Genomic DNA, 247,406 nt, shown 5'->3' on the forward strand with positions numbered 1-247,406 from the left:
TCGAGTCGCCCTGGCTGTCGCTGCTGCGGCAGGTGCAGGAAGCCATCTCTGGTCGCTGGGGCAGCATTTGGTGAGGGCAAAGGGCCAGTTAGCAGCGGTGCTGCATTAGCCGGTGCTTGCCTGCTGTGCAAAGGCTTATTATAAAGCAAAGAGGGCTTTATTTTAGGCTGGAAGTCGTCAAGTGTGTTCAGACAGATGTGTGAGCTCTGTTCGTTTCCTCTGCTCCCTGAAGTAATTGCGGACAGCAAAGTTCTGTGCTTCCCCAGCGCTGGGCAAGCGCTGCAGTGTTACTCGCTAGGACTCCAAGGGCAGCACTGCATTTCTATTGAATCTACTTGTTAAAGTGTTCCAAAGGGAATCTTGGTATTCCATGGTTTGTGAGAACAAGTCGGTGTTTGTACTGGGGGGTTTCCAAGCATGCTGGCGCGATGGCACGATGCAAGAGAAAGCACCCCTCTTGTGCCATTCCCAGCAGCCCTCTCTGGGGTGGTGTAAACGAAAGGCTAAGAAATACCCGTGACGGTAATTTATTATAGAACGGGATTTCTAGTCTTGCTACACCAGACTGGTATGCTGCGCGGCTCCCTTTGTTCAGGTGTGCGATGGGGAATTCAAGGGAAGAAGCAGGCAGAGGTTCTGTATGGGTTCTGGCAGTATTAATGGTTTCCTCTAAATGTGCTCGGCCTTCTAAGGAAGTATTTGAGTCCTGCAGAGGCACCAAATTCAGAGTTTCAGCTCAGCCATTATCCCCAGACTCGGTGGGGGTCTGCAAGATTTATGGGGTCAACTTAGGGGAAGGAAAAAAAAAATAGTTCTAGGTCAGATTCTTGCTCTTAAACCTTTATACTTCTTACCTCATAGATAAATGCACGCCCTCACTTCCCAGACTGTCGCACGCCTGCGTCTGTGTGGCTGTCGGAGTGTTCTTAAATACTCTCTGCTCTGACACGAATCCTGCTGCGGCTACAGCAAAGTTCCAGACAGAGCCATCGTGGCCCCTGGGGTTCCGAGGTGACGCGGGAGGAAGCAGGACCTGCTTTTGTACGTTCTGTCTGTTGGCACTTGGGAGGGGGCGAATCAGATGTTTAACTTCTGAGGGCTGCCTGAACACCTCTGGGTTAAAGCAACGATTAACCTTCACTGTCTCCTCTGCTGCAGGGAAGCGTCCTAGAATTAGGGGGTTTCTTGGATGCTACCATCTGCTGCTTTTCGATAGAACGCAGGTAACCTTGCTTCAGCCAGGGAAACCACGAGTTAAACTTACTAAGTCAAAAAATGAGCCTAGAAGGGGAAATGAATGCCGCTTTAGCCCTTGTTTTAAAGCACAAAATCAGGTATATGTACCAAAACGAATTTAAGATGGTAAAACTGCAACAGCCTTTTCCGTAGAAGTGTCTTTAAATACGGTTTTTCTCATTGTTAGAAAAGCAGAATAAATAACAGCAGCTGTGTATTTTAAAATTACGTTGTTAATAAAATCCTGGTACATTTACATAAATGACAACATTAATGTACAATTAACAAAGCATTGTAATATTACAGCAACAAAAGAGGACCTGCATATTTGTACAGATAGCTGGAGCAGCTACTTGAAAATACTTTCCAAGATAAAGCTTTTTGTAATATTTTTCAGGCAGGTCAGTGACAATTTTGAACCCCCTGTATGGCTTTCTCATAATAAATAGGGTTATTGACGCTGGTGATCTTCCAAAGTGGGGGCGTGCCTAAAGCAAGGCTGGGGGTGCCCTGACCAACTGTCTGTCAGCTTGCTGAGTGCAGGCTAGAAACGTTTATCCTTGCGTGCGGTTTGCCTCTCATCTAACTCCTGTAGGAATGAGGCGATGTCAAATTTTGAGGGATTTTCTGGGAGATCCCTTCATCTGCCTAAACCGTGTCTATGTTGTGCTTTGGAGCTCGGGCCCAGCTGAGCCTCCTTCTTCCAGTGTGTTTAGTTACCATATTAATTGTTGAATTTCTAAGAAGCAGTAGTTCTCCACTGAGAACTTGGCTTCCTCCTCTCCTTCACCCACCTGTACCGGATGAAAGCATCTTAGCAAATGTTCTTGGTGAGCGCTAACAGAGAGCTGAAGGTCTTTTCCTTAAAGCTGTTGGTAAGAGCAGGGTATGCATTTTTACACAACTAACTGCCTTCCTAGGGCTGGGATTATTTAAAAGGAAGAACCACACACACAAAACACTGCTTCAGACCCAAAACTGTAGGGTGAACTGTCTCCTTTTAGTTCTCGGGCAGCTAGAAGGCAGCCTACAGTGAGTCCTTCAGGACCAGAACCATCTGTCTGCTGCCAACACGGGAAGAATGTGAATGGTGACCGACCCAGTGGAGGCATCTTGTTTAAGTGCCGCCGCCTAAATGTTAGGCTGCAGCCTGCCAGGGGAACTGGTCAGGTGGGTGCTGTGCCCAGTCCCCCCAGGGCAGCCTGGCTGGGGCTGTGGAAGGGAGACTCGAGCTGCTAATCCCAGCTGGCACCAGGCAAAGAACAAACTCTCCAGCTGTGCGCTCCTCAGGGTCTTAGGGAGACTTTTATTGCTATTTGTTGCTATCGGACTGTTTTTCAGCACAGTGCTAGCTCCTGCTACACCTGAGTCTTTAGTGTCAGGTCTCTCAGAAAGAGGTTTTTATGGTGAAAGTCATGGGGACTATCAAACCTCCGTGGTGAAAGGGCAGATGGTCTTTTTTTCCCCTCAAAATGGATCCAGATTAACAACTAGCACAGTGAAACGTATTAAAAAAAAACAAAACCAAAAAAACAATTCTCCCCTCCCTGCCCCACGTCTGTTCTTCATAGTAGGTTTAAAGAGGGAGTAAATTCAGATTTAGTATTAGTTTCTACTCAGCTTTGAGCATCTACAAAATCTCTCTCAAGGTGCCAGCAGTTTGGGGGAGGACTTAGGTCAGACCCTCCCGACAGGCACAGACACTGGTGGTTATTACTAGAGCGAAGCGTTTGCGCGCGCCAGCCTTTGCTCAGACAGGTGCCTTGCTGTGCGGGCGGTGTCCGCGGGGTTAGAGAACTCCTTCTACGCAGCCGTTTGACGCGTAAAACATTATGCGTATGAACTAGGTGGCTGTTAGGGCGTGTAGGCAGACACTTAAAGACTACATATGAGGTGCTGGGTCTAGGTAAATTGTCTCGCTTCTCTACAGCCCTGCGTTGTGGTTGTTCAAAGGGCAGCGCTGACAGTCTCTTGGGTTCAGGGTCTTCACTTGCGTCCTCAGTTCTTGTTTGCGCTGTGACAGTGTTTCTGTGTCAGTAGTAGCACAGAGAAGCCAGCTCCCCCTCCGTCAGCATCAGCGGGACGAGGCACAGCACGCTTGCCTAGGGGGTATCTCTTGGAGGGGACTTTCAGCAACATCCAGAAGGCAAACAGAAAAGCTGCTGCTCTGCCTGACGACGCATCCCCGTGCAGTTTGAACCAGTTGAACCAGTGCTCCTGCCACTGCCTTGTTCCTGCTTCACACCCTGGAGGTGACGTATACAGAGTGCAGGCGGCTGGCCAGGGCTGTCTGCAAGTCCCGCAGAGGGTCCAGGCCTTGCACTTTGCTGTTCCTGCTGTAGATCAGCTGTTTGAATGAGTCCTGCTCTAGGAGAGAGCTCATGTGTTTGAGGAAGAAGCCTTCGCAAAAAGAGGCTAGTTCAGGCGCGTTGTGAATCTGCAGAGAGAGGAGAACCAGTTAGCCTTTTCTGTATGCCGCAGACCTCAGGGGCGTGCCTGAGCTGCTCCTCATTGCTAATGCTTTTCCCTTTAATATTTTCTAAGACAGAAGGAGGATGGCAGGAAAAGCACTGAATGCAGGACCTCGGCAGAGGCATTCAGGCTCTTTTAATTCCTTCCCCTGCTGGCCTGCTGTTGGCAGAGCTGCTGGCCTGCACTCCAGTCCCTTCCCCTTAAAGGAGCAGAGCAACTGGCTGACGAAGCGGCCAAGATACCTGTTTAGCTGTGCAAGCCAGGAGTTCGTGTGCCGCGACATAAAACTCTGCGCTGCCAGATGGTGCGCTCCGCTCGAGGCGGTAAGAGTGTGGTGCATGGGATGTGAGCTTAACCCCTAGAAAAGGGAGCTGAACGTAGGAAAACAAGGATATTGCGCTTCTAAAGCACATTAGGTAGATTTCTGGCTGTGATCTGGTTCCCTTTGCTTCAGAACCAGCTCAGTAAGGGGAGAACAATGAAACCCAGGTTCAGTATTAAGAAGCACTGTGTGTGCATGCGCACCCCCTGTTTCTGAGAATTTTGTGCAAATAGTAATTTAAGCAAATTTAGTAAAGGCCAGTAGGCAACGCTCCCTTCCCCCTCTCTACCATTGTGCACCGTTAAATTTTACGTCCTGACAGAAACCAGTCCAAGTTCCATGGAAAAGAATGACCCAGTGCCAGAGTCAGGAACTGAAAAGGATCAGTGTGACACTGCACGCCAGTAAACATGCACACCATTATCAGCCCCTTTGTCTTTCTGCTTGTCTTCAAGGGATCTGGTCCTGCAAACATCCAGTAGTTATGATTTTCTTGATAACGTGGGTTATTCGCTACAGAGGTGAATATCTGCGTCGAACAGTAGGGTTTGTGCTAGGAAAGGGTTTACTACTTAGCTGCTGTGCTACAATCAATTGCCCCTGCTGCTCTGAGGATTTGAGTCTCTTAGGCTTTGCTGGTGTTGCACACACTTACCAGCCTGCTAAGACACCTCTCCCCTGCTCTGTAGGGATCTTGCAGCAATTTCATACATGACTGGTTTAGACAAGAAAACGTACTGGGGCTGTGTAGGACTTCCCAGACTGGAACTGGAATACATCTCACTCGTGGCTGCAGTCAGGGTAGGGTTACCAGCATCACGGTGCCTGCTCTGGGCCTGTTGTATTTAGTTCCCAAAAGGAGGCTGCAGAAAGCACACGCGCTGCTTCATTGTGATTCTGAAACAAGGCAGTTTGGCACCTACCTTTGCATATTTATAGATGTTAACGGAGTTCTCCATGTTGATCGTCTGGGCACAGAGGATTTCACAGTGTCTCTGGAGGCCATCCAGTTGGAACAGGCTGGCAGCCGACAAGAGCTATCAGGGCAAGAGAGAAGCAATTTGAGATCATGAGCCCCGAGAGGCTCAGGGAAGGCACACAGAGCTGATGAGTTCCCCTCTGAACGATCCCCGGCTCCCTGCTCTAACGGCCAAGTCCTCACACCAGACCAGAGAGGCCACTCGGTGCCTCGCTGACACGACAGGCAGATTTCCCCTCTTAGCAAAGCATATTGGTGCTACCTCCTGTCACCCTAACACGAGCCCTAGAGCGCTCAAAGCCCCCTTTCCTCTCCTGAGGAAAAAAAAAATAGTTGTGTGTAATCTTTAGCTTCAAGCTTTAATTTCACGGACTGCTTGTAACTGAGCAGCGTTATTGAACAAGGGCCTGTTTGTGCTGTGGAAGCGCTCTAAGTCCAACCTGAGCGGTACCAGCAGCTGCTCTGCAGAAGGTCAGCTTGAAATCGGTTATTTCTCTACAATTGCAGCCCCTCGGTGTTGGGCTGCTGTGGGCACCAGAGCTGCTGGCTCAGCTGCACCTCTTCTGTGCCCCACTGAATCTCCCTGGACAGAGAGGATGGGCAAAGCAGGCTTCCGCCCAGCGCTGGGCACCAGAAGCACTGTAGTGATTTCCCTCCCTGCCGCCAGCATCTCAGGGATGTAGCAAGACATAACTGGTAGTTCTTAGTTCCAAACAACGGTGTTTTGAAACTTCAAGCTCGTTTCAAAGTGTGAAGTATACTCCTGGATTGGAAGCTTTGCCGTTGGCTCCTGGCTTTTCCCCTGCAAGCTTTGTTTATGCCTCAGTGCACTTGGCAAGATTTAGAAGAAACCACGCTCACCTCTAGGATGTCAGTGGTGGGAATTTCCATAGATTCTGTTCCTCCATAGTACAAATACTGCATCAGCATCTGAAATGGGAAGAAGGCCGGGCATGAAGCTGTGGTCACGGGAGGCACAAGGGGCTGCGAACGGCTGCGCTCCCCTTCCCGAGCAGACGGGAATTGCGTGGTACGCTGGCTCTCACCTTTACCCTCGGCTTTTTTCCCTAGTGTTGCAAATCTGCTGCTTTCTAATACACTTTTCTTCCTTGGGCTCTGAAAAGGGTCCTGTTGAGGGTTTTAGGCCGGGGGTGACAGTGTGTCTCTGAGCAACACAAACGTCCTTGTGAAACTGTTCCTTGGATCGGGTTTTGTAAAGCCTTGCAGGCTGGTCACACGCAGAGCTGCCAGCTCGCTGGAGCACTGAAACCGCCACACCACCAGCATGTGTGTCTGGGGGACCTCCCAGCCACTTGGCTCCCCTGCTGTGCTTCTAATCAGCTTCCAGCCCCCCCATCAGGGCTAGAGGAAAAGGCCTAATTGTTTGCAGGGAGAGCAAGAGGCAGCTTCGCTCTTTCATCTGCCTGCGCACCCCCCAGCTCAACTGGTACCACCTTATCTAGGGAACTACTGGATTTGGTGTTGGGAAGAGAAGTCATTCCAGTGTCCTGGGTGCTGTGGGAGCAGGTGTGGGACTGCACGCTGTGCTTACCGTTTCTAACAGCAGTGGTAACAAATCTGAGCCTTATGTGTATAACGGAATTACAGGGGAGCAAAGCTGCTTTCCAGCAGAGCCAGGAGCAGCACCCTCCGTGCACCGTAACTGAGACTGCTGTAGAATGCCATCATCTCCTTAATTCCTCTGATTTTGTTTGCTATCAAATTGTTTAATTCCCTGGAGTATCTCACTGGTTTAATTCTTTTTTTTTATTTGTTGCTCTCTTCAGTGAAGCAAAAGTTTATCTTTAGCAACATCTTTGTTCAATATATTCAGTTACATTTTCTTTTTTCTGTCATGGCCTAAGCTGCAGAATGTGGATGTCATCTGTCTGACACAAAACATGCCTAGGCCCTTTCAAGCAGAAGAAAGATGTTTAGAGTCAACTCCATCCCCTCTGCGTGAGATGACAGTATTGCTGACCGACAGCTTTGCCCCTTCTCTTTGCTTACAGAGGAAAAGGAAAAGCTTCAGTGCTGTAGTGAAACAGTTACCACATATATGGAAACATCATAAAAGCAAAGTGCGATTCTCAGTTCTGAGCCCTTCCTGAAAGGGACACGGCTGACTTACCGTCACCTGACCTGAATTAACGTGGAGCCTGGCAGTCCACCTGCTGTAAATAAGTTTACTTCATGCTTAGCACGGCATGAAAACGGTGCCATAAAAAGTATAAAAATGGTGTCTTAAAAGTCTAAGACTGCTTTCTCTTGCTTTATGGAGGAGTCAGCTGCCTAGTAAGAAAATAAGAATATAGGCTGGAGGTTTCTGTTTTAAGGTTGGTCCTACTGAAAAGTTTGGACAAAGATCAGAACACTCCCGAAATACAGGTGCACTGAAACAAACTCCATCTCTGCTTGTAAATTACCTGTTATATTGGGCCTTGGCTTAGACTTAGCTTCCAAGTACATGAAAAGATGAAAAGGTAGAGTAAGTTACATACCTTGAAAATATTGTATTTCATATCGCTGATTTCAACAGTCTTGCTGCCGTGGCCGTCGTGCTCTGTTTTATTGGTCATTAGCGTCTTAAACCTGAGAACAATTTTAATAGATTTCTGTATTAGTGCATCACATACCTGTTACCTGCTGACAAACAGCCTAAGCCAGGGGAAAATAAAGAGCCTTCCCTGCTCTTGAAAACTGAAACATTTCTTTCAATTTAATGACAGTTAGTTTAGAACTTCAGGGACAACTTAACCTGTAAGTTGCTTGGGTCTGATCCAATCCCACCCTGTAATAGTTGCAAAATGCTGTTCCTGTGCCAGTAACAGGGAACGAAACTAATAACTGCCAGTGTACTGGGTCAGGGTGAGAGCTGCAGGCACTGCAGAGCAGTGAGCTCCACGGGCAGGAATGGAAAGGCAGGGCTGGATATGTACGCCCAGGTTTTTAGGGATGATTCTCGTTGGTTTATGTCAGCAGGGCTCTGGGAATCTCTACCACTTACTAGGAGTGGCTGGAACTACTCTTCTATTATTAACAGTAGCACAGGAGATGTGGGGTTTGGTCCTGCAGACCTGGATTATGGTCTGTAGTCCGTACCCTTGGCAGCTGCCTTCCTGCAGTGACTGAGTGAGAGCCAGTCATGCGCATCAGAGACCAGACCTTCCTTTAACATGTGGCTGTGGAAGGCAACTCACCTGTTAGATGCAGTAACCAGCAGAACTTTGTGTGCATAAAATAGTTTTCCTTCTACTAAGAAAGTCACATCAGACATTTCTTTATTGTTTAGAAAGTGAGGATCTGTTAGGGTAAGAAAAAAAGAGGGTGAATGCTTTTTGAAACTGTGGATGCTTTAAAAAAAAAAAAGTCCCAAGAACTTGACTGTTCAGGTGAGCGCCTTACCGAGCCGAGCTGGCAGTGTCTTTCGGATTTCGGGAATGCTGGGTATGGGACTGCTGCCATAGCAGTGGGTGAAGATGGAGGCAAGCTGCTGATTGATAGAGTCGTTCTGTAAGGAGGACGGAACAGGTATTGTCAGTCAGCACTTGGCATCGAACAGGTTTCAGACACGCTGTAATAGTTCATCAGGCTTACAGCAACTGCGCTCTGCAGGAATTCTCTCAGCGACAGTTTACGGGACAGCCTTCCTTGAGGGAGAAAGGCCGTCAGCCAAAGCTCACCCTTCGCCTCTCTGTAACAGGTGAGCCCTCAGGCGTGTTCTCAGCAAGATTTGATTCACGACACGAGCTGAATGTCAGATTGGGTTTAGTAGCCAGTTCTCTCTCTTGCTTTTCATTTAACAGACTGTTACAATCTTAAGTTGCAGTGACCAGTTAAGGGAGGTACTGAGAGGAGCTGTGAACACTCCTCAGCTTCCCCCACCTTGTGTGTTACAGATGTGTCCCGCCTGCAGTCAGAGGGCAGGCATCCCCCTCTAACACGGAAGGCAGCAGCTTCGGGGGGGAGAACACAGTAGAGACTGGGTGAGCTTATCTGCAAAATGGGACAGCCACGCTATAATGCCATGGATCAAATCTGGTCTAGACATGCCTCGCAAAGCAATGTAAAAACAGTCATAGGAACCTTTAAATAAAATGTAGAAGGAAAATGTCACTGAACAAAAACATTGTTCAGAAAACTCCTAGAAGACACTCTTGAGAGAACCTGAACCCCCCAGTACTGTATTGGTAACTCTTCCTGTCACATTCACATGGTTTCAAAAGGCGGTTGCTGGGTTGGACGTTAACAGAATAGCTTTCCCTTCTATTGAAACAAATGCCTTCGCTGCGAGGGCCGCATATGAGTTTAGATAAACGCTGCTGGGAACATTTTCATGCGAAAACTCTTTAGGGCCCCTGCATAGGCATTCCCTTGTTCTTGTGCGCTACCTCCTACAACAGCAAACCCAAACATGACCTTGATACTGTTACAAAACTAATAATTACTTTGCTGGTTTTAAGGATGTCAAACATGAGCTGCAACCCTTCGTTAACCAGTTCTTCATTATAGTCCTCCTCTTTAATGGTGACAAATTCCCGTAAGAGGGTCTGTACGACTGAGTAACGAGACTGGTAGAAGGTTGTCCGCAGTGACTCGATCCACACGTGGAGTTTCCACGGGACTCCTGTAGCGACAGCAAAAAGGACAGTGAAAGATGGTCATTGCTGAAGCACCTGTGAGTAGACTGTCCTGCTGCTATTACTAACACCTTGCAGCACCGAAGCATATCTTTACCTACATCCTAACAGCAGATACATTTTTTGTCTTGATATGAAAGATGACTGAACTGGGTCGTTGACAGATTGATTTATCTGCAGCAAAGGATTGGTACCAGGACCCTAAGCTGGAACTGTAGCTGACTTGTTGAGGACCAGAGACTCCCTGTTGTGTACTTAGCTTCATGATTAGTCAGAACTACAAAATAAATCTGAACTGTGCTTGTTAGAATATCTAACCATACACAAACATGGCATGAAGTCTTTTCTCCTGGTTACCAGATCAGTAGGGATTTGGAAAAAAAAAATTAGAAAACCTAAATTGTAAGGAGCCTTAAACACTTTTGTATCTAATTTAGACAGGTGGTTCCCATAAGCTTGGGACAGCTTTGCAGATGGAGTTACAGATTCTTCTCCAAGTGAAAGGGGCAGAGGAAAAAGCTTTTTACACCTTAAATGTGCACAATGCTTAAAACCAAACGCCCTACCAAGTGCCCTGAGCTCCATGGTGATGTCCACGTAGCCGTGCTCAGCACTGTAATACATGGCCTCCTGCAGAGCCTTCGTCCTTGTTTTACACAGCCTGACTTGCCCCTCGCTGGAGCTGCCCTGGCTGGAGGTGTCACTCTCCACTCCCTCGGCTAAAATCTCCTCCAGTGAGAGGACGTCTCCCTTCAGTTGCTGCGGCTGGGTCAGCAGCTTGCGCAGAACATTCCTGAGGAAGAAGAAGAGAGAGCTCTTATTAATAAATATCAACAATTCAGACAAGGACTATGGTGATTTGGCTTTAGGGGTCTGGCTTATAAATAATAATCCCCTTCCCAAAGACAGACAGCTGGCAACATGGAGCAGCATTTAAACCGCTTGTTCTTCCCTATCCCACGGGCTAGAAATTGATGCCCTGGTCGCAAGGGCAAAAGCATAGAACATGCTCCTGGCACCTTCGTGGTACCTGGGAATACCTCAGCGCTGGGGCAGGCTGGCTCTGGATCACGGTCTGTGCTTTGGCATAGAAGCACGCGCCCTTCTGCCAGCCACCAGTAGGGTAACATCTTAAAGTGCTGAACTAAGATTTACCCAGACTATCTGTTAGAACTCTTGCCATTTTCCCCAGTGACCATCTTCAAGTACTGTTATGCTGTTTTAGTCAGACCCGCTTCCTCTATCAGTAAATAGAAACCATAAAAAAATGATAGTTCTGCATCCCTAAATCCAGGGAGAATGTTTTTTTTTTTTTTTTTGGTTTGGCATTTCACACGGCCGCTGCAAGCAAGAGGCTTTCTTGTGTCCAGCCAGGTTGGAAAGTTTGTGTTGCTGGTGTCCCTGCAACAGCTGCGGCCATCTGCAGCAGCCATTCCCCAGCCAAGCCCTGGGCTGCGATGCTGAACTGCCACTAGCCGGTGCTCTCCTGGCACCCGTGCCGCTCAGTGTGACTAAAGCCAGAGAACTCTGTGCTTCAGGCTCCCCCTGCCCTAGCCGCCTGGAGAACAAGCCGTGAGTGTCACGGTTTGCATGGTTAGATGTTGCAGAAGATTGTGGGAGGGGAACAGAATTGGGAACAGAACAGTGTCTGCGTCGTTTTACACTGTAAATAACTGCATGAGGCCGTTCCAGCTCTGCAGAGTTTGGGCCTCATTTGAGCTTGGGGTACTTTTCCCTGGCGTATCCAGATGTGTGATGTACCTGGAGGTGTGCTGGCACCACGGTAAAGCACAGCTGTGTTCAAGCAAGGTAGCTACTATTTCAGGTGCCACTGGCAGGACCAGCTGTGCGGCTGTAAGACCCTGCAGGTATCTCTCAGCCCATCTACACGGGTGGTTTCAGGGCTGTTTTAATTGGCTCGTTATGCTAGCATTTTTTTCTGGGAACAGAAGGATTTCTGGATGAGTTTGTAAGGAATGTCTTGTTTCTAAGTTACTACCCTGAAAACGGGGCTGGAAAACCCAGCCTGGCTTTTCAGCATTTTAATGACTGACCTCTTGGTCAGCCATCTAAAAAACCAGAGATGCAGCCAACCAAATCCTGCTGCAGATTATTTTTGCCACCTTAACGCAATTAGATTCTGTCTGAGAACACAAACTACAATCTCATAACCTACCCACAACTGGAACTCGGCCTGCTCGTATATGGCCTACAACCAGCTCCTGCTCACTCCTAGTGCTACAGAGCTAGACCAGTAAATGAGACAATTAAGAAAAATCAAACAAAGATCTCTCTGTTGTATTTTGTGCTTTTGACTAAAATATAACCCCTTTGATAAAAGTTACAGTTGCTGAATAATGAAAGTGTTGCATAATTTTTTCTCAAAGGGATGTAACAGAGAGCAACTACCAGTGTAAAGTATCTTTCCGTTCCCCAGAGTGCCTAAAAGGCACCGCCTGCCTCAGAATCGGGATGGTCTGAGACAAACAAACAATGGCTGGCTGCTGTCAGAAGAGTCTTACACCATCCGCTGACCTGCACACCCAAGGGTTTGCGCTAAGGCAGCTAACAAAGTCACGCAGGAATACCTACAGTGATAGCCTCCAGCAAAGAAACCTGTTCTGAACGCGAGCGGAGCTTTACCTGTGCCCATGTGCAGCTGAGTGACTGAAGCAGTTCATGTCTTCGTGAAGCGAAGACGACATACCGTTGACTTCCAACATACTCAGGAGAGGATCAGCACCCCTGCTTAGCAATAAGCTGACCAACTCATAGTTCCCTAGGAAAAAATGGACAGAAACACACTGATGAGTCCATGTCTGTTACCTCTTTGAAAGCACTGTAACTTCTGTTACCAACTATGGCTTTCAGAGCATCCTGCAAGCACGCTTGGGCTTCCTAACCCCCCGGGACAGCAGCCGAATCACGGAGCACACACATTACTGATCACCCACATGTAACTACAGGTAGAATGGAAAGAGAATTAAACTGGTCTGGTGCCTTCACTACACACCAGCAGAGACGTATGCAAGCAGTTTAACTAGGATCAGAGCCTCGGCTGCTCAGTTGGTAGATGAGGCCAGAAGGGAGCTGCTCTGTGCTCCGCTTGCTGACCGCAGCTTCATAAACCGGTCCTGCTGACAAAGGGTATTGGTGTTCAGCCAGGCCCCCTTCCACTGCTTCCATTAGGTGTATCTGAGTGGTGGCAAGAGACCCAGACCCATGAGTGTCACTGGGAAGGGTGTCGGCTGTTTTTTATCCCTTCCATAAAGTTTGGAGCAGAGCAAGCCTGAGACTTGTCTTCATAAATGCTCAAAAACAAAGCAGAGAGAGATTAAGGGAAAGAGCAAAACCAGAGGTGAAACGTGTTGAAAAACAACAGGTACTTTTAGGCTAGCACAGACTTGTCCACAGAATGCTAATCTCATCTCATGACAGTTAGGTAGAAGAAATGCAGAATTTTACTTGTATTTAATGAATTAATAAAACAACTTTCTTTATATAGCAGTTATTTTTCCCCAGGCTGAATTTAAACTTGCTAATTTTTGCATCTGGAAGTTACTTAGATCCACGACATGCCTGGACTAGACAGTAGCTGGTTTATGTTTCTTGACAGTGCCCTGTGTGAAGGCGCTGTTTCAGCTTTACTACGGAGGCCGCTGGCAGGAGGTAAGTGTTGGGACTAGTTGCAAAAGCAGACGCTCGTTTAGTGCCCGTCAAGCTCTGGCCATGTGACAACAGCTGTTAGTCGCTGCCAACCTGGACGAGGTTCCTACTAGTGTTTTAAAAATGAAAAAAATGCTGACTGTGTAGCAGGCTGTCGCTGTGCTACCTGTTTGGTGGCTTTACCATACCCACAGCACCCTGGAAGGCAGTGCAAAGTGACTCCTAATGCAAGCTACGGGCACCAGACCCACGGTGGATGGGCTGCGGTTATCCTGTGGTACAGGAGATAAAGGGGTGCTGAGGCGGCACGGTGCTTACCTGCTGCTGAAGCCAGCTGAAGAGGAGTCTCGGCGTAGTTGTCTTCTCCACTGTTAACAGCAGAGCCCTCAACGTGGGCACCAGCATCCAAGAGCAGCTGCAACAGACACATGGAAGACAAGGAGTTGAGAAAAGAGCAATTCAGAAAGACAAAACAGAAGAGGCTGTGTGTTAGTAAAACCAGCAGATTCATAGCGAGGAGTGCGTGCACACAAAGGGACCAGCTCAAAGGCTAAAGCAAAATGTCTATTATAAGGCAAATTTCTCTTGCATTTCCTTGCTCAGCCTAGGGCTAAAGTCTCCACATGAATGTCAATTTGGAGTTTTCTCATTTTCTTCTGCTGTACTGCGCTTTCAATATTGAGTTTATGCTGGAAAGGTGCTCAGCTGGCAGCTTGGAGAACACTTTTTTTTTTAATCTCCTTTATGAACATGATTTTGCAATTGTAATTTCCCACCACCAAAGAGCCCTGCAATCAGAGCTGCTCTTCCGTGCAGGAAGTCCATCTGATTTAGTTTCAAGCTGTGTGCAGGAAACGGGGTTCCTCCAGGGAATTAGCCCTGGAGGCCACACATACCTCTTGGCCTCAGCCCCCCTGGAGCCAGGCGGCCCAGCAGCTGCACTCATTTGCCACACACAGAACCTGCTTTCACTGAGCGCACCCAGCTGCTCGCAAGGGAAATTTCCCTCCTCCTGGAGGAAGGGGGAAAGGTTACAACATGACGGGGACCGTTATAGCCAAGCAGGGCTGGCAGGCAGCACGGGGCACCCATAGCATGACTGGTGGGTGCTGCCCCTGGAGGTTCCTCCCCTGGGTGCAGCAGTCCAGCTGGCTGTACCTGTAAGGGTGGCACAGTTTAAGAGTTTCAGCCATCCCCAATTAGTGATGACCTTGGCCTTGTAACAAACAGCGTATACATTTGCATTTTTAGCATAAAACTTTTTGCAGAGCACAACTGCTGGTTCATGTCTCTCTTCAGGTGACAGCTATTCTATGCAGGTATTGCATGGCAGACCTGCACTGGAAAGGTGGTTTTATACACCGATTTCAGCAAAAGCTGAAATCTGCCCTTTTAATAATAGCTGCTGAATAAAAAAAAAAAAGTGTCATCTTTAGAAGTTTTAACCAAAATAAAAGAAACAAGCATTGTGGGTAATGCCATCTAACACGAGCATAGAGCATTTTGATATGCTTGGCTACATCTCCTGGGAGAATCACACTCTTATCTCACATGCAAATTAAGGCTGTCCAACCTCTGTAACACCAGAGGCTGCCCTGGCAATTTGCCAGGTGGAACCTAATCTTTGTAATTATGTAAAAATGTACACAAACAAAAAAAAAAAATGAGCGTGTGCAGCCTCCATTTGCTTACTTTTTTCTTCTTCCCCACCCTTTCAGCAGAAGGGAAATTAAATTCACCAGCGATCGACTTATCTGCTGTGATCAGTTTTGAATTCCTCTTGACACTCGGGTAGGATTTTCAGGATTCCACCCCATCCTGCTGCCCTCTGCATTAATTCCACAGAAAAGGGAGCAGGGAGGATGCGAAAAGTTCAACTCCCAGGAGAGATTAAGTCTTGTTCATGCAATTCTCAAGGATTATAAAGGAAGTTACAGATGATTTGCTGCCATTAGAGCAGAAATATTAGAGCAGAAATCAGCATACACTGAATTTTTGCACATGTAAATTTATAAACCAATTAACATCTAATGTCAGGAAGCACCCTGATCAAGCAGTCTACCCATGACCACTCCACATGAAGCACTAGTTCATCTAATATCAAAGAAATTAATTGTGCAGTATTGTTCTGGAAGTGGTAAGCCTTGGACCAACACTGAAACTGAAGGAAAATAAGGAAACATACTGTGTTTTGTTATCAAGACCTTGCTAGAAATTATGTCATCAATTCACAGGTCCCCAAGAAAAGCATCGGTTATATTCTCCTTATTTTCGAACCATGCAGTTTTTCATGGGTTTTAGAGGGCTGCCACCACAAACTGCAGATGGAGCCCGTGCTGTGCCCCAGAAGCCTGACAGCCAGGGTGCTGCCCAGTGCTGGCAGAGATGCCTGACTGGGGATCTCCTCCGCTTACCTGAACCACAGAGATGTGCCCATGTAACACAGCAAAGGTGAGAGCAGTCCAGTGCCGGCTGTCGGGATGGACCGAAGGGTATCGTGGAGAGGTACTGGGAACCTGGGAGAAAGGATCCGGGTGGTTATTCACCACTGCAGCCTCTCTCTGTCTTAATCTTTAGACTTGTACATAACTGCCTTTTTTCTTCCTAAGTGACAACCCAAGGGAACAGTAACCTACACCACTCAGAGAACACTGCTAGCACTAGTCACTGTCCAGTCCCCTGGGCCTTTTTAATGGGCCTACTGGTTTCTCCTAGTGGCAGAACTTTCAGGAGGGGGGCCCCCTCACTCCCCCATGCCTATTAGGCTCGCCAATGCCAATCATAATTGGAGCCACTGAGTGTTCCAAGAGGTTTTGAAGGGTTTTTTCCCTCCTCCCAAATCCCTGAAGCAATGATTTCTGAAAGAAGCGCCTTGCTCAGAAGCTTCTGGTACTGAAGCATTCAGTTGCTAGGAGAGATTTCATAACTGCTCTTGTTAGTTTACAGATGAGCAATAACGGGGGTAGGATCCTCTGTTACTCACTGGTATATCTAAATTTGCTCCAGCATCTATCAGCATTTGGACCATGGCTTCATCTCCAGCAGCACAGGCGTACATTAGTGGGGTCATACCCTTCAGGGAGAAGAAGGAAAAAAAAAAGTTACCTTTCTATAACTATCACTGGTGAAACTGTCAGGCACAGTGAGTTTGAATCTTAACGTAAAGAAGAATGTTTGTGAAGGCGTGCCTGTGTGTAGGGACAGCACACGTACATGTTCAAGACATTTTGGTTTCTATGTAGAGTGGACACAATGCATTAGCACTGGAAAATGATGGGGACAAAACATCAGGGGAAAAGACTGCAGGAATACAGAAGGGATCACTGAAAATCCCTGCCACGTCTTGTCCACAATTCTGGAGCTTTCTCAAGGCTGCCAAAAAAAGAAATACCATTTCTTGGATCATTTGTAGCCATATGAACTGAAAGCAGAAAACAACACAAAGATACACAAGATTAATGTATTTGGCAACTTATCCCCATTGCTAAAATCCTATTTGCCACAATATTTCAGCATTTCAATCCCATAAATCTCTCTCTCTCTACTTAACCAGCAAACCATGACAGCTCAGAAATGAGTTATGAGTGAAATGAGTCTTACTTACAGAGTTCATTCCAGAAGTAGCCAAGGACAGAAAAGGAAGGGCCTAGTAAAATCCATTTCTGCTCACATCCTGCAGCTTCCCCCGCTTTGTTAGTGTGAGCATTTGAATTTTTCACAGGCAGCATCTCTGCTGCTCACTGTGTAGTAATACAGCTTCATCTTTAGAGAGGGACCTTATCGTAAGATACTGTATTATCTGTGTGATACATTATCTCTCACACAGAGCTGTTCTGATCTTGCATCTGCAAAGGCAACTTTTCCAAACAGCCACAATTCCAAGCTTCTTACATTTCAGGCAGTTACACATTTGCAAAGATGTTTTGGGGCCCGGCTGGTGTTGGGTGTTGGTTTTGGGGGGGGTGCTTGGGAGGATCCACTCTGATTGTAACAAGTAACCTTAACTGAGAATCCAAAACTCGGGCCTGCAGGCATAAGCCCATGTTTACTGCCCTGGCCAGGCTTCTAAAACTTGTACAGACTCACCTTACCTTACCTTGTTTGTTTTGTTTTGTTTGTTTTGTTTTGTTTTTAACTTTTTGTAACCAATTTTGCATTCGCTGCTTGTTCCCCAGTATGCAAAGGGAAGAAGAGATTGTTTTCCTGAACACCTCAAATCCTGTTTGAGAGTGCTGCCAGGTCCCTGCTAGAGGTGAATACAAGGTCCTGCTCCAAACTCGTGTTCCTGAAGGTACATTCCGAGTTCTCTCTCCAAACCAAAAATCTCTCCATACACATACATGCAGAGGTGGGCCTGGATGCACACCTCAGTGTTGCACGTGCTCCTGTTCAGGAAGTGGCCAAAGTCTGAACCTGGCTCTAAAGCCTGTATGTTAAATTAGTCCAACAGTGCTGACTATCGTAGGATTTGCAACAAAACTTTTGCTGTACTTGCCAGGTGACAGATGGTCACCCTTCTGCGATGCCTCGGAGGTGCCTGCCTACTGTGCAGTGTGTTAAGAAGACTCTCCCATGACCGAAAGAAATCCAGATATATGAACTCAGCTTACCAGGTGCAGCCTTAAATGTTCTATCCTACAACAGGACAGAGAGACCTGCTTTCTGTTGTCATGCCTAAGCCAGTTTTCCCAAGTTTGGGCATCTGGCTTTGGCTTGTTCCTTCATAGGAAAGGCACAACGAGCTAGCTGCAAAGTTCAGATTTGGTTTCCTATTCCAGCTACAGCAGAGCTCACTGCTAAAGCCTGGATTTAACTCTGGGATTGGTAGTGCAGTGGAGGACACTTTTGTAGCTGCAGAGCTGAGTTGCTCCAGAGTCACTTAAGTGGAGAATTTCAGAGCAACAGTGTCTCTCTCCAGGGGGAGCCTGTCTTGCCCTCCATGGGCAGTGCCAAAACACTGCTGTCAGATGTGGGAGCAGCATTCTGCAAAGACGACAGAGCCATCAGCACGCTACAATCCCCCTGTTCACAGTGTGATGACACTAGAGGATGACATCAATAGGATGACAATGAGACCATAAATAAGTGACAGCAGAAACTCCTCAAACTTTCCCAGTAAATTGCCTACAGAATGCTGAGTCTTTACGCACACAAAGGCCAAACGGCTCCCAGTTTGCTGGCTGGCTGAAGAGAGGTAAGAAACTCCCTGCAGTGAGAAGTGATGGTCTTGGCACCAGTGTCTTTGGTGTGAGGACAGTAATGTTCACAATGCAGAATAAGCTGCTTTGAGAGAAGAGGAGGCCTCAAGGCTACAGAAACAGGAACTGCAAAAACTTATGGGAAAAATAATACAGGAAGCGGCAGACCTCCATACTACGAATCTACCACCTTTGCTACTTCAATAAAGTCAATATCAAGGACACCTGCGATGGGATACCCCACTCCTGTGACCATGAAGCTCCTTGTACTGGCTATGTATATAAGGCAGCTACATACCTAGACAGAAGCTTGTGCAGAAGTAGTTTCTGCTCGTATTTGTGTATACATTCACACTTCCTTTAAAACAGCAGGATGGTGGAAAGTACCATGAAAGATGTGCCAGTTTCAGAATCTGGTCTGAAATGCTACTGCAGTAAAATGCTGTCTATGAGAAAACCTCTCTACTTGAATGCAAATCCTTCCTACTGCTAAATATCCTATTGTTTCTGCGATGTGACAGCTCATTCTTGTTGCTGTGACAGCTTTTTTTTTTTAATTAAAAGCTAATTCCATGCATTGAATGATGCCCCAGAGAATAGACTCTGCCGTGACTTGATGGGACTGACAGCAGAAGCAGCTAAAGACTCTCCAGACTACCAAATCCCTATGGTTCAATGTAGCTGAGCAGGGAATAGGTAAAAATGAAAAAAATAGATACATCAGCATGATGAAATTTGAGCAAAGCTAATAATGACTGATACCAGGTGCCAGGCTGTACTGAGAACACGTAACTCGCTTCGCAGAGGCAGCCTGAAAGCCATCAGGCAGGAACACCTTTTGGTCACTCATCCCTGACCCAGATGGATTTGGGCTGTTGAACCAGAAGCGAGTGTCGGTGGCAAACACCTCTTAGTTCTGACGTGGCCTCAGCATTAAGCCACCATCAGACCTTCCATCCGCAGCCACGTGTTAACCTGCCTTCCCTCAGTGCCTGAGCAGCCGTCCATGAACAGACCTACATTCCAGCTGGCAAACATTTAGCTCTGGGCTTTGGCTCACTTCTTGGGGGTGGCATGAGAGTGGGGTAGGTGCAGTTTGCAGGCTAATTTTTTTTGTGTTTTAAGGGATACATGTTTAAACTACAACAAAAGCTAGAATTAGAAAAGCCTTGGAGAGGCAACTAACACGACCTTGCGTATTGATTTGCCACATGCAATTTGTTCATGCAAAGAATGTATGTGTGTGGTTAGACAGCTTACCTGATCGTCCATGGTGTTAACCCCGTCAGGTCCCAGTGCATCAATTGCTTGGTTGATCAGATCTGTCCTTCCGCAGTTCAGCATTCGGAAACCCAGATCCTGCTGGAATTTTTCAGTAGCAGCCTTAGCATCCAGTCTCCGGAAGGAACTAAAGCAGCATTCAGGTCTGTGAAAGAGAAAATAATTTCTGGATTTTTTTTAATTTTTTTTTTCTTAGCTCCATCTCCTACAGAAGTCAGCCATATGAATTTTCATGGTTTTACCTACCATATACTTTCCCCACTGCATTATCATTTCTGAAAAATCTGGCTAACTTCACTCATACTGGAGATGCAAGTTTTAGCTCTTTAGAGACAGACAGTAAATTCATGTAAGCACTGAAGAAAAAATTTTCAAAAGGGGTCCAAGTAGAGAAACCTTATTGGTGCCCTCCTCCAAGGGAAAGGCAGAAAGAAGTCCTTATTCCTTGCCAAGAGTGGTATTTTCCACCCAGCCCCTCAGTACCAGGGTAGCTCTGGACCAGGCATTGCTTCCACTACATTTTATCCAGCAAAACGGGATCGGGGTGCAGGAGTATGCCTGTACCATAACGGACACCGAGCAACTGCAGTTACTGCAGCAGCAGTTACTGTGGTGGGATGGGGCTGTCACAGGCTGCAAACTCAGGTTTCCTTAGTTCTGCATCTCACAAACCCCCCCACCCAAACTCAGTTGTTTGAAATAATTAGCTGTATGTATTTCAAATACCATATTTGTATTTTCCTGCTTGTTATAGGATAGTCCATTAAACATAGGATAGTCCACAAACATACTGCAAAAAGGAGAAAGAGGTGGAAGGAAAGTCTGTATAATAGAGTACCAGTGTAGTTCTAGGATGAAACAATTACACTGTCTGTCTATTATTTTGAAATAAAAAGTATTATTTTGAAATAAAAAGTATTTCTGAAAGAAGATAATGATCCCTATTCTTAATAGATGATTAAAATAAATCATAATTAAAAAAAGACATTTGAAGACAGAATCAAATTTAGGTAGTGGAACATTCTCAACTCTTTTCCAACACCTCAACAGAAGGAAGTACGTTAACATCTCTATGAGGTGCTATTAAATCCTTATCCTTCAGATGACTATCAAACGACCTTTATCTCATTGGGAAGGAGCCCAGGGATTACTGCAAATCCTCTGGTTATCTGCTCGGAGACTTCTGAATTCCAAACCTGGAAGCGTATCTCCTTCACTGACGGAACATTGCCAAACTGGAGGTGTTTCCTATCTGGGCTGGGCATTGCCAGGGCCAGCCCTTTGATGTTATCTCAGGGTGGATGCCTTCTCTACTACTTGTCTGGTTTTCAAAACAGGCTCTTGTGCAAACTCTCAGTGAGTGAGATAGCAGCCTGCCAGCTTCCTTTGAAAAATGAGATCCTTCCAGCAAGGCTAACCTCTCTTCTGGAAACTTCGTATGGCCTGCCAGATAAGCAAAGCACTCATCACTTCACACAGAAGATTCAAGATGAATCTTATTCACGTTTTAATTCAGCTGGTCATTTTTTAATGCTTCTGAACTTGCCCTGACGGTGGATGACAAATGGTGAGCAGATGCTATAACAATACGCTGAGTTAACAAATATCCCTCCACAGCCTGGTGACCGGTCACACTGTACTGGGGAAACCAGCATCTCGCCACAGCTGCTTCCAGAAAGGAACTACATCAGGGTACAATTTGGGGAACACTCAGCAGGGAAGCAAAGGGGCAGTCTTGGAGTCACTAGCTCTTTGGGGATATGTCTGCAAATAAAATGTACCTCTGAGGCAGCCAAGTACATCAGAAGACAAGATCTCTGAAGCACCCAGATGTAAGATTAGGACACACGCAGTACAGAGCACAAGAGGACAGTAAGGTAAAAGGCTTACTGCTAGACATATGTAAATCCTAGAGCTAGGCTAGTAAATCAATAATCTCATTCTACTAAGGTAATTGGTAGAGTATCATGCTGCTACAATATTATGTAGAATAGGATGCAATGACTTTATATAATAATAATGAGTAGAAGAATAATCCTATGGAAAAAAAAAGTTAAAACAACATCATTTGAAATCCAGTGAACCTCAAAAAATAGAAGTTTTTCAAGGGATGGTACCTCTCTTTGCACATTGTTTCTGTGTTGCTAACAGACATGATTCTACCCAGTGCTATTTACAGGCACTGCTGGAGAGCAAGGGTGGTGGAGGCCAACTCACCCATGAGCCCTGCAGAGCGAACAGCAGAACAACACAGTTGCACAGAGCTGTCAAGAGAGACCCAGCAAAAAGGTGGGCTGCAGTTCTTGGTGCAGAGCTGCCAGGAGGCCAGTTCAGGCGGAAGAATTGCAAGTTGTAACTGTGAGCTTTTCTCCTGGGGGCCCTGCGGGCTCAGCCCATGCAAAAGTTACCCTGCACAGTGGCTGTTCTGTAGCAGTAGCTTGCCAGCACGCTCTTCTACGATGGATGCAAAATAGTTTTTTCTTTTGGAGTGTGATAAAAGTTAGTGCATCCTACAAGAGCTGGGGAGGGGGGGAGCTCACATACGCACAACTGCTGTGCAGCAGCTGTAACCGCAGCAGGTTTTTCATGTGTGAGTTGTTATTCTGGGGAGAAGAGAGAGAAACTCTCACACGCTTCCCAGAGTAAAGCCTGTGCTCCTGCAGCTGCCCAGACAGCAACCCCCATGTACACCCAGATGTGCCCAGGGGATAAACTGGAGAACTGATGGTGAACTGTTGGACCTGATGATCTTAAAGGTCTTTTCAAACCCAAATGGTTCTATGACTGAGAGATATTGGGAAGGCAGAGCCCAGAGAGCAGGAGAAGGGGTACGGCTGACTTCCTAGTTTGGGCAGGGATAGCTTGGAAAGGGAGCTGAAGCCTGGTGTGCTCTTTGGCTTTCATAAGCAGTAACTACTACTACCACTACTGGTAGTCAGCAATTTAAATTTGGCCTGCAGTGAGGTGAAAATAATCATAACAAAAAAAGCAGTGTGTGATAATAACTTGATATTAAAATTCCAACATTTATATTTAAGTAGGTGGAAGAGAAACACAGTTCTCTGCAATTTAGCATTTCCCCACTCATATTATCATTTAACCAGTAACTGGTGAGTACTCAAGAGGTTTTATAAATCGTCTGGCAAACGTAAACCGAGAACATCCTATTAGAAGGCTTCATCCACTGAGACACAAACAGTTGTTGCGGAAGACTATGCTGCCCAAGCAGTCGGAGAACAGATTTAGGGTGCTGTATTTCAGGTTATAGTAATTATATTTTGGTTCTACCGCACAACTTCTTTTTCAGGGATTTCAACATACCCTACCTGATGCATCACCACACAAGGAACTATCATTATATGACTTCTAGCCTATGCATCATGAGGAGAAGAGAGTTGCAATTTGCCTATAGTCACACAGCAAACCAGGGATAAATCTGGCTTCGGATCCAAGACTTCCTTTTCCACTAAGTGTGCCTGAATGGCTAGATACAAATGACTGCTTGAATGGATCATATAATGGGCGCTGGAAATGAGCCACTGCTCTCTCCTTTTTTTTCTTTTTTTTTCTTTTTTTTTCTGTCAGTTTAAATCTTTTGTGCAACAAAAAGACAATGCTCTTTCTCTTACACCACATATCACAGAACATCCTTAGATCTCTGAAAATAAAATTCAGTTGAGACAGTTCAGAACGAAGACCTGGTCAAGCTTAACTTTGATTTCTGTCCTCTAGTACAAAGATGTGTGTTACTTTAAAGCAGAGGTGATTTCACCTGCAGGGAATGCACACTGCACACGACCCTGTGGAGGAACAGTTTGGTGAGGTAAAAGGCGTGAAAGGATCTTAGTTTTCTTACAGAATCACCATTCTTTCTGTAATAACAACAAACTGGATAGAAACCTCTAACGTACTCTCCCTGGGCCAGTACTGCTAACCCTTAACAACCAGCAAGTGAATTATCTTATGCCTGAATATCACACATAGTGTGGCTGAGGCCCTTTATACCTGCTTTGCACTTCTATTTATTGCCTACGTTGTTCTGGACTTGCTGGATTTCCATCGAGACCTTCATTTCACAGCTGTATCATTGTGGCTTCAGCTGGAAGTTACCAAAATGAACCCCATTTTCACAGAGGCTGTTCCCAAGCGTTTCCTTTTAGCTCATTAGCTCACATCAGCAGCAAAACCAAACACCCAAATCCCTGCCCTCTTTTTTTTTTTTTTTTTTTTTTAAGGTATACAATCTATGAAGTAAGGGACTACCTGTGCTTTGGATATTAATGAGCATTAAAAAACAGTGCAAAGATAAGAGTGGGATGCCTTTGAAGCAGAAGGTTTGGATTCAGTTTTTGAAATCAGAAGTCTTTCTAAAGGAGAGAGTGAAAGAAAAACCATGAAGCTGACTGGAAGTACTTGCGATTAGGTTAGTCTTCTGCGGTACTGTTCATTAAAGAACTTCAAAGGTTTTGGCAAGCATTAGGCACATATGTAAAATTAGTTTAGCACATATAAAGTTGCCTATACTAGCACCTACCATCCCCACGTAAGCCAGAGTAGCCTGCACTTTGACACAGAGCACACGTACGCTGGCACAGAAAAGGGAGAAGAAAAGCGTTCCAGGAATAAATGTACAACTCCTGCTTTGTGGATGCCAAGTCCAGCTGCTCCTGTCCAGTCTGAAGCCAAGGAGTTTAACTAACTGCTAAGTATCACCTGCTTCACTTCACTTTTAAAAAGACTGGCACAGTCTCAGTCCGTCAGGTACACCGTCTCGGGAGAAAGGCAAAACTGAGAGCCGAGAGTAAGACTAGGAGTCAGCTGCAGCCGACGAAACATTCAGTCATCTAATTGCACCACCACACTCACCAACTAATTCAGCTTCGCATGAGGTTCTGTGGGTAGTAAGTACTACCCTTCAACTCGCACCTGGGGAGGCAGAGATGTACCAAAAAGCAAGAGCCTTTCTGGCTGCCAGAAGGAAAAGGTAAAAAGCAACAAAACCAGATCCAGCACTCCTGACTAAAGCCTCTTGTCCTTCTTATTGTTAATGAAAAATAATTTTCTAGGAGTAATGGTGTATTTTTATCTTTTCAGGTGATCATTTCATCACTCAAGAGCATAATAAAAGTAGTATTTATTGTAAGTGTTATTTATTGTATATTGTTAGTAGAATTTATTGTCCCGCCCACACATTTAACCCAAAGCGGTATGTGGGGCACAAAATTCACTCAACTCAAGAAAAAAGAATTTACCTTGTACTAAAGTTCAAGGTGTAACCCTAATATCAAAACCGGTGCTAGTGACAGCAACTTGAAGGACTACAAACCTGAATAAAATACCTATGATGTGCTGATGAACCAAGCTAATTAGAAATCCCTGCTCAATATATATGTGAGGGGAAGATTTTAAAAGGTACTGATAATTTTCATCAAGAAATCTCAAAAAGCAAAGAAAAATCTTGTAATTAAGGCTGAGGCACAAAAATCCAAATATTTTCATTTCAATCCTCTGTCTCATTCAACAGTTTTGGCAAGATAAAATCTTTCTACTCCAGCTGCAGTGTTTGGCCACAGTTTCCCTACCTCCTGGACTACTAAAAGGTTAAACATATATTGCCTCTGTAGCATCTTGAGATCTGGATTCTGTGAAATATAACTAAGGACAATATTGTATGAACTTCTAATTACTTTAGCTGCTTATAAAGCTTAGTCCACGTACTTTAGCTGCCGGGGCTCGCAGTCCAGTCCAGGTAGGAGCAGTCTGGCTGTCTGCCTGATGTCATCACTGTCCACAGTCAAACTGCGCCGGTGCTCAGCATAGGTGATAGCCACTCTCATCCACTCCATCAGCGGTGGCAAAAGCATGAAGGGTCTGTGTAAACAAGGAGGAAAAAATCCATCGTGGTTAACACTGGCCTGCTATCTTGTACCGCAATGCAAAAGCAGGTTTAATTGCTTCCTGGGCATGCTTAGAGGCTTGGCACAGATAAAACCCACCTGCAGAGGCAAACTGTGTCTGTGCTCAGCAAGACTGGTGGGTCACAGCAGGTGGAAGGAACTGGAACTGCTCAGCCTTAGTTATCTGAACTCCTTCTTACCCAAAATGGGGTCATGCCAGGACATGCTGGTTTCATGCAATCCATTTCACCCTGTGGGAAATGGGGCCAGGCTGATATAAGGGACCTATTTGCACTATTATTAGTTGTACGTCAGTCCCCCCTAGCTCAAGTGGCCAACGCTTGGGTTTCCATTAGAAGGGCTCGCTTCCCAGGGGTGCAGCTTATGTAAGAATTGCGTCTGTTGTTCCTTACCTACAGGCTGCTCCACTGCTCCCTTAGTAACACTGAAAATATCCTTGATTGTTCTAATCTTCAGTTAAACCAAGCTAACTCGGTGCTACCTCCACTGCTCTTTATGTTACACTATCCCTATTCGACAGCTTTTTCACATCCTACACTTCTTAACACACGGAGCTCAGGCCTCCGTTTTTGCACAACTAACCCTCTAGACCTCAAGAGAACTGATGCATATTTTAATGTGAACCGTTTTTCTGGGGAGGAACGAGTAGAATCAAAGAGATAACTAACATGGAGACATCTCTGTGCAAGAATAAATGTACAACATTACTTGAATTGTAAGCAATTTGTGGAAAAGCAATCTATCTGTTCCTAATTTGTACAGCATCCAACACAGTGAGGTTTTACTTGATATGAAGGGTTGCAAGGCAATAAAGGAATACAAATAAGGTAATAACAGCAACAACAGCCATTTTGGACCCACTTATGAAAAGCCCCCCCCTTACTCCTGCTATAAGAATGAACACAGTATTGAGATTACACACTAAAATATGGGTACCATAATACTCTCATACATCTCATCCATCCTCTCAATATATAGCCAGGCTGATCTATTATTTGCTTGATTTTTTTCCCCAAGGATACCCTGCCACCCTGGTGGAAGGCTCAGAAGTGCCAGCTGTAATGGAAAACACCTTTCCCATCTCCAGTAACAAATTTATTAATGCTGGAAAAAAAGCCCTTTTCATATAAGCATTCAAAAGAAAATAACTCAGGGGAGAAGGGACCAATTCCTTTACAAAGTTCAGAGAAAAAAAGATACATCCCAGGAAATATAAATGATTTTGGCATTAATGAAAGCAGCTAAACCCATGAAAGGCATTTTCAAAGCTGTGCATGTATGTGTCTGCACACATATGCGAGCACAGTAAGAGTAAGCAGCACCAATCCCGTTAGAATCCATTTATCAATAATGGGATTTGCAAGCTGAACTACCTCTGTATGACTTTGAACATCCTTCAGGGTGGAATAACTCCACTCTGTAAAGTATGTGCCATCTGTTTCCATTTTGCCGGTTGCAAGGTGCACTCTAAAATGCTGCCATTATCTCATTACAAACACATGCACTATTTTTTCCCTCTGGTCTTTCTCTTCTTCTGAGTAGTGAAGCATCTACAGAACCAGAGGTCCTTTTAAGCATCTGATCAACCCTGGATTGCCAATGCAAGCCTGTTTTAACAGGACGTCTACTTATTCCTTTTACCAGTTTACTTCTATGTCAAACAATCAAAATATCAGGGCTGCTATGTTCATCACTTTGAAAACCACCCAGCACCTCACCAGTCAAAAGACTTTCTGGAAGTCCAGCTTGAATCCCCCCACCTGCTCAGGCTTTCTAACTTGTCCCGGACACAAGGGATGAGATGAATCACTCTGGCACAGCCGATTCAGAGGTGACTGGCTTCCCTAAGGGAAAAGCAGCAATCACCAGGCATTTGGGAGATGCCTTTCAGCAGTCTGCTCCAGAGAACTTCAACCCTTATCCGGCCTGCAAAAGAGGTATTTCACCTTTTCAATTCAGGCACTTAAGGGAGGAGCCTAAATTAATTATCTAGACTTTCTAGGTACTCAGCAGAGCCTCTAGCGAAGGATTCAAAGCTTCCAAGACATGGTGAGGACAGAGAGGTAGGCTGGGTAGGCTAAAAGCACCAGAATTAAATATTCAAAGTTAGATGGGTTGAACAGCTCTGGAGCAACAGAAAAGCTCATCTTAGAAGTGATTATATCTACCACCTTTAGTGGTAGATAAGCTATTTAGGCCACATCGCAGCTTCCCTGACACTTTCACGGTGGGAACGCTGCTGGACAGAGAATCATGTCAATCCAGTACACTCCTGATCATCTTATGAGGTAACGAGCCAAACCTTGGTAATTGTTACACACGGTGCTGGGCAGCAAGAAGCTGTGGTCAGCCAACAGAAAATACCACTGAGTCTGCACCAGAAATAACACCCATCATGAAGAAATTTCCATTCTGTAAAAAATCTGTATGTGCCAGGGTTATAAATGGCTTCCATGTACAAGCAGACCATGAATGTGGAAAACCTGGTTTGGAAGGAATGGGAAGAGAAAGATTTTTTTAAAAAAAATGTTTATTTTTTTAATCTCAACAGATTTTTCCAAAGGTTTTAAAACTCACAGCTCAACAGACTGCCTAGTTACCCTGTGCCCAAAGGAGAGCAGACTGGACTGCACAAAGAAATGTCAGGAGGGATGTTTTCCTCATACTGCTATCCTAATGTGCCCAAACCTCACCACTCTCATTGCTGTGCAAACTGGATAAATCCTTGCTCTATCAGGAGTGAGTATAATGACTTCAGTTTCTATTTTGCTGTATAAGTTTTACTCATCTTGAAAATGTCTAGCTTTGGGATGGGCTTCCTATTTTTCCCCTGACACATACACACACACACACACAGTCTCTCTCTCTCTCTCTCTCTCTCTTCTTCTATCCAACCATTTCCTTTCTTCATGGTGTGGGCATGCTCACAGGAACAGTTCAATCTTACTTTGCTCACTGACACCACATCAGATAAGCAGTATTATCACATGATCTAAGCAGAAAGAAAGAGATTCAGTTCAACTGAATGTAACGCCAACATTGGGGTGCATTGCACTAAGAAAATAAATGCAATTATTCAGTTTCTAGAAAAGAAACACAATTATTATGCCTGTGGCCCTTAACCTGGGCGTCTATCTGCCTCTAGGGAAACACTGATCATTTCACAGTCTGAAAAACACTGGAGGAGGGGAAGGGGAGAAATCTTCATGGAAAATTAACAGGGAGATGCTGCAAGCTAAAGAATTAATTTCTGTCTATACATGTCTGTCTGTGCCATGGTCTGTACTGTGTGTTTTCCTCTGGACTTTCTGACATTTAGAAGCATTTGGCAGCTCATTAAATTCTGCACATGAAGTGATACAGCCCTGGGAAACTGTCATACTCACAGCAGTAGTTCACCAGGGACACATACTCTCTGTTTTCTATGACGAAGAATGCCACCATTGCTTTGTTCAGTGTCTTGCCGTGAAGCTGTCTTCGAGTGATGCCACATGTAAACTGAGACAGTACACAGCAGTAGGAAGTAAAATGGACAATGTTCATCTACCGTAGACCTTGTAAAGAATCACAGAAATGTCTGATACTGTCATGTGCTGTCAATATTTTACCCATGTTCTTTGAAATTTTCTCCCATTTAGAATTGGACCATCACTCCATTCCCAAGGGGATCAGGTTGGAGCAGGTGAGATTTGCTCTGGGAAAGAATGGACTTTATTATGGGCTTTTTCCCCTAATCTGAACTAAACCACATTGTTTTATTTAGACTTAACCATGAAGGATGGTGGCAGCAGCAGCACTTGGCAGAAAATTCATAGCAAGTTGTAACTTTTTCCTGGAAAATGTACTATGCTCATTTGATTAGCGTGGCCTAGGACATGACCAGCATTCAGAAGCCGCGGGATCACAGACTTTCAGCGTTAACTCACAGGTACAAACTGCTCCTGGGGTGATTCTGACTGGGCACAAGAGGAAAATTTTTAACGATGAGAACAATCAGCTATTGGAATAATCTCTGCAGGGAAGTGGTGGACTCCCCAACATTGGACACTTTTAAGATGTGGATGGATAGGGTGCTTGGCCATTTTGTCTAGACCATGCTTTTGCCAAGAAAGGTTGGACCAGATGATCCTTGAGGTTCCTTCCAACCTGGTATTCTATGATCTATGATTCATATACCACAAAGAAACCAGTCCCCAAAGTAGGCTCTTTGAGGATTTTTAAGAGAGCTGGAGCCAAGACATTTTTGGCAGAGGGAAGTTAACTGGATGCAAAAAGGAAAGAGCTCCAGAGGAGTTAGAAAATTACATCATCCCTCCTCTACATTGAATGCTAGGCTGATGCACTTGGAGCTTGACTTTTAGAGGTGAGGAACACCTGCTACCTCAGATGAAAACAGTAGGTCTTCCCAGAGAAGAAACAGCCATGCTATCAAATTCCTCCCTTCTGCCTGGCTCCCCAGGAGGGTCCAGTGACAAGACTGCTGAAGAAATGAGGAGCAAGGCAAGGAGGAGACATCTCCTCGCAGCCACATCTCTTCTCCTCCTCTGCTATTCTTAGTCACCTCCTGTTTTGCTACAGCAAAACAAAGAGGGAGCCAACAGCAACATCAAGAAAGAAAAACCTTGTTCTTCCAAACAAGAATCTCCTTCTTCTAAAGCAGGAAAGAAAACACTGTCCTAACAGAAGCAATGGCAAAATTTGTCTCCCTCTTGGCAGTCTGAGCTGGTCCCGAGACACATGCATGGTCAGTCTCCCATCCAGCTTGTCCCACGATCTTCTAAACGGTTTAACTGAACAGCTTTCTCATCCTTTCATCTGTAATAACTGCTCTATAAGCCCCTGCTAACATTTTAAGCACATGCAAACTTTAGCATCACAGAACACGTGTAAATATCAGAAAAGTTATGGTCAGAGCAGGGTAGGCCATGATAACTCCCCCATATTTGATTTAATGAAACGATACAGAGGCTACATGCACAGAAGAATCCCAAATCTTCAGAGATCAATGTGGTTTTTTTAGAAGGGACTGAAAAAGAAAGGGCTTTCAGTTTGAGTTTAATGCTGGAATCAAACTCTGGTTCAGTCCCGTTTTACTCTAAAATGTTAAAATTCAAAAAGTCACTAACACAAAGTGAGTTAAGAACAGCTATAAAAAGCCATAGCTCAGTCTTACCTGTTGGTTTCTTTTTTTAAAGGAATAAGCTTAGAAGTCACACTGTGTGTGCACACAGAGAAGGGAGTAAAGTAACTAGCAGAGATACTGAGCTTGCCAGATTGCCAAGCCAAGCAGGCTTTTTCAAAGCTTTTCAGGGCTCCTAGTTAGGGGTCCTGGGAGACCTACATGCAATGAGCAGAACTATGTAGGGCAAAAACAGTGGGAGTAAGACTAACCTGCAACAAAATAGTGAATCACGTAGGAGAGTAGCTAGAAGAAGATGCATTTTTTGAACTTTACGCCAAGATGGAAAATCCCCAAGGACGGCAACAGAGTCAAAAAGAAAACAGAGTGAAGTCTCATTAATTGGAGAAAGGAAAAGACTCTGAGGCAAGACAGAGTATCCAAAAACTAAAGCATGCCATGATGTGGAAAACAGTGGCATATTTACAGTTTGGATTCTCAAACGCTAAATCCCTTTTCAAGCTGCAGGAAAAAATATATTTCTGAGTATGTAATTATATGTGTACAAAACAACAACAGAAATGATGATTTAGAAAAAACAAAATCTTTGCTTCAAAACACAACCCATTTAAGTCAGGAGCCATTCCTTTGAGATTCAAAATATTTTTCTGAATTTGTGAAAACCTCACACATTTACAAAGTAAAGACAGGAATTTCCATGCCAGACCAGATGAAAGGATCACCTCAACAAGTGCCACGTCCTTCAAAGCAGGCAGTCCCAGATCATCTCAGAAAAGGAAGAAGAAATTTAATCACAGTCAACTGGCCCAAAAAGAAAGTTTTCTTCTCAATTCCCTTGAAACAATGACTGGCTCAGATCTTAGAAGATAAAGAGTTCTCAAATTTTAGTGGATCATTATCAAGTTACTAAAGTCTTGGCTTAGATGTGCCATGACACCAGCTTCCACAGTTTAGCGAGTTATCCTTCCGTCAGACACTAACAGAATAAAAAACATCTGGATAATATTATATTTACTGGGATCCCTTCTCCACTGAATCTGCCTTCACAGTTTTCTCTGCTTATAGAATATGAAACGGTACAAGAATAGATTAAATCTAGAACTGGCAGCTCTGATCTTTCCTAGCAATCCTAGTAACCACAGACAGAAATACCACCTTTTCCGCCCTTGTCTCCAAACCACACTTAGAAATAAGGTGCGGCACCAGACAGGTTTTACTTCATGTTAACTGCATATCGAAGTGAAAACTAAATTCAAGCTCCCTAAAAAAACCCCATGAAGTAATCCTTAGGAACTCACTATGAATCTTAAAAAAAGACTCTCAAAAGTCTGTGGTTTATTTATTATAATCACATTTTACAAACTTTGTTTTAACAACAGGGAAAAGATCCCATTTTCAGGCTGAAAACAAGTACTTGTGCTGCTCTGGAATGTGCCATGTGTCTCATTAGAAAAACATATTTGTAACATCTGTATTCTGTGGCAGAAGGAACTCTTGGTTTCTAGACAGACAGAAAATAATTAAAACCAACTTAAATTGCATATAGTTGATGACAAGAGTCAGATAGATATACACGATAGTTTTAACTACAACAATATGGTCATAGTTATGTGGTCAAGGATGTGACTGACTTCCACCTGCCTCCCCCAGGCACACACAGCGCTGCCTGATCCCTGACGGGCACTGTGAGTAGCCACCTCAACAGAGGAAACGCGGAGGAATGGAAACCACTGATTGTGCTCCTTCCAACTCCTCGACGTCCTAAAACTCTCCATAAGTTGAAAACTACTGCAAACAATCCACAAGATGAACTGTTCTTGCATGACTCTGGACCTAACTGCAGTCATGACCTCAAGCAATACACAGCTGTATGTTTAAATCATTTGCACGATCAGATGCAACTATGAGGACTGACTTGCTGTTACATCTGCTGAATTAGATACAGAAAACAGCGTTTGCCAGTGACCTATGCACGTCAACTTTTACTGCCAGACTTGCAGAGGTCAGTTCTACAGATCTCCTCCAAAGGACCTCAGTCTCAAACCCTGTCTCTGAGCGGCCAAGAGCATCCTCGCATCATCACTGAGGCACAGGCTCTTCCCACCACAGAACAGTGGGTCTGGTCAGGGCACATTTTCATCAAATCTGTTAAGCCTCTCCCAGCTCTTATAAAAAGGCGACTGCCCTGGTTTGCAGAAAAAAAAAACCAAAACAACCTTCTAATTTTGTCTGTCATTTCTGCTTTTACAATTTAAGTTCCTGAAAGCCCAAATGTGCTTGTGCAGAGTTACAAGGCAGGTTAGAAACAACCTCAAACTTTCTGCTGTCCTTCAAAATCAACTCACATGGAAAATAAAAAAAAAATAATTGAGACCTTGTTTTAAATACTAGTATTATTATTATTTTTTTTTTATTAGCATCACTGGCTAACAGAAAACAAGAAAAAGCTGGCATGTTTTGTTGCCCCCTGAACCAACCTGACACATCGAAGCCTGGTGCCCAGGACCCACCCCCCAAGGAGGCTGACTGAGGAAACCTTGCCACGCGTGACAGTTCCTGCTGCAAACACTGGTGCATTTTGGAGCATACAAATGGCATTAAAGAAAGAGGCCTGTAACAGCATGCTGTGTGATAGGCAGAGATAAACACTGGCAGACAGCAAGAATGGGTTGTCTGCTATTCTTGGATTAGCCTTGATCCTGTGGGCAGAAAAACCAAGAGGTTAACTCTTACAGTTCAGCTATGCTGGCAAACTAAAAAAACCCCACTGCTATCTGCAAGCAGATTTTGCTGCGGTCAGTGCCGCTCTTCACCGTCCAGTGCTGAGGCTCCTCCTCCATCATTTTTTTGCCCATTATACCTAATTCCCAAAGCACTAGTAGGATTGAGATAACAGGCCTCTTAGTTATGACTTCAATCTGATTTGCCAGCATGCATATGTTAAAAAACATATGCTGGCTCTCAAGCCAAAACCAATCTGCCAGATTCAATCATAGAACTAATTTTCAGGGCCCAGTTGTAAAATCCTGAAGGCAAAGCATTGCCATGCTTATGAAAACTGCCTGGAGCTCCCGAGCTACAACTGTGTGAAGAAAGAGCCAGAAAGATAAATATTTTTGTGCAGTTCTGGAACACTGAAAACTGTTCAGTTAATTATAACTGCAAAAGTTTGTTCAGCTAAACAAAGGCAATCCTCACCAAAGCAAAGGGTTTTCACAAGAAACAGGGAAGTATCTCCTGTTTACCTTACAGCACAAGCCAAACTTACTATTTCAAAAGAGAAATTTTCAAACACAAAATAGTGCTATCTAGAGGCTAAACATTTCAAGCTTAAAAGATGATTCTTTCATTTTCAGGACTAAGAAAAAGCTGATGAAACTTCTGTTTTTCAAGTGACTTGACTGGTGTTACACTGCTAGGCTGTGCCTCACTACCGTGAGTATAGCCTTCTTGTACTGTCAATCTCACCTGCTGCTGACGTCAGTATCTTCTTAATGAAAATCTAAGTAATCTCTTGGCATTTTGCATTCCTGGACTCTGAGAAGTTCCAGAAACTAATTTAGCATGAAAACATGAGGGACACACCAATACATGCAATGAAAATAACTGATTTTGGAGCTCTCTTAGGTGCAATAATGTCATGTGTGCACTAAAATCGGGTACCTACTCCACCCAATAGTGTAGCTATACAATCCAGGTTCTGGCTGCTGTTATTACAATCACAGAGGGTTTCACAAAACAGCTAAAATCTAAGGGTCCGTCTTCTTGAATAAAAGCCAGTCAAGCCCACAGGGTGCAGCATTTGGGAATGAACAGGCAGTAGTCTCTCTAAGACACTGCCAGGTAAGGCACATAAGATCTTCCGTTAATGAAAGATCAGAAGAAGTAGTAATGTCACTGTTATAAGATGCCAGTGTGGCATTTCTTTATCATTTTGCAAGAGACCATCCATTTGTCCTAATGGCAACCTGCTCAATGAACGTATTTCACCTATATTTTCAAGAAGCTTCTGTTTTGTTCCTCAGTTCTTGTCTTAAAATACTGAAGAGTTGCTGTGCAGAAATGGAGAGTGGGTTTGGTTTCATCCAAAGATGTTTGGTACCAGTGGTGAATGAACAGGTTTCTGTTTTTAACCGGGAAGCATAATGCGTTATATGCTTGTATTTTGTCATAGACAATTAAATAAATAGAACCATGTAAACATACAGATATGAGAAATATAAGCAACTGAAGTGTCCCAAATTTAAAGAAAAAATCTGTTGTGATTAAGTCAGTCCTTCTATGTCAGACTAGAAATCCCCTCACTCCTCCATTTTGTCTTTAATATTGTGAAATCTCCCAAATTCAAACCTTTTTAATGCTTCTATCACCGTGATTTTTATGGTCACATCAATGAACCTAAACAGCACTACAAATGGCAGACATAATTGCTTAACTTTGCGGTTCTGATAGGTGGACTTAATTGGTCAAGCTCAAATTCTTTCAGTTTCCAAACATCCTAGAATTAGAGTATGCATGCATTAAATTTCAACATTTGGAGCTGTAGTACTTCTCAGCAGATTGCACAAATGCTGGCTATTAACTCTGCTTTCAGCACAGTTACTTAGAAATGCTACCACTGCTGCTAAACGGCCTCTTGCTTTCTGTTACAGTGTATGAACTTTCAGTGAATTTCAAATAATGATATTTCTTCAATACCTCAATATATATGTGCAGGAGATTTTTTCAGCAGGTAACAGCTTGGCTGAACCAAGAACAATGCAGACAGGACGCATATAAAGTTAAGCTAAGAAGATTTTGCCACCTTGGGTATTAGTAATTCCTGACACCTCTACCGAACTATAAAAACGATGCTGCTTTCTCTCAGGCAAAGATCTATAGATCTAAGGCCAGGGTTGTAAACTTCCTATTATAATGAATTTATGTGCTGCGGACAATAGCCGTAGCTGACAAAATATGATGACTTTGGCAGGTCTGGTCTCAAGTTTTTCAAACACTGTCAGCTCATGAAGCTAACTCAACTGCTCTCCCCGTTTCTCCAGAAAGACAATGTTATCCACATATGCATTGCAGAATCTAGCAGGTAACATCAGCCATCCCTCAGAACACATGCATTTCTACACCAGAAGTAGGAGGAATCTCGACAAATGACAATCTCCATCTTACAAATGAGAGATGTAACAGCATTAACCTTCAAAACCTGACACCATCATGCATGCCGTTACCAATACTATTAGCACTACTAAGAGGCCAGCAGCATGGGCAGCTGCACAAGCAACAACTTCCTACAAAGCAACTTGTCATACTACCAAAGTTTTACATCTCATGTACTCTGAACTACAAAGTTGCAGATTTTATGCTGAGTTTGCAAATGACTGAGTAAGACACCAGCGATGTTTGCCTATACCTGTGACATCTGCAGTACAGGCCAGGAGGTAGATGAAAAAACCCAGCTGTTATACAACTCTCCATATCAAGGCTATCTGTTACCCCATCTCTCTCCCTCTAAAAAGGTACACTTAAATAGCCTTATATTAATAGATTAGATAAACATTCTAATGATGGGGTGGGGGTGGGGTAGTGGTAAGTGAATGCAGTTTTCTTATACATGGCTAAAACCTGTTTTTGCAACAGGTCCAACCTGCTTCATTTTGACCATTGCAGAGTGTGCAGCACTGTGGTTACTACAGGAACACGGAGGAATTCCAAGCTCCAGCTGCCCACTCAGCTAATGACTAGCATGACAAAAAAATATTTTTTGCTTCTAATAGCAAATTACAAGGATATTTTTCTTTTCAGCCCCATTGAAATTGTGCTGCCAGAAAGCAGATTAAAACCACAGAAGCATCAATGAATGACATGTTAAAAATGGCAGTTAAACATACATCAGCTCTAATGCCAAGCACAATGTGCACAATTACTCTTTTTCAGCTTGTTGAGAAAAATATTATTATTCAAAATCTTCATCCGCTCTACATTTCATTACCTGTTACTTGACTAAAACTTTCTATCAGCACCCAGTGCTCTGCATTTCAAACCAAAGAAGAGTAATCAATAAAATGTATACGAAACATGGGAAACAGATACCTTTCTTCCCAGAGTTTTTACCTCAAAGAAAACAGAAGGAGAAATTGTGTTTCAGAAGTAAACTAGTTTTCATTTGTCCTTCTTCACAGCAGGTACCTCTGAGCCCTGACTGTGTGAATAAAGCTGTACATAGCCAAAATGGTAACATATCACTGCACTGCGGCAGATGCCCTTTCTACAGGTACAGGCAGGTTAAGTGAGATTGGCCACTTACCCTTAAGTATACCGAGTGTCTCAAAACAGATTTTCACAGACTAAAAGAGGTTCCAAAATGAGTTAATTAAACTATCGTAACTTCTTGCATAAGGAGGAATGAGATACCCAGATGGAAAGTCATTTAAGGAACATATGTTTCTGTGATGTTCTAATACACCAACTCTTCAGAGATACTTCCCAAGAATTTGGCAGCCACAACAGGGAACTGAGCACTGACTACCTGGCACAGTGCAGTGCTGCACAGAGGTAACTCTTAATCACGCAGTCTGGATGCTGGAAGCAATATAATTACAAGATATGTTCTGAGCAGGTTATATTAGTCCTCTTATAATTTCATGCTAATGTGCTTCTATTTCTCTCAACTAGCTTAACTATCTTCTCCTAGTACTGCATCACAGACAACTCACCCTTTCCTACTGAAAAAACCTACCAATTCTGAAGCAGCCATCTCAGAAGAACCCCATGTTTCTCTGGAAGGACCTTTTGTATTTCTGAAGGAAGCCGAAGAAGTGAGGAATGGCTAAGTGAATTCCTTACAGTAGTAGAGTTTTCCAGCAAACCTAGGAACAAAAACTTACAGCTTCTGCCTCCCCCCTCTATTCTCTAACCATCATGATACACTTTCTAATTCATGGAAGAAAGAACTTCAGATACAAATTCTTCAATGGAACTCAAGTTCCCAGTAGTTTGACTCCAGACTGAAACTATCCCTTTTAGCAGCATCACTCCAGATTTACACTGATAAGCAGTAGGAGCAAAACACAGCTCAGTCTCTTTCCTCTCTATGCAAACACGTTAGGCCAGCATGCATGGTATCAACAAAAGGTTGTTTAGCCCCAGAAGAATCCACGAACTAGAGCTGAATCAGCTCAGACATGTAACTCATTTGAATAGGATTTGTCTTGCAGAGCAGACATGCTTTTAAAACAGTCAGGTCAGCATTTACTGTAAAAAGCACGATGAAAACAGTACAGTTTAGCTCCGTAAGTGACCACCAGGTCACGGCAGTACATGCACTCGTATATATAGGACAAGAAAGCGCAAACTGCCAGGGTCTCCTTTAACAAAGAAACAAAGCAGAGACATACCAACCTAGGATTACCCCAGGGGAGGCTTAGTTTCTAATCTCCACAAGATCCATGAGAAAGAATGATTGTTGCTATTATCATGAATTATACCCAGAAACATTTACTCTTCAGAAGAGCTTAGCTCTTCACTCTCTGTTACAAAGATGTCAGGAACAGTAAGAGCAAAAACCCCAACAACCTGTCAGCCCTGGCTGCTGCACAGCAAAAGCTCACAATTCTTTCTTTCTTTAGTGTGGCCTTTGTTAAGGCACCACCTAACTCCTTCCTCAGGAAACAGGCAAGTTCTGCAAGTGAAGGTCTGTAATTTGGTCCAATAGGAAATAATATTAACTTCAACTGGAAACAACAATTGCTGAAAAAGAAGAAACTTGTTGGCTTGTTACCACCATCATTCTTTGCAATATGGTCAGAGCCTTTCATCCACAGTTACTGCTTTTTACTTGCATTAGTTACAAGAGCACTACACTGGTATCACGGTACTGTCTTTAAGGATCTACGCCTAGGAAAAACCAGAGACAGGCTCATATTAAATGATGGCAAACCAGCAAGGGTCGGGCAGAGAAATTTAGGCTCTCAGTCAGTCCTCTACTGTTTCAATGGGCAGTCACTGTCTGAAAGATGGAAAAAGCCAGGAGTCCTCATCTTACTCATTTCTGTGTTTCTATAATACCTCCTTAGTAACATGTGCTGTAACAGTTTTGTTTCAAGTTTCCCTGGATTATTTTTCCTTTGTTTTTGATGCTAGCTTGCTGCCTAGTCTTCTCATCATGAAACAGCAAACAATAAACAATACACAACACAGGGTGCCTACAGGCACTAAAGATTTCTGTTCGTGGCAGCCCTGAGAATCCAGGCAGCTAAGTTGCCAGGCTGTCATTTTCTTGCGCCTTCTTTTTTATCTGAACAGATGGAAACTTAAGAGCAGAAGCCAAGAACTTAACATGGACATCTTTACACTAGTTACAGTAATTACTGTAGCTGTAGTTATAGTAATTGCAGCGTGGTAGCGCACACAGAATGGCTGTCATCTCTTCGTTGCTAAACAAGATCATCCATCTAGTTTTCAAACATTTTTACTAATAGGGGACATTTGCCAGAAATGGCCTCGGTCAAAGACAGTTTTTCGGGGGTTTTCCAGCAAGCACTGAGGTCTACTGCGAAATGCCTATGAAAGCAGAAAATAGTGTTTTCCAAATGAATGTTTTGCAACAAGACTGTCAAGCGCCTTATTACTTCTCTAAGTAGGTGGTAAGGATCAGCTATTGCCTGCTGTCTACCCGAACAGCCAGTTCTAAGAAGCGATGGATTGATACCTATCGATGATTTGGAAGGTACCAGGCTGACACATGTAAAACAACTTTAAGGGACAAATAATGTAATTAAGATCCACCAAAGCATAAGCATAAGCAGCTGAGGTTGAACGGCACTCCTGGAGATGGCTTAGTCCAAACCCCTTGCTCAAAATCAGTCAGCTAGAGCAGGCTGCCCAGGACCACAGGAAACTGGTAACCTTTCTGGTGACCCGTCCCCCCTGCGTCTGTGCCATCTGAGACTTCTCAGACCATCCTTAACTGTCGTCCATGGAAACCAGCACATAAGCAGTGGCAAGATTTCCAGACAGTGTAACAGCCTGGCTTTTGGCACATGGCTTCACACACAGCCATTAAGCATCAATTTTTGTTTCACTGTGTATGCTCTTTTTTTACCTGTAATGCTCTTTCCCTCTGTGCTAAGGCTGGCATAGAAAGGCCGTCACTTTATTCTCCATGAAGTCTGCATTGTGCTGTTCAATTTCATACACAGTGAGATTCATCTCCTTGCAATTTTGTAGATAATTTAAATAATCCATGTTTGTACCACACCCCTGCTCCAATACAGAAAGATCAGAAGATAGGGGCTACTTTGGAAACACTCCAATAACACTGCAAATTGCTTACAGCCAGTAATATGGAAGAAAGGCTAGTCTGTCACAGGTGTGAGATACCCAGAGTTAAAAAACAAAACTGAGCGGTGTTTGTTTATACAAACAACATAAAAGAGGGGGGAAAAAAAGATCTAATTCAGAGGAGACTGCATTGCCAGTCTCAGCAGTTACACTTGGATGAATTCGATCCTCAGGGTCTGCAATTAATTCCCTTCACTACTGCCAAGGTCATCCCTCACATTCCAATTCTGCAAGCTTTGAACTACAAAGAAATAAACAGTTAAAAACATTGTAAGACTTAAAAATACCTTAATAGACGATGCCTGGCAAAGGCAGGAATATTACCAAGAGCCCAAACATAACTACTATTGACTTAAACTTGACTTGGTCTTAATTCACTTCACCTATCCAATGCTGTGATGCCCACAGCATGTGTGGACACTTCATCCTGGATGTCTCTTCAGTCCTTCAGTCAGGATACCAGGAGCACATACGTAGCCCCACTAGCATGGGCTCTGACTGTTAAAAAGTGAGTAGTTTCTACATGTTTCTGTTTTTCTCTGGCTAGATGTTACTACCGTAACATGTGCTGAGATGTCACCATAAAGAGCAGGAAGGTCAAAGTTGCTCACTCCAAGCGTTAAAGCTATTGAGTCCTCCTGTTAAATGATGTATGCTCTCAATTTGCAAAACTGTGGAAGATACTCAATATATTGCAACTATTTACTATGGGCACAACAAATACATAATCCTGCCTAAGATCAGGAACAGCATCACCAATGAACAGTTAATTTTAGTCAATAGATACATGTTGATTTAGCTTATTGGCTTTTGAAACAGGGCCATTCACTCCATCTTCCTTATGAATGAGTATCTCAAAATCACAATTAAGTCTGACATTAACTGGTTAAAGTCTGAAACAAGCAAAAATACATGGTAACAGCTTCTCTCCTTAAGACTGGTGCAAGAAGCTGATCTTCTCTGTTTATAGCCTTCTCATTCTTCTAATAAATCTACCAAACTAATCTTTCATCAACAGCAAATAGCTTTTTTTTTTCTCTTTAAAACAAAGAGGGGCATGCTTTTACGTCCACTCTAAACACACAACACCATAATGGCACAGCTCAATGGAAGGCTTCTTTCTGTTTCCCTATATTTATAATCAGCATCAAAACAGCTATCCGGGGCAAAAAAAAAAAAAAAAGAAAAAAAAAAGAAAATCAATGGGACTATTGCATGGGGGTGGGACTGGAATATGCTCACTGACACCTCTTTCTGTAATCACCCTGTTGACTTCAGGGATACTCTGAGTGGATTTAAGTACTGTTAAACATGAATGTATGATTACAGCATTATGCTTTCTCAAGGCAAATGCCTGAATCAGGGTCTACTTTTATTATTCCTACATACCTATTCTGACTGCTGAGGCAGCTATAGACAGAATAGAAATATCAGAATTTCAGACAAGAGATCCCAGAACTTATTTTATTGCAGACTTTTTCAAAGACACAGCCCACTGGACTAAGTGTATCAAGTTCTGTTCCTGATGTGGCATGGTAACAATGGGATATGGCTATAAAATAGAAGAATTCAGACATAAATATATTAAATTTGAATTGGGAAAGACTAGGCCAAAGATAAATCTAAAAGACAGACAATGATGTAGTTATGGCACTTAATAAAATTCCATAAACCTGTGGTTAAAAAGAGTAGAGAGGAAAAAAAGACTCCTGACAGACCAGTGAGAGTCTGGAAACATCCATCTGGAGAAAAGATTTGTCCAGAAAAGCCTTAACCAGCTCTGAAAGCAGTGATACTTCTCAGTGATGTTGAGGATGCAGCTCAAGCAAACACAGGTCTCAGCAGCAGGCTCTGCAGGTTATTCCTGATTTTCCTTCCTTTTCTGCCAGTTGGATGCCCATGCACAAGACTTTCTGGAGACAACTCACATTAACAACTGGAATGTTAGTAATTTCTTTAATATGAATTGATTTTGTTGTATAAATTTGACCCATGTGACCAAATCACTCTGTTTCAAGTAATTTCAGAATGAACATTTAGTTGTGCAAGGCATTTTCTGAATACAGGGGAAGAAAGCAGCTAACCATGATGGAAAGAGCTGAAGGCTCTAATTATTTCTAATGATCCACCTAGAGATCCTCAAGTGAAAAGGCACTAAGTAAGATCAAAGTAATTCTTTCTCAAAACATGAAATTTAGAGTATGTGATGAGGAGGCAGTCTTCATTGGATGGCCACTAGGGGTTTAGAAATAGCTGTAGCACAGGGGCTCTTTATTTGCATCAACCACTGCAAGGCTCTTAGACAAACTGCACCAGAAGGCTCTTGAAAGCAGCACTGTAGGAAAGTAGATGCGCAAACTACTTGGAGATTATTTTTCTCTCAGTGGAAGTCAATGGAAGGTCTCTGAGGTATCTCAGGACAGACTTGATTTTACAAAGTATGAAAGATAAAATAAAGTCGTAAGGCCACTGCTCTATTCAGTCTGGTCTGAGCATGAGTATTTGAATCTAAGAGCGTAATAGGCCAAGAAGCAAACTTGATCACCATTGAATCCAAGGATGTTTAGACAGGATTTTGACACTAACAGGAAATATTAATTTAGAGCCCTCTCTGGTTTCCATGTTAGCCAGAGTAAATTTGGATTATACTCATAAGAAAAAATATCAAGTGCTCTAGCCACTGACAATTTAAATCAATAGCTCATATATTGGAAGAATATAGCATTTGAGCAAATAGCACTCAAAAATAGCATGAAAGGGCTACAATCTTTTCTTCTGGCAGCATCTGATATAGTTTTCATCCTTTCATAATAAATAACGTCTCAGAGCAGGCATTCCTGGAAGTACTCCACATAGAGAAAACCCAAGTAGATAGCTCAGCTCCCTCCTCCTCCTGCCCAGCTAATATGGCACAGGAGAGCAGGCACAAGACCATTTCTCCTGCTTGACCCTACTGAAAAATCAGGCTTGCACACTTATCCATGGGCCCTGGATCATGTGAGGTGACAGATGTAATAGGAGAACTCCTGTTGGAAGCAGAAAAATTTCAGGTCACTTTTAAACCTTGTAGAAAAAATCAGCCATGCATCCGAAAGCAGAGTAAGCAGCAGTCTTTCTGAAGGATTTCATGCGACGAGGAAGAAACTGAGCAAGCCCAAGTTTGTTTACCATCACATCACAAAACAGACTCCTCCAGAGAAGCAGCAAATCTGAAGCAAGCCTTCTAGACTCCTGCACATGGAAAACAGGATGAAGCTTTCTCTTTTCTTACGAGGTGGCCCCTGTGTGATCGTAGTTGGCTTCTTGCAGTGTCCACAACTTTTCCAGATGAAGAGCTGTGAATTTCCATCAAATTGGCAAGCCCCAAATTTTACTATTGGCAGCTGACAAATCCTACATCAGCTCTGGAACTTCCCTAGTGTTTTACTGGATTTTCACTGACAGAGTCAGATGGGTACAGTCTGTGTGCTTCTGCTGATGTAAATTCTTTTATACTCACTGACGCTTGGAATAAAATAATGCACCAGCAAACTCCGACAACATGTAAAACTTGGCACATCTGCAACATGGACAGCTCAGAAAGGTCTGATTTGGCCGGATCCATGGGCACTGATGGACAAGCCCAGAACTGCTTTTAGAATGTTCTAAAGACCAACAGTATCAACAACAGTCAAACATAATTTATCATTTTTTAAATAGGGCAGCTGGAAGAGGAAGAAGCTCAGCCTACCAAAGATGGATAATCAGCTACACAAGGAAGCAAGATCCAACCTTTCTGCCTGTTCATAGATATTAGATCATGCTACCTTTCCTACAGTAAATGCTGTATGCACATGAGAACCAAAAAGACTTACGACAAGGGCAGTCAATGGTGTCTTATTCCTAGCTCTAAAGCTGGATGGACCACTATCCTGGCCAAGTCAACTAAACTAAGGTAGACTAGTCCACCCAGCTGTAAAATAATATTGACCTTGATTTGTGCTCTATGGGGAGAAGACAAATACTCCTTAACGTAAGTATCACCAAGAGAGCTTTCTTGCCTTGACACACCATTAAAAATGAGACAAAAGCTTTATATCCCACTTGGGAAAAAGTGAAGAAGGGAGAAAGAGACTTCATTTACCTCTGGATGGCCCTTCTCAAGTCACAGCATCGCAAACAATCCCAGCAAACATGCTCTGCTGCTCTGGGACATGATCTCACATTGTGGAGTGCTCCCAAGCTCAGCCAGCCTGACATAAGCAATGGGAAAAAACCCAGAGCAGAAACAGAGCAGAGAGGGAGTGCCACGCGTCTGCTCACTCTTCATTGTCCAAAAACGCATTGTCTGACCTCTGACACAACACAGACTATGATCTCTGAGAAACTCAAAAAAATCTTATTGCACAGCAGAGACACTTCTTTGCAGCAACAAAGACAGATGTACTCTCTGATGACACCAAAAAGCTCCTAGCCTTCAGGCAGTCAGGTGTATCATTATAGAGGCAATCAACTTGTTCTCCCCTCAGGGTCTAATTTGTTTGCCAAAGTATTGCACAAGTGACGCTCTGTATTTGGAAAACACTTCCTTAGGTGGCCTATTTGACACCAAATAGCAGATGGTTTACTGTCCGTGCAGCAAATAAGGCCATTTCTGGGTTCCAAGTGTGTCATGGCTCGGTCATACAGTAAGCAGCTGCATTAATTGTGGAAATGTTTAAAATGTTTTGCTTAAGATACCCAAGTGCTTTCTCTCTAATTCTGCCTCCTCTCCTCCTGCTTCAATGCTTTCACCTGGAGGAAAGTATCAGAACCAGATATAACCAACACAGAAAATTCCCAGAATTTCAGTCTGTTGGTATCCCAAATGATTCACACACTGGAGGCCAAATCAGAAAGCTCCTCTATCTGCCAAGCTCCAGAGACAACTACATCAACCCATTCCTGCAGGATTCTACAGCTTACCCACCTCAGCTCTTTAGTTGTTAAGGTGTTTGGCATGGATAACACACACAGTTTATGACAGTTTAAACTGGCTCTGTTCATTGGGGTGTCCTGCATACCTAACTGCAAGTGTGTACGTTTTCATACCTTATACACTTCGCTGCGGGATATGTTCAGAAGCTCAGCTAAGGTTTTAAAAGCCCTTTATAGCATATGAAACCCTCAATTAGGCATTGTTTCAGAACCTGAATTCTGTGTTTGGCTTCATGTTGAAGCAAAGTACAATAAAGACCTTTCAGATCCTACAGTGTTAGGATTTTCTTAGCACTCCACATCGCAGTGTGACACACAAAGCTCACAGACAACAGAAAGCTAAGCAGGACAGAGAGTAGGTTGTCAGCTCTTGAGATGTACTGAACAACTACAGTTCCTTCAACTGAATCAATATAGCTCACAGATCTTCCCAAGATCAGGTTTTACCAAGCCTGCAGCTCTAACAGCCATCCCTCTCTCTGCGACATTTCGAATCAGTATTCAATGCCAATTGATTTATACAGGAGCCTAGGAACTGAAGCACCAGCAAATGCAGAATAGGTCAGCATTACTGTCCTTGTTTGTGACTGAGACTTTTTTCAGTAGAAAACAAACTGCGATTGCAATGCACATAACAAGTATATTGCAGAGAGAGAGCATAAAGGCACAAAAGAGCAACACAGAGTTTGCAGCTGATTTAGCACAGCTCAGGAAAGAATAAAAGAAATGGGCTGCTCAGCCTTGCCAAGTCACATTAGGTGAATCAGTGCCCTCACCTATCATGCCACAAGTCTGGCATCTCACACACAGCCTCAACCATCTCCCCTCTGAAGCCACGAAAGAGTAAACTACCTTCTGTATAAAGTGCTGATAGCCATATTTATCCCACTGGCTATGCTAAATAATGTGCCCAGCGGTCAACACAGTAAGACACATAAAAATACATCTTGGAGCAAATGAAAGGCAGGTTGGATGTTAATTTCTAGCACACTGGGCAGGACTATCTTCATTTCCAGGTTTCACAAACTTTTCAAAGCCAGTTGTTTAACCTAACAGTCCTCAGGTTCAGGGTTTTTTCCCCTAATGTCAGTTTTTGCTCCATTTTAATATATCCTCTTTAGTTTCCTTTACAGCTAAGTACTGGTCAGAAAAAAGTGGCAGAAATTTCCCTTACACCAGCTGTTATAGGATCTAGTGTGGATTTTAAAACAGAATAGAGTTGCAGCCTGCATTCCAAAAGAACTCCAGTGAACCATGTGAATAGCATTGTTTGGGAGCAATTGGAGAGATAACTGCACTCCTGATTTCACTCATTTATTATCTTCAGTGTACAAAACAAGTAGCTGCAGTAACATCATCTACTGACAGTACTGAAAAGAACGCAACAAAAAATAGAAAGCTTAATCTACATTTCTGATACAAGCTGTTTAGCAGCTTCAGCTGTACAACTGTGGGAACTAATGGTACAAAGTCACAGAATCTGGCCTCACGAAAACTTGTTTTTTTCACAGTGTGCAAACACAAAGTGCAAAATAAACAACTTTGCACTAGGTATGGTATTTGATTAAGATTAGTGAGCCCAAAAACCAGAGCTACCAATGGGCTCAGAGTTGTGCAGCCATGCCTCTTTGCTTTCCTATTAATTCAACTTCACTTAAGTCCTCTTGGTTCTTCATATGTGAACATCAATTCCCTCTCCCTGATGCTGGAGTTCTACTCACAGATTGTTCTTTTTGAAAGGATTTTGGGGGATCAGACAAACAGAAAGACAAACTTCTTTACTTTTTAAAATATTTGTGCTCCTGCCAGACTGAGACCTCAAAGAGGTTGGTCCAGTGCAACCTACAATGAAGTACAGAAAGATGATTCAAGAGAATGAAAACAAATGACTGGTGGAGGTAGCTACACACAAATTATTATGGCCAAACAGGCAGTTTAAGACCAACAACTTTATATTTTCCTCCTTATTTGAAGTTTCCCTTAACCTAAAGTAACTTACCAAGACTGAAATTATAGAGATGCCTTCTATGCAGTATGTTTTTCTGCACCCTGGCCTGAAAATTCAGAGCTTTTAAAGGGGACAGTTCAATCTACTATTATTCTCAAGAGGTCTTCTCACTCCTGACTAGCCAGGCTCTGGCCATGAAGCCACTAGCCACATGTGGTTCCAGTGGTGGTCAACACAGCTACAATAAACTTCTAAGGCTGCTGAAGTCATCTGGCAGGCTTGGCGCAGGCCAACATAGGTCTGCATGAGATGGGGCTGACTTGCAGCATCAGAAATGCATGGACAGAAGACAGTGCAGTCTGAAAGCAATTAGAAAGCATCTCAATTAAAAAAAAACCCAACAGGCTATCCAGCATGGAGCAGAGGAAAAAGCACCATAATCCCCACATGTGCAGAAAAAAACAGGGAAAAGAGAGAATGGCTTACTTTCGTAGGATTTTAGAATGAGTTTTATTTGTATGCTACTGTGATTTCATATTGATTTTAGAAGCTGGGCTGAGTACAGTAAAGCCCAAGGTGGGAAGAAGAAACCAGGTTATTTACAAAGCTGCAGAGATGTTCTTTTTTCCCTGCTCACCTGCCTGACAAGCACCTTGGGTTTTTGTTTTGTGCATGCGGCCTCCCTCTCAGGATTCAACACCTCACTACTCTAGGAAACTTCCCAACCACAGGCTGCTTTTTGGAAGGGCCAGGATAGAGCCATCAGCCCGGTGTCCAGCAGGGTAAAAGACATCCAAAAAGTAGCACAAATACTCAACAGAGTTAATCAGAAGCCAGAATTTCCCATTCAGGTAAGATTTCTGAAATAAATACAAAATTGGATATGCATTATGAACTGGGCAAACCTAACAATTCCAGAGGGGCTTGGGTCTCCCCGCAGGATGCAACTGCAAGGCAGCCAGCACTCAGTCTGCCTATGAGCTAAGGAGCTGGAGAGCAAGAGCTGCCTGACCTGTCAAGGAACTCAACCTGTGGCCAGTGCTCTGAGGGCTCCTCAGCTCTCGGCTGCCACCAGCCTGCCAGGCAGACTGCCAAGGAGCTGGGCAGGAAGGAAACCAGTGAGGTTTCTAACAGAAAAAACATCCCGCTGGAAAATTTCTGACCACTCTAATAATGGGCCTACTTTCAGAGTCAGTTATGGTGCTGGCAGAAGGTAGGAAGATCCACTGCATTTTCTGTTTAGTTATTGGCTTCCTATATACATTTCTTTCTATACCAAACATGCAGCATCAACTGAAGTAATCCTTACGAAGGATGTTCATAAAACCCTTCAAACCTCTCCACAGCAAACGACATTGCTTTTCCCGAGAATGATGACAATTGTTAACTGGCAGTGGTAACATTTTCTTTGGTAAGGTCATTACTGCTTTAGGCAACCACATGTACTTTTGGCAGCATCTCTAGACAAGCCTTGTTGGCAGCATACAGTATATGCCTGCCTCGCTCGGAAAGATTGCATGAAAAAACAGCTCACTTTCCAATTCCAATTCCAAGGCTTTGCAAACTTGGCAAGGCTGACAACATAATCTGGCCTGACTGCAGGAATAACTGATGCCTGATAGGTTGCATCCCACAGAGCTGCCTGAGCTGCCCATGCACACGCAGCTACTCTGCAAGAGACCTTCTCAGCCTAACTCTTGGACTACTAACAGTTGATGGACCTACATACCGTTCATTGTTCAGGGTCATTCTTGGAGGATCAAGGTTGGGGTTCTCCATGGACTCCATTTGAGGACAGCGTAGGAAGTAGTAGAGGGTGTGGAGAGCATCAGGGGACCAGGAGATGGGCTGCTGCTGCCGGGTTTGCCGAATGGGGCTCATGCCTGGGCGGATGGTATTCAAGCACTGCATGTGGTGCATTGCTCGTGATACCAAATCACCTGCACAAAGAGAAAGAATGCAAAATCATCTTTACTATTCATCTACAGTCCTCTTAAGTACACTTTTTGAACTAAATAAAATCTCTTACAGTTAGGAGAAGTGTCTTTTGTGTGCGCATACCCTTTTTCATCCACAAAGGCATAAGCTGCCTGCAAGCCACCACTCCGCAAGTTGTTGTATGGGAAATTTAACTTTCTTTCAAATGACAAGCTATTAGTTAGAAAACAGAATGAAATTTCTCTCAGTCCCCATACATTCAGAACAACAGCTGTACAGTGATTTTTCCGTCCTGTTTTATTGTTGGTTTTCTCCTCTTTACAACCACATTATTTGAGTTTCTTGTCTGCCTACAAAAACTATTGATGTTGTAAAAAGTCTACTGCCCAATCTGGGAGCACAGCTTTCACAAGGCAAAGCCAGTGGCACCAGTACAAATACTTTACTCTCATGGCCAGCATCACCATTTTATGTTATGAGATTGCTCCCATTTCTTTCAGCTGGGTTATGACATTCTACCCTCTTACCCAGGAATTTGTGACAAATTAGTGACATTATATTCAATACAGAAATCCCTTCTTTCAGGGGCCTGCTTCTCTCATTCGTACTCTAGCTGCAGGTTTCTCTGAAATAACGAGACCTGACTCTCATATTAAAAAGCCAATCTTTATCATGCTAACTGTCACAAGCTGTGCCAGAAATTTGCCCCTGAGCCTTGTAGGAAGTTCAATCCAGGTGCTTTCTAGGCTGCTCAGTCCTCTTGTTCTTTGAACTTGAGTCAACCTGCCTGTGTGTAAGAGTACTGGTAGGCCTGAGGAGGCCTGGAAGAAGGTGACCTGTATTACAGTGTCTACTCAGAAAGGATTTTAAGATTGCAGATTTTTAAAAAGTTCACAGGGCAATGACCCCCAGACAACAGCTATGCAGTCACATAATGCTGGTCTTTCTGTAATAAGCTTACTTTGGGCACACCCTGTTTACTCTCCTTTTATTGTGGTGCACTGCAAACTCTCAAGAGCTTTGCAATAAAGGCTTCAAACATTACATCTTTGAGTAGTGTGACTACCAGACCAGCGAGCTGAATGATTACTATAGATTACTATACATAGCCAGGCTCTATTTTTTCCTTGGGAGAATCCTCTGCCGCTTTATGTTTTACAGTATTCTCAAACTCTCACAGGAAACGTTCCTCTATTGTGTCCTAGAGTTACAATACTGGGAAAGGATGGAACTGAAATAGTCACCCCATCGCAAAGCTGGTTCCTGAGAAAGCGCCCTGAACTTAACCATGCCGCATATGAATTTGTCACTCCTCCCTCTGAAATTTTTAGGAAGTTATTATTTGTTCAGTTATATCCAAGAGCAATACACTGAGCTTGCCAGCCAACCTCCAGCTGAACCCCTGGGGTTCTAGTATTACCAGGTTAGGGAACCACCCCGCCAAAGCTACTGTATCTCTAAACATGGCAACGTTATTAGTGGTTCAGATCAATAGAGTATTAAAAATCCCAGTTTGCACTGTAAAGCTGTGCCACTCATTTGTTGCATAGTACATTCAGCTTAAGGACCCACTTTAGAATGGAAAAACCTTCTAACATCTCTGCCTTTCCACTTCAGTAGCTCCTGACTCTCCAGGAATTAAACATTTTACGAGAATATCATGAATCCTCTAGTGTTGGTACTAACACAGAAGTCTGCACAATTATAGCAGAAATGCATCTGGAATTCAAATTTTCAGCTCAGAATAACGTTCCTTCTCCTTTGCACACTCACTCACTCTATTTTTCTGGCAATGTGCAGCAACATTTAAAAAAAAAAAAAAAAAAAAAAAAAGGTAGGCAACTGTATCAGGAGATCTATTCACTAGATGTAATGACCAAGTTGGCCAAAGCAGGGACAGGGGAAGAGAGAGAGGAAGCTGTATTCAATCTTAGGCCCATGCTACAAATGTTCTCTTGTGTTCCAGGATAAATAGAGGTGTGTTAAAGGAATGTGAAAACCTCAAATTAAGGCAGGTTGCAAAATAAACGGTGAAACCCACAAACTCCTTACTGGCCCTAACATTCATTAGCATTCAGATGGTGGAGACTAAGAAAGTGATGCCAGCAAAAATGTTGCAAGGGAAAAGTAGACTGGGAAAACACAAATAATTTTTGTTTACTTTAAGGGGGCTTTGTGAGTTGTCTAGGAATGGAACGTTTTGTTTGGTTAGCATTAAAAAAGAAGGTTTTGAACAAGTTTTTGTTACCCAAGTGCTCTCAGATTTTTTTCCTCCACTTTTTGTTTTTCAAGTAACCAAAAAGCTTTTCCTTGAATATCCTGCACCCTTGACATTTCCACTCCACAAACACCAACAAAGAGAACCTTCTTTGACGTCTGAGGGAGGTGCCACTGCTGTGTTCCACAAATGTACAAGAAAGCCTCCAGAGGCATCTAGGCAAAAGCATCCATCTTCTGTTGGCACTAACACCACTAACTACCCAGATGCTAGAAAAGCCACATCTTCTGCATCTCCAAAGTGAATCAAATATAAAGCAGTCTAATGAAACAACCTAATTTTCATAAACCGCACCACGAGACAATTAAATTTTATGCAACGTTAGCCAAATACTGCTCACACTGTCAACAACGGCAACACTCCCACTGACCTCAGTAGTGGATGGACTGGCTCTCCTGCTTCACTGAAAGAAACCCATGTTCGATTACATCCAAAACTTACTTAGTTCAGAGATGCTTCCAACGCAAGTTGCCAACAGAGACTGCTCTAAAGTTCGGAGTTCCAGCTGGGCATAAGCATCAGCCCGTCCATCGCTGCACACAGAGCCATCGTTGTATGGGCTAAAGTAGGCAGGCAGAGACAGCACACCTGGGGATGAGAGCAAACAGTCGTGTTACAAGTGAAGTTACAGGAGTGGAAAAACACATCTTTCTACCAATAGGCACCACAGGGAACTTGAACACGTTTGCACCTTTCTTGGGGGACTTAAGGTCTTCTGAACAGTTCAAATAAAATCAAACTGTGCTGTAAATACCATTGGAGTGGCTGAAACAGTGAAACTAGGCTCTAGGGAGTAAGGCTGGATGTTTCTACAGCCTTCAAAAACTAGAAACAAATTGCAGTTGAGATAAAACTACATGAAAAGCTTTAGTGAAGTCTCTACTATTGTTTATACAACAACTCGGCTGTGCACACACAGCTTGCTTTTGAACAGCTGTATGCAGATCGCTAGATATAAAGGCCTGATTTTCAGAGGTGTGGGAGATAACCTCGAGTCCATCTAAGGTAAACGGCAGCTGTAATCTTTTCAACTCTGAAAACAAAACCACAGGCTATGCCAGTTCTTTGAACCTGCATGCAGTTTCAAGTGTGCAGACTGTGGTTTCTACCTGTGTGAACCTTTGGATGTGCCAAACTACGCCCATGAGTTTTGAGGTTGACTGTGTTTTCATGTCTATAAATGACCCCTCTATGAAAGCGACCGATTAGAAATATAATTAATTGCACACATGCATTTACCACACACACACTCCTTCCATTTTATCTTCTTGCACACATGAGCATTAATGCACAGTAACTGAACAACAGATTTGCAAGCAGTTTTGTGTAGTTGTTATTGGGACCCCATCCCACTTTGCACATATTCCTACAACTCATTTGCACTGTTGGCAAATTAGAGACCATTTGGGTGAATTGGCTGAGAATACTATAAAAAAATTGACATACAGTTTCATATTAAGATGCAGGCAGTCTCTAAAAGGGGCATTCACCTCACCCCAATCATCTTTTTCACTTGTTATCTTTGGCCAAGCAGGGCAGATCTGCAGCCACAATGCAAGTCAGTGCAACACAGAAATCAAAAAACACCCCAAAAACCTGCCTCCCCTGTTTTCTTCCCAGAAATCCAGTAGTTAAATAATTTCTCATCAAATTAGTGAGCTGAATTTTGTTGCCCTTCGTCCATATGGTTGTGCTGTGTGGCACAGAGGGAAGGGAGGGAGTGTGACTTCTAGAACTGATGCAAGGTAGGGAGCATGGGTGCGTGACTGGGGCTGGGGTGGGAGAGTGGACCTGCCTCCTCTGACAGCACCCTGGAGTGGGTCTGATGGCACACAGAGTGACCCTGCATCCATGGGGCAGGTGGACTCTGGAAAGTCTTCTGCAGTCCACTCCGCCAGTGCTCCTGTACCCTTGTTGCTACCATATCTTCAGTTGTGTTCAGCTGCTACCATATTTTTTATTATGGCTCTATCCTGTAATTCCAGTAGCACAGCCTGGCCCAAATTTTCTGTGATTTCAGATGAGCATACTTATAGCCACAACTGTCTGTGCTCTTATCCTGCTGCATCCTGTATTTTTTATTTTTCAACTTTGATCTGTGCACAGCCATACCAATATATTTCAGCCTAGACCCACATTTCCTTCCCGCCCTCACCTTCTGACCCCAGTTCAGCCTTAGACGTGGAGATACTTTACTCCTATTGCCATGACCCCCTGTCACATAGGTGCTGTGTATTCTTGTCAAACAAAACCCTGCCAGATGAATGACAGTGCATTGTGCAAGACCTTTGTTTCTTTGTCTTGATGTTTTCTTTTGAAATTTTATGCTGAATTGATCTCTCCTACCCTTTTCACATCCTCTTTGCATCCTGCTTGGTGGTAAAGCCAAGGGCTGCATCAAAAACTTCCTGGATGTTTTGAGGATAAGGGAATTATTTATCCTCTTGTGCTTCTTCACTGTACATCACTGTTAGTTAATGGAGAAAACTCTGCCAATGCCCTCTGTAACCTGAATAATTAGGAAGTCGAGGTTTTAAGAGCTAACAGAAGCGATGCATGCAAACTAGAAGAGCTTGCTTTAAATACTCTGTAGCCTCCTATACGGAGCCTAAGCCACTTCCTTTTCCATGTTAAAGCTATGAAAGGATGTTTTAAAGACATATGGATTGAATTTATGGCAGAGGGAGAATGAAAATAGACTGATTTGTCAAAAGTTTCAAGTAGAGGCATATAATTCTACAGAGGCGAAAACAGAAACTGGCAGTTACATTACTAAGCCAGGCGGGGGAAGGGGGGGGGACGGACATGCGGACGACCAGGGCACATTTTCTCTGCCAGCCACTTTCAGTTGGTTCTGTTTTCTAACAAGAAATTAAAAATAAAGATTTGTAGAATGACTTAAGTTGGCACAACATTTTCTCAGTTTTGCAATTAACAGTTTGCCAGGTGCTGTGGGTTAGAGGAAACAGGGATGATTTATTTACCTTTGAAAAAACCCTAACCTCATACAAGATACTTGTGGACAAAATTTATGTTCTCCTCTGCCTTGGTACAGCTGAGGAACATCCTCTGTGTATGAGAGAGAAAGAAGGAAGTTTCCAAGACTGGCCACATGCCAAAGCCTGATGATGCCACTGGGAATTTTCCCTGGGATCGCAGTGGGGTATGAATCGGGCCCTCATTACATAAGATTTCACTAAGGCTCCCCACGTTTGGCAGGTCTCAATAGGTATAAGCAGGCCTGGGAATGAGAAAACACACCTCTCAGCACTGCTTTTGAGACCAATGGAGAGCAGCGACTGAATGGACAGCAAAGGAGAAATGTACCCCACAGTTACTATGTCTTGCAGCACGTTGATCAGGATTTCCTCTCCGATATGTTTCCAGTAATTACGCAGCGTTGGAAAAGTATCATCTTTGCTGTTCAGATCAGAAATTTAGGCACACGGACATGTGCAGTCAAGCTTTGCCCACTGGTATTATAATTAGGAACTGGACTTAATCTTCAATACCAATTAAAAAAAATTTGTTTGATAACAGAGGCAAAGGCACTGTGATGGCTACTTGGACCCCGAATGGCAGTACCTGCTCTCCTCCCACCCAAATCAAGAAATTTGCAGTCAAAAGGTGTTACAATGGTCTAAACCCTGGGGGAATCTTCAGTTTCTATCTGGCATTCACACTTCTGTATTTTTTTTATTTGTGGCAACACTGGTTTTAATCATGGCTAGCTAAATAAGCAAAACTGTAATTGAAATAAATCAATTCATGTCAAAACACTCTCTGTTTGAAATCACATTAAAACTGCCGATTTATTTCCTGATGTTCAAGAATGTGTTTTCCCCACAAAACAACAATGTCAAACAGCACGTAATTGCCGTGCAGGAATGAACCATTCAGGCATGCACACCACTGTTACAATAGTCCCTCTGATGTGGGCTGTGTTGTGTTTCCTACGAATCCCTGGTAGTATCCTGGGCATTCTGGTCACAATTTATTTTTTTTTTTTTAATTAACCAAGATTTTAAGTATGGGATCCAAGCCCAGGTGAAGTTAGTCTATTAATTTGTGTGTGGCTTAGATCAAACCTCAAGAGCACAGAAGTCACCTCTAGAATGGCATGAGGCAACACTGTAGCAGCCCAATTGAAAGCACGTTTGTAGCACTGTGATTAAGGCACGGCTGGCTAACAATTTGTTTCTGATATTTCCATAGCCTTTGAAATAGCAGCTGGAAGTAAAGACATATTTATTCTACCTCAGTTAAATACGAAACCTGCTCATAGGCATTTGCTGCCAATGATCTTAAAAGGCAGTCACGACTGGGTGAAATTCCAGTTAAGCAGTTCCTTAAACTCAAATTATTCTGCTTGCCTAAAGATTTTGAAATTGTTGTCTGTAATTTGATGCTTTTTAATAGCAACTGAAAATGTTTCCACAGTCTGAGCTAGGTCCAGGGAAAAGTCTGTTCACAGTCTTGGACTCCTGCTTTAAGAGGTGCAGCAGTTCTGCTGAGAGCTTTGCTATAACTTGACTGCTCCCAGGAGCAGAGCTGTGCAAAACTCCTGCGTGGTTTCCCTGAGCTGGGCAACTGGTCTTGTCCTCAAGCAAGGCAATTTCTGTAAGGAACCCAGGGTCCATCCCTGAATGTCCCATGATAATCGAGAGGCTGGCATCAAGTTCTGCTCTTTCTATATCAAGATACAAGCAAATGCAGACTTCTACCCAAATTTTATTTTAAGATTTGAATGTTTAAAAACCTTAGTTCAAATAATTTTTAAAGTACCTATGTTATCTTCACACTTCATGCTGTTTTCATGTTACATTCATGAAAAAGGACTAGCCATCACTTATATCTTGCTGTAATGATTTTCTCTGTGCTTTCTCTAATCTAAATCCTTCATGCTGGGCGACAACTTCCTAGTGATTAACTTTTCAGCCATTTGATGACTTTCAAACACTTAGATGATGCCTGGAGGTTAAGATGGGGCCACTCACAAGTGGCAAAGGGCCAAGGAGTCTTGTCTGGAAAACACTCAAATTCTGCTGTCTGGGACTCCTCATGGAAATTGCCCAGGGTACAAACTCCCTTATCTCAGAAATGCACTGGCTGTATTCTGGACAGGTTAGGCAAAGAATCAGGAACATAATTAGGACAGGGTTACACACCATAAACTACCGACACAGAAAAAATGCCTTTTTTTGTTTGTTTTGTTTTGTTTAATAAACCTAGTAAAGCCTATGAGAGAATACAATGTATATTGATTTCTCCCTTTGACCAGAAGAAAAACAGGTTCACTGGGCAAGGATTCTCTCAGTGCACTGTGTTTGCATTGCACCTAAAACAGTGGTGATAGTTACTGAACACTACCGTAATACAAATTAGAACAACAGGAAACAAATATCTATTGGGCAAAAGCAACCAGAAACGAAAGCCCTCATAAAATTTGGGATCGTCTTTATACATTAGAAATTGTTTCTAAAAGCCCCCCATACTGCAAAAAGCCACATATGTGAAATCAGAACTGCTGTGAATATGCTAGATAAAAGAATTACAAAACCAAATAAGAAAAAAAACCAGTCTTGGGTCTCCAGCATCAGCATATTTCTGAAACATTCTGCAAGGTGAGAAGGATAGCTGATCCCAGTGAACTGAGCTGTGATTTGGAAGGCCGATGGTGATGACCTGACTACACTGAAGTGAATAGCCAAATCCCACTAATTTCAATGGACCCAGCAAAAACTTCATCCAATTGCAACTGCAGTTCCCACATTGCAATTTGGCTGTGACATCAGGATGGCTGTCACCTTGCACAAAGTCCTGTAATTCTTCACGGCAAGGAGCATTCAAGGCTCTCCTTGTTTTTTGTTTCCCATTCTACCAAGCAACACAATGCCGTCAGTTCTTTCTTGCCAATCAATTCAGAGTACAGAGCACCACCTAGAATTAATGCCACTTCCTGGAGCTGTTTTCTTCTTGCTGACCTACCACTGCTAGGAAAGCTCAACCCTTCTTTATTTTCTGAGATGATACAGAAACATTCTGACAGAATATAAACAAATGCTCCCCCACGTCTCCAAAAAACAGGCAACCAAAGTGTTCTTGATAGAGCTCACTCAAATCTAAACACATCAGGCTCTATAATCAACTACAGTCATGCGATAGATTGTGAGAAAGACTTGTGATCAGGAAACAATGCATATAATTGCTAACATATAGGAAAATAATGTGGCTTCTCCTATAAAGCAGGCAGGCATCTCTTTCAGTTTGTCTCTGTCAGCAGTAAGAAAAATCAAACACAGTTGCTTGTATCTGCATCCACATTAAACAGTGATTCTATAATTGAAAACAGGAGGAAAATCAGAAGAGGGAGGAGCTTCAAGCAGAGAGAAAACATCTTTCAGTCTTCTACAAGTGCTCAACTGGATCTGTCCATTGAAGAGCTGCTGTCCTAATCAGACACTTCTGGACAGATCTGATGATTCACACAGCCCTCACATGGGCTCCCTAGTCTTGGTCTAACTGCTCATAGAGACAATGTCCCCTTCAAATTAATAAAATTAAGTTTGCCTGGACTTCAGGAATGTCATCAGAGATGCACTAGAAGCATGCAGTCTTGCCCTTCATGTCTCTCTATCAACAGGCATTGCTTGACTGAAGTATCAGAATACCCTAAAAGAGAGTTTGAAGCACTATCAAGACCCACCATCCCTTCCTGGGGTGCAGGTCAGTGCAGCGCCTCGTGGTTCAAAAGCAGCAGAGCTTGCAGCTTCTAAAGCGCTATGCAAGCCATAACACTACCCTTCTGTACACACTGCCACAGGAGGAGCAGAAGCCTGCTGACAGTCACTACAAATACTTAAATGCCTCCTTACTCCTAGGTAGCTAACTGTACCCTGTCTTCATCCCACACTGGGAAAAGTTCAACATACTTTGCCTCACTTTTGCTATGAAAATGGTAGAATTGACTGGAAGTTGGAGGGGGAAAGGTAGGAAGCATCTGTAAAAACTATTATATTTGAATCCACTGTAACATATAGGATTGCAAATGACTACAAATGTAGGAGAAAGGCCTTGGTTTAGTACCGAGTCAGTATTTACTGAGTCATTAATCCCACTTCCATATCCCTGTGGTCTTCTGGACAACCACTAACCTGGCTCGGCCCCAAGTGCTTAACTGAACATAAGCACAAGGGAACATACCTTTGGTTTATATTTTAATGCCAAAAAACAAAGCAAATTTTATCTCTAGTAGCAGCAACTGCATAGTTCACAAGATAAAAGGTATCAGTGCTTTTATGAGATGGTGATTGTCCTCATTTCCGTTTCCTAGATGGAGAAACAGAGACAAAAGGAGGAGAAGCAACTACCAAGCTCATGCATCAGAACCAGCTCGTTGCAAAGTCCAAATCTCCCAGTTCAGAATCCCTGTGCCGTTAGACCTTGTCTGTACACAAATGGCCAACACGGAGCCATTGCTCTCACAACCTGGATCCAGAGACTGGAAATAAATGGCATGACTGCAAGGCTTTAGTCTAGGTTTGTAGAACTATGCTACTTACATCTCATAATAAAAGACCTTTGAGAATATGATCTGTAAATAAAAGAATGTAAATTCTTCCTAGAACTAGGACTACAACTGTTTTTGAAGAGGAGCACATGTGCTAGTACATCAACAAGTACATCCCTAAAACTAGGCTGATCAGTTACAATTTTGCACACATGGTTTTCCAGTCACTGGATCTTCTACACAGGGTCTGAGGACAGGCAAAGACCCATACCAGACTGTAATGTTAGGTTAAGAGATAAAACCACCTTTGTTTCTAGGACTCTTATTTTCAAGATCCAGTAAGATGTGTTGAAGAGAAAACCCCACACTGCGCTACAAATATCAATGAAAAAAAGAGAAAGTTTTATGATGCATGGTATAAATAGATTATGAACACTGAGAAAGAAATACAAAACCAGAATCCTGTGCCAAAAAATGGCTGTGGACCAACAGGCAGAAGACTTAGCATTAACTAGCTGTGTAAACCCCAACCAGTTTAATTAGTGTCCCAGTTCACTTATCTGGAAAATGGGGATATTGCTTCGTTCTCATTAAGGGTGGCATCACAGAAGCAACCTTCTTGCTTCGTTTCTCTTTCATTTCACTCCTTCACACTACGCAACATTTCAGCAGTGTCACCATTTCCTATATACATCCACAGCACTTTTTTTGTCCCTTAGCATCAGTCCATCTTCCATTTACACAGCCCTCTTTACTTTCAATAATCCCAAAGCTCTCCAAGACACAGCTACTCCTGAGTTGAAAGGACACAATATTGTGACGATGTATAATTCCACCCCAATGGAGCTTACGATACAAAAATGAGAAGTTTTACTCAACTGGGAGGGTTAAGAAAGGCAAAATGGATTTTAGCTTAACAGAGATTCTGCTGTGGATACAATATTGGGACAGTTATTATGACAAGCATCAAAATTACCATAAGAAATCATAAAGAAAAAACTACATATATGCACACACAAGAAAAAACATATGAAAGCTAAAAAACAAACCTTATTTTTTAAAAAAGAGAGATGACAGTTAAATAATGGCAACTCCAGAAACACCAAGTCCTTTTAGCAGCATTACTGTGGGGGTTAGAAACCTTAGGGAGAACAGGTTTATAACACCTTCTCCATTCCCTTGGAACTCTTTAGAGGTCTCCAATCTAGGTGCTTTTACAGTAAAACCAGCTTTATTTGGCGTAACCAGTGGGACTGCAGCAACTGCAGGCACCAGCTAGAGCCCTCATACCCTCTACAATACCCTCTTCTAATCCATTCCTTATTGTTCACTGTCCTTCCTGAAATATGGTCTTTGAATCATGCCCAGTTCTCCAGATGTGGTCTGACTAAGCTCTTTGTACATGCCATAATGACCTCTCTTTACTTGTGTTCAATTCTTCTATTTATACATCCCATGATCTGTATGCTTGCCAAACACAAAGAGGATAGTAAATTTATATCCTCTGTCACTCCCAGTTCCTTTTCTTAGGGAATGTCAAGATGGAGAATCTGACCAGGGAAGTACTCCAGCATAATCCCATACAATCCCTTTTCAGGTATACCAGAGCAATCTTTTGAAAGAGCCTACTCTACATGACCCCTGTCCATCAACTTCTTTATACTGCTGAGCCCTTGGCCTGATAAAATCTACCCCCGTAAGACTCTCCTGGCTGTAGTAAACATGCCCTTAAAATAAAATTTTGGAAACTGTGGTCACTTAATAATAAACATCAAGACTGCAATTACATCACTTAATGGCTTGAAATATCAGAGCACCGTAAGAGCTGTTTATTCTATGCTTACTTTAAAAAAGCCATGAAGAAATAGGAAGTCAACGGTAACCAAACTACTGCTCCGAAAGGACTGGCGTTTTTCAGATGACTCAAGGATTGTGTCCATCAGGTGTCAAAAACGGCAACCCTCTGATGCACAGCTGCACAGTTTTGATTTTGTCAGGGTGAAATACGCATCTGTCGCTAAATATCGAATTGAAATCTCATCTAAGTGAAACACAGCACAGTCCTGACTGAGAACATAAAGTCTGACCTCAACAGGGCAAGGATGGGAGTCTCACTAGGATGATCACATGCATACCATGCCTCCAGATGAAGATGATTCAGGTTTTGAGTCATTGGCCATACAACACAAAACTTTGGGTGGGTGTATCCTGGGTAGTTCACAAGAAGAAAAGACAGTATATTGTAGATTTGATACCCAGAGTTTAACCTCCAATATTATTGGTAGTTTACTTACAGTAAATTGCTCACACCTGCATTTATGTACATGAGTAGTTAAAAAATCACAGGCTTTGACATTTTTAACCCAGAACTGCCTGGAGCCCAATACTAGCTTTGGTGAGCACAAGTTTTTGGAACGAGTACAAACACAGACTGCTACCATACAGACAGCAGTATCTAATGGTGCATGTCAAACAGACAGGGTCTACTGTCCAGGAGTAATTTCATAGCACTAAAGACCAGCAACAACTCTATCTCAGAACAGAAGCTATTCCTCTTGATTTTGATTTCCTCAAGCACACACTTGGAAGTATTTGGCAGTTTTTTCCCCACAACAGCAAACGAGTCTCTTACTAATGATAGTATTTTGCAACTTCCTGCTTCCTCACATCAAAGGATCCTGGAGAACTTGTCAACAATGAGATGTGAAGTTGAGGAACTCCACTTACTCACCACCTGCTGACTTTTGCCTTCTGTCTTTGCAACACCCTCCCCTATTACTCACATCACATGTAGTACTAAAGGACTGCCTCATACCATCTACATTCATGCTTGGGTTTCTTCTATGATGTATGGCACTTGCTCCAGCTTCTAACCCCTATTTTACTCTCTACTGCTGCATCTGCATTCTTCTTTCTTGTATTCCCCCCCCCCCCCCCCCCATCATCGTCATGCTTGTACTCTTCCCAGGATTCAGCCTTTGAAGACTCATGCCAGTTGCAAACAAGAGTAGATACAATATCTATTTCTGAATGTCCCTTTAGGGGTAGCAACACTGTAAGAATTTGGCAATATTTGCAAAGCTAGCAGAAATAAAAACCCCAACAACTCCACTACGAGGTTCTGGCCTGTCTCTCTTATTGCATAAATGCCAAATGCATTTCAAAGTCTAAGTCTCTTGGATGTAGCCATTTATAGTTTGTATAAAAGGCATAACTTGTACACTTCCATTAGAGCCCTAAATATAACTGCCCTAAGCAAGTATTCACTTTTCAAACAGTACCTCTTTGAATTTTGTTTTCAAAAGAATGCTGTTGCCACTGTATTATTTATAGACATTTACATCAAGATCTAAATACTTGGTCAGGAAACTACTCTTATTAACGGATCCCCAGCATTGTTTTGTAACTCTAAATAGCCCAGAAGAAAACCAGGATTCCTATATTTTTATTCTAGAACAGCATCTTTTTTGCATAAGCATAAAAAGCTGCAATGTTTACAGTGCTCAGATGGATGGGCATGGTTCTTTGAAGAATCTGAAACACTACCACATGTTTCAGTTTTTAAACATAGCATCTTTGTAGAGGATGAAAATTAGAATCTAATTTATTATTTTTTAACAGGGAAACTACATTTTGATACCATTATTACACCTGTGCACCATATCTGTAATGGATTCAACCATTCAACCCAAATGATTTTGCCAGTGTGCTATCTTCTTAAAGCTTTTTTGCACGTGAGTTTCCAATTACACCATTCCGTAGCACGCAATTATTTTCTTAACACTTGCAACATCATTATTTGTAGTGGTGACCTCCTTCAGATGAGACAACATAATTGGGGAAAACTGCCTTATGGCAGAGGTAAAAAGGAAAGTATTTCTTAGAGCAAGACAGGTTCTTGTTGCTTTACAATCCCGCGTGCACGCAGGGTTACTGACAGTGTCCCCAGGAGGAATAATACTGTGTAGCTCAGACAGCAAGCACACATGTGCCAGAATAGCTTTGGTAAGAGCACAGCCGGTGCTCCAAATACAGAGAGGATTGCTCTTGCAGACAATAAGCAAAAATAATGTCATGATTTTGTGCCCACCATTTCCTCTAGAGACAGAACCTAGATAGTTTTCTTCAGATGTTATGGAACCCATGCTGCTAACTGCAAAATAAAGTAGCATTTCTTGCACCTTTGCTAGAAGAGCAGCTCAGCCCCATCCCCACCACTGCTGTCAAATTCTGTAGGACCTCAGACGTATGAAACCAACTGGAGTGCCTACCCACTGGTCTGCGACTGTGCCACCCGTTCTTCCAAATATCTTTCAAAATCAGTAAGTCTGTTATCTTTCAAGTAATCTTGAACTTTACTGTGCTAAAACAACTTGCCCACAGTCACAGCCAGGGGCTATTTGAACAGCAGGACCATGGCAATCCACTTACTAGAGAAGACAACCTGAGGAAGGACACCAGCTGCCTCGAAAAACAAACAAACAAACCAACCAAAAAAAAAGCAGGCAGCTCTTACCATTTTGCATTCCTCTCCCCCTTTTCAGTCAGCCCCCATTTCCAACAACAAACAAGCCTGCTCCTAAATGTGAAGATATTCCTATGGCAGCATGTCATACACTGGTGGTGAAGATTAAGATTACAGGGAACCTTCCTACAATTCTTAGGAAAATAATAAAATAATGGAAAACTGGCTCCCAGAGGAAGATCCTTTCATTGACAAAAAAGTAATATTGCCAGGAAAACTATTTTTTTTTAAATGAACAATCATAGCATTACCTTACCTATTCTATTAAATAACTGTAGCCATTAGGCTATAACATAAAATTTGTATTTTGTTATTTTGTTGGTTCCCTGCTGAACCCAGACTACACTGCGACTTTCCCTCTGATGGCAACGTGCAGAATCTCTACTGCTGTGTAACAGAGATGCACAGCATGGAAGTACTTGAAAAGCAAAGGTCCCTACCACATAAATAATCCCATACCACATAAGTAATCACTTTTTGGATCCAGCTGTCTGTATGCAACCACTATATCCTAGTAACATTAATAGCTTTGACTATTGCCAAGAAAAAAATGTCTTTAGAAGGCTTTTTAAATTTGTCATGGAGGGAAGCAAATGCTAGAACCATGGCAGATGCAAATCTGGGGAAGCTCAACTATCTAAGAATACTTTTCTTCTCAAAGGACACTCCATTCCTTTCACCAAATTACTGAAGCAACAGTTCATATAAGAGACTGTTCTGTTAAAATAGGACAAGCTGGTAAAGGCTAAAACTAGACTGCACTGCAGCTCCATTTAAGGAATGTCAAAATGCAGATAGGAGTTAAGATTGGAATAGGCGATGGGACACATCACTCTGATCTGAAACCCAGGTGGCTCTACAACAACGTAGACTTACTTGGAGCTGAAATTTTACTTTAGACCTATCTTTTTTTCCAAAAAGAAATACAAAGTAACAGGGAAGGGAAAGGAAACTGAGACTTAGAGAGGCTGGAAATAGATATATGGGAGAAGGACAGTGGGAAAGGAATAGGAATAAAACCCCAAACATTCCCTGATGAAGGAGTTAGTGAAAGAATGAGAGAGCATTGGAAAACAGTCCAATAAGTAAGAGCCACTTCTACTTTCTTTTCTTGGAAATATTTTATTTTTCCTAAAAAATTTCAGGGTCTTGAGGAACTTGTAACGCTTTATATCCTTAAGCCAATATCATTTGTCTCCATTCCCCTCACCTTGTTTCCTGGGAAGTGGCACAATAAACAAAGGGTGATCTAGCAGAGCTGGAACACGCCTCCCCTTAATACCGACGGAACCTGATATCCACTGTCACTATCTGGGCAAAGTCATGCAGTTTCCACATGTACCTTCTTGGGTATTTCAAGATCACCGTAGTAAGGTATAAAGATAAAGGAATCCATTTTTTAATACTATGCTTTGAAACCTGAAGATACTTGGTTTGGGTTTGGTTTTGCTGTTTTACAGTTCTTCAGGGCAGAATAATCAAACACTAACAGAAAAATGCTACAGTCTCCTAACTACCTATTTTGTTCAAGATCCTCTTCACCTTCCTGCCCTGTTCATACTAATAAATCACTGCTTTACTGTTACGGCCCTGCAGGCCCGACCACTGCTTCTTCATCTCAGTAGGAGCCAAATGATGATTGAGATGCCAATATATTAGGCTGGCCTGATTCAAAGAAGGATAAGGAACAAAGCATTTGTGCAGAGCAAAGATAAATGAATATAAATCAAGTGCTGAGCCATTTTCTGTGATGGATTAGCACCTTTCTTTGACCTAATAATGTCAAGGGGTCTCCATGCTGACAGGAACTAATGTGGAAATCTCTGTGCTGTGTAAAGTCAGTAGGAATCCTGATCTCCAGCTGCACTATCACTGTTTGTATTTTGCTGGGTGTCTCACTCAGGTGTAAGCAATCCATCTCCTTCATCTTACCTTGAGAAATGTCACTACAGCATCCACCAAACTTTCTAGAGTATAGGAGAGAGATTTCTTCCACTCTCTCTTTGAATTTCTCCCTGTAAATCCCATTTTTGCCCATAAACCAGCAGGTCATACCTAGCCAAGGACCAGACAGAAAAGCTTTCTCAGCATCTGGTGATGTTGCTAGAGTATAAAGCTACATAAAGCCAGCAGCAAAAAGCTGATGTCTGGATCAAATCTGGCAACTGCAGTTTTACCAAAAACAGAAAACAGCAAAAAAGTAGGTACACACAGAGAAAACTTCAGTGGTTGTCAAGTCCAAACCTCTCCGTTTAGGCCATATGCAGTAGCTAGAGCCATATTATGTAGTGTTTAATAATCCATCGTGTCACTGACAGGTGGCAAAAGCTGCAGTAGGAAATACATCGAAGTCCTGCAGCTATTCTAGCCTCTACTATTCTCATTTCCCAGATGAAAAAGACCTGTCTATTACTTGTCCAAATCTGTCAAACAAAGAAAAGAGCCATGTTTCTCCTCTGTTTGCATTTGCAACATGAACCCCTGCGTTATGTCTTAGATGAGGTGCCTGGACACTTGAGTCTGTAAAACCAAGATTTTTATCCTTTGGCTGTCTTCACAGCTCACTCTGGATCTGCAGTGCAAACAGCAGGGGATACTCAAATCACAGTTCTCATCAACCTACCCCACAGGTGACTGGCACTTGTTTAACCTGTTATCTTTGTCTGGAGACCGAATCACCTCTCACCCTCTGAAGAGCTGACCTGATGAAAGATCATCATTATAACCTGCTTCGGGCCAGATTGCACCCATATGTCTCCACATTACCCATTCCATGCAGACTGACACAGATAAAGAGCTAGTATCTCAGAGACCTAGGGCATTAAAAATGAGCTGGATGCTTGGTATTCTCAGTACCACCTACATTGTTTTAAACTTCCATTGAACTACCTCCAATATTTGAGCAGCCACGCTCCTGCCTCTCTACTTTGACCCCAAGTTTTGTGTTCCTGGCCTCTGCTTTTGGCAGAATTGGAATTTGTGCAGTTGTATCATAAGACACTTCAGGAAAGAGAGGGATGTCTCTTTTTTTAAAAATAACCTCCTCTCAGTAGACTTAGCTTTAGTCACATCAATTCCTTGCCTCAGCAAAAGCACTGTGTAAACACATAAATGCAAGTGCAGGCATAAAAGGGGCAATGAGAACACGTTTTGGGGGCAAAAGGGTGAGACTGCAGAAACTTCAGGTTAAGCTGCCACAAAATCACACCCTTACATTGCCACTATATCTTGTAGAAATAACAGAAACTGCTGAAATACTGAAAACCATAAATTAAGTCAGAACCCTTAAATTTATCTCTCTTGCTTTTAGAGAAAATAGTAAAAAGACTTACTTTTAGAAATTAGTAAAAAACTTATCTGCAATTTTGGCATTCTGAGACAAACGGAATTTGCCAAGTGCAAGAAGTTGTTTATAAGAAAAGAAACAGAGAACTCGAACTGTTTCCAGAAAATTTATTTTGATCCACCTGATTGCAGCCAAAATATTACATCAGCCTAGATAGCCTGAGAACTGGAACAATATTACTCTCAAATTAGCAAGTTACTTGGTACAACAGGCAGGGAGAAATGGTTTTGCAGGAGGTCTGGGTTCTTTCCCTAGCTCTAATACAGACCATGGGCAAGTCCGCTACTTTGCCTCTAAATACTACCTGTAATCAGAAATAGAGATGTTTCTTCTCTTTACTCCTGAGGTTGTGGTTTTGGTTGCTTTTGTTGTTGTTGGGGGTGGGGGGGAGGGAAGAGGGGTGTGTTTGTTTTTAAAACATCTTAGGGAATCTTAGGACAGTGAGCATCTCTTACTAACACTTCCATTCATGCTTAAAGACATGAATGCAAGGTAGCTTGAATTTGAAAGCCATAGAGCCATTGGTGCTGGTGACAAGACTTAACTATACTGCCAGCGTGCCGAGGAATTCTATGTGTGGTGCTGTGTTTAAAAACAGAAAATACAACACATGCAAAAAGGTCAGTGGATGCTTAAGTATTTTAAAAATCATATTAGAGAATGCCTTTTCAATATTTAGACAATTTCACTCCAAAATAAAAGCACTGATCTACTTACAATATGACAGCTCATCTAATAATGTGCTCTTCCTCTACCAATGCAATCAAAGGATGCATGCTCCCGACTTCAGCTGGAGGGTGATTTCTCTCATTTGGCACAACTGATAAATTACCTATTTTATGAGAGTCTACGAAGCCAAGAGTCATTAACTATCTGATGGAGCTGGCATGACATAATTAATTCTGAAGTAGTGTTATGGATACCTTTTATCTTCAAGTATCTAAAAGAACTTTCTTACATATTAAACAAGGTAGTTCACAGGCAGTGCTTCCCGGAAAAAGGAAATACAGTCACTGCGGGGTAAAAGGAAAACAAAAATCAGTAGCTGCCCACACACAATGGTGTCCTACAAATTAAGAAAGGAAAACTACTACCCTGCAGACATACAAAATGTCCAGCTGTTCTTATGAACTGATCTGGGGAATGCTGAGAAGTCAGGGCTGGACTACTGCATTTGGCAAGTCCAAAGTACTTCCTAGTGCCACAGCTCATTAAAGCCCTGGCCTGTGCAGGATCCCTCCTCTTCTTCCCCACAAAAGTAGTCACAGGGAGGTAGGAAGCATGAAAAAATTCTATGCTCATTGCCAGACTACTTGTGCTGGGCCAGCCAGCACATTACTGACAAGACAGGAGGCTTGGCTGCCACATGTAGTCCAACACCACCACCAAAGCGTGCTGATGATGCTCTGAGGGTCTTTGCGTCAGCCTAAAAAAGCTTAGGCAAGAGCAATAATTTTAGTTTCTGTTCAGCTAGGCAAATGTTCCTGCAGTGTTTCAGTCCCTGAGGACACAAGTCAAAGTTTATTCTTGTACCATCATTTTCAAATGAAAGTCAAAACTTTCATGTAATTGTGCAGACAGGATTCACAAAAGTGAGCTTTCATGCTTGTGACTCAGTGTGGCCATGCCTGCTGAGGAGACAAACGCTACAGAATTGGACATAACCCACAGGCTGCTTTCTCCCAACTCTGAACAATTAATTTATTTACTAATGTGGTGACTTTGCATACCATGTTCTCAGATGTACAATTGTTCGAGCTCAGGCCACTGGTTTTCTGAAAGCTGAAATTTTAATGAAATATCCAGAGAGTTTAACATGAACAATCTCTTTCCAACTGCTTTAACTCACTCGTGACACGTGTAGTTAAAAATTTTCTTCATTTCCTGGCCTAACCTGTTGTGCAAAGTTGCTGCTGTGTGCTTTTCACAGCTACCATATTCAGCCCTGAAGGCTGCTGTTATGGGGCAGTCAGAGAAAATGTGATCTCTGAGGATCCTTGACATTACTTACACAGATGCACTGACTAACTGGTAATCTTAAAACATGTTGCAATTCTGGGTGAATGCTGCACAAGTACTGACATTACTGCCACATTACAGAAAAAAAATCCATTTCTGCAACGGAGGAAAAGAAGGTTAGAAATTCTCTGCTCACGCACATGCAGCTTTTGTTCCCTCATACAGCGCAAACACCAGGACATAGGAACATGTTTCCACAAAACTTGTTGACACCTTCCGTGCAAGGTTTTTTTCTTTAAGATTTCTTTCTGTCTATACATAAATTCTACTTCTTCATAAAAAAAAAGATCTTTAGGCAAATGTAAAAGGGAATTTTTTTTAAAGACTTTTTCTACCTTCTCCATCTCTCCCTGCCCCATACACACCAGAGCATTCTGATGAAAGAATATCTGAAATGAGGTTCAGCCTCTGAACATTCAGCTCTTACAACAGTAAAATCCTCTTAAACAGCTCCAGTAACTTCCCATTAATCTCCCACCAAAGCTAACATTCTGGGGAAAAAAATATAATAATCTCTTAATCCTTTTGGGTTGGGGAAAGTTCCAGGATACAAGACTGAAAGCATTTAGTATCTGAGCTAAAGTTTTCATTAAATCATCCTATATCTGCCCAGGATGAAGGGGCTCCATCCAAGTTATCAGCAAGTTTCCTCCTTAGCAGATACCTCCAAGGACATCCCCAGATGGAAAAATATGACTCTGAGTATGCGTGACAGCATTTCAGCCACAATTACAGAAGCTGTTGTGCCTTCACTGATTCCTGTTAAGTGATCTCATGCAGTGACTTGCATAAGAACTGTGTTGCGTCAAACCACAGAGTCCAGCTCTTACAAACTTGATCACATCATCCGTAAGGTCCATGTTAGGTCTAAATTGTACCATAGTTCAGATTTTATATATTTTTTATCTATACAGTATATAAATCTCATAAGCAAATAGCTAATGAAAAGCAGAATGCAGAAAATTTTACAGGGCAAAGAGAGGTCATCTATTTCAAAGAGACTATGTTGCCTTTTAGATTTTTGCTGCCAAATGTCTTCTCCACAAATAAAAGTTAAGCGCATTTGTTGCATCAGGTTTTATTTCCAGTTTTGCTGCTTGTCTTTTATAATGAAAGGAAGTGCACTTTAGATATAGTAGCATTTCTCTTCTCCCCACCAAGCAGAGAAGGAAAAACATCTTTTTTACCTGAGGCCTGGATTTCAAACTCTTGCAAAAGGCTGTGACAGAGCATGTGGGCCCTCTCCACAGACACGGTATATCTGTCAAAATTTGGTTCAGATTTAGGCTTCACTGAAGATATCATCATCACTCCTTTCTAAGCACAGCTAAAGTTCTGAGGTTCAGGTCTAACTGGGACCTTTAGGAGCTGCTTCCAACTCTGCATTTCTCAGGTAGGAAGGAAAAGGTCTCTTCGAATCTCTTCTCATCTAATAGACTGAAAAAACAAACCAAGAATTCCTCCCACCCTTTCTTCTGGGATGTATTTAATAGACCTAAACCACCCTTTGCAGGAACACCGATTTATGTATTTGCATCAACTTAGTCCTTCCTCCTTTTAAAGCCGTTTTAAACAATACCTACATAACCCCTCATTTCTTCAACTACCCCAGCTTCCATACAAAGGAAAGATCAATATCACTACCTTTTTTTCAGCAGGATAAATGAAGGCACAGGCATCAAAGCCCACGGCCAGCATCACTCCACAGGACTGCGGTGGAGCAGGAAACCCAGTGCTCTGGAAGTCAGACACACTCCAGGGAAAAGGGTGGGAGAACAGAAGGGGTTATCAATAATTCTATTCCTGTTTGCACAGATACGGGTGGACACAGGGCATCTGGTGCAGTCTCCAGGTAAAACACATCTCCACTGAGCAGTTTTATGCAACACACCACATGGTACCTGGTTGACAGCCTAAAAGCTTAAGACATTTCCACATGGATGTAGTTTATTCAGCATCTTCAGCTGGGAGGTACAAAAAAAAAAATCAATAATTTAAATGCTAAATTCTTCAAGTACTCTTCTGGTTACCCTCTGGCTGGCTTTCTTTATGTTCACTTTCTCCTAAGGGATACTGCCAACAAGACCTGCAACATTATAAAAAAAGAATGCAAAAGAGTCTAGAAGGAATGGATGCGTTAAGTCTGCCACCCCTCATATTCTCTCCCTTTGTTAAATAAGCATCGCTGTTTTGCTTCATTGCTTCTGTGCACCAGCCTAATGGTTTCCAAGATTTTTCCACAACAATATCCAAACCTCTGTTCCAACACAGTATTCTGGATGATTTTTCCAGTGCACACACATTCCCCCAGCTGACTTCTTTCATTTCCAAGCTATTGTACCATTAGAATGACAACATCAGATTTATTACATCGTAGATGTATCTTAAATAACCCAGAGAGGCGCTGACATTCCCAGCTCTGGATGGGGCCCACACAAACCCCTCTCTCCTGCTGGAAGGACAAGCTGAGATCAGATTGATGTGGAGTTTTTCATCAGGGAATGATTAAAAATAAAAATCCAGGGGAGGGAAGGTACTTTTAAGAAAAACTTCTCTATTCTCAGAAGAAAAGGAAAACTATTTTGAGGCAGCATTATAAACCATTAGACTGTGCTGAAACAGAGGTTATAGTGGGAAAAGACTTAGTGGGCTGTAAAGGCAACAGTAGGTTTACTACATAGCTCATGGGACCCAACAGCAGAAATACTGAATTTATTCCAGTTGCCACTAAATCATGTGACTAAGGCATTTCCCTCAGTTTTCTCATCTGTTAAACAGTTAACAGTACTGCTCCCCACTTACGATGCCTCAGAGATGCTTGGAAAATGCTCTGAGATGCAGGGGAAGGAAGCAGTATGGCAGACAAAAGCTCTCAGTCTTCACAGGGAAAAGATCCTATCTTTGTGAACACTGAATTCATGATCCACTGAGACGAAAGGCCAAGCGTTAGTTTGCTGCTTTATATAAAACATAATGCTATATATAAAACATAATACTATATTATCAGCCTTAAAGCACGGCTACTTCATAATTCTGCTTTTTCTCCAAAGTAGTCTTGGGGAGAAAAAAACTCGAACAGCAGGACACCCCTCAGCAAATAGATATAGTTAGGACAAAAGTAGCAGCTTTTTCAATACAAGTATTAACCTGAAAAGCAAGCAGTTTATTATGTATGGCAAGGCTGGTGTAGCTGCAATTACACATTTCTGGTATTCACAATTAAAACCCTAATTCTCAACCTATGCAGGCCACAAGGCAGAGCAAGGGAACAGCCCATAAGTGTCCTGTCCAGATCTGCCATGGAAGTACATAGGCTGAGCGTTGCCTCTACATTTGTAGCAACATCTGTGTCCTGATGAAAATGCAGTCTTTTTATATTGATAGAAAACATTTTCAAATCCAATTATTCAGCAAAGAAGCTGTTTTACAACAAATTACGAGATAAGGCTAAAATCTACCTGTGCTGTCCCAGGCCTTTAAAAGAGTGAATGGAGATGAAAGGCAAGCCTGGGCACGCCAGGGGGAGCAGGCAAATGACTTATGAGATCACCAGTTACACACATAGGAAATTTTTTTTTTATTGCCAGTGTCTGACTAGAGAGAAAAAAAATAATAAATTAAAAGAAAAATTTCAATCTGTTGTGGTTAGACTAAGAGACACACAGTTTCACCAGCCGTCTTCACTCTGTGCTTTTTACAAAGCTTGGCTTTGTTTAGAACTTCAAGTCTTGCAAGAAATGAGCATGAGGCTTTATCTGTCACAAGGTAGACTACAGAAAGATGTTGTTACACACACAGAAACTGGGCATTACACTTCACAGATTATATCCCCCAGATGGGCCTTCTGTTCAGGGCCTTTGAGACATTTTCCTTTCCCACATCTAAGAACTGGGGAATAATATGGGCATTTTTATTAAATATTTGCATTTTCAACAAGGGAGAATACATTCTTTATGTGTAAGGCTCATTTCTGCAGCACGGCTTCTCCCTGACCAAAGACTTTTTCTGTTTCAGGTTTAGACTGCTTTCGAACACCAGGTGAGCCAGGCAAAACAGGGAGAGTACACTGGAAGGAGAGCCACCGGTGGATGAAGTAAGAGTCAGAACGTGTCCCACAGAACAGGTTTCTGTGGGTCCTTGGAAGGCAGAGGCGCCAGAGAGGACAGTTTACCATAATTCTGCAATGAGTAACGAATCCGCATGGCTTCCAGCCGGAGAATATAATCCATTTAACTTCTTAGCAGAGGAAAAGGCCTTTCCCCAGCTCTGCCTGACTGGCCTGTATCAACAGCTATCCAGGTGAGTGAGCTATGCTCACATGCTCCACTGTCACCTCTTCCATGGAGCCAATCCACACTGAAATTGCACTTATTCGCTATGTTACTTTATTCATAACTTAAGTTGTCACCTTTAAAGTTATTTCTTTCCTTGTGGCTTTCCATATTCCCTGCCTGGTTCTGAACAACTTCAACCTCATCTGTTGTTAATGACATCACCCCTGTTGGGACCTGCTGCTCCATCCCCTTGGGGGGCTCTGACACAGCAAGTCTGAACCTCACACAAATTAGGGACTGGCAGAGCCGTCCTTTCTCAAATAGCAGCCAAAGAAAAATGGCTTATTTTGTCATGTAAGAGAGACTGACTTTTATTTTAATTCCAAACCAATTCCTTCCAAAAATAAAAGGCAAGTAAAGGGCCAGTGCAGCTTCTTGTCTCCCTTTCACAAGGTCATGACTAAGGGCTGGCAGGCTCACAGCCAGACTGTGAAATGGATGAATCTCCCCTCCCCGCTCTTTTAAAAAGCATAACATCTTGGATTACCCTAATGCCTCTTTAATCTCTTTTCAACATTCATACTTTCTCCTGACCAACTAGAATGCAATTGCTGCTGCACACTCGTTTTTCTTTTTTTTTTTTTTTAAATAAACATTCCTTATTCAACATCATCTGTCTGATCCTGCACTATGGAAGCAGAGTGATCTTGGAACGCCCATAAATCACACCACATAAACTAGCCTCAAGTAACTTTTTTACTGTTATTAATTTGTTTTACAGCCTGTCATTGCAACCAGCTTATCCTGCCACATGTAAATAAAGTCTGGATGGCTATCTGTCTAAAAAAAGAAACAAAAACCCCCAAACAAAACAACAAAACAACAGAAGACTCAAGGTACTAGCTCTAACTCATGACACTGGAAGCAAGGGCTGAGGGAGTTGCAAGGAGGCAGCCCTTGCTGTCATTTTTACACTTACAGTGCTCCAAAATAAGAATAGTATTTTGAAAATAATTTGTCATACTACAGCATAAAGAGATCAATTCTATGTGAAATTATGAAAAATCAGAGCTATTCACAAAACTGTGACTCTGACTTACCGCAGCTTCACACAATTACTGGTTTCTCTATCACAGCAAACATTTAGGAGAAAAGATGTCACACTTGCTCTATTTGGCACAGTGAATGCCAATCTCTCTTTCCTGATGCGTTGGGCTGGAGGCTTTGCTTTTAACCTGCCACTTTCCCAGGATGTCATATGCAAGCAGTGTGTCACAGCACTATGTTCCACTTGACACCACTCTCAATTCAAAGTTTATATCAGCTTCACTAGAGTATCTTCTTGTTTGTACTGGCCAAGGAAATTCAAATAGTGTTCTCATACAGTCTTTCACTAACTAAACCACACAGGGTTGCATCATTCAGAACTATTAAGGCAGAAACTAGAAGTGAAACAGTTTCCTGGCGATCCCTCTACATCTGAAAAATGAACCCCAGGGTGACTGTGTTTCCTTCCAAGTTTCTTAAGGCAACAAAATCCTACCTGGGAGGCTGTTTGGTAATATCAAATTAAAGGGCTAAAATAAAGTATTACGGCTAACAAAGAAGGGGGGTGGGGGGTTGGGGGTGAGAGGGAACCCTACCAAAAAAGCACTTGCTGTATTTTGCTCATTAGATTGCATCAAACTGAAGCCTCATGGAAAGGGGAGGGGAAGGGTTATTCACAGTCTAAATTCTTTTCCAGGTTTTGTGGTTTACAAGTCACATTTTTCTGCCTAGTACTTAGCTTCTCTGCACCTCTGCTTAGGGACAGAACCTTGCAAACAATAAAATGGTTTAAATGATTACAGAGTTTCATTTGAAATAATAAAACCATAAAATTTCAATGGAATTTCACATTGGGCCACCAGTATATCTGTACTTCGAGCCCCATTCCAAAGTCTACTACCAGATGTGTACATCTGGATCGCTTTGCGGGTGCCAGCTCTCTGGTGGACGAGGCAGACTATAGCCCGTGCTGGGCATGCTGCTCCCTACCCATGCGGTGTCCTGCAAGGGTTTGTGTTGGTTTCTTTATTTTGACACTCAGTTGAAAAACAGCAGTCAGACACGGAGGTTAGTCTCCCCTTAGCCTTTTGACAAGTGATACCGGCCGTATCTAGAGTACCTTCAGTAAAAGCCTCACAGTCCCCGGCCAGGTGAGTCGTTCCAGTTGCACCATTACTATCCCCAGGGCTTCAGCTCAAATTTGCTCTAAATGTCTACCAGGTGTCTTACTGAAGATAAGAAGCAGGATCCTATCTGACAAGCAGGCAATATGTACATGCTCAAGCCCCAAGATAAGAAACCATGGCAGACAACCTTAATATTTAATTTCTGTGAGACATACCCTTCCCTGCTACCCTGGACTGATTGAGGATAAAACTGTTAAGCTTGGGTACAGAAGCAGCATAGACTGTTTAAACCAACAGGCTAAATCACTAACGTAACACCAGCCTGCTTCGCAAGGCAGCACCAGCAGGGTCGCTTTTGAAGCGCTGGCGGAAGGGATTGCATCTTTTGCGTGTTTTGTAGAGGAGACTGCAGGAAGAACATGCACAAGGCTTATATTAATAACTAGGTGTGTTTTAGTAGTTGAGGAAGAGAGGGAACAGCGTGGGGATATAGTGTAATTGGATCCCAGCTTAGGAAAGAAAGACAAGGCTGTGCTCTGTACATACACACACACGGAGGAGGAGAGGAAGGAAAGCCAGAAAACCTTGTCAGAGTTGACCACACTTGCTTTCCACAACTGAGGTTTCCAGCCACCTTTTTACTACAAAAGAAACAAAACAAATATAAGCAAAGTAGAGTATTTATGTGAGCTCTGTGGGCGTGGGAGCAGGACACATATGACATAAGCTGGTATCACAGTGAGACTGTGAATCATATGGTAATCATATGAGAAGTTCCTGCCCAAACAGTATACACTGTGTTGGCTACAGGTCTTGTAGGCAACAGCACTAAGCTCACAGATTGAAAGCTAGAAAAAGCTGATGGTACTGACAAAATGGAAGCCCCTAAGAGACATACTAAACACCAGAAAAGTGGAAGACATCCTGGGCTTTGTAATGGTTGTATTTTATCTCTGAGAAAAGAAGAGCCTCAAATCTACAGAGAAAACTTTGGCTCCTACTTCACCCCACAATCTCTCTGCTGAAAATTTGCCCCAGAACTTGTCATTAAGAATAAAAACAACACTTAAATATCTGCCTTTGAATGCCACCAAACTGCTATTTACTACATTAAGTAAACTCCAGAACACCCTAACTAAAAATACCAGTTTTCCACTTGTTTTTCATCAAACAAAAAAGAAGTCCCTGAGAAGACAGGATTGAGGATTTGTCTTAGTGTTTTCTGTGGGAAAAGCCTCTTCCTGCTGGAAGTAAGACTTCCAGCTCCCTGGAAGAGCAGTATTTTTTGTCAACACAACTCACCCAGCCCTTTGCTCTTTGGAAGCTTGAACCATTTCCGTCCTGCTCACTGCAGGTTGTCCTTTCAGCCGAAACCTGTAAAAGCCACACTCCTGCATGCAACCTGCAGAGCTTACAGATTCCACAGTGGGCATTCAGATTTAGCACACCAATACACGAGAAGAATTAAGACAGATACATTACTTGTGCCACTTGGGATTTATAGGGCAGCTTCAGCCCAAAGTATTTGTTGTTTTCAGCCTTTATCCTGGCTATTCCTGTCAACAGCCTCAAAAGGCATTCTCTCTCCCAATTTCTCTTTAGTTTTCAATCATTAAACACTAAAATCAGTGTGTGATCACTGTATGAAACATTGTTCAAAGCCAGAAGACCCTTCCTTCTTTTAGAAGACTAAAATCCAATTTTAGTACTTTTTTCAGGTTCAGAAAAGCAATGGTAACAGAAAAAGGCAGCAAGAACTCTTGAGTCAAGCAGGAGATGCTGAGTCGACCTGGAATCTGGCTCTGACCAAGATCTGGACAAGCAGTGCCATGAGCTCAGGAGAAAGACAAAGGCCTGGATGTCACCTAAAAATAATCCCACAACTCAGAAAACTGAAAAGAAGTAACACTCAACAAAATGCAAGGAATATGCAAGCTTAAACAGTAAATGCCAGAGCAGAAGATTAAAATAAATCACAGCTGAAGCAAATCTAGCAAAAACCACAAGCATAATAAAAAACAGACAGAAAAACACAACGTAGCTGGGTCACTAGCTATGAGTTTTCTCTGATAATGTTTCCAGTAAGTCCCAGAAAATAAATCTCATTGTGGAACGTATAAGAACAGCCCTTCTGCATTACAGGAGTGTATACATGCACAGATGCATGAGACCGAGAAGTGACTTTTAGGAAACAGCACAGTCTACAATTTCTACAAACTAGCGTAGTTGCACCGTTTCCTCTGAAATAACATCTGTATGCACTGAAGGGAAGCAGAAAGGAAATATGCTCCTTAAAAACATGCTCCACTTCTTTTTACAAGCAAAACCACATACACACTCTACCACTGTTAGCCCCTACTATAAGGCCAGTGTGATCAGCAGCCCCTGCAGCCTCAGGCTCCCTTACTTGAACACTGAGGAGTCATGGGAGACCTACAGGAAAGGCCATGTCCAGAAGCTACAAAAAGCAAACAAATCCCAAATTGTTACGCTCTTTTCAGCAGTCCTGCCTTTTCCTATGAGAGGTTATGGCACAAGCTGGACTTGGATTCATGGTACTGACCACACTTTGTCAGTACAAGTGCTGACGAACCAAGGGACATACACCTGCCAGGGGCACAGTCAGGGAAGAGGCAGGACCAATTTCTATTGACAACAGTTAGCTGAGTTGTGCTGCCAAACTGAGCAGCCAAAATTCCACTTCTCTATACATGCAGCTCCTCTTCTCCTCTCCCTAGGCCATCTCCATCCACCTTTTTTAGTTATTTCTTCTTCCATGGTTGTCAGAGCTCATCTCAGACTGAAAGCTCTTTTGGACAGAAAATGCAGTGTCTTGCACTGTGGGTCTTAATATATAGAAACAGTGCCCAGAGGTGAGCTTTGGATTTGGTAGAAAGCTTACGATGGGCTGGCCCTGCTTAATAGCTCATCTGAAGAGCTGCTGCCATACATAGATAAACTACTGATGGTCCCTTCTCCACTGTAACAACAGAGCACACTGGACTAATACACATTTTGCCTAAACTATCCCAAAGGGAGCCATGGACATATTTAAGTAGCCCTATTAATTGCAATGAATCACCACATTGAAGACAGCCCACTGCAACAGGACTACCCAGGTGGCAATGCTGAGAAGACTCTCACATGTAAAAAAGGTATAAAAGACCCGTTTCTCCTCTTGTGTACACCAAAATGCTGCGACGCCACTGACGCATGCAACTTACGCACCCACATCAGCATGAACAGAAAGAGACTAAGACTCAGACACTATTTTGGCAGATGAAAGGCTTTGCACAAAAGCACAGGCAATAGTTGAGCTATGCAGTACACACCATTATCTGCAGACATGCTTATTAAAGCTTTAGAACCTCCAGATCTCGAAACAACAGTAATAATGTGCAATGCAGTTTGGTACTTGTCACTGGCCAGAAAAAATACAGCTAAGTTAAGCTTGCCTTTTTCTTTCCTCTCAAAACTGGGAGAATCCCCCTACCTCACTGTTAAACAGGGAAACAAAGGTATACATAACACATACCCATCTTTCATCACTGAGCATTCAGCCATTGTTACACTCCTAGGCCAGCTACTGTCAGACTAATACAACAGACCTGCTTTTTATGGCCTACATTCATTTCTGCCTTACTTGCACATCACAGCTTGGGAAAACCTTGGTGAAACCAAGTGAATTTCCCAGTAAACCATTTGTTCATCTTGAAGAGACCGAGAGTCTGGGTTGTATTCATAGGAGGAAATGGTGAGAGGCTTGCAAAGCTAGCCTTGCATAACCTCAGTGACATCAAAGGCTTGCCAGGGTTTTAAATCAGATCAAAATTTGACTACGCAGCACTCGCACTAGAAACAATCAAAACTCAGATATCCTTAGACGTGATTTTTGATTCATGCTCAAATTTTACCCAAGAACTTTTCTTTACAATTCCTGTGTCTTTATTTTTGATAAAGCAGAACAGTTTAAGATAAGATTATTCATATTTAGTAAATTAATTTATAGGTCTTCTAAGCAACTGCTTAAAATGTCTGAACCCATGCAGAGAACACCAGAATACTAAACATCTGACATGCTCAGTGAAGCATTTCTATACAGAATTAAGAATAGATAAGAAGGAAGAGGATAAAGTGTAGTCAGCAGAGGGGGGAAAACCCCAACCTATTACTTGCTAGGTTTTTTGAGAGGCAAATAACTGACCTGAATGAAAACACAAATACCTGCTTACTGCATTACATTTTGCATCATGAATAATACATACACTTCCCCCCTGTATTGAAAATAAAACTCACTTGAACTTTCATGTTTAGTATGCAGCTGGAGAGTCTCAAGATTAAATTACATTCTTAGGTTACAACTGGAAAACATGCAGTTTTGTAGCTCGTAAGCGAAACAGGTTTATATTTTAGCAGTTGTCCCAACTGAAGAAAAGCATGGAGTGCATCTAGATGACGTTCACTATCTAGATGATGTTCGCTGTCTGCAGAGGGAGAGGTCTTAGCAAAGAGAGGCCACATTCTCAACAGCCAGCCTAATCCAAACATCACTGTAGCTCCCAATCTCCAAATTCACAGGCCCACAGCTCACGGACAGAGCTCCCACTTACAAAGTATGTCACTTGCTGCTCACATGCAAGAATCACATTGTTATCAGCATAACCGCATCTCACCACATGCATGGGAATCTGGCACAAACTCCTAGCTGAGAAGAACAACCAGTGTCAGCAGGAGTGAGAGTTTTGCACCGTTTTTTCCAGAGTCTACACTGAGGATGACTCTGCAGGAGGAACCTCTACCTTCCTGCTGTCACTCCAGCCAGAGGGCAGGTGGCATGTCACATCCACAGCACCTCTCACTGACACCACGAATACCCCAGCCAGGATGTATAAGGCATGCACTGAAAAAAAATTCACAGCACATGTGTAAAGGTACAGACATTATTATTGTGAAACAGAGGTATACGAAGTTCAGAGTAGCAGAAGCAACTGATACCCATAGGATTAAAGGCATCGTTTAGTTAGGATCACTTTTTGTACAGGTGGGAGTTCATAAATGCCTTTGTTCTTAGTCATCTAGGTAAGACAAATTTACTCAGATGGAACAGATAAATGAAGAGCAACAAAGATTAATTACCACATAATTAACTAATGGAAAAGTCTGGATGAAATTATAAACCAGTGGAAAGATTAAAAAAAAAAATTGAACTGTGACATAGATCCTTAGTAAACAGATCCATTTATTACCATTAACACACACATACAACATTGCTCTGTTTCTCTCTTCACCATATAAAGTTATACTTAATTATGCAGTACAGCCGTTGACACCTGAGATCAATCCACTACCAGCTATACTCTTACAAGGTCAGACTCTTTGAGAGGAGAGAATTTTGTAGATACTTGATATTGTCTCAGCATCTGTTACCTTGGTGTAGTATCTGCTTAACACAGCAATTGCCTCACATGGCATGCTACAGATGGAGGGCAAAAAAACCAGGGGAAGGGGGTATGTTTAATTTCAAAATACGCACTTCAGTGTTTACCACATCCATTTTATGACTAAATACAGTGAGGTACAAGGAGCTCACTGTCTCGTGGCAAACCGCTTGACCATGCCCTACTTTTAGCCTGAGCTTCTTTTTCGGACTGCTGAGTCCTGGAGTTTGTCAGACAAAGGCGAGTAGGCTACGCTGCACGTCACTGACATGAGGCACTTTCTCGCTACAGTGGAAGATACAACAACTTTCACCTCAGAATGTCCCAGAAAGGAATAATAAAGGACTGTGAGATTAAATCACCCCAAATTGATAATGAACTCCAGGTTTGTTTTGAACTGAGCTCACTCTTAAATTGTGTCCCTTCAACTAAGTGACTCAGGGGATTGGTTTGGAATCAGGAATGTTTTGAATTGCTACATTCTGGATTTCATTACTCTCTTCTAAGCAAGCGAATACATTTGAAAGCCTGAAACTTCATTTGTAGAAATCCTGCTATAGCTGGAAAATCTGGAATCAAACCAACCAGGAGAGAATACCTGCTGATGCCTCTGAGTCAGCATTCAAATTCCTGTTCCACTTCAGCGTTTACCAAGTGCTGGGGCTACGGGAATAAAAAAAAAAAACAAAGAAAAACCCAGACAACATGCTTCCCTTACACTACCAGCAGCACACAACCACATGTGTGGTACGGGCAAGTGTCTTGGTCTCTGCTTTTCAGAAACTTTTTTCTACATGAAGCAGCTCATTGTATAATACTTACAATTCTATTCCTGTTCCTGGTTTACTCTGTTTCTCACCTTCCTACCTGCTGGTGGCTGTAACTGCTGATATCTCCTCAGTTAGGGAGAGGTTAGTGTTTTTCCTTTTGACAGCAGACTTGTTGCTGCAAGTCTGCTGTATTTAACATTCTTTCCACCTGGTTCATTTACTAACACGCAATAATTAGCTTCCAGAAACAATTGGCATAGCTCAAAGGACTTGTTCACTGAGATTTGTAACCAAAGATTTCAGTCTGAGCAAACACCAAGATTTAAAAAAAAAAAAAAAGAGAGCAGAAAAAAGACAGAGCATGTGTTCAAGATGAGACTTGAACCAAAGCCTCAGCTCAGTACAGCTCCTGCGCAGTGCTGAAACCCAGATGATAACAACAAAGGAATGCACAGAAGCAGAAAGCTAAAAACTGCAGTACAAGTGGACCTCAAACGTGATTGCAATTATGTGGGAGATGTGCTTCTACTCCTTATAGCCATTGTTTCTCTTGGCTCACACCCAGCAACAGTCATAGAGGTTTTACGGTTAACTCATCTATAAGATGAGACTAAAAATTAATGGAGATACTGACCACACACATACCATACATTAAATTAATTTGATTTAAAAGACAACTATTAGTGTTCCTTCTACAGCTACCTGCCTTCCCAAGAAATACTCAGGAGACAGCAATGAAATCACAACTTAATGGTCCTTAAGTACCATAAGTAAATAGACATATGCCTGTCATATTTAAAACTGGGGGGTGGGGGGGGGAGGGGGGGGGCAGAAGTACTTGTTTTGGGAGGGGTGGAGACAAAAAAGAACATTCTCAAGTATTTAAAGGCAGAGGTGGGAAAATGAGGTGGTGATATGGCCCCCAGGTTGTGGTTTGTCCAGTAAACGGCCAAAGCACTAAACCAAAAACTCTGCCAGCTGTCTGGGATCACCATCAGGGCAGGTTCAGCGGAGAGATTTCAAAAAGTTCAAGTGAGAACAGCCCCTGTCTGGTTACAGGAGGCAAGTCCTGCTGGTGAATAGACAGGAGTTTGACTCTGAAAACAAGCTGAGACAATACTAGGGTTCAAAGAACAAATTAAGAAGCAAGAGAAGTTGGTCTTCTCTACCACCTCAGACACGGTTTCATCTCCCACTCAATCACTACTTGCTGCATTTCCAAAACTCCTTCCACACATCATCTCACACTGAAAACAGTAAATGGCTGCTGTGAATCAAGAAATTCAAGATCTAGCTTTGTCTGGCTCTTCATGTTTTCATTTGTAAAGTAGAGGCAATAAACATCTTGCTACTTCAAAGCACTAAAGTGCTTTGAGATCCTCATAATGAAAACACTAGGTACACTAAAGTTACGATCTGCTATGTGATCACTATAGGGACAGGGCAAGCTTGTTCTCTCAGATTTACAGCTCCTTTACAGATCATTCATTTTATTTTTTGTGTTACAACTGAAGGAGCTGACGCCTAACTTACTGAATGCAGAAATGCTACTGTACTCCTTGGAATATTCCTTCTTGCATCTCTTTCTCCACCCCCAGACATATGCTAGTAGTTAGAAGCAGCTTGCTGAAGCTCAAAGTTTGACAGAGGAAGGAAAAAAAAAAAAGGGGGGGGGGGGGGAAATACTCATGTTCAGAACACAGCAGAATACCTAAAAAGATCATCCTTGTCTCTCTAGCTACATGCACACAAACTTGTTGTCTCTATATAAGGTTTTTAGGTAAGGCCAAGGAACACTTAACCAATGGAAGCAGTAAATAATTGAAATGGCCCCTGTTTATACACACCTGTCCTTGAATAAAAACAATGATTCAATAATGAAAGAAGTCAGATGTTGATAACATACATACACTGTGCATTAGTATGGATGAGAAGGAGTTATCTGTTAGCTTTAACGATGACAATATCAGCACAGTAACTATTGTAGTTTGCCCTGCCTTTACTGATGTGGTGGGAGTCTCGCAGGAAGGCTGAGCCCTGTATCCAAAGCGCTGCAGCACTCCCTAACAGAAGTTCTGAAGAGGAATGTGGAACACCACACAGGAGTAGTAAATGGAAAGGAAGAATAGCAAACCTGCTGCTAGGAATCCCTGAAAGACAACAAAACGAGTTTTCCTACCTTCTGATTTCTCTTAAGCCACAGACCTGAAGAGAGCAGAATGTAAAGAGTCGCTGACCTCTCTGGGCCAAGGCCAGGAACATACAGTGATCGGGAGTCAAATGAGAAGGAAGAGTGTGGTTGGTGGTGAACATGCCACCAGGGCAGAGAATACCATCTGCAAAGTGCTAATTCATTCATCACCACTGTGACAAAAAACCCCAACAAACCAAACAAAAAAAAAACACAACCCACAACCCAACTCCCCCATGCTCACAAGCATCAAACTACAGCCAGCCATATACTTTTATACATATCACTTCAGAGCCACAAGATGATGGGAACCACAGGAATAGACACCAAATTGGTGCCTATTGGAAGACGGATTCATATCTCATTCATTCCCTCAGAAGCACATCTGTTACACAAAGTCTCAGAAAAACTGGCATCCTGCCCAAAGAGCACTTATTCAGCCAATTCAATTAATGTTATCATTAAGTCACAATATATCTAATGAACGGGACAGCCAAGTTACTACTTGTTATCACAGCATTTCTCTTGGGCACAGTGTTAGTGATGGGATGCAGAGAGCAGATCCCGATATACAGACGACCGGGAACAGATAAGGAAAGCTAAAACAGCCTGGACAAATCAGCTATTCTGCTCCAACTTCCCGAATTGGTCCTGGGAATAGAATTGACACCTTGGCTTTGATTTGCATAGAGTGCACACCAGACTTTCTTCTAGTAAGCAGTGAGTTGGAAGTGAAGAGTTTGACAAAACCAAGAATATTACCGCTTTTCTAATTTTTAATCAGTTAATTAAACTGAATACCGACAACATTATTCTGAAAGCTTTTATATGGCATGCATTTTAAAAAAATATTTTGAAGAATATGGGAAATGCACTCAATTCCAGCTTACATGTTTTTTCACATTTAGTTAACTGCTTGGCAGCATACATTCTCATAAATATGTTGGCTGTACATGTTCATGTGTTGGAGTTAGCACGGGAACGGCAGGGGATTCTTAAGAGTTTCAGCAACACTAACTATTTCACTGTTATCATTCCACTGGGATTGCTTTCTAAAACCTAGTTATCTCGAAGTTAATATCCCAAAACAGAAGCATCCTAAAAAAACATGAAAAGGTTGAAATTCCACACATGCATCTCTCTGGCTTTTAGCTCCCCTTGTAGAACCTCCATCTGAGATGCCCTAAAGCTTCGTGTGCTGTTGTAAATATAATGCTCTGCCAAACATAAATCGCAGACCAAGATGCGAAGAGTTGTTCTACTATGGCTGGAGCTTGGTATGGCAGAAAGCTGTAGATAACCAATGAAATGCTGAGAGGGGAAGGGAATGGAACTGTACTTCCATTCCTGAACTAAGGCTGTATTACAGCTTGGGAATAAAATCCTGCAGAGTTCATCAGCATAAGTAATGAAGCTTGGCAGAAGCATTATTTATAAGATCTCACATATACTAATAATCACAGATGTAAAACGAATACAGGATTTTGTGTTGAAGTACTAGCTTCAGACTTTTTTTTTTTTTTTTTTTTTACTTTTTTTCCAGACATTTAAATGCTCCTAACTAAATAAGAAACTTAGCTATTTCCCATGCAATATGATTAAGGCTTCATAGCTATGATTTCTCACATGTGGTTTCAAATGTAACACATGTTTCAAATATTTTGTTTACAAAGGACATTTGATCCATTTCTCTGATCAAACCCAGTACCTAGCAAGTTAAAAGCCATGATCAAGGTTGACTTCTTCCTTGACTCTACAGACCTGAGTTCAGGATTTGCTTGATCTAAATAAACTGCACAATCAGAGCAGTTTGATTTTAGGTCTCCATCTTATTTAACTGTCAGAAATACTAATTATTGCTGATGCTGTTTTCCAGGAAAAATGCTTAGCTGACTGCTGAGCATTGCAGAGATGCTTGCGATAAGTCTAAACAAGTTAGCCTAGTCACTGGAAGCACAATAATTGCAATAGCACAGCACTAAACATGGATTAATATACCCTGCTTGGACTACCAGGATAAATCTGCCTGCAAGGAACTCCAGGGCACCACAGTTATCCTTCCTCAAATACTCAGGCCAAATCTGGTGTGTGCTGCAGCATAGGAACACCTGGAATATGAGAGAAACAAAAATATTTAAGAAAGGGAAAAAAAGATGTTCATAATTAACTGGGAAGTTAAACTAATTTTCCTTGAGTTTTCCTGTTTAAGTTTTCTCTGAACCTTCCAATAGTTGTTCTTACAATTACAGCCCAGGAGGACCTTGGAAGCCTGGTACAGTATTTTTGTGTTTGTGAACTGACAAGCTGCATGCTACCGGAGTCGGTGTGTGGAGGATGAGCCAGCAGGGGCCGACTGCACTGCTCTTGGGTACTCCAAGAGCAGCTCTGCTGTGCCCACCACACCGGTCTTGCCAGCAGGCAGTGCGCCTCTGCTGGGATAGGAACAAAAAGGGCAGAATATCCATACCAGTGTTGGCTGTGGCCCTTCAGTACTAAATTCTGAGTCAGTCTGGATCCAGAATGCTCTACAGATTTGTAACACATAGGGAAAAGCTTGTACATGTGTTTCCACAGCATGCATCTCTTGATTCGAGCTTTTGGGCATCACTGCTGTATCAATAACGGTAGCTGAATCTCTCAAATTACAATAATTGAAACAAACAAGAATCATTTGGTTTCATCTCTATCTCATTTCAGGACTTCTTCCTTATCTAGGCGACTTTCACGTTTCAAGCAGTGGGGCTTTCAGCACTGTACTGCAAGCCTGTTTGACAGAGCAACAGATCCACTGTCAGGAAATTCTTTTCCCTTGGTATTCCACTTGAAGTTCCTTTTTGCTTCCTCTTTTCTCTGCCAATTACCTCTCTGGAGCAAACTAAGCAAATCCTTCAACATTTACATCTTTAAAATAATATGGCATAATTAACTCCAGGGGAACAGCTTTCACCAAACTACATATATTTATCTCTTTTAATCTTGTGTTATTAATTTAACCCCTCCAGCCAGTCCCTGAGTTGTTAGGGTTGCTCTCCTCTGAGCTCATGCCAATTTGTTAGCTTTTTTTCCTCGTGACTCAGATGAATAAAGCTGAGAGCAATGTGGTAGGTGTGGTCTTTTCCGAGCCAGAGAGGAAGATCTCTATGGTTAAAGTCTATTCTGAACCCTGAAGAATGACAGCACATTAAAGTACTTCATAAATGGAAGCTAATTCCCACATCATCTCTCTAAGAAGGGGAAGTAAGCATCTGACCTGCTTTACAGATTAGAAACAGAGCATTTTACCTGTGGCCAACAAGGTAAGGAGTCGGTGCAAGAACATCTGAAATTCAGCATCTTCCCCTTAGTCTCGAGTTTAGACAATTTCCATTGCTCTATAAAACAAACTGAAGGAGCTCCAGAGAGAAAATATTCAGAAAGAAGTAACTTAGTCCCAGTTGTCCTGTAACTCTGCTTCTAGCACTCTGCTCTTACATTATCGCACTGGCTCTACCACTGAGTACCATGTTGCTTCCCAGGGTTCAGCCACTGCTGTGAAACTTCCCTCCATCATTCTCACCCATCTGAAATTGTAGTGTGAATCTACAAACCTCTGGAGCCCAATCCACCCAAGCAACTTTGCAGCAACTGTCAAAATATAGTACATCAAAAGCATAAGACCAAGAACGTGCAAGATCTCTGAAAAGCCACAGTGCGAGCAAAAGAAGTTTCTCAAAAAATAGAAGTCAGAGGCGTAGATTTGTAAAAAGAACGGAACATAAAGCAGTTCAGTGCAGGATCCTTCTGTTTGGGTAAAAGCCCCGTAATGTTATAAAGTGTTGGCACCATTCAACTCGTGTTTCATATGTTTCAGCAGCACTGTGTCAGTTGTTGGTCTTGACAGACTAAGCAATGCCAAGTCCTTAGGGAGTGCTGCAATGAAAATGTTGCATGCCTGGCTGGAGAAGGAGCAGCTGTGGAGTGAGACCATATATTAAAGAGAAACATGTTTCAGCTTGATTTTGATTTTTTTTTTAAAGCCATTTCTACACCTTGTACATGTAGCTTGCTTCCTTTGCACTCTTACACTTAGAACAGCTCTTTTTTGTGCCTGCTTCCCCACATGACTACTTCTGTAATTTGTATTCTTCAAAAAAGCTCAGCAGAACTTTCTAAAAACAAATATCACAGTCCTTCTATATCACCATATTAGTGACAACTACAGACAATTCTGGTTTAATATCTTTGATCTACAAAGTAGATGACCATATCTACGTGCTTGCTAACCAAATAGGATTTGAATAACCTGAAGAAGTCTGTAAGGCATGAGTGTACTTTGTCTAGCATTTGCATGAGTTTCCAAAGAGCTACGACAATGCAAACACCAATGATGAGCTAGACACAGTTAAAGTCAGTGCCTGATGTACCATGCTCAGGCTAAAATATATGTCTTTACTGAAAATATTGGTCAACATCAGGAGTTGAAAAAACGATGAGGGGAAAAAATTGAAAAAAAATATCCTGGGATATTATTCCGAGATTCAGGAACTTTCAGGTTTCTGCATTTTTAGACTACACTCCATGGCTTTTGAAACTTCCACTGTCACAAGAACTAAAACCAACTTCTTTTGTGGTGTAAAACTGAAGATGTCCTGTAACTTTCTAATTATAGCAGCAATCACTTAAACAATAGAAGACCCAAACACAACTGTCAAAGAAACAGAGCTTACCACTATGTCACAAGAATGACATCATGACATCACACAACTTTCTGGCCTTGAAGCGGGTTGCAAGAGACATCCCATCTGTTTCTTCCCTCCTCAGTCCCATGTACTCTTCACAACAGCCTCCTTAAGGATTTTTATATCCCCTGTCTGTACTAATCTGTGAGCTCACACAAGACAAATAATCCTAAGGCTTCCAAAGCCAGCACTTCTCCATTCTCACCCCCTTTCCAAAAGTTATCTAGTACCCCCAGAAGGTGGAGAAACATCCATGTATGGAGACTTACACAGCGTTGACGCTGTTGTCTAGACATTTTGCAGTGACTGTGGAAAAAGCCTATACTTTCCAGCAACACTAAGTATAAAAAGCTGGAAGGCAAAAAAATAATAAAAGAAATTGGAGGTGGTGCTTCAGAGATCCTAGAAGAAAATATCTTTCAGAAAGGCAGAACCTTCTGATAACACAGCCCTCCCAATCAAGGCAAAAATAAGACACTTGTGGAATTGTATGAATTAGAACAGAAGCGATAAATACTCTCAATTCTTTTCCTTAATAGGTAAACATCATGCCTGTATGTGGACAGGGAAGAATGCCATTTGAGGGGAGATTTCATTTATCCTGGAACCTAACCTTTCCCTGGGGAATCTCTTTCAAGAAGTTGAATACAATACCTCTATTCATTGACCGCTTTTTCCATTAGTTCCTTTGCTTTAGGGGGTCCATTCCCTGCTCAACCCTTTCCTCCAGTTCCCCCTCCTCTTCCCTGTACTATCACATGGTCACGTTGTGAGCCATGTTACTTTCTTCCATTCTGTTATCCTTGCAATATATATTTGATGTGCTTGGCGTACAGAACTGATGTCTGTTTAGATTAAAACCATGTTGTAATTTGGAGGAAAAACATACAAAGCCACGGCTAAGCATGACAGAAGAAAGCTATTCCCAGTTTTGGAAGCTGCAGTATGTCCCTACTGGGAATACTTCAGTACCATGTTTATTACGTTAACCAGAAACAGGGGAAACGGCTGAGGTTTCACTGGTCTTTCCTCTCCATATCGTACGGAGACCAGAGCTCATCCCCCCCCAGCTATGTAGGGTGAACATTTTACACATCCTCTCATTTCTACTTAATGGTTCTTCCATCCTTTCGAATAACTCTCTCCACTCTGGCAAGCATGTGATTTATGGAACCACAGCAGAAACGAATGGATTACACAGCTAATGAATGAATCAAACCCAAGAGGCTAGATCATATGATCAGCTGAGTGGGACTGATTTTTTCAAATGGCACTTCTACTACTTAGGTCTTTGTGCTTGGTTATACCAAGGTTTCAAAGAGCCAGAATCCAGACAGATACTGCATTGTTTAGAAAACACAGAATTTTTCAATGTGGATCTGCCTTCAGTGACATCTTTCTACAGTGTTGTCTCCATCTGAATTAGCTGCAAATGATGCAAAAACTTCCCCACGACAGCATATACAAAACTTGGGACAGGAAAACTTAGGGGGCATTCTCTCTCTCAAATACAGCTGTGGCACCTTGCATTTCTAACAGGATGCTTCTCTTGAAAACTGTACAGGGCTATGGAATTTTTATCTACTCAAATTTTGCCCTGAACTTCTAAGCTGGCTGCACCCTAACAATGGCCTGGAAAGGGTGGGATACCTGGAGACTCCAACAGAAACTGCAGACTTTGCCCCAAACCTGCAATCCAACAACTACCTTTGATAAAAGCTTTGCCTTTACATCAGCCTGAAAAAGCTCTTTCCACATTATAGCCTATTTGGCTCACGAATGTAAAAAAAAAGTAAAAAAAGAGCATTCTCCCTTCACACGTAAGAAGTAGTAATAGCCTCACACTGCAGACAGAGAACAACAGGTAATTCTGCACCAAGACAATGCAGAAAATAATTGAAAAACTGTGACTTCACTCAGGTCTGCTGTGTCCTAGTCTCTTAACTAATGCACTAACTTCACATGACTCAGTTTCCAACATACAAGGCTCCAACATGAGCAGTTAATTTTATTAATTGTGCTGATATTAGGGGATGCATCCCCTAGCTGTTCTAATTTTGTGTCTTAGGAGTAAGAAAAATTGACCCATGCATTTTCTCATACTACTTTTTTTCCACTAAACCTTTTGAGGTTTTTTTCTAAAGCTTTTGACTTAAGCAAACCATGATTTACAGACACACAAAGTCAGCAGTTCAGTTGGATTTGCAAAATCTTATCATACATGCTTTGATTTTGTGTAATCAAAACCACAGATGGTCTTGATTCAGGTCTAACTTCAAACATGAAAAGGTATTTTTTCTGAGAGCAGAACTGAGGGTTGTGGTTTAAATACAGTTTAATTTCTAACCTATTTATGGACACCTAATTTGTATGGTAGAGAATGGAAATAAGTCAAGAACAGTCTAACTTTATTTTATCATACCACAACAATACTGTAAAGACAAATCAAGTTAGTATTCTCAACACCCGCATTTACTTACTGAGCTATCCATACAACTTTGGGCTTACTACAAAATTATTTTCAAAATGTGAAAAATTGCTTTGTTTTGGTTGAAAGTTTCTTCAGCTTTAATATTAAATGCAGGCAAATTTAAAATGGCAATTCATATTGAAATTAAAATCTTGGCCTTTTAAATATAAAATCATAAGGTTTTAAATTTTCCAAATTTTAATCCTATTCATTAGACCTATGCTCTGAATTTGATGAATACCCATTTTTAGCTAAAATTAAACTGCACTTTTGGGGAACGAACTATTTCATAAATATTACCTAGCATTACTCAGTACTTCTTCCCTTCTGCCAAAGAAATGTCCCTGGGGAATTAAGAGATTTAGCTGAAAATTAGTTTAAGATAATTATTATACATCTTTCAGGCTTTTCCTACATACAGGAGAACAAATATTGCAGACACAGGAGTTGTTTTATGCACATAATCTGAGAACATGTTTTGTAAAACAAGGGAAATTCCCAAAGAAGATGCTCTAGTTCACTTATTCAGTGCACACAGGGTTAACAGCTTACAAACTTCCTTTCCTCTACTCTTTTGGAGTTCTTTGGCTTATCCCAACTGGATAACTCCTACAGCTGTAAAATCATTAAATCGGTGGCTTTTTTGATAGTATTACTGAGACACAGAAACGGTATCTCTTTGAGTGGTACCTGGTGTTGATCAGAAGAGCAAGACAATCAAACAATTTCATACACGATACCACACGATTTACCATTCTGAGCTGAAGATCATCTCAACAACTTAGCCTTTCGCTGCCCAAACACCAAATTTTTTTTACTTAACAAGTCTTGTGCAATTCAGCATTTTTTATATCAATCATATTTATTATTAGCTACCAGCACTGAAATGACAAAAACTACTTCTGTACTTGGAAATGAATATAACTGATTGAACCCTGCTCTGCACTTTATGCCATGTGGAAAAGTAAGTGGCAAATAGTATTTCTCCCTTTCTCTCCCCACAAAGTCTGACATTTCATTTCATCTGAGCGTTTTATTGGTTCTCACATCTGGATTATATAAATTTAAAGCACAGTTTTCAATATCTGTGTTGCTTAAGGTTACAGTATTTGACAAATCCTATTCGCCAGGCTGTCAAATTAAATTAACATGGGCAATGATGGGGGAACAAAAGAATAAAGAAGCTAAGTTTTATTCCCTTGTGTTCAGAAAGTGAGACAAAATTAACCCCTCTGAAGGGGAAGCACCAGCCCTGACAGACAATCCTGCTAGAGTGGTAACAGGCAATATGACAAAACCAGAAATTACATTGGCTGGCATCCCAGAGATCAACTGGCCTTTACCCGGCCATCAGGTTCCTATAAACAGAAGCCAGTCTTCAGCTCCTGAGAGTTTTCCATCTGAGGCAGTAACACATTTTCTTGTACCATCAACTGAAGTTTTAACCACACACCAACAGCAAACACACTAGGTAGGATACACCTAACTCTTCTTTCAAGTATTCTTACTTGCATTCAGTCAGAAACATCTGAAAGACACTATGAAATCACCAGTGGGCCAGAAAGATTAACTGGTCCTGTGTTTGTTTAGCTGATCAGAAGAGCTAAGTCTCAAGGGATGCTCTTCATACCACCCCTTTCAAAATTGTTCCTATGTAGTTGCTCACACAGAAACTTTTTTATCTTATCCTCCAGGGTGGCTTTTATGCAGACACCATGTTTCAGCAGCCATATGCTGCAGAGGGCACTTACCATCAATAAACAGAAAGGCATGCAAAGCCCAGAAAAATAGTAACAATAGAAATAAAAGTCAGGGGCCTGGTCTGCATGAGCCAGCTTAATTCATAACAGATGCTTAAATCCAGTATAGTGCTGATTAGACTTACAGGTGAGACAAACTCATAATAGCAATCCTGCATGTGGCCAGCACTTACTTTTATCTGTTGGGAAAAAAGCTTGGATCACAGTCTGTGTCAAGATGACATTTGAAGGTCTCTGCAGGAGGCAAGAAGGAGAATTACTCCATCAGAATTACATGGGGGCTCTGCAATTACAACTGCATTTCTGAGATGAACTCGAGAAATTAATGCAAATCCAGAATCCTCACTAGTGAGGTAGCAGATTCCAGACATGAGACCAGGTGGTCTCAGTCTTCACCGCACTCTTCCCACAACTGCATTTTTGCCCTCACTGGCTTCCTACATCCCCCTCAGGTATGGATGGATGGACTCCATATGTTCTCTCTTCCTGGGTGAAACTCTGCAATTCTTCTTTAAAACAGAGACTACAACTCATGTATGCTCCATGTTGCTCACCTAAATAGAACAACATGGGCCCAGCACCTGAGTCCACAACTGTCAATGGAGAAAACAAGACAACAGCTCTCTAACATTAAGCCTCTGCAGTCAAACATTTTGTCAAAAATGACTGAAAACATACACCAAGACAGTTTCAATTTCTTCCAGTAGTTCAACATGACAAGGCTGTCAGCCCAGTTGAGCTTTAGTGACTCTTTTATCATAAGATCGAGCTTTTAACTATTTACAGTGTATTTGGCTGTCTGCCTCCCAATCTTAACTTCCACATTATCTGCTTAGAAGGCTTCAGAGAGAGCACATTCACAGCTATTATGGCATTTCTTCCTACTATCTGCAAGTAATTTTTGGGGAAGCAACAGTTTCCCAAAATTCTTCTTAAATTTTATGCAAATCATGATTAAACTTGAGTAACATCCTTCCTTGTATCTTAAACATCTTCATGTTCACAGTACATAAGTTACACAGACTCCCTGTTGAGTAGCCTCATAAAATGGGTATTTACATTTTAGAAAACGAAGAAAACCACATGGCTTGGTTATCAAGATTTTTTCTTGTTATTGTAATAAAGTACATGTATGCACAGATTGAACCTTCTCATAACTTCAAGCAAAGAGTTATGGGAAAAGGCACTTGACAAGTGGCAAACTGTACAGTTGGCTGCTGTCATGATCCATACTGCCATTGCAATGCTGAACAGCAATGATGATTGCTCCTTCCAGCTTACAGTTTGGAATGTGCTTTTGCTTATCTCAACTATCTGTCAACAGGAAACATGCATAAATGTGATCATCGAAACATGGACATTGGTGGTATTTTTTTTAGAACTACCTCTTCATGGCACAACTAAGGGACTGATAGGCAAGAAAAAGAGCAGAGAAAACATGCCAGCAGTGATGCTGTTCCCCTGAGATACAATAAAGCAAGACATATCTGTCATGAGATAAAGGATCACAAGAAAAGTTTTAAATCTTTTTTGTATGTATACATATATGTACGTATATATTTGACACCATACTGACAGTCATCTTAAGCATTATTATATACAGTCATCATGATGTCAAAATGATACCAAGGCTTTCCAGAAGCCCCTAGAAGAACTGGCATGTTTCCCAATGATCAAAACCAAGTCTCAGCTGACATCAGTTAAAGCTACAGTTAAATACAGCTTGGGTATTTTCTAGGTTTATAATAGCGACATGAACCGAGAGATGAATCATGCTTTTCATCCTCTCAACTCATCAAGTTTCCACTTTTACAAATAATATGTCACACTCCCACTCCCCCCCGACCTGTATATTACACTGAGTCATCTGAAAACTTCAACAAACCAATATTCACTGAACCACTTCAGATACCTACTTCCTCAATAAAAAGACAAGATTCAGATAGCACGCTATTGGGCTTACAGTTCCAAAATTGAGCAGTGCCAGCTATGGCTGAAATCACAGAAGCACATCATCACTGTGCACACACTCCCACAGGGATGTGACAGCTACCAGAAGCTGTTTTATAACAGGCATGCTTCACATAAATATTTACCGAGGACTTTTTAGCAAAAGGCTATACGAGGGAAGAGACAAAGAACAAAAAGTAGCAATAACCCAATACATTAGTATTGGCAAGTACGTGGAAAGAAGCTATGAAAAAGTAGAAGATAAGTCAGTAAAGAAAAGGAGCCTAGAAAGGGGGAGAAAAGCATCTGAACAAGTCTTGAGAACGGAAAAAGGCTGTAGGGAAGGTTCAGTTTGCACAAATGGGTTTGGAATTGTGCTGAGAGGGAAGCCACTCCAGACCCCTACCTATGGAAAAGCGAGGTTGAAAATGGAGTGGGAAGAGGGGAGAAGTACAGCTACGTTTAGAGGAGGGCAACCTCAGAAACACAAGCATGATGTAAAGGGTTAGTGACTAGCTTCTATGTCAAGGAGGGTCTTTTGGGTAGTGTTTAGCATCACTTGTGTTGCCTTAGGCTCAAAGCTAGAATTAGCACAGGCAACGTTTTGAGACCAAGGTATCAGATTAGGTTTTTCTTTCCCAAAGGGAATATAAGGTTAAAAACTGACTTCAAAAAGAGGCAAGATCCTGCTTATTTCCTTATCAGTAGTTCCTTATCTTTGCAAGAGGGAGTGGCTCTCCACCAGGGCTGCATTCTGAACTCAGCACTTGGGAGCCCCTGCCTCTTACAGATACTGTGCTTCAGATGTTACAGATTAAGCTCCTGGCTGTGGAGTTTTGCTTTATGCATCAAAGACCTGCCTAAACGCTCTCCTTTGCGCCTCTTCTAATCACTGCAAACCTTTTGCATCAAGAAACATTAACCCAAATCTTGCAGAGTCTGAGAGACCTAGCTGACACAAGTAAAGCTACAATAAAGCAGTGCATAAATTGTTCATCATTTACTTCTCTAAAGGATTGCTTCTATCCAAGAATCCGAGCCAAGAACAGAAACACTTTAGTTAGGAGTAAAACGAAGATTGTCAAGCACCCACAGAAAAACAGCTGATCAATCAGTATCTGAAATCATTGAGGATGTAAAACTTTCAGTTTTCAGTTTCAGTTCCAGTGAATGAAGCAGGCCATTCAAGCCAGACAGAATCAGAAGTTACCCCTACACTCTGGCATGATGGATAATGTTACACAAGGGTTCTTAGGAACATTAATAATGCTCAACATAACAAACATCATCTGTCCAGATCAGCAGTTCTTTGGGAGCATTACATTTGCTTTGCAAAAGAGAATCTCCATCTCCATTAGATCCAGAGGAATACAGAATAAAAGAAAAACAACACATGGCAACACTCATACTTGTTTAGAAGGAAAGATTTTAAAATGAGATCATTTAATGGACTATTTACTCCAGGGCAATTTATTTTTCCATTAAAATCAGTTTTATTGTATATCACTCAGAGAGGAAATCAGCCTTTCCCAAAGCAATTGGAAAGAGTAGAAGCACAGAAAGCATTATGATTATTCAACAAGGGAACTACACAACACAACTACAGAATTGTAAGTTTCAGAACTTAGGAATGACAACAACCTCAACCACTGGTCCTGAAAACTATTAAATCTAAATTTGGAAAACAAAGAAATTAAAAATAATAAAAAAAAAAAAACCACAACACCCAAACCCAAGAACAACCTGCACTCCTACCCCAGAATCCTGAGCAGCAATACAAAGCGAGGCATGTCACAGCAGCTACTCCTGCTTGTTCTCTTCCACACTATTATCTGCCCTACTGTCACAGGATCATCAAAGGGAGAAGGCAAGATGCGTTCTTGTGTGGCTACCGATACCAAATGCTGCACAGACAGCAAAGCATAGTAAATAAAAACCTGATCCCATTACCCTCACTCTGGAATCAAAGTTTTTTTCTAAATCTGCTTTTTGTGGTTTGCTACATTTCTAAGGGAAAACCAGGAAAACTGACATCCTGCAGGAAAAAAAAAAAAATTAGACTGTATTTGAGAGGGATTGAACCAGGAGAAGAAGGAAGGTCAAAAATGCAAAGAAACAATAGGAAATATTCCTGGTTTTTAAATGATCCATATAACAGCTCTTTATACAACAATGCACAGATGTCATGAAAGCTAAGTGCAACACCGTTAAGCATTTCACATATCTCCTAGACATTTATTATTTAGACATCATTTCTCTTTTACGGCTTCCCTGGAAGGTCAAGACAAATTTTCTCTCATCACCTCCAAGGCCCAGGTTGGTAATGAAACACCTACCCAACAAAATAATTGCTGCATTATATGCTGTAATGCTCCATTTGAAAAGGGGAACATGAAATAGCTCTATCCTTCAGGGAGCAGGACCTCCACTTAGAACACCAATAGCTTTCACATTTCTCTCATTTTTTTTCTTCCTGTTTTGCAATATTACATATTTCTGGCTAGAGGTTATACCAAAATAAATCAAAACAACTTTTATACCTTCTATCCTTTTCACTGATCAGACCTGAAAACTGGAAGTAAGAACTCTAGTAATTGTAACGAAAAAGGCTTACAAAATCAACATGCTAGGGAAAACTAGTTTTATACAATAATGAATAAAATTTTCTGAATGTTACAGTAAAACTCAGTACTAGTAAGCAATACTCCCAATCTTCTGCTGTGTGCAAAGAACCAAGAAGAATTATCCAGCTGAATTTCCTACTCTCTTTCATGAGTCAAAGTGCACTTGCTTACACTATTGTGACTGATTTCTCTCCATTTACAATTTAGTAAAGAAGCCTGGACTTCGACCTTCATATTTGTATTTGTTCCTTGTGTATTAATAATGAACTATACTAACTTTAAAATGCAGCTTCAAAACGATGTACTTGTGCACATTAATGAAGCCATGAGAGGCAGTTTACTATTGTTATTGCCCGATTCTAAAACTGAACAAAAGCAAGCAGGTAAGCACAAGGATTTTTACTGTGACATGCTTTATACACCAAGCTAGGATTGTACATTCTGATTTCCAATGGACAGTCAGCTCATATTTGATAGCATGATTTTGACATTTTTAAAATACAACTTTTACCATGATGTATGTGCTCAGGCCAGTTAAAATGGGTGCTCTGGCAGAGGAAACCTGCAGCCTCGTTTGAATAGCTGGGAGGAGAGAATTTACTGGTGAGCTCTCACTAGATCGGTCACTGCAAACTCCTGTTTGTGCAATACCTCTACACTTGTGCTGCGGCACAGCTGCCCTCACAGCCACAGGACTGGATTGCCCCTGCAGTAAATGGGGAAATGGTTAATAGAGACAGATGCAAGAACCAGCTACAAAGCAAGGTAACCTGATAAAGCTCTTTTTATTAGCTACTGTAATAAAGAACATTGATCTGTCAAGCTCTGGCTCTTTAGTGCACAAAGCAGAGTGAATTTCTGTAAGAATCCCCCTTAAAAAGTACAAAGGGGGGCTAAGAGTGGCTTTACTCCTCCCGGTGATAAGAATTTCTCTGGGGAAGTGTACCAGACTGGTTCTGCTCACAGGTCTGTGATAGACCTGGTAGGGCTATTGCTGTCCTGAATGTGGAAAACTAATTATTTCATTCTACTTCCCACTGTCAAGGGGCAGGAGAGTGATACAGAGATCATTTATGACAGTTCCTAATTTTAAGTACCATAACATGTTTGTTACTACATACTATTTTTGCAATATGTGCTCCCACCATAGATAAAACTTGATCCAGCAAACTGTAACTTTCACTGACTTAAGGTTTGATTCTACAGTGGATATTCCATCAAGTTACCTGCTGGTACTACTACTTCCGTGAATAAAGTTAAGGATAACATTATGCTCTATAAATACCTTGACTTCAGAGTTACTCCTGACCTATATCAAAGTGAATGGAAACAAAGTGGATCAGAATAAGACAAGATCTTGCATAAAGCTTCCAGCCAAAAAAAACCCCAAACCAAACCAACAACCAAAAAGTGTGTCCACCCACTACTTCATATATTACGAATCAGAATCTCAACAGAAGTTGAGAGGATAAAGCATTCATCTTCACCCTGGAAACTGCAGTTTCCTGCTGGTTAAGACAGTCACCAAGCTAAAGAGAGAAGCATTCACCCAGAACACTAGCCTATGCTGCAGCAGGCTTCCTCCTGGCTGTCTCAGTCAAATAGAGGTGTTAAAAAACTTGTTCCACACCCTCTGATAAGAGATTACATTTCAGGGAAGTTTCATGTTTATCTCCTTTTTCTCTAGGAAATACCCACGATATAACAGATGCGCAGTATTGCAGGTAATGCATTGGCAATGAGTGAGTCAGTGATACCAAGGACGTTTTATTTGCCTGTTCCAATTCCACCCATCTCAGAGTTTCCACCATGCAGCACTAGAACCATATAGGGCAGTTCACATCCAATAATACAGAATCAGGATCTCACCCTGTGGGTGCCAACTGACGTTCAAAAAAGATCCTAAGTATTCTGTATATTTAAACTAGGTTATAAATTCTGATTTAATCTTAAATTCACAGTTTTACATTATGTTGGCTAATGTTGAAAGGTGAAGTCTTCTTCCCTAAAGCATGTATTCTCATCCTCGGTCTTGCACAGGATTATACAGTTTTCTGTCTCAGGCCAGCAATCCAATCTAATGGAAAACTTGCTTTTCGTTTTGAAAGCAAGTTTTCCATTAAATCAGCAAAGTGATCCAACTTGCCCACAGTCAGAGAGTTGCCAGAGCAAACACAAACAGTGGAAGCACATGGCTGGCCCAGGGAGAACAGGAACTCATTTCATTGGCAGCCTAAACTTAGGCTGAACTCAGTGTAACATAAAACTGCACCCTGAATTTTCAGCGACACTGTTTCCTAGCTGTGTTCTGTGACTCACAGGATACCAAATGGTATCTCTGGACAGCTGGGAAGAAGTAGCTGTTCTTATGTGGCTGATTCCTCTTCCCCCCTGTTTGAGAAAACTAAATATATGTTAAGTATTTCGTTTGAACACCTTTCATAACGCAAGCAGTTACAGAGGTTGGCACAAAACTCAGTGGAGAAACAGAGAAACGATGTATCCTAAAAGCAATCATGAGACATTGTTGATGAAATCTGGTCCACATACCACAAAAACAGCAACTTACACCTTCTCATAGAAGCTAAAACTCAGTAAAAGCAAGATTTACCCAAACTATTAATTATTATCATCAGGGCCATGGAAGCTCTTAACAGCCTTCAATGTGGAGTGAAGACTGCAGTACAGTAATTTTGTCAATACTTGCCACTCTATTGCAAATGGGGGAGGTTTTGTGATTCTCAAGAATGAGTAGAACAATGTTCCTCCCTAAAACACAAAAAAAAAGGCAAACAAAATATCCATCCTCCCATTCTTTACAGATGAGAAAACTAACTTAAACACCACAGGCTAAAAATACCAGAAAACAAACCTAACCAAAACTGGGGGTGGGGGTGGTGTTCTGCTCCATTTTTAAAAGCAGGCTCTTAACTTTGAACAGTGAGGTTAGGATTTTGGAGGACTGAATGGGCTATAGCGAGGTTAGGACTTTGGAAGACTGAATGTGCTAAAGAGTCAAGTCCTTGCTCCTGCAAATTAGAACTCTTTAGCATTCCAGGATTACCTTCAATATCTAAACAATATATAATGTTATTTTCTGCTAGAAGAGTCCTTCTAAGTTAGTTATATTTGAAAGGCTTCAGTAATTTATATTAAGTTCCTTATATTAGTGCTCCTTTCTTCTGTGGTTAATAACTTGAATATTAGAAGGATCCAAATTATAACCATCAAAACTATTTTTACCACCACCTATTCATTTCTTATTTTTATTTTTTATTTCAGTACCTGCATCTTTTGCCAGTTCTGAGAAGAAAATTTGGAATTTCAGAATTCACTTTGTAGTTATCTTATTTCTGCCAGGCAGATCTTCACCCAGCATCTTCCAGGAAACTAACCTTCTGGTCAAACAAAATCTGTCTAGCTTGAGTTAAGTGATACTCTACACTCATGTTGGCCTCTTTGAAACTGAGCAAAAGGTAAATTGGTAAAGACAGTAGTTTTGTGCAGTTTTTGAAAGCTGGACTAGAGATATGGTAGGAATGCTGCAGCAAAGCATTACAAGTCACAAACTGCTGGTCTGATGGCCGCAGCCCGAACCACATTTTGTCAAGCACACCAACCTCAGCATGCTCTGAACCAGAGCACTCTTACAAGTGAAGAGGGAATCTCAAACTGTAGCAGATGCTTATTGTTCAGATGTACAATTCCACTGAAGAATATTAAAGTTCTTTTTTAAACTCAGTTTCTAAAGATGAAAAGAACTCTTAAGATTAGAAACAAACTAGTCAATCTGACAATCAGACAAGAAAGTCTGATTTGGGGTGTAATGCTAAAGGACAACATTCTTCAGCACACATGCAAGTTTTACACAAGCTTTTTAAATGGTTTTCACATTTATTTTCCCTATACATCACTGACAATAGAAAACCATCTGAATTTAAAATATGCATTTAATTTCCACTGCAATGGATTAATCTTTCTAGCAAATGCTGTTTGGAATATCACTGTAAAATGTCTCAATCTAAAGTGAAGACTAAATATGTACCAATACCCACAAACACACCCCCTTTGTCCAGTGAAATTGCTTTTTGCAAATCTAGTTCCCATCATTGTACATGTCAAATGCCTGAAGCCATCTGTGGGACAGCCTTAAAGCTCAACACCAGGCACAGAGAGGAAGTGTCAACATCACTGTATATTCTAAAGAAATACTGATTAGGGAACAGTGTTTCTGACTTCTGGGCCAAGATTTCTCAGCATATCAGATTTCCTTATTTAGAGGAACGGCCTATTTAGAAAACTGTAGCAATATTCCTCCTGGAAAACAATGAAGGCAGTTGTTTGAAAAGTAGAAGCTGACCTGGACTATGTCAGTGTCAGGACAAGAACTTCAGATGTTTGATATAATTTTTAGTAAACAGTCCAGGAAAAACGCGGAGTATTTGTAATAATAATTGCACAAACACTCTACTAAGTTGTTGCCTGCTTGGCTTCTGAAAACCTCTACTTGAAAAGTGGAATATTTTGAAGCCTGATATAGGCATAGCCCATATTAATATGATGTCTTACTTGCACTGACTATTCTAACAGTTTTGGTCAATCCTGTATTCACTACAGCAACAGAAAAACTAGAGACACAATACTGTACAATCAAGCCCTCAAAGATTTCACCTGTAAGCAGCTGCCTGCATATAAAACCCCCAGCCTTGTTCAGAGACCGACTTTGGTTTTGTTATTACACCTCAATAATTTTTCTTCCAAACCTTCCCATCCATTTTCTAAAACAAGTAATGGTTATTTGACTTCTTGCATGCACATACCTGTAATTCTTATTCTGGTCTTTACCATTACATACTGCCCAGAAAATGTGGTATCTGTTCTTCATACAAGTATATAGAAATTAAAAACAGATTAAAGATTTAAGGAAAGCAGTTTGCCTTCTCTTGATAATTTTGAGTTTTTCTGAGGGTTTTAATTGCTTTTGCTAGTAGCTATTTGATGCTTCTATGATAATTTATCTTTGTTCAATATTAGTTTAACAAGCCCTCTTCAACAGACTGTAAAAGCTAAAAAAAAAAAAATACAAAAAATTGTGAAACGAATCATGCTCTTGTTTTGCAAGTTCAAAGCTACATTAAAAAAAATTAGACTGAAATCAGCTATAGTCATGATCAGCATTAAATTAACTTCCATCAAGAATTTAACATCTGGATTTCAATTAAGCTTCAAGTTAACAATTAACTGTCTTAACTCCTAACCCATCAAGGAGTTAAAAAAAAAAAAAAAATAAAAGGGAGAAATCAGCCTTTGATGCCACTCTGAAAGTTGCTGAGCTATTAATCAGTAGTTATCAGTTTGCCTTAGATGACTAAAACTCATTAATATAAACGAGAAGCCTGAAAGGAGCACATCAGTGTGCTATCAGTTCCATCATTTACAACTCTGAAATAGCGAAAATAGTTAAGCTATCACACGTTGCATAGAAGGATAATTTGGCATCATTAATTTTATTCTGCTGTTCACCAAACATAATTGGGAATCATAGGGGCCTGTAAACCTGAGCTCCTGTAGCTTTCACCCACATCCTCTTTCATTTTTTCCCTAGAGTTCTGGCATTTAATGAATGAAATAGCACCAAGAGCATCCAAATGTTTTAAAAACTTGAGTTTTGGCTATCCACCAGTGCCATCCATCTCTGTTCCTTTTCTGTTCTTCTCCAGAGGCCACATTATTATGTGATTAAGCTCCTCATCCACAGAGCCAAGGTTGCTTTTGGCTAAGGTGATTAGAAGATAAGGAGCTCTGGAGTTGTCAGCAAAGATGTAGAGGGTCTCAGCAGAGATGACAGAAACTGTTTAGCCCAAGGAAAGTTTTACATTCCTTTTGATTTCAGTGGATATATGCTTCATAAAAGCATAGTGCTGTAAAGCTTAAGGGTTTTGTTTCTGTTGCCTTTCTATAAGAAGGGCAAAATTTTTCCTCTCAGCATCTTCATTATGTACAATATGCCAGTACTCAGATAAAGAGCCATTTACTGTTGGCCAATTACAAACCAACACACAACTCAGCCATTCGTCAGATCTATTTAATACAGCTCAGTGGCAAAATTTGTTCATTCTTAAAGGGACTTTTATACTTTTGGCACACAAAGAATATTATGCAATAGAAACACTTTCTCTCTTGCTAGTTAAAAATAAAAATCTACTCTTTAATTACCAGTTTCTCAATTTGAAAAGTATTACCCCAGAATTAATTCTGGGGAAAAAGGGAAAAAAACACTATGTACCTAGTCATCAAATGGTTAATGCACTAGATCTTGAAAGCAGTAAAATTATTTCTCTTTTTTGATTAGGTATGTGCTCAGTTTGTGTCTGTGGCAAATGGTGAGCAAAACAGCACTTGCTCCTCAGCCTCACTACCACTGGATATTCTGCCTTTGAGTAAGAACTTAGTATTTAGGTAGTTCATGAATAAATAAATAATAAAAACTAACCTCTAAATAATAAATATGACTAATTTAAGTATTCAGATCCAACCTACCTCTGATTTCAGGCTTGCAAACATTTAGTTAGTTCAGGGAGACCAATTTTTAAGCAAATCCATGCATGGATACATCTATTTCAGTTAATCTTTGTTCCTGGTCACTTTAATTCACCTAAAAGTATAAGCAAAGCTAAAAGAAAGAAGGTCTCCCAATTCCAGAGGTAGACAACCATATGCTGGATAAAGATTATGATTACTTATTTACACTCAAGATCTACACTCAACCTAAAACTGAATTAGCCTTCAACTGCAGCTAGATCCCTTGGATCTGAAAAGCTCCACTAATTTCAAGGAATCGTTCCTGATTTGAACCACTGCTGGTGAAGAACAATTTATACCTGTGCTTTCTAAAGAGATGTCATTTATGACACAGAAGGAAAGCATTCATCTTTCACATTTTGTTACTTCACAGATAATCCCTTTAGCCTTTGGGTTGACATACTTTATAGAAATTCAAAATAACTAGACTTATTTCATACTGCAGTCTTTTACGAAGCTCTTCAAAGAGCATTCTTACTCCAAAGAGATAAGAGAGTTCTTTTGTCACATTGACATATAGTTTATTATCCTTTAATGGAAACTTTATAATCTGTGGCAGTTTTGAACCTTAAGGAGGCTGTGCTATTAGACACAACAGACATGCCACCCTTAACTGTAAAAAGTTACAAGAACAGTGGAAACAACTGTTTTGAGTTGATATATTACTACATTATATAAGACATTTTCTCTTTTCTGTATGCAGCTTTCACCACAAGAACAACCAAGTTAGAGTCCACATTCAAAAACTTTTAGTGAAAAAAACCCAAATTTTTAAAGATAAGGGGAAACAAATGGCTTTTCACAGCTACAGGTCCTGAAACTTAGCATTATTAGCTCTGCTCCACACACTGAAAAACAATGATCTGCAAGTCAATATAAGTCTAAAATAGCAGCTACTCTAGGGGACGGTTCAAAGCATGGAGCTGACGGAAAAATACCTCTCCAAGTTAAATTTAATTTTTGCGAATATTGCTTTTAAACCTCAGGTCAGTGTTGTCTATCCATTAAGAAATGTTGTCTAATTAAAAAAAATAAATTACTTTTCACTTTGAATTAGCTTCTGAAATACGCCTTACTTCCTACCCCTCCGTGATTAACTAGGTGAGCCTCGCTGCATTCAAATACTCAGGAGCCTTTGGAAAGTGGACACTAGCTTATCAACACAAATTCAGTGCAATAAGCTCTTGGACAGCTAATGACAGAAAACAGCTTAGTGATTCTTCTCCCTGTGTGTGCATATATGTGTTTTCTCTGTGTGTTGTGTATATGGCGAATAGTGAGCGAAACAGCACTCTCTCCTCAGCCTCACTACCATTGGATCTCTGCCTTTGAGTAAGAGCTTAGAAGGACTTGGGGGTGCTGGTGGATGAGAAGCTCAACACGGCCCAACAACCTGTGCTTGCAGCCCAGAGAGCCAACCGTATCTTGGGCTGCATAAAAAGCAGCATGGCCAGCAGGTCAATGGAGGCGATTCTCCCTCTCTACTCCTCTCTCCTGAGATCCCACCTGCAGTACTGCGTTCAGCTCTGGGGCCCCCGACATAAAAAGCTTGTGGACCTGTTGAAGTGAGTCCAGAGGACAGCCACACAGATGGTTAGAGGGCTAGAGCATCTCTGCTGTGAGGAGAGGCTGAGGGAGCTGGGGCTGGTCACCTGGAGCAGAGAAGGCTCCAGGGAGACCTTCCAGCACCTGCCAGTACATAAAGGGGGGCTACAGAAAAGGTGGAGAGGGGCTTTTTACAAGGGCATGTGGTGATAAGACAAGGGGGAATAGTTTTAAGCTGAAAAAGAGTGAATTTAGATTAGATATTGGGAATAAATTCTTTCCTGTGAGGGTGGCGAAGTGCTGGCACAGGCTGCCCAGAGCAGCTGTGGGTGCCCCATCCCTGGCAGTGCTCAGGGCCAGGCTGGACGGGGCTGGGAGCAGCCTGGGCTGGTGGAAAGTGTCCCTGCCCCTGGCAGGGGGGCTGGAACTACTTGATCCTTAAGGTCCTTTCCAACCCAAACCATTCTATGATTCTATATAGCTAGTTCTATTAATAAAAAAGTAGTAAGAAGTAATCCATAAATACTAAACACAAAATATAAATACTTCTTTAAAAATAAATACTCAACAGCAATATATGTTTTCCTCTGAATTCAGTCTATCAGGTAACAATTCTATCCTTCAACTGGAAAGATCAATCATTAAATCTCTCCTTGTGATGTGAGGATGTGAAATCTCTGCAGGCAGCTGTGGCAAGCCTCCTGGACATCAAGGTACGGCTTTGCAAGCAAACCTTTCCATGCTGCCTACAGCTTGTGAGCCTACAGGTTACAGCAGCTCTGCCATGGTAAGGTTTCCGTCCTCAGAACAGTACTTCTGCAGCTGTAAACCTCATCACTTAGGAGACTAACAGAAACACTTTATGACAGCAAAAGGTTCCCAAATGAAACTTCTAATCCATGTTTTGATCATCTGTGATCACCAAAGATGAGCAGCATTACTGCAAGGTGATATTTTGTGCTGGCCTTTTTGAGGTACAGGTCTGCACAGTCAGAATTTGCACGTGCAGTTGAAGACTGCAAAGCCATTTACAAAGACAGATTCATTAATATTCTCAACACATTTACACCAGAGACCACCATCCTGGAAACGAAGATGTATTCATGAAACATGTTACTATGTACAGTAACAGATCAGCAGGACTGTTTATGATTCCTTTTACACTGACATGGATTATACATCAGGTGAAAAAAGGTATCATTTGCTCAGCACTTACACAATCCATTCACAGCTTACATTAACATATAAGATGTTAGGGAGGGACAAGTTCTTTCCCAGGAATTTACCAACACTGAAACTTTGTTAATCACAACTCCTTGGATTTACATAATCCCAGAGTTTGAAAAATGTGAAAAAGCATACAGTACCAGGTTGATGTTTGTGAAAGTATCTCAAAGGAATAATTTCATGACCTGTGGATGCTGTGTAAACACACCAGTCTTAGGGGGCTATTTCAAAAACTTTTGGTGGATTTTCACTCTGGCTAAGTAATATAGCACACACCAAAATATTCCGGGGGGTTAACAGAAACACTCCTTATTGTTCTATTTTATATAAAAACAGGTTCAGTTAATAGTAGGAATAGAATGTTTCTTCTAGCAATAGAAACTACACAAGCAGGAAAAGAATAAAACCAACAACAGTAAACCCAATAGTAGTAACTTCTTTTTGCTTGTTTTATGAAACAAGGATCGATCCAACAAATTTTATGTAACTGAGATTTTGGAAGATGCACAAAGTATTTAAAATTCATTAATAGGCTGAAGGAAGACAGTGTAAGGGGGATTGTTCAGAGACCTTCAGAGTGCTTGCTGTACGACCAAGGAAGAATTTAACTTCATCTCCCATTTTGATGCTGCAGTTCCTGTGACGCTTCTATCCAAAGCCTGCATTTTAGCATGCAGCAGGTATTAGGGCTGGACTTCCAAAGACAAAACCAAACCTTACCAAACCTGCCTGCAACCCAATCATGCTTTACAACCACACGTGCACTTTAAGTCATAGTGCTACCCTGATAAAGCCTTGGTTGTAAAACTGTCAGGGGTTAACAAAGAGCCTGAGAGATAAGTGCTAATTAGCATGGTCAGAATGGTATCCACACCCATTATTATTTTATACAGCATTGGCAATTCCTTATTACTATCACTTCTAACACTGGATACTAACTAGTTATTTCAAGAAAAGTCAAGCTTTTTGATGCTTATTTAAAATCACTTTTTCCTGTACTTGCTCAGTAGGTTAAACGGAATCTAGCCTCTGCCCACAATACCTTTCCTACCACTTGAGAGGATCCAAGCCCTGCAGAAATTGAATAGACAGTGTGAAGAGCAGGATTAAGGCCTGGCCATGCCATATAAGCAAGCAGGTTTTGACATACAGGGGGGCAAGTAGGGAACATGTAAAGAGAAAAATTAAAAAAACAGAACTCTGGAAAGCAACAGCTTCCAAAAGAAACAGTTTCTGTTCCCAACACAGCCAAGCAAGCACGTGGGGGTCAGTGCACAGAGTATAGTAGTTTAGTACAGGCATAGCCATTTAGGTTTGCACTAAAACTCAAATTAGATCCAGAAGTAAGCTTACTACTTGGACATACAATTAAAATCTTTGTCAGAATATGAAATAAAGTCTGGGATGCGTGACATACTGGAGTAAGGAATACAACAGACAAAAGTGGTATGTAGTTTCTTACAGAGGGGAAAAATAAAGACACAAAGAAAGAGATTCCAAGTATCAGTCACTAAAAGTGTCCATTTCTGAAAAGCAAAAGATTCACAACCAAAATTTCACTATTGCGTTCCCCTGTGGTGTCAGAAAATGCAGTGTCTCCCACAGCTACAGCAGGTCTGCCAAATACATCAACTCAGCATGTATTCAAGTCAAGAGATGGCATTTAGAAATTGCTCACATGATATGCCTTGAATTCTTCTACTCTGGTACTGTCAATATAAGTCTGTTTGGAGTATAAATCCATTTTAGAAACATATCTGATGATAAAAGATGACAGCATCTATTTTAAATGCAATTATTATTTGAAAGGTGCTCATTATTGCTAAATTATTTGATTCCTCTTTGATAGAACTAGTACCTGCAACACACACTGGTATTCAACACTTCCAGTACTGAACAGTTCTCTAAACTGCTAATTAATGTGATAACACAACTGCTCTGCTCAGATACACTGTAATTAAATTTAGGGTCTATAAAGAACAAACTCAACCATCTGTATCTGTGGAGAGGGAAGTGCTTTATTTGGACAGTGATGGGAATTATTTTTTTCTCTTTAGCCAAAGGGGAAACCTTCTAACAGGGGACTGCTTTCTGAGAACTTGAACCCAATGTGTTTATGCTGATACTGTTCTTCCCTATCATGCTTAATGGGAAGTCTGTCAAGCTTTGTTTGCAAGGGTTTGTTTGCAAATTTCCTTTTTTTTTTTTATAAGCATTTATGCCACTGTTTTTCCCCCCAGCAGTTCTGAATAATTGATGCGTTTTTACAAATTTTGTAATTAAAAGACCTACTGGAGTTACTATAGTAACAGGGGCCTTTCAAAATCAATTGAGTAAAACAAAAATTGGGGTTGATTGGTTGGCTTTGATCTTCTCTCTTTGTTCAGTGGTATTAAGAATATCCTTTTTCTCTTTTTTTCTAACTGCAAAGTTCAGTTGTATTTCAGGGCTTACACTGTGTAAGCATTAGCATTCATCAGCAAGCCATGGCATAAATGTAGACAACTTTCCGTACGTTATTTTCTTTCTGAGGACAACCCTAACAAATGCAGAGCAGCTCCACTTATACAGAAGACATTCTTACTGAATTGCTTACTTAGCACTGAAATCCCCACATGAAAAAACTCTCAACAACAATGCACACTTTAATAAATACTCCTCCAAAAATAAAACCCAGTTCAAGTTACAAGAACAAAACTCAGTGGTCATTAATTTCAAAGCAAGGTTCAACAGGATGGTGCAGTGAACTTGTTTTATTGCAAATGTTCTATCCGATTTTGGTTCCACTAGCATCTGACTCTTCAACTTTCAGTTACAAGAGTGCTTCCATTTTGAAAAATTATTATGAAGCAGTGATAAACTCTTACTCAGCAGCTCTGTTCCTTCCCATGCTGTGTACAGAGCCAAATCATCGGTTCCTAGGGCACAGATTAAGCCTTTCTTGCTCTTCTGTTCCATTAGCAGTTAAAAAAAATCAATGCAAAGGAGAATGTGTTTATGTTAATCCTTATATTTTAACTATGCTGACAGACAATACAAGCCTTTGCATATTAACATCACAGTATGTCACCTTAGAATAACTCCTCCAACACAGAAAAGGAATGGTAGTACCTGTGTAGGTCACCCCATGTCATTACTTCAACTCGACCAAGTTTTTTTTAACTCACCCAACTTATACCTAGTGAAAAAAAATCACACCAGAAATTTTCACTAGGAAACAATACTCCACCAGATATAGGCTACGAGTCACAAAGAAAAAGACCACAACAGCCGGGATCACAGGCACATGAGAAGAATGAAATTGTATTTACTAATTTCTATCCTATCACACCTAGACACAGGTGTTGCTTACTTTGGGATACCAACTCATCAACAACAGCATAAACACAACCCGATGCAGTTGCCACCCATGCTGGAAGGGCATAATTTGCACTCCAGAACCTTTCTTGGGAAAAGATGAACCCAACTCAGTTCTCAGAGCCAATATACAGAGCCAAGTTTGGATTCTGTTGCAAGCAGCCACCTACAACATGGTTTCAATTTGCAGTGATGAAAATGAAACTTTTTTCCCCCACAAAAGACAATTACCTTTCATTAAGCTCTTTGTATTATTTATTGGCATCTGCTTGATAAATACCTCTTTTATGAACAACTGTCTCATTTCCTTGCAGAAGGAAGATGAAATCATGAATGTCAAAATACTATACATAGATATGGAAAGTTTTGCACGTCTCTGGTGTAACCATTACCCTACTGTGGCATGACCCCATTTGGTCCTCATCATCAGTCATGCCTAACAGGACCATTTCACGGACTCCCTGCAATTTTATTTCCCCAACTATGCAGCCACAATTCTACTGGGAACTCCCATTTTTCTTAGAAGAAAACTTAGGTGCCCAGGCAACCAGGCAGACTGGGGAGGTGGTGGAGATGCATACTCAAGTCCCATCCTGCTTTGTAGGAACACCAGAAAGGTGTCGGACCAGATCTGCAAGGCACACCAGAGAGCAAATCCACCCCACAGCTTACTCATAACCAGCAAGACCAACAATTTAAAATGATACAAAATAATTTTTCTCCAGAGGAAGAGAGATCTTAGAACAAATTTAGCAACAAGGAAATCCAGTCACTCCTAAATCAGTAACATTGCCAAGGTTTAGCACAACTTATGTAAAATCTGTTTTTCACAGTGTCTGATTTAAGACTGTTCTAACAAGTTTACTGAACTAGGTATATTTATGGTCACACATGTTTACGGAATGAGCCTAAATTTCCATGCAGAATTTTATTTTCTTCTTAAATAACTAAGTTTACTAAGCAACTAATTTTTATTGGCCTGAAGGGCTATTGCTTAAAACAGGTTTCTTTGTAGACAAGAGATATGAGCCCAGACACTCATTTCAGATACACTGCTGTAACCAAGATGAATATTAGACCCATTTCATGAAGTCAGAGACTGATTTTAAAGTAATAAATCACAACTTTTACTTTTATATTTAAGTTATGCTAGTGAACTTCCTCAGGCCTTTGTATTTTTATAGTACAATTTAAAAAATAAATATGATTATATGAATAAATGAAATAATTGATTAATGACAGAACCTGTTTTTACCTAAGCTAAAACAGTAACAACAAAGGATCATTTTCATGCATTGATTTTTTTTTTTCTTATTTTGATAAAGTTTTTATAAAATAGACGGTAATGAGGTCTTTATGCAGCCCCACACATGCAGTAGGCATAAAAAGAGAAAAAAAATGCAGTAGCAAATGCATCCCCCTTCACCTTCAGCATTACCACAGGGTGGGGGGTGGGGGGGGGCAAGATTTCTTCTTCTGGGAAGAACCAAATGGAAACAGACTGAGATTTCACTTTCAATATGGGAAGGAGTTTTGTAACCAATTCATGTGTGATGCACTGAGAATTTGCTCAGTCTGAGAAGGTGGCTCCCATTCTTGACCCACTCAGTTGCAGGAGCATGTTTCTCCAGCAATATTCACAGAAAGTCCTCTAATCATAATAATTTCTTCTAATACATGGTTAACAGTCTATGGCCTAAGCATAACACAACTTTTTGTCCATAAGCTTCAAGCAGACCACCCTCTAATAACTATTCAGTATCAGAAGGAATTTCAGGAAGTTACATCCCATCTCTTATTTGGAGATACAATGAGATGCTGAAGTTGCTTTGCTGTGTCGTGTCCCCCCTCCGCTGTCTGCGGGCTGTAAATTCATGCAGTCCTGGGGTTACTCTAAAAATGCCTCCATTTTGCTAAAGCTCATACTGGCTGCCCACACTGGCCAGAGAGCACAAAGTACAGCACAGTCAGGACACATCTAATTCATTTCCTGATGAGCTGGCAAAAGCCCAAAACTAATAGCTTGCCTGTCCATTAGCAAGCACCACAGATCAACTGAGGCACATTTGAGGATTTTCCTTCCAGTTTTGCCACTGTTTTTTTGTGTGACATTCAACAAATCACTTCTCCTGCATACATTTCAAATTTTCTTTTTTTTTTAAATTTATTTTAAATTTGCAATATTCCTCTGCCTTAATAAGGTGCTACAAAGCTTATTTAGTATTTGTAAAACACTAACAAAAGGTACTTAATAAAAATTGCAAGTTATTTATTACAACAGTAAGATTTATAGCTCCTAGCTTCTATCCCTGCAATAGTTTGTAAGCAGGGTGTAAAGTAGAAGCAGCGTACTGAAACTGTTGTGTGTCATCTTCTTCACAAGAGCTTCTCTACCTCTTATTACACTGCCTAAGTGTTCCTAAGTACAAGCACATAGTGAACTAATACAGTTTTTCAGTATAGCTGAAAGGGAAGAGAGGTTTCCTCATGTGTATGGTATGTCTTAATTCTACTCAGCTGTATAATATTTAAAAAAAGAACGATGACAGGCTTTCTGACGTACCCGGCAAGAGTCATCATGAATGTGATACAAACTGAATCCAAAAATAGATGACTATGTGCTTCAGAAAGAAAGAGAAAGAGACCTTCCCATAATTTGCAATAAGGAAATCACCTTAGCTTATCATAAAAGAGAAGTCAGATTGCTGCTGGGCTGAGCAATCATTTGTCACCAGACAGGTATGTGTAGGTTGTTTCTGGATGTGATCTACGGTGAGCTGCACAAACATGTTTCTGTAATGAGCATGCACAGTGGTTTGCTTTTCTACAACATGGAAATGTTACTCAAATGTGGATGACTGCACAGTGAGAAGTATTCCGTAAAATATTTCCCCATGTACACTAAATTTATTTCTGACAAAATGCCACAGCTGAGCAGACTTAAATCCTTCGAGTTCACTGACTACTTGTATTTTCAGTCCTCTGCTTTGTGACTGTCCCAGCCTACAAGGTTAGAGAGAGCATATCAGCCAAGCAAGCTGTTAAAAGAAGTTGTGGAAAGTATTCCAAACACCAGTGGTTTTTACTGTAGTAAGGTCTTGCAGTTTTTGTTATTTCCGTTGAAGGCCTGATGCTCATGGTATAAAATCACTGTTAAAGAATCTCACTGTCGACTGGTGCTGTGCTGAATGCAACTTGCCCTCCATAACCACAAGCTCTAAAATTACAGCCGAACCATGGGGAGCACAAAATCTCAAAACTTAAAACAGCCAGAGCACCTGGAATTCAATCCCAGCTCTCATACTGACTTGAAAGATGGCCCTGGACAGTTCAATTGAATTTTCTGTGCCAAGGCAATACAATGGGTATGGTGCTATACTATTAGCAGCAATACTCAAATTAAATGAAGTCAAGCCTCACCAGAAACAAACAAAAAAAAAATAGCATCTCCAACACAAGTAAAACTATCCCATAACATGTTTTTATTTTCATTAAGGGATCTGTTTCCTTTTCCTTTTTTACCCAAAGGGATCTGTTTTCCAACAGAACAGCCCTAGCAGTAAATGCTGGTACCATGTTTTCAAGCCCTGGCTACAGCTTGTCATTTTTATTCACCCACAACCTTCCACATAGTACTACTACATTCACATAGGAACAAATGTGGCCAAACTCAGAGAGATCTGCAAACATTTTGATTGCGTCCAATGACAAGTACTACCAACTGGCCATTCAGACCACATAACAGCAGGAACAGTATCTGATCCTTCATTTGGAAACCAGGAGACACCTCTAGTCTCCCCTCTCTCAGTTCTGTACTGTTCGTAGGACACTACTACAGAACTCGCTACAGTGAGTACAGAGTACAGTATGCTACTGGTATAGTGCTACACTGGGACAGTAAAACCTGGGTTCCCTACTGTTTGCTCATAATAATTATCCTTCTCAATCATCCTCCCCTTTTTTTGCACAAGGAGTATCAAAGAGGGGAAGTAATTCTGAGCAATTTTTTTTGCAATCTCTACCTCCTCATGGGTTTCCAAACTGCAGTCTGTATCCACACGCCAGCTCTTCCACAACATGTAAGAGCAAACACTGTTTTTAAAAGAACATATGTATCCATATTTTATTCACAAAAGAAAATTACATTTGTTATAAAGTATTTGGGTGTTTTGTGTTTAGTAAGCATAGGTTTAAAGTTAAGCCGCAGTTAGTGGACTGTTACTGCTACCAGTTAAACAGGTTTCTCAGTGCACTGTAACATGCTTCCCTATTGAAACTGTTTAAAGCATGCTTTATTATAAATTTCTTAATTTTGTTATTTATGATAAAACTGTAAAGATGAAACTCCTCATTTTCAAAGTCAGAGCTAAAGTACGTACCCCAATTCATAAGCTGCTATGATTAAGAACAGCTGAGCTGCAAAGAAAAAATTACAACAGAATGAAACAGAAAAGTGCCAAGCCAGATCAAAGAAATGAGTGAACAAGCCTGCAAAGATCTATTTAGCTGGGAATCTGAACAGCTTCTCAGACAAATAATAGGAGATCCCACTGCAATCAGAATGCAACATACCTTCATCCTAACACTGTATTTCTACTATGGGGGCATTTTCACAGTTACTAGTATTCCTAAAGAGTGTGGGGGGCTGGATATTCTAGACACAGCTGTGGTCTCAGACACCTTTAAAGCCATTTGGGTGTATATCCACATTTAGGAAGCAATGCTCATGTGCTAGTTGTCCAGGCTAGCCACCTCCTGTTCTGACCCCAAATCACTCCAGCTACTGACTTACATTTGCAACCAAATGTTTTAATCTTTCCAATTAATTTATTCCAAGATGTGCACAGTAAAATAGAATTTTTTTTCCTTCACAATCCAAAACTCAGGCCCCACCATCTAAGCTTCATGGTCATGTATTGGGGTATTTTTTTTTATTTTTCTGCTCATAGAAAAGAGGCACCAGATACCCACAACCAGACACATTTATGATCCTAGAGTAAACACACAGCGTGCTGTATAAAACCTGATAAATTCACTTTTAATCTTAACACTCGGGAAGGGAAAGGAATTAGCAGCAAGACTCAGTTCTGCAATGAGAAAGATTTAATTAATAGGTTTCAGCATAATGCAAAGCTGGTTCCTCTGTAATCCCTTTGCTAAAGCCTAGAACCAGGAGAGACTGGGAGAAGCTCACTCCCTGGCTTTACAAGCAGTATACCTGTGCAAACCAGCAACTGAGACTCACATCACAAACATCCCACTAGTTAAATGCCAGGACACAGATGACTAGTCATACAGGGAGTTTGCGTGAGGTTGTATTGCTTTATAAAAGGGTTTTACTAGCACACATTTTGGACAACTTGAAAACTCAGTAGTGGCTTCCTGAATAATGTGGCTGGCTCAGATTCATACCTATAAAAGTTTTATATCGGACCAAACTGCCACCTAGTATTTTAACATCACACATTATGCAAGGAAGCTGGTTTAGAGAGCTGTAAATGCTATATATTTGTTCTACTTCCTCATGTCTCCAGTGATTCCATAGCTACCAGAAGCAAATGGTACCCAGCACTACAGTCAGAGACACAAATATTTCTCAGGTCACTTTTAGGGAGTTAACTATTAAGCACAAAGATGAGAAGCCTGCCATAACCTCTTCCACCGATATGCTTGGTCTAGCCAGAGAAAGCAGTGGCCCATTTCTTGACCTGTATTGCATATAGGGCTTCTCTGTGGCAAACATACAGCCTGAACCTGATTTCAGGTACGTACTTCTAAATTAGCAGAGCTGCAGTCAGCAGAGCATCAGAGAGCAGGCAATCCTGGCTCTCAGCCCTCTTCAGCTTCTGAATCCTTGTGTGCAAGAAATGAAAGAGCTGGTCACATCCGCAGAGTGGAATGAATTAGTTGCTCACAAAAGATAACATTTTACTAAAGAACACTGTTCACTGAATGAGAAAGTGCTGAAAATGTCTGCATGTGAGTGTGTGTTTAAGAGTCCCCTCTGGATAATCTGCACGTAAATGAAGCAACATCAGTTGTAAGTATCTCTGGAAACTTAAACTGGCTACACATTCTGAAAGTTAAGTAAAAACAGAACCATGGGAGAGAACCCCTAATTACCACATGGCGAGGGTACTGATTAAAACCATCAGGGCAGGGATCCTGTGTTTCATTAAATAAATACACCAAGTTCAGCTTTATTGTTATTTTAGCTGATGAAGGAAAAATAAAGTCTACCTCCGCATGCATGAAATTACCTAAATTCAAAGACTCACATGCAACAGACTTGTAATAGTGCAGGATTTTTTTCCTTGTTTTTGTATTTAAGTAGCTCACTACAGTTACTTGGGTTAAGATGAAATACTGAAACACAGTTAATCTCTGACATTTTAGCATTCCATATAGAGCCATTTTTTTGGATTCACATGGCAGGGTGTAACTAATAAATGAACATTAGAATACTATTTTAATCATTTTTTGAACTAAAAGCAGAGAACTAGAGAGCATTTTGGTATAATGGACACCACTACCTCATTTATTCTCTAGCTTTATAGGGAGTTTTGCTGCTTTCTGGCTACTGCATCGAGTATTCAAAACTGATTGCCAAGAGCCTGAACAAACAACCTTAGTGAGGTCATTTCTGGGTAGCAATTTCACAGAGGGTTTACTTCAATTAGAGACAGACAAATTTGTATGTAGGGAGCAAGTTTCCTCTTGCTACTAGCAAACTCAATTTAGTTACACTACTCAAGACAGGAGAAAACCATTTTCTGGGGTACACCAATATTTGCAGTCTATACCTCATTGGTAAAGAAAATGTGTTAGTCAGGATTAGCTCTGCTGACATTTCCAGAGTTTGTAAGTATGTCAAAATTGTGTCTCTACTCTCTTCTTCCACCATTTGGAACGGCTGAGTACTACCAGCCTCAGAGGGGACCCTGCATTCAGAACTGATACTGCTGGCTAATGGGATCCAGCCTCTTTGCGGAACATTTCAGCATAATTTCAACTTTTTCACAGAGAAAAAAGTGACATGTCTTATCAGTTATTGTTACTAATTAAAGAGCTCCAGTTTTGTTAAGAGCTTTGTTCAAGAGCTGAACAAAGTTAATACAGAGTAACTTACAGTGTCCTGGTCTCCACCCCACTCTCCCTTCAAAATATTATAACTGAGAAGCAAAATAATTGAAAGATGGAAGGGAAGAAAAGCAGTGTGGGTGTACTGGAACCTGCACACTCACCAGCTTTGTTATTTTAATAGGTATAAAATTCTCTTCAACTGCTTACCTATGTATTATTAGTTCATTGATTTCTGTAGGTGACATTCTGTTTTTAAAAGGATTAGGTAAGGCTAAGACATAATCCTGTACCTGTTTTCCTGGGCAGCTGGTGTAAGTCAGAAGTGACAGCTAGTGTTTAGAGCCATAATTTCCGAAGAAATACTGTACGAGTCTTTGGTTCGCGATTGCTCCATGTCATAATGCAGTGGTAGAGAAACTAAAATACTTGCTCCTCAGTTCTCTGCTTGCATAGAGCAGAGTGACTCAATTTTCCAAGTACATACAGGCAGCATTTACATAAGTGACTGCAATTTTAAAAAGGGCAGTCAGTGATAAAGAATGACAACAAATCTGTCTGCAGTCTGCTATAACCAACAGATCCCACTTTCCTATCTCCTAAGCTTGAAATGATCAGGCAGGTTGTGTCTTCAACACTGGTTGTGGGCGACAGGAAAAGAGCTGAAGGGGAATGAGAAAAAAACCCACCACTGAAACCTGAGACTGGATCTCAGGCAGAAGCAGATCTCATGGCCAGACTTCAAACTCTTTATTCTGAAGGTGTCTGGACAGTGAAAATATTGATATTCTTATACACTGCAATAACATTGACACCATAGCTCTAACTCAGTTGACAGTTCTAAAGGAGTTTGCAAGAAGTGTGTAGTAATATTTGACTGCCACACAGAACACTTCAGGGATTTTTTTTGTTGGTTTGTTTTTGTTTGGTTTGGTTTGGGGGGGATGTTTAGTTTGATTTTCTTCTTTTTTATTTTAAAACATCAGAAATAGTTCTGACTGTACAAATGGCTACAAGGGAACTCAAGAACCACTGTTTGGGGTAGCAAGAAGGTCACTCTCTAGCGATGAAGCCATTCTTTTTGGCGACCCCCTTAGAGCATGCAATGCCTCAGTTTCATGCTCCAGCAGAGAGAAAATTCTGCCTTTGAAACTTCTTTTTTCCCATACTTGCTTACCACATGCAAAGCCACAACCTCGCTCACTACAGTCTGTCAGGTCTAGGATTTCAGCAACACCAGGACACATCCCTCTCCAGCAGAGACTGCAACAGCGGTCGGAAGTGGTAAGCCTGGACCCAATCCGTCTGGGCTCATCCTTGCTTTTGCCACAGGGTTGTCATACAATGCTTCATCCTCCCACCCTTGTTTCTGTACAACTGTACTGCAAGTTCTCTGGCCCAAAGATGATGCCTAATAAAGGGTTGGCATCCAAGCCAGGGCAAGCATGCTCCAAAGACAGGCTTTCCCGGTGTTTCTCCAGTAGAAACAACAGATGATCAAAGATCAGGTGACACTAACATACAATGTGAGGCATTCTGTAAGTGACAGGGGACATGACAGCCACTGACTGCTAAGTATGAATGCATGGTCACAGGGCAATGTAACGCACTTGTTTGTGAAGTTCTTTCATTCACTGAACTTTAGATACTCTACAAAAGGTCAAAGGCACCATTAGCTTCAGTTAATACATGAATTAAAAACAAAGACACAGAGTGTGAAAAATCACATAACCAAAAAGTTATACAACAGCTCAGTGTCCCAGAGAAGCCAAGTCTTCAGAAATTAGAGAGTCAGAAGACCTGGGACTCTGGAGAGAGCCTCCTGATTGCTGCCACCTCTTGCCACACCTCTGCCTCTTCCTATCTGGAGCTCTGCCACTGCACTTCTCTGTGCTCTGCTTGGGCAGAATTCAACAGCAGTTTCTAACCTTCACACCTTGAGTGTGGAAGGCTTTTCCACACTCAAGGCAAGGCAGAGATGACAGCAGACCACACAATAATACTATACTGTATTATGCATACAGTATTCATTTGGTAGAATGATAATGAGCAGAGAATACCCAAGCTGATACTGGGGTCCATATTGTTTAATACCTTCATAAACAGCCTCAGCAATTTTGTAGGTAACAGTTTTAGGGTGCCCACTTAAGTGGGATGTGGATAACTGCAGAGGAACCAGCAGTGGATGTCTACCTGAAAATGGGCAGAGACCTAGAGAGCACAGCCTTCAAGGAGAGGGTGGGGGAGCTGGACTTGTATAGGCTGGCTATGAGGATGTTAGAGGCCAATTTAAAAGAAGCCTACAACTATTTGAAAGGTAGCTACAAAAATTATGGAGCCAAATTTTTCTCAGAAGCGCCACATGGTGCTCCAAGGGCACAAGCCACAAACTGTGGCTTCATCTCATGCTTGAGATTAGGCGAAACTTCTTCACTAAGAAGTGAGCAGGTTGCTCAGAGAGGCTGTGATATCTACCATATGGACCTTTTCAAGATTGAGCCACAAAAAAAATCGCCTGCCAGATCTAGTTCTGGCAGGAATCCACCTCAGGTGGGAGACTGGACTACATGACCTTCAGGAGCTCCTCCTAACCAGTATTTCAGTGATTCTAATATGACCAAGTAGTTATGCAGTGCAGTCAGGATTTCCAGTTCCCAAAATATTCATTTATATTCCTCCTTCTTTCTTGGGTCTAATTCATAAGCTCACAGTACTTTCAGAAAAAATGCATCAAAAGATACTTAAAAAAAAAACAAAACCAAAAACCCCCAAACCCAAAACACTAAGTGGTGAACTGCTAGCCCATGCAACTTCCCTGATGTCAGCTGGGATGCTGAATGTAACACAGCATGTATCCATGACATTAATGAAAAAAGCCTCTAAGATATATCTGTATGAAACAGTGAATTTCTTTTTAAGTGCTGCTTTTGTCTTAGCTTGTTGTAAGCTGAGAAAAAGATAGGGGCAAAGGGAGGAAGGAAGCACGCAATTCATTGCCCATAAAAATAAACCTAAAATTCATTAAAGGCCTGAACATTCTGAGCAGAATCAAATACTTAAGCGATGCTTAATGCCTTCAACACCACTGCCTGCTCTGAATGTTGTTACCGAAGACTGGCTGATTACTTGCATTCGGAAGTTGAGGCCAAAAAATAACGTCTCCCAAAGCAGCCAACTGGAAAAAAAATAATCTGTGAACAGCTGTGTGATTGCTGCACAACAGTTGTGGGAAAGCAGTGTAATAAGGTCAGATTCTGATCCATTACATCACTGTATATCAAGACGAGCTCTATTACAGACAGAAGCTATAACAGATGTAAAGCTCAGAGTCCAGTCTGTAGGATAGAGAGCAGGATACAGATCATTAGCATAGCTACATGAATGCCATTATTCAAACAAAATTATTACTACGTTGCTCTCAACCTCAGCTACTCACTGCACCAAGCCATGTGTATTTTAAGAGAAGACTCAATTCAGACCCCAAGAGATCACATTTGGGTTCACCTCATATGCTTCTACTAACTGCTACCTCCAATTAAGTCTGCTGGTTTTATGAACTACTATGTACTAAAGAACACCACAAAACTGACTGTACCTTCCCAATAAAATGAAGATGCTGGTTGAGTATCTTCCTTTAAAAGCTGAATGAAAGCTTGATCCTGTAGATCATAACATTTCACTTTGCAGGAATAGACAATTGTATTGTGCTCCTATACAATCATAGAACAGGTTTCTGACCAGACCATTCACTCTTTTCAAAAAGTCATCTACTGACCCCTTGCTCCATCCCAGAACTAGTCTAGTTTTTACTCACAGTACTGAAAAATCTCTGCAACAAGTTAACATGATTGTAACGCGGTAAGCTCTTTTGATACCATTAGGACTACACCGGGGATATAGAAGTTACCTTTGCCAAGGTAACTTCACCAAGAGCCTAAATACAGAGTAAGTTCTCTTGCAAAATGAGCCTTGGGATTTTTGAGGGGAGGAGAGATAAAGAAGGTGGTTTATTTATCTTTTCTTTTCCCCCTCCTGGAAGATTTGCTGAAAAGTGAGGGCTTTTGTGTGGGCAAAGTTTGAACAAAGAGAAGCAACCGCTATCCCAGGACAAAAATTTACACATGGCAACCATGGAACAAGACAAGAGTTCACAACAGTTCTTTATTTGTACAGGTATTTATACAGCCACCTTTTCCTGAAAATGAGTAAGAGGAAAGGTAATACTTCAACAGGAATCCATTTTGATTTTACTCCCTATTATAACTTAATTTGATGCTCTTAACCTGTAGATCTGAACACATAACTTATTTCTTAGCATCCCTGGCATCCTGAAACAAACAAAAGATTTAAAAAGTTTTTTAAAAAATAAGTTAAGGTCAAGCTAAGTGATTAATGGGTTCTTCAATGTGTTATGCTGATTTTGTTCCAAAATAAGCAGCTGCTTTTTATGAACTGCTTCATTTCTCTTCAACAGCAAATCACAAAAGTAGAAGAAATCACTCCCACGCGAATCTTTTAAAGCTCATGCTGTTCATCACATAACAAGCACAGAAAGTAACCTGTTGTCCCTGAACAATGAAAAGTGTCCTCACATGAACCAGTCCTATACAATGAATACTACACATTTTTACAGATGTTCACTGAGCAAGCTCCTCAGTTAAGAATATAGGAAATAAATTGTTAGGAAAGCAATTGATTCTTAATTCATATCCATATTCAGACCCAAAAGCCAAATGAGAATTTGTCTATCAATCCCTAATTAAGACCAATCAAATACAACTTCTCTGCAATCTTCTAGAAATCCCTATGGGTGACAAAGTCAGATCTAGTCAGCCCATGCAAGCTTTGTGAACCTTTTTAAGCAAGAAATGTTATATCTCCCCCCATAACTGGCTCAAGGGACTTGACAACAAAAGATCTTGTACCTCCAAGCAAAACAGATTGAAAATGCAAGTGACAGTAGCTTCTCACAATTGTGGAATATCAGAAGGAGCTATAACCCACAACAAATTGTTCAAATCAGCCTTACTCAATCACTGGAGCACTTCTTTGTTATGTACTCTCATCAGAGAAATACTTGGCAGTGTTCACATGTAAATCAGCAGCAGCTTTTTGGATCACCTCTTTTAATGTAGAATCAGCTCAAACTTTTCAGAATTATGATGTTTCACTAGAATGCTTTTCAGAAATACAATGCACCGCTGAAGACTCAGGCAGATGGCTTGGCTGAGACAGTTCACAATTTGAAAACTATCTCCGGTCAGATTTTATTTAAAATAAAAAGTCAAAAATCAGCAAGTCTTTTTAAGATTACATTACACACACAAAAAAGCAGCAGTTACTGGAAGACACAGGGTCATGAAATAGACTGCCTCATTCACTGATTCCAGCCCCAGGGCTAAATGCTACCTAAGTTATTTGATGTCTAAATGGGATTAATTGGTAGCTTCAGTCTCGTCCTTGGCAGATACATCACCACTGCATCCAGCAATATTTGGCACTGTAACATGCAGACCTCACCTTACTCCTGTTCACAGTTCCATTCTTCCATGAAGCTGAAAAGGGACTACATACACAACTAAGGCAAGCAGGAAGCAGTTCTTACAGCCCAATAAAAGCTCTGGTTGGAAAATGCCCTGAGAACAAACCACCCTCTTGTATGGTTCCCTTCAGTCAGAGTTAAAAACCACAGATGGGCCTGTGAGAAAAAGTTCTGGTTCAGATTTCTGCCACAAGAAGTTCACTGAGCTCCTATTCTGTCAGTCCAGAATGCGTCTCTAGCATGACACTTGGTGTTGTTTTGTTGTTATTTTTTAGTTTAAGGAACATCTTCTCTACAAAAATTAAATTAGAAACTGATGTAGAAATTACTCTCTCTCATCATCTGTCAAGGTTGCATAAGTTGACCAGTTGCACACTGCTCTCTTAAACAGACAGGAAGCTTTGCAAACAGTGCAATTCATTACCCGTAGATTATTACACTTACTCTCTCACCAAGAGATAAGAGAACTGTTTGCTGTCCAAGGCAACTCACCCCAGCATTCCCTGTTTCAACCTATAGTTCAAAGAAAATACACTGCTAACTCTGACCCCATGATCTAACCAGCGCTAGAAAGTGATCCAGCTCCACTAACCAAACACCTTCTGTGCCCCTGTCTCTTGACCATACACAGCTATACCGTTCCCTGAAAACAAAACCACATCCCGAAGCAGTGGTGAATCTGAGGAAAAAAGTGGAGGCAGGGGGTTGCTCTTTTGTTTGACATGCCAAGACAAAACTGCGTGGTTACTTCGTGTGTGTCACGGCTTGATTCTCCGCTGCTTTACTCTTCTTTCAGACCAGCGTGGCCAATTAAGTAAGGGTTGAATCAGGCCCCTCGTATATAAATGGATCATTTGAAGTTATACACGTTACTTTACATGGAAAAAATTCAAGCTTTTAAAAAATGAGCATATAAAATATAAAAAGACATTTAAAGTGCGCATGCGCGCACACACACATACAAGCCAGTTTTACTTTGCACTGCCTGTGCAGTAGAACAGATAGCCTGTTCTCTGACTCCCTTTTAACTGCAAACCTTATACTAGCTGTGTATATTTTGGACCCTTTCCCATCCTACCATGATTTCCTGTCTGAGTCTGCAGCCCATGGCAACAGCAGAAAATTGGAGTTCAGGCTTTGCAGATGGTGGTAGGCCAAATGCCCTGTGCCAATTTAGTATCTTCTTCCATAACATATGCATTATCTATGTCTTGGCTACATGGCAAGAGTTACCTTCATGCTAATAAATTATATTCATTTTAGTTCATAAATTGTGCTTGCCTTAGGGGAGCTCTGGCCTTCTGCAGTGAACATAAAAACCATAGTCACACAGCCTTACATACACATCATCATGCTCCAAAAGGAAAATTATATTCTGAACTGCTGTCAAGGTAGAAGAAAATTCACACAGTTTTATCGTGCAATTCCAGCAGGTCACAGGTCACTGCGACTGTTCAAAAGCAAAGCAAAACAGCCCCCTCCCCAAATTTATTGATGTGCAGCACATATATTATCCCACAAAATAACCTGTGACGAAAGCTGCATTTCCACATGTCTGCAACAAAAATGAGACCCAAGATTACACACACAAGGAAAACGTGCCAGAAGCAATTCCAGGGTTGCTTTCCATTGGGAAATGTAGCATTACACATGAATCTTCCCTCAGTGCCTTTAATAAGAGACCCTGCATCTGGTATTGCCCTGAGAGAATGGGACTGGGGGGGGGGTGATGGGGGAAAGGACATACTTTTTTTCAAGGAATAATATTAAAAAAGAAAACACCTGTCACCCACATCACACTCCAGCACAGCTACAGAACTACCTCAGTGTACAGATGCTTTAAATCCCCCCTGCCCCCAGCGTACACAACAGGACATCCAGGTTTTCCATGGAATGAATCGTTACCATCAAAGCTTCTCCCACCTCGAGGTGTAAAGCCCTTAAGTTTATTACAAAGTACTAAAACAAAACTACCTCAAACAAACACGTGGCCTCAATCCAAGCGATTTCAGAAGAGCCCAGGCAACTGCTTCAGAAAGAAGCCAGCCTTTTCTGGTAAGCAAAATAATTCCCTTGATATTGTAAGGAATCACAGACTAAAATCCATAAGCCACTGCTTCGTTCCATAACAAAACTCTGGTCTCTCAGCACTGGTAAATAAACACACTGTATTTTTTCCCCCTTGAGCCTAGTTCACAACTCCGATTAATTTTCTTGCCTTTCTGCCTTTCTCTTCCTCTACCTGCACCATGCCAGGTAGAAGCGTTCCTGACATCTAAAAAATCTGCAAACCTATTCTGGATACCTACCAAACCCCCCATTAAACTCAATGAAAATTATTTCTTTGGTTCCAGCAAGATTAAACTTTACAGTAAGCAGCACTTCTTGCATGGATTCTAAGCTTGCTTTCAGCAGCAGTTCATTGACAACAATTCTGACAAATTTTCTACTTGATCTTACTGTCATCACCCTCAAGTATCTTACAAGTTCAAATAAAACTGATACTCACTCGAGACAAAATGTTCACGTATACTGCCAAAGCACGAGAACTTTTTATAACACTTGAAATAAAAAAAGAAAAAGCCCATAGACAAGCTTTAGAAGTCTTTACATATTGACAATAGAATGAAATGGTTTATTAAAAACAACTAATAAGAATTCTGTGTCTTGGTTGCTACTATTACATTGTTTTCTATCTTCTCTCTACTCTAAGTTAAACTACCACTTTGTGAAAATATCCAAAGATACCTTATAAATTTGACATCATAACGTGAAAGTATCAGAAACCATACTTAAGACTATAATAAAACTGTATCAATTCAACTCTAGAGCAATTTTTACCATCTCTAGACTAAACAAAACTGCCATTGCAAGCTGAGCAGAAAACAAGATGGAGGGTGGAAGAAAGGTAACATGCAAACCAAAGAGCAGAAATTCAATGTGCAATTAACCAGAAATTCTATCTATCCAAGCCTCACAGAGGAAATCCATTTCATTATATATTATCTCTCATATTATTACAATATACATCCATTCCTAACATTTTGGTTAGGCCTGTGGTATTATCTCAGGAAATAGCACAAAACCTGAAAAAGAAATAAAAAGGAAACCTCTCAACTCTTTGTGATGCAGAAACAGATAAGCATGACAAATTTACAGCATGCACCAGTCCATTTATGTTTCTCATGACTCACATTACCAATTCTTCCCAAATCCGGCACACAATAACACTCCAAAGAGACATCTCTGCAGTTAACACTCCAGCTAACGGTACACAGAGGGATGCTATCTGCCTGCATATCTGCATACCTACCACAGAAATGTTCGTCACAAGCCACAGCAGCATCCTGACACCGCTTCCTCACCCATCAGGCAAGGCTGAGACACACACAATTTCAGGTTGAAAGAAGCTGCAGGACCATCAGTGGGTCATCCAAGTGGAATCAAAGTTAAAGATGAGTGAACTGTCTAAAAGCAACTAGAAACCCAGGCTTTTGCTTTCATCTACTAGTTCTGACATGAGTCTGTGCTGCAGAGTATTGGGTAGTCATTTAAATAAAACAAGCAAACAAGAAATTGACTTCTACTAAATTCTATTAGAACATCAAAAATCCAAAACAGTTTGAAGAAAGAATAGGAGGCAAAACTGGCCTAATTCCCTACTTTAGCAGTTTGCCAATATTCAACTCTTGTCCTTCAGCTGAAATAGTAGTGTGCCTTACTCAGAAGCACTAAAATGTAAGTATTAGAAGAAAATCTATTCACTGTCATCTTGGACTTAAACAGGGAAAGAAAGTGCCACATAAGATCAAGAAAATAATAGATAATTAAGCCTCTGCATGTTTATCTTTTTAATGTATAATTCCCAGCATAAACATGTAGGTCATGTTTTTTTCTTTGTTCTCCAGGTCCCAGGCAACAGACTGCGTATTGGGCTAGAAATGAAAGCAACAGAAGTACCCAACATGGACTGTAATGTTATAAACAGTAAAGAATGGGACAAACAGATGTCTTCTGTAGTGTTCCTTTCCTCTCATCCCTGAAATATCATAAACAACATTTACTTTGATCTTGTATAGCCCCATAGCAAATTTATCAGTTCTTATAAATCTATATGCATGAACTGAAAAGCTGGTCTTAAATGTTTATTTAGCTTCTTAGTCTCTAGTCTATGATTATACCACAAATACCCTTAATCATCTCAAGCATTTTGGTGTTGCTACACAAAAACTACAGCAATTACTTAAGTACATTTTCCACAGTTTTCCTCTTTTTTGCTTATGTCAAGATTTTTTCATTTTCTGGACAGGGAGAGCCAAATGCAGCCTCCTGGTAGACTGCTGTAGCACTGCAACACTACAAAAAAGCACTACTTTGGTCACTTGGAAACTTCCCTAGCTTTCTTCTAACAATTTTTTTTTAATAAAATAATAATCAGAGCTTAGACATCAATTTCAGAAATTTATCAAATAGCTAACTTGCTACTTGTGCATAAAATAAGCAGAGATGCATATTCTCAGTGTAAGACAACACAGTTAGCATAGAGAGAAACCCACACATGAACAATGTACACCAACCGAAGATGACTGAGAAGATCGTTTGTCTTCTACTGTCCCTATCATGCCACAGCCTGAAAGCACTTTACACGAATGACTGAATGGAACCTTGCAGCATCCTCCAGAAGCTGGTATTTTGCTCAATTCAGATGTGAAGCAGGTTAAGTAGCCTTGTGAACATCAAACAAGCTTTAAGAAAGAAATGGTCCAGGTGTAATAATTAAACAACCAGAACAAGATGGACAAGTGCTCAGGCTTACAGTTAACCTAGGAGTTGTCTGGGTCAAACTTGTACGAAGAACACCAGACAGTTTTTGCCTTGTCAACAGGAAGAAAGTAAGTACACTCACAGCAATCCCTGTGACCTGATTTAATGATTCTCACAGGTCCACGATCTCAGCTCTGTTGAATGTCTATTTCAAAGGGTCATTTCATGTTAAGATCACAGTAAAGACCAATCCAAACAACTGCTTCCTAGAGGACCACCACAGAAAACATCAGCTAGACTACAGTTAATGAAATCACATCATTAAGTAACAGGTTTTGAGCAGATGAGGAGGAAGTTTACAATTTTAAGGGACTTTCATCTGCAAGTAACACATAAGCAAGTAGGCTTTTATAGACAAGGATTTTATCGCTCAGAATTCCATTTAACTTGAATTGAAATGACTGATCCTTAGTTTCTACTCCTGAAGACAACAGCAATTACAGCAGACCCCTCCCTCAGAAGTTCCTTTCACATTATTAATTCTATCCCACATACACCATGCTCACAAAAGCTGCAGCCACCACCCCAGCAGGCGGCAGGCAGACATTTTAATTACAGATGAACAAACAACCCTCAGCTGTGCCCTGCCCAGAGCTGGCCTGTCCCAGCACTGGTCTCTCCTCACTCCAGTTGCCAACTGCACCAAGTCACACCCGCTGTAGCCAAACATTTCCTCAGGACCGGGATGAACTCACAGTTCTAGCTTGGCTACTGACCTAAGTCAGAAGGCAAGTCTGGATGTGTTTGGGTGAAAGAAACAAACTTTTCAGCGTTTCTGCATCCTTTCCTCTTCCCATTATTGCTTTCTTGTGATAAGGCCTCCATTGCCAATAAGAAGGCTCCATTTAAAAGGCTCTCCCCACTCACAAATGCACAACTTTGAATCCTTAAATTGACTTAGATGCTCTCAACAAGGTGCAGCTTGTGTTTAATTTTTGTTAAAACGTAGCTCTTGTTCTGTAAAGGAAAGAATCAGAGTTCTGTTGAAATATTTTCATCCAAATTTGTAAATTAAGAAAGCACGAAGCCACCACTGTACTGGTTTTACCATTGCCTCAGGCTTAACCAAATGTCATGTTAGGCACTTATGTTCAAAACAATGTGTAAATTAATCCTATTAAGACAAGAACAGCATCAGCAATGATTGGCTTTATTCTTTTGTTCCTCAGTCTGAATTATCATGGTTCAGTGTGAGCAAATGGACATTTTCTTCTGCTTACTCCTGGTGTAGTAGAACTTAGCCAATGAGAGAGGTTTTTTCTTAATGCCAAGAGTTTAAGACTGCAAAGCCTAGAACATCATGGAAATATTTATAAATAAGGACCACATATATTGACTTGAAAAACTTAGCATTGACTAAATGCAAAATGAGAGCTAAAATGTAAATGAAAAATTATTTTGATCTTGTTCCCAAATATTCAGAAGAATAAAGAATGCTGAGGGATTTGATGGGTGCTGCTGAGTATCTAGTGGTTTTACTCAGTTTAGAAGCCTCTGTTTCTCTTCTTTTGAGTTCTGCTGGTACAATGGGCAAATTACTCAAGATAAGACACCTGTTCATTCTACATTTTACTTTAAGAAAGGACAATATCAAGTTAGTGAAGATCACAGGATTAATATTACCTTTGGCCTTATTTCACATTTTCTTGCACTGCTGTAAGATGAGTTCCTTTTAAAAATGAACTAACTTCTAGCTCAACATTAAGATCTTGGGTTTAAGCTCCCAAGTGCAAACAGGCACTTTTTCCAGTTCTTTCAGAAGTTAAGTGCTTGAGTCCTAAGCCCATTCCCCTCTGCAACTTGCTAATTGTGTAGTAAGTGAATTTTATAGTCTATTGTAAATAAATATTTCCAGTATTTTGCATTTCATACAACAGAGGGCTTCATAAGCTTAAACATTTCCTTTGCATACCCATGCATTACACACCAAGCTAGGGAAAGGGACAGAAAAATGAAACAGATAAGGAAGGAAGCTCCAAGTGGACCATTAACTAGACTAACTGAATCATACCAGGTGTGTCAGCAGAACTATAATAACATGAAAAAGTTACAACAACATTAATACCCAAACAAGATTTTTCAGTGTAAAAAGGCCTTTCAACTCAACTCCATCACCAAAATACAATTTATTTAAAATTCACTGCCACCCTATGTTACTATTGCATTTAGTTTTGGAATAGCCCCAAATTAGGTAGGATTAAGATTTCAAAACAGCTACAATATATATAGCATCCATGCCCTGGGTGAGTGCAGATCTCAAGCAAGAGGAAGCAATTTGTAATGTTAGCGATCAGTCAGGGAGGTTCACTGACAGCCATCAATTCTCCCCAGATCAGATGAGTTTAGGTTCCAAATCACGTAAGAAATTAAATGGGGTATATGAAAAAAAACCAATCTCTGGTGGCTCAGTTCAGAAAGACTAGCTGACTGAACGCTGCAAGATCTTCAAACTGGAAAAGAGACAAGTTTAATTTCCATTATTCCAATGTCAGAAGACATGTACATCAACCATATCATATTTTATTATTAAGAATATGAACACTCAAAGCTCATGCCTCATTTTCTGCAGACACACGTAGAAAATAAAAATGCAAGAGCACCCCAAATATTGCACAGGTGTTCACCACTAAACTGTGAGCTAAAGCAGGTTGCTTTTTAATCTGAAAAATAAATTTTAAAAAGCCACCAAAACCCTGCTATAACTTACGATTTAACATACCAAGGATAAAATTCTGGCCTAGCCTCAACAGTATTTGCTCAGTTCAAACCCCTGGCTTTCACAGTAACAAGAATCTTCAGCCTCAACACAACAGGTCATAGACTTTTCTCTCCAAGAGGTTCCTTCTTCACAGGCCTAGCTCCTCAGTTTTGCGGAGATAAGCTGTCACTGCACCGATTCCACTTGAAATCCACATATCAGCGTTTGCTACTAGTAGTTACACACAGAGTTTCAGCACTTGTTCTTTAACCAAGTGAACAGAAAGAACAAAGATTTTACTGCCGTGGTGTAATGCCAGCAATTTGAAGGATTAAACAGCATTATTACTTCATCAATGAAGTTCTCCTTTACTATCACCAAATTACATATACAGACACATAAAACCCACTATAAGGGGGGAAAAAATAGGCATTTTAGCCTTACTTGATCTACCCTTTAACATAAGCAAGACGCATATCTGCAGATACTTGTGTTTTTTAATCGCGCATCTAGTGGTTTGCGTTTGTAGGAGAGGCGAGCATGTATATACAAGCACTAACATTAAGGTTTAAAGAATTTGTCCCTGTGGGTTTGTGGATATAAATTCAAGCTCTTGAGCATGTAGGAGTAGAAGCACACAAGGTATGCTGGGGGTACATTTGTACAGAGGTGAACGAAGCCATAGTTCAAATAGGATCAACCTATTTGATCAAATAGCAATAGATCAAATAGCTACAACCAGCTCATCTAACATGGAAACATGCACGTAGGTCTATCATATCCCTGCCCAGGAATCCCCAGTAAGCAACACTGCTTCCAAATACTGCTTCAGATGATGACGCAGGAGACAGAGGCATTTGGTTTTTGTTTTTAATGATCTGCAAATCACCTGTGGTACCGCTGTACTAGCTTTGTACTTCCACTCATCTTAGTTTATTGATTGCATTTGCAGCTCTCTTCCCCAAAACGCACTCCTTCCAAAACGCAGTGTATTCCTGAATAGTTGTGAAGCTGATAGCTTATTAAATTTGATCAAGTTCTTTATGAGCACACCAGTTCGTTCAGTTCAGATAACAAAAGGACATTCTGTTTATTGAAATGTCATAAATTATTTCTTTTCCCTGCTGGATTTTAGTACAGTACCATGGCTACACTTGAAATAAAAAAAGTTATTTCAGGCCATTTTGATAACTACAAAAAGGATTTTTTATAATAGCATAACTCTAAAAATCCTCAATGTTAAAATCAGCAATAATTTTTAATCTATATTAGTAATCTATATTAGCACAGTGACAAATATGAAAGAAAATGGGGTTAGTTAGTGATACTAAATCCAAAGTCCACACTTGATGCTTGGTAGGGTGTGCCACAGTGTTCAGTATCAAAAGAAGAAAGTTCATCCCTGGTCTAATTTTACTGAGTCCAAATCATTCCCTCCTACCGTGAGGAAAGGTTACACATTTCCCCTCTTAAGTCCTTTCTAAGATAAAGGTCTCAAAACACAAGCACAGCTTATTTCAGACTCTGTTTCTACTACTCATCAGCTGAGCAAACCAACAGGCCGATTTGTGGATTGGTTCATGCACAGAGAATGTCAAGTGTTTTGGCTAAGAGGTATGTGAAGAAACAGTGTTACTCAGTCATATCCCCCCCCCCTTTTTTTTTTGTTTGGTTGGCTTTTTGTTTTTTTTCCCCCGCAAAGACATCTGTCAACACTTACATATGCAGACCACCAGGATGTGCTGATGCATTAAATAGCACAGCAGGTGTATTGGCTGTCGCAGGAGGGTTTGGCAATAACTAGATAGTTAAGTACAACATAAGTTCTGTAGTTAATAGGGCAATAATATCAAAATGTATTTGCAGTGCTGACAGTTCAGATTCTAGTGAACCATGCACCAGTGAAACACAGGAACATGAAGTAGAAGAATCACATTTCCAACGTAAGTTTGTATTTCTCCTTGTCTCCCAACAAACGTTTCAAATGAATAGACTCTAATATTACAAATTAACGTCTCCAAATCCCTGTGAAACCACCAGATGCATTCTCTAGCTGTATCAAACCAATACATATCATATATCTCCAAGTAATTAAAAATAACAAATAAAACACGTATTCCAATGTACATTACCTTTTTTTTTTGTTTTTACCTTCCAGTAACTACATTTCAGTAGCTGCTTATCATTTTTGCTGCTTTTGTTTCATTTTCTTTCCAGCTTGCATGGCATTATTTTTGCAACAGCCCACCTAAACTCACAGAGAGCTCTACAGAACTCCTTACAACCATAAATTCAGATGACATTCCTCCTTCCAAGGCAGAGACCGAATCCCAGTCATGAACTCAGAACTCACACTGACAGCAGAAAACGTCTCACAGAAGTCTCAAATAGTTGATTAAAGAACAACTTCATGGAAAGGGCAAAAACATAAACCCACCACAGATCATTATTTATCTTAAAATAATACTAAAATCCCCCTTAAGTATTTACTGAGTTTCTAACTTCACCCTTCACACACCAGCTGTTCACTAAACCACGCTTGTTACAATACAGAATATTAAGCCTTCAGCCTCCAAAGCCTTAAGCACAGTGACTGGACTATGGTCTTTGATGGGGTATTAGTCACTGAAGAAACACAGGTCTAAACCTCAGTCTCTTAAGAATTTACAAAGATTTATGTATTTACTTACTGTTTCTTAGACTCCAAAGAAGCATGCTATCCTGATCTAATAATGAAAATGGTATTCAATAGATCATAATGCCAGAAAGGTCCATTATGATAATCCAGTACAATCTTCTGCCATGGATTTTATCCAGAGATTGCAATGCTCGACTGGAGTTAGAACTTAACCTCTAAGTGCTTTTTATCTCTAACATCAAACTCAGTGCTATAAAACAAAACCCAACAAACATATGCCAAGTGCACAGTTTACAAGTACTCCATTAAAATGCTCTTACTATAAAAAAACCAAAAGTGACAGTAAAGCAAGTTTTCCTGTTTCTTACACTGGAATAAATCCAGTTATTTTACTGCTAGATCTACCTCAGATTTAAATTAATGTAAAAGACAAGATCATTTGAAAGCACTGTGAAGAATTATGTGAATACTACTAATTTACAATTCCTACAGGGAGAAGAATAAAGAAGTTATTTCAAGCTTTTTTGCATCCAGATAAAACCATTTGTGGTCTTACAACTGCAAGAAAAGCCATTTAGAAGATTCACTGACTTGTGTCAGGTAAAATACTAGTGACAGACTGTCACAGGAAATCACAGGATACCTTCATGTGTGGTTTTATTCCATTTTCAGACTTTAAAAATGCATTCAATTATTGACAGAATTGATCTGAAAGACAGGAACAACAAAAGAGGCAACAGAAGCCAACCCTTCTGTGGCCAGTAACTGCTTGGTATTACACTACACAAGCGTTATCATAACTGACCATTTGGTGGTTTGAATATTTATAAGCATTTCTCTGCACAGTCACTCCCGTTTCCATTGCACACCAGCTTCCATTCATTCACTGCAGTTCTTCCAAAGAGATCTCTCTCAAGAAAAAAAAAAAAAAAAGCAGGAAAAAAAAAAAAAAAAAAAAAGCTCTGAGAGGGACTTACTCTTCCTCTCCATTTTACACACAGAAACTGTGTGGCAAAAGCACTGAGCAGGGAACAGCTCAAGTGCATGTTTTACTTCACAGAACCACAACATTTCACTCCAGCTTCCCTAAGTAAGGAACAAGAGAAGGAACCACGTCCTCTTTTTGGACCCGGTGACAAGTGCTCCCATGATACGCAAAGAATTATGACAAGTGTTTTGGCAGAGGACAAGATATCCTCATACCCTTACAGTCTTCCACCAAAGAGCTTGTACTTAGAAAAAGTAGATGTCTATGTTTGACTTTTAATGTTACAGTTATGTCTTGTACCAGCACCAAGAGCACATCCCAAAGGGCTCTTCACACTTTTTTCACATACGTTTAGTAACAGTCGGTGGACAGAGGGCAGACAGAACACACAAGAGAGGTTTTGTGAGCGCTGTAATAGCAGCCATCCTCTTACACTGTAATCTGAAGCAGGCTCACCCAATGGGGACAGTCACTGCACTCACCTACTAGTGATCTGAACGGCAACATTATTGCTTTTGTATAGGATAACTGCAGGAAATCAATGCACCCAAGGATCAGAAGTTGAGTCAGCCCTTCCCTAACAAAGCACTTCATTACTAACATTCACCTAAGGTATATTTTTTCCCCATCAAAGAAAATCTGCTCCTTTCCTTTGTCTCTCAATATGAGATTATCTTTTGAAGAGGACCAAGCCACTTAGTTTTATAGAGTTAAATCAGAAAGGTTTTATGCATGGGATATCTGACCATAACAATGAGGCCAGCAGAAGTCACGAAACTGTGTGCAGTGCACAGAATAGTTTTCTAAATTCAATGTTTCTCTCAATTTTTCCATGGAAAAAATATGGTACTCTTCAGTGTGACAATGCAAAATAAACACTGCAGCTTCTTAGTAGAACTGTCATGACTTAGGTCTTTCAAACTACTCCTCAGTCCCATAGGAAGACGCCAACATTCCTCTCTCTGCTTATTTGCTTAACTGTTCAAAAAGTCTGCTTTCTAAACAAATTACAGAGGTAAGTACCTTAATGCTATGTTATTCTCATTACTGAGGCACCATCCCAAATATCCACTGTGGCAAGCCAAGCACAAGCTCTTGTTTATTGCACAAGTGTAATTTCAGCACAGGTTCCTGCTGAACTAGAAGGAAGTCTAAGTAACATGCAGTTACAAGTTTCTGTTCAGAAACTGAATTTTACTATCACAAAGAAAAAAAAATAATGTTGTTTCCCCTCTCCAGGCTGTACGTGGGAATTGCATCTTTAAGATGAAACTGCAAAATACTCACTATAATGTAAGTTTTGTTTAAAACAATAGTGGTGTTTTCTGAGGAGCAGCTTTTAAAGCACATTTCACCTTATGATTACAGAGAAGCAGGTTTACATGCCAGTTACAGTAAAATTGCTCAAAACAGCAGCTGGTAAAAAGTCAGGAGACATTTGTTAGGACAACAGGGCTTGGTTTCCCACAGCCTCTGCCCCTTTCTTAAGAATAAAGCAGGAACATTCTTGCCTGGTAAAACCATCATGCCTGCTTTACGCACACACAAACCACGACCAAGATGCAATTCAGATGAAAAGAAAAACCAAAAACAACCCAAAGTCCATCAAAATCAATGATTTTACTGCAAAGCTTGTCGGTATGAAGATTAGATATTGTAAAAGCAGTATCTTACCATTAGCATTCTTCCCACAGACGAGATGCTCATAAGGTTGCAACACTCCCCAAAGTTCAGCATCATTGTTGATAACCATCTCCAGGATTTCAGCTGAGATCTCCCCTCCTCCACCATCTGGGCTCTGACTTGCCAAAACCCTGACCTTAATCTCTTCTACCAGGTTTTCCATGCAAGCGGTTAAAGAGATGGCCGCGTATTCATGGATCCTAACTGAGATCCTAGTGTCCACCATCCACCTGAAAAACCTCCCCACTGAAAAGGTGAGGCCACATCTAGCTGATTTACCTTTCCTCAGTCCATCCCCAGCACTCATGCTGTACAGAGAGAGAGCCTTGACAGTCGCCAAGACGCAGCTTTCCGACAACGACCAGCTCTGGATGAGCTTGATAGCACTCTGCACCTCAAACCTGGTGCACTTGGAGTGCATCACGCTGAGACGCTGAGCTTCCCTGGAGACCCTGATCAAGGCGCGCCTCAGTAACTGTGAGAGACGCCTGACAGCTTCCTGAGAAAAGGTTCTGCTACTGCCATCTCCCTTCCCTTTTCTGAGTATTTTTCCAATGTCTTCATCAGTCCAAGGGTATTCCTCTAGATCCGGCAGCTTAGGACACTTGGAAAAGATATCTGCAACCTCGGGGTCTTCTGGCAGAACGGTGTTCACGGTATCCCAGCTGTTATTCCTACTGTTCATGGAGCCCGAGTAGTACCACCAGTTGCCTCTGTGCTGAGAAGAGGTGAAGGCTTGGGAGTTGGACTTGGAAGAAGAGAGACTAAGAGACCTGCAGGAATCCCCTGCCCCATAACCAGAGTCCAAAGTTAAATCCTCCAGGGTCTTCAGAGTAGAGCTGTATATCCCAGCCATAGGAAAGACCGGTGAAGCCAACCGCCGACAGCACGAAAGGTGAGGCTGGGGTAGATCCCTCCTGCGCCTACCGGGCCAGAGCCGCCTGCCTCGCCAGCGGCGCGGGAGGATTTGCAGCACAGCGGGAAACAGCCCTCCCCGCACGCCGGCTCAGCCGAGGGCCAGCTACCTCCATCCCGCAGGGAGGCTGTGCTCAGCCATCTTCTGCTTCGGAAGGGAGGAACGGCTGGCGGCAGCCGGCGGTCGAGAGCCGCGCCGGGCCGGGCGGGCCGGCTGCTGCCCGGGCAGGGCGCGGGGCCCGCGGAGGGTGCGGGGAGGCGGCGCGGGGCGGGGCGGGCTCCGCGCGAGCCGCTCGGCGGGACACTTGGCGGCGGCTCCCACTCAACTTCTCCGCCGCAGGTCTGCCGGGCGCCCCGCCCCGCCGTATGCAAACGACCTGGGGGGAGAAGCACCAATCAACGGCGCCGGCAGAGAGCGTCTCCACCAGTGAAATCCGAGCTGGGCGGGTAGCATGCAAATTGCGCCGGGAGGGGCGGGGCGGGGGGAGGCGAGGACAGCCGGGCAGCGCTCCGCTGGTCCGGGCGCCAGCGAGCATTCCGCTACCGCCGGCCCCGCTCACCCGGGGCGGCCGCCCGCCCTGCCTTGCCCTGCGCCGGAGCACGGCACACGGCCGGGCCGGGCGCTGCGGCGGCTCCCCGAGCCGAGGGTCACGCACGCCTGGTCCCGCGGGGGATCAGCGCCTGAATGGGGGATTGTGCAGGCGGCCGCGAAGCCGGTGTGCCGGCCTTTGAAAGGAGCCTTTGTGCGGCAGCTTACGCGGCCCTGACCTTGAACCGTGAGCGGGGTACGAGCGGGGGGTGCCGGGCTGGTTTCTCCCCTCCCTCCCTCCGCCCCAGCCATGGTCCGGCCCGGGCTGGCGGTGCGGGCCGAGGGCGCCCCCCATCGGCTGTTCTGGGGCACTGAGGCGGCTGCGGGGCGGCAGGAGAAACCGTAACCCCCCGCACCAGGTTCGCCAGTTCTTAGCGTTTAACTTTCAAATGCAGTTTTCACGTCTTTTTACAAGAATTAACATTCCTCTCCCCGCCCCCGGCGCCAAAGATCACAAGCCCGTTACTATGCAGGGGCCCCCCACCACAAAAGCGCGCAGGCGGGCCCCCTGCCCTTCCGCGGCCGCGGAGCCCTGAATTACATCGGCAGTAGGTGACCGGGAGCCGACAGGGAGAGTGAAGGCAGGCCAGAATCCATTTTGTTAGTGCTCTGCCTCGTTTTGGTCCTCCACACTGGAAACTGCAGTGACTGCAAATATCTGTCATTTATTTTTTTCGGCAGCTTATTTACAAACACAGCATTTTACTTCGGTTCTGTAAGATACCCTGAAGCTCTGTGCTCATTTTCTCTCTAAAAACCTGTGAATTTTGGCACTCACAAACCTAAACAGCTACTGTGATGGCTTGCACCAAGCAGTTCTCTCTGCCTTGAGTAAATGGCATCCTCCACTTAGAGCAGCCTGGTTGGTATTTCTTGTGCTCTTGCAGAGTATACATATTTTTTTCATATACTAGATTCCAATAAAAAATATCCAGTGTTATGTCCTGTTGTCTTTTAGTTGTATGAGGCCAAAAGATTCCACTCAAAGCCGTCTACATTTTTAACAGGAGGCTGACTGCAATGACACCCATTTTACAAGGCAACAATGAACACATCAAACGCTTTGACTTTTCTGTTGTTGTTGTTAAAAAGGAGCCTGGAAATCTGCATTTTAAAATTCTAAAGGTAAATATTTTAGAGTCACACTTGCAGCGCAGCAATATATTCTCAGCCTGCAGTACTTTCCCTTAATGACTACTTGCAACAGAGGAAGTAACAGGGTTGTATTTGCATACAATCTGACCTAGAGTGCAGTGCTTTCATATGAAGGCCGGAGCTAACAAATACTTTGAGCATATGTTGCTATTGACCACCTATTTGCATGGCTGGGAATACGCTGTTCCCCAGATTTTTCTCTCATCTGGGATACAAGAGCTTTCCTACTTCAAAAACATTAATCCCTTACCAGGATCGCATTTTGTATTTTTGTACTGTGGTATACATGTTGCTTGGTGTCAATGAAAAAATATATCAGAACTGTTACATAGACATTATTTTTCAAGTATTTAATTCATTTTACTTGTGCACTTCTGCTCACAGGATCAAGCCGCTCCTGTTTATACTAAAAGACAAAGTACTTAACAGGGTGTACTAACTTCCCACTAGTTGACCCTCAAAAGCTTTTTTTAACATTACATCTTCTTTTATCTTTCTTAGATCTAAGCCAAACTATAATACAGTGCTCTGCTTTTTCATAGCTTCTCCCCGTGAAAGCATGAAGCGTAAGTTGTCTGATAAAATCAGACATAATTCAAAGTCGTTCAAATTTATTTGAAAATTCTAACACCTCACCACTTTGTTTGTGCCCCACTGTCAGTTCAAAAATACCTATTTCCACTACACAATTCTAATACCTCAGTTGTTATTTTACAGATCAAAGCTAACTCTGTTATTTTGTCATATTTTTCAGGCTTGAGCACTATTTTTAAGCATTTCTAGCCCAGCAAAGGCAACATAGCTGACAGTACACGTGGTAAAGAGGTACCTGAATGTAAGACAAGGCATCACTGATTCAAAGTACACAATTTTAAGTCTCATGCATTCAGTCAATACACTTCTTTTAAAAAGATTATCTTTCCACTCTTGCATCTGTATTTAATCCTTTAGATTAGGTACCATGGGCTACTGCAGAGTAATTAACTGTGAATTTGGGTAGTTTACCATGTGGCAGCCAGCCCTGATGTCCCTACATCTCTCCACTGCCTCCTCTAAACAAGGGTACTATAGGTTAGTTCCTTGTCCATATCTCTTCAGATCATACACAGATGACTTGTGTCTTCACACTGACCTCTATGCGAATGGGAAGCAGGCAGTAAAACCAATCTCTATCACCTCTTTCTCACCAAAAAGCTTTTGTGCCTTGTTTTGCGATGTCTCTTTGCAAAAGCTTTCTCTAAAATTCATTCTGTTCTGTCCACCTCTTAGGATTCATTTCAATCATAAAAGCAAGCATAAATTGACAATGAGAATGGCTTTGTAGTTGGCCAATGGGAACTTGACAGCATTTGGGAAAAATGCAGCTGTGCAAGTACTTGACACATTTCTGCAAATCATTTCTATTCTTTCCCTTTATTGCACTTCTCCCATACTCCCACACAGTTTGTTATTCCTACCATTCCAAGTAATGTAACAATACAAAAATCATCTGGCTTAACAAGCAGTGTCTGCTTTCTTACTTCCCTCACACAGTGTTTTCTCATTGTTAGGAGTTACACCGCTTCCCATTTTCATAATATCACAGATCATAGTTCCTTACACAATAACACTTTGCCTGATAAATCATTCTGTCCCTCCACTGCAAAGTTATCACCAGCCTATTCCAAAGGGAAACAAACTGGGGAACAGACACCCCCCCAGCATGAAAATGATATTCCTAATGGATGATTTAAACCTCAAGCTCAAAGGTATCTGTCACAACAAAAACAAAACTGGGGTGGGAGGAATAGGACCAGACAAATAAAGGTTCTCTACTAGCACTTCTCCATTTCATGTGCATTACTTATCCGTGACAGAACAAGTTAATCACATGCTCTGTGCTCTTTCATGTTAATTCACTATCTTTATCAGGGAAGGAGAAAGAGCTTCTTTTGTAACATCTCCAAGAACAGCTAAAAGAAGCAAGAAGAGTGGAAGGAAATAATCAAATTATTCTCTTTATATGAAGTAGGAGAAAACTGTTCACTTTCAGACCAGAGGCATGTATTTGTAACAAAACTAGCCTATGTTATGAAAACTAAGGTATGTTTCCAGAAAGCAATTGCTATCCTGAACTAACACAAAATTGCCAACCCAAACAATCAAGATTACAAGTCATACATCAAAATGTTGATATGAACAACTTAACATTCCTTGATTTATAAGGCACAATAAGTATTGAGCTCTTTATGTATATGTTTCAACTGGAGCCATTAGGGATTGCAATTTATTTTCATACAATAAAAGTCAATTTTCTATAGACAGATTTTCTTATCATCATTTCTCTCCAGAATTGCAGTGTTAAGAAAGTAGAAGATATCAGAATACTTTCAGGAACATAGGCAGAACAGATAAAGGATGTAATGGTGGAAATCCCATGATAAACAAAAATAGGGCACTCTAGAAGCCCTATTTTTCATCGTGTAAAGAGTTCAGACAGAAGTGTTAGTCTAGCTCTGATAAAACTCTATCAAAGTCTGGAGTATAAGAGTCTAATTTTAAAGTACCTCAAAACTGATTAGAATTTAAAAGGATCAGCATTCTCTGATACACAAATAACAAATCCATTTAAAAAATTAATCAAGCATTTGCTTTATATTTTTAAGGAAACATAACAGTCAAAGCAAATGTAAAGCCCTCATAAACTTAATCTGTACCAAAGACTCCAAATCAGTACTTTTAAAAGTAAAAAATTTAAACTATTGAAAAGAGTAACAAAATACACATTAAACCCACAAAATTCAGTGTATTCCTTGAAAATAATATTCACATGTACACTATTGAGCAGCATAAACATCCCTTACCACTAAGTTCAGTATCAGCTTTATTTCTCTCACTTGAAGTTAAGAAGATTCAAGCTTTTCCACCAAGAAAAAAAAGGGGGGAAGGAGATGGAGAAGAACAAATAAATAGTTCAACTATCCTCAGCAAAAGACTCAAGCTGTTTGAATTGTGCAACCAAAACCCTGAAGTAGTACCTACAGAACACCTGACTGAGGAGCCGTTTCCAAGCTTTATTCACTGCAGCTGTGGGTGGGAGTGTTAATGAGCCCAAAGGTTCAACAGCTAGCCGGGCTTCTTCATAGGGCATGAACTGCTTTGATGGTCATTGCTAGAAATGTCCTTCTCAAGCTGCTGTCTTGTTTTCAGCAAGTGCTAATTCTGGATGCTCACTGTAAAAATGTGGCATTTTTCCTTATATAGCTACTTAATTTAACTGCATTTTATCTGCAACATTCAAAACCATCTTTTTTTAATAAACTTTAGCTCTGTTAACAGTTGCTGCCCAATACCTGAAAATCAGTCTAAGCTCACACACTAGAATATGGGGGGGGAAAAGTAGAGATGAAGCATGACTACTGCAGGTGAATCACATATCAGGTCTAAGTCAGATTTAAAAAAAAAAAGTTTTCTACATTTAAGAGAATAAATTTTGCATATTTTCCAAGCAAAACTGATGGAGGGGTAACATATGTCTGGTGTGTTTTCTACAATACAGCAAAATCCCCATCCAAAGGCCCTCAATATATTGTCTAACTGGAGTTGATGGTCCAGTTCAGCAAGTTACCAAATTGCCACTGCTAACCTCACCAACTACCAAGGAGTAATGGAGGTACCAGCCGAAGAAAGACTTTTCCCAATATGTAATGTCAGCTTCTTCCCCCATTCATTTTGCGTAGTATGGCTTTTTCAAAGGTTACAAAACTTAGATTTCAGAATGTGTTAATTGGCAATTCAGAGGTAAATTTACTTGACAGCACTAATTAAAATTTAAAAAGAAAACACAGAATCTCCTGGACACTATAATTTCAGACCAAGCCTTTGTTATTCAAAATCCTCAGAAATAATACTATCCCTTGTGTAAACTTTTGACATACTTAGAAGTGACTGAAGTCTACAGAGGGTACATTGAAGAAATCTTCAGGCTTGTTGGTTATAAGTGGTGATCTTACCATCTCCCTGTCTTTGTTTTATCTGTGACTTAGACTAAAACTACATTTTGCCATTAACAATTCCACAGAAACACTCCTGCCTAACAAATCCTGCCTAGTTATTTTCTACTAGTCTAATAAAAGACATTACCAGTCCTTATAACTTGCCTCACTGATATCCTTAGCCTGTCAATTGAAACAGAATTTCTATTTAAAAAGAGATCACTATTAATTTTTATTCAGTAAGCTGAGTTTGCTTAGCGTAGGAAATCAGCACAGATTAGCTTTACTGTTATTTGTAATGACACATAAATTACTACTCAAAATTATTACTATCAAGAAATAAGGGGTCATGTCTATCATGACTAACAGTGACTGTTAAGCAAGACCATTTAAAAAACTTTCAATTGCCAATGATTTTATACAACAGCCCGCTTCTGACACATTTTCAAATATGAACAGAACAAGAAACATTGAGAATCCATTACAAAAATCCTTTTTACTTTCAAAACCTGCCTTTTGCAGTAGATTTAATTAGAGAGGTAAGGAACTTGGAGGTAAACCTCTGAGCACATGTATGTCAGATTCCTGAGATGAACTAAAAAGTGGTTTGCTGCTGCTCTATAGATAGCTTAACTGGACAACTTTTCCTGTACTGTGCTCCAGAAATCATTCAGAGCAACTAGCTAGAAATTCATCAGCCTCACCTTCATCCTTGGAAAGGGGATGGAACAAATAATCCTGGAAACCATTTGCAAACACATTGAGGGAAAAAGAGTGATTTAGAGTAGTCAGCATTGATTAATGAAAGGGAAATGATGCCTGACTAACCTGACAGCCTTCTATGATGAAATCGCTAGCATGATGGATGAGGGAAGAGCAGTTGGTATTGTTTATCTTCACTTCAGCAAGGCTTTTGACACTCATTCCTGTAACATCCTCACTGGCAAATTGATGAATTATAGCCTAGATAAGTGGTCAGGGAGGTAGAGTTAAAGCTGGCTGAGCTGCTGGGCTTAAAGACTTGTGATCAGCATCACAAAGTTGAGCTAAAGGCCAGTTAGCAAATTGGCAGGTGACAAAACAGTGGGAGGAGTGATCGCTACTGCCATTCAGAGGGTCCTTGACAGGCTTAAGAAATGGTCAAACAGGAATCTCACGAAGTTCAACAAAGGTAGGCACCAAGTCCTGCATCTAGGGAGGAATAACACCATGTATCAATACATGCTGGGGGCTGAGCAGTTGGAAAACAACTTGGAATAAGAAGACTTGGGGATCCTAGTGGGAAACAAGTTGAAAGTGAGCTAGCAGTACATCCTTGTGGCAAAGGCGGCCAACAACATCCTGGGCTGCATTAGGAAAAGCATTGCCAGCAGGTGGAGGGAGGTGATCCTTCCCACTGCTCAGCACCGATGATGAGATACATCTGGAATGCAGAGTCCAGCTCTGGGCTCTCCAATTACAGAAGGACTTGGACATAGGAGCCGGTCCATCAAAAAGACACAAAGATGACTAAGGGACTGGAGTTTCTCTCATTTTATGAGAGGCTGAGAGACCCGGGACTGTTGAACCTGGAGAAGGTGCAAGAACATCCTTGTGTATAAATACCTGATGAGGGCAGAGCAAAGAAGACAGCTAGGTTTGTCTCAGTGTGTCCAGTGAAAGAACAAGAAGGAATAGGCCCAAATCACAATACAAAACATCCCATTTAAATGTTAAAAAACCCTCACCTTTTCACTGTGAGGATGGTAAAACACTGGAACAGGTTGCCCAAGGAGGTTGTGGAGTCTCCATGCTTGGAGATATTCCAAACCTGACCAGACACAGTCCTGGACTACCTGCTTTAGCTGACCCTTCTTTGAAGATTGGACTAGATGATCTCCAGATCTATGTGTGGAAACCTGCTACAGCCCCATGTGCCAGAATACTCACTTATTTGGATGATTTTTTTTTTTGTCGAAATTGCACTTGTTACTATACCCATTCACTGGCTGCAACATTAACCTATCTCATGAGACACTTGATAGAGCAAATTACATGTGTAGGTTGCAATGGATGTGTGTCACGCTTCCTGGTATGTGTGCACTGAAATAATGTTCAAGTCCTCAACTCTCTTTCATTATCTAGTAATACAGTACTGACAATAACATTACCAAGAGCCAACCATATGATCACAGAGTCAATGGAAAGAATTTATAATTAAATATTGTATTTTTCATAATCCTTAGCACTCAAGAAGCTATCAGGAAACGAAACAAAATATTATCCTCTAACACTGTTATGAAGCGGATGCCCCAGGACACATCAGTCAATGTTGAGAATAGTGTTTATATAAAATGGAAAACAACACTGAAAAAAATTGAAGACAAATGACAGGGGAAAATGCAAGGGCAAAACCCTTAAAAATGTCTTCTACCTTGTCTGCAATAATTCAGAACCTTAGGACAACAGCTCAACATTTACTGTGGTACTGACACACATCAGAGTAGCAATAGCTTCCTAGCTGATGAAGGATCTCATTCCACAAGGTTCTTACCAGCCCTCACAAGGGCTATTAGTGAGCCCTATAGTGACAACTATAGCCACCAGTCTATACAGTGCACAAATTCTGCTTCCCCTTGGTCGTGCTTAGCCAGAGCTTTATTTCCCCAAGGAATACCAGACCCTGCAGGATTAGACAGCTTTGCTGTATCACAGTTAACCTACTGACTCCCTCTTGAGGCTGGCTGTATGGAAATACTGCAACAACTCTGTACTTAAACTGCTCCAGCATGTCTGTCAAATGTGTAGTAATTGAATTCACTGCAAAATGAAGAATGTGCAGGGGAGACGTGAATGCCAGCTTTCCCACTGCTGCGTGAACAACTGCTGTTTGACACATTTCATGCAATGGGAGTATATGTGAACACTGACGAGGCACTGCATATGTGACAGTTTCAAACAGATCCCGTCCTACGATATGGCACTATCACCACAAGGTGTCTTGTCTCACAGAGTGATCAACAAGTGCACAATGCCAGGCATACATAACTGTTTACAACAGTTGCACTATTGCCCAGCATAATGTCTAAACTGCATGGTAGTGAAGCCACTGACTTTCTATTTATAAAAGAAGAAACAGAGATCTGCTTGCTTTCCTTATCCCCAGCACAAAGCCTCTGGCAGAGGGAGCACTCCTTTCTGTTCACAATATACACACAAGACAGACACAACATAGTGCACTGTTGCAGACACCTGCTTCAGAAAGACAAAACTTGCCATTTTGCATGAGAAGGAGGTTAAACTTACTCATTTGTAGATCACATTCCCAGAGCAGCACCTGATGAGGTGGCCCATCATGAGACAGAGCGGCTCATCATGATAAGGTGTCATGCCTACCAACCTACGACCTATGTGTCTCTCTGTGCAGTAAACAGGTTCTTGAGCAAGAAAACGTAACTGGAAGAAAAAGGAAAGAAAAAGCAAGTGAGACAGGGTTGGGGAAACACAGTGAGGATAAGCATGAAGCTGATGTATATTACAAGAATCGCAGTGTAGTAGTGGAACTTCACTACTCTATTTTTCTAACCTGCCCTCAGTCAGGAGCGAATCAAAAACTTTGTGATGCTTCAAGTGCTTTGCTTTGAGTTGAAATATGCCTTTAAGAGGATTAGCAGTTTAAGTTCCTGTCTGCTGTGGAGCTGGCACACACTATGCCATCCGCTCTCAATGAACTGTTTCTTCCAGTGTTCTACCAGGCCTCCTGTGTCTACTGTTGGCTAACTCTTGGCCGTACAGCTACCCTGGGTACTTACCGTAAAAGGAGTAAAGCAACATCCCCTACACTGTGTGAGCACACCTGTCACCATGTACACAGTATTCCAGCCAGAAATAGAAGTCCTATGCTGAAGGTTAACAAAAGGCGGCATTCTTGTGTTACATTGTCCTGGTCCTGTTCATGTTTTGACACTGCCCTACATCAAAAGGTCAGTAGTGCCTACCCTGTCTTGCACTGTATACTCTGTAATGCATGGAGCATTCTCCCTCCCATCCTTGCTAAGGTATCATGTGTGGCCTAGGGTGACAGGCCCATTGGAAGATGTCTTCTGCAATTAGGAACCTCTGAAAGGAGTTGGATAGGAAACACACATCAATAGGAAAAGATAAGAGGTGTGGTGACTATCCCTTCACCAAGATGATGCCACATAATTTATATAAATGGCATTCCAGCCTGTTGTTGATGTTGTTTCCAAAGGAAGTAAGGATTGACTGGGCTTTGTACCCAGGGAGCACTAACTTTTTGTGATCTGCACAAGAAAGATTCCAAGGAGGCACATACACGCACGGGAATGTATGGATGCTTGTCAGAGCCTTTTCTTGCCAGGACATGCATGCATCCTAGTATATTTAATGCAGTCACATGCTCTCCTTCACATATATTCTGCTTTCATTTTCTGAAATTAAAAAGGGCCCTGCTCACCACTATTGGCAGAATTCAGGGGTGTTAAGCTACCCTAATACCTACTAGCAGTGTGTCAGGCTGATTGTGCTGGAAGTGACACCTCCAATCTAGGCCATCTCCAGGCATGACAGAACTATGCCAAAGTCTTCTCACGAACCCAAGCCAAAATGCTATAAACACTTGATGGTTTTGTGTTCAGATTTACTGGGTTGTTTTTCAGGTTATCCTGAGCAGTGTCAAGGTGCTGGCAACCCTCCCAAAAGCCATACTGCTTAGGCTAGGTGTGGTACACTCTAGCAGGGAGTAAGGCAGAGTATGAAGCATAGGAGAGTATGATGCCTTCTGGGATGGCACGGGAGGACAGTCAGGCAGAGGTAGCCAGACTTTGCACAGTGCCCTCCACACTGTCTTTACGACTGTCTTCTGACTATTTTTTCAGACACACTGACACTTCATCAGCAAGGGACATAGTACATTCAATCCAGAGACACCTCAGGAGTGAACTAACTATTCAGGTTAGACCATGGAGGCCCAGGCCAAGGAATGTGAGAGCCATGCAAAGGGACAGTGCAGATGTATCCAGGAGATCCTCAGCACCACAAAGGACCTAGCAGCTACAGTAGTCATCTGGCACGCATGGCTCATTTTAAGCCTTGTCTAAATCTAGCATTTCATCTTGATTCTTCCCATATTTCATTAAACTCTTTCAGCCACCAACTCATTGCAGTTCTGGTTTGGTAGTGAATCAATAATAACATATTGAGCCACCAGAGCAGTAAAAGGGCAAGTAAGAGAGACAGACTCCTGCAGTACTATCCCCATAGCACTCATCTGGAAGGCAGGACAGAGAAAACGTCAAACATGTTTGTGGGAAAAACTACAATGCATGAGGATGTCCAGCAACAAAATAATTACTAAAAGAATGCCAAACATGTTACAATAAGGGGGAAAAAAACCCACAACACAAGGTCTTCACTTGCACAATTCTCTCTTCACTAATAACTTCCTATCTTTTTATGTGACCCCTAATTTTCTTTTCTCTGATTTCTCTGATAAGAGACTTCAGCCATTTCCAATATATAGTAGAAAACCTTGCCTACCTGCACGTAAATAAACCTAGAATAGAATCTTACAAATTTTTCAGTTGGACGTATACTTCATAGTGTTTAGATACCTCAGAGCCAATATTACATAATGTTAACAGTAAATAAATGAGTGATTGCCAAAAATTAGGGTGAAATTTTAACAAAATTATATCTAAAATCTGTAAGGCATATGTGAAAAGTGCTATATAACTTACCTAGCATGACCATCAATATTGGCATTTTAATGAAAAAGAAAATGGAAAACAAAGCTTTGCAACATTAGTAGGCCACTGAAACATGAAAGTTTGAGATAGAGGTAAAATTTTTGGTTTTCTCTTAAAGATTCTGTAACAGTTTCAAAGAAATCTTTTTACTCTACATAACACCATAACAGCACAGTAACTAGTATTCTAGTATCCATCACTAATTTATGTTGCCATATTAAAAATTCTAAGAAACCTTCAATGAGAAGATTTAATCTCAGTTTGTTGGAGCAAGAATTTGTAGTTTCACACTTATTATCCAAGTGAGTGTACGAATTAATGGAAATTTTCTGAGTTTATATGATGGCCAATAAGTACCTCACACAATGCACTGTTCATACTTTTTCAGTGTGCTTGCTCCTAGTTCTTATGTGAATGAACAGTATTTTACCATCTCACTATTCTTGTGAAGATGCTGAATGTGTATACCACCATACAGGTTTTGCTACAGCAGAAGAGCATGCATACTTCCAACCCAAAGAGTAAAATAATGTGAAAAACAGCAGGGAAACAATCACATAACAAGGTTCCAAAACTCACTGTCAGTTCAGTACATGCACATGTAGCTGAGTTGTTTATTAGCACTGTTGGCTCAAGACCACCTCATCAACATCCAGCCTTAATAAACATAACACCATCCACCTTCTTATACACGTAATTCCAGTTATGACACAGGGTTCCTTGTTATCATATAATCCAGGAATATTTTTCAAACAAGGAGACTGCTGACACAGGCACACTGTTATTGCCACTCAGGATGAAGCATATGCTGTAAGCAATGGATAGATAATTACCAACTCCCTTTTTTTCCCACCTACGTCATTGGGAAGGCATACCTGTGACACATCATCTGTAATGGCAGTATCACAGTGCTATACAATGCTCTATGCATAGCACATCCCAGTAACTGGTCCTAAAAAATCATATAAGAATAGTCTGTATGATTCAGTAGAAGGGGGGCTGGCACCAGGATCATGAAATATGGGATCCATCAGTACTCAATAAAATGATGATTCAGAGGTGTATCAGAGGTTGACAATAGAATTAAATTAAATGAAGAATGGTGGGTGGATGTCACAGGATAAGTCATTAGAACTGGATCACAACAGAAACCTCCTTGTTCAGATCCATTAAAATACAGGGGGATAGACCAAGGTCTATCTCTAATCCATAGAAGAATACTTGGCAGTTAATACAATGGAGCCTTTTGTGAATAGGATATGACTACTACTACTGGTAAGCAGGGAAAACATCAATGTGGAAGAAGATGGTGAAAAGATCTGTCATGCAGGCAGAAAATTAAGATATCTCTGTATCTTGAAACATATTTTGAGATTTCAGGAAAATGTATGAATAGCAGTATCAAACAGAAGAGGTATTAGCACACTATAAAAACGAATAAAGAAACCCCCTACAACAGTAACAACAAAAGATAAGAAAAAAACCCCTCCTCAGCCAAATAATATGATAACCAGAGAACTACAGAAAAAAACCCTGTTTTCACTGTTGGACACGGTTGTATCATGTATTAATTTCTTTGTAGCAGTAAAAAATTATCCAACATTTTTAGACTAGAAGTACTGAAAAAAACAAAGGCAGCATATTCAGTGAAAAATACGTATTCCTTATAAAATTGTTTAGAAGTCCACACTATGGACCAAGACCCAGCTGTGCTGTTCAAACACAGAACAAACACTGCTCATAACCCAACAAAAACAAGAAATGCACATAAAAGGAATGCTGATAGATCACTGTAGATCTGTTTAGAAGGTTTTAGCAAGTTCATAAGTTTGATGGCTTTTAAGTTATGACCTTTATTTAGTTTTTATCCCTCCATTGTAAGTTTCTTGGCAATGTAAATGGCTTGTAAACCTTTTGTAAATATCTTGTACATGGCCAGCCAGGGTGCAGGGGACAATTAGTAGTGAAAAAGAAACATATCAATATAATTAACCTGATAACTTAATGTCAACCTCCAGAAAAAAACCCAGCAAACGAATAATTTGTTACAGTTTCCAGGTAAGTTTCACCACTTAGTGGCTGTCATGAAACTGCCAAGTTCTGTGCTACTATGTCAAAGTAACTATTACCTCCTCTAGCAATTTCTATAAAGCAGGAGCATGTTTTAGAAACAGATCTCTCCATACATGTAAAAAACAGAGTATATTTAGGATATATAAAATTGATCCCAATGTCTAACTAAATGCTGTAAAGACTACTGTAGTTATGGAATTACTTTGCTTTTTTTAGTATATTAGATGCTTCCATCATTTTAACTTACCTATTTGAAGCAACAAATTTCCTATGAACAGAAACCCTAAGAAAAATGAGGTCAAATGTACATAAGACAACTCTGGCTTTAAGAGTAGCCATACCTAAACATACAGAAAAAATTCTGCTGTTTATTTTCCATGCACCTACCTGTGGTCAAAACAGTCAAGGGCTTGTCCAGGTCTTTTATTCTATTCTACTTCAGCAGAAATCTGAAGTAGTCCCTGGCAATTGTGTAAGTCTTAAACAAAATAATGGCCATCTTTGCAACCTATAATGACATATAACTAGTCAGTGTGAAAAACTGCTTTTATCTGAACGACTGGAACAACAACTCAGATGCTGCCATTAGACAAGACAGCTGGGGCAAAGGGCATCAGCAAGCTGCTGGCCATATGGCAGGCACTGTGGTGGACCAATTATCCCAGGCTAGAAGAGCTATTCTATATTTATCTAATATGCTACTAACAGTGCTTTATTTCACTCTGACTGTGCCCCTCGCTTCTCTGAATCTCATAAGACCATGGAATTTTTTGTAGTCCTTCTTATTGTCAAAATTAAGATATGTAAGCAGATGGTATACAGACTTTTTACCAGTATTCCATCCTTAGATGCCTCCTATTATGATGTAAAATATACTGGGAATGACAGCTACTTAAAGTGACAAAATTGGCTAAAATATTCACACCAAAATAAAAACAGATGTTCAAAGGTACTGAGAATCTACAAGCCCTATCAATTCAAACAAAACTAATCAGTGTGCTCTTACCCTAGGATTAATTATTCCCTTGGTTCTATTTGCAACCTTAAAATCATAGACTCGTTTAGGTTGGAAAGACCTTTAGAATTATCGAGTCCAACGGGACCATCTCAAGGGACAAACCTTGTTTTACATCTACTGCTGTTACTCCTCTTAAAAGGACAACTTAAGAGACAGCCATGATCCTCCTTCAATAATAAAGCGGAATTTTAAAACTGCATTTATTTCAAAATTCAATGACATTATCTTCAAAATATCTGAGTTATGTTCACCATCTATTTATCAGCTAGTTTAGAGACATGGAAAATAAATCAGTGATGAGCTAGCTTCCATTAAATATTTTAAAGAATTTTTCAGGACAAAAAAGTGAAAGAGAAAACATATTAAAGTACAGGTCGATTATAAAGATGTTAAACTTAGAAAATATTATTATCTTAATGGGATCCTGCCAGGCAATCTCTGCCTTGGGAATTTGCAACAATTACCTCCGGGTGCTTCCATGGGAAACTGACCCATCAAGTCAGCACACTAGATTATTATATATGTAAAACGCTCACTGATACTCTAGCATACAAGTATCACGTGTTCCTATTACAATTGTCACATGCACTGTCATAGTCTCTGATGTATCTCTGCCTGCAGAGCACCACACCTTTCACAACTTACACAGAAAAAGACCAATCTGGCCTTTCTTTAGATACCTAAACATTATTTAGATACCTAACTTAAATCTCTCAGGTTTAACAGTTTTGACTTCATTACTGGATCATGTATGGAGAATTTCTAGCTACTTGCCTATTGGTTTCAAAGATAGTGACATCTTCTCTTTTTGTACTTTACAAACGCAACATACCTTCTTCCTTGTCCTTCCTTGTTTCCCAGCATCCACATTTGCCCTGGGTACGGCAAATCCATCTTGTTTGTTGCCAGGCCACTGGCTGGTTTGTTTGGTTTTTTTCCCCATGAACTTCCTGTGATCACGTTATTGCCTCTTCCACTCATAATCATGATTTTATATTCACAGGAAAATTTAGAAATCACCACTGTAAAGAACAATGTGTGATCAGATGACAAATTTTAACATTGTTTTAGTACTAAAACTATGTGAAAGTTGAGGTATTCACCATGCCTAAATGCACCGTTACTGGTGTTATTCACCTCGCAACCTAAATATCAGTCATGCACTCAAAATGCCACTAATTAGGGTTTTTCTTTCAAAATGGAATACCCAGACGATAAAGCAGTATTGATACTGTTAAGGCACATAGGCAATCTCTTTTGTTCTCTTCCTATTCTGTAGACCTCTAATAAAGCACATATCAGGTATACCTTCCCACCTGCAGCATAGAATTAGATGTTTAAATCTGAAATACTACACTGATCTTTCCAGCACAGCATCAAACTATTCTTTCTTTTGCTTATGGATCATAGAAAAAATATAATGGGCAAACAAATTCTGTTCATACACAAAGTAGCAGCTTCAGTTTAGTTCCTTTTAATGGCATATTAATGAGTTGTATGAATAATCTCTGTATATCAGTTGAGAGCCACATTGATGCATTTAGCTATAGACATATATCCAAAATTTTCAAAAGCACATATCTAAATCTTACTGGCAATAAAATAATACCCTGATTTTCCAGTCCTGCTGGGCAACCAACATTTTTAATTGCCTTTAAGTTTCTGAAAATTCCACTCGTTTGAAGAACCGGTTCATTTAGGATTCTCTTCTTTCTACAGAATTAGAACATATAAAATGACACCTATTGTAACAAGGTATCTCTTGGATCAAGCATCTATATTTATACATGCAAACATCCAGCAAGCCAATTAAGCACTTGACTAATTTAAAGCACATGTCATGAAGTCATACTGGATGGTTGACCCATTTAAAAGTTTAAGAGCTTCTGATTTTAACAACAGAAAAAATATTGCTGTGTCTAGTTTTAAATATTTTCTCATGCAGAATGAAGCATTAATGGGCAAAATCATGTTTCAAAATAGAGGTTTTATTAACTGCTATTAGCTAAATGCTTCAGACAATGCAGAGAACAAATGCAGAAAAACATTTATCAGCTTACTTATTGGTGCTTTAACTTGAAAGAAAATCAAATAAATGCAAAGGCATTAACGAAAGAAAACTGTATTTTATGATTTGAAATAATTTTAATAATGTAGTTTCTAGGAATAAAAATAAAGAACTGAGATATCAGAATGCTAAATACATGTTTGAATACCTTACCACCTGAGAAGTGCTGCGTTTCTTAGTGTTATTGTTCTGCTCTCAGTTATCTCAAGTATAATGCAGCCATCTTTCGAGCACTAAATATGAAACACAAATTCTTATTATGATCATTAGGAGTAATGTTTATGATAATTAATACATTATTGCAAAACATTAATATAGATAAATAAAATAATATTTTCAGTAAAAATACTGCAAAATTTATTTTACCTTAGGGCTGGTGTATCCATTGACATTTACTAACCACATACACTATTAAAGTTTGAGGAATCACCGAAACCTTTATTATCTCTGGAGAATGAAAGAAGCAGAGGAAAAGAAAAACATGTTGTTTGAAACACGTAAACTACTATTATTCTAACACACTTTTCTATGACTGAGGGTAGACTTTTTGTCTAGTGGTTTAAATTAAGACCTTGTGCTAGTAACTACAGTAGAGGATGGTGGAAAATTACAAATACAAACAGAGGTTTCCTAGCTGCGTTTTCCTAATTTTCTTCTATGCATGTCTTCTCAGAAGTCCATGTTTTCTCTCTGCTATGCATCTCAGTATCTCACTCTGTCAACTGTCAGCCCAATATATATATGCTATTTCCCATAAAAACCAGCTTTTACTTCCTGCCTGCTTACCTTTTCCACTACTATTCTCTCAATCCTTAGAAGTTCACCTCTTCTGAAGATGTTATATTTCACTATTTTCCATGTTTTTCATTAGAAACTGATGACTGAAAATACAAAAATAAAAAGGCTACATATAATTCAAGCTACTGAATTATAAACTTATGATGATAGCTTAAGCAGCAAAATGTTTTCAGACATAACTTACAAAGTATATAAAAAGATCTCCAGTTTATTATTACCTATCTTATATTCCATCTCTTCTCACCATGTACTATGTCTACCATCTTAGCACCTGCCACCCAGATGTTGGCTGACTAATGGCACAGACTCCATGTCTATCTAATTGCAAGTTTGACGTATAAAATCGTTTTGGGTGTGTATTGCCACTTGGGAATCAAGACAGACAATATGTTTCATCTACTATATTACGGTGAACATTAACCTGATGTTTCTATTAGTATTTCTCTGTTTTTCTAACATATAATAGCAACCTTTTCCTTCTGACTGTACTTGCTGTATCTACCTCTCAATCCTCTGTCATGTAAATGAACAGTTAAGTAGTTCCTCTTTCCTTATATGTTCCTCTCTCAGTGCTTTGCCTGTGCCCTGATGCTTACATCAGACATGACAGCACAAGGATCAGTGGACCAGTCATTTGTAGAGGTTCCTGAGGTACTTACTGTAAGTATCCCAAGGCTGGATGCTTATAACAAGGCCAATTGTTATTTCAAGTCTCAAGAATAGTTTTGTTATATTACTTCACAGTTGGAGTACATGCAGTAGATCAATTTGTTTCATGACTGAAAATATATTCAGTAGTATCAATTATATTTTTATTACATGAGCCTAAAACAGGTCTTTCTGACCTTATTTCTTCTGGCACAGGTAGAAAATGTACCCAAGCCTCATCTCTAGATACATAATTTGGATACTCTGGGAGATAGTAGTTTGAACATTTTAGTAGAAGGGGAAAAAAATTAAGTCTTCCAATCCTGTGATAAGTATTTTCACCAATAGTCAGTTTGATAAAAAATAAGCACTCTGTTTCTTTTTCCTGATCTTTTAGAATAAAAGTCATTGTGGCCCCCATGTTCTGTGCTGAAGTTAAATGCTTTGGCTATGTAGAAGTACTCTGAGCATACTTACTCAACAGATGTTGTCGAGAACATGGAAACATTTATGAATCTGATGTAAACATAAGCAGGCGGTAGGTACCAAGTCGGCCAGCTGACATGGCTGATATATGTATCATGAAAGCTTTAGGTGCCTATGTAACTTAATTAGCAAAGCAATAGACACTACTGACCTTGTACTCAACTAATTCTAGACCATTCGCTTGTGTGTAAATCACTGAACTATGCGTAAACTTTATATACAGCACGATTCTGTGTGTGTGCATGCGTCAGAGTGGAATTGACCTTGTAGTTTGTGTTTAAACTCACTTTAAATACAGAAAACAAAATACAAATGCTAAGTATTATGACTTTTAATCTCACAAAATCTTAATTAAGGGTGAAGTGTGGTTTGGATTATGCCTCAGAAAGACACGCAGCAACATAGAACCAGTCTCCCCAGCTAAATAAAGATGATTAATTTGGAATTGTTTGAAGTTTGTTTACTTAATGCATACAAAACAGGAGGCTTATGCAAACAAATAAGATGCCGCGGGAATTAAATATCAAAATAGATGGGGGGAAAAAAGGAAATAAATACAGATATCCACATCAAGGTACCTGTGGAGTTCAAACCAGTACTCAATGCTTTCTTCACTGAAAAGATAGAAGATTAAGGTGAGATGAGAGAAAAATTTCATATTTGTTTCACATTTAGCTTTGTATATAACCTTTCTTAACAAATGCAGTGGCTTGGTTTTAGTAAAGCTAAAGAGCAAACATTTTGGAAAAAACATGCCACTTGCTCTCTCTTGGATATTTTTTTTTTTGCGTATTTTCTTTGCCAATATTTAATCTCTTCTTTTTTTTTTTTTTTAAACACACACATACATGTACATATACACACATATATCCTTTCCTCCAGCATTACCGTTATAATAAGAAGAGTTTATGGGAAATGGAAGAGAAGCAGCTTTTGCAAGTTACTCTTACTTTGAAGCAGATTTGCGACAAGCAAGTTTATCTACACATATTTGTTGACATAGTATTAAACTTTAAAGGAAAAGCAAACAGTGAGTTTTCATGAAAATGTCCACATTTCCCTCATTTTGCTGGTTAAACAAACTGACATATCAATTACTTGATTTAAAGAAAGTGTGTATGCACTCCTAATATTAAGTCTATAGGACTTGTCAATCAGTCTTTTCTTATGAAAAGACCATATTTTTGTAAAACAGTCATTCTAAAAAAGAAAAGCTGTATGGAAGAACAACACATAAGTCTGAATGAATACCTGAAAAGACCATTAAATATTCTCAGGAATGGCTGACGGTGAGGCCTACAAACTTAGTTTGCAGAATGGGAGCTAGCAAGTTGAAAACTAAGTTTTCTGTGGGTTGAGACCTTGTTGCGAAACTTGGATACTTTTCTCTTTGGCTGATACTAATAGAGAGTTTTTTGCTGTGTACAAAGACTTTTAAGGCCTTTGGGGATTTGCTCCCGTTTAGCTTTACCAAGGATCTTCTGAGTGTAGTGGAAGTCTGGCACATGGAAGTGATCAGTGGTTGCACAGAAGATGCAGTAGCAGGTATAGTCTGATGTTGTATATTTAGCATATTACAAACATAGGGGATGATCTTTCCTGCTCTTCTTTATGACATTGGTTATCGTGTTAAGGAAGAAAAGATTGAGACTTGGAGACATGAAAGAAATGTCCCAAATAAGGCTGAAGCACAAAAAAGGTAGTTTAGTGTTCTTACCACGGAGGAAAAGGAATAATACCATTCATGATATTCCCTATGTAGTACAGACCTGAATTTGTGAGTCTTAGCCATCTAATACATAACAACACATACTAGATAAAACAGTTGTCCGATTGAAATAAGGAGCTAGACCATTCTTTGTACCTGTCAAGAGAAAAAAATGTGTACATAATCTTGCAGACAGGCATTTTCTCAGTTTCATTTCTTTCTGACAGGCTATGGGTAAACAGAGCTGCTCTGCTTCAGTGTTGTAATATGTATTCTGTAAAGAACCATACTGGATTCCACACACACACACACACCCCCACACACACACCCCCCCCACACACCCACACACCCCTCACACCCCCACACACACCCCCACACACACCCCACCCCCCACTAGCTGGTTCAGTTGCTTTTATAAACCAGCACTCCTGTAAACCACATTTGGGTAATTGTTTGTTTGGACAGGTCTCCTATCTGCTGTGATTACCCCTGTCATTGTCATTCAGGAAGAGCTAATAAGGGGAAAGGTGTATATATCTTAGTTTTCTAGCATGTATAAGAAGTCTTACCACCTGTCTGGGTCCAGGAACCCCCATACAGAAGATTGTGCCATGAAGTGCAAGTCCAAAAAATAACTGGTAGATAAATATCTTAATCTATCTTTCAAGTGTCCAGTGTCACACAACCTAATAGTTTAAGACAGATTATTCATGTTGTTGGAAGGTTTTGCCTCAGAAATAGGAAAAAACCCTGCCCGTTAATCTCTTTTACCACCTGCAGTACTACAGTTGCCTGACGGGAGAAATGTATTTACCTCGTAACTTGTAAGTACAACCCATGGAGTCTTCTTATTAATTCAGAAGTAGGTTTTTTTTTAAGGTTACAAATTCAGGCCTCCAAAGAAATCCAGCTTACAGTTGGGCACGTACGAATTATGAGCAGTGTTCGTGTATCACCTGTGCTTCATTTGAGGTACAAAGACAAGAACCAACATTTAACTATAGTCTCGGTCACTCCGATTTTGCAATTTAAAACATTTCTTCCCGCTGAAACAAACCCTGCCTCTGAAACTCCCTAAATAATTGCAGTTTTCACAGTGCCATCCTGTAATTTCCCACACCGCTGAATGCCGTCTTCCCAATCAGCAGCTTTAGAAAGTTCCGACATCGCAAAACTGGAAACACACACCAAAAATTACACACCTCCACACCACGCCATAATTAAACACACCGGAGTGCCGAGGGAAGGCTGCTCCCCTCACCGGCCCGTCGCCGACCCCCGTCGCCTCAGGCGATGGCGGGGCTGCCGCCGGCACCGCCTCACAGCGCACGATTGACGCGCGCCTCACCCGCTCACGGCTCGCGCTGCCCGCTGGGCGCGGGAATATTGGCCGAGCAAGTAGCGGGGGCGGGCGCAGCGCCGGGGTAGGAGCCGCGGCTGCAGTAGCTCCCGCTACCTGCTGGTGCTGCAGGGCGCGGCGGTGCCTTCCCGCGGGGTGACCTCTGCGGTGCTGCCTCCTCGCTGCACGGTCCCGCCGCGCCGCCCCGCGCTTGCTCCCCCACCGCCGCGCGCGCCGCCCTTCCCGCCTTGGGGGTCTCTTGCAAAATGGCTGACGGCCGGGACGACGTCTCGCAGCAGCTGAAGCAGTGGCGGAGCCAGCGGGGCTCGCAGGTACAGCCCGGCGCGGCCTGAGGGACGGCGGCCCTCCCTGGGCGGGAAGGGTCCGGCCCGGGGAACGGCGGACCGGTGGGGGGGCTGCGGGGGTCCCGGGGCGGGAGGGCGCCGAGTTCAGGGGGGCCCCGGGCCTCAGGCGGCGGCGGGCAGCCGGGGGGAGCGCCGTAGCGGGGCTCAGGGCTCGGTCCGTGCCCGGGGAGTCCTGAGCGCCGAGGGGCCGGGGGCGGCAAGGGCGGGCAGCGGCTGCCTCCGCCTCAGCTCTCCTGGTGGGCAGCGGCGGGGCTTGGCTGTGCCCGAGCGGGCACGGCCTTGGGCAGAGATACGTGTACATATACATATGTTTCTTTTTTTGGTCTCAGATCGGGTGTTCACGTTTTCATTTCTGATGTCCTGTTGGTAGAACCCAGTGAAAATGTAACTAGAGATTAATGTGAAGATAAAGCGCATTCCGCAAGAGTGGAGGCTTGTTTGCCAGGTTGAAGTGGGTTTGGGCAAGCGGTTGGCTGAAATCATGAGAAGGTGTAGGCAACAGCATGGCATTCGATTTTCTGGAGGTGTAGAATATACCCCGAAATATTTGGGTACAGGTACCAATCCTGCAAGAGTTGATTTCCCTTCTTCTTCATCAAATTACTGTGGCAGTTTCTGCTGTGTCTTTTCTGATGGAAGTGCTTATTTGGTGTTAAATAGTTTTTCTGTTGGTTATACCAAGCACCACTCTTACAAGAGACAAGTGGATGTCTCGGGTCCCACTGCTTGCAGTTGTTAAGTCATCTCAATTTCACTTTTTTCCACTTGGTTCTAAAAGGTACTGTATGAAAACTACCTTCCAGTGATGAACTGTGACCCCATCCTATTCTAGCGTGTGTCATAATTATTTTTGTACCGTGACTTATTTTTTTGGTATGAATATCAGCTTTTCTGTAACAAAGCAGTATTTGAATACAGGCCAAGGTTAATTTGAAGACTGGGAGGCAACCAGAAGTCTGTGTTGCATAAAGAGTCATGAGACCTTAAGACAGAAAGTAAGGAGGACTTATTAGAATTTTAAAGTGACTTGTATAAGGTGCAAAGTATCAGTAGTGCCTGGAAGTATGTACTTTGATGTATGGTGTTTACAACAGCTGTGACTAAAACTCTCCTGGCTTTGTTTCCCTTCTTTCTGTCTTGGCAGGTTAGTGCTGTAATGAACTAAACATGCAGATTTGAAAGTTCTTATCTTTCAAGGTTTTGATTGTATGCAGTTCCTAACCATATGAAAATACAGTCATCAAACAAACTCAAGTCAAAAGTAGTATGAGAATTCTTCCTAAAACTACTGTGGGTTTTTTCCTCTCCCTCCACACTGATGGAACTTATTTTGCGTGCCCCACATAACGTTATCCTGAAACTAAAGTGAATATCTCCTACCACTTAAAAAAAAAAAAAGTTTGTTCTTCTATTCAAATGCTGGAAAGAACCTTTCAGAAAGTCTGCCTACACAAAAGAGACCGTACAGCCACAAAGCTGTTAAATTTTTTGACAGGTTTGAAACTAAATATTTTGAAAAATTGTGGGTTTAGCTACTACTTCTAGTAGTTTTAAATCTTAGCATTATAGCAGAAGAGGTTTTTAGGCAAAATTATAGCCCGTTGGTTTGAGAAGGGCTGTATTACCTCTGCAAACTTTTATCCTTTGTTGCATGTGTAGTTTACAACTAATATGCAAGGGGGTTTTCTATCCCTAAGGTGATCACATGGCAGGTATCATAAAGGTATAGGTGAATCAAAAGGACCTAAAAAGTCTCCTTAAGACTAAGGATATAGTTGTTGGTTTTTTTTTAACTCCTCCTGTCTTTTACCAGGCTCTTGCAAGGGCATTGTAGAGGGGAAGGTCATAGGTGTAGGTATATGCATTACAGTCCTACCACTGTGTGTGTAAACCTGTGAGGAGCTGCTTAGAATTTATTGGGAACTCCAGGATGAACAGGTCTCTAATTCAACATAATTTTTGTTTCCCAGTGTACTGAATGAAACTTGGTTGCTGCTTCAAGATAACATAAGTATTAGTGATTTTAAAAAGTGGCTGTATGGATTGGAGGGCTTTTAAGAGCTATGTCTCATGTTAAAAAAGAGTTGCCAGAATCCAGTCCCCACGTTTGCTGTTCTTGGAATTCCAGTAGTTGGAATTCATGAACAGTCCTGAAGCTGGACATGGGGTTTTTGTGTCACAGGCTACCTTAGAGTGAGGATGAAGTGGAAATATCTGTATGTAGAACACATTGGAAGGATGGAGATGTCTGTAATGAATAATAACGCAAGGAGGTTGGAGAGGAAAATGCAGAAGTTTAGGATGCATTGGTAGGGTCTGTTATTTTTCATCACGTTACAGTGAGCTTACCCATCTTAAATGAGTATGGCAGTCATCCGTACAAAAAAATGTAATTATGATTAGAAAACCTAATACATTAGGTTTCATCTGTGAGAAACTTGAAACTTTTCATAAGCAAAGCTAATGAAAATAAAAGAAAAATATTTGCAGTGCTGGAAGCTGGATTAAAAAAAAATAGTTTTCCCTAAGCAAACTCAGAAAAGAATTCTTGGCAAAAAAAGTTGAACTTAAAATGCTCACACGTCACAACAGTTCTTAGACTAATAGTCTGCCGACTGCCGTGTTCTAAGAAAGGGTTTTTGAAAGCAGAGGCTTATAATGGGTTCCAGGATGGGTTGCTTGTAGCTTTCAGTACAGAAAATGTCAGGATAATGAGCTGATAATATAGTTATGTTAATTTGTGCTGGGTGAATATCTTAAAGTAGAATATGTCAGACTTAGTAGACTGAATCATGGAGTGGATGAATGAGCTTTTTCCTGAAGTTCCTTGAATATGATGGCATCCTGCTGCTTACTGGAATGTATGAAATTAAATTCTAAATAAAAAAGTTCATTTGTAATGGCGACTTAAGCAATTTCTAGTTTAAGCTGATAGCTAAAACATAATAAGGCATACATATTTACGGATGTTAAATTATATGGGGCTTTTATGTTAGGGTATTTTTAAGAAGTTGAATTCTTAAACTGATTCAGCATGGGAGAACTTCCCACGTGGTCTAACTAGGCGATTTCTCAACGTAAGCAGGGAAATAGTTTTCTTCGCTCATTCTAAACTGAGCGAAATAGAAGGTAGGAAGCATGCAATATATAAGCAGTGGAAAGAATACTGAGAACAGTTTCTACTTTAGCATGTTTCCCTTGCCAAACTATAGATAACATTTTGATTTAGGCTGTTGTTCCTTTGACTTGAAATACTTCAAATAAAGCTAAAGTAATAACTTTCCTGCAAGTTTCTGAACATCGTGTTCCTGTTTGTAACTGGATGTGTATTGTCTTTTTTAAATGTTTGTACAAATTTCTGAGTAGGTTAGGATTTCAGGCATCCTGAAGGAGTTGAATTTATGTGTATAGCTTTATGCTAATGAAGTGGTGAATGAAGAATGAAGAACCTAGATATTTTGGGAATTCAAGCCAGCTAGTGTGTGTTGCATATTAGTAAGTACACACTGGAAATGCAGTTATCCTGTCAAATGTCTTTTATGTGGTTATTCACGTACCCGAGTTAAACAAAGGTGCGTGTATAACTCTCCCTGCGTGCTCTGCCTCATCCAGAGCTCTGGGTGTAGATGTGAATAATTGTTCTTTCCCCTGCCTTTGTGGGTTGCTGCTTGAGGTCGGGGGGGGGGCGGGGGCAGGACACAAACCAAAAAAAAAAACCCAAAACCCGTGGAGGTTAGTCCAGTTCAGTATGCTCTTCCATAAGATAGAGATGGGATTTTTGTCTGTTTACAGTAATTAAAAGAGCGCTTAGATTGTCAGTATAAAAATTGGAACCCCATAAAGTCACTGATATAATAGTGAAAGCCTTCTCATCAAGAGTTACTTTTCCCTTCTCTTCACTGTCCTTTTTCATTTATAGAACTTTAAAGGAAGGAGAACTAGGCAGCAGGGGGTGAGAGAGTTTATTCTGGTGTATTTCCCATGGTTCAGGTGTGTGGGATGCTACTGGCAGAAGAGGGTAGGATGGTATGGATACAGAGGCCATATCCATGTATGTTCAGTGTGACGTGTAACTGGATTAAGTGTTGGCTGGTCGCTATCTGTGACTGATACTTGAGCTCACCCTGTTGCAAACTTTTCTTTTGTTTGGGGTTTGTGTTTGGTTTTTTTGTTTGTACTAACTTCTGTTCTGTTCTTTGAAGTCCTTTGCAAGCATTGCCCAGGCTCCTAACAATAAATGTTCTCCAGGAAAAACTGACACCAGAGACTTGACAATTGCAGGAGCTGATGTACTTTTCTTGCTGTTTTCTACAGTAGCCAGTAAAATAGGACTGGTTCCTTTAGAGGATTATATGACCCTATATGTGATGCAAATAAAAGTTTTTTTCAAGTGAGATTTTTTTTTTTTAAGAAAGTGGGAGTATGCTCAATTATAGTGCTACAGAGTTCCAACCAGTGTTTCTTGAAGCTGTCTTGGAGTGACTGTTTTTTTCAGGTACAGGGTCACTTCTGCTGTACAAGGTGCTGCAGCTCTAAGTAGGTTAACTTAAACTTGGTATGGGAGGGGAAAAGGATTAGTATGGGCTATCTTGCGCAGTTTCTTTAAAGACAATAATGATCTTAGTAAAAGAAAAAAGGTGGTTTGCTGTCCTTTTGACCGCACATTTATTGGCGGTACGGCTTCTTAGGGTTTTTGTTAATCTTAGTCCTTCTATGGCTCAAGAGTTGAGAATGCTGGTTCTTCAGGTGCTTTTGCTTATGTTGTTTTTCCACAGCTCTTCCATTTAGTCTTTATGCTGTGTGACTGTATGTCTTTTCTTTTGCCTCCATCCCTCTACTGACATTACCTTCTTCCTCTCCTTTCTCCCTTATTACTTTCCAGCAGCAACTCCTTTTCTAGCTGTCTCTCTCCTCATCCTGTCTTGTTGAGGCGAGGGTAAAGTGAATTTTAACACCTGTTTTTAAGGTTGATGCTTCATATTTTTCTTGAAGCAAGGCAAATAGTCTCATTTCTGAACCATGGAAGACATTCTTGGATTATACATGACTTGAACTCCCTTTCTTAAGTAGCCCCAGATACAGCACGGTGTTGAGGTGTAGACATCTATATTTTCTGTAACTGGTTCCACAATCTTAAGTCCTTTTGCTATGTGACACATAATGGTCAAACAGGCGTGCACATTGTGTGGCTCAGATAGAAAGGGTTTTTAATTTCTGTTGTTGTTATATTGTTTCTTGCTTTCAGAAACCAGATGTTTTGACCACTGGTGCTGGCAACCCTGTAGGGGATAAGCTTAATATTCTGACAGTAGGGCCACGTGGACCTCTTCTTGTTCAAGATGTTGTTTTCACTGATGAGATGGCTCATTTTGACAGAGAGAGGATTCCTGAAAGAGTTGTGCATGCAAAAGGGGCAGGTATGTTTAAAAACACATTCTTTTTCTCTGTGTAGAATCAGACTTTAAAAAGCACTGGAATTAACACGTAAAATTTGACAAACTGCATCATATTATCTATAATCCAGTATTATAGATTATAATAAACAATTTTATATCAATGACAGTAGTAAAGCCAGGTTTAAAAAAACTCAATGTTAAAATTCGAAGCACTGAAAAACTTTTTTTTTTTTAAAAAAAAAGGAAATATAGCTATAGCCCTTGGACTTTTACTGTATTTCCCGTAATCTGTGCTGCTTCTATCTGTTCCTCCATATTACCCCATTCCTCTGGAAGGGAAGACTTGCCCATCTCTGTTTCAATGTCTGTTTGCAAGTTATTTGATAGAGATTCTTGCCTTTGTCATCTGCTGTATCTGTCTGCCAGAGCAAGATGATGATCTGATATTTGAATTTTAAAACACCTAAACCAACTCTTAAAATTTGTTATTGATCTTAGCAAGGTAGAACTGGCACCTCTGATTAGTTATGTATTGCTCTAGAAGAAGAAAATATGGGATTGAATTTATAATGTGAATGTACATGGGAAAAATTCCTCTGTGAGGGTGGGAAGAATTTTATTGCTTCATCCAGCTTACATGTGGACCAAAAATTCTGCAACACATCAGGATTAAAGAAGTACTTGTCTAGCTCAGAGATAAATATGCAAATCTTGGCAGAAGAGCATTCAAAAAGCTACTGTTTGTTATTTTGCACAGTAGAAATGGAAGTCTGTATTGTTGCTGGGAACTGTTAATGTTCAGTGAAGGAAGGAAGAGTGAGCACTGTGTTAATAGTTGCATTTTGTGAAAATGAATCGAGTATTTTAGTGGGTAGATATGAACTGTGTTTTAAACTGGTGTATTTTATTTCCATGTTTCCTTTAAGTCAAAACTTTCATGTTCTACCACAATAGAATAGCAGATATGCTGTGAGTGGAAGGAAGGTATGTAGATCTGATATTTTGAAATTATTTTTCTTCAGGAGCCTTTGGCTACTTTGAAGTCACTCATGATATTACCCAGTATTGTAAGGCAAAAGTGTTTGAACATATTGGAAAAAGAACTCCGATTGCTATACGATTCTCCACTGTTGGTAAGGCTCTAAAGTTATTCTGTGTCTTCCTACGTGTGTGCCATAGTTACACTGGTAGCCATGTTTGCATTGTGGAGTGCTTAATGGACTTAAGGTAGTTTGAAATGCTTTCTGCCAACCAGTTCCTCGTTTGTGAACTTCATTTAAATTCTAAGACCTTAAGCAGCTTCTGCATCTTTGTCAGAGCTCTCTGTAGACACTTTTCTATCTGGACTGTGAGAGGAAGGATAGCTTTGAGCTATTTCTTTTTTTTCTGACAGAAAGCTTGCTTTGTTTCTGGATCATAATCAGCACTTGCATACTGCAGTTTTAATGCTTGAAAGTTAAAAACCTCTAATCTCTTAATGCTGTAGAAATGTTACGGGGATGAATGCTGTAAAATAAGTACTAGGCAGAGAAAAATAAACAATGTTCTGTAAATAAACTCTTATTTCTTAGAGCTGAATGCATAAACTGGCAAAATCTTAAATGCTATTAGTTAAAACATGCATTGTGTTCAATATCTTGCCTGATAGAAAACTGATCTTTCAAAATGTATGTGTTACTAAGTTACCTGTATTTAAAAGAAATGAAATCCTAATGAAGATTCAGTTCAGGAGATAGTATTGGAGAGAGAAGTCCAGAAAGGCTCAAGACGCTTCTGGTTTTGGCCTACTGGCTTTTCCTTGTGTCGCCAAAACTTAAGGGCATGGAATGTGATACAGGGGAAAGACGGGCCGCTGAGTTTGATCTGCAGACTTTGTGCTGAAGTGGGTCATTGCTTAGTTACCTTTGCTTTCCCTGCTCTGTTTGAACATGTTTCTTCCTAGCTATTCTGTAGTATGCCCCCCCCCCTTTTTTTTTTAATTAATGAGAGAATGACTGTCCTCATACTGTCCTTGTTATTTCATCATGATGTTTTATTTAGCATGAGCTGTTCCTGAATACTTCTGGAATGCTTTTGCTCAGATATTGTGGTAGACACTTTGGCACTTTTGCTCTGGTATAAATTTGCCCATTGAAAAGACTGTTCTGGATAAAGCAGGAGGGAAATTAGAAGGGTTACAACTCTTCTATAATTTTCCTTTTCATTAGGCATGCTATGTAGATTGCTACCTTCTAAATGAGAGCTTTCACACTGGGATATGATGCACAGAAATTAATAAACCCTGTCTTTCGAAGATTTTATGGCATATTCTCAAATTCTATGTTTTTATGCTTATAATTTGTATGCATTTCCTATTGTAACACTTCTGTCTGTTCATGTGCTTCTTCAAGCTGGAGAATCTGGGTCAGCTGATACAGTTCGTGATCCTCGAGGCTTTGCAATGAAATTCTATACAGAGGAGGGTAATTGGGATCTTGTGGGAAATAATACTCCTATCTTCTTCATTCGGGATGCCATGTTGGTGAGTAAGCACAAAAGATGAGTGTACTTTGTGAAAGAGTCCAAAAGTTCATTCACATCTTGTTCTTGCTTCACTAAGAAGCAAAACCTGTTGTTTTGACACAGTTAAAGATTTGTTGTTTGTTAAATGGTCTGAACACTTTTGACTTGAAAAGGTGTTACTTTTTAGAAAAACAAATTATTTCAAGAACTAATGCTTGTTTACATACATGGTTTCATACCACAAACAGAACATGCATAGTTGTGTTTGCTGGTACATATGTCACAACAGAATAGCTAGCAAGGACATCATTGTGTTTTTAACTTCAGATCTAATAATTTTCACTGGTGTTCATATTAGCTGTTTTGCTTTGTAGACAGTTTTTTTTGTTCTCAGGCTATTTGAGAGGGCCGGGGACAGACTTTTCACTTTAAAAGCTTCTTGCAACTTCTTTTCATTAAGTGATTGTTTTGATCTTTCAGTATAACAGCACTTTGTAAGTAGAAGGGCTTTCCTTGAGTGAGGGAGTTCTGCACAGATAGTTTATAATCTCTCTGTATACGGAATATCAGACTCATAAGTGAAAAGTTCAGGTATACAAATACAAAAGATTCACGTCTCACTTTCAGTCACAAAATGAAATAATTCTCTAGCTTTGACCAGCCTGTTTATCGTAGCTGTAAATGTTTTACTTACCCTAATTTTACTGGTCTGTGAATGAATTTGGTTGCAGGAGGGGTATAACAACGAGAAGATTTATTTTCAGTGATCTTACAACTTACTCATCTTTCAGTGTGCTGTTCTTTTCACTGTTGAGTGTATTGGAAAAAAATGTTTGTCTTGTTTTGTACCAGGAGTTGCTTAGGATACTCCATATAGTTTGGAAATGTTACAGAAATCTTTTTTCCTTCTTAATTTTTCCCCCTCCTCCACTTCTGGACAAATTAGTTTCCGTCCTTCATCCATACCCAAAAGAGGAACCCTCAGACTCATTTGAAGGATCCAGACATGGTGTGGGACTTCTGGAGTCTTCGCCCTGAGTCTTTGCATCAAGTGAGTGTCTCTGACTTTATTTTGTATGATTAAGAAAATCATGTTATGACAGCATATGTGTTTTAACTGTCTCTTTTTCCAGTTTTATCTAAAGTCTACGTAATCTAGGAACAGTAAAGGTGAAAGGCCTATCATAACTTTTAAAGCTGTTAGTATGTGTATCTAGCCTTTTTTCTTTTAATGACACTGTGAAACGAGTGATATTCTTCTGTTTTCATAATTGTATTTTATGTAAGGATAAAGGGCAAATTGTGAAGCTTTCTAACACTAAAGCAGCAGAGATACTGATTAAACAACAAACTACTTCCCCCGTACTTTTTTTTTTACTGTTCTCTAGTAATGTATATCGCGTTGCACATTAGATCAACCCCCAAAATGACTAGAATTCACAGTGCATTCTAGCTATTCTGGAATGTATTTATATTTAAAAATTATGCAAAAAAGCTAACATAAAATTAAAAATGCAGTTGTCTTTTTTTTTTTAAGAGACTAAGTTCACACAGAAGCCTTCCAGTAATTACTAATTGGAAAAAGTACCACAAGCATTGTTTGTGATCATAAACCTAAAGAAAAACAGCATTTTGAATATGTTTGCATGATGATATGGTTACTGCTTGAAGACTGATGTTATTAAGGACTTCTGTTTTCAGATTTTGTCTTTCACCTGGAAAAAAACTCTTACTTACATTTGTAACTTAAAATTATCCATGCTTATCTGCTCTGTGCTTACAAGGGAGATCATAACATTATCATTAGGTTAATGTCTTGTACTTCACTGAATATTTCACGTGAATTAAACCTACATGAGGTTTTATGCCCACAATTGTTCTTTGTGCAAAACCAAAGCAGTCTTATTTCATTAACACTCTTAAAACTTAAACTTAGAAATTCCTCAAGGAATTCATAACGTTAAGATAGCTTCCAGGGATGCAGATTAATGCAATAAATAAACTTGGTCTTGAATGGTCACTTTATCCTTGATCTGGTGAGTCCATTGATACAGTTTGATCCTTCTCTTTAGGTGTCTTTCTTGTTCAGTGATCGTGGTATCCCTGATGGTTATCGCCATATGAATGGATATGGATCGCACACTTTTAAACTGGTTAACGCTAGTGGAAGACCAGTTTATTGCAAGTTCCATGCAAAGGTATTGATATTTTTTTCCAATTACTTACAGATAGTATACATCATTGGTTAAAAAAATCCATTTAAATAGATCATTGAAAAATCTTCTATGACTTTTCAAGTTGAATTCAGGAAAGACTTCGTGCACAAGCTCAATCACCAAGGTACATGGGGTTTTTTTATCAGTTTCATGCCTTTAACAAATATAACAGTCAACATTTTTCTTGGTATGGATTTACTAGACTGTGAAGAACGCTTTATTGGGAACTCTCTTGTTATTGCAGAACTTGTCATAGCTCACCACATGAGTACACCATCTAGCTCAGCTTACTGGACTTCAGCCTCATGCCACTGGGAGTTGTGGATGTGAAGCTGTGCAAGAACTTTGCATCGGGCTCCCTTGCTATTCAGTGCAGATGCAAGAATCCTCTAGTCCTTTGGAAATTGTTTTGTTCAGTGTGTGATATGTTCCTGTTTTATATTCATGGTTATACAGAAGTTTGGATTCAACAGGTGCTTCTTCAGGTCAAAATTCTCTCAATCTGGATGTGGTTTTTGTTTCTGTTTATCCTCTGGATATAAGCTGCATTGATCTAGTATTTTTAAGGTGGCCTCAACTGTACATCAAAATATAAAAACTCTGTTTCTAAGAGCTCTGCAGCTGAAGCTTGTGGAACCTCACAGAACTTTCGCACTTTTCTGAGAAAGCAGTCTCTAGCATATCTTGCTTGAAAACAACTTCCCTTCAAAATTTTAAAGGCCATACAGCTTCTTACCTCATTAGACTTTACTGAAGGCTGGACATCTACCTTTGAAGCAAGACTTCAGAAACCATTATTTTAAACTAAAAGGGATTGTATATCAGCTTTTAGCCTTCAAGGATTCATTCAAAAGCCTATTTAAGTGGTATTTTAGTCCCATTTTAGATGGGAGTAAGAAATTGAGATTCATGTAGAATCTCAGCCCTGAGGGCTGCAACTGTTTTATCACTTTATGTTGGCATGTGATCTGTAAGAGAAGGTGGGATGGTGGGACAGTGAAGGAGCACTCTGTCCTGTAAGGACAGAGGGGAAATCTACTTCATGTGCTGCAGGTATCATACGTTCAAGTTTGATGTCCTGTTTTGCAGTATAGCGTTACCTATTTATTTCACTTTTAGCAGAGAAATAATTTTTATCTTGAAGGCAGCTGGTGAATGTACTGTTATTCTGAACTCAAATTACTGAAGATTGGAACATGGACAGTCACGTTCTTGGATTATAAGTCTTGTTAAAGTACCTTCTTAGTAATGATTTCTGTAATACTTTCTGCATGTTGTAACTGGTGCTACTGTTTTTATCACTTTTAGACTGACCAGGGCATCAAAAATCTTCCTGTTGAAGAAGCAGGAAGATTGGCTTCTACTGATCCTGATTATGGAATACGTGATCTTTACAATGCCATTGCCAAGGGGGACTATCCATCTTGGTCTTTCTACATTCAAGTTATGACATTTGAAGAAGCAGAGAAGTTTCCATTTAATCCTTTTGATGTAACTAAGGTATCTCTGATACTGCTGTGAATATTGGATTCCAGCTGGTTTAAGAAAGGTCATGAGATCAAAACGTAGCAAACGCCAAAACTGAGGTTTCTGTAGAAATGTAACAGTTTCCATGGAGTAGCACTGTTTTCTTATTAGTCCCTATGGCTAAAGTTAGTCTGTCCTTTTTATTTTTCCCTTCTGTTTAAGTGTACTCTTTATTATATGATCATGTTAAGTTGGAAATCTTGGAGATTATATTGATGTTATATCTGACATTACTTTTCCTCAGTGAAATATGGATAGGGCTTGATTCCAGGCCTGCAGATTACAACTGCACTGCACCTCCAAAGAGTCATCTCAGATCATATAGTCACACCCTGAGCTCGCTAGTTTTAAGTGGTGTTGACAACGTAGCTTCTGATTGTTGGTTGGATTTTGTCAGACTTCCAGTTGCCGTTCCAAGGAATGGCTTGTTGAAACATATTAAACTAAACTTGTGTTACTACTTATCCTCTTTTTCCTAATATTGCTCTCCCAAAGTGGCTAAAGACTTTTGGACTTGAAAGTACAGGCTAAGATGACAAAGAAAAGGCTAGCTAAGCTAGCTGTGTTTTGAAGTAGCTGAAAACAATCATGCTACCATCTCCACCTACGATATTGCATTCCTAGGCAGTTTTTCAAGCACCTGTGGGTATTTCATTTAAGTAGTAAAGTAGCTGAGATTATGCTGAGATGATGAAATAAGTTGCATTAATACTTGTAGTAATTGCAAAAGGCTTCTTAAAATAAGAGATCTCCCAAAATGTTTGTTAGCAAAAAAGAAATTTCTTCAGTAATGTATTCGCTCAGTCAAGACTTAAATCAGGCAAATGCTGCCTAGTAATTATTTAAGCTGCATAATTCTGTAATAACATTGACTTTAATGTATGTGTGTTATGTATTGTAGATTTGGCCGCATGGTGACTACCCTCTCATCCCTGTGGGAAAGCTTGTCTTGAACAGGAATCCCGTGAATTACTTTGCAGAGGTAGAACAGCTGGCCTTCGATCCTAGCAACATGCCACCTGGTATTGAACCTAGCCCTGATAAAATGCTGCAGGTAAACTACAATGCATGTAAGGTTTTACCTGAAGAGCATTAAGTTTGCATTGCTGTTTCTAAATCCTATCCCCTGTTCATGTAGCTGCAGTAGAACCTGACAAATGAAAAGTAATTGGTTCTTTTTTTTTAATTTGTGGTTGTTTTTTAATTATCACAATTTGATGTGCTCATCAAAAATTTAAATATAAGGAGAATGGGAAAGAACTAAAGGAATAGAAAAATCTAGAATTTACGGGGTATCTGCAACAACTATCAAAGTTAATGGGGAAATCTGCCAGGCTGGCAAGAATACAGGATAAAGTCATAGCAGTAGTGCATGTTTATTCATGTTTTTACAATAGATCTTAGAACTATAAACTCTTATGAGTGTGAGAGGTGGACTTCAAGTGCTCTTAAAATACAGATACAGCTAATCCCTGATACTACTTCTAAAGAATGGTCTTGTGGTTTGTATCAGATTTCTTACAGGTCAAAATATCTAAGACAAGACTGGCTGCAGTAGACTATACTGTTTGCAAAGTCATGGATCTTTGCATGTTAAGCTTGTTCAGATTAAAACCAGATTGTTGCTTCAAATGATATCCATAGGAACAACAAAGTATTTTGACAATTTTACTGATAAAGTCTTGAACCATCAGGCAGTTCTTTCATTTGTCTCTCTGCACTCCCACAGACTTAATGGTTAGAATCCCTGTCATCTTGGCGTCCAGATGTCACTAGAATGCTTCAGATTCAGTTCAGTAAATAGATAAGGGGCTACCTTATTTCAATACAATCAAATTTTAAAACTTAAGGTTGAAAATACTATGTTACTCCTAAGTAACATTTAGCACTACTATAGTCGCTTTCACCTGTACACATACAACCATTCTGCTGCTTTAGAATAGGTTTAGCCTTTTGAAATGGGTAGGAAATACCCAAGCTGCATGAATACAACGCAGCCTGCCATTCTTCACTGGTAGTGCAGCAAAGTTAGCTTGTGGCTTGTCACTTGGTATGTAATATGAAGTATGTAAGGAATATATATGCAAAGGAAACAGTCTTCTTCCTTGTAGTATTTAATATATAGTGCTTTGAATTCGCATCTACCACTTAAGTGATCTCTTTCAGCAAGTAGTAAATATTTGTGATCACTGTTTTAGGGTCGCCTTTTTTCGTATCCTGACACTCATAGACACCGTCTGGGACCTAACTATCTACAAATTCCTGTGAACTGCCCCTTCAGAGCTCGTGTGGCCAATTACCAGAGGGATGGACTAATGTGTGTTTCTGACAACCAAGGTAGTAATGAAAATGTCTTTATAATGATGCTTATGCACGTACCACAGAATTCTTTCCTGTTCACAGGGGATTTAAGATACTTGCTAAACAGATTTGGGTCTGGGGGTGGTGCTGGATATTACTAATTTATTGTACTATAAGAAATGCTACTTTTTCTCCTCAGCCATTTAGTGTCTCTTGGGGCTTTTTCGCCCCAACACAGACATCACTGTGTAACTTCCTGAGCTTCAGACTTCCCAGTCTGGCTTTTTCCTTTTATATAAAAACTGTTCCTTACCTCTCATAATCTTTGTCAACCTCTTGGTACCTTTCGTTACGTTACTAGATGCTTTCTGAGATCAGCTGGCCTCGCCTGCCTTTGTTAAAAATCCATTATATGCTCCTTGTATAGAGTGCCCTACTTTTGTCTGTGTGCAGTTCCTAATACTGTCTCTAACTCTGCACTCGCCAGCAATCACAAAGTAACTTCTAACTGTCCAAATGAATTCAAGATGTATTTTGTGACTGGGCATGACATATCTTAGAATTCATGATTGTGCATGTATAAAGTTGCATGCGCTTCTATTCCCCATGTGGATTACATGGCAGATAAATTTGTTTTCAGAAAAGTAATTTTCATCCACTGTTTTGGTATCATGAGATTATGTGTCAGTATAGATGGCTAGCTTTGATTTTGACTGAGTTAAAGTTTGCAGAGGCTGAGCTGTCAGTTTGTTGTTTGCTCCATTTTCAGGTAACTTTATGAATGTGTTCGATAGTACTAGTCCTCTCAGAGGAGGGCTCTCCCTGAGTAATTCTTTTTACTATAAAAATTGACCTTTTATTCCTGTTTCCTATGTTCTTGATACAATACTAATTGACAAGATACTGACTTTTATCCTGTTACCTCTTGTTTGAGGGGATCTTGTTGAAAGCAATCAAACGAATTCAGTAGTGTCCCTAGTTTATGTTCCTTTAAAGACTTCTAGAAACATACTTGTTAATTGAAAAAGTTCTGAAATATTAATAATTCAAAATGAAGAAATATGCCAGAGAAATAGTTTCACAGAAGTTAATTACTACCTCTTTGTTTCTACTTCTAAGCAAAAATCTATTTGAAAAATAATAGAGGTGGCCTGAATGTCTCTGAGAAATCTTTATATGCTTTTTTAAGATTTAAAGATCGATTTTCCTATACTTAGTCTGCTTTGTTAAACTACTTAACTTTCCGCTCTCCAAGAGATTGCGAAAGGCAAGAGCATAAATGCCAAGACTAGAGCTTTAACTTCCCTTCTATTCAGCATGTTGTGTTCTGTCAATGTTTGCCCAATAGTGGCTGGTTTACACCTGAGATGAAACAAGGATATACTTACGTGTCGTGCCAAAATGCTGTATTCCTCTGGGCTATGAATTCTAATACTTGCTGAGGTAGGTGAGGGAAATATTTGGAAAACAAGAAAATAACCCCCCTACATAGCTAAGACTAGTAGTTCTTCAAATATGCAGATGAAAGTGTATTTTCATGCTGCCTTGGACTAAAACTTTGAATAACTTTCGTGACTTTGTATATTTAAAAGGTCTGAGCAATGTTGTTGTGAGAGTGGCCAGATTTCCTTATTTCTGAAACAAACAAATTTTCCCCACAAAAATCTATCAAAATTCTCTTTGTGGTAAGTGCTGTTAAGTACTAGCTGGAAGACACAACTCCTGTTGTTGAGCTGTGCGTTGACAAAAAAATGCTGACAACTTTTTAATGAAGTGAATTGAGCTGGGGAATTGATTTAGATTCTTCTAGGCAGAGAACATTTTCTGTCTTGGGCCTTAATCTGGGAGAGCTGGCATCTGATTGTTTTGGTTTTGGGGGGGCGGTTTGTTTCTTTTCAGGTGGTGCTCCAAACTATTATCCAAATAGTTTTACTGGTCCAGAAGATCAGCCCATTGTAAAAGAGAGCCGTATGTCTGTTTCGGGAGATGTGCAGCGCTTCAATAGTGCAAATGAAGATAATGTGACTCAGGTACAATGTATGAAAAGGCTTATTAGATAAAATGAGTTTAAAGAATATTGGTAAGAATCATGCAGATATGGCTTCTCTCTGAAGCACCTGGGCTAACCTGAAGTTCAGGTCCCACGAGAGCCTGGAAGATCTCCATGCAGCTTAATTTCATGAATAACTGAATTCTTGCTGACAGGACAGTTAGTGAATTCTCTCAGACCTTTGCCATCTGTATTCTGGACACAGATATCTAGACGTTGTTACTTTGGCATCTTGTGATTAGTGTCTGCAGATATGCAAACTAGAGTATGAATGTAACGTCATGATCATCAATTCCTGAATTGTACCCCAACAGCGATATTGATTTTAATTCACCAAACACCAGTTATTTCCACCTAGAAATGGAAAGAGTTGTTAGCAGGTTTTGGGAGGAAAAAAACCCCAACCAACCACATGACCCCAAAACCACGAATTGATTGCCTTTAAGTTTAAGTGTTCTGAGTATTTTAAGCGTTGTCTGACTAGTAAGTGATAGCTATTCTTCAGTAATAATGAATCTTATAAGTGTTACTGGCTGATACAGGTAGAATGACTTGCTTTTATGAATTTCAAAATAAAACTTTTTCTAATTGTAAGGTGCGAGATTTCTATACGAAAGTGCTGAAGGAGGATGAACGCCAAAGGCTGTGTAAAAACATTGCTGATCATCTTAAAGATGCACAACTCTTCATTCAGAAGAGAGCTGTAAGTGGCCTGTTTGGTTTTTAGCCTTTGCTCTTTAGTCCAGCTTTTCTTGCAGTCAAAATGGCAATATGCGTATGGAAAGGAAGATCAGGAATTCTTCTCTGAAAAGGCAACTTCTGGATTTTTTCTTATTCGTGAATTTTCAATGCAGACCATTTAAATACGTGCCTAATTACATAATAGAACACAATATTTAACATGCTAAAGTAACTTTTGTTTGTGATGGGAAAAATGGGGTGAACATTGAACATCAAGGATGTCATGTGTTTAGCTGCTTGTTTCAAAAATGAGGCGACTGCCAGTGTAATGTTTTGCTCTAAACAAGGAGAAGGCAGCGAGGGCCAGAGAGGGATTGATCTTTATCTTTCCTAATAGATCTTTCTTTATATTGGGAAAGAGTTCTGTGTGAGATAATACAAATAGTGTTTGAAGATGTTCATAGCTCCCTTTCTGGCTGGCCAGAATTAAACTTCTGGAAAGGAATGTTCATTCTCCTCTTCTTCCTTATAACATCTACTGCTTGTGGACCACAGAACAGAAAATGTGTTAAAGAATACATTTGAAGTGGAGGAAAAACTTATTATCTCTTGTGTTCTGCCTTCATGTTAAGGTGAAAAACTTCACTGATGTTCATCCTGACTATGGTGCCCGTGTTCAGGCTTTGCTGGACAAATACAATGCTGACAGTGGGAAGAAGGTATGATAATGATTCCTGTAGCTGAATTTTGACTGGCTGTGAATTAGCTTCTTCTGTAAAGACAAAAAAATGAGTAATAGTCTTGATTCCCATTTAGTTTAAATGGCGGAACTCAGCACGTATAGAACTAACCCATGATGAATCATCATTAATTACATTTAAGTGTTGATTAACCAATGGTGTACAATTAACTTTGTTTCAGTTGGTTTTTGGAAGGCTTGTGAAAGATAACTGTACATGATATGCAATGTGTTCAGGCTGATTCTTCAGACCAAATGATTACTCGTTCTTTGTAATGGTAATGAAACATTTCCATAAGCCTTTCCTGGGCTCAGTGCTTGCTACATAGAATAACATTGTTGCTTTAAGTACTCAATTTTTTCCTGAAGTTCCCCTAACTACTTCTAGTGGACCTTGCTCTGAATATTTCTTTTGTATTATTTTTAGGATGTGATTAGGACATATACACAATCCGCATCTCGTGTGTCTGCCAAAGAAAGATCCAACTTGTAAAGCACGCTGCGGAGACTTAATCTGTGAATTTTGCGTCCTTACAACTGCAGGACAACCTATTGAAGATGTGAATGAATGTAGCGACTTCTGCACAAACACAGAAGTGTTTTACAGGCTCGATTTGTTAAGCTTTCAAGTGCCTGTATCTGTATGGGAAACTAGGTAACACAAGCTAACAATCCTAGTGCCTTTCAACACGAGTGCTTTACTGCTCATTAACAATATCGGGTATTTTTAAGGAAATTGATTAAAAATTATCTTCATTTCTAGATGCAAATATAAGTTTAATTGCAATATTGCTCGTTTTATTTGTGGTAAAACTCTCTTGGCTAAATCACCCAATAGAACTTCTAGAATGATACTATAATTATCCTTAAGGATAAACTTGTTCATGTTAAAGTTGATGTTGCTCAGTATTTCTAATAAATTAGTTCTTTTAGGTATTTGTAGATGCTTCCTTTTGAATTTCGTTTTTGGCCTTCCAGAAGTAAAATGTGCGGTATAGATTTATAGGTATATTAATTATAGGTATATTAAAAGATATAAAAATGCCCTGCTTTCCAACACAAAGGCATTTCATCGTTATGTTTCAGTCCTTATGATTGAAATGAAGCTATCTAGAAAGTTTAATCTGAATAGATGTAAATTTTATTCCCAATATATATTTTAAGATAATCTTTGCTTACTAATGCTAGGTTGGGATATAACAGACCAAAGGGAGATAGGAAAAGATACTTTCTTATTTCATACACTTTATAACTAAATTGATTACATCTTACAGTTCTTTAGGGGTGGGGGGATTGTTCTATCTAATCTGTAAGAATTTAAATGGAAAAATACTGATTTTTCTAAGTTTCTAAAAAATTAACCTTCAAATGCATGAATATTTTTCTTGACCATGCTCTTAAGTTCTAGCGTATTCAAAACTATTCCCAATGGTTTCTGAAATTCTGTTGTTTTACTGCCGTAGTCTCATATTACTAGCTACTGATCAAGCCAGAGCTAGTTTTCAGAGTTAGACTTCAATTAAAGTGGTAGATTTCTATGAATGTGGATATGTATAGTTGGATATATGCATAAAACTTGACTTTAAGCATGTTGTAATGTTGCCTAGTATTTGATATTCAGTTAATCAGTATAAAAGACTTTGGAACCCTTTAGATTGAAAAGTGATCCCTATTATTATTCCTGAGATTGAAAGGAGTTTCTTTAGCAATATTTTTTTCCTCAATCTTAGAGTGTAATCTTTAATCAGGTCTTAATAATTGGCACAAAATGAAAGTGTTTATATTTGAGACCTTAGAGCAGTAGTTAAATGATAATTATTTGTGGACACTGCCTTTGAATCTGAGTAGTAGTGGTTACCTCAGAAAGCATGTTGTCAGCATCTGAGCACTTTACTCTACAAGCATACAACAAAAAACAAGGCTTAAGCTACTGTTTTATAAGGCCAAAATCCCACCTAGTATTTCTTGTTAGATAACTGTTTGGAAAGTGTTATCCAGTGTGGGATGCTGGCGTTGTTGGTGCTGAATACAGAAGTCCGTGAGTCAGCAGGAAGTAGTGGGGTTTGACTTGAACGACATGCTTGTCTCACAAAACAGATGTGAGAGATGTGAACTAACACCAATCAACCTGAGTGGTGTCTGGGGTGAGGTGGGGACTTCACAGGCTTGTGGTGCTTCAGTAAAGCCAGAAAGACTCCCATACATCTCTACCAAATACCCTGCCCCCTGCTGTGCCACTGGGCCCTACTGGCCTTCCCTTGCTAAGGGCCAACTGGCACACAACTGTCCCACCTCACCATGAGTATAAATCTGGCATTAGAGTCCTCTATTTTGAGGACAAGAACTCCAACTACTGGACAGGTTGATGGGCCTGGACCTCCTAGACTCCTCTCAGACATGGTGTTCAGGAAACGAGGGTCCTTTTTGAACCTCATGACTCAACGGGAGGGCTTTCCCCTGCTACTTTGCCATATGCCAGACTCATACACATAAAGCAAGACCCACTTATGGGGTAATTAGTGTCCAAGCTTACTGTTGGCAGTTTTGAATAAAAAAAAAGTCCTAACTGTTGCATACTGAAGTTGGTCCTAACAGACCACAAGAGTTTCAGAAGTGTGTGCTCAGTAGAATCGGGTAATTCATTGTGCATCTAGAGTCCTGGCAAGTTATAGGACTCTGCCTGTAACTTCTGCCTCTTTCCTTGCCAAACAGAAAGATCAGCATGTATGTGTAAATGGTTGAGATCGTAGTTGCACAACAGTACCCCTTGTATGAAATACTTGCTCTCCTTGTTTGCCTGTTGATACTGCCGCCTTAGGATTTGGTCTGGAAAAGGCTTGAATAAGTGATACAAAGGATTTCAGAGCCCAGCTACTAGCTTGTAACTCAAGCAAATGTTTCACAAATTTCAAATCATAGCAAGTTTTTTAATATTTGGTGCATTTCTGGGTCTGTCTTGAGTTGTGTTTTGAGCAGGAGTACTTCCCAATTTGGCATTTAAGTGTGAATTTGCATTGTAAGAAGTGATGATAGATAGGTGAAGGGAAGTAGATACTAAGTGCTGTTCCAACTCATTTATGTACTAACCTATTGTGAAAAATTAGCTGCGGTGTAGATGCCATAAAATAATATGAACTGGTAGCCTACCTTGTTCTGGGATTCAGTTGGATTTTTACCTGAAAGAGCTACATGAATGGGTGGGAATATTTCTGACTGGAACATAGAATCCTAATGAGTTTTGGAAAAGAGTGAACAAGGCTTAATCTTATTTTTGTTGTTTGCTAAATTAATTATACTGTCTTCCTTTATTTCTGAAATAAAGCTGAATTTAAAAAATCTCTTGGCAACGTGTTGTCTGTTTTCTGTGCAAGTATTTTCAAAGAGTTTATTTTAATCTAGGAAGTTCATATCTTCATCTGTTTTTTGGAGATGATGCAGAAGCTGTTGGAAGTTCTGGGTAATTGGTATCTATTTCAGAATGTAGTTATTTGTCCTGCACAGGCTCTGGCTGCCAACAAAGGCCTTGGACTCAAGGCTGGTGCTTGGAATTCACACGTAGGGTCCAAGCACTAAGTTCTGCTCAGCTCAGTGAAATTACTTGTTAGGAACCTCTTTAATTTCCTCACCCTTCAGGAAAGGGAATGCTGCTCATGTGTCTATGATTGCATGTACTATATGAACTGGAAAAAATTGCTGTCCTGCTTTACTGTGGGGTTTGTTGACAAAGCCTTGCTTAAGCCTCTGTTTGCTGAAGAACCTTTTATTTATTATATGAAAATTTCAGTGGCAATTTACAGATTTGTCACAAGGTTACCTTGTTTTTCATTGCAGTTCACTCATCTGTTAGTGAAGGTCGGTTGTTAATTGTTTGAGCATGTAGAGTTGAAATGTAACATATGAAGTGTCTCAAAGCTACCATACAGCCTTTCAAAAAGCTGTCAGTACAGAAATTTATTCTACCATTTGTTACCCAAATGTTTGGTTCTGCTTTTCATATTGCAGTTACTTAGTTCCTAAATCTGTCCTTTTTTGTTTCATAGGTAAGGAAGTGTGTGCCTCCTTCCTCACTGTATATTGTAAGGTAACAGCTAGAAAAAAGTGGATAAGTACACTTAACATGTAGTGGAAACGGTACTGTGACATGAACTTGCAGAGGTTTTAGTAGAGTAATTCACATGGAAAGCTATTCTAAGTTTGTCCAGGTGGCCTTTATCTGACCATGGCTGTAAATCATTGTCACTAATAAATTCCACTGTAATTTATACCAGTTTAGAGTAGAGGTTAGGCTAAAGTTTGGATGATGTCAAGTCAGAAAAGAAAATCAAGCACTAGGGAATGAGGATGAGAGGAAACACCTTGTGCAGTAATGTTGAGCAGGGCAGAATGGGCTAGGTGGGTAATATGTACCTTCTGCAGCTACCTTTGTTTTGAAAACTCCCTGTTTCAGCATAATAATGCTTAAAAGGCTAACCTGTGTTCTGTGCTGCTAAACTGGCCGTGACAAGTATTACACAGTCAAACCTGGCTTTTTCAAAACACAATGGAAGGGCACAGAACACTGGAGGACAATAATGCCGTTTCTTCAAATAAACAAGATGATGAATCCACTTAGAGCTACTTACTGTGAGAATAAGACTATTTACGTGACGTGACACAGTCTCACTTGTGTTTTGACTTTGTGTTCTGTTCAAGTAAAAACAAATATTCCTTTGGCAGGTTGTTGCAATGCAACTTTCAGTTATGTGTAAAGGAGAATTGCTCAACACTTTCCTATTACTGTTTTATTTCAGGTGCACATCTGTAACAATGGAATTAGCAATGAATTTGAAACATGCTCTGGAAATTACAGCTTCTTTAGGAGTACCTCTCCTTCTCATGGACCCTTCCTCTTTAGTCCTAGGTGATTTTCCCTTTTCCAGAATGTTTGAACCTGAGTGGTCAAAACCCATGAGCAGATTCCAGAATCTCAGTGGATGTTTGTTAGAGCAGGCTGTGCCAGCGGATGAGTGAGGGTATGGCATTGCTAAATGTTCTCCAGGGCAAAATGAGTGAGGCAAGTTTGGAGCAGATAGTTACTGCTTCAAGTATCTTGGGAAGAGTGAGCCCTAAATTCTTTTCTTGAACCCAGCTAGCTCACTGCCTGGGGAAAGCCACTGATGAAAATAGTCTGCTAAGCAGCGTGCTGATATCCATGACTTTAGCATCCATTAAACCAAGTTGATTTGCCAAGTTATGTTATATACCTGTTACTCATCTTGGAGGAAAAGGCTGTTTGTTCTCCATTTGGGGATCTGATACACAAATTCTCAGACAGGCAAATGACCCTCCATTTTCTCACAAAATTATATAAAAGCAAGAGTCTTTCCTCACCTAATACCGCAGGAGGAGGTGGTTGGGAGTCTATGAAGGTTCTTTTAAGCCTGAAAACCCACATTTCATGTGTTAGTGCCCAAGTTTTTTTTAGTTGGGGTTCCATTATTTTTTCTTTTAAAAACATTTCATTTTCATCTGCAGGTTAAATGTGAATTGTGTGAGAAGGAATGTGAAGGAGTGTCTGCTTTCATACTAAGTTATGGGCATGAGTTCATGATACTAAGAAAGCTACTATATTGATCAGCACTGCAAGCAGATGTGTGCTAGAGATGAGCATACCTGTTTGATTTACCTTATCCTGTGGGATATTAACAAATATTTATTTACAAATCCTGTGGGATGGGGGGCTTCAAACCAGTACCACAGATCCAGTGTTATGTTGCATGTTCTTATCTCTTGCTGATAGTAGATTATATGAAGATATGCAATGCATGGTAAAACTTGACCTTTCTTCCCAGGCAATATTGCAGAACTGAATCTGAACTGATAATTTGGGCTCACAATTGTATGATCATAATGCAGGTCACGACATGGAGAGCTGGGCTTGAGCATAGCCTTGACTCAGCTGATACTGAGGATGCAGTTGCATAAGACCATTTTGGAGGTAAATGGGAAAAGAACTAAGTCTCTGTTCTGATGATTGGAAATGAAATGAAGGCAATTTTGCCAGATTTGTGGTTTGTCTGTCAGCAATTGGTAAATTCTTACTTAGCTCTTGAACCTAGCCTAAGAGCTAAAGACCTTTACAATTTGTGCGGTACCATCTCACAAATAGCTGTTTAAGGTATCTGCAAAGCATGTCACATTCCCTTTCTCATCTGTCCCGTTAAGAAAGGATTCATTTAATTTTCCTGTGAAAACTTTTCCCACATGAGAAGTTCTGAAATCCTCTTCTAGTTCAGGATGGCTTCAGTTGTGGGGATGGATCATTTTAGACTGAATAAGTTTCCTGAAAAAGCCCTGTGTTTGCAAGAGGTTGTAAAAGGCTGCATAATTATGTAGTCTAGGGAAGCTAATCAAAGCTAAACAACAAGGCAGTGTAGAAATAACAAGTGAAGTAGGTTGATATCTGGATCGCTGGTAACGGTAACACTTTCACAGCCTGGATTGCTGTGTAGAGCCTGTATAATTTACTTGTGTGATAAAAGCTTGAACTTTGTCGTGGTGGGGTTCCACCCAAAGTCAAACTTCAACCTCAGTGCTGGAAATCGCAATGCATTGCAGGCTGAGAGTAAACAGGCCCTCAGGACCTGTGCTGAAATTTATTTTCAGGTCATTAAAGATTGATAAACTGATAGTTTGATAATACCTTTTTAATTAAAAAAAATAATATTTTTTTTTTGCATTCTGCTTACCAGAGCAAAGAAGCTGGATCAAGGAGGTCTAGTGCTGTTATATAATTAATCTTGAAATTTTTCAGCCCAGAAGTTGCAGCCAGACTTATTTCATTAAGTGACAATATGCTGTTCTTTGCCTTGAAAGAAAATAGACACTGGTTACTTCGCAGTTTTTTTTCAGAAATTGCGGACAGTGTCTTCATACTTTCTTGAAAACTGCAGAAATGTCCACCTTGATCTTAACCAATCTCATTCAAATCATTACAAGATTATAAAAGCCATTTTGCTTGGTTGTTGTAACTGAAGTTGGATCCAATGATTTGAATCAAATGCTGTAAAGCTGTAATGGAACAAGTCAAGAAAAACTTCCTTTCCTGTTTCATAGCATGTGATAAACCACAAAAATATTTTATGTAGATTTGCTGTGTCTTTAACTTCAGTGTTTATTCTTCATTCATTCCTCTCAGATTTCACCCTTTTAAAACTTTAACCAATATTGGGAACTTTGTTACTTTTTAACTGAGGGGTTTTTTTTTTGTGTGGGGGTGTGTGTGTGTGCAGTAACTCCTTGTCTTGCAGTGATTGTTGATTCAGCATTGACAGCAACAGTATTGACACACAGGTGGATACACTCTTCTACAAACAAGTACTTGGGGAAGAATCATCTCTTTCCTGTTTTCTGCACTTAAGTCTCAAGAATTTGTCTTTGACTTTGTGCACATATGTGTAAGAATTATTGAGGAATGAGGATGATGGGAGATCATTTGCAGACTAAGTTGCAGTTGTGCAATACTCCCCAAACAGAATGAAAATACAAAATGCCTACAGGCAGCCTTCCCTGGGATGGCAGCTGGGCAAGCTCTAAGTCTGGCTCATTCACAGGTGCCGCTGGGATTGCCACTGGAAATCTGTGAAGAAGCAGGTAACTGAGTTCTTGTGGAAGTTCATCTCTCTTTTTCTATACTTGGACTGTGAAAAGGTGAGGTTGTCTGGGAGATGGAGACTGCTGGGAGACCTGAACCCAAACACCCATCTCACTTCCCCTTCACCTTGCTTTATTCAGTAAGCTGCAGTTACTTCACTCTCATTGATAATGTTCAGCCTTCTTTTTGGTTCTTCCTCACTTCTAGAAAAACAACTCAATTAAACATGTTATTTCTTCACATTAGTATTGTCTTAATATAATAGATCAAAGGAAAATAGAGTAAATTGCCTGTTTGATCAGACGTGATAGTTTGTTGACTGCTTTAGCGAACATCTGCCCAAATGGTGCAGGGCTCACCACCTGCCTGAGCTGAGGTCTGTGCGACCTGTTCCCAACCAGCTCTGCTCAAGCAGCAGGTGACTGGACCCTGGCAAACAAGCTGGCCAAACCAGTGCTGCTTTAAATTACACAATACTTGCTCTGCCTGAAGGTGTAATCTTTAACAAAAGTCTAACATATTTTGCCTCACTCACATTTTTTCCCCTAATCTTTCTGTTAAACCCAGTTAAATCAGGCAGTAAGACTGGTGTTACTTTTTGTGTCGCTTGAGATGAGGGGGCAAATGAAAACTGGCACGTACGAAGGAGCTGAAAGCACGTAGCTCTGCCTAATCATAGTTTTTGTATTGTCTACGGGGTCTTGATAATGCTCTTGCCTTTGTGGAGGGAAGTTGGAAAAGCGAGAACAAAGAAATCTCATTTTCCCTGCTTTACTTATTGCGTATGTGCAGAGTCCAACGTGCTTTGGACATTTGCTACTTTTCCTAAATGTTGCTCTTTGTTTAAATTTAAAACAAGTAAGTCACAAGCTTTTATTAGTGAAGTTATGCATCTGATAGGCATATGTGTACAAGTTTGTGAAGACTGCAGGATGAGGAATAGTTTCATTACTTCCATGAAATAAACTGTGATTATATAAAAAATTAGGCTGAGACCTGTCAACATTTTAATAGATACAGCTTTTTGTTAAAAGATTAAGATTTTTTTATTATCATTTACCATTCAGCTTCATAATGCAAAGATAATGAGTGTGCTTAGTTCATTAACTTAACTTAATATCTAGCTATTAAAATTACGTGCTGTGTATAAAACTGATTTTTTTCATGCATGCTGATATTTCTTAAAATATACCCTTCTCTAGAGAGAGTTTATCAGAAAAAATACTTAATTTTCAATTCAAGCTTTCAAAATTATTTTCAGTGGAAACTGTCTGTCCTGAACATCTGACTTCAAGATTTGACCATTGGAAAAGAACATAAATTGCATTTCAGAGTTGCAGGAATGAAGGCTGTATTTTAGAGTAAGTCAGTTAATATTTTGTATAATTTCCATCTTTCTTCACATATAGAGAAGATGCTGTCATAGTGATGCTAATTTTACTTCCACTCTGTTTTCATGCACTGTAACCTCTTTACATAAGAGTAGTTATTTTTGTGGGTTTATGTTGGGTTGTGTAGTTAGTATGTATGTGTTTTCTTCTTTGGCCTTCTCAGTTATATCTTCTTTGTAAAATCTCACCAAGCTATTAAATATTCTCCTGAGATAATACAGGCAGCCTTTCATCTAAACCTATACTACCTACCATACTGATAAGATTGGCTGAAGATACCTGGGGAAAATTTAGCAACTTCTCCTGTTTGCTCTGGCGTTGATCCATATTGCTTAGGCTTTATTCCATATTAATCCACAGCCTTTCATCTCAGTCTTGCTTAACCTTCAGGCATACCTTGCCTCATTTGCACACTGTTGGGTCCTCAGCTAATGAAAACATTTGCAGAGCGCTTTTTTTTTTTTTTTTTTAAATTGCATTTTGATTTACAGGGGTCCTGACTGCAAATTGCACTAGAAGCCTAATGATGCTGAAGTTCCAAAAATTAAATACTGGTCTTCAAAACTGGGCCTCTCATCTACCCAAGGAAATTATTTTCAGAGACTACTGAAGGTAATTTTTAAAGGCTTTTTAAAATAGTGGAAATGTGTTTGTGAATAACTGATAGTGTTTTGAGTCCTGCTTTGCTCCTTACTTCTCCCACAGAGTTTTCAGGAATTGCTTCTTATAATCCTATGGTTCAGGAATTACACTTTCTGCTGTTAACATCTAAACATAATTGCACATTTTCCAAGGCAGAAAACTGTTTAATAACAAATCTTTTGCATATTCTGGCTGACTATACCGGGTTAAAGGTTTTTAAGTAAAAGTCAGTACTGAGTATGACACACATCATTCAGGTAATCATTGCACAAACAACACAAAGTCTGCTTGTTATCTAATCGGAAGATTTCTTATATCTTTATTTTTACCAGTCAAGATCTCTGTCTATTAACCTAATCATTTTCATTATTGTAAGAAACTGGTCTTAAATGCTGATACTCAAAATTAATTTTTTTGTTCCCAAAGTCCGCTTTCCAGAAGTTAGTATTTTATTTCAGGGTCTGAGTATGTACTCACAATGGTACTTGCTTGAGACAAAGAGCACACTCCCTTACTAATCAACAGAAAGATATTGCCTCCTCTCAAGGGTGATTCGAAGTACCTATATCAGCCTCTTTCCCTGCCTCGCCTTCTGCCTAGCAGAGTCAAAATCTAAGTCCACTCAGGTAATTCAGTTTACTCTTGAACTCTCAAAACTGCCTTAGTAAGCTTGAGCTTAACAAGCCTGGCCTTAAGTTTTGACAGACAAAAGTCTATATGTCTGTCTTAAAACCTTGAGTCTGGATCCTGTATCTTGTTCCCTTACAGTATGCAGCCAGCGCTTGAGTCCAAACAGCTGGCACGCAACCTTGTGTGATGCTGATTTAAAAAGTAGCCAGGATGTACTCTGGAGCAGGAGCAACCTTGCATCATGATGAGTTCACATGGCTGTTGTTCCTACAAGCCAAACTTGCATAAGCAACTCTGCCCTCTTCCCTGCTTTCTTGTCCCACCTTCCTCACCACATTTTATTTGTAATCCAAACTCAGGCTCATTTCAGAGCTGTAAACCTCACTGGGAAGCAAGAAAGCTTACAGCCCCTCAAAGCTTCCTAGGATGTTTAGAATCTTGATGTGACTTTCTATAACTACACAGCATGAATGAGCTCCAAAAGTTGTAATATAAACTCCCCCCTAGGTAGCAAGGCATAGGAAGTAAAAAGAAAAATGCATTTTAATTCATTTAGTCAAAAAAACTTCAAATCTGTTTGTCTGAATGGGCTATGGTTAGGTTTTGTTAGAGATGTTAGTGAGGGACTATGAGGGTTGGGGTAAGGGCTGCTAGGGTTAGGCTGAGGCTTAGGGTTAGTGTTAGGGACTGTTAGGGTTTGGGTTGGGGTTAAGGTCACCGAGGTTAGAGTTATGCTTAGTGCTACAGCCTATTAATGTTAGGGACGTCAGAGTTAGGGTTAAGGTAAGGGTCAGGGCCTACTGGTGTTTGGGTTAGGGCCTGTTAATATTAGGGTTAGGGTCATTAAGAGTTAGCTTTAGGGTTAGTGTTATGGTTAGGGCATATTACAGTTTGAGTTACCTTTTAGGGTTTGGGACTATTAGAGTTAGGGTTAGGTTAACATTAGGGTTAGGGCCTCTTTGGTTTAGGTTGAGGGTTGGGGCCATTAGGGGTTTGGGTTTAGGCTTATTAGGTTTTGGGTTAAGGTTATTGCTTGTCTCGGTCCATTTGGATCTCTCAAAGTTACAGGGTGACATGCTCTGTGATTTAAAATTAATTTCATGAGCTCTTTAAGAAATATGACAAAGAGGGGTCAATCCCCTGTTGCTTAGACTAGTCTATCATGTGAATTCACTTATTCACCGTTCAGGTCTTAAGATTTCATAACATATAACCCATAACTCTTAATTCATGTACCTATAAGCAAAAAACAAACAAACAAAAAAAACCCCAAAAAAAGTTCCCTAGCCAACAGTGAGAGTGTTTATCCTCTCTCTTGCAGCACAGTCCAGGTGTTACCTGTATCACACTGGGAAGCACAAAAGCCTGAGCAATCCAGCTGCTGTTGGATCTACTTGAAAATTTTTCTCGGTAGGCTGATGTTTTACACTTGGCCACTTCTGTGTGGAGCCCTAGTCCCAGTGGGTGTCTGTTTTGTGCTGGGCTCTGGCTAACCTGATGCCTCATGCTAAGTCTGAAACCCTACCCTAAACTTAGCTGTTTATTCTAATCCTTATCTCAACACTAACCCTAGAGCTGACTGCCCTGCAGTGATCTACGAGGGCCCTCTGGTGTGCACCATGGCTTTGTGAGTGCCTTTTGGTGTGTTCAGGCATCACCCGGAGCTGTCTGAGGGGCAGGATGGGCATGCCTATACATTTTTGTGCTGTCTAGCGTGGGTGAAGAATACCTTCAGATGCACTGCGAGTGCCTTTAGTGGATGCAGGCATCTCACAGTGCCCATCCCTCATGCTAACCTCAACAATAATGTGAACCCTGACCTTGTCAAGTCAAATGCTTGTCCTGAAGCAAATGGATCCTCCACCCTGATCCTGAAGCCTTACCCTAACCTTAACCCTTACTCTAATGATCTAATCTAAACCTAACCCTATCCAGTAGTTTACAAGCTTGTGTATGTATTGGATCTACTTTTCTACTATGAACCTATGATGCTAATCAACAGTATGATATGTATTTTTTATTCATGTAACTATATTAGGCATTAGCTTATTTATTCTATACTTTTTTTGTAGAACCCCATCATTCTCTAAGCAAGTGACGTTACCTGCTGTGACTTCACCTGCGGCTAGCATCTGGTCGAGGAGCAGTGCAAACGCCATGGACTGAGGCAAGACTGAGGAGCCGAGAAGCATACCCTGCCAGAAGAGTCTTGCTCAGCAGCGCCTGCAAGCCTCAGGCTCCAGGTGAGTACAGCTCACTCTGAGGGCAATGAAGAAACAAACCTGTTCCCCACCATGAACTTGATTGAATGTTTAAGTGCAGAAGTTCTGAACTTGCTTCTACTGATTATAACAGTGATTTAGTGATTATAATGGGTTTATGATTGATACGAATTGTGTGGAGGAAAATAATGGCTCAACATCATATTGCGTTTGCAAAGCTTCAGAACTTGGGCTTGCTTAGTCTGGTCTTTTCCTGGCCTGTCTGCAACTTTGTTTTGTTTTAGTTGCAACAGCGACTTTTCTATTTGACCAAATATTTATGGCCAATTTATTTTACTTTTGGTTTATCTTTCTGTAGGATGATGATAGTCTTATAATAGATAGCAGTACCATGCAGTTACTCTATGTAGAATGAGATATAGCTGTCCACATAAGGAAATACAGACCTGCTATAATAGTAGCAACTGAGAAATGAAGACAAAGGATGTGGCATGAAAGAGTACAGGTATGAAGTACTTAAGAGCACTTTAGGGCACAGACTTGACAGTGGAGACCTCATGATTATAAATAATTCGGCCAGACCAGCATAGGGAGTGTACACATGGCTTAGCCCAGCACAAAGTACAAAAAACCCCCAAAAAACTAATAAAGAAACTTTGAAGAGAGCAGGAGGCTTGAGCTGGTTTCAACACATGTATTTCTTCCTGACAACTGGGGATGCCTGGCATTGTGACAATGAGGATGCTCCAGAGAACAGAAATGAGAAACACATTTATGTTGTTACTCAACTGAATATTGCAATTGCTGTACTCCTAGGTGTGATATGTAGTTTATTATGATTTAAGTGCATTGCTGGAACACAGTGTTAATTCAAAATCCTGTGCAATTTCAAATGAATTCAAATAAGCAAATGTTTTATTAAGCATTAAACCTTCCACATATGGAGTACCTAAAAATAAATAAAATAGTCAGAGGACTCTGAAATGAAGTTAAGTGTGTGCAGCTGCGCTAGTCCATGATCTGACTTGAACACATACTCAAGTTCAGAAATGGTCTTGGCCATATTTACTTAGATGCAGCAAAGAGTTTCTCCCTGTTCTAACCATTCATCTCCTGCTTGCCCTACCCACTCTTAACATATCTGAAACAAAACACCAGGAAAGACCAGAAGTAAAATTCAGGTAACTTCATTTCTATTGGAATCATGTCCTTCAGTTCTCATCCATTTTCTTCTGCCATGGAGTCCCTTGTGGTCCCTGCTTCTCAGCTTGCTGGAAATGCAAAGGTGTGGCAGGCTGTGAATGATATCATCAAGCCTTGTTGTCTTATTTGTGTAGGTAGGCATCAAGCCAGAGCTCTCCTGAATTCTTCAGAGAGCTGAGAGAGAGAAAGAGAGAGCACAGGAGGTCACATTATGCAGGATTGTTTAGAGGAGTGTTGGTGGGGACAATGGAAATGAGGGTTTCACTGTGTTGATTTGTAAGAGAAGAACAGGCTAACCCTTGTTCTCAGGATTCCAGTCTCTCCTACATCCTTCTGCAATTTTTTAACAGTGTGGTGTTACTTACCACACAATGTCTGCCAAAGCTGTGAGCAACGGCTTACGTTGGTACTCAATGCCATGTTTGGCACACAAGGACTTCACCAGAGGAGCCACCTTCCAGTAGTTGTGTCTTGGCATTGAGAGGAATAGGCTGTGAAAAGGAGACAGACAAATTCTTTTCCAGTGCTTTGTAAGAAATAGTACCTTTCCCGTGTTCGTGTTCATTATTACTTCCCAGGGATCCCCTAGCTCATGCTGAGTAGGGTCTGTAGCTGCTCCTGGTGGTTCTTTCCCCTTCATGTGCTTTTAGCACAAGTAACTCATAAGACTTTCCTGCTTTACCCCTCTGTTATTTTCCACAGTTCTCTCTAGCATCTCTGAAGCAACACTTCTCCAAATTAAGCGATGCCATGAACTGGAAGAAACTACTTTCCTCTTCCCCTTTCTCCAGAAGTAACCGTGTCCATTGCCCAGAAAAAGAGATGAGCCCATATTTCAGTTGCATCTCTCAGAGTAATAGCATAAGTAGTCAGTATAGGTAGGCTTAAACTACTGTGTCAGACTATAAACAGGGTGCCTTAGCATGTACATTTTCACTAATGCTTACAAGCTACTGCTTTGGTTAGACCCTGTTGCTGTCTGTACGGTTTCATAGATCCTGCCCATATTCAATTTTCACTAGTCATTTCCGCCTCCCTGTGAGTCCAGTGAAGCTTTATGAATTACATTCTGATTCTCTTTAGAGTTTTCAGCCTTTTTAAAGGCAAATTCCTTGGTGCCCCACAACTACTTGTAGAATTTGGAGCAAAGAAGAATAGGGGAAAAAAAAAAAAAGGAAGAAAATTCTCTCTCAAGATGTATACTCACTGATGATCAATCTGGAAGTTCAGATGCCCAGTAAACCAGTCATCGAGCAGGGACTGCTCAACGTTGCATGTTGCCTGGAGCTAGAGGAGGGGAAAGGAAAGTGAAATCAGTACAGATTGGTGAGTGCAGCCTTTTTCACTTGTCTAAAGAGCACAATATGCTGTGCTACTCTGTTCTATTGTTTCTTTTAGCCTAAAATGAACTACCTCAAGCCAGGGATTATAATCCTGCTTCATCTTTATGGACCAGCAGATGTATGTAGATTGGCTAGCATGGGCCAAGGTAAAGCTAGCAGTTGGCTCTGTGCTCCTGTGAATGCATGTGAACAGACAGTCAAAAGTTCCTCCTGGGTCTTCTTGAACCTATGTCTGCAGAAAAAGCAGAGATGGCAGGGTACTTCTGTGGCAGGCAGACTTTGCTGCTGGGCTCCAATTAGTGTCTCTGCAAAGAGGGGGCTCCACACTGGCACTCCAGTAGTGCCAAATTGGTCAGCAAGAGTAGGACACAAACTTCCATCTCTGCATAAGCAGAAGAATGGCGCAATAAGCGAGGAGGTGGGGTTGTTTAGGAAATAGAGCTGGGACCTAGCTTTCATTTCAGATTGCCCATGAACGTGTCATTGCTGTTGTCCTTTACTGTTACCAGAACAGAATCCTGTTATCCTATTAACCTCCACTTCCCAGTTACCAAGAGGACTTGCTTGTCTTATGGTTGGAATTTGTACCTGTATGGCCACAATTCTTAAGAATGGAAAATATTTTACCTGAGTAAATACCCAGTCCAAATTGTTGTCATAGTAAATATCCATGGGGATATGGTTCATCTGTGAAACCCAGACAAACCAGCTGCTCTCCAGCATCCTGTGCAATCAGGCAAAAGGCCAGAATTCAGTAACAGGTGACAAGCTCAGTGACAAGCCATTGACATAAAACAGCATAGCCAGACTTACAGACACATGGCTGAACACCAGCCTTGCTAATTCACACCTGGAAGAACTTCCAAAACCTGGAAGTTTCATACTTCCTTATGAAATTCATCATTATTTAATATGTTTTGTTATAAAACTGACATAGCCTGGTGTTCATCTTGTTTTATGTGTAGCCAAGGACCAAACTGATTAGAATCAGTAAAACAATCCAAGTGCAGAGCATATTGTCCATTCAGGCCAATGCTGCTGGGTAATGCCTGGGCATCTGTAAGCCCAGGCTAAGCTGTTAAATCTTCTTTCTCTAATCAAGTAGTAGACCCAACACCCAAAGTACTGAATATTAGATAAATATTTCTCAGTTTGGTCAGCACTCAGTGAAGTGTCTTTGCTGCCAGAGCCAATGAGGCAACATAAAACTTGAACTGGCAACTGAGCAGAACAGTCTTAGTTTAATTTTACGGAATTAAAAAACTAAGCAAAAAATGAGATGGTAAAGGAGAAAATGGAAAGATAAGCAAAGGCAGAGAAAGGCAGGCAGGCAGAAAGAATACATGGAGGAAGGTGGAAGAACCATCTAAAAAGATATCACCTGAACATAAAGTAATATGCTAGAAGACTCTTGATTTCTAATAGTGATCCATAAATAAAAAAATCTGATATAGAAGGTCAGCATCCAGGCCAAGTCCTATCAAAACCAGAGACAACAAGAAAAGAAAATCATAAATTAAACGTGCTTAACTCTTTTTCTAAGCTTCATAATATATATACAAGAAAACAATTTACATTCAGCTTTTATAGGGTTTTGCTGAATTGAATCATCTGGAACAATCCAAGTTAACATAAGCTAATAATACTTTTCACAGCTTGCTATAACAGATGAGTCTGATCACTCATTGCCTAGTAAGTAGATTGGTATATTAGCAAGAGACTGTGTATTCAGAAACAAGAGCTGAAGACTTGTATCAAATCATTGCCCAGGACTCCACAGTGAACTAAATGCTGGACCAACGCTCTCATTTTGGCTGGAAGTTGCTCTTCTTCCTGTATGTGTAACACAGGCCAGAGAAGGAAGAATGAAGCATTAATTCTGGCTGCCTGGTATAGGAAATTATGCCAAGTGTATGCATGCTGCTAACAAATCAAGGACAGCGGTTCCTATAAATCCCCATCCTCCCATTCCTGACCACAGTGGACCTTCCAGTTTGCTTCCCAAACCAAAGGAGGCAGTATGCTCCGTGGTTCTGCAAACAAGGCAAAGCACTACAAGCCAAACAGTCTGTTGCTTGTTTTCAGGCCTTTATCATGGAGCTGAGGAACGTGATTGGTTTGGCAGAAAGCATGCAGAGCCACTGAAAACACTGCACCAAACACTGTCATATTAGGCTTAACTGAACAGCACGCAGTGTCACACAGCAGGGACTGAGCTCTGGACAGAAGCTGGCTGCACATTCAGAAGAAAGGTAGAAGGCCCACACCTGACCCCTTCTTGGTTGCACAAGTCGCATACTTACTGCCCAGTACAGTTTTGTGTATGCAATATAAAATGTGTGGTAGTGGAAGTAGGTGGGAAACAGGAGTGGAGGAAGAGCTGTAAGGGAGAATTCATTATCACTGGTAATGTCACAGACTGAATGACAGATAATCCAATTGGAAGCAAAGAATTCCTGAACAGCTACTCAATATGGAGAATAGTCTGAGAAGTTTTAGGACTGCAGAATTTTCTGGATGACAATCGGTGTGCATCAGCGCAAACAGTAAGCAATCTGGGAGCCTGCTGACCTCAAGAGGTAAAACAACGGTAAGACAGAAAGATTGGTTCAGGACAGCCTGGTACTGCTGTCACCTGTCAACACAGGTAGTATTATTGCCTTCCACTTCCTCATGGACAGATATGGCCATGAGTGGCTTCTTTTAGAAAAGAGTCAAACCAAAAAAGGGGTGTGTAGAAACCTGAAAAATAAGGCAGAAACTTAATAATCATTTTCAGTATCACAGGTAACCACTTTGCGAGAAAGCCACTGACTGGTACTGGTTAGGATGTTGTATTAGTGCTTCTACACATTTCTAGGTCTGTTCATAAGCTGACAGAGCTTAGAAACCTAAGATTTCATTTTAGGCTTTTAACTGAGAAACAACCACAGAGGAGTTTGTTCTCAAGCCACAGCCCCAAAGCTTATCAGGCTCCCCACTCAATTGTTCAAAGCAGGGGAACAACAGGAGTACAAAATCCCTTGCCTACTAGGGATTTTGGGTTGCAAGAATTCAAACTCAACCTTCATCTTCCAAATGAACATCTTAACACTTCAAAAACTTACTTACATTTCAAAAACAAACCAAAAAGAAACCACTAAAAACCAGACTGTTACTTGAATTTGAATACTATGGGAAGATGTGGTATGGTGTAGCTCAGAGCCACTGTGGAGGACATGGAAGATCTAGGATAGAATCACCTTCCTGAACTTGGCATCTTGGAGTTGCCTATCTGAGATACACGCATCTGAACTAGCCCTGCTAGTTCTGTCTAGTCAGTCGAGAGAACCGGCACTGCTGGGGTGCAGTTCCTGCCACCTTCAGAGGTCAAGGGGAAAAAACATAGGTCAAATGAATCACACCTTGAAAGTGCCCATTTCTGCTGGGTGTTTGGGTTTCAGATTCATACTGCTGCCTTCAGGCAAGCATCCCAAGCAGCAGGCTTCAGACTACTCTGGAGAGATGCAAGAGGTAATACCTCCTTGTCCCATGTTGAAATTGTGCTGCATTGCAAAAAGAATAAAGCTTCACTAAGATGGAAAGAAGAGGGCAGGAGTGAGCCTAGAGATCAGGGCGCTGGCAGTGGAGACATTCTGAGGTTTTCCTCTTGTTGATGCGCTTTAATAGCCATACATTATACAGCTCACATAAACAGTCCTTGGAGCCCTCATCTCACTCTCCCAAGTAAATTCCTGAGTGAGTTAAGTCTTTCTCCTTTTCTCTGTCCAAATAGAGGTAGACTTATTTTTGCAAAGCAGTTCAGTTCTAAGCTGACCTGGGATAAGCATACCCCACTATTTTTTCTACCCTGGAACAAACTTAAGCCATTTGGTTAGAAATTTTCAAGCTGAATTAATATTCTTTGAGCAAGAAGGGTATAGAAACCTCATCTCACATAGGATAATATGATTCAGTATGGAAAGGACCTCAGGATCTCAGAGCAGCATCAGCTATGAGGTCAGACCAGCGTACTCAGGATTTTATCCAGCCAGGTCTTCAACTCCTCCAAAAATTAGATGCAAACTGATTATTACGATCTTTGATTATTATGTTCTTTGATGCAGGTGCCTTAGTTCTGCTCAAGTCCAAAAGGTCAAAAGTAAGATCTACAAGCCCCATTAGTACCCTTCGTGGTATTGCAGGAGAATGGGATACTCACTGATGAAGAAGTATTTGTGTTGGTGATTGTATGGCATGTATTTTTTCTTTTTGATCCCAAGCTGTGGAAAGAAACAGCAGAAAAAATGCTGAGTGGAAACTATGCAATCTGCACAAGAAACTTGCTCGTTTCCATTCTTTCTTCTCTAGAGGCACTTTTCTTGCACAGTTCCCACAACCCTCATTCCTACTGTCCCCCTCTTGTGTGCCTGTGCCTGTCCTATTAGTTTACATACAGAATATGCCTTTTCTATAAACCGTCATTGCATTAGTGTAGGGCTTTAATGCCTTACAGCTCTGTAAAGTCCTTCAGACGTAAACCATTAAGCAAGCATGAAATTTTTCTCCATTAGAGGAAAATAAATAAGTGATTACTGGAAAGTAGTTCTGGATATGTTTATGACAAGCCAGAAAAGAGGTAACAGCCCATAAGAAAAAACTATGTTGGGATATGGTAGGAAGGAAATTACTGTCACAGATCCCCTCATTCTGGGTTGGAATGGAATGATGCAGTAATAACTATACCAGAACATTTCCTCCATTAAAAGATGGTGTGATGTATAAGTTATAATAAAAATAGTTTTGATGGTGAATAGATATGAATTTTAGCTGGTGAATTTCTTTGGCTTTGTGTTCTTACCACATTTATAATTAATTTTGTGAAATTAGATATTTCAAGGTTTAAGTTATAATACTGGTTAAAAAGTCATGGCTTTTTTCTCTTCTTCTTTTCCTCCCCACCTGCCCCTTCTTCCCTATGTCTTTGCCTGATAAGGTAGGCAGAGCGGGGGAACAAGCAGCAGTCATCACAGCACGATGTCTGTACTCCCAATCCCTAAAACTGTGTCTTTGGTGCTTCTTCCATCATCTTCTTGGCAGGTAGTAGGGCTCAGATGGAAGTTGTGCCTAGTGGAGGTTGTACTGTATGTGCATGAACATAGTGTGCCATCTTGTGGTAGGACTTTTGAACGAAATTATTCCGTTTCTGCCACCAGTCCCAATAATCAATATAGGTCTTCACTTTACTCTTCCCAAGATGAAAAGGGGAGGGTTAAATGCCTGTATGAAAAATAGGACCTACAGCCGAGTCAGCCTCAGGCTGGAGAGCACTGAGGAAGGAGGATGGAAGAAGAAATGAGCGCAGTGCAGGTGCGAGGCCAACCCACCTTTGTCTTTGCCAGCTCTGCAGACACCTCCCAAGCCTGATTCCTGTCTCCATGCAACCCAACCCACAAAGTAGCTTGCCAGCCTACTTTCCCAGTCTTTTTTGGGGAAATGGAGTCTGCATGGAGCCAGGCACATGCAGGCTCTGGTGCAGGCCAGCTATGGAATTAAGAAATAGGCAAGGCATGTCCATGGATGGGTAAGAGGGTTCACGAGGTTCCCACCTACATAGGAAGGTGTGGTCGTGGCACTCTGGGACAGCCAGACTGCACCGAATTGTATTTCTAATGTCCGAGTTGCATGGGGCCACGTATCATCTTGCCCCCCTTCAGCATGTCCTGTGGGACTATGCAAACGAAAAGTCAGGGCAGGCTAGAAGGAATGGAGAAAACAAAGTCTTGGGTAGTGGGAAGCAATGAGGACCATACAGCCCAGGTAATATTTGTACTCTGAGACTTCCCATTCTGTTTTCCATGCCTCTTTCATGAGGTTTTCTTTGACATACCAGACTGGTTACTCTGACAGTCCTTCTGTGAATGATCATCCTGTGAATGACCTTGAGACTGCTATAACAGGCTGTCCAAAAGGGCAATGAAACTTAATTCAAGGCTGAAACACTCAGTCCTGCTGTCTCTCCCTCAACAGGAGAGAGAACAGTCTGAGAGTTTACTACCAGCTGAAAAGAACTACATAATGTTTGGTTAGCTCTTTTTCAAAGCAAGGGAAAGGAGAAAAGGTGATAGCTGTGTTACTCATTGGAGCAAAACAAGGCTCTGATATTTATTTAGAGTTACTGTGATAAAAAAGTCACCTTCAGGAATCTTATTCTCAGCCACATCATGTGGATTAAGACTAATATTCATGTATTGTTTCTAAGCAGTAACACAAAAAATTGTGAAGAACCTGGATCACATTCTTTCAGGGGCTATGCTGATACAGAAGAACAAGGTCTAATTTTAGAATATTTCCCTTTAATCTACCTTTGTTCTGATGTACAAGAATAGACTTATATTTTTAGTGGGCTCGATACTGCGTTGATCTGGTGTCAGCTCCCCAATCTGCAGCGACTCCAAGTACTTGCTTACCAGCACCTTGTCAACATGGAATGCTACAAAGGCATCCTGCAAATGTATGAGAGTAAAGGAAGAGGTAAGAAGAACAAATTCTGTGTTACTAACCTCAATCTGCTGTGCACAGCAAGACAGTGACTCCAGAGGAGCCACAACAGCAAAGATGGCTGGTTTACCTTTCTAGCTCCTCAAGCTTTTGTTGACCACTTTTTTTTTTTTTCTTGTGTTTGTCCTGTACTCTTAAATCAGCTGGCATACAGAAGAGGTCTGACTTCCACTACTGCAATTACTACTGGTATTGCAAGCTCCATAACTCAAAAATTATCAGTCTCCATCATATGCCTAAAGCAGAGCCTAGTTCCCATGCCTTTCTTCTTTCCGTCTTCTCAGCACCAGTATTAGTGATTTTTCCATCTTCCTGGACATCCAGGTGCCCAAAAGACCTGTCTTATCAGCAGACCGCAATCCTCTTTGTTGTGCAATTTGTCAAAAGAAAATTGTCCTTTGAATCCGACTGCTTAAAAGAAATACATGGTTTGTCTTATTCACTGGGTAGACACCTCGACTTCCAAATTAACTAGGACAGGAAGCATTTCATCAAGAGATGAATCAGAGAACTTTGGTTTTCCTCTAGTACTTGGAAGTATTCAGAAAGAAATAAATGCAAGGACACAATTCATAAGTACAGGCCTGGTGTTATTGATCTCTCAAAGACATGAGCATGAAAAAGCAATGGTGTGATAGCCTCTAGGCAGGGCTGGGGACAGGGAAGGAGATCACGGCGTTGACAGAGCACAAAGGGGGCAGTTGGAGGCCTGAAGCACAGCTGAGACTGAGCTGAGCCGTTAATTCAGTCTGTAGAAAAGGAATTTTCCCAGAAATTCTCCAACTGTGGAAGAAATTGCTTTTGTACATCCATGCCTTCAACTTAACTGATCTGCTCATGTGCCTGCTTTTCCACCATCTTTCATCTGATTTAATTTAGTAATCCTAAACAGGCCAGAACCAGTGCCTTACTGCATTCCAGCCCCAGAGTGACTCTGTGCAAATACTTATTAAGAATAGTTGTGTGACAAAATGAAGTTGTTTAGCTAATCTCTGTCCTCTGCCCCAAAATAACACAGATTTGGGCAACTGTGTGACTAACACTGAGGCCTATCTGTAACATACAGTGGGTTTAAATACTGTGCACGTAATCACCATCACTGATGAATCCGAAAAATCAGCAAGCAGTTTCTCTGCAAAATAATCTGCTCCCAGTACCTGGTTATTTCATGATGTTGCAACACCAGATGTTTTTACAGTCTCCAAAATTCAACCAAATTTTGCCAAATTCAGCCAAAAATTCCAATCTCAGGACTGTTACTCCTCTTTTTCTAAGTCACTTTGCTCCTTAACTCTGCTTTTCTATCTTTTTTGAGAAAACACCACAACAAAAAGCAGCAATAAAAGGACTCCACAGTTTTGTGCAGTGTCACCCTTACTAATACTGTGGCATTAATTGTACTCGTTTTTCCATTCCTCAGGTTTCTCTTCTTACCAAGAGCCTTCTGTGTTTTTCATCCTTTCCTAAGTTACTATCTTTCAGGGCTATATGCTCTTGGTAAAATCTTCCAGTCAAACTAAGATAATTTTTTAATTTTTCTTAAAATATACATCCAAAAGACTAAGCAACTGACCTATTCCAAAATGTACAGACCTCACTAAAGCATTACAGATTTTCTTAATGAATGCTTCTTTCACTTCTTTTTGTCTGCCTCCCAGATTAACCAAAGAGCCTGCTGAATTCACAGTGTCTCATGAAACTGCTCTTAGTAATGAAGAGTTCCTTACTTCACCCACAATGTCCTGGATATATTCCCAAAGCAACTCGGTGTGGATATAATCAAGTTTGCTCCAAACCAGAATGTGCACACATAATCAGGCTACACAGGAGAACGCAGAAGTCCACACACACAAATTTACCTTGCTGACTAGTGCCAGCATGGCTTTCTCTGCACTGGATTACATGAATCTGCACTATAGACATACCTATTAGCAAATATTCCAACTTCTACTCTCTTCCACAGTTTTTGCTGAGGCCAAGATGCACAGCTTGTGAGGATGCAGAGCTCAAGCAGGACAAGATAACTCCAGTATCACAGGTATCAGTTTGCCTTAGAATAAATAGATTCTGAATATTGTGTCTTGTTGGAAGCGATGATGCTGTTGCTGTCCAAAAGCACTGAGCTGATGAAGATTTATGTGTTCTTCAGCATCTCTGGAGCAAAGTAAACCCTCTTCCTATTAATTTCACTTACAGCCCTTGAGCTGGATTTTTATCATACATGCTTAAAAAGAGAGAGCAGGAAATAAACAGGCATTTTCCCGTTATAGTGCACAGCCTATTTAATATGCTTCACACTCAGGTGTGAGGACAGCTGAGCTGGCAGCTGAAGTCTTGCAGGGCATAATGATTTGGCCATGGGACCAATCTATAAGGACCAGCACAGATCCCAGAAACAAAATATCTGTGTTTTCCAAGTTCGTCCATTCTCTGGGGTATTCCAGCATGCTAAAATGAAAGAAATCTGACGGTACTAACTAGAGAAATGAATAATGGAAAATACAGAATGCAAAGTCCAGCTAATACAGAATTTGAAACAATAATGGGCTCAAAATTATTTCCATGAACCTCAAACATCCCTTAACTACGGAAGATCAGGGAACTATTTGTCTTTTTTTTTTTCTGTCAAAGAAAGGAAGCAATCACTTCTTTGTATAGATGGTTTTTGTATAGATGTTAATTTACCACCATTTTCTACCTTTCCTGCATATACCAGAAGGCAAGAACTCCCAAGGAGCTTGCTGAACGTTTGGTGTGTGTTTACCACAAGTTTCCATGGCATTAAAATAGCAGTCAGGCAAGGAAACGTGATGAGCACAATTTTTGCCCACAAACTCGCTAGCAGTTGGACACTCGTTAACTGGCTGATTTTTTTCAGGTTTGTCCATCTTGAGGGTCAGAAGAAGCACATGCAATAACTACAGAAGCTTGCTTGGAAAACTGCTTGGGAATTTGCTTTCTGTCCGAGTGATGCTGGGCGGCATTTAGGAGGGACACATTTCCTAAAGGTATGTTCCTGGAAGCAGCTGCTGTGGTTGCTACAGGGTTGATTGATGCACTACTTGTGGCAGCTTCCCCACTTTACCCTGGCTGCAAGCAATCCCTGCAGTTCACAGGAGCTGCAAAAGCAAGATCGGGAGATAAGAGTAATCCCAAAGGCTTTAGCCTTTTTTTTTTTTTTATAATTGTGGTGAGACAACGGAACAAGTTGCCCAGAGAAATTGTGGGTCCCCCATCATTTTCATTGGTCATTGATCAGATTGACAAATGTAAATAGCAATGGACCTGTGTAAGAGTATAGCAGAGCATCTCTTAACCTCTTTATACCTTTCATAAAAGTTGATTACAAGAACACTACAAAAATCCTCAGGGGTGGTGGCACACCGTATGCATAAAAAATGAATCCTAAGTGTGCTGATCCGTATTCCCCTCCAGTTCAAAACACTGCAACTGTTGTTGCTTCGTGGAAATACTCGATGACCATGAACTCTCCCTTTTGGCCTTGAATTGAAGAACATGTTTTAGGGAAAAGATCACCAGTGGCATACAGCTTAATCCGAACACTTCCTCTAGAGCCACACAGGAGAGTTGTGTTGGAGCAGTAACAATGCTGGCAAGGACCTTTAGTAAATCTTTAGAAATTCATTGCATTTTGTTAATGGTCCTGAACACAGGTCTACAAAAGACTCAGGTGAGCAAGGCTCTGATAACTAGTGCTTTAGTGGAGCAGCTGATGTGGCACAGAGCTGATGCTAGCCACATTCTTTCCAGATGCTCCCCATTATTTGGGTGCGCTCCACTAGTTACCCAGCACTGTGCTGAGAGGTCCTCTTGATAACGATGCAGCAAAGGTGGTTTCTGTTTGTGCCACTTTGCAGAAATTTCTGAGAGAGTAAGTGATGTAACCTAGTGGAGGTCAGTAAAGAGACAAAGAATGTATGAAACAGCTGGAAAAAATCCTCTGTATTCTGACTGAACGACTTCCTATGCTTATGCCCAGTAACTTGCTGCTGCTCACCACTCCAGATGGTCACATAAACAGTTGTGCTATGGCTGCCATGTTCGCATGAGATATCAGTGCAGAAACACAGATACAAGGTTTTACAGTATGAATGGAAGGGTGGCATTGACAGAATCGTATCTTTACATCTTCATATGATGTAACGTGTTCTTTCACAATAACAGATCTTATCTACTGCCCCCCAGAAAGCATCAGTGTATGACTCAAGATCTGCAGCACAGACTTGCTGAATAGAAAGAGTGATATAATCTCTTTTCTGTCATACCGTGTTACACCCTTTTTGACTAGTACAGCTGATTATGCCCTGTTTTGGTGATAACTGCACCCACAAGCTTGGGGTGGATGCCTTAATCCCTTGAAGAAATTACAGAAACGTATGGAAGCATTCTGCCAGCTATTTCCCCTCACTCTTAACAACCTAAACTCTTAGGAAAACCTTGCATTATTCCCATTTACTTAATTCCAACTTGGTTTTCAAAGCACCATACTTCTGTCTAAATCAGACCAGAAGTTCCCTGTCACAAATTTAGTGCTGAAGAGTCACTAAATACGTAGCTCCACATGTCTGAACAAGGCAGGTAGGAACGTCAAGATGAAGGAGGAGCTTCCCAGAGCCATGGAAACTCAAAACACGTTTGAAAGTCATTTGAGCCAAGCTATGAATACTATGTCACAAGAACATGGAAGAGAAAAACTTGAACTATATGAAGAATGGCATGATGGTTTATGGGAACCATTACTACATGTTGCAAGTAAGGGAGGATAGCTCATTCAGTACCCAAACAGTCTGACTTAATTTGTTGAGTTTCTCTCCAACTCAGGCAACGCAGCAAAGAAAACAGGCATTCACCTAACACTCTGCTACCTGGGGTGTGTTAATGTGGAGTAACTTCTAGTACTGTTAATAGGGTAAATGGAAGATAAGCTGAAAAAGGTGTTGGATACAAAAGTTACGGACACGTACTTAAAGTTGCTGCATAATAGATTTTGTAACATCACTGTGGAAGTGATTTCTCTCATCAGCCTTGTTTCTCACACCTCGCTTTACAGTGCATGACAGCAATTACCTTGCTACTCCAACAGAGGACAGAAAGGGAAGGCCTAATAAAGAATCACATAAAACCTACACGTAGAATTAGGTGCGTGATCACTTACTCCCACTGGAAGCATTACTGTCTTATTAGAACAAACAGGAAATACTGCAACTGCAAGCTTTATCGATCTACATAACTTTCATGTTATCCTGTTCCATAGCTGTTCTATAAACTCCAACAACTGAAAATCAGGAAATGGTTAAACTATTTCAAACTCAGTCATGTGAAGAATTGAAAACAGAGTTAAGGTTATGCCCGGATCTTTACCTTGTTTGAATGATGTTCTGATCTACCAGACAGCCTCATCTGCCCTCTCTCCATGCATACACAGACACTCTTATTTTATTTTAGAATTGCAGTGAACAGAATTTGTCTGTTTTCCCTACAAGGACAAACATTTAGGTCTAGACTCATCATACCTAACTTTAAGTGTCTAACTTCTGTTAGCTACCTACCTTAGGAGACCAGTTAGACACTCTCTGGACAGTGCATTGAGATACACACTTTGAGTGGATGCTTCAATTTTATGTGGCCGTAGATCACCCCAGACAGATTACCAGACTGTCTCAAAGTCTGGATGCTTTTAGTCTTTTGGCCAGGATCCTGGCACTACACTTTCACCTCCCTGCCTTCAAATGCATGGAAGAGAATCCTATTTCCAGCTACTTGATGTAATCCGTGCAAACCAGCACAGGTAGGAGTTATGGTTATTTGAAAGTTTACATGTAACGCTGTCCTCTGTACACGAAAGGGGTCAAGGAGAGGCTGAAATCCCTCAGAAATTCTTTGCTACAAGGGTGGCAAGGCGCTGGCCCAGGCTGCCCAGAGCAGCTGTGGGTGCCCCATCCCTGGCAGTGCTCAGGGCCAGGCTGGACGGGGCTGGGAGCAGCCTGGGCTGGCGGAAAGTGTCCCTGCCTCTGGCAGGGGGGTGGGCTAGGTGATCCTTACGGTCCCTTCCAACTCAAACCATTCTGTGATTCTGTGATTTTTTGTTATGCCACTGCACCCACCCACTCTTTTTCCTATACAGGACAGGAACTGCAAATTCCAAGAGACGAAGCAGCACAATGCTCGTAAGCCAGCAATGATTTCCTGCACATGGAGCTTGTAGACTTTGTCCACACTCTGCAGAGACTTGCAGACAACATTTGTAAAAGTTTTGTCTATGGTAATATTTGGAGAAAAATGGTTATTACTACTTTCCTCATAAGATAGAGATCCACCCAGCCTTCCCATCTAAGGTATGTCAACAGGTACAGACAAGTCACATCAAATAGCAGGTGAAAACACATTGCACAACACTATCAATTATCTTCCTGAGAAGTTGCTTCTATAACATTATGGGCATAACATATGCTTCTTTCACTAGATCTCATGAGAAGTACTTCCTGTCTTTAAGCACTTCATCACCGGGAGCAAACATAGTATTTCTTCACACTCGCCACAAAGAACAGCAAAAAAATCATACTGCTCTGCAAAATTTAAATACATACATATACATTACAGTTGTGTTGGTTCTTGACTTTTTGTTTGGTGAAAAACACTGGAAACATCACCTGATAATGTGCTAGGTTTCTTTAGTGTCTGATCAACATAGCATTTCACTGATCTACCAAGTCACCCTCCCTCTTCAGTTCTGAATGAATCTTTCTGTGGAAAAGGCAACCGACAGTTTGCACCATCATCTAGAAGAGATTTCACCAGACTTGTACAAGACCACTAATATTTTTCTTTTACTGCTGGTAATTCCTTGACTGATACAAGTTTGTTTTTTTTCTTTTTCAGAGTGCATCTTAGCATAGCATTGGCCTGTAGACATCGTTGCTCTCCTGTGATTTTTCCCTGCCTTGTTGATTGTAGGTGATTATCAGACAGTTGCACTGTCCCTCTCAAGACATCTTTAATTAAAACAGCACTTAGGATTTTATTCCAGGGTTTAGAAATGTATTGTATTCTTTCTCAGCCTTTGAATTCCTGTGTGAGCCCAGCCAGATCATGTTAGAATCATAGGATATCTCAAGTTGGAAGGAACCCATAAAGGATCATCGATTCCAGCGCCTGGAAAACTCGGTGCCCATGTATACATGCTCTAGACCCTATAAATGAACAAGAAGTTATCTTGAGTGCAGCTGTGCTCATACGGCTCTCGGCTTAACTCTTTCAGGTAATTCAGTCATTGGAAGCAGTATAGCCGATATGGTGACGCTGCAAATACTTTTTTTTTTTTTTTTTTAAAGGCATAGTAATATTTACTTACATTAAAGGGTGCTCAGGCAATATATACAGGGTCCAGGACAAATATATACTCTATAAAAAAGTACTTTTAATTTGAGCGGCTTCTTTTGCTCTGTTTGTGACTGTCTCATACAGAAACAGAACAACCTGAAAATGAAGGATGGAAAAATGTGACTACAACATCATAACAGAAAAAGGACAACTTAAACATAGTAGTAGGTAAGCATAAGTATTTTTAATTCATCTTTATTTCAGTATATTCCAAGTAGATTATTTACTTCAACAAACTAGCCTCTTTTTGTCATCTACAGGTTTAAGGATTATGCTGTGTGGAGATACAGATATAGAAAGTGCTCCACGGCATCTATCTGTCTCAAAAAAGGATGATGTGAGCATCAGAATAGTTCAGATACAATGAATTAATTCATTCGCTTTGCTTTAGCTGTCTAAAAATGGATAATCTAAACAATTTATTTATTTTTGCTCTAAATGGACAGTGTAAATTACATCCAGTGATGTGTGTCTCACTTCATTGACAAGAGAACCTAGACACTAGCTTAGACTAGATGCTTAACTTCATAAAGCTAGGCAAGATGAATCCTATTTAATGAGTCCTTCAGTGTTAGGGCTGATAGTGTTCTTTTTCTAAACAGTCATTGCTGGAGGCAGCACAAGTTTAAGATTTAAAGGAAATGGAAGCACTTGAGATCTACTCAGATTTTCTTTGTATTCCTTCCATTTGTTATGGACCGTGGCCAATTTACCTCTTCATCTGCTTTATTATAAGTGAAATAACACGGTTCTTTAAGGAATTGTACTTTTAGCTCTTATCACCACCTTTTCTTTTATTTATTTATTTTTTAATGATTGGAACAAATTTCAGAAAAAATCTGAAGAAGCAACTGAAATAGAAAACCAAACAACTGAAATAAACTTTTGCAGAATTACTCTTTTACAATTACCAATGTACATTCTTCATTCCTTACCTTCAGTAATGAGTCTACATGATTTTTTCTTTACTCTCCCCAAGGGAGACAGAATATTAAAATCACAGTCAAGTTATTCAATCGCTTTCAACCCAGAATTAGCATGTTGCACACTTAGAACTGTCTTACAAAACCTGAGACACCCACTCACTCCGTGAGAACAATTTAGCCACTTTTATTTGAGGGAAATGAGGGGGAGAAAAGCAGGGCAATATAATTACTTCTGTCAGTTAGGAACCATTATCAAGATTAAAAGGGAGGATCTATATTTTGTAGCTGGACTGGTTCCTTGCACAACCTGTGCCTAGCACCATCTAGGTTACCTAAATGCCTTGTTTCACCTGGAGTGGCTGGATCCACATTTTATCACAACTCATCCTTTCTTTCAGGATCTTCTTCCTTCTGCTTCTACATGGAAAGAAACATAAATGGGAAGTTAACGGCAACTGCTATGTTAGCCAAACCATACAAGTAATTCTTGCTTGCCAAACAGAATTTATCAGGTTAACAGAGATTTTGGCTTGCAATTGCATTTAGAAATGTAAATTTCTATAGGTGGCATAGGTATAGGATACATGCCAACTAACTTCACATCCCCAGGCCCAGAAGTGCAGCTAGCTCTGGAACTATGTGGATTTATTAACTGTAACTTCTGTGTTGTACAACAAAGGCTGCAATTCAAACAATCGGTGTCGTGTAAATCACAGGCAAGTCACCTTCATCTGTGCTTTTGAATATGTATAACTAGATTCGGTATCTGTTGAAAGCTTCTTACGTGTTGATAAGGAACCATAAAATTAATTATATAATTACAGTGCCTTTCTAGTAGAAGTGTAGTGGTTCAACATACTTAGAACAGATAATATAATTCAATCAACCAATAGAAATGGTGTTAAGTATTTTGGCATAGATAAGTGAATATTGCATTGCGGTACTTCCTTTAAGAGGGTTATTATATTAGAAACACCTTCATCTAAGGGCAGGCAGTGGTCATATATTGTTGCTCATGCTCAGGGACAAAACAAGCCGTTGCACGTTGTTCAGTTAAGCTCACAGTATTCTGTGCCCTCCTTAGCTATCATCAAAGTTTCTTATTTTTGAAATGGAACTTCTGTCTTCTCCAAAAACAGTACTTAAAGAGTCTATAAGGCTAAAATCAATAATTCTATCTAAAAATGTAATTGAAGGCAGAAAAACCATGTTCACCCTTTTCTTTTTTGTTCACTTATTTCAGACTAAAATACGAGATGTTGTGTTTACTCATCTAGTACCACTTTGAGCCAGTGCCAGCCATTTTCTCCCTCTCTTTGTTTTTTCCTTTCCCTTTCCCTTCCCCCTCTCCAGGCCTAATTATCTTCATTGCTTTTTGTGAGGCCTGAAGATTCCAAGGATGAGGTAGACCAAAGGTACTGACCAGACAGAGGGAAATAAATAGACTTGGGACTGCCATCTAAGGAGGTCTGCATGGTCCCCAAGGTTTGAGGACAATTTTTAATCCTTTATAGACCTTGGATGCCCACAGGACATGGGACCTTAAGTCACAGGTTGAGATGTAAAGATAGACAGAGTCTGTAAGAACTGAAACCTGACAACAACTCAGCCATCAGTCTATTCTTCAAAAATTAAAAAAATCTTTGCTCCTGAATTTATGTGAATTAAAATCTTGAAATGAAATCTTGTAACTACTGCAGTCCTCAGCAGTGTGAAACATTGAGGTGTTTTCCCTCAGTGCTACATGTTCAGAAACTTATTTAACCATACATAACCCAAAATGTATACTTCAAAAGCAATTGAGCATGCAGGACAGCATATACACTGAATAGAATCTATTATTAGAATTAGCAATGTATGAGTTACAGCTCCTATTAGACTGTTATAAGCAGTTTTATACCTACTACGGTAACTTTTTTTATTTCATGGACATGCTACCAGGGTCCTTACGATAAAATTTAAATGTAAGCTGTTCTATGCACAGTTTTTGCTTATCTCTCTACCTACAGCATTTAGAAACACAGGATGGGAAGTTTGACAGGTCTCAAACAGTTATTAGAAAAAAAATCATAAATTATGACAAATACTTTTATATTTGGTTGCACAATCCCTGCATATCTTCCACGGATCAACTGCACAGTATTTGTGGGTTTAAGGTGAATTTTCATGTGCATCTGAAGCATCCCATCTCCCAGTTCCTGAGATTCCCTGGACAGCTGCCACCTGGAGAGACGGGATGCTGTGAGCTTCCTTGTAAATATTTGAGGAGAAACAACACAGGCATAAAATAATCCAGTTTGTCATCACAAGTACCCTCTCTGTGTCTCTTTTCTGTTGTCAGAAAAGACTGATAGACTAACTGATGTCACTCCCCACATAACACGAATCAGAGGTTATATGACGACTCCTTCACTGAATTTCAGGCATAGGACTGCAGGTCATTTCAGTTCTGCATCCTTGAATTGATGGATCAAGAGCTCTCCCCTTCTAGTTGAAACTAGCTCATTAAGGCACAGACCCTGGGTCATTTACTTGGATTTGTGGTTTACTGTTACATAGGTTAACTAGATGGAATGTTTTTTTCTGCTGTGTCTATAAACACCAGGTTCTAGTACAATATTTTCTTTAGATGTACGGCCTGCAGGATTAACCTTGGAGGAAATCAATTGCATTTTAAAAACACTTAAGTGTTTTGTGCCAGTCCAGCTGATGGGTATTAGTGGATATCATGCAAGTATTGCATTTTACTTTACTTAATTGCTCCTAATCCTTGATTAGACAAACAGAGACCTTGGACTATGCCTGTGGGATCCTTCTGGATAAGCAAGTGGAGTACTAATTGTTTAATCTTAGCCCTGGGCAGCTACTAGTTGCTTATATACTAATTGCTCATAGATTATAAACCTAAGGAGGCAGTGATGCCAGACACACAAGCCACTCCACAATATATTGGCTGGCCCAGCATTGCAAGTGCTGTCTTTCAGGCATGAAACATAAAGCTTGACAGCAGCTGGGATTATACCGGGGAAATCTGGATCTCAAAATACAACCTTCTATATAGCAGGAGCTCCCAGCATCCTGGGGCAAAAGGTTAAGGGCAGCATAATTAAATTAGATAGAAACAAAGGGGATTATATAAGGGACATAATGCAATTTTTTTTCCCCCTTTGTAAGTGGCGTGCAAGGGGTTTGTGACTGGGGCAGATTGAGGCAAAGGAATGAGCTTCATTAGCCCAGGCTGCTGGGGTCGGCCCCGAGCACTACCAGTGTGTCACAGGCTATTACATCGAGCAAGCAAAGCAGATGCAAGCCTAAACCTAGGCCAGGACACCACATCCCTTCTCTCTGTAAACTGCCCCTAGACATAACCTAATAAGGAGAGAGATTAAAAACTTCTGCTATTTCTAATGCCTTGGTATTTATCCCAAGACACTGACCTATGTTGTTTTCTTTTGGGATGCATTTTCAGTGGCACTATCAGCACTTGCTTTTCTATTGTGAGCACTACAATTCTGGGTATTTTTTGTCACAGTACCATTCTCAGCGGTCACAAAAGTAGAAAAAAAGAATCCTGTATTCACAGAGTGAAGAGAAGAAGGGGAAAAAGGTGCCTTATGCTTACTCAGAAAAAACCTGCAACTGTGACCTGTGTACATAAGAGGAACTCAGAAATTGGTGAGTGGTGGGAGAAGGTTTTCTTGGGGTAGGGGTGGGACAGGGGAAAGAAATTCCTTTTAAGTTCTTAAAATGTTTTTTTTTTTATTTTAGAAATATTGCTAGTATTTTTAGGCTTTAAAAAGCCCTATACTCTTATTTTAGTTTAACTCTGTAACTTGCATTTTGGGTTTGACAATCTGATTTTAGATGTATACTAAAAAAGGTCCATTTGTCCTGCATAAGGAAGTGGGACCTGCTTTGGACAGGAACATCCCTGGGTTTCCACAGTGTTCGTGAGCCAGCTTGAAACAGGTTGGGAAATCACAATTTTACCACATCAGCACTGAAAGAGAGCACCTGTTGCAGTCACTGCCATATTTTTATGGCATATCACCAATAATTTCCCATAGTGGACCAGGTTTTAATGCCCTGCTAGCATCACGTCTTAGGAAACCTACAGACCCGAACATGACCTAGCCTCATGTCACCCTTTACTTTCTATTCTCTCCTTAACCAGGACCTTGATCTAAGTACTCACGTGCAGAATTTCTATTCAGCTTTTAAAGTATTTACCTTTTTCCACTGCAGGCGCAGAGCTGACACATAGCAATTAGCGGTGGAAAGTGGACAGCAAATGGTCATGGACTTCACACTGGTTACTCACGCCCTGAGCTCCTTCTGTATTTGCTGCAGTAACTCATTATCCAGACAGAACCTTCAGGTAGGCTGCCTCGCAGATATTAAAGTAATGCAATTTTGCAAGGGACATTAAAATAGGGCAAGCGGGAAGTGTCCTGAGGAAAAGATGGGTCAAAAGGAGCAGACCTCAGTGCCTTGGTTGGGTATGAGAGAAAAGGACTAGTTTCTTTGCTCTTTTCTTCCCTGTTTCGTTTGAAAAATAAATCACAGCTTGTAAGCCACAAATGTTTCTTCGACATTTTTTAGCTTGGTTTTCCAAGAAAATGAGATTTGACAGGTGCCTGCCTGTTTATCAGCTCACTTTTCCTCCCAGCCAACAACTATTGAACTCACTGGGACCTCTACACTAAATTTAATTAAAATAAGCCCAGAATCAGTTCCTACAAGTTTGTATAAACTAACAGTTGGTTCTGAAAGCTCATTCAAGTGTCTCCACTGAGGGCTCAGCTGTTATGAGACCGAGAGGAACTAATGTGTTAAAAAAAAAAAGAGGAAAAAAAAAAAGACCCTTTCAACTGGAACTTGCAATTAAAGAAAATAAAGTTATGAGAAACTAGGCTCTGTTATTTAGACTCAAACTGTACTCAAACAAACACTGTGCTCTCTCTTGAGACTTCTGTTAACTCACTTTGCATGTTGGAGTGGAGTAAATACCCTTGCTTGTAGGTTTATTTGAATTTGAAAATGCGCAGAATAACTAAATATTCAGTTCGGCCAGACTGATCCTTTGTCTGTGTCTTGCTGTCTGTTGCAGTTTTAGGTCAAGAATTTACTGTCAGACTAAATCCCCTTCCATTTTTTGCAAGATGGATTGAAACAAGAGGCTAGTACAAGAGGCCATGGAGCTATTCCTGTGCTCCATTTCTTGGAGAAGGGTTTTGGACTATTCTTGTGCAGGAGGGAACTCAAGAACTCTGACCTGTCACCCAGACCCTGAGTCTCTCCCCCTCAGAAAATGAGGCACCATATGCTGGTAGCAAAGAACAGCTTCTGTGGTTGCCAAGATCATTTCCTCAAAGATGACATGTCCTCCTGGACACTGGTGAACTCTTCACGGTATCCAAAGCTATATCAAAAAAGAAGGTGCTGGAGAAACATGCCTGTTGCTTGCTCCTTTCTCCACATCATGTCGAAAAACAACACTAATTGCATGTGAGGTGAGAATGCTGAACCGCCTTGTTTAAGCTCGCAGGCAAGTGAGGTATGTAGGCAAGTGACTGCCAGGTTCTCTGGTTTATGAACAAGCCCCCACAATTTGTTGGGGAAACATGTGAATCAAATTCATTCAAAGAACAAGATGCAGAGCAGTCAGGACACAGAGGGAGCAAAAACATCTGCAAGCCGCTGTTGTGAACTTCACACTGTGAATTCCCAAGTGGACAGCTGTCCTCCTTCTACAGGTGCTGGAGTGGCTGCTCTAAATGTACAGGATTTGGCTTAAAGTTGTAAATTCTAAGTCCCATGTAGTCCTGGCTCCCAAATGCACTGTTATTACAAATTAACCCACAATGTTCAAGTTATTATCTCATCTTTTCTCTCTTTATGAGCTACTTAGAAACTAGTATTTCCAAGTGGCCACAGCTAGCCCCATACCTAGCATGTGGTTTACCCACTCGCCATTGTGGGGTTTGTAATTTGCCCATTGTCCTGGGGAAAGAGATCTTCCAGTGATTTTAATCAAATACTTTTAGCAAAATTCTGAAATTATTTTTTTTAATGCTTTCTAAACGAGAAGTACAGAATTTGCCTTTCTGTACTCTGCATTTTCTTAGGCTGGGAATGAGAAGTTGTCCAAGATTTTCCTCTTGTTCATTTCTATGAGTTTGTTACAGCTGTTGATGGCAAGGTTCCTTACTTCCTAAGAAGACTGATAACTGTGTAATTCGGAAATAATTTTTAAAAGTGTGTAGCCTGGTGTGGCTTTGGCTTTTGGTTGTGTGTGGTTTTGTTTATTGCTGAAAGAATCGCAAAGACCAGGGGTAGCGGGTAAGCAAGCTGAAGCTTTGCTGGTGAATCCGTCAACCCATCTCAAAAAATATTGTTTCAGTCTTCCCTGGACATAAGATTTTTCATAAAACTCTGAGGATGAGGGTCTCTTTCACCTGTGGGAGGGGGCTGCATAAGGAGAAAGGCCCTTAACCATTTCCTGAGCCTTTCCCTGTAATTCCTTTTATTTCCCTGCAAGTCCTTATATTCCTACTATATTTTTAATGTTTATTGGCTTCCTGCTCTGTCTTAAACAGTGCCAGACTCTCTTGCTGAAGACAGTTTGGATTCTTTTACCCACCGAACTGTGCTTCGATTGAGTAACTCCAGCTGCATAACTGTGTGCTATTAACAAATAGTTAACGACCGCACTGCCTTTTCATTTCCAAATGCACCTAATTCAAATGATAGCAGTAGTAATTCAGGAGAAAGATATTCAGGTGTTTCATATTGTCATTACGCTTCTTTGGGTAAAATTTCTGTGCTATGCACAGGACTTCAATGCAGGAGCACTGTGTTGTAGTGCCTGGTATTATCAGGCAAAACTGCATCATGTCTTTGTCCTACCTGAACAGCGCTGGCCGGCATTAGGGTCTCCAAAATAACGACTGAAGTGCTGAAAGACATGGGCTGCTCAAAGAAACCCATTACGAACACAGCTGTTCCGGTCTCAGCAGCAAACAGGGAGGAATTCATACAAAGAAAGGAAAAAGTGGTTCATTTCCAGCGTAACAGCAGGACAATACCACAAGGAGGCAAACTTGGATTATTTTTCCTAATTCTTTCCGATTTTTCTCCTGGAGAGAGGCCTTAGCTCTAAACTGTTTGAATTGCAAACAGATTTCCTCCTGTGGAAATCATGCCAGGATTTTCCACCTCTCCTAGCACTCTGACAAGTACAGAGGTCATGGCATCAAGCCTCTCGAAGCTCAAGGAGCATCTGGATGATGCTCTTAGTTGTGTGGTTTAGGTAGTCCTGCAAGGAACAGGGAGTTGGGCTCGATGATCCTTAGGGCTCCCTTCCAACCCAAGATATTCTGTGATTCTAGATGAAATGAGCAGGACACAAGTCAGTTTAGAAGTCTGCAAATGCTCTGGGAAGCTTCTTTGGCTAGTCACAGAAAGACCTAGATGGCACTCGAGGTACAAGCTCTAGCTGCAGACCAAGAGTAGTCTGTCAGGACGGAGCCAAGGTGCGCAGCTCCCCACAAGATGGAGAACAGGACTGCCACAGGCAGCAGGGCCATGTCAGCTAGGATCTGTCTCACAGTGTCGGAGAGCTGAGCAAGGCAGGTCTGGGATGGCAGCCAGGCCCAACCAAGTCCCAAAACCAGGAAAAAGCTTGTGGTGATGAAGCAGGTCCATGGGTCAGGGTCAGTGGGATCCATGGCCAAGCCTAGCTGAGCTCAGGGAGGGAATGAAGACCCAGAGCTGAGTTTAGATGGAAACCCTGGTCAAGGTGTGGGTCCAGGTAAGGCTGTTCAGGGCCATTAAGACCTGTTAGTGTACTCAAGGCCCTGACACAGCTCGGCTTTTCTTATAAAAAGAATAGAGGAAGAGATACTGGTTATGATTATGAGGTTATGAGGTGGTAGATGCCCCACCCCCAGAAACATTCAAGGCTAGGTTGGATGGGGCTCTGAGCAACCTGATCTACTTGAAGATGTCCCTGCTTGTTTCGGGGGGTTGGACTTGATGTCTTTTATAAAGGTTCCTTCCAACCCAAACCATTCCATGATCAGAGACAACTCTTGATCACCTTGCCATAGATTTTATTTAAAATCCGTGCAACCTTGCCCTGTCTCTAGGGTAGCTCTACAGTGGGAAACATGTTAAAAGGGTGTTTTTTAGGGACAAGAGGAATTATATTGCTGTCAGCAGATTCAGACACTACAGCAAGAAGAAGGCAAGACACACCTTGGTTCATGCAACTAAACAGTGACAACACCCTCATGGAAGATAATAAAGTAGTTGTATAAACAAGGCAGCAGTGCCTCAACCTTGCTTTTAATATCTGAGGTCATTAAAAAACTTGCTTGTCAGGAGAGTGTTCCTTTTCCAGGAATCTTCTGCTCCACAAGCATTGCAGCTCTGAAGAAGCAGCAGCAAAGGAAGTTATATTCCACAGATTTTTCTGAAGTCATGCTTTCATTAAGAACAAAACGGAAGGCTAACTTTTATTCCCTTGACCCAGCCCCAGCTACGCTGACACTGGGTGACTGTCCATGCCAGGGTAAAGGGCACTGCAGCTGGGCTAGAAGGAGAATTGGAGCTTGAGGGAATCAGGCTGGAATGGTGTTGGGAAGGCGCTGAGAGAAAAGGAGGTAACAGGATCCTTGAGGTAGGCACAGAAGACTTATGGTACTACAGACTTAGGGAGCAGGACCGAGGGGAACAACCACTCCAGGAGAACACTGGTGAGAAAGAAGAAACCACGCTGGCATGGAGAACCAAACCTGGGTTTGTCTCTCCTGCTGCAACAAGCAGGTGAGGGGAGAAGAGCCACTTGAGTTGAATCAAGAGGGTGACGTGGAAGGACTGCAGTCGATGCTGATCAAGGCCTGAAAGGCATCACAATGTGAGGACAGGGAGCAGGGCTCTTGTACAGCTCCCTGGAAGAGCCAACTACTTAGATTTGCTGCCGTTATTTCTGTTACTCTTGGCATACTTACAATTTGCAAGAAATTAGTGGGGATCTCTTCTCCTTTGCTGTGCATAAGACACTGGGTGTACCTGTGGTAAGAAATATCAATAGGCTTGTATAGAGAAGGACAGCGCACACAGAAACAGCCTGGCTGCCCCCATCTGGGCATTAGATGTGACACCCCACCAGGATTCCTATCAAAGAAACTCAGAGCGGGAAGAGCAAGCAGCAAAACATCAGGAGCAGCAAAACTGGAGAGTAGCCCTGAGGTAAATCCCTTCACAAGTTGTTATTAGCAAGAGATGAAGGTGGCAAGATAACCTACACAGATCCTATTTATGACTACAATGAAACTATCTAGGGATATTCTGATTTTGAACTGGGAAATTAGCAAGGCTGCAAATTAACGGTCCGTACAGGAAAAAAGGAGACGTTAGTTAAAAATAAGACACAGTACCTTTAGTCACCAAATATTTTTAAATGTAACTGGTTAGAATGAGGAACTCATGCCTATGATACACAGAATTAAAAAGATTAAAGGAGGAAAATGGAGTTGAGATTTTTCTTCTCACAGGTCCCTTGGTTCGTTGAAGAGGACAGGTTTTGGAGGGATGGTCAAACTGTAAATCACAGTCCCAATAACATATTTTTTGAGTCAGGGAAAAGTTTCCTCAGTACTTTTTCTACTCTGTTATCACACCCTGCTAGATCTTATCTCATGCCAGAGAGCACAGAAAGCAGGACGTGCTCCCAGCCTGCTGCCTTAACATCCTCCGGATAAAAAGAGCATACTGCTGCTAGTTAGAGGTGGCCTGCCTTCAAACTCCTACTGCTCCTTTTTACCTGCCCACAAAGTCTGTCCAAAGCAGAAACCACCACTTGGAGCTTGCCCTCAGTCTAAGTAGTTTGTTGCAGAAAAAGATTTAGCAACAAAGGACAGCTTGGGCAGGAAATATTGCAGAGTTTTAGCTACAACCAGGGAGAGGCAACAGAAGATCCACCACCATGCTGATCCCAGCCATTTACTACATGCATTAGACAGTAAATAATTGCTATGGGCTACTAATTTGCCTAAAACTGTGCTTACAAGTCTTCCTGCATAGTAAATAAAATTCTTATACATGGCTTAGGTTTGCAATCTGTGGGCATTGCTATAAAGTGCAAACTTTGTGCAGCACCTGTGGGGCTCAACACTGGACTTGTAACCGATCACTCCTCTGTCACCCTTTGTGCAACATACGTTAGGGACCACTAAAAGAAAGTGGAGGCTTTCCACATACTTCAAATGATGAAAGAGCAGGGGCATAAATCCAACTCCAATTGGAAGCTTTTAATAGTTCATTTTAATTTATAAATCAAAAATAAATGTAGGGAAAAATGAATTAATCAGAATGAACACGAATTCTGCAAGTTTAAACCTGCCAGCTGGCAAATAGTGGGGACAACCCATGCTGTTGCAAGATTTTGTGTTAAGAAAGCTGTAGGAGAAACTACACATGGAAATCATTTTTTTCACTACAATGCAGGCTGCCATTTTGAAGGTTTTTGTCTTGCTTGTGTCTATAGTAGCTTTTTACCATAAGTGGGGAAAAAAAAAATAATTAAGTAACTTGTAATGTATATGGCTGGCAAGTGAGGAATGAATAAATCATGGTGGAGTGACTACGTTAGTGGACGAGGGAAGAGCTACGATGTCATCTGTCTAGACTTCTGTAAGGCCTTTGACATGGTCCCTTACAACATCCTTCTCTCTAAAGCAGAGGGATCCGGGGGTGATGGATGGGCTATTTGGTAGATAAGGAATTGGCTGGATGGGTGCGTGGTGGCTGACTGTCAGCATGTCACAGCCTCGCATGGAAGGTATTTTTTTTATTTAGAAGTTGGTAAGGGCAGTAAAAGGATGACATGAGGATAATAATAAATCAAATAATGAAAAAGGATTTAAAAGCACCCTGAGAACCTCTCTTTCATTTTCACACACCCACAGCTTGCGACTTTATTCATAGGATTAAGAAGCTTACATCACACGTTGAGCAAATTCTGTATGCTGCAACATCAAACTTTTAGCTCATGTCCCACAGCTGACATTTCAAGCTGTTATAATGAGTATTTTTATGGGTAGCACATGCCTGCTTTGCTTTGCTCATTGATGTGCGTGGCTGGTGAATAAAAGTGTTTCTGATTCAACAAACTGGAGCTTCATAATGGGGTGTTGAAACAGTGCATCAGAAATCCCAGCAGGCCCTGATAGAAAGCAAGGTATAACATTCCAAAATCGGTTGACTCTGCTCACCCTGACATAACAGGAATAATACAGGGAACCTTAGTTTGAAATAACAGATTTTAATGACATAAATCTCTATTTTTAGGTAAGCGTCTACTGTGATGTTATAGCTAAGAGTACGTATTCTCCGAATATGCAGGAAGGAAAAATCATACAGAGGCAAAGCGGTGGTGAGTCTTCCCTGTGTGTTATTACTGTGGGTTTTTTTTCTCATGGTGTGTGTAGTTCTAGTGCCCACTTCAACAAATGTTAAAAAATGAAGATAAATCCTTTTTCAGCTTCATGAGGAAATCCACTTGCATTGCAACAGGGCAAAGTGTCTTAGGCTATTTTGTAATTCAAGAGGAATAGAAGGTTAGGTTAATACTTGGGGTATCTAGCATGAGGGTGAGATTTCAAAGGTCCTAGTAGGTCAGTGGAAGTGGAGTGAGTAATTCCTAAGAAGAGCCACCCTTTAAATCACTGCCAGCAACAGCCTCAGTGGCCAGAGCAGCTGGTATTTTCTTTCCCACATTGGATAAGTCACCACATAGTCAGTCCATATAAGATAATAAAAGAAGCATTGTAAATTAATCCCTATTGAATCTCTTTTTATATCCTTCTTCAGGCATCCACATTGTGGAGAGTGGGCTGGCTGGAATATTACTCTGATCTGACATTTTTTGTCTATTTGTTGTGCTAAGTAGCCCCCTAGACAGCAGTAATTGATGTCTTGTGTGATGCTGGTGTAAGAGGTTGTAAGTGGGTAGAAATGCCTGTGTAAGCAAGCTCCAGGTACACACTGAACGATACACAACTGTCACGCACGGTTCTGTTCACCAAAATGGTTTATGAATCAGAGTGAAAATTAGGGTCATGTAGATTTCTGTACGTGGCAGTTCTTGCAGAGTATATAGACTTTATTTGCATAATTATCTTGCTCTTACTCAATGTTCTCCATACTGTGCTGCTACAAAACTGTGTGTATCAGTGCACCATTTTTTTGGTGCAACAATTGTGCACTGATAAATAGGTGATTCTAAAATACATAACATTTTTTACACTTGATACTTAAACCAAAGCAGAGTGAAGCTGCTGTCACACACGGGCACTTAGAGAATCGGTCTGAGTGACCCTCTGATACCGCATGGCATAAGAAAGTAGGAGCTGAACAAATTTATTTACTTTTTGTCCCCATATAGATAATTTTCTAAGTTGACGTTAAAGTGCTGAGGAGGTAAAAACTACCCACACTTAAAGATCTTAAAGAGACCATCTCTGACTTGATCTTTAGTTCTTATTGTAGTTATATACATTAAGCACAGAGATGACTCTATTCTTATGGAAGTGCATTTGGCAACGCTCCTGTACACGCTGTCAATACAATAGCAGTGCCAGTCCAAAGGGAATGCCTACGTTGCATGACATGTCATGTTAACGTAGAATCACTACACTGGCCTCTTCCCCACTTTATCCCCTGTGTCCAGGTGATCACTTGAACTCAACAGTTCGTTAACGAGCCCATTACTGACTCTTAAATGTGCTGCAAGGCAAAGCTGGCACCTTGTTCTGGTTTCGGATGGGGTAGAGTCAATTTTATTCCTAGTAGTTGGTACAACGCTGTGTTTTGGGTTGAGTATGGGAATAATGTTTTTAACACACTGATGCTTTAGTTGTTGCTAAGTAGCGCTTACTCTGAACCAAAGACTTTTCAAGTTTCCCATGTTCTGCTCGTGAGCAGGTGCACAAGAAGATGGGAGGGAGCAGAGCCCAGACAGCTGACCCAAGCTAGCCAAGGGGACATTCTATACCATAAACCATCATGCTCCGTATAGAAACTGGGGAGAGTTGGCTGGGGCCTGCCGATAGCTGCTCGGGGACTGGCTGGACATCGGTCAGTGGGAGGTGAGCGAGCACACTGAGCATCAGTTGTCTGGGGGATTTTTTTCTTTGGGATTTATTTCTTTTTCCCTTTCATTTTCAGTACTATTGCTACTGCTATTGCTGTTGCTATTGAAAATTTTATGGGAATCATTTTACCATGTGGAAAGGTGAGAGGGCAGGTGCTAAGCTGAGGCCCTGCCACACAGAGCAAGGTGTCAGTAGAAAAGGGAGGACAGGAGAGGCACTATCCTCATTTTAAAGTGTTTCTTCCTGGTACCAGAGACCCACCATGGTGCTTCCCAGGCTGCAGTGTGTGCACAGGGCATGCCCCTTGATAGCAGTTCCACAGAAAGCATACCGAAAATTAACATTTGAGCAATTGACTCAGTCCTGGCACACCATTTTCTAGTCCCTTGTGGAGCTGGAGCAAGAACGGGCTCAGAAGCACAACTTAAGGGCCTAGGCTGCCTGAGATAACAGCTCAGATACCACAGTGCTCTTATGAAAGCAATTACAGAGGATGGAAATTGCTCCTGCAATTATCAGTAGCTATTGAACCTAAGGTATAGAAGCATCTAAAATGGGGATTGAATTCCTGCCCGGGAAGCATTCAAAGAACCAAACAAGAAATGCCATGAATGAGAGGCCAGTTCTGCCAGTTGCAATTCTTTGTTGCATGGTGGTACGCCTGCCAGGGGGAGGGGGACATCACCACCCTGTCCATACATGCTGAGAGGTGGGCGCTGTGGCTTCGGATTGCTTTTGCTAGAGAGAGATCTAAACCTGCTGTACCAACGGTATAACCACCGTATTATGAAAAAGCGGAGGATGACCTCTTCCGTCTCCATTTTAGAAAGAAAACAAATGGGAATGTTCTCTGAAGAGCAGAGTCCTGACAGCACTTGTCAAGCGTGTTCCGAGCACGCTTGTGGGATCAGGCCCCTCGGGGGATACAGCAGGCAGGAAAACCGAATATGCCCCACCCTCAGGTGGGTGCTAAGAGGGAAATTGCTCGGACCAAGGCAGTTCTGTACATGCACAGGAGCACAGCTCAGCATTTGAAGTGCTTTGGTGTAATAGCAGAACACACCTACGGTGCCGGCTGTAGGCAACACCTGAAGAAAAGGCATTGTAGGTGGTAAGCTGGAACACAGTCACCTGTCTCATCACACTGCGTTGTAGATATCGTCCCTATTTCTGCCTGACTGTCTCTGAATGGATATATACTATATATATACACGTTGTAATTCCCTTCAGGTCAGGCAACAGACACCTGTTGGCCACCAATTATTTAAGAGTTTATGCAATAACACTGAAGAACGCTAGCAATTTTTTGCAGCAGTGGGTTGTAAGAGGAATGAGTGAAGTAGTCTTTTATGGGAATCATTTTACCATGTGGAAAGGTAAGAGGGCAGGTGCTAAGCTGAGGTCCTGCCACACAAAGCAAGGTGTCAGTAGAAAAGGGAGTTATTCTTGCCATTTCTAAATTCTTTCAGATTCCACCCAAACCATGTTATCCAATTGCATCCCTAAATCTAAAGCCTGAGTGAAGAACAAAAGCAAAGATAAAAATTTAGGAGAGGGAAATGCTATACATGCCTTCCTTCATCATGAAATAAGCCTTGTTAAGCCAAGCCTATCCTTATCCTCAAAGCTTCACAATTCTTTTTTGTGTATGTTTGCTGCAGCTTTGTCGACATTACTTACCCATACAAACAGCCACCAAGTCAGCATCCTTCGAACCTTTCAGAGAACCTACAGGGTAGAAAGCCTGGAGTTTGTCTAATCATGAGGAGACAGGAAATATTGATGAGTTGAAGGTGGGAAAGAGGTTGATGAAGACCCATTTGGAAAAGAGTTAAGGGAGGCAATGATCAAAATCATCCAAGAGGAGAGTGAGCGAAAAGCTGAGAAGTGAAAGGAAAATACTGGGGTTGTGTAATATGAGAACAAGAAGGTAAGTGGAAGAAAAAATAACAGATTTATAACATTCTTCCTCCTTTTACTATAAAAGATTGTCTCTGTTCCTTATTAAACATTGAATTACTATGAGAAGCTGGGCATAGGATTGCTGCAGAATAAAAAGCATGCTGCATTACCCTGCACAACATGCTATATTTACACGAGCACAATCTGACTCCTAATAGCTGTCAGTGACCTTGCCTCATTTCTTCTGCTTTTTTGCTCTACCTGTATAAGCAAAACCACTTCCAGTAGAATCTCAGTATAAACTCCTGTATAAACTCCTGAAGCAAGCAGGATTTGGCAAGCTATTTCCCCAATTTCCCTGTTTCTTCTGGGTATCCCAGATTACATCTACCATCTTGCAGGGAACATTACGTTATGAAAAACATGATGAGTCAGATTACAGTCTCCAGTAGACTGTTTAAGCACAAAACCTGTATTTCAGTCTTCTTAGCCTCTTGTCACATAAGTTTTCTGTTGAACAAGCTTGCACTGAGCACATTTTATTGTCCCTCTATACCAGCGTCACAGCTGGGGCAATTTCCAATTAGTACTTATTATTAGTACTAATCAGACCATTAGGGACCTCAGTAGTAGTGCAAAGGCAAAATGAAGGGCTTGCCTCTCATCAGCTGTTACCCTGGCCCCTTGAAGTTTGTGAACCATGTTAGAATTTGGTAAACCAGCTTAATTGTTAATAATCTTTATGAAGTAGATAAAAAATGAGTATTCTCACAGAGCAGCCATTGAATCAATTAAAGAGACAGAAACATTTTAATTAAAATGAGGTTGCAAAAAGACAGACTCAATAAATTACTGTGTTCCAATGAGTAAAATGCTAACTAAATGCAACGAATAATCAGTTTGATTTATGAGACTGACACCAGAAAGAACCAGTTTGTGTCAGTCTTGTATTTATAGGATCTCACTGCGACTCGGGATCTAATCAGCACAGCTTTCAAGTCTCACTGGTAAAAAAAAAAGTAGGAATCCTTAATATTTATATTACCTTCACCAAGATATCTATTTAAAATGTCTTCATGTATTACAAAGTAGAGCATGCAGTGAAATCTCTGCATTCATCTTAAGACAGCACTATCACTTAAATACTTACAAAACGTTACTACTGTTGCACATAATTGTGGATATCACCTTTCTAACCAGCCCTGGATTTGGGAACACAGAATTTCTCTAGGCCCTAGTTGGAAGGGATTTTCAAATTACATTCAAAGCACTTTTTTAAAACTACTTTTTTAATCAGGATCCTTTTCAATGACATCTGTCAGCTATTATTAGGAAATAACCAGAACAGTGTTATTAATGCCTGCACCTACATGCAAAATAATAATAATAAAAAAAGACTAAATGGAGATGTTCTTAAAAAACAAAGGCAAAAATAGAAGTCCAAACTCCTTCTGCTTTGTGTGTTGGGCTTGATATGGTTTGTTACCTCGAAGGCGGCTGTTGGTGGCTGTAGCTTGTAACACAGGTAAGTTGGTCATCAACGTGCTGCAGATGGGTCACATTGTTCACGGTGGTCTCTCCTTGTACGATCTTCCACATTTTCCTCCTTTGGGTGGTTTTTCCGCTGAAAGCTGGGGCACAGAGTTCTGGGTGTGAATGGCAGAGGAGAAGAACCACTTTTCTTCTACGTGGTCTTTGCTTTTAGGAGCAAATTGCCTAATTATTTGCCATTACAAGCTGCCTTTGTGGTTTTAGGTTGGTTAGGTGAGTACAGCGCAATACAGGTTTTGCCAGTATGGCTCAACTGGCCCCTAATGGCCTGTATTAGTTATAAATGAGATTGGAAAATGTCATCATTGAATCATCATTCCTTTGCAAAATCAGCAAGATTAATTAGAGGTCACACTCTCTCTCTAAAACAGGTATTGACTTTTGATCTAAAAAACATGACGAGGAGCTTTACTGATATTTTTATAATTTCTCTTTTTTCCTATATTCTAGCTTTTCCAAATAACCATGTTATCACCACTCAGCCTTTTTCCCCTCTCCTTTTTGTCCTGCTGTTAATTGATACTCACACATCTCCTTGTTCTTTCATGCATCCTCCATTTCTTTTGTGTTATTCAGTGCTCATCTCTCCTCATTTACAGTTTACCTTTCCCATAACGTTTAAAGCACTTCCAGTGAAAAATACTCTGCTATAGGCTCGCTCCTAGCTTTTTCATTTTGTTGGCTCTCCCAAAAACCCATAGTGTTCTTGGAGAGGTACAGGGCATCTATACAGGTGGCCAGTACACTTTCCACTAGCAGAAGCTGTCCTTGACCACAAGCACAGAAGGGCTAGGTCCTTCTTGAGGCCAAAGAGCTAAGTATCAGGCACAAAGCTGGTAAGAAAGAGTTCCAAAAAAGGAGCTGGTTCTTGGGGATGTTGGAAGAGAAAAAAAGTTTGCAAGGCCCAATGGGATGACATAATTAGATAGGATTTAATTCCTTTTCTGGCTATAGGAACAGAGCCACAAATATACTTAGTTGCCTAATAACCAATGTAGGTGCCCACAGGTCCTTGAAATCACCAGGCAATCAGCATTTAGAGAAAAATTAATATGTATAAAACTCAACAAAATCAAGAGTACCCTAAATACCCTTGCAATCCAGACATACTCCTCAGTGCCTGGGCCTCTTAGTCTTATTCAGAGCTTGTCTACATCAGAAAGCTAATCAGACAGCACAGTCACCACTCAATTGAAATATATACATCGAATCATAGACTCAAAGAATCTTTTAGGTTGGAAAATACCTTTAAGATCATCAAGTCCAACCATTAACCCAGGACTGCCAAGTCCACCATTAAACCAAGTCCCTAAGCACCACATATATTTATGCACATAAATAACACATGCTGTACAACCTCTTTGGACTGCATTCAAACCAGCTATTACAGCTGTACAACTTAGCATCTAGTTACCTGCCTCCCTATGCAACCCACAAACAGTACAAGTTACAACACCGAAGCAGTTAGAGCAAGTAGTGCACAGTGATCAGCAGCAATGGGGACATACCCCAGACTGTCTTGTCCTTTGCATACTTATACTATCAATTCTAGAATATCCCTTAAAGACTCCCCCATATCCTAATGTGTCCTGACTTACTGCAGTTTGCTTTGTCCTGTCCCATCACCACTGATCCACTGAGCCAGAAACACCAAGCAGGAAACCTTATTGCTGCCTCTCAGTACTGGAAGCGGGCTTAGAAGAAAGATGGAGAAAGACTTTTTACCAGGTCTTGTAGTGATGAGGCAAAGGGGAATGGTTTTAAGCTGAAGGAGGGTGGATTTGGATTAGATGTTAGGAAGAAATTCTTTCCTGTGAGGGTGGCGAGGTGCTGGCCCAGGCTGCCCAGAGCAGCTGTGGGTGCCCCATCCCTGGCAGTGCTCAGGGCCAGGCTGGACAGGGCTGGCAGCAGCCTGGACTGATGGAAGGTGATTGGAACTAGATGATCCTTAAGGTCCCTTCCAACCCAAACCATTCTGTAATTCCATGACTTTATGAGGAATTTCTTTTCAAACTTTTTCCATAAGCAAGAAGCTGGCATGTCCAGTGGACTGATCAAGTTGATTCAAGAGCTACTTCTTCCTGATTTAATGGCTCAGTTCATCATGGCTCTAAATTCTGAGACTGAGAGCAGGAAAAATAGAGGTTCATGGTTGGGAACAAGAAAAAATGTATCCTTAAACCACTTTCCCACCCACTCTTACTGAAATTAGCTTTGCCCAGCTCCCAGGTTTCTATGCCAGAAGATGCACAGACACTGATGGTCTGTGCTGACTCTTTGCAGCAGTTGTCTGGTGAAGAGCTTCCCTTTGAGAGCTGCCGCTTTCTATCCATGCAGATATGCTTCAAGCCAGTGCTCCCCAGAATCCTTCAGCGAACTGCAGGAACAGAAAGTGAAAAATCACTTAGGGGAGACAATATTCAACTTCATGGGAAGCAAACTGTAGTTTAGGTGTGAAGAGAAGTAAATGGGGGGAAAAAGGGTTAAAAACTGCATGGACACCACACGGAAAAGTCTGACTACAGGGAATGAGTTGAGAGGATTTCAGGAAGACAAAAAAATCCTTGAAATGTGGAAAATTTTTGAAAATCAAAGTGCTTTCAGAAAGACCTAAATAAACTCTAGGTTTAGATATTAGGAAGAAATTCTTCCCTGTGAGGGTGGTGAGGTGCTGGCCTCACAAGACAAATCAATATCTCTTCAAGGATATTGATTTGAAACTGCGTCCTTCCCTTACATGCTATTCCAGTGCAAAACTCTTGTTAATTGATACTTACTGCAAAATATCTACAAAGGCTGTCAGTAAAGTCTTGCTTTTATACTCAATGCCATGCTTATTACAAAGGCCTTTCACCAGTGGAGCTACTTTCCAGTAGTTGTGTCGAGGCATCGTGGGGAAAAGGCTGCGGGATTGAATGGGAGAGAGTTATTGTCAGACTTTGCTTGCACCGCTCCCTGTTCCCTCTGTCCAAAATATTTCCCTGCCGTCCCCCAGAAGGAGGACAAAGGGTCTCCTGGAATGGTTTAATGTGAGACTACATGGCCTTTCTCAGTTTTAAGTGCCCCATATTATTCCCACCCTTCTCCCCATAATCATACTCACTGGTGCTCAATCTGGAAGTTCAAGTGCCCAGTGAACCAGTCATTGAACAAAGATTGGTTCACATTGCAGGTTGCATGGAGCTAGGAGGAAAAAAGACCAAATAAACACATGATTTAGATTTTATTTTTATGCAAGTCTGAGAACTGAACCCCAGCAATTATTACCTACCCTTGTCTAGCATAAAAGGCAAGTTAGAGTCAGGGATTATAGCCATCACCGCCCTGAAGAATTACATGAAGGCTAGATTGAAATGGGTTGTTGGGATACAGGTTAATTCGGCTGGCTCTTCATTCAGGAATAACTTCTTCACTGGCATGCACACAACTCTAGCTGTGATTTTTTAAAGGGTTCTTTCACTTGGATGGAAAGAAAAGATGCCCAATAAAGAAGCAAAAAAAATCTTCTGGTCTCCTCCAACTAGTGCAAGTAAAGTCAAATGCAAAAGTATGAGAACAAAGATTTGTGTACATAGGCTTCATCTCACCTAATTCAGACACCTTTAATTTGAAATCTGAATCTGATCTCATCACTTTAGAGTCAATGGAGAAAACGATAAATTTTTATGGTCCCACATTCATCTGACCTGATTTAGATGTCTATTTTAGAGTAAGATGAATCGTGCTCTAGCAATGGCTCTGCCTCTCCAGTGAATGTAACAGGTGTTCACGTGTAGACATCCAGATCTGGTCAGATGAATACCATGCTGGGTTCTTTTCCCCTTAATATAAGGACAAATCCTTAGAACCCACTTTGTGGGATTCTACTGCTGGAGGCAGTATAGGTGTGAGTAAAGATGTATTTACATATTCATTTTTATCAGACCTAAATTTTGTCAGATTTATCTTCTCTGCAGGAAACCTGTAACCTATAGGGTAAAAAATTAACGGTATCTAGTCCCACTTTGCTTCTTTTTAATTGGCCTGAAAAGGAGATGGACTATCACACCATCAGTACTTTTTCATAATAGGAAGGGAAAAGTGTTGCGGAAAATATGTCAAAACCTTTTAGTGAAAAAATAGGTTTGTTTTTTTTAAAGCTAGATGTCCCATTTTCCAGCTAGTTTTAAATGGTTTGGCTACTACAGAAGTGCATGCCTTTTAACAATCAGCAAGGACAAATCTCATTAGCACAGCGTTAAAGCTAAGAGAATAACAATGTCGTCTTTGCCCTGTAATTCAGAACAGCAGAGCAGAAGAAAGGAGATTCTCACCTGAGTAGATACCCAGTCTTTGTTCTTATCATAATCAATGTCCATTGGAATGTGATTCATCTGCGACACCCAAATAAACCAGGTGCTCTCCAGGTACCTGGGCAGATAAACACAGAAACACTTAATCGTGTCTCTAATCCCACCCAAATGTACCAGCAAAATACTTTCCTGAGTCACATCTTTAGTAAAAGAGCGCTTTTACATAATTCAGAATTTTCTGTTCCATCCCTTTGCCTCCTCACTTTTGGAGTTCCTTTTGAGAACCACTATATCTGGAGTTACAGATGCCCCTGAGCAGCCACACACACACACACACACACACACACACACACACATGCAGTTATACTGTTACTTCTTGGCTGACTATTTCTTTCTGAGAAAATCATAGTGAGTATGATTATTTTTCATTTATTTCCATTGAAGCTCAATATCATTTACAAATATTAGTGACAGGGGCTGTGGGTATGCTGTGTGTTACCTGGACAGCCAGTAGTACACCATGAAGTTGTTAAATCCCATTAAAGGAATATACATGAGACAGACTCGGATGTTGAAAGACACAACCAATAACAGGTCCTGTAAAAAAAAAACAAACCAAACCAAACCAAAAGATGAAAGTAAACCTTTGTTGTTTAACCCCCTCCACTCCCTCCCCTTTACTTGAACCACAGCAATAAAAAATCATCTTATTTATTGATCTGTTATTTATTGATCTCTTATTTATCAAGAGTAAGATCCACACCACCATTCTGCCCCGTTGAGTGTATCCCTGAAATATTCCCTCACTTCACAGCGCTCACGTTACCATCAGTAACTAAAGACCAGCAAACAGCCCTGCAATAACACTCTTCCTAGGTCTGATAATTTTCTGTTAAATTTTCTTCCTCTGCTAAAAGGCTAAAAAGCCTCTTCTAAAAAATTCTCCCTGTCCCCACTGACTTCATTCCTGCTGCAGCAAGCCTGGAATCAGCTTCTTTTACCTTAAACCCCTCAAGAGGTTAATATGCTGCAGAGTGGCAATGTTTTTTGGAAGTTTTCTAGGCCATGCCAGCAGTGCTTACCAGCCACTTCTTCCTCTTGATGGCGAAGTAGAATATGGACAGCTGGAAGAAGGGAACAAGTGCAAGTGGGGCCAGGACTGAAGGAAAGAAGGAAAACAGACACATTTATAATTTCACTGCATCAGTAATCTTCCAGAATATTCTTCTGTAAGAAGATTCTTCTTTTCAGCAGAAGACAAACTGCTGTCTCCTGTTTACACTAACTTCCATGTGTACACATGATCTCTTCCTCTTTTCATCTCACCAATTCCTCGTCTCTTCCACATTCCTTTCTTCCTCACACTTGATGCACTCTCTAGTACCTACCATCACATCATCCTAACGGAGACACGAGGGGCAATTCCTCCTCAAGTGAACTTTCTTCAATGTGAAGGAAGTTTCCTGAAGCTGTCACTTCAATGGGAGTACCTTTAAACCCTTTAATTTGGGGAGGAGATGCAGCCATGATTTTTGGGTGAAGTTCCTATGGCACTGCAAGGAAGCGGGGATACTCACAGATGAAATACTTATGCTGGTAATTGTAAGGCATGAACTTCTTCTTCTTTTTTCCAAGCTGAAAAATGAAAAGACATTGTAACGGGCTGGTTGGAGACCTGAGACCCTTCATTAGGTATTTCTTATTCCTGACTAATGAACACATCGAGAGCTACCTCTTAATCTCTCTAATTCAACCCCTTTTCTTGAAAATCAGATTTTGTTTGAGCCTCTCTATCCAGATGTCGGCGTTATGCCAATGTCAGAGCAGGGCCATTTTTAGGAGAGTTCCAAACCTCATGGCAGGATACACAAATGCTCACAAGTCATTTGAGTTTTGTAGAAGTTTCTAGTGATGGTAATGAAAGTCTGATGGAACCAATTCCATGTATTCACCGTAGGGTGCTGAGGCTAGTGGTGCCCAGGGAGGAACGGGTTAACATCAAAACTGATATGGGAAGCTCAGTGGGGATGGATGCCGGATGCACTTGCTGTGAAAGCTACAGCTGAATTTCTGTATCAGGTAAGGTAGGATGCAGATATTCCAAAATTCTGAGTAACAGAGGAGATGGTGGTCAGAAATGACATAAGCATTTGGATGCTGTCCTATAATGACCGTAACATCATTTCTGCAACATCAAGGTAGTAAAAGCTCTATACAGACATCTGCCTTGCTGTTTTGTCATATACTTTGCCTTCAAGTACATGAAACAGAAAAGAGATGAACTTTTTACCAAAAAGCACAAATAAGTTCATTTCTTCACAGTGTATTTTTTCAGTATTTACATAAAAGGATTCTTAACATCATCTGCAAATTTTGTGCTTATGATTCTTCAAAGGACAAAATAATAAGGAGGTAAAGCAAACTATTTCCACAGCTCCTCCACCACTGAGAAAAAAACTTGAACACCTCAAAGATGTCTTCACTAGATCAAAACCAAACCAAAACAAATTAACTGGACTAAAGAAAACAAATGAAATGTACTAAACAAAACAAATTAACTAGACTAAAGGAAACCAGTGAAACCCATTTTGCTCACCCACAGTGTGCCTGCCCTTTTCTGTCAAAAAGCAGGAAGACATGAGAGCTAATTCCCTACATTTTCGCTTCCAGCCCACCCAGCACAGCACAGCCAGCCCACTCTGGATGCTCATGCTAATATATAGCCATGAGAGATCTTTTAGAAGATCCCTGACAAAATCCTTCCCAGTTGCAGCTGACAGTTTTCTATGAGTAAGTATTTTGTACGAACTCCCTTTACAGGAGCCTTTCTGAGGCAGCAGAGCTGGGATTTGTGTCCCTTAGACGGGAGAAATTGGAGGGCGACAGGAGGAAGAAAGCAAGATTTTCTTAGTAGTGCTGAAACCATAGGTTTGCTCAGACATCCATGGAACCAGTGCAAACACACTCATTTTTTTAAAAAATAATCTGTTTTATTTGCCTAATATCTGCTATGGCAGATACTCTTCAAAGAGCATTTTTGTGTTTCCATGGGAGTATGAATATTACAGCTCCACATGCCTTGGAGAGCCGTAACTTCATTGCTTATTACCAGCTAAAGGAGAGAGTTTTGTTTTAAGAGGCTGTTTATCTAGCAAAGAGGCCATTTCATCACCCCACGAGCAAACAGAAGTGCCAGGAATGAAAAGGCAAAGGAGACCTTGCCGACCCTGATGATGTCCGAAATCGTAGGGGTGGAGGGAGGGTCTGTTCATGGGTTTTATTTTTACAAAAGCCATAAAACTGGTGATTAAGAAAGACTTTGCTACGCTTGTGTTTTGTGCATAGCAGCTATACTGGTCCCAAAGGATTTAGGTGCCAAACAGCTCCCACAGCCAAAAGGAGCCAGAGGGAACATCTGACTCACTATCTACAGCATCACTAACAACATCTAGCGCTGATGCCAAGCGGACTGACTCATTCTTGGACTGCCTTCAAGGTGCTTGTCCTGCTTTTCTACCAACACAGAGAACTTAAGCCCTAATTTTAAGACTTTGCTTCTCAGGGAGCTGGTGCCTGAGCCTCATAACAGCCGTTCGGTACGGGAGGCTCTCAGATCTTGGAACACTTTGGGAATTATCATGAGTTTATGCAGAAAGGCACAAACAGAGTTGTTATTATACCTCACGCTGTAGCTTTCTGTCCTTAAAATGTTTGCTTCTCCAGCCCTCCCCATGCTCACCTCCACGGAGAGCGTTTTCCCCAGGCTGAACAGGAGAGGATGCATGTTGAGGTCCGGGTCTTTGCGGAAGCAGTTGGGTTTGGCATGGTGCTGGTTGTGCAGGTGATTCCACCAGCTGGCTGGCAACCCCTGCAGGAAAAGTTGAAGATCTGGGATTCAGACTTGAACAATATCAACAACTCCATCCCTATTTATCCACCTCTCACTGATGGCTGCGCTACACTCCCCTCACAGGCGATACTCCCTGAATGTACAGACACTCCCATTCATTGCTTAGTCCTGATTAGCCCCAGAGAATATTCCCACCATGAAGCAATTACCTTCAGAACATTTATCACAACAATCTGCAGCAGTCGATTCCATTTAGGCTTCCTGAAGACAGAGCAGTGCCCCAGATCGTGTTGGAACCAGCCCATCTGGATCTGGAAGACAAAAGGATCACTGAGCAAACAGAATCACGGTGGCATTGCATTAATTTGCCTCGGGAATTGCTGTAACTTCCTAGCATGAGTGCATCTTCCTTCTGCTTTGGGCAAGAAACACTACCAGCTGTCTTATGTGCTCAGCACTGAGAACTTGCAGGCTACTGTCCATCAGCGCTGCTCAATACCAGATATTGATTTTATTGTAACAGCTTAAGGGAACATAGCAAAGCATCATTGCAATTAACTTGAATGTTACACTATGGAAGTCTTTTGTTCTCATTGCAAATAGATAATTTTCAAGTAACCAGTTAGAAAGTGTAAGAATTTCCAAATCCATAGCTTTGTTGCATTTCTACTCCCATGGAAATACAAGAATGTTCTTTGAGGAGTATCTGCCATAGCAGGTACTGGCAAATAAATTAGATTATTTAAAAAAAAAAAAAAAAAGAGTGAGTTTGCGCTGGTTCCATGGAAATCTGAGCAAACCTAAGGTTTCAGTGCTACTTAGAAAATCTTGCTTCCCTCCCCTCGCCCTCCAATTTCTCCTATATAAGGGCTACAACGTCCTATTACCTCCTTCCCTGCCCTGGCCCTGACATGTCTCATGCCCTTCTATGGTTCCATTTAGTAATCCAGCAGAAAATTTTTCAGGGTTAGTGCATGAAATTGGCTCATAAAGGACTCAACAAATACCAGAGCCCTCAGACAGTAAACAGAAGGAACATAGAGCCGAAAGTGGAGCTAAGAACAAAATATTCCCTCTTTTGCTGGGGTGATTAGATCAGCTCATCCCCGCCTGGGAAACTGCCAGCCCCACAACATACCACCAGCCCTGGTGAGCAGCTTGCCAGAAAAACGAGATTTGCTGGAGGCAACAAAAATTGTGATGGAGAATGTGCTTGTTGTCTTCGGTCCCATAACAGTATCTAAGAAGGGGCAGCAAAGCCGTGACTGCGGTACGAGCATTTCATTAAAGGAACCAAACATCCCTGCAGTGCTGAATGGCTGTCAGCAGCTTACCTGAGCCACGGTGAAGAATGCAATGCCGACCAGGAAAGGTGCTAAGGATATCCCAAAGTACCATACCACGAGCCAGGATGCAGCATCCAGTACCAGGAGGTGAAGGAAAATCAGGAAGAAGAAGGTGTAATTTGGCTTCAGGAATCCCATCTTCTCAATAGCGCAGCGGAGCTCACGAAAATCCTCTAAAAGTGATTTCTGTGGGTATTAAGTGAATATTAGCACAGTGTTTACTTTGAAAAGGTAACAGAGCAGACCCAGGCACCCCAGAATATCCGTGGAAGCTGGAGGAGATGTCCTGTCGGAGGGGTCTGTGCGCGAAAACCGGCATGAGATCAACAGATCTTGGTTTTTGACACTGGGAAACCAGCTGCCGGCAGGCTTTGCTGCTGAGGCATGGCAGTGGGAAGAACTGAACAGAATGTGGGGGTCTGGGGCTCGTTCCTCACACCCAGGTGTGGATTCAGTGATTCTGGCACAGCGCATGTTTCCATGCATGACTGCTGCCAGCTGCCTCCCCGCCACCCAGACTGTGGCACAGTGTTGCGCATGCTGCCCCAGAAAGGATTTCTGCTGGCTCTCTTGTTTCCTCCTCCTCCCATAGTCCTCCAAAGCCATTCCCACAGCTAGATTCTAGGACACTTACTTTTTTATTGGACTCAAAGCTGGGTTGGTCTGGTGCCAGCTCCCCGATCAGCAGAGTTTTCAAGTATTTTTTCACCAGAGACTTATCATTGTGAAATGCAACAAAGGCATCCTGAGAAACACACAGAGGAAGGGGGTAAGAAAGGGTACGTGACTAAACACCAGATGCTGAGCCTCTCCTTTTCCCAGGTCTTTGACAGAATACAGAATCCAGTTTCCTTTGTCCAGTGTTGTCCCTTTGGTTGCTCCTGTAGTTCTTTGCCATCGGCTGGAGCTTGGCCCAAGGAAGCTGGAGAAGTTTCAAGAAACTAAATTTCACAAAAGTAATTGGGTGAGGCTGGTAATAAACATGAAAGTGTTTGATGAAAAACCCTTTGCAGAGGGAAACATGCTCTTTCATCTGCTTGTTTCAGCACAGTCCTTCCCTAGAAGGCTCCAGCCAGCAGCCCTGCCCTATGGATGGGACTCAGGAGCAGGAAAATACATCAATGAATGAGGTGTGTCTTTGCCATGCTTAGGATGATGTTTTTAAAGCCTTGCTTTATTACGCTAGGGCCATAGGAAATACACGCCGGAGCTCCATACGCAGCAGGACTCACGGGGTATCTCTTAGAGATCCCTGTAGCTTTTCAGGCTGATTGATGTTTTGGGGAACAGGGTAATTCTAGTGACCCAAACGAGTCTGTCCAAGGACCATTTGAAATACCAGTTTCAAAATCAAATAGAAACTATGGAATAAAGGATGAAATTCCACATCAACCAAAACTCTTCTTCAGCTCATGTCCTCGGGGAGTTTTCCAGAAGAACGGTAAAGAAGCTGACCATGCTCTGTCTTCCAGAAAGAGCAGATATAACAGAACCCTCAGTGTCTGAGCAGCCAGGTACTTGCTGATTTTGGCTCTGAAAAAAATGCGGGTGATCGTGACACAAAAAAAATTCTGCACATCTGGTCAGGATCCAGCCCCTGGAAGAGGGCAGGGGACTTCCCTTGTGCCCGTGGGTCCAACATCCCTCTGGAGCCTCTTGTTCAGAGTCGGTCTGGCTCTGAGTACTTTAGAAGTTGGCACAAGGTGACTTTGGACAGAGCTTTCTGGAGATAGCTAGTGGCCCTTTGTCGCAGTGACAAATGAGCGACTCTGTCCAGACCCAGAGGACCAGGGAAATATTTCCTTCATGATTCAGTACCCCTCGTCCTACAGTTTTTATACATTTATACGTAGCTTGCTCTTGTCAGGAATTCAAGAGCTGAATCAGGCTGTAAGTATCTATACTGCAGCTTAAGAACAGGAGCCAGAGTCCTTTTAAGCAGAATTTCCTATGTACAACATCAGTATCAGATTCTTATCACAGAAACGCAAGCCTTTCCGCCCTGCAACCTCTCCTTTCTCCTCCCTACTCTTAGGACCTGATTATCATCTTACAAGAGATTAATTTTAAGGGCTATCATCTGCAACACACCTAACTTCCAACGTCTGGCATCAGCGTAATGTTCTGCAATGTGTATTGTCTATATTTTAAAAGTAATCCACGCAGAGGAAGAAAATTTTCAATATATATATATATATATGTATAATTATGAGCTCTAGAGGAAGATAATTCTCACCATATATATACAGTTAAGGGATCTAGAGTAGTCAAGAGTACTTGGAAAAAAATCCTGGATCCTGGCTTTAGGCAAAGTCATGCACCACATGATCTTTTGGGACACCTTCCAGTCCTGGTTTTCTGTAAGTGTGTGTTTCTCAGAATATATGAACACAGTAGCATTTTAAAAGCAAAAAGAATGATAAAGATTGGCAGAAAAAGAATCAAGAGCAAGATAGCAGAATGCTGTTATGACGCAACATAAACGCACATTGTACCCACAGCCTTGACTACTGCACATAGTCCTAGTCCTCCTGCCTTCAGAGGGATGTAGTGAACTATAGGTAGCAAGAAAAGATGCAGAGAGCTCTGGAGCAGCTTTCATACTGGAAGGCTGCCTTGGAAAAGAGGTAACAAGCTGTCAAAACCATAAGTAGCATTGAGAAAATGATGGAAAATGTATTCACTGTTTTCATAACACATTAATGAAATTACCAGGAAGTAGCTTTAAAATGTACATAAGTAACAATGAGGAAAAGCAGATTGTAATATTATGGTAATAATAAATACAACTAAGATCAAAGGCCGTGCTTTAAACTCATTCATACCAACAAATTCGCTGCGGTTAAAACCCCTGGGTGTCTATAAAGCACCATAATCTAAATGCAAATCCTTGCGCTGGTGGCTGCAGAAGCTGGGAGAAGATAGCTTGGGGACAAATCATTCCATGCATTCGGTATTCCCCAACTCCTTTTGTAAAAGGTCGCTAATAGGAAGAGCAGGAGGTGGCACCAGGCTCGGGGACCCCTGGGCTGCACGGTAAGGCTGGTCTGATGCTCTTAAGAGTGGCAGCCTCGCTGTTTGTCTCTATCACTGCAGTAAGCTCATTGCAGCACGGCACAAAGCAGCCTCTGAAACAGCTGTGCTGCATTCAAATCAGCACCTTCATCTTCAATTAAAAGCACGGTTTTCGTTAAAAAAGCCAAAAAAACCAGGCAGACTTTCAGCATGCTTAAATCCCCCTTAGATTTCAGATCAGTGCATTATATAGTGATTTATAATCACTTTAGTGAATTAGCACACACAGAAGGTTTCCTGGGACAGAATTACTGGGACAGTAACAGGTTGGTGGGAGAGCTGGTGGCGGCTGGTGGGCAGGATGTGTCCCCTCTCCAGCTGGCTCCCCGTGCAGGGCACTGGCAGCCTCACACTGTGTTACACAGGTGCCACTCTCTCTTTAAAACAGGGCTGCATCCACCACTGAGCTGAAGAATAAAACCAACAAGACTTGGAAACCATCTTCTCCTTCTTTTGAGAACACTCAGTATTTTCCTGTCTCAGTTTCAAGTAGGGTGAAAGGAATGTGAAAAATAACTCATCTGAAAATAACTTCTGTGAGTTAGGAAGTGCTATCCCATTTTACCAACCAAAACCTGAGGAATGAGACAGGCTAAGCAACTTTCTTGAAGTCAAGAAGTCTTGTTGTGACAAGAATTAAATCTGGGTCACCCACATCACAAGCCTATGCCCTAATCCTGGTCATGTTTCTAATGTGCACATTTCTGACTGTTCAGCAATTCAGTGTCTACGTTCAGCAAACAGTGGGATCTGCTTAGGATTTATTATTTCTGCCAACAAGCAACAAAGTGTTTTAGAGAAATCTTCTAAATCAAAGAATTTTGCAGGAAATTTCTGGTAAATCTACTTTCAAATAGTGAATATCTGTAGAATTTTTTCTCATCTTCTGCAGCCAAATGTCATTCTGCTGCTTTCTCAGTCATTTTTCCTGTATTTTATTTCTTCCTCCCCCTTATCTGAAATAGACTTTTTGCTCAGGCCTCAATTCTCCTCCATTTACCTGCACAAAACAGCGTCTCTTCCTTGAGTATCCACTTTCCTGCCTCACTGCCCCCAGGATTACTTTAGGTTTGATATTACCTCTTACTTGTCTATCTACCAACACTTCTATCTTTGGTTATCATTTGCTTATCACTGCTCACATCCATCTGACACTGAAAGAGCAGCCTTTAAAGTAAAGACACGCACTGCGCATCATGCTCCTGACCCTCTTCCCTTTCTCACTGCTGCAACAGAGACGCTTTTCAGGCAGCAGGAGGACAGCTTGCCCAATCACGCCTTGTAGCAAGAGAACCTGCATGGGTATTGCTTTGTTTACAGCAAGGTGTAATGAACCTACACAGAGCTTTACAATCTGCATAGCGGACAACTCTGACCTCACAGGTAACCAGAAGGGCATTTTTATGGATGGCACAGATGTGTCCACCACATTCCCTGACCAAGCACAGCACCAGCCTCTACCACGAGCACTCCACTGGAGTCCCACCACGCCGTCCTGCCCTGACAACAGAACCACCTTCTTCCACCGTCCTCCTAGATCTTACCGTAGCATCTTGCCCGGCATAGTGGCTAATAACTCGGCTGCCTCCAGGATGTTGTTTGGAAAACCTGCTGACATCATAAACCTTCCTGTCAATCACCAGCCATTGCTCCTGCCCTTGACCGCGGCCATTGTGGATTCTGATCTCCTCCCAGGTGAAGAGCTGTGGAAAGGCTGAAACAGGTCGCGTCTCCTTTACAGTGGAGCCAGTCTGTGGAGCCATCTGTACCGGCTGGAGTGCAGTCGGCAGGGAGGTTCGCTAGTCTAAGCTTTGCAGCGCCGTGTGCAGGCAGCGAACCCTCCCAGCCTGCCCGTTATACAGCCCTGCTGCAGCCACTCCCTGCGCTGCCGGGGCTGGCCGGCTCCCCCTGCCCAAACACACCCTGCCGTAGCTCCCTCCTTTTCCACGTTCACACCAGACACTTCGACACACCCTTGAATAAAAGCCCTGTTCCTTCTTGCCCTTTCCAATTGCCTTTGGAAGGTCTGACTACTCGGGAGAGCTGTAGACTACTTCACTGAACACAAATATGCATAAATAGAAAAAAAATTAGGGGGAGTATCTGTAATTCAGTTAAATGAGATGGCAAAATGACAGAAAGGACTATTAAGTGAGCACCTTCACAGAGCATTAGCAACTGGATGAGGTAAGCTGTTAACTTGCTTCCAGGCTGCGGAGTCAATGTGGGGATTAGCCAGGAGAGATCTGGGGAAGGCTGTGGGCAGCTCCTCAGCAGGGAATATTCTTACACGTACAAGAAGAGCCCTTCTTAGCAAAATGAAGCACTGTCGGCGTCCCGTAATCCTGTAATCAGTCATTAGTGTCAGGAAATCCTGCGTTTACCATACAGTGGAGTTTCATAATGTCATACAGAGCTAAATGTAAAGCTGTAAAAGAGCCTGTGTGGAGAGCCAGAAGCTGCTATTAAAGTATAGTTTACTACCATCTCTTACTTAATTGTAATTCCTGCCTCCGAGGCACAGAGCCACCTCGTAGGCTCACACAGTGGAAGGAGCAGAATGCTCCAGGGTCTGCAATCTCTCCACAAGGTAGCTCCTGGTGCCCTTAAAGGGAGATCTTCAAACTTCAGGTTGTTCTAGGTCTTTGAAATAGTCTGCATTGACCCTGGCACGCTAAATTCATGTGTTTTTCTTAACTAAAAGCATTGTTGATCAAAATACCACAGAGTAAAGAAAGATCGCATTAAGAAAACATTGTTTATCTCCACTTAATTTAGCTTGCATCAACAATACAGTTGTTTTCACTTTCCTGTGTCCTCCAGTCATTCCGTCATCTTACTGTTCAAGTAATTCACTCATAACTCAACAACAGACATTAAAATATTTTGGGGTTGGGAATAATAATAACAACAACAACTACTACAACTGTTAACACCAGGTTTAGCTGTAGATTAGGAGTTTCTAATTAATTTCTGTTTCATGGCACTGTTTACAAAATGAACCTTGCTTAAATATTGGTCTTGCAGAGCCAAAGTTTAAATATCTCTGACGTTCAGAGAGGATCTGCTACGCAGTAAAGAGGTAAGAGTTCTCAGCTGCAATAAATAGCAAAGAGAAGGCAATGCTATGTTTCCTATGAAGTCACGTCAATTTTGCAGGTGACCCAGAAAAAACTAACCCCACATATACGAAATATTGCCCGACTTGAGGTTTAGGATTCCCTTAGTCTTGTTGATTTTTTCTTAAATACAAAATTACTAGCCCTGGGTGCTTTTGAGGAAGGTACAAGCAGCAGGCAGATGTAGTATAGGCTGTCCTCATTAGGTTTCTATCCTATCCCTTTGTAATGCAATACTGGGTTAAATACCAAATCACGAGTTTTATACCTTACCCCAAACTTTATGTTTATAAATTTATTGTATTTACAACCACAAATATTGTCTGCAGTGATGCCCGGTCCCTGCCTGAAACCTAACAAGTTCTAGGTCTCAGCTACCAGTTCACGTACTGTGGCTAAAAGAGAAGTGGTGGCTGTGATGAGCTCCCCGTTCGGAGAGAGCCTGAACGACTCAGCTGAGGCTGCAAAGTCAGGAAGGACAGAAAGATAAGAAAGCCACACCACGTTCTTGACCAAGGTACCTCAGCAGGGTGAGGTGAACTTATGACTGTGTTCCCTGCCTCCCAAGCAGGTGGCAATGCAGGAAGCCTCTGCAGGAGCTGATCAAAGCAGAGATTAGCTGAGAAGCCTCTGCATCAGGAGAAAGGTACCATTTAATTTATATAGAAGAGTTTTATTTTGAAGAGTTTGTCCTTAAGGGACTCTGGAATGGAGTTTACAGGGTATTTATGCTGTAAGTGATGATGAAGCTTCTCAGCTTACAATTATTTTTCTTAGCACGCTCTGTGCCAGCCTCAGACCACAAACAAAGTGGCAAATGCAGAGTCTTGGGTTTTGTCTTCCTCGTGTTTCCCAATGAATTAACAGTAGTCCAAAACCAGTTGGATGGAGACAGCTGAAATCTCACATAGCAGCGACACCTGCCTTGCCCTGCATGGAGTGGGCAGTCTTTCTGGCTGACACAGAACAGCAAATTATGCAATTCTAATTCGTTTAAATCATGTAGCATCTTGCAAATTAATCAGTCCAGCCCAAAACAACCCTTTAAAAGTTCCTGATATGTGGCAATAGTTGAACCACCCTAGGTAAAAGAGAAATGTGTTAGTGTTCATTAGAAGGCAGTGATAAAAGAATGGGAGGAATAATTTCTACTGTGCTGTCATGCTGCATTTTGTAACTCTTTATCTTGCTCTAAATAAAAGTTCACAAGTGTCCACACTTACCATGTGCTCATGTTCTAGCATGGAATATGTGTAGAGCCTTACATAAATTGTGTTCAGTACTTGGAACAGCGGTAATAAAATATGTAATAGTTGTTGCAAATTTCTGCATATGTGAGTTTTTTATAGACAAGCAAAAAAATTCAAGTTACTCCATAGCTGGCTGAAAGTACAAAAAACCTTCCCATTGCTCTATATTCAGACTTGTAAATATAGCAGCTACCTGAAAAGGAGTAGATAAAATCGTGGGTTTAGGTTCTGGCCTACAAGTTGCTGGAGGATACAGAGCCAGGAGCATATTGGGGTGAACGAACATGGGATGTCACTGCCTATACACACAGAGGCAGCAACTGTGACTTTCGCTGTAAACACACACTGTGGGTGCCAGCACCCACCAAACTGCTGCTGTTACTTCACCAGATTCAGTTTGGGAACCCTGAGATAATTGCCCTCCATATTAACAGTGTGCACAGTATCTCATGTCTGAATTTACTTCGCATCAGATCCCACCCAGAGTGTCCTGTAATGTCCACCGATGTTACACTACACTGAAAAGCCTCAAATGAGTCCTTCCCCAATCTGAAAGCAGACGCTGCCTCTGTCTGCATTATCCAGGTCACCAAACAAATTTCAGAGTTGCATGGAAAAAGCCCAGATAGATAGTGAAAGCCACAGTCAGAGAAACTATTGAGAAATCATTAAATTTACACCATACTCAGTGTTCTGCAACAGCTACCCACGCACCTGCCAAAACCAGTGTCGTATGCATCTGGGAGCTAGTACACATGCCCAGAGCTATTCTGCATGGCTGCTTTTGTGACTAAGAGTCTCCTTGCACAGCCACTTCACGCAGTTTTCCAGATTTCCAGAAAGCCAGTACGTGACTGTTGATCTAGCACTTATTGCAGCAACATTTTTATCCCTGTCGCAGTTTAACCCCAGCTGGTAACTCAGCCCCTGGCAGCCGCTCGCACCCTCCCCCTGCATCAGGGTGGCAGAGAGAATCGGAATAGTAAAAGTGAGAAAACTTGCAGATTGAGATAAAGACAGCCTAATAAGTAAAGCAAAAGACACACACAGGCAAGGCAAAGCGAAGAATTCCTCCACGGCTTCCCACGGGCAGGCAGTGCTCGGCCATCCCAGGGCAGCCGGGCTCCAGCAGGTGGGATGGGGACTTGGGAAGACAAGCGCCATCACTCACAAGATTCCTTCTTCCTCCCCCAGCTTTATATGCTGAGCATGATGTCATATGCTATGGAATATCCCCTGGATCAGCTGGGGTCAGCTGTCCCAGCTGTGCCCCCTCCCAGCTTCTTGCACCCCCTAGCCCGCTCGCTGGTGCGGTGGGGTGAGGAGCAGAAGAAACCTTGACCCTGTGTAAGCACTGCTCAGCAATAATCAAAACACCCCTGTGGCATCAACACTGCTCTCAGCACAAACCCCAAACACAGCCCCAGACCAACTACTACGCAGAAAATTAACTCTACCCCAGCCAAAACCAGCACAATCCTACATCACGTAAATGTCTGCACTTACCACTTAATCCACTGGAGATAAACTGGCACAGCACAGAGTGGGCCAGAAAAATCATCTAGACCTAAGATACACTGAAGCAGGTCTGCAGCAATCAGGCTAGTCTTGATAGTGGCTCATTCCAGGGGCAAAGGATACTCCAGACCTGCGCATGAATGAGTGGTTGATAAAGGAAAAGGGTCAAGCAGAAGAAAAATGCCCAAGCATCAGGCAAATACCTATAATCCTTGTGAGCAACTTTGTAACTCTCTGGTTTGGAGTTAATACACAGAAGTTACTCCCCATTCCTGTCCTATTTCTGGAGTTCTTTGCATTTGTCCCTGAGCTCTTGTTAACTACAGCTTTTCTTTGTTGGGACGGTTTTTAGGCAACATCCAATTGGTTATAGTTCTGGACATGTCTCCAACAACTGCGGTTAAATTCTCTTTGCATTTTGAAAACCACATGGCATCCTACCTCTGTGTGACACTTCCTCCTAGAATGACTATCAGGAGCTTTTGTACCTGGGCAGTCAAATGTGTTATTGGGCAAGCCTTGTCTGGGCACCTAGTGACCATGCTTCAGACCATCAGGTGCTCCCTTTTGCAGGAGCAGGGTCTGTCCAGTGTCCATTTACTTCCACTTTCTCCATCCAGGTTTCCCATAACTTGTGTGGTCTCCTGGGGTAGCACGCCACACGCAGTAAACCAAACAGTGCAGACCTCCTCATCCCTGGAGAAACTAAGGCTTCGTCACTGCCCTATAATTTGAGGCAGCACGGCGTAGGTGTGTGGCTTTTTAGGTTTGTATGTGGGACGTGTAGGTCTGTCTTATGACAAGAGGTTCAGCCGCTGGCCGTTTTAGTCAAGAAGGCATGATGCCCGATCCCATCTAACCCTAGACTAGAAGATCCACCTGTCGGGTAGTCAACTTCCCAAGTACGGTTGATTCTACAGCAAATGCTCTGAGCCAGCGTGAGCCTTACTTCTGCTTCAGAAGCATGGGTAAGAACTTTACTCCTCCTAAGACAGCCTTTGAGGGCTGGGGCATTGCCCAAGCAATCCTGCTTTCCCTCCGTAATCCAGGAAGTCCCAACTCCTGCTTCTGGGCCAGACGTCATCCCGGTTCTCTCCAGCAAGGTCCTCACTGATAGGTACAACAGGCTGGGGTACGCCGTGGCTTCAGTTCCTCCCATACAAAAATCTTGGACTAAGATAGAAAAGAATCCTGATGAGTCCTATTGCTCGGATACAACTTTGGCAATTTTGCAAATTCTCTTATTTGTTTTCAGAAGAAAATTTCCACATGTTCTGCCTCTAGTCTTGCATCTAATGACACAAAGTTTAGGAATCTCTCCTAGTCTATCCCTGCCTTGACATGTTCTGCCTCTCAGCAGTTATGGGTGGTGACTATTTTTGTTAAAGTGATGTTGTTCTTCTCTCAGAAGGAAAGTTTTCTTCAAGAATTAGAAGTTGTCTGTAAGACATAGACCATAACATGAACCAGCTACTCCAGTCTGCTCTGGAATCTGAATTGGACTCCAGCAGGCCTTTTCCCCTTATTTGTTCCTCTATTTTGGTAACTCTGGAGTATTTGCTCAAGACGGAAATATTTGTAGCTTTCTAGTTTCAAAGCCAGGTTTCTGGTCTTCCCTTTGGATGAGGGAAGAAGAGGGAATAAAACAAAGAGAACCTCAAACTGACCAAGACATAACCTGCGCTCACTGGCAGCATGTTCGTTTGCCTTTTCTTTCACCTGGGCAACATCCAGCACTTATTACTTCATCTTGTGTTTTTTTTCATAACTGATTCTGAGATTATTCTGGAAAGGAATTCAGACTTACTTGTTAGGACATCTGCATCTTTTGTTGCCAAAAGAAGTTATCATTCTATCTGGCTACGCATCTAAACAATTGTTTTAGAAGCACTCGTGTTCATCCCAAAAGGTCTATTATGCAGGAGGTGACCTAATTATGATAACACTGCCCACAGGACTGCCCTGACCTCTTTCTGAGTCAAAGCAAACAACAGCTACAGTTTACAAGGAATTGTCTCCTAGAAAAGTAAGTTGTTCTTGCATTGTGATATTGTCCTTGGTGGACAATCTATCACTGCTCCTGCTATACTGAACGCTGGGCTTATTAACCTTGGTACTAGCAATTTGCACCTTCTGTATAGCTTGAACTGGTACTGATTCACATTTCAGCTGCTGAGTATCTCTTTATCACTGATAGATTGCAGTACTATCTGCTATAAAATTTCTCATGATCAAGTTACTGCCTCTTCTTTCATTGGGCTCAGGGAGCTCTGGCCATTTTATTCTTCTACAGTAAGGAGCTTTCCTCAGCTCTTAGTTTTTCCTGCAGCTCTTCCCTGTATCCTCTTTTACTCTTCAACAGTAGTTTTGTATTGCAGACATGACACCTGAATAAAATTCCCTGATAGCAGACATATATATACAGAATGTAGGAACTCTTCTCTATTCCTGCCCTTTTCAGGCTTTGTACCTACAGGTCTTCTTTTAGGCATTTCAGAAAGCATCATTCAGCTGGGAGCTCATGTGCAACAGACAGTACATGATGACTTCCATGTCTTTTTCCATTCTGTTCTCTTAATTATTTCAGCGACAATTAGGAAGGGCCAGAAAAGCAAGATAGATTAAATTTCTCAACAGTGGCTGGTTCTCCTTGCATTGAGTTTGATACCCACTGGCACAGGTTTGTTCTTATTATTCTACCTTGTAGGAGAAACAGGATTTTGTATTTCAGTGATAAGCCAGGTGGGAACACTCCGAGTAGGCAGGGTGGCTTCAGTTACCTCCACGTGCCTTTTACCAGAGCCTGTGTCTGTCACTGGGGACAAAACCTTGCTCCCTTTCCTGCAGCTTGAGCCAGCATGAGGAGAGCAGCAGTTAATAAAATGAAACAAGGAATGCCCTGGCAAAAGTTTTCCCTACAAGGATAATGAAGTGTGGGAAGACGTTGCCCACAAAGCCTACAGATCCCTGCCCCTGCAGGCTTTCAGGACTCAGCTAGCGTTCAAAGACATGGGGACCCTGGTTCAGAGGATGCAGAGAGACATCGTTTCTTGGGATGGATGACTCAGTGAAGAAAACTGCTGGTAAACAAGCAGGGAAATTTAATTTGTTCGAGAAAACTGAAGAGAAAACATGCACTCTTTGTAAGCATGCAGGACTGGCCTCTCAGAAAAAAAAAAAAAAAAGTAACAAACGTGTATATAAAGATATATATATATATAATCACCAACATTGCAAGAGTGCAAACTATTAGCTGCAAAAATCAAAAAGCCAAGCTGGTCTTGTGACCAAAGACAAGGTAGACTACTATGGATTGGTCAGCCCTTCGGGAATGGCCAACAGCTTCCACTATATTAGTGAGCCCACTTCACCTTCCTTTGCCTCTGGGCACCAAATGTTGCTTTGCATTCAACATGCGAGACATTTCTCAGTTTTCCCATCTCAACAAGACTTGAACAGTCGCTGACTGGCAAGCATCACACATTTGCTCCCGTGGCATCACAGAACCCGCGAAACAAAGCCTCCAGTGACCAAAATGGAAGGGCAGTTATCACCACGACTGAGTATGTCTCCACAGTATTCCTAGAACACCTATGGGAGGTGTCAGGCATAAATTTGATATTTTAAAGACTCTTGTCTTTACACAAATCCATTGATTTAATCCATTGATTAAATTTGCACTGTTAGATGATATTTTGCTTATTGTGGTATATTTATAGCTAATTTTCCCTAAAAAATAAATGAAAGAATTGTGTCATTTTATCCTCCAGCTCTACAAAACTGCCACTTCTCACAGAAGCAAACTATTTTCCCTAAAGGACACCATCATAATTAGCCTTTAATATAAGCAGTCATCGGTGCATTATTTTTTTATTGCTGTTTCAAAACTTTCTTTATAGAGGTTCCTCACCATTTTCTGAACATTTAAGATTAGTCTCTGTAGCAGATGTAAATCGCCCAGAAACCATGTTCAGGTCAATTAACTCTCTTCCAGTGCAACGTAATCTTCTTTCTTTCTCCACCCATAAGTAGCATTGCAGTAATACATCAGTCTTCTATGCCTGACCTGTTAAGAAATCTCTTTATATTCCTTATAAAAGAACTTACTTTGGGAAGCAACAAATCATCCTGTTTTCAAGCGGCTCAGCTGCATCCATCATTTATCCTGTAGAGATCTACAGTCACCAGAAGTTCTCCTTCTTTTCCAAACATGGACAAAATTCTCTGGACACCACAGTTCACCTCTTCAGGAATTCAGGATAATGGGAGAAAACACACACATGGGTTGGGCAAGGATTGGAAATCCAGATCATTAACAAGTCAAAATAAGTGGGTGTTGGGAAGGGGAAAACGACAGCATTTTCCTCTGCCAGCTGCCCCATCACCCTCAGCTCTTTTAATGTTGCCCTAACATTTTCATAATTCCAGCTATCCCATTGCTGAAAATGTTCCTCCCTGATTTGAAAAATAGTAATTTACTCTGTACCAGAGCCACTTCTTTGCCCAGTGATGCTCCACTTAACTGAATAACCTTCATAGCCTTACGAACCTCAGGCTGCACTTTGTAAGACCCCATGCAAAACCTGATGAATTTGTCCCTCTTTGAACATCTTTGGGAACTATATCCTCTCCAAACATCCAAATCCCATGGAGGGGCTGAAGATTAACAGGCTTCACCTTGGATGTAAATGCTTCTTCTTTATCCCTAAAGAAGCTTTGCTACAGTTCTGGGTTTTGTTTACCAATTATCCTGTCCATTAAATCTCTCCTTACACTGTGTAATTCAAATATTTCATTGCCTAACCTGCTACAACTGTGGCAGAAAACGAGCATGTAAGGCACACAACTCCAGAACTGCCATTTTAGCAGTCACTTGGCTTTGAACAATTACCAACAGCAGATTAATGAGTGTCCCCTACCTCATTCTGCCTGACCCACCACAGAGATCTTCTGAGAGAATGAATTTTTATTATTAAACCAGACCTAGACAATCAGCACACCTTGCATTTCCTAGTGTTTAGGCTGAACTCAAAGACCCCAAAGCAAAAAGCCCAACAAGCTATTCCTGCTCGCAGGCAGGTTGTTCTTACCTTTTACGGAGGGTGACATGGGGACATAACGCTTTGGTCAGTGACCTTTAGGAGTCCCATTCTCACATCAGCCCAAAGTTGCTTTGAGCTGTGCATTAATTTCATATTCACTTCCTTTAAGCAAACAGATAGTTGGATAATCGCAGGGGCAGAGCCCTTAAACCCTCCCGCTTGGGTCCCCAGGGAGGCTGGGATGTCCTTCGCTCCTGATGCCCGAGTGCCACCCCGTGGCTATTCCACAACCTTCAGGTTCCATGATTTTTAAGGCTGAGCCGTGAAGCCAAAGGGCTTCCACCACATGGCAAATTTGGGGCTGGGGTTGTTCCAGAAAGGTGTATCTCGATGCATGTTCAGAGCACCTGAAAGGGGGTTTGGACTTGCATTTGACTCTTGTTGTAAAATTGCATTATTGGAAGTAATCAGGGTAATCTGCCGCTGTGGACTATAAACTCACAGAAGCTGAAGAAGTCATGCAGCTTATTTCTCGGGCTGTCATACACCTGGAGAACCTCTAGCAAACTCAGAGCACCCACACCTGCTTCTGTTGAGTCAGCCCCCCTTCGCCCTTACCCTTCAGGACTGGGAATCAGTCCACAGGTGTTATTTTTCCTGGTGAGTCAAGCACTTGGTTCATGGTGTTGCAGATCAGGGGTCCTCAAACTTTTTAACCAGGGGGCCGGCGTGCGGATGAAGTGGCAGGCAGTCATCTGCGGCTGCTTGGTTACCCCCCCAACCCCCGGCGGGGGTTTCTGTAAATACCAGGGGCCGGATTGAGGACCCTGGGGGGCCATATCCAGCCCAGTTTGAGGACCCCTGTTGTAGATGTTTCCTCTTCAATATGGCAGAGAAAACACAAGGGTCTCCAAAGTCTTAGGCACTAAAGTGGAACTTAGACACATTATTCTCTTCAAAACTGTTAACTTCTAGATCATCCCAGCCCAGGGGTACCTCAAATGTATCTGAACTGTCAAAATTAAACATCCAGATAATGAACATTCTGACTCTGGGCATTCAGAAAAAAAGCCACTTGCTGGGCAAGACCAAGCACTTCAACACTGCTGAACACTTCTGGCCCACTTGGCCTACAAGTGATGTTTCTTCTACTCACCTTGTTCATCACAACCCATCCGGTAAGTACTCTCAAAGCTTCCTGAACCGAGCTGACCAGCCGTCTTCCTTCAAAACATGGTGAGGCACTTGCACTTTGATGGCATCTTCCTGACTAGAGCACCAGTACCCAGCCACCAGAGCAGCTTCGGCCGTTCCCTCTTTTATCAGAGAGATTAAAACCCTGCCCTGACAAAAGAGGCAAAGTACCCTTCTTGTCTGTTGAAACCATTCTACTTGCATGTCCGAATTAAAGGTTCACCAAGCCACGGAAAGAGGGGAGGAGTGACCTTTACTCTCAAACCCGACAGCTATAGCCAGAACATGAGATGGAAGCATCCTCGCCACCAGCACAGTCTGTGCAGTTTTACCCAATGGACAAAACTGAGAGTAGTGAAACCTGAGTTAGGGAGATGGACGTCTCTAGAGAATTTTTGAAGACTTCCTTGTCTTCAGTGTTTTCTCTTGCCTAGCTGAAGCAGCTCTCCACTTGCCCAGCTTGCTTCATACGTACGAATTGCCCAGCCTGGAGGCCGGGGACTGGAGCTCCTTACGGAGCAGAGATGCTCCATAGCTCTCCTGACTAGTCTAAACAAGGATTCTGGCCTTTGCGGCTCAGCGGGACCACTGCAAGGTCAGAGAGAACTTCTGGCAGTGCCACTCAAGTTCCATCTGAGAG

The 247,406-nt window shown here is 41.2% G+C and overlaps 3 protein-coding genes and 2 long non-coding RNA genes across 10 annotated transcripts; 3 read left to right on the top strand and 2 right to left on the bottom strand.

Moving 5' to 3' along the window:
- Positions 1 to 1,392: 1,392 nt before the first annotated feature.
- On the bottom strand, positions 1,393 to 157,717 carry ABTB2 (ankyrin repeat and BTB domain containing 2). Of its 6 annotated transcripts, XM_055813322.1 has the most exons (22): positions 156,577 to 156,691; positions 155,291 to 155,326; positions 153,567 to 153,661; positions 152,934 to 153,013; positions 151,545 to 151,734; positions 145,160 to 145,309; positions 51,750 to 51,896; positions 48,822 to 49,032; positions 25,513 to 25,665; positions 19,774 to 19,939; positions 16,299 to 16,388; positions 15,730 to 15,831; positions 13,634 to 13,730; positions 12,293 to 12,428; positions 10,216 to 10,442; positions 9,458 to 9,636; positions 8,415 to 8,520; positions 8,210 to 8,312; positions 7,511 to 7,601; positions 5,871 to 5,939; positions 4,954 to 5,067; positions 1,393 to 3,673 (listed from the first exon to the last, which is right to left on the bottom strand). In XM_055813322.1, exons 6-22 carry the CDS (start codon positions 145,161 to 145,163, stop codon positions 3,476 to 3,478), a joined length of 2,193 nt encoding a protein of 730 aa, XP_055669297.1. In that variant the 5' UTR covers positions 145,164 to 145,309; positions 151,545 to 151,734; positions 152,934 to 153,013; positions 153,567 to 153,661; positions 155,291 to 155,326; positions 156,577 to 156,691; the 3' UTR covers positions 1,393 to 3,475. The 6 variants fall into 6 exon arrangements, with proteins under 6 accessions (XP_055669297.1, XP_055669296.1, XP_055669294.1 ...); XM_055813321.1 differs by lacking the exons at positions 155,291 to 155,326; positions 156,577 to 156,691 and adding an exon at positions 157,623 to 157,717; XM_055813319.1 differs by having other exon boundaries at positions 153,567 to 156,691.
- Positions 157,718 to 157,864: 147 nt separating this feature from the next.
- Positions 157,865 to 177,128, top strand: CAT (catalase). Its single transcript, XM_055814317.1, has 13 exons — positions 157,865 to 158,091; positions 163,370 to 163,541; positions 164,543 to 164,653; positions 165,911 to 166,041; positions 166,969 to 167,073; positions 168,095 to 168,220; positions 169,547 to 169,738; positions 170,667 to 170,819; positions 171,964 to 172,102; positions 173,966 to 174,096; positions 174,712 to 174,819; positions 175,430 to 175,516; positions 175,964 to 177,128. The coding sequence occupies exons 1-13, from the start codon at positions 158,026 to 158,028 to the stop codon at positions 176,027 to 176,029; spliced, it is 1,587 nt and encodes a 528-aa protein (XP_055670292.1). The 5' UTR covers positions 157,865 to 158,025; the 3' UTR covers positions 176,030 to 177,128.
- Positions 177,129 to 184,436: 7,308 nt separating this feature from the next.
- LOC114013866 (uncharacterized) lies at positions 184,437 to 187,236 on the top strand. Its single transcript, XR_003557119.2, has 3 exons — positions 184,437 to 184,530; positions 185,052 to 185,172; positions 187,154 to 187,236. It is a non-coding gene; the product is annotated as an uncharacterized LOC114013866 (long non-coding RNA).
- Positions 187,237 to 187,908: 672 nt separating this feature from the next.
- LOC114013863 (uncharacterized) lies at positions 187,909 to 230,113 on the top strand. The gene is made up of 12 exons (XR_008748834.1): positions 187,909 to 188,075; positions 199,104 to 199,178; positions 200,019 to 200,148; positions 203,286 to 203,496; positions 204,041 to 204,419; positions 204,626 to 204,709; positions 209,051 to 209,142; positions 209,713 to 209,845; positions 216,823 to 216,907; positions 218,458 to 218,621; positions 220,289 to 220,557; positions 228,330 to 230,113. It is a non-coding gene; the product is annotated as an uncharacterized LOC114013863 (long non-coding RNA).
- Positions 189,380 to 237,420, bottom strand: LOC106112851 (acyl-CoA (8-3)-desaturase-like). Its single transcript, XM_027795339.2, is given in 13 exon segments — positions 189,380 to 189,431; positions 189,623 to 189,748; positions 190,465 to 190,544; positions 191,228 to 191,324; positions 191,982 to 192,038; positions 192,040 to 192,077; positions 192,904 to 192,980; positions 194,802 to 194,862; positions 230,112 to 230,240; positions 230,432 to 230,533; positions 231,557 to 231,754; positions 232,203 to 232,313; positions 236,188 to 237,420. Coding segments are annotated over 13 exon segments (1,347 nt in total). The 5' UTR covers positions 236,407 to 237,420.
- Positions 237,421 to 247,406: the final 9,986 nt, after the last annotated feature.

This window comes from Falco peregrinus, chromosome 9 (genome assembly GCF_023634155.1).
Source record: "Falco peregrinus isolate bFalPer1 chromosome 9, bFalPer1.pri, whole genome shotgun sequence".
NCBI classification, from domain to species: domain Eukaryota; kingdom Metazoa; phylum Chordata; class Aves; order Falconiformes; family Falconidae; genus Falco; species Falco peregrinus.

What these genes read in the sequence shown, in the direction of transcription:
- ABTB2 (XM_055813318.1), bottom strand. Translation starts at nt 136,097, where the DNA reads ATGGCTGGGATATACAGCTCTACTCTGAAGACCCTGGAGGATTTAACT. An exon ending in TTAACACCATGGACGATCAG is followed by an intron (nt 16,389 to 19,773) that starts GTAAGCTGTCTA and finishes TTCTCCCTGAAG; the next exon opens with GGTATGACCCCACTAATGTA. An exon ending in CTGGTTACTGCATCTAACAG is followed by an intron (nt 7,602 to 8,209) that starts GTGAGTTGCCTT and finishes AATTGTTCTCAG; the next exon opens with GTTTAAGACGCTAATGACCA.
- CAT (XM_055814317.1), top strand. Translation starts at nt 158,026, where the DNA reads ATGGCTGACGGCCGGGACGACGTCTCGCAGCAGCTGAAGCAGTGGCGG. An exon ending in ATTGCAAGTTCCATGCAAAG is followed by an intron (nt 168,221 to 169,546) that starts GTATTGATATTT and finishes TATCACTTTTAG; the next exon opens with ACTGACCAGGGCATCAAAAA. An exon ending in GCCCTGATAAAATGCTGCAG is followed by an intron (nt 170,820 to 171,963) that starts GTAAACTACAAT and finishes TCACTGTTTTAG; the next exon opens with GGTCGCCTTTTTTCGTATCC.